The sequence below is a fragment of the Macrotis lagotis genome, chromosome 5 (assembly GCF_037893015.1).
Source record: "Macrotis lagotis isolate mMagLag1 chromosome 5, bilby.v1.9.chrom.fasta, whole genome shotgun sequence".
Taxonomy (NCBI): Eukaryota; Metazoa; Chordata; class Mammalia; order Peramelemorphia; family Peramelidae; genus Macrotis; species Macrotis lagotis.
The window spans coordinates 194,234,485-194,522,842 of NC_133662.1; the positions used below are offsets into that span (position 1 = coordinate 194,234,485).

The 288,358-nt window shown below is 37.8% G+C and overlaps 3 protein-coding genes and 1 pseudogene across 6 annotated transcripts in view; 1 reads left to right on the forward strand and 3 right to left on the reverse strand.

Annotated features, from left to right (window-relative positions):
• The first annotated feature begins 10,471 nt into the window (after positions 1-10,471).
• Positions 10,472-110,109, forward strand: SLC44A3 (solute carrier family 44 member 3). Its single transcript, XM_074188217.1, has 15 exons — positions 10,472-10,667; positions 11,307-11,414; positions 14,974-15,116; positions 21,014-21,150; positions 22,408-22,501; positions 38,704-38,864; positions 41,791-41,880; positions 44,290-44,414; positions 50,874-51,060; positions 66,835-67,000; positions 79,832-79,988; positions 83,165-83,251; positions 104,987-105,124; positions 107,305-107,541; positions 109,682-110,109. The coding sequence occupies exons 1-15, from the start codon at positions 10,641-10,643 to the stop codon at positions 109,784-109,786; spliced, it is 1,962 nt and encodes a 653-aa protein (XP_074044318.1). The 5' UTR covers positions 10,472-10,640; the 3' UTR covers positions 109,787-110,109.
• Positions 110,110-117,904: 7,795 nt separating this feature from the next.
• On the reverse strand, positions 117,905-150,056 carry CNN3 (calponin 3). Its single transcript, XM_074188218.1, has 7 exons — positions 149,894-150,056; positions 125,998-126,119; positions 125,687-125,753; positions 122,151-122,288; positions 121,726-121,842; positions 119,607-119,753; positions 117,905-119,039 (listed from the first exon to the last, which is right to left on the reverse strand). The coding sequence occupies exons 1-7, from the start codon at positions 149,948-149,950 to the stop codon at positions 118,698-118,700; spliced, it is 990 nt and encodes a 329-aa protein (XP_074044319.1). The 5' UTR covers positions 149,951-150,056; the 3' UTR covers positions 117,905-118,697.
• Positions 150,057-164,353: 14,297 nt separating this feature from the next.
• Positions 164,354-165,493, reverse strand: LOC141490003 (creatine kinase B-type pseudogene; annotated as a pseudogene).
• Positions 165,494-192,543: 27,050 nt separating this feature from the next.
• Positions 192,544-288,358, reverse strand: part of ALG14 (ALG14 UDP-N-acetylglucosaminyltransferase subunit) — a 154,446-nt gene continuing 58,631 nt past the window's right edge. For 2 of the 4 annotated variants that reach the window (XM_074188223.1, XM_074188222.1), the window contains exons 3-5: positions 265,282-265,404; positions 225,719-225,790; positions 192,544-204,460 (exon numbers count right to left, since the gene is read on the reverse strand). In XM_074188223.1, the coding sequence (XP_074044324.1) occupies positions 204,230-204,460; positions 225,719-225,790; positions 265,282-265,404 (426 nt within the window). In that variant the 3' untranslated portion in view covers positions 192,544-204,229. The remainder of the gene's footprint in view (positions 204,461-225,718; positions 225,791-265,281; positions 265,405-288,358) is intronic. The other 2 variants (XM_074188224.1, XM_074188225.1) reach the window with 2 other exon arrangements.

Sequence of the window (288,358 nt, forward strand, 5' to 3'; positions counted from 1 at the left end):
AAGAGAACCAAGAGAGATGAGCCTTAATCTAGAGAGAAGAGAATATCAGAGAGAAGAATGATTACTAATGTCAAAGATTACAGAGAGGACAAGGAGACTTACGATAAAACCATTGGATTTGACAACTAAGAGAGCAGTAGTAAGTTTGGAAAGAGCAGTTTCACTGGAATGAAAAGATCAGAAGCCAGATTATAAGGGTTAAGAAGTAAGTGAGAAGACAGAAAATAGAGGCACCTATTAAGGACCTTTTTGAAGAAGGGCCGAAGAGAAATAGGATATTTAGCAGGAATGGAAGGATCAAGTGAGGGGTTTTTTTCAAGGTAGGAGAGACAAGGACATGTTTGTAGGCAGTAGGAAATGAGCCAGTAGACAGGGGGAGATTGAAAATAAATGGAAGAATAGAATGACAGAAGAGGCAATTTATTGGGAGTAGGACGTACAAGGAGTAAGGCCATTTTATCATGTGAGTCAGGGATGAAAGAAGAGAGAGTGACAGAAGGGACTTTCTGATAGAAGATGAAGAAGAGGGAGTTCATAGAAACTGGCCTCAATTTTTTTCCTATTAAAAAAATGAGAGATGGTTTGCAGTTGAGAGAGCAGGGGGAGAGGAAGCTATGGGATATTAGGAAGTGTGGAGAGTAGGATAAGTTGATATGGGAGATGCAGTAGGAGTACCGAGGAGCATCAAGAACCCAGCTGAGGCTACATGGCATACATTTGTAGTAGTCTCAAGTTTGTGATTTTTCTCTACCCTTTCTTTAGCAGCATGTGTATAAGAGTAAAGATAAAAAAATGGTGACAGTAATCCTAATTAGGAGGTTTGGCAAGGCTTGGCAGTATGATTAAGAGGGTTAGGGATCTCTATCAAGAAAAGACAGTACAGAGTTGAACTGGTTCACCGAGGAGTAAAGTTGGAGAGAAGAGGAAAGAATAGCTAATGCAGGGGAAATGGCCTGGGAGAGGATTGAGGAATGAAGAGATTGAAAGAGAGAATGAAAAACTGGATTTTTTTTAAAGAGAGTTTAAGGGAGGTTCTGGTCAAGTAAGAGGATTTCAGAATTCTTGAACTTCATAGTGGTATAGTAATGGATGATGGCAAGATCAGCTAGGTGAGCAATTTTATATGTGGCTGAAATTTAATGAAGGAGCAGCTTATTGAAGGTGAGAACGTTGAGAAATTGAATAATTAAAACATTTCCAGTAGAATCGATATGTAAGTTGTAGAACCTTAGGATGAGGGTGGAGTTGAGGAGAGAAAAATTATATGCCACATATCTGATTCATGAAGGAAAGAAGGGGAGTGACCTAGAGGTCTGTAGGCAATAGCTATGAATAGCATAAACATCAGAGGAAGAGAGGTTAAAGAGTGATGAAGGAGGAAAACTTGGAAATGGCAATGGGGAGCAAAGAGTATTCCAACTTCCCCATCTTGACCAGCAAGCTGAGAAGAATGAGTGAAGGTGCAGGCAGTACTGGAATGGGTAGCTAGGGAAGCTTATCATTAGGTAGAAGCCTAGTTTCACTAAGAGCTAGTAACTGGAAGGTACAAATGGAAGGGTTGGGTGAAACAGATGAAATTTAGAGGTGGAAGAACAGAGGGGAATGGGAAATAAGGAATCAGGTGATTGAAGAGTATGGAATGAGATTTGAATCACAAATAAAGATGGGTATCTATATCAAGATAGCTCTGGAGGAGAACTTCTATCTATAAATATAAAGACAGATAGATAGATAGACAGATAGATAGATAGATAGATGGATGGATGGATGGATGGATGGATGTAGATAGATAGATAGATGTTCTCCTTTTGAGCCTTAACAGTAACAATAGTTTTTTTTAGAAAGATTTTATTTATTTTGAGTTTTACAATTTTCCCCCCATTCTTGCTTCCTTCCCTCCAATCCCCACAGAAGGCATTCAGTTAGTCTTTACATAGTTTCCATGGTATACATTGATCTCAATTGAATGTGATGAGAGAGAGAACTTATATCCTTAAGGAAGAAATATAAAGTATAAGAGATAGCAAAATTACATAATAAGATAATGTTTTTTTCCCCTAATTTGAAGGTAATAGTCTTTGGTCTTTGTTCAAACTCCACAATTCTTTCTCTGGATACAGATGGAATTCACCATTGCAGATAGCCCCAAATTGTCCCTGGTTATTGCACTGATAGAATGAGCAAGTCCACCAGGATTGATCATCACCTCCATGTTGCTGTTAGGGTGTACAATGTTTTTCTGGTTCTGCTTATCTCACTCAGCATATGTTCATGCAAATTCTTCCAGGCTTCCCTGAACTCCCATCCCTCCTGGTTTCTAATAGAACAATTTCATGACAGACATATACCACAGAGTAACAGTATTTTACAAAGCACTTTTGGGTAAGAGCTGGCTGGGCACTTAGACCAGAATGTATTTATGAAAGAAAGAAAGAAAGAAAGAAAGAAAGAAAGAAAGAAAGAAAGAAAGAAAGAAAGAAAGAAAGAAAGAAAGAAAAGAAGGAAGGAAGAAAGGAAGAAAGGAAAGAAGAAAGAGAATAAAAGAAAGAGGATGTTTAAACTGATACAAAGGAAAAAATGTACTCTCTAGCATAACTATTTACATTGGACCAAAGGAAACTATTTACTTTTTTCTTTTTTTAAACATTTAAATATTTTGTTTGTTTATCCAGCTACATGCAATGGTAGTTTTTAACCAATCATTTTTTTTTGCAAGGTTTTGAATTTTACAATTTTTCTCCTTCCCCACTCACCCTGACAGAAGGTAATCTGACATAAACTCTATGTTTGTAACGATACTAAACATAGAATAATATTGAATATGTTGTGAAAGAAGAATCAGATCCAAACAGAAGAAAGAAAACATTAGAGAGAAAAAAAGTGACATAATACACAAGACAACTTTTAAAAATTGAAGATAGGGGTAGCTAGGTGGCGTAGTGGATAAAGCACTGGCCTTGGAGTCAGGAGTACCTGGGTTCAAATCCAGTCTCAGACACTTAATAATTACCTAGCTGTGTGGCCTTGGGCAAGCCACTTAACCCCATTGCTTTGCAAAATCCTAAAAAAAAAAAAAAAAAAAAAAAAAAAAAAATTGAAGATAATAAGCTTTGCTCTTCATTCAAACTCCACAGTTTCTTCTCTGGATATGAATGGTATTTTACATCACATCTTCTTTTAAAATTGTTTTTGATTATTGTTCTGCTGAAATAAATAAGTTCATGATGGTTGATCATCACAACATATTGTTGTTAGTATGTTTAATGTTCTTCTGGTTCTGCTCATTTCACTCAGTATTAATTCATGCAGGTCTTTTCATGTTTTTCTCAAATCCCATCCTTCCTGATTTCTTATAGAACAATAGTGTTCCATCACATACATATACCACAATTTGTTAGCTATTGTCCAATTGATGGGCATCCCCACAATTTCCAATTCTTTGCCACTACAAAAAGAGCTGCTATGAATATTTTTGTACATGTGGTATTGTTGGATCAATGGGTATGCAAGTTTTTATTTCCCTTTGGGCATAATTCCAAATTGCTCTCCAGAAAGGCTGGATCAGTTCACAACTCCACCAACAATACATTAATGTCTCTTTTCTTTAATCAGTTACTTAGTTCATTAGTATTTGTTAATGCTCCTATTAAGAGCCTAATTAGATAAGATAAAGAAAAAGGGTGGAGTTCCTGAAATTATTCAAAATCATAAGAATTTTCTTTTTATTGTAAATTTATTAGGGGAGGGGTGGCTGGATGTCACAGTGGTTGGAGCACTGGTCCTGCAGTTAGGAGTACCTGAGTTCAAATCCAGCCTCAGACACTTAATAATTACCTAGGTGTGGCCTTGGGCAAGCCACTTAACCCCATTGCCCTGTAAAAACCTAAAAAAAAAATGTTTTAGGGGAAGGAAGATTATAGAGTATATTCTTTTATGTCCAGAGGCAAACCATAGAAAGACAAATATAAGACAAAATAGAGTCAGCTGTTTATTCCCTCAATTCTATTTTCTTTCTTTTTTTTTTTTTTTTTGCAAGGCAATGGGGGTTAAGTGGCTTGCCCAAGGCCACACAGCTAGGTAATTATTAAGTGTCTGAAGCCGGATTTGAACTCAGGTACTCCTGACTCCAGGGTCAGTGCTCTACCACTGTACCACCTAGCTGCCCCCTCAATTCCACTTTCAATACAACTTTTCAGTAAAATGTTCTTTTTAAAATTTTGTGAACTATGTGGCTAGACAGTTAAAATACAGGGGTGAGGGGGTATCTATGCAGAAATAATCGCAGATTTCCTGAATGGGGACTCCAAGTCAAGAAAATGAAAAAATTCCCCAAAGACTATATTCTGGTGAGTCAGTCTTTACACAAGAATCATAGAATTGTGTTTTTAGAGAGGGAAGAGACCTTGTCCAATACTTTTGTTTTAAAAAGAACCGGAGCCCAGAGTGATTGAAGGCTTTGCCCAAGGTCATATCAGTGGCAAGGTAGGTACAAAAACTAACCTGGAGTTAGGAAAAGCTGAGTTCAGATTCTACATTTGATGCTGTGTGTGACCCTAGACAAGTTCTGTAAACTGTCCATCTCAATCTCTTCATTTGTAAAATAACGGCCTTGGACTCCCTTCCCTTCTAAATTCATGGTAGAAGCAGGATTCAAACCCAAATCCTGGGACTCCAAACTTAGTTCTTTTATTCTGCTACAAGCTGCCAAACCTAAGGACTGCAACTGAATTATTCATTAAACAGTTGGCTATTTAAATCAAGTTTATGCCAGAGACAAGTGGTGGCCTGATAATGCAAATGTAGATTCCCATGTACAAAATCCGTTCCAAAAAGATGAGAGTCACCTGTGATAATATTTATTGAGCACAGACTTCATTAGACCTGGCACCCTAGATGGTATTGAGCAAAATAAAACAGTCGCTTATCTCCTGTGCTGTCAGCCTCTTTTTGTACTCTGGGCCACCTGGAGGGAACTCTTTCTTCCCATCATTAAAGCCGATCCTCAAGAAATAGTCTGCTACCAAACATTCCTACCCACATTTAATTTCATTCAAATGAGTGACCTCTGTCTCCCAACTGTATTTGCCTCTTAGGCCTAAGAGAAAGTACCCAAAGATCCCACCAAGGAACTCTGATTTCCCTAAGTTCTTTAGGGAGGTATTTTGTGATGGGGGCTTCATCCAATTGCCTTCATCACATCATTCCCATCAGCTGTACCCCCCTTTAAGGACTTAGCACTTTAGCAAAAAAATAAAAAAAAGAACTAATAGCCCAAATTCTTCAAGAAATTGCATTCTAAAGGGAACAGGGTGGACCTAAATTAGAGATCATTATCCCCACTCATTCCACCTCCTCAGGAAATCATCCTGGGAGGAACAGGACTCCAGTTAATAATTAATAGTCATCAAATGGCTATAGACTCTCAAGATCAAATACAACTGAGTGATCCATCAGTGCCATGCTCCTGATATCTGTCAGTATCTTTTGAAAGAAAGGGTACCCTAACCACAAAACTTGAATTAATACAGATGATACTTTCTAGCAATAAATGTTAAGAAATTTTTAAAAAGGGACTTTAGTTCGGGTTCACGAATAAAGGGAACTGTGATGGAATGGAAATCCTTGTAACAAAAGAAAATAATTAGATCACTTCATTCAGTCTCTAGGAATTCTAGCCACTTTATTGATGTATGAACTTGAGTACTAAATGGGCAGAATTGGCCTACTGACAATCTAGAAGAAATTGGGGGTGGGGAAGGATCATTTGTTCTCCTAAATTACTTGGTTCCTTCTATCCACCTGAGAAAGCAAGTGATGAACTATAAGTCCGATGGAGGTAGTTTCAGAATTGGTTAAGCTATTGTACCCAAAGAGGAAAAATTAAGAGACACATGTCAATTGAGGAAATCTACAGTGGTGTGATCCCTTCCTTTTAAGTCTGAAATAAATTATTTGTAGACAGGTATAAATGGAAATGCTTTTAAATATGCTGATAGTGTCCAAGACAACTAATGATAAATCATGCTTCTTATCTCTCATTGGGAAGAGGTTAGGGGGTGGGAAGACTAAGGGTTCAGAATATTAGTTTTGCATATCCATTTTTCTTTATTGAAAAGGAAGGTTCATTAAGGGGAAGGTGTATAAAAAATAAAAAGCATCAAAACAACTTCTTTTTTAATTGCTCATGATGCAAAACTGGTAATACTAGCAAGCTTCAATTCTTAATTCAATAAACATTTATTAAGCCACCTACTATATGTCAGTTTGCTACATGGCACAGTGGATAGAATATCAAACCTCTAGGGTGTCAGGAAGATACCTCTTATTGAGTTCAAATCCAGCTTCAGATCTTTAATGTCTGATTGACCCTGGAAAAGTCACTTAACCCTGTTTGCTTCAGTTTCCTCATCTGTACCATGAACTGGAGAAGGAAATGACAAAGCACTCCAATATCTTTGCCAAGAAAATCCCAAAAGGGATCAGGACTGAATAAAACAGCTAAACAACAATGTACCAGTCACTATACTAAGCACTTGGGAAACAAATAAAAAGAAAACCAAATCTTGCCTTCAGTGAGCTAAGGTTACACAAAAGTAAGATGGAAAGGAGAACTAAACGGGACCAGAGGAGTTGAAAAGCAGGACAATGGGGAAAAAATGAGGTTCCTTGGAAAGTTCCAACCCCTAGGTCAAAGGAGACTTGGGGAGGAGTTTATTGTGGCTCTCCATTTCAACTTCCAATCCAAAGGAAGAGGCAAATTGAGGGAGCTGAGAAGCTGTTGAGTATCAAAAACTGAGTCAATTTACATGGTGAAGAGATGTCAAGTGATAAGTTTATCCTTGGGTGAGTATGATGCTAGTGAAGTTGAAATCAAGCTTAGCCTTTGATGGAAAAAAGCAGAATTAATGATGAAAAAAGATGGGAGATGTCAAATTTCTTTGACAGCATAATGAGGACCCTCCAAAAGCTACTGATGAAATAAAATAATGGTTAGTATCTAGAATGTGAACTCTTTGACAAGAGCCTTATTTCACTTTATATTTGTTTTGCTAGGACCAAAAAGTACCTGGTAAAGTCAGATAGCCTGTTTCAAGAATTTCTCTTTTTTAAAAGAACCAATACAAAGTCTCAGAACTTTGAACCTCAACATGATCAAGTCCATTCTTTTCTTTTTTTTAAAATCCAGTTGATATTTTGTTTTATTTTTTCCAATTGTGTTATGAAAGTTTTTCAACATTCATTCATATGCATATGCATAGTTTTAAGTTACATAATTTCTTTCCACCCTTTTTCCCACCCCCTTCCCCTCAGTGGTGAATAGTCTGGTGAATATTATACATACACATTGGTGTTTAACATGCTTACAAAATAGTCATTTTCTGTATGAGGAATTAGGATGAAGGGATAGGGAAGAAAAACATAAGAGAAATTTTTGAAAAGTGAATGTAGTGTTCATTCAGATTCTGTAGAGTTTTTTCTGTTTTGTTTTTCTTCCTCTGGACGTAGATAGCATTGTCCATAGCAGGGCTCCTAAGGTAGTCCTAGCTCTCTGAACTGCTGAGAGGATCTGCTTCCATCATAATTGATCAACTCACATTGTTGTTTTTAATGTATACAATGTTTTCTTGCTTCTGCTCCCTTCACTCAGCATCAGTTCCTCAAATTCATTCCATGCTTCTTTAGAGTCCAACCATTCAATGTACTATAGTACTCCATAACATTCACATACCATAATTTGTTCAGCCATTTTCCAATTGTTCCAATTTTCCAATTCTTTGCCACTTCAAAAAAGGCTGCTATGAATATTTTGGAACTTGTGGTCAAGTTCATTCTTGTCATAAGGAAGTTAACCATAGCCAAGGTCTTTGGTCAGAACCAGAAGCTGGAAGTAAAGAAAACTTTATAGCCACAGACCAGCCAATGGGTTCATAATTTTCAGCATCCAGAAGAGATTATGTGGCCATTGGAGCAACAGCCAACAGGAACATTATGTCCAGTGATGTTATTGAATAAACTGTTCTCTTGGTTCTACTCATTTCATTTTTTATCAGTTTGTAAAAAACTTTAAAACTGTTTTTTTCACATTCCTGTTAGAATATAAATTAATTTGATTCTATTTAGTTTGCTCTGAATCAGCTCCTTCAAATCTTTAATGTTTATCTCTTTGAAATGATCTAATTCATTTTTTATAATACAATATTATATCTCATTGCTATGCCATAACTTATTCAGTCACTCATCAATTAATGGATAGTCCCTTAAGTTTACAGTTTTTTCCATCATAAAAAATTGCTATAAAGTTTTTTTATATATCAATTTACATTTATTAAGCACCTACTATGGGACAAACACTATGTTAAACCTACAGGAGTAGAGAGCTTTTTTTTCTTTTTTTTTATCTCTTTTAGGTGGAGATCAAATAATGATATAGCTAGGTCAAAGGGTATATAATTCCAAATTGCTTTTCACAATGGTTATTCACAGATCCAACTACAATGCATCAATGTGCCTCTTTTTCCAGAGTACCTTAAGCATTTGTCATTTTCCTATTTTTGTCAAAAAACTTTTTAAAATTCAATTCTATTTTAGTTTCAGCTCCAGATTCTCTCTCTCTCCCCTTCCTCCTTCCCATTCATTGAGAAGGCAAGAAATATGAAATATGAATATGAAGTCATACAAAATAAATATTCTTATCACTTATATTTACAAAAAAAAAGAAAAAGAAAGAGAAAAAAATGCTTCAATTCATATTTTGAGTACATTTATTCTCTGTCTGAAAGGTGATGACATTTTTCATCTGGGTCCTTTGTAATTATGGTTGGTCATTATGTTATTCAGAGTTATTTAGTATTTCATAGTTGATTATCTTTACAATATTGCTGTTACTGCAGAAATTGTTCTACTGGTCCTGCTCAGTTCACATTGCATCAATTTATATGTTTTCCTAGGTTTTTCTGAAACCATTTTCTTCATCGTTCTTTATAGTTAAATTGTATTTTATAATATTAATATACCCTAACTTGTTCAGTCAGAAAAACAACTTTGAAAGCTTTAAAAACTATCATCCAATTACACTATAACCATCCAGAGTACCAATGATAAAATGTTGTTTATCTTCTAATAGAAATGATGTATCCAGGGTGAGTAATGAGACATGTATTTTGAACATGACCAATGAGGGAATTTGTTTTCTTTGTCTATAAGTATTGATTACAAGGAATTTGTTTTTCTGTTTTTTTCTGATGGATTAGGGAGTTGGAGAGAGAAGGTATATTTCTGTTCATCTACAAATTGTTTCTAGAAAGGAAGAAGAAAGGGACAGAAAGAGAGGAAGGAAGGAAGGAAGGAAGGAAGGGAGGGGGAGGGAGGAAGAGAAGAAAGAGAGAAAGGAAGAAAGAAGGAAAGATAGAAGGAAAGAAGGAAGGGAGAAAAAGAAAGGAAAGAGGGAGGGAGGGAAGAAAGGAAGGGAAAGAAAGGAAAGGAAAGGAAGGAAAGAAGCAAGAAAGCATGAAAGAAGGAAGGATAGAAGGAAAGAAGGAAGGGAGAAAAAGAAAGCAAGGAAGGGAAAGAAGGAAGAAAGGGAGAGAAAGGAAAAAGGAAGGAAGAAAGAGAAGAAAAAGAACAAAAAAGGAAAAAGGGGAATTCAGGGAGAGAGGAAAGAAAGAAGGGAGAAAGAGAAAACAATGTAACACTACATTCACTGTTTTATTGATGTTTGTCTTACAATTCTATTTTCAGGTCCTACTGCTTCCAGAGCCAGTGCTCTATCCACTGCATCACCTAGCCACCCCTACAGTTCTATTTTCAATAAATGGTTTTGCTCTTAATTAAAAAATAATAAAACACTTGATTGACAAATGATTCCTTTGTCAATCAAGTCTTCATTTTACTCATTTTTAGTTCAGTGCTTATTGGTCGGGGAATTACCTGCTTGGTGTGGAAATCCGCTTGGGCTAAGTAGATAATTTGGTTTCTAATGATTTGCCTGGGCCACTGGAGGCCACAAGATTTATGATCCGATCATCTAATTCAACACCCTGGCTTTACCAAAGGGGAAACCGAAGTCCAGTGAGATGGGTGCTGTGCTCAAGGCCTCACAGGTGGCACCACTGGGCATAGCCCTGCAACTCGCTGCTTCCCTAGAGGAACACAACTAGTACCTATGTTAAGAAGTGGCATTGGAACCCAGATCTCTTCGGCCTCCGGAATCGGCCCTCTATCAGTTCCAGAATAACAAAGGGGGTTCTGAGTTTTCTCCTAGGCACGGCGCCCGCGGCAGGCGGGGAGCGTCCGCTTGCCTAGCTGGCAGGGCAGATGGGGCAACCTGGCCAGGGCCCAGTCACCTGGCTCCCGGAGGCGGGCCAGGAGGCAGGGCCCGGCGAGGCTGAGGCGGGGCCGGGCAGAGGCGGAGAGAGGGCCGAGGGGCGGGCCGCTGGCCTTGGGGACACTGGGCCGCCCGTGCCCCCGCGGACCCCCGCTGGCCACGTGGAGGCGCTGCCCGGCCCGCTGCACCCCCGGCGGCCACAGGGCCCACCTGCGGGCAGCTCTGCCCGCGGCTCATGCGGCAACCTGTCCTGGGCGGCGGCGGGGCTGGCCCCGGCTCCTAGACCCCGGCGGAGGCTGGCCAGCGGCTTGGCAGGATGCCGTGCTTCCGAGGGGAGTACCTGGTAAGCGCCCTGGCCGCCCGCGCCTGCGGGGGGCCTGCGGGGGGCGGCGGGGTCCGCACCTGCTGCCGCCGCATCCCGGGGGAAGGGGCCAAGGGATGGGAGCTGGTCCAGCGGAGCTGCCAGCGACCCCAGGCCGGTGCGCCGTGGGGCGTAGCCAGCCCAGCCGCTGCAGACCTGCCGGCCACCTGGAGGGCCGCGGCCTAACTTGCTCCCCCATCACCTCCCCCTCTCCCGCTTCACACCTCAGGCCTGGGGGCAATCAGTGAATGGTAGAAGCGGAAACGGGCACCCGGCTGATGCCCTTGAGGATGGCATCGGTCCGTCGGCCTGGAGCTTGTATTCTAATCATATCCACAAAAACAAGTTGAATTTTTATAACATTGGTAAGGTTTGCGCAGCGCAATGCTGCTTCCAAAACTGAATTCTAAATAGGCACTGCCCCCTTGGGAGTGCAGTGATTCCCAGGATCCTCTTTCTGCTATTAATGAATTGTTAGAAAAGTTAAAGCTTTCAATTTCAGCTCCTGGGGTTCGGTTGGAAAGCTGAGACCCACGTGGTTACTAAAGCTCTTCTAGCCTCTCCTCCTTTTTATTCCCGCCCCGACCTCCTCACCCTTATGATTTTCCCTCTCTTTGAAAGGTTTCTGCCGAGGAAAGCTCCAGACAGAGAGAGTGGAGACCCCAGATTTATAGAAAATGCACAGACCCTGTTTGGTTAATCCTGTTCTTTCTCTTTTGGACTGGTTTGGTAAGTGTGTTGGCTGAGCAGGAGGGGAAGGGAAGAAGGAAGAGATTTAAATGAAATGATACTTGGAGATTTGAAGTCTAGTTCTAGTATCTAGAAGAACCTAGAACATGAGTCCTAAGGCATTCTGCACGGATAATTTTTCTGGTAATTAGATAAAAAAAAACTATAAATAGCAGTGCTCAACACAGTCTGTGGCATTTAATACATGTTTATTGTATTATTTTATGCTGTTGTGTCATATTGAATGGCTAATCCTGAGGAGTCTTATTGGAAATTTCCTGTGGCCTGAACTCGTGAAATTTTCTCCTAATGCCCTTGTGCCAGATCTTAATGAGAGACTCTCTCAGGGACACTGGCACTGGGGTTTGCCAAGTGATGATAAGGTCATCCAGTCTTCATTTCATTTTCTGTGGATGTATGCTTATCTTCTTACCACCTGAGATTCCTGACTGAGAAGCAGAGGTAATTCTCAGAAGGTGATTTGGGATTTACCTTTTTATTAAAAGGAAAAATGGAAATCGATGAAAAGAATCATGGAAGGCAGCCTGGCATATTAAGAAGCATGTTAGATTTGTTGTCAGAGCCATTTGAAATCTGCCTTTTTACCACTTGCTATCTCTGTGACCTTGAGCCAGTCACTTTAACTCTGAGGGTCTTAGTTTCCCTATCTGTAAAATGAGGGAATTGATCTAGATGGCCTCTGGGGTCCCTTACAGCTCTCCATCCACAATGCTAATTGTTACACATTTTTGATTACTCACTCATCTGGCAATTAAAACTGAGACAAACCCCGGGAGAGTGTCCAAGTGACTCTGGAGGGAGTTGGCCTGGTCACACACACCCTTTTGATATTTTGTGCCTGGAGCCAACTGTTAACAACGCCCTGGCCCTAGCTTTAAGGTGAATGGTACTGATTTCCCACTCTCCCCCACCCCTCCTAACACACACACCTGCCTCTAACCTCCTTTCCAGTACATTTGTAGAGGAGTTCCTGGGCCTTTGTCCAGCTAAGGAGAATTTGGTTCTGTCTTTAATCTTGACCAGCCCATATGTTTACAGGAAGGGTTTGTAGTATTACTGCAGAGGGTCCCTCTCTTTCTTCTCAAAGATCCACCTTGTGTAACTGGAAAGAGCTCTTTTTTATTCCTTGAAAACAAGAGGGACTAGCTTCACCTGGTTGGGACGTGCCACATCCTACCTAGTCAATGATTAATTCTGAAGGCAATCAAACAGCTTCCAAGGCCTGGGCACCTGAATGAGATTCTGGTTGCCTGGAGCCCAGGTCTGCATTGACTAAGGGCAGATGTCACTATTGTCCTCCTTTAGTGCTTGGAAAATCGATGTTTGTTGATTCTACTAATTGTCAGTGGTGCAGAGAGAAGAGGCCTGAATCGGAATTGGTACAGATCAAATCTGAGCACTCCCCACTATCTGGGTGACAGGTCAACAACATAACAATGCTTCAAGATTTACAAAGAGTTTTACATGTGTTATCACATTTGATTCTCACTGTGAAGTTGTTCCACCCCAATTTATAGAAGAGATGTTATTATTCCCACTTTTATAGATGAGGAAACTGAGGCCAGGAGGTTAAGTGATTTGACCAGGGTTGTACCGCTATGACACGCCTAATGGCAATATTTGATTGCAGTCAATATGCTCACTATCTGCCATGCCACTTACCTTCTTCCACCCTGAGCCTCGGTTTCTTCATCTGTAAAATGAGAAGGTTGGACTAGAAGATTTCTAAGCTCTCTGCTAGCTCTAAAGCTTTTATCATTCCATTGGGAGATGATATCATGACAAACAAGTGAATTGAATTTGAGTGAAGTCACCAGCTTCACTTTCTCCTCCAGAGCCAATTGGGTCCAGTGGCCAGATATGAATCAGGAAGACTGGAGATGACCCTGGATGAGGGACAGTCAGGTTAAGTGATTTGCCCAAGGTCACATAGCTAGTACATGGTCAAGTGTCTGAGACCTGATTCCAAGACCAGTGCTCTATCCATTGTGCCATGTTGCTGCCCTGAACAATTAGTATGGCACAGAGGAAAGAACACCAGAATCTAGATTCAAATTCTTACTTTTCTCATATGTAAAATTAAGGGGTTTTATTAGGTCCCCTCAGAAACCCCTTCCTGCTCTAATTCTACCATATAAACATAATATATGGAAATTAAAATATTGTATGTGACTGGAAAGTTTCAAGGGATCTGGGAGAGTTTTTGAACTGAGAGAGGGAAAAGTATTGATCTTCTAAGCTATGCAACATTCCTTATAGTTTGTCACTAATTTTCCCCACCAACTGTATGTCTTTTCACATTATTCTAGTGTGCCTGTTAACCTTTAAAGGCAAGTGGATTCTAGCACAGAGCTGCTTTCCTCTCACAAATGGTCACTTTAATAATAATCATCAAGTCCATTCTGGGTTCTCACTTTTCTAAGTCAAGCTCCAGGAAAAGGGCAAGCTGACTGTCTCAAAAGAAGGCATCAAGAGGAAAGTCATGAGGCCAGGAGAGAGGGAAACTGCTTGTAGAATCTACTACATCTCATAGGTGGGAGGAATTCATGACTTTGAATGGTCCTTCTCTTTATAAAAAGTCTTCTCTTCATAAATAAAATGTTTGCCTTACCCAGTCTTATTGTTGCTGAAATCAGATCAGTTCTTCCAAAGGAGAGAGAATCCTAGACATGGAAAAAACAAGAATTAGAAGGTAGAAGGGCAACTCTCATGTGGGTAATCTAGGAACAATTCAGAGAGAATTTTATCTATTATCCCTCATGGAAATTAATCAAAGAATAATAACCAAGACAATATGATATAATGCTTTAAAATTTGCAGAAGACTTTATGTAGATTTTCTCATTTGAGCCTTACAACAATCCAGAATTCTGGAGGTGAGTTTTATGAGAATAAGACTCAACTTTTTTTTTCAATTCTTAAAGAAAGATTTTATTTGAATTTTACAATTTTCCCCCATTCTTGCTTCCCTCTCTCCACCCCCCACAGAAGGTAGTCTGTTAGTCTTTACATTATTTCCATAGTATACATTGATCTAAGTTGAATGTGATAAGAAAGAAATCATATCCTCAAGGAAGAAAAATAAAGTATAAGAGATAGTAAAATTAATAAGATAATAGTTTTTTTTTTAATTAAAGGTAATTGTCTTTGGTCTTTGTTCAAACTCCACAATTCTTTCTCTGGATACAAATAGTATTCTCCATCACAGACAGCCCATAATTGTATCTGGCATTCTGAATCGCAGATACCCCGAAATTGTCCCTGGTTGTTACACTGATGGAATGAGCAAGTCCATCAAGGTTGATCATCACTCCCATGTTGCTGTTAGGGTGTACAGTGTTGTTCTGGTTCTGCTCATCTCACTCAGCATCAGTTAATGCAAATTCTTCCAGGTTTCCCTGAACTCCCATCCCTCCTGGTTTCTAATAGAACAATAGTGTTCCATGACATACATATACCACAGTTTGCTAAGCCATTCCCCAATTGAAGGACATTCAGATAAGACTCAACTTTACCCAGTGTTCTTGCGTTTTACCTAGGTGTTCATCATGGGCTATTCTGTGATAGCTGGGGCTGCAGAAAGACTGGTGTTTGGCTATGACAGCTATGGGAATGTATGTGGCAAGAAGAACTCTCCCGTGGAAGGAGCCCCTCTTTCCGGACAGGACATGACTAAAAGAAAGTAAGTATTTGTATCAATTTTTTTTTCTTTTTTCTTTCTGTCAGTTTTTTAAGTAGCTTTGAGATGGTTGTCCCTGATTCAGATAATGATGATGACAACTATTATATTTCTATAGCATTGCATGTTTTGCAAAGCAGCCATAGTTCATAGAATTATAAAGGAAAGGTGAAAGGAAATAATGTGCTATGTGTCAAAATATCTCATTTGATCCTTATAACAGTCCTGCAATGTAGGTGCCATATTATCCCCATTTCACAGTTGAGGCAGTGTCACACAATTAGTAAGTGTCTGAAGGTAGATTTGAACTTGGGTCTTCCTGACTCCAAGAATTCTATAGACCTCCCAGAATTCTATCTGCTGTGCCATCTAGTATTTAATTATGCATCATCAGATTGTAAATCTGATGACTGGAACCTCAAGTGCCATCTTCTCTATCCCTCTCCTTTTACAGATGATGAAACTGAGTCCCAAGGTGGTTAAATGTTTTGCCCAGTGATCATCAGAGACTAGATTCAAACTTAGATCCTATGACTCCAGGGTTCACAGCCTATCTATTAAATCTTATGACGCAGTAAATACTGGTTAAGCACCTACTAGTTGAAGACCCTATGTTTACACAGGAGTTAAAAAGGTGAAAAATTACCCAGAAATTCTGACATTTCAGAGCTGGGAGGGAATTCAACTATCTTGTTCATATCCAATCCAAAAGGAACCCCAATTATAAGACTCCCTATAAGAAGCATAATAAAAATAATAGCAATTATTAGCAATAAAAGATTTGAGGCAGACTACCTCTAGACCTCCAAGGAAGAGAACCCATTGCCTTCTAAAGTAGTCCATTTGATTAGACACAGATCTTATCCTCAAGGACCATACAGTCTGATGGGGAGAGAGGTGAGATATCTTAGTAGAATACTAGGTAGAATATGAGCAAATGCAAAGGAGAGGTTGAGGGAAATATTGAGGACAACTGCATAGAGAGAATAATGTCTGAGAATAGACCTCAGTATGAGCGTTTTTTAGACACAAAATAGAACAAGTAAGTCCAATGTGACTCTCACAACAGGAAAGGAAAGTTGGACTCAATTAAAAGGGCTTTGAATATCAGTTTAATAAGGACATTGTATTTTACTCCATAGAGACTGGGGGAGCTATTAAACATTCTCAAGTACAGAAAAATAGTGTGATCAGATCTGTATATTCAGAATATTATTGTGATGATGTGAAGGATGGATTGGAGATGAGAGAGATTACAGATAGACCACCAAAAAATCATTTCTAACTTTAGTCTTTAACAGTGATGAAGACCTGAATAGAGCAAGTAGATGAGGATTATAAAGGAGAGGATAGAGCAGAGAGAAAAACCATGATTCAGCATGTAGGGAATGAAAGAACCAAAATAAATCTAATGTTTGGGGCTTGTATGTCTGCAAGTTTGGTGACACCATCAATAGAAATGGAAAAATTGGGAGAGACATGACAGTTGGAAGAAATCTCAGCAGTTATTTTGTTCAATCTATGCCCCCCCAAAGAATTCCACCACAACATAGCCCAACCAGGTCTTCCTTTGTTTGAAGATCTCCATTGATGGAGAGTTTACTACATTTCAAGTATATATCCCCAGGCAATTCATTCCTCTTTGAACTAGTTCTAATTGTTTTTTAAAAAAAGGTTTTTTTGCTTGCCCTTTGGGGCCAAATAGATAAAGTCTAATCTTTCTCTTTCACATGGGAAGAAGATTTTTTCTTTGGGAAGATGATTTCTCTTTGGGGCAGACTGAGTTTGAAATATCAAAGGGATATCTGAATGAGGATGGTTCAACATTAAATTGGAAAAACAAGATTAGAGTTTAATGAAGAGTTTGGGAGTAAAGATAGATTTGAGGTTTTTATGAATAAATAGCCAGGAGACTAGAATAGATTACATGCCCCCCAATAATATGAACAGAAGAAAAGAAAATAGCACATGAATCTACAAATTATGTACAACTTGCCATTCCTTTTAAAAAAATTCAACTGTGTCTGACTCTTTATGACCCCATTGGAGGTTTTCTTGACAAAGATATTCTCAGTGTCAATATAACTAAAAAGGAAAATGATCAATGTTTGCAGTGGATGTGGGAAAACTGGGACACTAATGCATTGCTGGTGGAGTTGTGGTCTTATACAATCTTTCTGGAGAACAATCTGGAATTAAGCCCAAAGGGCAATAAAACTGTACATACCTTTTGATCCACCAATACCACTATTAGGTCTGTATCCCAAAGAGATCACAAAAAAAGGATAAAAGAACCACATGTACAAAAATATTTATAGCAATTCTTTTTTGTAGTGGCAAAAAATTGGAAATTGAAGGGGATACCCATCAGTTGGGGAATGGCTGAACAAATTGTGGTATATGAATATGATGGAACACTGTTGAAATCATGAGGGTCAAGGCTTTAGAGTAGCTTGGAAAGACTTGCAAGAATGGATGCTGAGTGAGCAAAAGCAGAAGAATATTATACAGATTAATAGCAACATTGGGTGATGATCAACTATGATGGACTTGTTCATTTCAGCAGCAGTATAATAATTAAAGACAATTCTAAGAGATGTGATGAAAAATACCATTCATATCCAGAAAAGGATTTTAGATGTAAACCAAAACTTACTATCTTCAATTTCTTTTTAAATTGTCTTATATATATATTGTTTTTCTCTCTCTCTAATACTTTTTTCCCATTTCTACTTGATTCTTCTTTCACAGCATGATAATATGGATATAGTTTTAGCAAGGTTATACATGTCTAGCCTATATTAGATTACTTTCTGTCAGGGGAATGGGGGAGAGAAGGGAGAGATGGAGAAAAATGTGAAATTCAAAACCTTGCAAAAAAAATGACTTGAAAACTACTGTTTTCAGTTGGAAAAATAAATAATTATTTTTTTTAAAAAGGAAGGGACAGCAGAGAAGAGAGGTAAGTTGAGTTTCCAGAGAAAGAAATGATAAATAGAAGTATGCATAAAATTGTATACACACACATTTGTGTCTAATGATAGCCATCTGGGGAGCAGGGAAAAAAGAAATTTACATGATAATTTTATTATGTTTTTAAAAGGAATGACAAGTTTTACATGATTTATGGATTCATATGCTATCTTTTTTTATTATATTAAGCATTAAATAAAAACAATTTTTGTTTAAATGTTTTTATTTAAAAAAAAATTAAAGACCTCCATGGCACAACTTCTTCCCAGCAGTTAGGTTTTTAGTTAGATCAATTACAATACAATTACAACCAAGAAATTTTTTCTGATTTAACTAAAAAAAGGGGGTGAGGGGGTGCATTTCAAACAAGGTTAAAAAAAATATGCTTTTAAAAAACCTTTAGAGAAGCAATTGCCAACAGAACTTTCACATATTGGCATCCAATTTCCTGCCATCAAACGCAATGCAGAGACGCAGGGAGTGCTGAGAAATGTGCTCCAATACAAGGTGTACAGATGAGGTAATTTACAACACAGAAGTTGTTACATAAAAATTTTTTTAAAAAAGCTTTGGGGGATGTTCACAAAGGGTAAGGGAAAGAAGAACCACAGAAATTAACCCAAAAGAAGAGGGCAGGGATTTGTGAAAGTCACCTCATAAAAAGTTAAAGAGCAAGGATTCATCAGAAGTCCTTGGAACTAGATGTTCCAGATAAAAGCATAGATTTAGAGCAAGGAGGGACCTTAGAAGCCATCAAGCCCAGCCCATCATTTTACAGATGAAGAAACTGAGAATGAAAGAAGTTAAGCCCTGGGTCACAGAGTTCTTAATTGTCTTTAGGCAGGATGTGAACTTAAATCTTTCTGATTCCTGGAAGGGGCAATTAGGCAATACAGTGTATAGAGCACTGGATTTGGAATCAGAAAGACTCAACTTCCTAACTTCAAATCTGCCTTCAGATATTTACTAGCTATGTGATCCTGGACAAGTCACTTAACCCTGTTTACCTCAGTTCCTCATCTATAAAATGGGTTAGAGAAGGAAATGACAAATCACTCCATTATCTTTGCCAAGAAAACCTCCATTTCGGTCATGTAGAGTCAGACACAATTGAAAAAATGACTCAACAGTGATAACAAACAACAGCTTCCTGACTGTGACTCCAATCCTTTAACTCACTGGTCAAGGAGACTCATGAAGGAGGTTTTTGGATTGGAGAATTAGGAAACCATTGATGACCAGGGAAAGAACAGTTTCAGGAAAATGGGGATAGAACCTTATTTAGGGGATGAAGAATGAGTGAGCAAATGATTTTTTAAAAATTGAGGTAGCTAACATAAACATCATTCCCACCCCCCTAGGATTTTGACAGTAAAGGGAAGAAGAGGGTACCATAAGTTGAGGGGGTAGTGATGGAAAAGGGAATTTGATCAAGAGAAATTTATGGGGTGGGTTTTTTTGATTATTTTAATAGGAGATCTGAGTGTATTGGTAGGCAGAAGGAAAGGATTATAACTGGAGTGATTTTTTAAACTCCTCCATCCCTATCAGCAACCTAGAGTAGCATTGAAGTGGTTGAGAGGGAACAGCAAATGTTTCTGAATGTCCAATCTCAGTCACATGAATTTTGCTCTACCCGGACCAAGTCCTAAATGTAACTCTACAATGGACTTTTTGAATGCAAGAGAGGATAGCCACGTATGGTACTGTCCTGCTCAAATTGTGTACATGTTTGTAGGTCTATTTGTTTGTGTGGCTGTTGATCCTTTCTGCTCCATCTCTTCCCCCTCTTCCCCACCCCCACTTTCCCCTCTCTATAGAAAGTTATCATGGGAAAATTTACTTGCACTCACTCAAGTTTAAAATATATTTTGTTTTAGTTTGAGACCTTTGATTTCATTCATGTGGGGAACTGCCAGCAGGAAACTCCTTCTTAAGATGCAGAGCAGCATCTCACTTGTCATTTATGGTTGTAGGAAGTTTCCAGGAGCATTTAGAGGAGAGGTGACTTGCCCCCTCTCCTCCAGTAATGTGATTACATTATCAATCTATGTAAGAGGCAAGATCTGAAGGTTGGCCTTATTTCAACTCCATCATGCTGCCTCTCTCATCAGTTATTTTAATTAATTGTTTTAATCAATCTACAAACATTTATTAAGCACCTACTATGTACTAGCTATTGAAGACAAAAACCCAAAGAATGAAACAATTCCTCCTCTCAAGATTATGTTCTCATGAGGGAGAAAACAAGTCCATATATGAGTATATTTTAGGCAGCTGACCATGAACCACGTCCAGGTTCTGTTTATCAGCTTCTGCTCTAGACCACATACTCTTAGGGTCCAAAGGATCTTAGTGATCATCTAAGAGAAGAGAAACAAACATTTATTAAGTGACTATTGTATGCCAGATATCCCAAGCACTTTAGATATTTTATCTCATTTGATCATCAAAACAACCCTAGGAAGTAGTTGTTACGATTATTTCCATTTTAGAGTTAAGGAACCTGAGCCAAACAGAGGTTAAATAACTTGCCAGGGTCACACAAACACTGAGTGTCTGAGGCTAGATGTGAACTCTGACCTTCTGATTCAAAATCTGATATGCTTTCTGCTGTATAAATCCTTTTAAAGAAATCATTCAGTCATGTCCAACTCTTTGGGACTTCATTTGGAGTCTTGCTGGCAAAGATACTGCAGTGATTTTCCATTTCCTTCTCCAGCTCATTTTACAGATGAGGAAACTGAGACAACCAGGGTTAAGTGACTTGCCAGGATCCCAAATGTCTGAGGTTGAATTTGAACTCAGGTCTTCCTGACTCCAGGTCTAGCACTCTAGCCACTTTTCCACAAATACTTTAAAGGTTGCAATTAAGAATTAATAAGAAAAATGACCTCAAACTTAATTCTCTTCTCCCTTCTTCCTAGACATGTATTCTTTATGAATTCCTGTAATCTGGAAAACAAAGACCTCCAAATCAATTCCATTGCTCTCTGCGTATCTAGTTGCCCTGAAGAACAATTAGACACTCTGGAGGACGTCCAGCTCTTTGCCAAGAACAATGGTAGGGCTAACCCTTCCCTTGCCCATTTGAAACTTGAGAAGTGTGACATGGCAGTTGTCTTCATGGGGGGGATAGGGGGTGAGTTGAGTGTCTTGGGGTGTTTTACTTTTTGGCTGTGGTTCCCTTGCATTGGATAATAGAGGCAATAGGTTTCTACAGCTTGTCCAATTTCATCCAGGTATATCTGGATTTATCTGAAACTTTAACTGCTCTTTGTGCTTGAGGCTGTGAAACATTTCTTTCCCTCATAAAGAATGCCACCATTCAAGTGGAAGTGCAAGATAAAACTGATTTATTATTGGGAAGGATGGTGGGGTGGGAAGTATGTTAATTCAGAGAAAAAGGAAGGTGAGAGAAGTCCCTGCCTGCCTCAGCACTATACTGATTCTCATGAAGTTTGCAGTCCACTAAACCTTCCGATCTTTTCCCGCCTCAACAAAATTGCTATTTAACCATGGCCCCAACTCTAAAGATTGCATTCTTCTTACTGCACAACTTAGCTGTGCTAAAACCTACCATTATTACTGGGTTATATTTTTAAAAACTAGTAAAATGAAGCATAATGAAACCCAGAAAAAAAATTCATTAATACATCCATGGGTAGGGGCAGCTAGGTGGCACAGTGGATAAAGCACCAGTCTTGGAGTCAGGAGGTCCTGAATTCAAATCTGAATTCAGACAATTAATAATTATCTAGCTGTGTGACTTTGGGCAAGATACTTAACCCCATTGCTTGCAAAAACCAAAAAAGTAAAAAGAAAGAAGTCCATGGGTAGAGGGAGCATCTCAACAGACTCAGAACCCTGATCAGCAATCATCCTCAACCTCTCTTCCTAGCTCAGGCTCACTCACTCATTCTATTTCATCCACAATTCAGTAAAGGGCATAATCAATTCTCGGAATAAGATGTGTGTGTGTGTGTGTGTGTGTGTGTGTGTGTGTGTGTGTGTATTTGCAAGGCAATGGGGTTAAGTGGCTTGCCCAAGGCCACACAACTAGGTAATTATTAAGTGTCTGAGGTCGGATTTGAACTCAGGTCCTCCTGACTCCAGGATCTGTGCTCTATCCACTGCGCCACCTAGCTGCCCCCAGAATAAGATATTTGACACTAATTGGAAGGAGGAACTACCATCTTCTTGAGATTTATAGAGAAAATTTCCTGCAGGGCAGGGGTCAGCCTACCTCACAGAAACACAAGTAAAACTTAGAACCCACTATACTCATCAGATTCTTTTCTCCTCTGTTTTGTGCTTTTAGGTTCCTTCCTATGTGTTTATAACTTGAATTCTGTCAACTATACCCAAAATCCAAATGCTGCTTCATTGTGTCCCAAACTACCCATTCCGCCAAGGTAAGACATTGTCTAGATTAGTCATAGCCATCAGAGTGGAAGCTTTGGAGCTAGAAGACCACCAGCTAGTCCAACTTACACTTTTACAGATGAACCTTCGGTAAATATCAGAGTAAGAATTTTGGTCTTTTTTTTTTTAGGTTTTTTTGCAAGGCAAATGGGGTTAAGTGGCTTGCCCAAGGCCACACAGCTAGGTAATTATTAAGTGTCTGAGACGGGATTTGAACCCAGGTACTCCTGACTCCAGGGCCGGTGCTTTATCCACTATGCCACCTAGCCGCCCCTAGAGTAAGAATTTTATTCGCATTCCTCTTCAAAGCCAGCACACAGCTCAGATAGTATGCCTGAATTTATATTTCATTTCAAGAGGTATCAAACGCAAACAAAAATAGAGAACACTCACCCATGCAAAAGGATCCCTGCAGGCTGCATAATGACAAAAAGCATGTTAATATTATCTTCTACAGTATTTTTATTTATTATGTTAAATATTTCCCTTTAATCTGGTTCATACCCCACTTGGGAATGTTAGGGGCAGAAGTTTGGCACCTCTGATCTAATCCATCTTTTCATTTTACAAATGCATAAAATGAGAACATGAAGTGACTTATCCAAGGTCATACTACAGGAAACAGGCAGATCCAGGGCAGGTGGTAGACTAGATTTTTTTTTTAGGTTTTTGCAAAGCATATGGGGTTAAGTGGCTTGCCCAAGGCCACACAGCTAGGTAATTATTAAGTGTCTGAGGCTGAATTTGAACCCAAGTACTCCTGACTCCTGGACCGGTGCTCACTGCACCACCTAGCTGCCCCTCAGATTCTTTATTTATTTCCATTGTGCTACAATAGCAATTCTTTTCAGGACCCTTTTATACTCTTAAAAACTGAGCACACCAAGATTTTGGTTTATGTAAACATCTATTGATATTTACCATCAAAATTAAAAGTGATTCAAATTTAAATATTTATTTTTTAATTTGTTAAAAATAATCATTACAAACCAATATGTGACACCATAAACAGTATATTGTAATGAAAGTAACTATACTTTCTAAAAGAAAAAAATTTTAAAGAGAAGAATGGCATTGTTTTACATATTTTTATAATACTTTTTAAGGTCTAGCTTAATAGAATATTATCCAGGTCCTCAAAACTGCTTCTGCATTCAAACTTTTGCAATCTGTTATTTTAGTTGAAATATATAAAGAAAATCTGACCTCAGTCAGCTATGTAGTTGGAAAAGGAAAAAGTATTTGAATATGCAATTAGAGTCTTGTATTATGAGAACATTATTACTTTGAGGACCCTGAAAGGCCCCTAGAACTCTAGGGGTCTGAGGACCTCACTTTGAAAACTTTTACACTACAATATTTATTGACTGCCTACTTGAGGCAGGCCTTGTACTTGATACTTTGAAAAGATACAGAGAAATATGTCCCCTTGCCCTCAAGGAAAAGTTAAATGATAGTAATAACTAGGGGAGCACCAGACTGCAAGGAGCAATGTCTGGTTTAGGAATTTAGAAAACTGAGTTCAAGAAGAGTAAGTTTCGTGCCTAAGGTTGCCCAGCTAACCTAAAAGGAGTTAAATCAAACCATTAGGCAACAAGATTTTGGATAGAAAAAGGTGAAATAAGGTCATCCTGTGAACCAGGGCTGGGAAGGAGAGAACCATCTCCCCCTCTTCCCTATGATAATGCCTGCTGAGCATCAGAGATAATAAATGCCACATTTGTTTTGCTCAAGGCCACTTTATTTATAGGCACACCCCACTATACAGTTACCTTGAACAATGTTATTTCACAATGGCATCATAAATATATTATTACCTCATTTAGGGCTTAGATCCAAGCCAATCAAAGGAGATTGATTTTTGGTTACAAAAGAGTTCAGTTTGAGAGGTGTAGATGATATTTCTATCAGAAATGATTCTAAAAGGGGTCAGTAAGACCTTTTTTTTTCCTTCAGAAGGGAAGATTGTCCAAGAAATGCTTACTGGAAAAATAAAAAACCAAATGGATAGGATGTCTTTGAAGATCAGACTATAAGATGTAGATGCTGGTGGATATTATTGTAGTGTGATGGGTATTGTTGTAGTGTGATGGGTATTGTTGTAGCATGATGGCCAGTGAGGTGGCACAATGGATAGAATCCAGGACCTAAAGTCAGAAAGACTCATTTTCCTGAGTTCAAATCTGGCCTCAGATACTTACTAGCTGTCTGATCTTGGGCAAGTCACTTAACCTTGTTTGCCTCAGTTTCCTCGTCTATAAAAATGAACTGAAGAAAATGGCAAACTACTCTAATATCTTTGCCAAGAAAGCCCCAAATGGTCTTTTCACAGAGAATCTGACACAACTGAAAATAACTAAACAACAACAAACATTGAGCTAAGCTAAGAAAATTAAGACATCCCAGCTTTCAAGAAGCTTACATGCTAATGGGGGAGACAACATATATGGAAAGCTTCAGCTGCAAGTCAGATAGAAAAGATCTACATCATTGGGGTACAGTGGCAAAGTAGATGGGTAATACTGTTATTTACCCTGAAGAATTATATACATTTCTGATGCTGAGCCATTTGACAGTGCTAAGATTTTAGGGGATAAGAACTTTCTTTTCTGGGTCTCTAACAGATATGGTTTAAATACTTGAAGGTGTAATTAATTGGGTTGCTTCCCAGGATTTAGCTGTAGACAGTGGTCTGGAAGCCTTGCTATTGCTTTTAGGGTCTTGACCTGAATACTATGGGGTGTGAGGAAGATGAGTAGTCAAGATGAAGGTGGTAGTTCAGCTTTCCTGGCCTAAGCTGCCTCCTGTCTCTTGTCTTTTCTTCAGGGGGCCTTGCTATTTTGCTTCAGGTCGTCTGGCTTGCCTGTCTTGTAAGTGGCAATTGGTTAGCCTTTAGTGAAGATGATTAGCCCATTGTCAACAGGAGTTCCTTTCCTGAAGGATGGTTGTACTGCCCCTCTGAGAGGGCTGGGCTGGAAGTAGAATCGGGGGACTTATACTAAAATGCTCATTAGAGACAGATATAATAATTTTATATTTATAATATTTTTTCTCTTCAGTGATGACTGTTGAGGGACTGGGCTAGAAGTAGGTCTGGCAGTTTAGAGGACACTATTATTGCCAAGGCTCTTTGGTTCATGATCCTGGGCCAGCTCCACTAGAGGTAGGATCTGAATCCAAGCTTCCTGGTTTTGAGGCCACCTTTCTATTTACTATGCCAAATTGTATCTCAATTCCAAGTGCTTCACTAAAATCTAGCTAAACTATATCAATACCATTCCTTTAATCAAGGTAATTCAAGTACCCATGTCAAATAAACAAATGTGACATTCTCCATAAAGTTCATGCTGGCTCTTTGTGATCACTGCTTCCTTTTCTATGTATTCATTGACCCTCCCTTTAATAGCATTTTATAAATTTTTTAACTTTTCTATAGTATACAGATCTTACTCTCTTTTCTTTTTTGAAAAATTGAGGTATTTGCCTTTTTCAGTCCTGGGATGCTCCTTCTGCTCTCCATAATATTTCCTTCTTAAGAAGAAAGTTTTATTAATACCCATTGATTTTGCAGCACAGGCAGATTTAGATATATGCCCTTCCCTTTGCATTGCTCCTACCACCACCAAAAAACAGGTTCCATACTCTTTGAAAGATCACTTCCAGTAATTCTATCTCTCAGCTTTTTGGATCCATGAGAATATAAATCATTTGCCTGCTAACTTGGAGTCATCATGAACACTTAAGGCCCCTCCTATGATCTTCCTATTTATTTTGAGTTTCAATCCTCTTTTAGTCATTTTTATTCTGTCATTTCATCTTCTCAGAGAGAACAGAAGCAAAAGTAGAAGTTGAAGAGTTCTGCCTTCTCCCAATCTGATGTCGTTATGCTATGCACTCAGAGCTATAATCATCCCCTCTCACCCTCATAATAGCTAAAAAAGACCTCTACATTCTATTTGTTTGAAATATCTAAGAAATATCTATATTTTAAAGAGACCAAGTACTTCATAGGCTTCAATAAAAAGCTCAACTGAAATTTCAGTAGAATTGGAGGTCAAAAATGACTGTTGTTCTTGTGCTATTTCTTTTAGCACCATTTGTCCTCAGTAAATTTTAGAGATGGGGAGAACTGTTGGCAGGAGAGCAATCAACCCCATTCCTCAGGAATGTCCTCTTCTAAGGATCTGAGTCTTCCCTGAGATATCAAACATACATTGTTGAAATATAGCCATACTGGGGAAGAAAATAGCAAGTGTCTAAAGATCACAGCAAAGTTATACAACAGCTGAAGACAAACAAAAGTAATGCTCCTTGTAACTGAAGCTGGTGAAGTAATTGGAAGAGAATGGAAATTTTAAAGTTGGAATTTAACCAGGTTTAACTGAACTTGCTCTTTTCATTGAATATGGAATCTGAACACATGAGAATTTGGGGCAACAATCTTGGTTTTTTATTTGTATTTACTCAGTTATAAACAATAACCATCACCAAAATCTGCAATATCAGTACACAAATTTAAGGAATGAACTCTTTTTTTTATTTTTAAAGATTTTATTTAGTTTTACAATTTTTCTCCCAATCTTACTTCCCTCCCCCCACCCCTCCATGGAAAGCAATCTGTCAGTCTTTATTTTGTTTCCATGTTGTACATTGATACAAATTGAGTGTGATGAGAGAGAAATCATATCCTTAAGGAAGAAACAAAAAGTATAAGAGATAACAAGATCAGACAATAAGATATCTGGTATTTTTCCTAAATTAAAGAGTCCATAGTCCAAGTCCATAATTATTTCTCTGGATACAGATGGTATTCTCCATTGCAGACAGCCCCAAATTGTCCCTGATTGTTGCACTGATGGAATGAGCAAGTCCATCAAGGTTGATCATCACCCCATGTTGCTGTTAGGGTGTACAATGTTTTTCTGGTTCTGCTCATCTCGCTCAGCATCAGTTCATGCAAATCCCTCCAGGCTTCCCTGAATTCCCATCCCTCCTGGTTTCTAATAGAACAATAGTGAGGAATGAACTCTTAACAAAAACTATTATTAGCATTTAACAGAGTAGAATAAAAAAATATCAATGATGTGATAAATGTTTTTGCTTTGTGTCCTTAACCATATCTGTTTGAAGTCATGCTGCTGGGGGGCTGGGAGGGGCTCTCTTTTCTTTGACTGATCCTGTGATTTCTTCACTCTAGGGATATCATAGAGGGTATATAGATAGCACAATAGATAGTGTGTCAGGAGGACCTGAATTCAGATGCAGCCTCAGTCATCAGCAGTATGTCCCTGGGCAAGTCATTTTATTCTGTTTGCCTTTGTTTCCTCATCTGTAAAATGAGCAGCAAAAGGAAATGGAAAACCCTTTCCAAATCTTTGCCAAGAAAATTCCAAATGAGGTCATGAGAAGTCAGATACTACTTGGAGATCTCAGTCAAAAACTCCCATGCAATTTATAAAAACTTATGAAGAATTACCTTTGACTCACTTTTCTCTTTTCTTAGAGATGTGATAGCAGCTTTCATCTGTATAGTATTTTTTAATGTCTACAAAAGTGCTTATTTGATCCTAACAGCAATCCTGTGAAGTAGTTGCTATCCCCATTGTTACAGATGAAAACTGAGGCTCATAGAGATCTAGTGACTTGCCCAGCATCCCCCAGCCTATTAAGTATGGGATATGGAATTCAGATACAAGTCTTTCAGATTCCATCCCCTATGACCTGTTACGGGTAAGCAGGTAGCTTTTTTTCTGCTTATTAGACTTGGAGAGTTTAAATTCAAAACAAAACAAAACCAAGTCAAAGTTAAAGTTCAGGTGGATATCTTGCCGGAATGTTGTATATCATGTATTGTAGCTATCCCATGAAACCACTGATCCTGTAAACACGTAGCCTCTTAATGTTGACTCATTAGATGAAGACTAAGATGAACAAATGCCATTCCCTGCCTACTGACTGATTGACATTTCTTAACCTGAAGGGGACCAAGATTATCTCCCCAATTCTGTCCTCTTTTGTACTCAAGGGAAGTGGGGAATTTTATTTTGGATTGTTCTACTAATGTGGTTTTCTCCCCCCTTTTTCTGAGAGGTAAAAAAATCTTATCCTGGCTTAATGTTGGCAAGACTGGGAGACTGTAAAACTTGAGATGTTTGGCTGTGGCACCAAAGAACATTTTCCAAATACCTCTCTCTGAATAAACCAATTGTTTCTTCTCACTTTATCGGTCACTGGGATGGCTGATACACCCATTCCAGCAATGTCTGAGGATCAAGGACGCCCTCCAGGTTGTACAGACACAAAATCAGTAATGGAAGCATGGCTCAGCAGATAATGCAAGCTCGTGGTACCTATTTTACATTATCCATGTGCATTCAGTGCTGTGTAGGATTCTCAATTTTAAGTTTACAAATCAGGGGACTAGGAGTTTTGGTTTTTTCATTGTTTATAACTTATGGATACCTTATTTGTATACAAGTGATTCCTATTATATGCTATTAGGATTTCTGCTTTTCACAATCAGCAGGTACTTTTCCAGTACCTGCCACATTCAAGACAGCCCATATGAAAAGCAGTTCAGTGTAGTGAATAGAATGCTCATCTTTGAGTTGTAGGTTCAAATCTAGCCTCTCACATTTACTAGCTGTATGACGCTAGGCAAACCATTTAAATTTTAGGTGTCTGGCCACTCTTAGACCTTTGTTATTTGGGGTCATTTTGCTACCAAAGAATCCCCTGGGATTGTTTCTTCATTTGTCCTACTATTAATCTGTGCTGCAAAGAATGGAGGGAGAAAAATTTGGCAGTCAATTGGGCTTGCACTCAGCTACCCTTATGTAGAAAAATAATGGGCTGCTAGGAACCTGGGAAAGTTATTTGTGAGGATGGGATTCAAGGAATTTATGGTCCATGAAAGATAAGGTAAGAAGATAACATCTTCCAGTTCTTGCTTTTTCAAAAAACATCCTTGGGAGAACAATCTTTTCTCTGCACCCCTCCCTTCAACTCTTCTTCTGAAGAGAGATCATGTTTTGGGGAGGAACCAGTGGTGCCTTCCTTGAGGCCATATCTGTCCTGGGGATGTTGCACTGTACTAACTTTTTTTTGTTCCTGTCCAATTTCTTATACTTTCAGATGTTCTGTTTTTGCAGGAGGGAGCTACCAGTACTTCTGTGTTGTAACTCCTCCAGTGTCATAGTGGGCTCCAGGTGCATCAGTGAGGACTCTTTGAGGCAGACTTCAGGGACCTTCTGGTATATGTTGACTCCCATGGTAAACAGGTCTGGGTCCTTACATCCACCTGAGTCCTACAAGGACTCTGTGGACAGGGCTTTCCCTCACTTTATTACCAACTTCTCAGTGTATCCCTGAGAGTAGTAGTAGCAAGCAGCAAGTTTATCCCAGAGACCAGCAGTAGGAAGGAACCCCACAAGATGCTTCCACTCCAGGTGCTTCTAAAGATATGTTGTGTCACTCTCTGTAGGTCTTATCTACTATGTCATCATTAGGTGTAGAGTACCCAAACTGGAAATTTTCTATGCTAACTGTTAAGTGGAAGCTACAAATGATAGAATTCAGAGATACAAATGATAGGATTCCTAACTTCGAGGAGCTTACACTCTGTTATAACATGGACACAGGGGTGGCTAGGTGGTGCAGTGGATAGAGCATCAGCCTTGGAGTCAGGAGTACCTGAGTTCAAATCTGGCCTCAGACACTTAATAATTACCTAGCCATGTGGCCTTGGGCAAGTCACTTAACCCCATTGCCTTGAAAAAAAAATCTAAAAAAAAAACGGACACAAATACGTATAGTACAGGAGAAACTGAAGAAGGAGAGAGATCTCATAATGGGAAAATCAGGGAGGCATCACTGAGGAGAAGATAGCAGCTGTGCAAACTATTTCCCAGTGAATCTGGTTAAAATTTGTTTTAGTTTGAAAAAGGAAAAGTGAAGTGATATGGAAATGAACAAGCTAGTCTCTCTCATCTTAATACTGCTTCTTCTTCAGAGGCTTCACCAATCAATCAATCAACAAATCTCTGAGTCCTTTCCATGTATAGCCTCAGCACTTTGTGAGGCACACTCCTTACCTGGGAGAAGTCTATTATAAGACTATTATAAGTCTATTATAATTATATGATGATATACTATATATTATATAATAATATAAGTATATTATATGACTATATAAGTATTATAAAGACTGGTACTGAATAAGATAGTAGATAAAAGAATATTAAAATCATGCCACTGGGACAGTTAGTATGTGACAAGGTGCTTATTATACTACACAGACAAGTGTATCAAAGAACTAGAGAAGGGGAAAATGAATCTTACCTCAAGTAACCAAGGAGGTTCCTATATCCTCATTCTTGCTCCTTTCCACCTGAAATGTATGGCATTGAAAAGTCCTTAACTTTCTTTGTCTGGTTCCTGGGTCATTTGGGTTGGTAGTTTCTCTTCTGGCCCTCTCTGTATTCTCCTTTCTTCTCACTAGTGACTTGGGCAAGGAAAAACCTCTGCTTCAGGGAATCTGCCTGACAGAGGCCATATATGGTGATCACAGATGTAAGAATTAAGACAAGTTTGTGGTCTGAAGAGCAGAGAGAAGTAATAGTTCTGCTGGAGAACTTAACTGTGAGACATCTATAACAAGTGATTTAAAATGTGCCCTCACAAAATCCTCTTGACCACCAGTCAAGTCAATAAAAATTTATTATGTCTATCTCAAGCATTGGACATATGAACAAAGGTAAAAACCAGTCTTGGTTTTGAAATCTAATGATGTGAGCTAAGTCAGGATATGATGGTTCAATTTGTGTATTTTGTGAAATATAAAGAAACACTTTCTCAGAGATCTTCCCCATCCTTTGGCAGACTCATTTATAGTCATAATTAGTAAAGTATGGAAACTTGACTATAGAAAATATTATTTAAACAACCAAAAAAAAAATCCCAAACCCATTCACGTTACATGATCAAAGATCTGTATAAAGGGAATAACAAGTTCTAGGAAGAAAATCCCCATCTGGGTAATTGGGAAGTGTGAGAAGACATCCTCAGCTTTCATGGTCAATGTCATGACCAGTGGATATCTTATCTCCTGTCTCTGCTCTCTTCTTACCCATCTTCCTCACCGCCCCCCCCCCCCCAAACTTCATCCAACACTTTAAGTTTTTTTCTTCCTAGACTTGTAATCATGATCCCTTCCCCTGGGGAGCTTTCTCACTTGTCCCTGGACATTTTCAGGAGGAGCTACAAAAAAAAAATGCTTTTCAGGAAACTAATGCTCTTCTCAAAGTTAAATAACACTGATAAGAACCTGGGGAAAGGAAGATTATGCCAACAGCAGAGAGAACATTGATTCTGGAGGGAGAGTCACAGCTCTCCTCATGCTCCAATGCAACTTCCAGATTCTCCCTTTGCTGCCATCATTCATCAAATTTACTCCATTAAAATATTATTACCCAAGTCACATTCAAGAAGCAGAAAGGCAGCATAGTAGATAAGAGTTCTGGACATGGAGTTAGGAAGACCTGACTTCAAATCCAGCCTCAGATGCTTCCTAGCTGTGTCACCCTGAGATAGTCACTTAACCCTTGGCTGCCTCAGTTTCCTCATCTGGAAAATGTATCTAATAATAGCACCCACCTCTCAGGGTAAGTTGGGAGAATCAAATGAAATACCATTGTAAAGCCTTTTGCAAATCTTACAACACCATAGAAATGCTAGCTGTTGGTATTGTTCATTGTTGACTGGACTCCAAGTTCTTCTTAAGGAATTCAATACCTGTCTCTTTGTCTTCTCTTCCCCAACTCCTGTCCTTAATGAAGCACTTCAGTATTGGTCTTGTTGCTCCCTCTTATTTCCTTAGTCTTTTGGTATCCTGTGATACACACATGAACACACTGTGCTTTGGGATCCCTTTAGGAACCTTCTCAGAGCTCCAATAATGCCCTAAGAATAAGGTTCAGCAGTTACTGAGCTTCAATGATCGAGGGAGTTTGCTTATCTAGGAAGTGTTTATGCTAATTAAATCACAAAAGCAATGCTTATTCTCTATGAAATTTTTACATATACATACATACACATATATGTAACTTATCAAGTTCTAAGGACAAAATTGTTCAGGGTCTTCTGTACTTCTTGTTGTCTTAATGTAAAATTTTAAAATGTTTCATTGATCCCTTTTGGGGTGATACCCATTCCCTCTACCCCTTTCTTTGTCCTCCACCCCCTTCAAATAGATATCCTCCCTTATTCCATGTATAAAGTCAAGGAAAATAAGTCAACACATTGACTACCTCTGCAGATGATAGTATATTGAGTGATCTTTTTGTGTTATTGAATAGGGTGGAGAAAGAAGCAAGAAAAAAGAATGAGGAAGGAGAAAAGAAGTCAGACAAATGGTTTGGGGGTTCAGCGATTTCATTGTTAAGAATGAGATAGGAAAGGGAGAAAGAAGAATAAATACAAGACCAGATAGAAAATGCAGCCTAGACTGGTTTGCAGATATTTCAGTGCCCCTTAGGATGTGAATGAACTTAACATGAAAAGGAGACAGTCAGGCTCAGGGTCAGGTGAGTTTTAATAGTTGGTGCCCTGGGGGTACCAACTCTGGCTGCACCGAACAGAATAAAAAAAAAACTGAGCAGTTTGTATAAAGAGAGAGCCTGGCCATGGCATCATTTATGCCAGCAACTGTCTTCCTTGTTTATTCATTCATTGACTCTATATTAAACACCAGTATATATTACGAGTTCCTAATTTAGTACATCAAACTCTTATTGAATACTTCCTATTTGCAGCATGTTGAGGATACAAAGGCAAAAACATACCAACCCCTGTCTTCAAGGACCTTACCGTTCTTCTGGGGTATGCAGATAAAGGCAAGGTAGTCTGAGGAAGCAGATTGGGAAGATTATGGAAGGTTTCTTAAAATCAAGCTTTGTAGGGAAGACAAGGATTCTGAATGGCAGAAGTGAGAAGGATTGCATTCTAGGCACTGGCATGCTGGGAGGGAATGAGAGAGGAAGTTTTTGGGAAACCACAGAAGTGGAACTAGTACTAAGGAATGCTGTTTAGACTGGATTCAGACCTATGAGGAGCACATCTCCAGTTAAATGGAGATTCTTAAGCTTGTTAAGTCTCCATCCCTAGGAAACAAATATTAAAGCTTCATTGATGACTCATGTCTAAGTCTCCTTAAAGTGAGGCATAAAAAAGGAATCCACTATACAATTAGAATCAGTAATAGGACAGATAATTAATTCCTACACACAAAAGGAATGCTAAATACAGGATATACCACAAGCATGAATGAACAGACTGAAACAGATTTAGTAATTTAACTTAAAACTACTATTGTAATTAATTTGCAGTACTGCTGATTAGGTATTTCACATTTTACCTTGGCTCATCATTGTCCTCACAATAAGACTTAAGATACTCCTTTCTTGGCTGTGATTGTCCTCTTCAGGAATGTTGCCTCCATGCTGCTCTAATGATAACTCTAGAACCCCTTAGAATTTACCTGAACAGTCAAAACCAAGAGTGCCAGTCAGAAATGATCTCTTTTAACTGCCATAGCACTCTACCCCTTACCACTATCATGAAGATGGAGAAGGGCCAAAGGACACTCAAGATTTACTATATCATACCAGAACACTAAGTCCTTTCAATGATCATCACCAAATGGCTAGAAACAGCCAAGGAGTTCATCATCTCCAAAATATCCTAACACTGAGCCACATATATAGCTAGCTGGAAACATAAAGTAGAATATGTTCATGTACTTTGTTGGAGAATGGTTTGGCTCCCACTATACAGGAAATGGACCTTGAGGAATTTTTTGTTTGTTGTTTTTTGGTGGGGCAATGAATGGGGTTAAGTTGACTTGCTCAAGAATACACAGCTAGTAAGTATTAAATGTTTGAGGCTGGATTTGAATTCAGGTCTTCCTGACTCCAGAGTTGGTACTCTATCCACTGCATCACCTAACTGCCCCCCCCCACCATGAGTAGTTTATTAAAAGGAGGGAATGGGATGACAAAGTCAGACCTTTACTTTAGGAATATCATTTTGACAACTATGTGGAGGATGATTTGAGAATGAACAAATCTATGGGCCAAGATTAGAGGACTATGATGGTAGTTCCAGGTATGAAACAATGAGATCTAAATTAGTATGGTAACTGTATAAGGATAGATAAATCTTAGGGCTTGCCAACTAATTATAGGGACATAAGAGCATGGGACAAGTAAATAACTCTAAAGTTATGAACTGGGTAGATGATGGTGCTCTCAACAGAAAAGGACAAGTTTAGAAGAAGGGAAGGTCTGGAGAAAATTTTTGACTTGAGTTTGGGATGCATTGAATTTGAGATGTTGATGAGATAATCAGGTTGGAGATGTTCAACAGGCAGTTAGTAATGAAGGACAGTAATATGTCCTTGACAATCCAAGGGAATAAATGAGATCATCATGGTAGAGATTATAGAGAAAAGAATCATACCACTGAGAGTGCTTTGGAAGACAACTATGTTTAGTGGAAGAGAAAGAATGAGCAAAAGTAACTAGTCTAGGGAGAAGGAGAAGCAGGATAAAAGTTTCCTAGAACACAAAAGAGGAGAAATATCTAGCAGGAAGGGATCATTAATAATATCCAAAGCCAGGGAGAAGTCAAGAAGAATGAGCATAAGAAAAAGACTGGCTATGGTATTTAAAAGATCATGGCCAATAAAGGGCATATCCCCAAGTAGGTCAATGACAGAAAGATTCTCTTTATAACAAAATCTTCAAAGCTCACTTTGTGGGAGCAAAAAATGGAAACAAAATGGGTGTCATCAGTTGAAGAGTAGCTAGGAATCATTGGTACATGAATGTAATGGGGTTAATTTAAAGAATTCGGAGACACATGGAAAGACTTGTTTGATCAAAGTAAGTCAAAGAAAATATAACCATGAGAACAATGTGCACAGTGCATATATTGATCACAACACTAAAAGACAATTAAACATTAATGAATTTTAATTATAGTCTCAGCTCTGGAAAACAAACTTATCTCCCTCCCTGCAGTAGCTAGGTGAGTTAATAGAGGTGCAAAATTCAGTAAGCACTATTTGACATTGTCTCCATATCATTTGACAATGCCTTTGATGCTTTTCTTTGTTTGAAGTAAAGGTTCAAATTGCAAGGTCGGAAAACCAGACACATGTATAAAAAAAATAAAAGGCACATACAATTTTTTGAAGCAACCAAAACAGAGATTCTTGATAACTTTGGAGAAAGCAGTTTCAGTTGATTATAGACTCAGAAACCAAAGCATTAAGAAGTAGCCATGGAGGAAGCAGAATGAGTCTGTGTAAACTTCTCTACCTAGGAATTTGACACTAAAAGGGAGGAAAGTTGCAAGAGGATAGCTGCCCAATGCCAAGATTGCTGGCAACAAAAGAAAAAAAGTATTTGCATTAGTAACCATCCGTTCCAAACCACATTATCTAGTGTGCAATAGGAGATTGAAGTTTAGGAGCCAAAGGACAAAGGAAATACCAGTTGAATTGTCCATTTGATTATCAAAGCAGAGGCCCAGAGTCAATAGCAATGATGGTCAGGAAAGTCATGTGGGGAAAGAGATCTCTGATCCCCTTCATTTCAGGAGCAGCCCTTTTGTTTTCTATCTCAGTCTGATACTTTCCTGGAAATGGACGGGCTGGGTCTAGAGCCTGGAAGCTTAGTGATAACTGAAAGAGTCTTATAGTGAAGGAAACTAGGTAGGATTATTACATTCCCTCCCCCCGGCACTGACAGTTCCAGTCCCAGTGACAGAATGGGGCAATGATAACTGCCTCCCTCCTCCTTGCCCCATAGGAGAATGAAAAGCATGTTGGACTTGGAATCAAGAAGAGCTACGTTCAAATCTTGCTTCTGTTACCTTAGAAACCATGTAGCCATGAGGAAGTTCCCTCACTTCTCTGCCTCAATTTCTTCATCTTTAGAATGGAATGGTCACCTCACAATACTGTAATGAGACTCAAATGAGATGGCATATATAAAATGCTTTATAGTGCAGAGCATCAGTATAAATGTCATTACTGTTGTTTCTGGGTGCTTATAGCAAATATTCAGTGCAGAAAGTCAAGTAGCTACTGCCCTCTGCAGATGTCAGCTAGAAAGGCAGAGAGAACTAGCAGGTATTATCTCTAACTCCAAGTAGGAGGAGTAGGAAAAGGCCGAAAATCCTCTGTAATTTCCCTGATCAGTGACCATGCTGGCTCTCCTTGAAACTCCCCAATAAATGACAACTCACTCCCTCTGAAGACTTCCTGTTCCTCTCTACAATGATTCAGTATTTAGAAGTTTTTCTTTATCTAATGTGGCTTCTCTGCAACCATTGCTCCAACTTCTTTAGCCCTCTAGCACACCAAATTAAATAGGTGAGAGCCTTTCAGACCGCTACCTTGGCCTCCAGAGACTTCTTAGGCTAAATATTTATATTGTCTTCAGCTGAATATTTTATGACAAGGTGTTTGGTCACCTCACCTTCTGTTTTATGGCAAAGTCTCCAGTCCCTTCTCTTTCCCTCTCCAGAAGAGCAACAGTCTTGTAAATGTGCTCTGATCTACAATTGCTATAATTGCATTATGTTTCACCAACCTCTGCCACTACCACCAAGTTCTTTAGGAAACATGATTCCAATTGTAGAAACTTTGGCCTGAGAAATATGCAAAGGTTTAGGGCATATGGGGAAGAAGGTTAGATCTAAAAGCCAGAAGACCTGAGTTCAAGTATCAATGTGTGGGACACCTTGGGCAAGTTCAGTCAGTAAGTATTTATTAAATAGCTCCTTTTGTAATGAGGCAGCTAGATGATTCAGTGGATTGAGCGCTGGACCTGGAGTCAGGGAGACCTCAGTTTAAATCTGACTTCAGATACTTACTAGATGTGTGACCCTGGGCAAATCACTTAACCTTTGCCTTAATTCATTAGAGAAGGAAATGGCAAAATCCTCCAAGAAAACCCCATGCGCAGTATTGTCCTGCTATGGTCTATAGATAGGGCCATGAAGTGTCGGACACAACTGGACAACTACACAAGAGCAACATGTTAGGACTGTGTGCTGAGTTGTTGGGAAACAAAGAAAGCCAAAAGGCAGTCCTGGCAAGTCACTTGACTTCTCAGTGTCCCAGGCAACCCGAAAATAATGGGCAGCTAAATGATGCAAAGCACCAGCCCTTGAGTCAGAAGGACCTGAATTTGAATCTGATCTCAGAAAGTTGATGCTTACTAGCTGTGTGACCTTGGGCAAGTCACTTAACCCGGATTGTCTTATATTCAGGGCCATCTCCAGTCAATGTGATTTATTTCTGGCCACTGGACCCAGATGGTTCTAGAGGAGAGAGTGAGGCTGGTGACATAGCACAGTCATTCAAATCAAATTCACATGCTTGTCATGGTCTTCTTCAAGAATGGAGGGCAGAAACACCAAAAAAAGAAGAAGAATGGAGGGCAGGGGCAGCTAGGTGGTAACAGTGGAGAGAGCGCCCATCCTGGAGTCAGGAGGACCTGAGTTCAAATGTGGCATCAGACCTTGGACAAGTCACTTCACCCCATTGCCTTGAAAAAAACCAAAAAAAAAAGAAAGAATGAAAGGCAAACATGATCACACAACTTAAACCATAGGCAGATTTGTTTCAGAAGAGAAAAAAATTGTTATTGGAAGATAGCCTTTTCTTCAATATGAGCTTGCTTAATTTCCATCATATCCAGAATATAAGATGCTCAATGTAACTAAGCAAGGCCATCTTGATGACTTTTGTTCATGTCTCTGGTGTTTGGGGGATAAGAAGTTGGAAATTAGAGAGGGGGAGAAAGGGGAACAGCTGGTATTGCTATAGTGGACAGTGGGCTTGGTGTCAAAAATACTAGAGTTCAAATATAACCTCAGAAATCTGGGAAAGTCACTTAAATTCTGTTTGCCTCAGTTTCCTCAGCTGTAAAATATAGATAATAGCCCATCCCTCCCAGAGTTGAGAGGATCAAATATGATGTTTGTAAAGTGCTTAACATATCACATAAAAATACTCCATAAATGTTAGTTATTAGTAATTACTCTAATTCTCCTGTGAGTGTTTGCATACTGACTAGAAGAACTTACCACAGCATTACCATACATTCTTTTTAATTTTTAGCAAATCTTTCCCCTTGTTCAATCGCTGCATCCCTCAAACCCCTGAGTGTTACTCCATGTTCGCATCCGTTTTGATCAATGATGTGGACACCCTCCATCAAATTCTAAGTGGAATCATGTCAGGCAGAGAAACTGTATTCGGCCTGTGTATCCTCGCAGTAGGTAATTTTCTTTTCTGACTACTTTCCACAAGGGTGTAATGAATTCCTATGAGCCTCAAACTGGGCTGGGTCTATCCTGTGTGCATGTTCACCTCCTAGCTTAGGGAATTTATCTTCATGCTTGCATTCTTTGGGTCCCTCTCAGAGTGAAGGCTCTTTGCCTTTTTTTCAAGTGACTGTCAGGGCTTGGACCTGAGTTTTTCATTGAAATATTTGAAAAATTGAAAAAATTGAAATTGAAAATTTTCTAATTGAAAATTGAAAAATTGAAAAACTTGAAAAAATCCTAAAATCATAGCAATTCAGGGTCTTTCACATGATTAACTAAATAGCAGATCGGCAAACATTTACTAAATGCTTCCTGTGCCAAGTCCTGAGGGATGTCTAGAATTGATGTCAGACATGACGATGATATTAAATGACAGTTATACAGCTCCTGAGGTTTACAAAAAATATCATACAGTGACAAGAGCACTAGATTTGGAGTTTAAAGGACCTTAGTCCCTTTCCTCTGATACTTACTGCCTTTGAGATCCTGGGCAAATCCCTTTTTCCTCCAAAGCCTCAGTTCCCTCATCTGTCAAGTAGGAGAATTGGAGGAAGCCTCTGAGATCCTTGTAGCTCTAAGTCTACGATTCCATCTATCTCATTAGAGCCTTTCTTTATTTTCTTTTTTTGATGTTTTTATTATTTTAATCTTAATAGTATTTTTTCAATTACACATAAAGATAGTTTTCAATATTCATTTTTGTGAAATTATGAGTTCCAGATTTTTCTTCCTTCCCTGCCCCAATCCAAGGCAACAAGTAATCTGGTATAGGTTATAACAATCATGTTAAATATATATGCATATTAGTCGTGTTGTAAAAGAAAAATCAGAACCAAAGTGGGAAAAGCACAAGAAAGAAAAAAAAATTTTTAAAGTGGAAATAGTATGTTTGATCCTCATTTGGGTGACAAAGTTCTTTCTTTGGATGTAGATAGTATTTTACACCACCAGTGTTTTGGAATTGTCTTTGATCTCTGTATAGCTAAGAAGAGCTTAAGTCTATCATAGTTCATCATCCCACAATGTTGCTGTTACTGAATATAATGTTCTCCTAGATCTGCTGATGTCTTTATGTCCTTCCAGGTTTTTCTGCTCATCACTTCTTATAAAACAATACTATTACATTATATTCACTCACATACCACTACTTGCTCAGTCATCCCCCAAAGACTGTGGTACAGGCACTTTTTCTCATCCTCATTTTACTGATGAGGAAGACATATCAAAGAGGTTTAAGTAACTGACCCTGGGTCACACTATTAGAAAGCATCATAGGTAACATTCAAACTCCTAATTCCAACCAGTCTCCTCTACTCTCAAAGGACAAATAGTCGAGTAGGGAGAAAAGTGATCCATGTATATAGCTATTATTCACAACATTTCATGAGAAGTGCATTAAAGAGTTGCTAAACAAGACAAAGTGAGTAGAACCAGGAGAACATTGTACACAATAATGGCAACTTTGTGTAATGATCACCTCTGCTAGACTTTGCTCTTCTCAGCAATAAAATAATCCAAGACAATTCCAAAAGATTCATCGTGGAAAATGCCACCAACCTCCAGAGGAAAAAAAAATGATAGAATCTGAATGCAAACTGAAGCACACTTTATTTTTTTCCCCACATTGTTTTGTTTCTCTTTTCAAAACATGACTATTACAGAATTATGCTTTACACAATTGTACATTCATGTATAACCTATATCAAATTGCTTACCCTTTTAGGAAGAGGGGGAGGAAGAAAATTTTAAACTCAAAATTTTATTTTGAAAATGAATGTTAAACATTATCTTTACATGTAATTAAAAATATATACAAATTTTAAAAAAGAGAAATTGCTAACCATAAAAAGCTGAGGGAGGATATTGTTGACAACATAGGGAAGAAGGAATTATAGAAAGATCCTAGGAAGAGGTGTTTGGTGTTGGTCTTTAAAGGGTTGAAAAAGATGCAGATGGGCATTCCAAATATAATGAAACAACAGGCAAGAAGAGCATTGTACATAAATGTTTAAAGGTGAAGGACTGTCCAAAATGACTGAAGAATAGGGGAAAGGAGTAGTAATAGAAATAAGCCTGGAAAGCCAGAGTGACCCCTAGACTAGACTAGAGAGGACCTCAACTTCAGGAAGCACTGGGAAAAGATCTTCAATTCATTTTAGTAAGCATTTATTAAGGTCTGCAATGTGCCAGGTAACAACATAGCAATCACAAAGACATAAAGGAAATAATGCCTGCCTTTCAGGAGTTTACATTTTGACCTTCATATTAATAACTTTGCATACTTGCAAGAAATTGGAGCTAAAATTTCATTTAATCCCCTCCCATATGAGGCAAAGAGAATTCTGAATATAGGATTGGAGTCCAGTCATTTTACAATTGAAGCAGAATCAGTTTGGAATTTGAAACTCCATAAGTATTTCTATATAATCTTAATAATTTTATGTTTGAGGTGCTAAGCTTAGGCCCCAGGGAACCAAAGAAAGACATGACCCAGACTGTACTCTCCAGGGTACAACAAATTTAATTATAATTTTACAATCCAGCAAAATCCTGACATTTATGAATAACTTATGGCTCCTTGTCCTGAGTAGGTCAGGTTTCATGCAACTAAGCAAACAGCTCAATGACTGGCACATGGTAGGCATTCAATAAATGCCTTATTGATTGATCAGTTGATTGATCAATCTCCCTTAAGAATGCTGAACTGTTCTTCTGATCTCCTTTTAGCAACATTCAGACTTCCCCAGAGCTTTTAAAGGACACATAAAGCTCATGATCCTGGTACTTCCAGAAAATCCAGTGACCATCATGATCATCATGCACATCAGTCCATTGTCCTCATTATTGGCACCTGTGATTTCTCCTCTTGTTTTTGCAGCCTTGTCTCTAACCATGATGTTCACCTTCCGATTCATCACCACCCTCCTGCTTCATATTTTCATTTCCTTGGTTATTTTGGGTCTCCTGTGTAAGTATTTCTTCATGGGTCATATTTTTATTTTCATTGAGATCTATGATTTCATTGATTATGGGAATTAGCAACATGAGCTGGGACACTGAGAAGTAGACTTGCCCAAGGTCACACAACTAGTATATGACACAAGTGGGACTTAAAATCAGATCTTTCCTATACAAAGACTGCCTCTCTATCCTCTCTAACAAATCATATATCTAATCTTCCGCCAAGTAGTCCTAAAAATTAACTGATACTTGTGGAGAATTGACTAAAGAGTTACTTCTGGACTGACATTTCCATCAGCTGAAAATCAGTCCATTAAGGACAGCATTAAGGACTCACATTTTTATAACATTTTAAGACTTACAAGGTGCTTAAGAAATGTTATCTCATAACACTGAGAAGTAGATCCTCAGGTATTCTCCGCATTTTGCATCAGAATAAACTGAACCTGAGTGTACCTTGCCTGTGGTGAAACAACTCATAAGAGCTGGGAATGGGATAGGAGCCCAATTCTTCCTTATTCCAAGTTCAGCACTGCTTGTTTTGGGAAATATGTGTTCCTTTGAGGCAGCTAAGATGGCTCAATGGATTAAAGACTAGGTCTACAGTCAGGGAGAGTTGAGTTCAAATTTGGCCTCAGGCATTTAATAGTTGTATAACCCTGGACGAGTCACTTTAATCACTATCTGCCTCAGTTTCCTTAACTGTAAAACAGTCGTAATAACAGAACAGCATCTGTTTCATATACTTGTGAGGTTCAAAAGAGATGATACTTGTAATTTGATTAGCACAGTTACATAAATGCTTTTCTCCCTTTTTCTTCATATCAAGGTATGTTCTTAAGAGGGTCAGGATGGTTTATGATGCTTTTTCTCAATTCTGACCTTTCGTTTATAAATTCAAGGGTATTTTAAGAAGACCAGCATTTATTAAGCACCTACTGCATACCAGTCACTACACTGGTTGATAAGGTTTCAAAAACACAAAGGTTTCCATGGTAGTTGGTATGTTGTTACTTACTATTTAGAACTGATACCTATGTGAATTGGGGCTAATGAATTAACCCTCAGGGATTTCATTTTCTTCAAGGTGCAATAATAATGGAATGGCATCCAGGGCAAGAAAAATGATAATCCTGTCCTCTGCCCTGCTTAGATCACTCCATGAGTACTTTAAGAAGGCTATTCTCAAATAGGAACAAATCCAGAGAAAGGCCCAAAGAGTGGCAAGGAAACTCAGGCTGTCATGCAAGTTTTCACTGAATGAACTAGTCTAGAGAAGACTTACAGAGAAGCAGAGAGTTGCCATCAAATATTTGAAGGTCTGTAAGGTGGAAGAAGGGGCAGGTCTGTCCCCAGATGACAGAACCAGAAGCAAAAGGTAGAAGTGTCCAAGAAGTGGATTTCACTGAATAGTTAGGGTCTCCAGAAGTGACTGTGGCACAAAAGTAAAAGGCGGCAATAAAAATTATTTTTTTATTTTGCAAGGCAAATGGGGTTAAGTGGCTTGCCCAAGGCCACACAGCTAGGCAAATATTCACCTCCTAGCCACCTCAAAAATTACTTTTAAAAGAACAACTGACTAGTCTAAATTAGAATGGTCTCTCTTAGAAGGTGATTTGCTCCCCATCCATCAGATCCTTCAGTCATTTAGTTAGCAGTCATCTATTAAGCCTATTATATTCCAGGAATTGTGATGCAAGGAAAGGCAAAAACTCAGTCCCTGACCTCAAGAAGCTCACATTCTAATGGGGAAGGGGAGTGAAGTAATCTATAAATAATTATATAAATATAAATTTACTATATTAAAAACTATATAAATAACAAGATGTATATAGAGTATATGGGAGGTGATTCAAGTGGGAGTTGGCTGATCACTTGTTGGAGATATTAGGGATGGGCTTCCCATTCAGGCACAGATTTAACTTCTATTTAACTTTTAAAGTCTCTTCCAAGTCAAAAATCCTGTAATTATTCCTGATTTAAGTGGGTGATAAATATGTCGTCACATTATAAAGGAGAAAGTAAGTCTCTCTGCCTTGCACTAGGCTATTCCTATCTTGTATTTGGATTCCTGAGCACAGTACTGCCCCTTTCCAGTTGCCTGGACCCTATTCTGACTCGACTCCTCTTGGAGACCACCCAAAGATTCACAGCAACTGCTGGGGGAAGTGGAAAGCCTTAAAAACTGGAACTTTGCAAATCACACTCATGACTCATTCCCTTCCCAACTCTCTCAAAAAAATATAGCTTATTGCCTGTAAAGCCTTCTGTGCTTTGGGACCCCTGTACTTAAGAGAGGTCTTCCTGGGGGGTCAGCAGGAGTCAGACTTAGACGCTGCAGGTCAAGCTCTCCTCTGGAATCCATATTTTTTAAGTATGAAGATTGATTGAGGACACATGGTGTTTTGTTTTCCAGTTGTCTCTGGTGTATTATGGTGGCTTTATTATGACTATATCAATGACCTCAGCATCGAACTGGACACCGAAAGGGAAAACATGAAATGTTTACTGGGATTTGCTATTGTCTCCACAGTGATTACAGTAAGAAGTACCTCTACTTTGTCTTTCAACAGATATTTATTAAATGCTTTCCATGTACTGGGCAAGGACAGCTAGGTGGAGCAGTGGATAGAGTTAGGAACTCATCTTCGTAGCCTCAGACACTTACTAGCTGTGTGATTGTTAAGTCATTTAACCGTTTGCCTCAGTTTCCACATCTGTAAAAATGAACTAGAGAAAGAAATGGCAAGCGACTCATATCTTTGAAGTCATGAAGTGTTGGACATGACTGAAAAATGACTAAACATACAGATGCTGAGCATTGTACTAAGCCCTAGGTATACAAAGAAAACCCCCTTTGCCCCCCCTCCAAAAACTAGCCCCAGCCCTTAAGGGTCGTGCATTTTAGTGGAGGAGACAAATTAATTACTGTGTACATACAAGATATATACAGCATAAATGAAAGTAATTTGAAAGAAGAATGTATTAGCATTTGTAGGAGCAGGAAAAATCTCTTTCAGAAAAATAGAATCTGATATGAATCTTGAAGGTGAGAGGGCAGAACTTTCCAGACATGAGGGATAGCCGAGGCAAAGGGGTGGGGGGGGGGGGGGTAGAGAGTTGCAATTGAGGAAGGAGTGTATGGAGAGGAGTGGAACACCCAGCCTTAACTGGGAAATCTCAAGAATTGTCTTTTCAGAAAAAAAACAAACTAAAAACAACAAGGCCACAGTTAGTCCTTCACCTCAGAACGTGCAAATGAAAGATGACACCTCTTTCCTTCTCTGATTCCTACCCAGGGATAAAAGAAAATCTTTCAAGAAAAACAGAAAACTTCTCTTTTTTATGAAATCCCTGCTGCTCCCTCCCAGAGCACCGACTGCTGTTCACTTAGCACTTTGCTGTTTTCAGTCCTGTCTAAGCAGACACAAGGTAGTAGCTGAGAGGGGATGAGGTTCCATCCTCCCAATAATGGGGGAAATGTTTCCTGTTGGAGAAGACTGGCACCACCCCCAAGCCAATGAACGGGCTGCTCTCAGGCTGGCGTAACATCTCACGATGTGGCGGGACACACAGAGCCCTTTGTTTCCAAACCTGCTGCCTGCTGGGTGGGATTACTGGTCAGAAAACCTGCTTCTCCTCCCTTGTGAGCTCTAGTTAGAAACAGATGAATGCCAAAATAGCAGAAAGACCCTTTATTCTACCCACCCCCTCCAGTCTTTAAAAATGTTACAGTGACTGGTGGTTATTGGGACTGACTCTACCATGATTCCCTAGGACCCTTCAGACACTTTCAGCCAATCCATAATCCCTCTGTCTTGGCATATGGGTTACCTAACCTTTAAAAAAGAGAGAGAGGGAAGGGGAAGAATGGTATTATTCCTTCAGAAAAGAAGAAAAAGGTAGATTTCTATAATCAGACACCTGCTTTTGGGGGCATATCCCTGGCCTTCCTTTAGACCTTTTTTCTTTTTTTTTCCTGCAAGGCTAATGGGGTTCAGTGGCTTGCCCAAGGCCACACAGCTAGGTAATTATTAAGTGTGTGAGGCTGGATTGGAACTCAGGGACTCCTGACTCCAGGGCTGGTGCTCTATCCACTGCACCACCTAGCCGCCCTTCTTTAGACCCTTTTTTTAAATTTTTTAAATTTAATTTAATTTTTGCAAGGCAATGGGGTTAAGTGACTTGCCCAAGGTCACACAGCTAGGTAATTATTAAGTGTCTGAGGCCAGATTTGAACTCAGGTACTCCATACTCCTGACTCCAGGGCCAGTGCTCTATCCACTGCACCACCTAGCTTCCCCCCCCCCTTTAGACCTTTTAAAAGACTTCTCTGCCCACAAAATCTCCAAGCACCACCCAGCTCCCAGGGTGGGGAATCCATTATTCTAGATGCAAAAAACTGTGTAAACTTAGATAAAAGAAAAAGATGCTACAATAGGGAGGGGAGTCTCTGCTCACCTCTTGATGTCTAAGGGAGGTACAGAACCAGGGAAGAATCCCACTGTAGCATTGTTTACTTCATTCTCTTAAGTCTTTGCATCTGCAGTTAGTATTGTGGTTCTTTTCATTTCCTTATTCGACATTTATTGAACGTTTGCACTATATTCTATTAGGCATTCTAGAAAAGAGAAGATAGATAAGAAATGATACCTATCCTCATGGAGATTACAATCTTGCAGGGACAGTATACACACACACACACACACACACACATATATATATATATATGTAGATATAGATAGAGAGATATAGATATAGATATGTATAGATATATAGATATATACAGAGATAAAATGCATTTTAGAATGAATGAATTAAAAGGTATTTATTAAACACTCTTGGTATGGAGCTCTGTATGCTAAGCATTGGCAATACAGAGAGAGAATCCCTAATATCAAGAAGATTACATTCAAATGGGGAAGTAAATACTTATATCAGAGAAGTACCTAAAATAGATGCAGAGAACAATGAGATTAGATGAGAAAGCAATCTAAATAGGTCCCCCCCCAACTCCAACCATATGGTACAATCCTTAAAAGAAGAGCACATGTCCTAGGCTTCTTTCTATCTCCCAAAATATCTAATAATAATAATAACTCAGATTTATTCAGCATTTTGAGATTTGCCTTCATTGATAATACAAGTGGTAGCAATAACAAACACTTATACAGGGTTTGCTAAAAATCTTCAAGCTATCAAAACTTAAAACTCCACTAAGACTTTGGGAATACTCGATATAGTTCTTGAGGATTCTTAAGGCACTTTAAAGCATATTAATTAATCTTTATAAATCTCATTTAATCTTCATAACTAGCTTTTTTTTGATGATGAGACACCTGATTGATTAAATATACTGATTAATTAACTATCAAGCTCAGGGTCACACATTAAGTATCTGAGACAGAATTAGAACCCAGGTCTTTCTGGGACTCATAAATCTAGTATTTGTCTCACTACTCTATTCATTTTCTTTACAACCTGTGAGCCAGGTAGAGCAAATGTCATTAGATTCATTTACAAATAAGGAAATCAGATCTCAAAGGATATATGACTGCCCTAAGGTCACACAGCTAGGGAGGGGTAGAGTAGCTGTTCATGCTGATCATGTATGGTGATTACATGGCCATTACATTACAGTCCCCACAACCAGGAAGTTTCTAAAATTTCTCTCCTCATCATAAAAATTACAGACCCAGGACCAGGGAATAGTACCTTTGGTGACATAGGAGAGGAGCATTTGATTGATGCTCTTCTCCCTCTCATAGACACACAACCAGTCCTTGTCTCTTAGTGAGAAGGAAAAGGGAAATACTGTCTTTTCCTACTCCATCCTCATCTCTTTCCAAGCCCACAGCTCTATCCCTCACCCCATCATCTACCCTCAACAAAATTGCTTCCCATGCTTCCCAACCCTGAAGTCAGAATGTTTCGGAGAAGGGGGAAATAGGAAAAGGAAAGAGAGAAGAGAAAATAGAAAGTATCAAAGGAAAATAAAATTTATCCACACACCCTGCTCTGGGGAGGCCCACAGCCACTTTTCTCTTTTCCAGATCCCCCACATTTGTCCAAGATCATATGTAGCAATGAGGATGAAGAGAAGAGAAGGGAATAAATCCAAACTTCTCTTCCAACCCTTCTAAACCACAGCTTCCTCCCACCCAATTCTATCCCAACTTTCCCAACCCCAGTCACAGCTTCTTCCCCGCAGCCTGGCCAGCTCTTTACTATCCCAACAGAACCCTTTCCTGAGACTGTTGAAGGAAAATCATTGACTTGGATCATTGTCAGTGTGAAAGAGGGGCAATTGAAGAAGGGCTTCTGGTATCTTAGATGTTTTTCCTGTTGTTGTTTTCATAGAGACTGTTATATATGATGGCTAGGTCCTTAAGTACAATTACGGTAATACCACTGGTGCCTCCTGAGTTAAATAGACTGGCTCGGGAACCCAACCAAACAATCAACCAATGAATAAACATTAAGTATCAAACTATATTCAAGGCAGAGTGCTAAATGCTGACTTACAATTTGCATTCATTTTCATGAGCATCTTCAAATGACCACTATCTTGAATGAAGAGACAAATGGAGGAAGAGAAGAAGAATGAACACACCTCACTTGTAACTGGAAATCAGGCTAGAAATAGTTATGTGATCTGAGGCAGGTCACTTGAGCTCTCCAACCCCAACCCCAGACCTCAATTTCTTCATCTAAAAGCTGAAAGGGATAAACTTAGATAATCTATAAGGTCCTTTTCAGTTCTACAATTCTATGGTTCTAGAAGATGAGGCATAGTCCCTGCCTTCAAGGAGCTTTATTAATTAATCAATAGTACTTATTAAGTTCCCTGCCCTCAAGAAGTTCACATTCCAATTTGAGAAATGAAAGCAACTTTATACACACAAGATAGATGCAAAGTATTTGGAATTTGCTGTTGATATTTGTCCTTTATTTTCTTGAAGAAGACCATGACATCAGAGATTTGATACCATCACATACAAAATATGACTTTAAGCATTAAATAGCTTTAAATTGCCTTGAAAATTTTGGGACACCCTATATAATAATAGTAAAATTGGCAGTTCTATAGTATTTTACAATTAGAAAGTGCTTTGCATACCTGTAATGCCCTCTTTGGACATTCCTAGAGGTGTTATGCATGTTTTTTTGTTGTTTGGGGGTTTTTTGTGGGGGGGGGGTTTTGCAACGCATTGAGATTAACTGACTTGCCCAAGGTCACACAAGGTCAAATATGAACTCAGGACCTCCTGAGGTCGGCGCACTATCCACTATCCACTAACTGCCCCAGTTTTGTATGTATTGAAGGACTTGTTCCTCCTGGTTGCCTAAGAGTATACTGAGAATGATGCACCAGGGACTTATTTGAGTTGACTGCAGAGACACATGAGGAGGAAGGATTTCCAATGAGTTTGCTAAGAGACTTTTGAATAGCCTCAAGGACTCCAGCATATCATTCAAAAGTGGAGGTGTTTATCCCTCTCATTGGTATAAAGCATCTCACTCCATATTCTCTCAGTCAGTTAGGAGCCACATCTCCCACCACCTACATAACCCAGTGCTGATCCAGGAACTGCCCAATGAAGCATTATATACATTGTCTCATGTAATCTTCACAGTAACTATGGGAATAAGTTAATATTACTATTATTATCCCCTTCTATAAACAAGTTAGAGATGTGACTTGTTCAATACACCTAAATAACTGCTGAAAGTTGAATTTGATCTAAGACCTACTGGTTTTATAGCTAATGTTTTCTCTATCCCAGTCTCCTACAAGATGTATTACAAAATATATAATTATAGGCTCATAGATTTAGCTCTGAAAGGGAACTTAGTATGTCATCTAGTCCAAACTTCATTTAATAGATTGATCAATCAATCAAAATTTATTAAATGCCTACTATGTGCTGGATGAGGAATCTGAGTCACAGACAATTTAGAAAATTTTCTCAAGGTCAAACATTCACTAAGTGGCAAAACTAGAGTATAAATGTACAAGCTTGGATTCTAAGCTCTTGCTTCCTTAGTCCAGAGTGAGAATCTCACTTTTTTCCCCCAAAGTTCATCCCATTTTGCTTCATTTGCAACTTACATTCAAATAAAAGATAAATATAATGGTACAAATATAATGGCACTGTTGACTTTGATTTCTCATCTCACTCCTCTTTATCTTTCATCAGTCTACCATTTTTATTGAGCACTATATGCACAATGACCATTTATAGGGAATACTGTGGGATAAATGTGATAGAAATAAAAAATAAATATTCTGCCTAAGAAAGTTCATAACAACTCCCTTTCTGTGGTTTTATCTTACTGCCCTTCTTCATTTCATCTGGGCACAGAATGTATTTTTAATTGTGACAAGAGTAAGCAGAACATATTCATTGAACATTAAATACCTACTATGAACCAGACTAATTGCTAGGAATCCCACCCTCAAGGAACTCCCAATGTAATGGGGGAAAGAACAAATAAACATACACAAGCAAACCCTCTCTCTCTCTCTCTCTCTCTCTCTCTCTCTCTCTCTCTCTATATATATATATATATATATATATATATATGTATATATGTAAAATAGGAAATAATTAATAAAGATTAAAAAGGCAATAGAATTCAGGGGATATGGGAAAGGCTGCCTGAAGAATAATTTTAATTGATACTTAAAGAAAGCCAGGGGAGCCATTAGATGGAGCTGAGGAAGAACATTCTGGGTATGGGGGACAGTCAGAGAAAAATACCCAAAGCTGAGAAATGGAATAGCTGTTTATGGAAATATCAAGGAGGGATTTATCACAGCATCAAAGAGTATGTTATAGGGAGGAAGGTGTAAGATGACTGGAAAGGTCAGAGCCAAACAAAGGAATGAACTGTTTCCTGAGAATTCAGTAGCTTTCAAATTTTTTAAAACTTAAAAAACTATACAATTCTCTAGGCATTTTAAAAAGAATTTTCTAATAGCTTTTTCCTTAACAGGTGGTTCTGCTTATACTGATTTTTGTTCTCAGAGAGAGGATCCAATTGACAGTAGACCTTTTGCAAGTAACAAGCAAAGCTATCAGCATTTCCCCTTTCCTGCTCCTCCAACCATTTTGGACATTTATAATTCTCATTTTCTTCTGGGTGCTGTGGGTTGCTGTACTACTGAGTTTAGGAACTGCAGGTAAGTGGCCAGATATTTTCTGTTACCTCTAATTCTTATACAGAAAAAAAGATACCTTCACCTGGAGGTGCGATTTATTGTAAAGGTTCATTCTCTTGTTGCAAGAGGAGACACCATGGCAAGGAGGAACTGATAGAAATGGAGAAGACAGTGTCAGAATGTCAGAACTTTGCCATGGAAGAAACATAGGATGGTGTTTTCTACCTCTTGTAGAGTTGTAACTTTGTTTATTGTGTATCATATTATCAGTTTATTATTTGATTTTGTGTGAAGTAATAACAAAGCATTTTTAAAAAACAAGTATAGAGGCAGCTAGGTGGCATAGTGGATAGAGTACCAGCCCTGGAGTCAGGAGGACCTGAATTCAAATCCAGACTCAGACACTTAATAATTGCCTAGTTGTGTGACTGTGGGCAAGTCACTTAACCCCATTGCCTTAAATGAATTAAATTTTTTTAATAAAGCAAATATATATGTACACACATATCCATAAAACTGACAATGACCATGACATTGACCTGAAACATCAACAATAACAATCAATTTAATATAAACATATATGTATATGTTTTTTTTATATATATATCTTGACAATGACCACCTATGATGCCTCTCCTCTTGTTGCCAGGATCTTCAGTTCTAGATACTGGTCATTCTATTCTCTCTGGAGCCTTTTTTTAAGTTTTGTATCTTTGAACATCAGATAGATTTTTACTCACTGTCTAGAAATATTTTTTCCCCAAAGAATCTGCAATTTCATTCAATTAAAAGGCATACATAAAATGCCTATTATGTAACAGGTACTATTCTAGGTTCTAGACATCCCAATGCAAAAGGAGAATTAAGTCCTACTTTCAAGGAGTTTGCCTTCTATTGAGAGAGGTGAGAGATGAGAGATGAGAGATGAAAGAGAGAGTCATTATGTGATTTCATTGGCATAGGAAATTTCCAGAAGAAGGAAGTCCTTCTACCAGTGCAAGTTGGCACCTTCTCTGCAAGTTACATTCTTATAAAGTTACCTAAAACACCAAGAGGATAAGTAACTTGCCCAGGATATGATGAGTCAAATATACAATTCTAATCCAGGTCTTCCTGGTGGTGGTGGTGATCATAATGACAATTATTATTTTAATAATAATAATAATTATTATTATTATTATTACTACTAGCATTTCTGTGGTATATCAAGGTTTACAAAGAACTTTTCAAGTATTACCTCATTTTACTGTCACAATAACCTTTAAAGGTATTTTGGGTATTTTACAGATGTGGAAACTGAGATAAAAGTCAAATGACTTGACCAAAGTCATATAACTAGTACATATCTATGAAAGGATTTGAACTCGGGTCTTCCTGACTTCACATTCTATCCATCATGCCAGTTAGGCCAACACGCACTAGATGTAATTTTTGAATCCACATCTACTAGATGATATTTTGAATAAATATAGAAGAAATACTCTCCCTCTGCTCCCACTCCCCACTGAAATGAATAAATACAAAGTACTTGGTGGGCTGGGGGAAACATTCACAGTTTAAAGAGTCAAAAGAAGTGTTCTGTAGAAGGCAGTATTTGAGCTGAGTCTTGAAGAGATGGAGTTTAAGAGATGGAAATGAGGACTGAATGCATTTCAGGCATGGGGGTGCCAGTGCAAAGGCATGGTGAAGGGAGATGGCATGGAGAGAAATGGCTGGACCATAGAATGAAGGAGGGGAGTTAATGTCTAATGAGTCTGAAATAAGACGACAGTGCAAAACAGAGGGTATTATTAATTCATACAGTGTTTTCTGAAACTGCTGAAGCATTTATAGCTGAGCCAAAATAATCCAGAGATGTTCCTGCGGAAACAACAGCCTCATTTTTATATCAAAATAAAATCCCAGGAAGTTTTTAAACTTCAGGTCACGGTACTGCCCCTGGAGTCCCTCTGTCTGCACTAAGCAGCCTGGATGGCATTGAGTCAATTCTTGGCCAATTCTGGGTATCCATCAATGACATCCTAGGATTGTAGATTTGAAGGTGGAAGGGACATTGTAGAAATCATCTATGCAACCAAAGAAATTAAGCCATGACCACAAATATGGCAAGTCAATGCCAAGCCAAGATTCAAGAAATCACAGCATCCCAGAGTTGAAAGGGACTTCAGAGACTACCTGGAGTAGACCACCTCATACCCAAAGACAAATCTCTTCTATAGCATCTAGGACAAGTGGTCATTCCTGAAGAAGGAAGACCTCTGGCTACTCATTACCTCCAGAGGGAGCTTCTTCTCCTTTGAATCAAACTAATTGTTTAGTTTTTCTTTATATCAGACTTAAATCTGTCTCTGTGTTTTGCCTACCTATTCCAAGAGCTTAGCTTTCTAGGTCCAATTAAATCAAATCTTACCCTTCTTCCATAGATCAACTTTTCAAATAACTGAAGAGAGCTCTTCTAACTTCCTCAAGTGTCCTCTTCTCATCACTACTTTCTGCCTCTCTGGAGTATGGAGCGATGAACTCCAAATCTGTTTTTAAGGAGAGAACTAAGTTCAGAAATCTCATTTCTCACCTGATTGCATAACTTTGGGATTTCTCTGACTGATCTCATCATGCCCTGGATTGAGTACCTCTTCCACCCTTTTCAGTTCCTTTTGCATTTTGTCTTCCCCTATTAGATTATAAACTCCTTGAGGACAGGGATTATCTTTATTTGTATTTGTAACTCCATTGTTTAGTTTCTTCCTTGGCTCCAAGTAGACAATTAATAAATATTAATACAATAATAAATATTAATAAATATTTACTAACTGTTGATGCCAAAAACATATTGACTTCCAGTGATCCTCATATGACATAATCTGAGACCCACCCCTCATCATTCTGATGTTCTTCCTTTGGATGGATGTTTTCCAGCTTATCAACATTCTTGCTAAAATTTGGTACCTATTGCTGAGCCTCCAGATGTGATGCTTTGTTATCATTTTATCTTTTCATGTGAATTTTCAGTCTTCCCAACTAAACATATGAATTTTTTGACTCTTGGGACCATGCCTTGTAATTCTGGTGGCAAGTTCAGTGCCTTAATAGCCATGATATCTTTCATCACAGTGTGTTGAATGGATGGAGATAACACTATAACCTTTTTGATTTACTTGAACCAGAGTTATCAAGGAAGCAATAATTTTTTTGTGTGTAATTAGCCATGTCATCAGCATATGGTAAAACTCAGTGATGGATTGTGGATGATGCTATCAAATGAGAATCCCTAACCCTGACAAGAAGCAAGGTCCACTGACCAAGATACTAGTTTATATAGCTGAAACTTTTCTAGACTTGGGTCAGGAAAACCTGAGTTTGAATCCTAACCCCCCACATTTACTTATTAGAAATGAGACCCTAGGCAAATCACTTAACATTTCTGTTCTTTGGTTTCCTCATCTGTAAAAAAAAGCTACTGAACTCAGATTATTCCCCATATTTATAGGATTATATATTTACTAAGATAGACTTCTTTTCTTGGCTGACTTTCTTTTGAACCAAGGGTTAGGGAGGGTAGCTCCTGAATCACATGTGGCCTCCTAGCCAAAATAAATAAATCAGTTCATACCTGTGTTGATTCATCTCCTAACCCCTGAGATTACCTATGCCACATGAAGTTCTGAACCTGGAGGCTATAGAACTCAGACTTAGAGAGAGGAAGTGGGGAATATACATTTATTAAGTGCCTACTGTGTGCTAGGTATAAGTGTTTTTAGATATTATCTCATTTGATTCTTAGAGAGCTATCATGACTCCCCTCCTCCCCAGCCCATACAATCTGATAACTTTAGGATACTCACCATGCTTATCTCTTCTTTCTATTTCTATTCCATCCTCTCTCACAGTTTATCCCCTTAGGAACAGGCTTTCTTCAACTAAATCCTCTGGGATCTATGATTTTATTGTTCAGGGAATTCCTAATGAGGAAATTCCCTTTACTAATGAAAATCAATAACAGCTTGGTGGCTTAATGGATAGGGTGCCAGGCCTAAAATTAGAAAGACATGAGTTCAAATCCAGACTCAGACATTTATTAGCTCTGTGACTCTGGGCAAGTCATTTAACCTCTATTTGCCTTAATCAACTGGGAAATGAAATATCAAACAGATCCAGTATCTTTGCCAAGAAAACCCTGAGGACAGTATAGTCCATAGGGTTCATGAAGAGTCAAACATGACTGAATCGACTGGACAACAATACCAGGCTTATAATTGAAAATCATAGTGAGTTGCATGAGGCACTAAGAAGTTAGGTGATTTGCCCAGGGTCACAGAGCCAGCATGTCAGGAGTAGGTCTTGAACCCGAATCTTCCTGACTCTAAGGATCACTCTCTCTCTTTCTCTCTTTGTTTTACATGGTAACAATTGCTAATCTAGAAAACTTATAGTGATATGTTAATGGAGAAAGGCCATAGTTGTAGAATGAGAACAATGTTCACAGTGTCCACATCCATGTTAAGGTAAACAATCTGGAAAGACTTCAATGCTGGTCATCAATTTAGTGATGAATTGCACCTACAGAGAACTGATGGCCTAATGAGTTAAGTGACTACAAAGATGGATGGTATACCTCCAGCCTCTTGGCAGATAGACAGTGGACTCTAGGTACAATATGAGGAATAGGTTTTCAGTTGTGGTTACTTTAGTCAGTCAAGAAAAATTTATTAAGTACTTAGTGTCTGCCAGAATTAAACTCGGCAGATACGAAGAAAGGCAAAAGCATAATCTCTACCTTAGGTGGCTCACCTTCTAATAGCAGGGTAAACATGCAAAAAAAATTTACACCCATGATATTCTAGTGTATAATCTCAGAGGTAAGGGGCCAGCAATGAGAAGTGGGAAGCAGGACTGGAAAGGGCCTTTTATAGGAGAGATTTCAAGGAAGCCAGAGAAGTCAGAAGGAGGAGGTGAATAAGGAGAGCATTCCAGCTATGGGAGACACCTAGGGGAAAAGACTTGGAAGATGAAGGGTTATGAGTGAGGGGCAATAGAAAGGTGAAAGAGTTCAGTGTACCAAGACTATAGAGGGAGGAAAGGGCCAGGTTATAAAGAACTTTAAAAGTCAAAAAGAAGATCTTAACATCTGATTCCCTAATTTTCTTTGTTAGATCTTTGTTTTAGCAAAATTACACTGACAAAAACATACATCAACAACTGCTAATAATAATGTTTTGTAGGGGCAACTAGGTGGCACAGTCAATAGAGTACTGGCCCTGGAATCAGGACTATTTGAGTTTAAATCCCACCTCAGACACTTAGTAATTGCCTACCTGTGTGACCTTGGGCAAATCACTTAATTCCATCGCCTTAAATAAAAAAATTAAAATAAATTAAAAAATTTTTAAATATTTTTAAAAACCAGGCCAAATAATAATATTTTATCCTTCATTTTTGAAGACTACCATGACAGGGAGATGATGCCATGACAAGAACATAATTGGATTTGTGAGGGGCTGTGCTAAGTCACCAGTCTTACTTTCTCCTCCAAAACCATCTGGATCCAGTGGCCAGATATGGATCAGGGTGATTGGAAATAGCCTTGGATACAAGGCAATCGAGGTTAAGTAACTTGCCCAAGATCACACAGCTAGAAAGTGTCTGAGGCTGGATTCAAACTCCCGTCCTCCCGATTCCAAAGCCAGTGCTCTATGCACCCCACCATCTAGCTGCCCCTACTTCAAAAACTAAGTTAGAGTGAGGAGAGACTTAAGGCAGGAAAATTCATGTGTCATAAGGAAGGAATCAGGGCGACATGAGTTGGATCTATGGGATGGATCATTAAGTAGTGACTGAAAAATAAAATTAAAAAGAACATCAATAATTTTTTTTGCAAGCAGAAGAAGCTTCTTGAAGCCCTCCTTCCAATGCCAAACATTGTAACATTGCTATGATTTCCAAGATCCTTTATTGTTATTACTTCCTTCTTGTAGCTTGGAGTTTTGGGTCTTTAAGGCCAAACTAGTAGAATCCAAGCTACAGTAAATTCTACCAATCAGGAAAGGCTTTAAGGGATGGTCCCAGTAATAGCTTGAGACTGGCAAGATGACCTGTCCCATACAAAGAAGACATCTTTTTTTTTTTTTTTTTTAAGTTTTTTTGCAAGGCAAATGGGGTTAAGTGGCTTGCCCAAGGCCACACAGCTAGGTCATTATTAAGTGTCTGAGGTCATATTTGAACTCAGGTCCTCCTGACTCCAGAGCCCGTGCTCTATCGACTGCACCACCTAGCTGCCCCCAAGGAAGACATCTTTAGTTCTCAGAAGCCTTTTGGTCAGCTTGCCAAAGTCTCTGCTTTAAGAGACCAGAGGAAAAACAAGAGGAAGAGGCCTAATAGGCAGAAGCACTTCATAAGTGAATAGATTTCTCAAGAAACATGTATTTCAGAACAATTAGGTTGCACAGTGGATAGAGCACCAGCCCTGGAGTCAGGAGGATATGAGTTCAAATCCAGCCTCAGACACTTAATTGCCTAGCTGTGTGACCTTGGACAAGTCACTCTTAACCTCATTGCCTTAAAATAAATAATATTTTAAAAAAAGAAATATATTTCAGGACAGGTGGCTCAGTGGATAGAGAACCAGCCCTGGAGTCAAGAGAATCTGAGTTCAAATTCGCCCTCAGACACTTAATACTTAACTGTGTGACTTTGGGTAAGTCACTGAACCCCATTGCCTTTCAAAAAAAATTATGTATCATTACATAATAGAGCATTCCTGAAAAGTTGTTGCTAATAATAGGCAGCAGAATGTCAGCTCTTTTCACATTTGGTGTAAATAGGCAAGGGGCTTGGGATCTAAGAAACCACGTCAAGATATGGAAATGTTGAGTCTAACATCCCAGCTACAAATGTTGTGGTTGTTGACCATCTTTTCCACTTTGGTCTAATGTTGTTAGAAGCTCAGGAAGAGGAACTAAAACAGGAGGTAAATATTTGCAACTTTTGAACCATCATTCGGTTGAAAGAATTAATATTTGACATGCATAAAAACCCCAAAGGGAAAATATGATAGGCATCAAGGAAGGTTGAGTGTTTGTTTCTTGAACAAATGGTTTCATTGAGAATGTGATGTTATCAGCCCACCCCACAGTTAATAAATTCTATGAGAATTAAAGCATAGGTATGCCTAATTTCTTCCCTCACTTAATCACTGGTCGCCTCGGTGCAGTCAGCCATGATAGCACTCACCAACTAAAATGGAAAAAGCAGAATAAAAAATTGCAGTAACCTCAGTAATCCAGCAGATGCTGTTGTTGTACCGAAAGGTAACCGGATGAACTCGGCCACATTCGACTTGTGTCTTCCCCCAGCTGCCCACGTCACCAACCTCTGGCAGCCTTTCCCTGGGCGGCTGTTGAAGGGTCCTTTTCCATCTGTGTGGCGGCTCAGAGGAATGAGCACAGCTGACATCGTGAACAGAAATTGTGAGAACTGTACTCAAGCTACCCAGAATATGAAAAGTTATGTGCTTAGAAAGAAGACCCCAGGACCTGTTTACACAATGACAAGAATCTTGTAAATGGAAACTGCCCTGAAACACAGTTGGACTCAGATTAAACAAAATGATCAGCAATGATCTCAGAGACCAGAGAAGGAACTACCATCCTCTCCTCTCAGGAAGACAGTTGAGGGACTAAAGGAGGAGAATATTGGGTTTGATGGCACACTTTGTCAAGACAACAGCTTTGCTTAATTTTTTTCTCTATTAAAGGGAATCGTTTTATCCCCTTTATTCAAGGGGATGGTGGAGTGTAATATCAGGAAATATTGACTACAGAGAAAAAAAAATAGACATAGGATCCTAGATTTAAGTACTGGAGGAGGACTTTGAGGTCATCAAATCCAACTTTTTATCCACCGCCATTTTGTAGATAAGGAAAGAAATGGAGAAGCCACAAGGAGAGGGTGAGTTGTTCATTTGAACTCAGGCTCTCTTGACTCTAAACCATTACAGTATCTACTAACTCTGCATCCTTTAAGAACCTCAAATTCAATAAAACTTGTATTTTTAAAAAAGAAAGGAGATAAGATAGTCTAATGGAAAAACAACAACAATTGAGGTCCAGGCTGAATTTTGTCTTTTGATTGACTCCATCTCACAAGTATGATGCAAGGATGAAATAAAATGGTAGATCATTTTAGTCAGTCAAACATTATTTAGTATCTGCATTATTTCAGGAGGGGGTGCCATTAGTGACATAGTAGATGAACTCCACTCTGGAGTCTGGAGTCCGGAAGATAGATACTTAAAAGCTTGTGATTCTGGGCAAATCACTTAGGCCTGTTTGCCTCAGTTTTCACAGTGTTCTCAGAAGGAAATGACAAATCACTCCAATACCTTTGCTCAAAAAAAAAGAATAAAAAAACCTAAAAGGTGACCCCTAAATGGGGTTCATGAAGAGTTGGACAACTGAAAAATAACTCAGCCACAACATATATTGTGTTAAGCACTGGGATATAAAGCAAGGTAAGAGATAGTCCCTGCCCTCCTAGAGCTCACATAATGCAAATGACAATGTGCAAGTTGTTCAGTTGTTGCAGTCATGTCTGACTCTGTGATCCCATTTGGATAGTTTTCTTGGCAAAGATACTGGAATGGTTTACCATTTCCTTCTTCAGTTCATTTTATAGATGGGGAAACTGAGGCATACATGGTTTAGTGACTTGTCCAGGGTCACATAGCTAGTGAGTGTGCAAGTAATCATATACAAACAAGCTATTTACAGGACAATAGTGTAGTCACAAGGTGACATTGTCATTTTATTGGAAGATATATATCAGTGTTGATTAATAACTTGCTACATAAATTCAGGATTTAGGGGCTTTGCAGAATACTCTTTGGTCTGCCTGGCAGATTTGCTTTGTCTGGCAGTTTGGCTAGTACCCCCATTCATTTTGTTAACCTTAAATATAGAACATGGTCCTTTTTTTGTGTGTCAACTTTTCAAAAAGCTTAAAGATTCTTACTAGCTATCTATTATTTGCTCAGTATTTGGGAAGATGGCTGGTTGCGAGGAGGACAATGAATCATCTCTGCCTTCACAAAAATCACATGTCAGAGTTGGAAGGAACTTCAAAGACCGTCAAGACCAACCCATATCTGAAAATTAATCCCCTCTCCAACTCATGTGCCAAGAGGTCATCCAACTTTTACTTGAAGACCTGCAGGTGAAGGCAGGTTTGGTGACTTGATAACATCCTATGCTCAATGAACCCATCTGTTCAAGAAACAAACAACCTACTCTAGGCAACGTGAGCAAGGTTTTTTTTGCCAAACTTAAATTTGCCTTTCCAAACCCCTACCCCCTTCCTCTCAGCTCTGCCATCCAGGCCAAGACAGAAGTCCAGTAATTTCACTACAAAAAGGTCCTTCAAATTTGGGGAGTGGCCATGTGCCCCCACAAATTCCATCCTCTTTGAGCCAGCCTTTCTTTGATGTTTTTGTATCACAATCTGTAGCCTTGTCATTGTCCTCCAGATGTTTTGGTGCTTGGAAGTCCCCTGGAAAGGCCAGGAGATACCTCTGGGCAATATAACAGTATTGACAGTATAGGTTCAAGCACAGATTAAATAGTAGAAGGGAACTTGGAGTCAAGGGGACCTGCATTCCAATCCAAGCTCTGACTTTTATTAAACCTTTGCTTGAGGATCATTGTGGGGGGAAACCCAGAATTTCCCAAGAAGCTCATTTTACCTTTTTGGATAGCTCTAATTATTAAGAAAATTTTTTCTTAACAACCCTAAACTTGCTTCTTTGTTACATCCAACCTTCAGTCCTTGTTCTACTCTCTAGAGCCAAGGAAAAGAAGGCAAATCCTTCTTCCTCATGACAGCCCTTCAGGTGCTTGAACTCATCCATTCTGCAAGGCCCCCTTCTTCTCTCCATCTGCTCCCCAAGGCTTCTCATCAGCAGCATACAGCTGATCACTTCATAGGATGGATTACTCTGGAGCAGGTTTGCTGGAGTCAGCTAATCTCTTATCCAGAAAAGACTCTGGTCTGACCTTGGCCTCTTTCACATTCCTTACCATTCCTGACCGACAGCTCTCTTGAGACTTGTGGTGGTTATCCTGCATCCCTAGAATGTTCTCCTGCTTCTTAGAATCCTCACTTTCTTCCAATTTCCCCCTGAGTGATCTCGTAGAACCCCTTTAATGTACATGTTGGCTACCCCCATTCAATTTGTTCAGAGCAAGTATTGCTTTCCTATTTTCTTTACATTTTCAGCACTTCTAACCCATACTGTGTTGTTCTTCAGCCCTATCTGTCTCTTAATCCTACATTGGGTTTCCTTGGCAAAGATACCAGAGAGGTTTGCCATCTAAAGTAGATGAAGTGATTTGCCCAGGGGCACACAACTAGTGAGGGGTATGAGGTAGGATTTGACCTCAGATCTTCTAGACTCCAGATCCAATGCTTTATCCACTGAGCCATCTACCTAGCTCCAAGACAAATTGAAGTTAAGTGACTTGTCCAGGGTCACACAGTAGTAAGTCTCTGATCCCTCACTCTAGGCCCAGTGCTTCCCTCTGAGCCATCTAGCTGCCTCAGACCTATACAAATTCCTGAATAAATGCTTATTGATTGATTGGTTTCCCACATTCTATTGGCCATAGCATCTTAGAGCTGGGCAACAATTTAGAGATCATAGAGTTTGGAATTCTCATTTTATGGATGAGGTAGAACCCAAAGAGATTAAATTACCTGTCCTAGGCAGATATATATATATATATCTAGTTAGTAGAAGATTTGTCTAAAACATAGGTTTCCTGTCCCTCAGTCTAGCATTTTTCTTTTATAATTTTCTCCTATTTTCTGGGGGAGTTTATCTGATCCTATGTTTTAGAATTCTGACCCTCTTTCAGACCTTGATAAAGTAGCTGGCCTTCTAATATGACCAGCAGAGGGCTCTTGAATGCACAAGTCATTGAGTATAGGAGAGGGCAATGGAGTTACACAAATATACACCTACCTGCCAACTCTTGCTATCTCGGACTTTAACTTAATAGTGAATTCAGAATAACTGATTTTTTTTTTATGATTTTTTAATGCAGCTTGAAGAGTAATTACACACATATACCCTCACACTCAGACTCACACCCACCCCTGGAGAAAGAGAAAGGCCAGCCAAAGGCTACCCACAAATCATCATAAAAAGAAAAAATCCTTTTTCTAAAGAAAGGAAAAGTCAGATGCCTGGGAAAGAAACCTGTACTGAGGTTCACTTGCAAAGGGAGACCACAGAGATTTGGTTCAAGCATGTGCTGTGATGGAAGCAGAACTAGACTTGGAGGCAGGATAAGTAAGGGTTCAAATCCTGCCTGGGAAATGTACAAGCATGTCCATTGGCTTCTCCCTTAGCCTTTCATAACTCCCATTTCCTCATCTGTGAAAATGAGAGTATTGATGAGATTGGGTATAAATGCTTCCTGATTGACAGGCCATTCCAGTTCTAAATCTATGATCCTTTGTCACCCTGAGCAATCACTTCACCCCTCAGGGCTCCAATGTCTTCATCTATAAAATGTGGGGGTTGGGCTTGAGGACCTTGCAGCTTCCTTCCAGCTCTAGGTTTGCGATTACATAATCCTCACAGCATTTTAAAAAAACGTTAAAGACACAGATAAATGTCATTTGTTGTTATTACTACTCAGATCTATTTCTTCCTGAAATGCTAAGAGCCCTATGACCCAAGAAGACCTTCACTTGTCACTTCTGAAGTTGAGTTTGCTGCCTCAAACAGTGACCCGCACTATTCCTGAGCATGGGTTATTCTAGAGAAACACATCAGTAAAAGCAGCCTGGAGTAGAAGTAGAAGAGACAAAACCTTCACTTTTTTTCATTCAGAGCATCCCCTACATCTAAGGAAATCAGCATTTATGTTATGTGGTAACGAGTCTTTTCTTCTGACTCTCTTGTTATTTTAAGCTTGTTCTAAGGGAAAAATGAAACAGCATGTGAAATGTTTTAGAAAGAATTGTAGGAAGAGTCTCTGAGGGATGACTTGGGAGTGATGTTGGGCTTGGAGTAAGAAAGACCTGAGTTCAAAGTCCATTTTTCCAAAATGCAGAAACCCTAGAAAAGCCTTTTCATTTACCAGTGCCTTGATTAATATCCAAGTTGCCAAAAGACCAAAGTAATGATAAAAAAGTGGAAGACTTGCTGTCAATCGTTTCAGCTGTAACATTGCAAAGGGTGTAAGGCCTAGTCACAAGAACCAAGGAAGCTAGGAATTCTAGTCATCCCAAGGCTAGGAAAATTATTCTGCTGTATAGCATGATTCCCTTCCCCTGCTTCCTGCCCAAATAATTAATGTTGGGAAATTTGGAGAAGGATTTAATTATGTAGGATAGGCTAGGTCATGCCATAGTGCATAGATTGTCCATTCTGGAGTCAGAAAGACTTCATCCTGAGTTCAAATGTGACCTCAGACACTTATTAGATGTTTGATCCTGGGCAAGTCACAGAACCCTGTACTCATTTGTAAAAAATGAACTGGAGAAGGAAATGGCAAATTATTCTAGGCTCTTTGCCAAGAAAACCCCAAATGGGGGTTGAAGAGTTGGTTACAATTGAAAAACACAACTGAACCATATAAGGTTGAATTGTGGCCATTGTGGAAACCAAAAGTATCCTTTAACAGTTGTTCTCCATTGGATGTGGGCTCCTTTATAGCAGGGACTGGGTTTTCTTTTCTTAAATTACTAGTGCATAGCACAGTGCCTAAGACAGAGTAGATGCTTAATAGATGGTTATTGTTTGATTGTCCAATTGCTTAACTCACCTTAGTCCTTAACTTACCTTAGTAAGGGTTCTTAACTTCTTTTAGGCCATGGACGACTTCTCAGAATGTTTTTAAATGCATACGTTTAAATGACCATACATAAGATTACCAAGAAAATCAATTATAATGAGATATAGGACCCCTGTGTGAAGATGGGAGGTCCACAAATGCAACACAATGCACATGTTTATGGACTTTTTCAATGTATCTATTAGTTTGGCTGATTTTTTTTCCCTCTAAAAACCATTACTATATGAGTCCCTGAGAGAAAGGGAGACACTGGTGATAACTAATGAATGAAAAAACAGAAGACATTAATAAAAACATTTAAAAAATAAAAGAAATAGTTATCAATATATTAAAAAAAAGTTCACAGACTTGGTAAAGAACTCTTTTCTTAGCTCCAATAGTAAGAAAGGCAAAGGTATTTCTTGACAGAGACAGAGACTTAGAAACTCTCTCTCTTCTGCTCCAACTGCTGACTCCCTTGTCTTCTTTTAAGTCCCTACTAAAATCCCACTTCTAGTGCTTTCCCACTTTTAATTGTTTCCTATTTATCCTGTGTACAACTTGACATATATATATATATATATATATATATATATATATATATATATATATGTAATTGTTTGCATGATATCTCCCCCATTCAGTTGTAAGTCCCATAAGGGCAGGGTCTGTCTTTTGCCTCTTTTTGTAGTGGCATAGTGGATGGCGCACCAGCCTTGGAGTCGGGTGTGCCTGGGTTCAGATCCGGTCTCAGACATTTGGTAATTGCCTAGCTGTGTGGCTTTAGGCAAGCCACTTGACCCCGTTTGCCTTGCAAAAACAACAACAACAAAAAAAATAAAAGTGCAAAGAATGAAAAAAAACCTTTTTTTGCAAGGCAATAGGGTTGAGTGACTTGCCCAAGGCCACACAGCTAGGTAATTATTAAGTGTCTGAGGCCAGATTTCAACTCAGGTCCTCCTGATTCCAGGGCGGGTGCTCTATCCACTGTGCCACCTAGCCACCCCCAAAACCAATTCTTGTATACAATGAGTTTACTTTCTCAGAGGAAAATTCTATAGAAATAAAATTAGTATGGCTTCCCTCTCTTCATTATTATGAGGAAAACACATTCTGAACTTAAGCATTTGCTGGTTATTCACCACCCCTTCCCCTCAATTTTCTTTTTTGCATGAATCTTGCACTTACCTATTATCATTCCTATTCTTACCATATATTCCCCATGACAGCAGAAGAGAATCTCTTTGCTGGCAGGGACTCCACCATCTTTGTCTTTGGATCACTAGCAACTAGCTCAGTGTCTGACTTGCAGTAGGTGCTTAATAAATGCTCGCTGAATTACGTGATTACAAATTACAGCAATAAAAAATTACATAATAACAAAAATTCTGACTCTAGAGCCAGAATGAGTCTTAACTTCAAGTCCTAAGGACCTGAATTTAAAATCTGCCTCTTTTGCTTCTACTTGTTTGACTATGGGCAAATCATTTTATCTTCTTGGGTCTCAGGTAGCTGAAAGGGTCAGATTGTATATCCTCTGATATTATAAATGTCCTGATATTATATATCATTCCCATCCTTCCCAACCTGATCCTATGAGGTTGTGACTGATTCTTGCTCAGGAATGTTGGTGACTGAGAGTCTGTAGAGGGAGTTTTAAGGCTCTTTGGAAGTTTAGTAGTTAACCCCATTCCCCACCTCCCAACCCAATTTCAGACCCCACTAGTTACTTCAGTTTGCTATCGGCCTGTCTTGCTTTCCTCAGTTGGTTTGCTCTTTAAAAGGTCATTCATGTACATTACTAACTTTTCTAAATTGAATTCTACTTAAAAATCATTAGACTTTGAAAATTAGAGGACAACTGAGGTAGATGCCTTTGCAAAGAGAAAAAAAACAAGAGACCTTCAACTTACCTGGCTCACTGTAGGTTCTTAATAAATATTTATAGACTGACTGAGGAAACTAGAGGTCAAAGTGATAAATGACTTGCTCAAGGACAACCAACTACTACTAAGTAATGTTTCCTAGCCTCAAACCCAACTAGGGGTAAGCCTACTTAAGTTCATCAGCTTAGAGGTTTTACTTCATGATACCTACAAAGTTAGGATTGTTACTTTAACAAACTAAAAATTTTTTACTGAAATGCACTTGAAAGTGCAGCCATCATTTTTCATTATTGTGTTCTAGAGTATGTTGGGTGTTTCAGACATAATGATTCCCCAAACCCCATATGTATTCTCACACACACACACACACACACACACACAAAATATGCTTCTTATCTTAAACAAATGAGTTTTTTGACCATTCCAGAAGTCAAATCCAGATGAAGAAGCGGTTGCCTACTGTGCTTTAGTCTGGAAGACTTGTGTTTACATCCCACCTCAGACACTCTCTAGCTGTATGACCAAGAGAGCAAATATGTAATGGGTTCTCACCTTAGATAAGCTTTATGACCAAGGAGAAAAATGTACTAGGCTGCAGAAATCTGAACTTGTAGGGAAAGGAATGTTAAGATGCATCTTAAGGAAGCAGCCAGGACATCCAGTTGTGTGGAGTAGTGGATAGAGTTCTGAGTGAGCTTGGAGTCAGAAAGACCTGGGTTGAAATCTTAACTCTGAAATTTTATATTCTGTGACCACACAAGCAAGTCACTTAACACCAATAGACTTGGAGCAACTCTTTAGAACTCCTTAGAGTTGCAATCTGTCTTGACGGAAGGAGTTCCCACATTGAGATTTCCCTAACCTGATGTGCAAAGCAATGGAGGGAGATTTCAAAGACAAAAACAGCCCCTCCCCGCAAGAAGTTTGCTTTCCACTTGAGATCTTCTTAACTGATTGCAAAGAATAACCCATGCAGAATAATTGGGCAAGAAGAAGAATCTAGATGTCTCGATTCATTTTGGCAATGCTGGAAATAGGACAAGGTTGACTGAAATATCATTTCTTTGACCCTGCAGGAACTGCCCAGGTGATGACAGGAGGATATGTGGAATATAAACTTCTTTCTGGTATTCGATATATGTGGTGGTATCATTTAGTTGGCCTGATCTGGACTAGTGAATTTATTCTGACCTGTCAACAAATGACTATAGCTGGGGCAGTGGTTACCTGCTATTTCAACCGGTAGGTACAGTTTCTCTTCCGTTCTTTTATTAAAGCATCTGAATGTCTCATGATGACTATCTCAGAAGAAACAATTTGGAATTGTGGGATGGCACTAAGTTCAGTAGAGGCTTGGGATATAACAATAATAACTGACACATGTCCCCTTCAAGTTTTAAAAGTGCTTTTCTTTGGAACCTTATGACATGTGAGGTGATGCTTCCAGTATTATCACCATTTTACAGAAGAGGAAACAAAGGCTCAGAATCTAACCTAGAATCATCCAATCCAACAATCCAGGAAACATTTATTAAGTGCCTACTAAGTGCAAGACGTGGTAAATATTTGTTTTAAAAGTACTTGCTATGTGCTGGACCACTGTGTTACTAAGGAAACAAAAAGAAAATGAGAAATAGTCTTTGCCCTCAAGGAGCTTATCTTCTGGGACAATGATGTATACATGTGAAGCAAAAAATAAAATAATAGGAGGAAAAAGAAAATTCCATATTTCTTCTGTAGCACATAATAACACCTAGCATATAGTAAACACTTAATAAATGTTTATGTATTGATTAAATAAAATGTCATGTATACTTTTAGATCTTTCTCAAGTGTCTTCTATGAAGCTGGCTAGTTAAATTAATAATATATTGATTTTTTTCTCACTGGTTTCTTTTTTATTTTCTTACCTCAAAATATACAAGAAATAACAATAATAATATTTTAACTCACCAAAAAAATTTCCATTTCTTTTCACTTTATATTCCACAACAATCCTTTATTACCTTATTAGCTGCTGACAGTTATATCTCAAAACAATTAAAACCCTTAAGAGTAGAGGATCTTGATGTAAGAATCATACATCATGATTCATTTCTACAAACATTCTTTAGTCAAACAATTTGAGCCCTTTAGAGCTTTATTTCTTTGACCTTGGCACAACTCTGCCTCTCCATTTTCTATTTGATGTTTCAAGGCCCATTCTTATCTCATCATTCCAGGACTAAAGACTATCCCTGCCTGTGTGTGGAGAGGCAGATTGTACCCATCCCAAGGATTTAATATGGTCAAAACATTCATCAATAGCATTCACGTCATACAAGTTCCAAGAGTCCAAAACAAATCAGGACATCAAGTCCCACGTTAAAGTCAACCAATCACATTGGCTTCTGTTTTTTAATCCTTAACTTGGGAAGAATTCAACTGAGCCACATGGATGATGAAAGGCCTGGGAAATAAAATCTCCAGGAGAGATGAAAGGAACTGGGATTATTCAGCCTAGAGAGGAGAAGTTTGAGAATGACTTCATAATAGTCTTTTATGAAGAATGGCAGCCAGCTGTCCTGGCTCTGCTAAGGAACAAATATGAGGAAATGTGTTTTAACCTAAGCCCTTCATGGCATAGCTTAAATTTAATAAGAATTTCTTGACAGTTCAAATAGTTACTGTATTACCAAGAGAAGTTGTCAAATTTTCTCTTATGGAATTCTTTAACAATTGGAGAGACACCCATTCTTTGGATAGAGGAAATGGAGTTAATCTAAGTTTGGACTGATTTAAAACCAGAGGGATAGACTGGATAACTTCCCCAGGGCTTTCCAAACCCAAAATAGATATTCATTCATTTATTCAACTGACATTTAGTAAATGGCCATTATGGGATACAGAGACAAAAAAAAGTCTTTGCCTTGAAAGAACTTCCATTCCACTGGGGGAAATGTGCATACTTAAGCAAGCTTACATAAGTCAAAGGAGCATAGCAATGAATTTGCTCAGGGAAGTCCCAGGTTCAAGTTCTGCCTGTAACATTCACTAATTCTATCACCATGTCCAAGTCCCTGAATCTCATTCTTCTCAACCATTTGTAAAAATGGGGATACTCATACTTGTAGACCCTTCTTCTATAGTAAGGTTGGGGAACCTCCAGCCTGTGGGCCATATTAGTCTGTCATGCCAAGGCAGCCACAGGGAGGACTCGAAATTCAATAAATCTAGTAGCTTTTTAGGAGTGAATTAATTAAATGTTTGTCCAAATATAGCTGATGTTATCAAAATCCAAATGGTCCTGGTAGAAAAGAGACTCCCCAACCCTGCTCTACAGGGTTTTGAGACTCAAATGAACTAATGCCTGTAAAGTACCTTGGAAACTTCAAATCACTATGTAAATGCCAATTATTATTAATATTGTTATGTTAGTATTATTATTATTATTATTATTATTATTATATTTATGGGAGAACTATGGAACTCCCAGTCAATACAAATTTGACAGTATATTGGTTGAAGGAACCTTCTCCAAGGTACCTCAGTTAACCAAATGATTTCTTTATTTTTAATAACTCACATTCTACTGGCAATATCCAACAGTAGATAGAGGGCTAGCCTTGGATTCAGAAAGATCTGGGTTCAGATCTTACCTCTGATATATACCACTTATGGCTGTTTGACTCTGAACAAGTCATTTAACATCCCAACACCACAGATACTTATCTAAGTCTATAAAGTAGGGGCAACTAGGTTGCATAATGGATAGAGCACTGGCCTTGGAGTTAGGAGGACTGAGTTCAAATTCAGTCTCAGACCCATAATTGCCTAGCTGTGTGACCTTGTGCAAGTTATTTAACCCCATTGCCTGAATTTAAAAAGAAGTTTGACTATAAGGTAGATATTGCCATTCTGTATTGTTTGAGCAAATTTCCCCACCACATGAATGAAACTCAGGTTCAGACCAGACCTACTTGAATTTCTCTTTCATTCTAGAGTTTAAATTGTAATTTCCTCATCACAACCCTGTTAAATTGCAGATTTTCTCATCCCCATATTACAGATAAGAAGGCAAGAGACAGAGGCTTTTTCATTGCCACATCCCTCATATCTCATGTCAAATGAGATGAACATTTGTGAAGTTCTCAGTTAGTAAACATTTATTAAGTACATGCTACATAAATACTAGTAGTAATGATATTATTATTATTATTATTATCATTATTATTACAATGTTATTAAGCTAACAATATATTATTGCATTTTAAAAAGCTGTGTGACCCTGGCAAGTCACTTAACCCCATTGCCTTAAATAAATAAAAAACTTTAAAAAACTTGCAAATGTACAATCCACAGGAATCCTTTTATGGTTTAGTAGCCTCAGTTTCTATTTGAGTTTGATGCCTCTGGTCCAGATGACCCCTGGAGAGTTTTTCAATACTCTTGAGTAATTTCAGGGTGGCCTAATTTTCTGCCATTCATATCATTCCTGAGCATTCTTCCTTTAGGATTGTGCCAAAGGTAACTCCCTCCTCTCTTTTAAAATGTACATAAGGAATTTTTTATGTGCGTTTTGTTTTTTATCAGTTACTTGTAGAAATATCAATCCTTCTCACCTCCCAAATGAACCCTCCTGTATAACAAAGAAAAACAATCCCAACAAAAAATTAGTGAAACAGTGACTAAGGCCACTGTCCTCTTAAAGTCTCAGCCATCTCCGCTAAGATAACTCCCATATTCTTAACCCCTGCTCACATATATCCCTGCCTACTAGCAATAGTTGTAAATATTCACTGAAAAAAATCTAGTGAGAATTGAGACCAGGGAGACTGAAGGTAGATAAACTTATTTCCGATAGAACTGAAATAATTAAAGTCTCAGTTGCCTAAGGATCTTAAAGGGCTAGCAAGCATCTTATTAACCCTAACAGCCTTCATGGAAGGAGCAGGAAGATGGGTGCCTATTACCAAACTGAAGTATTAAAAAAATTTTTTTTTTCCTGGCCTTTCATCTCACAGAAATAACGTAACACAGATAGGTAATCCTCCAAGTCTCTGTCCTAGCTGCTTGCTTCAGTGAGACATGTTTAAGTTCAACCAAAATACCACTGAATTTGCAAAGAGATCATATTTCCATGTACTTCCCAATATGACTGGTCTTGTGAGTAGACAGGTCTAGTGACTGACTTTATTATATGACGTCCTTTTGCCTAAGGCAAGTACCTACAACCAAGATATACTGATGTATCTTTACCCTTAGTAAATCTTCACTCTGGGTTAGGTAACATAACTGACAACATCACTGTTTACTCTTCCCTCCTCTGTTCCTTCTCAATTGATATGCTTATTACAAAGTCAGAATGAATTCATTATTGATAAAGGCGCTTTGGAATTTCTCCCCTCTCCAACCTGGGGTAGAATTTCCAGAAATGACTGTGATATAAAAATAAATGATATCAAAGTCCCTTGTATAAAGTTGGAAATAGTTGGGGAGTTGCCTGTGGTGTTACTTTGAAGGAAAATGTTCCAGAGTGAGATGGGGGTTGGATCATCCCAAAATTACTCACAGAATCACAGAGTTTGAAACCCCCCCCACCACCACCACCACCACCAATCTGCCAACTATTGCATCACCAATCATCTTGACTTTTGTCTTGCAAGGGGACTTCAATGACTCTGAAAGAATGCAACTCTGCCTGATTTAAATCCAGTTCACATTTGAGTGGAGGCATCACCCTATGATGTCATTAGTTCCCTTTGAAAATGAAAGAAAAATAACATTTGGAGAAAATAAGTAGTGACTTTTATTCCTCTTACAAATAGGCCAGAAATTCCTGACTTAGGGCTTTGGTTCCATTTTAAAATGCAAATAACCTTCAGCACGTCATCTAAAACATATCAGACTGACTTTACCTCCTTTTTGGACACGGTTACTAAACTTGTTGATCCGGGGATTACTGTGGATCAGAAATTCTTAAGTATTTTTATTCCCTGAACCCTTTTGTCAGTCTGATGAAGCATACGACCCCCTCTCTGAAGAATGCTTTTAAATGCATAAAAATACATAGAATTACAAAGAAAATCAATTATATTGAAATACAGTTATCAAAATACTTTAAAAACAAATTTCAAAACTCCAGAGGAAAAAACCTCTGCTGTACATTCAGTCAGTTAAACACACACTGTGCTAAGCTCTAGAGATACAAAGAAAGGTAAAAGACAGTCCCTGTCTTCAGGAATGTCTCTTGTCTAATGTGTTTGCTTAGATCTTGGCAAAGCATTTGAGAAAAGTACCTCAAACTCTCCTTGCATGCGAGATGAATAGGACAAATGGTCTGATCTTGCTAAAAGGGAATGGAATCTTCAAACTACAGACCCATGAGTTTGATTCGAGCAATTCCTTGGACTCAGTCAAAGAATCCACAAGCAATTATATTAAGTATCTATTTTGTGCCAGACACTGAGTTATGTGGTGGAAACACAGACAAAAAGGAAGCAGTACTGCCTTAAAGAGGTTTTTTCCCTGCCAGAGGAAATAAGATGTGAATGCTTAAATAAATGAAAAGTATACACCAAGAAAATAAAAGGTCATTGGTGGGGAGGGAGAGGAGGAAGGCATTTAGCAGAAAGAGGGAGCTGGAAAAGGCCTTTGAGGCAGAGGTGCAGAACTGAATTCTGGGCAAAGAGAACAAAGAAAGGCAAAGAAAACGAGAGACAGAATGTTGAGCGTGAAGCCCGGCAAGAAAGCCAGTTTGCCAGGATGACAGAGCAAATGAAGAGAAGTAATGTGTAGTACAATCTGGAGAGATAGACTGGAAAGTCAAACTGGAAAGGATTTTAAATTCCAATTGCAGGACTTTGCATTGAAGAGCTTTGTGAGCCGGGGAATGATACCACCAGTCCTATTCCTTTGCAACTGCTCTATGTAGAGAGCAGATTAAAGAAAGAAGAGACTGGTCAATCCACTAAGTGGTTGGTAGAAGACTTTAGAGTTTAGAAGAGGGCTAGCATTAAATAAATAGATCTGGAAGTTCTGTTTGAAGTTAAAAGTAATTGAACCAATGAAAACTGATGAGATCCCTGAGAGAAAGGGAGAAGAGGGAAAGAGTTTTGGGACAGAGCCTTGAGGTGTACCCACATTTAAAGGGTAGAGCGCAGATAATAATCTAGCAAGGAAGCCTGAGAAGTAGTGGTCAGACAGGTAAAAGGAGAAACAACATAGAGCAGAGTCAGGAAAACCCAGAGATTATCCAGAAGGAAATGATAGTCAACAACATCACTGACTGGAGTTCAAGAAACGACTGTTGGATTGGTCAATTAATAGGTCACCGGTAACTTTAGAGAGTACTTTCAGTGGGAAGAGTTCAAAGGCCAGATTGCAAAAGATCTGAAGAAAATAAAAAGAGATTAGTGGAGGCAATGAGTGTAAACAATTTCCTCCCTTCCCCCAAGGAGTTTGTGAAAGGAAAGAAATATAGAATAGCAGCTTGAGGGGATGGTCAGTTCAAATGAGCTTTGTTTTAGGGTAGGGACAATTTGGGCATGCTTATGGACAGCAGGGAAATCAGATTAGGAGTGAGCAGAGATGAATGGTAATGGGTACAATTGTGGAAGTCATCTCCACAGTCTTCTGTAGGAGACTGGAGAAGACAGAATCAAGGGTACAAAAAAGGGACTGACCTTGGTGAAGAACAGGGCGACTGCTTAGACAGATATTGGAATGAAACAGGAAAGAATAGGGAATGATGATGTCAATTGGTTTTGAGATTTACAACCAAGGAAAAGGGGGAATTGTCAGTCAATAAACAATTAATAAGAGATTACTGTGTTCTAGGTGTTAAGTGCTAGTTGGGCTAGATAGCCAGTGAGGTCCTCACCTTTGAAATTCTATAATTAAATTTAAGCCTTAGACATTTATTAAGCTAATTTATTAGGGAACTAAGCTAATGGGAATAAGCTAATTAAATCATGCTCTCCCTCCCCACCTATGACCTTTTATTTTATTTTTTTTTTTTGGTGTATACTTTTCATTTATTTATGCACTCACATCTTATTTCCTCTGGCAGGGAAAAAACCTCCTTAAGGCAGATATTGATAGGTGGAGGGGCAAAGGTGAAAGCCCTGGCTTTGTGAGGTCTATCCATCAACCAAGAAGCATTTTACAAAACTTGCTCTATAGAGGGCTCTGTCCAAAACTAGGAATAAAAAGTAAAACAGTCCCGGTCCTCAAGGTGCTTATCTTCTACTAGGAATATATAGCACATGTTGATAGGCTATTGCAAAAGTCTGCTTTTCTCTCCCTGCCTAAGGTGTCTCACTACTCTGCCCATCCCCAACTTAGCTGTCAAATTAATCTTCCTAGAGCAAAGGTCTGACCCTCTCTCCCCTCCATTCTGTCAATTCCAGTGCCTCCCTGTTGCCTCCAGGATCAAATATAAAATCCTCTTTTGGTTTTTAAAGTCCATAACCTATCCCTTTCCTGCCTTCCCAGTCTGACACTTTACATCCTCAGCCTCACCAGCCATACTCTTGTATTATTATTCTTATTAATTTTGACTTTTAGAGGCTCCATTTTTGCATTTCTACATTTTTAACTCCAGAATTGAAAGCTACTCCTTGTTGAAATGGAATGTCCTGGATATACTGAGCTTGGATGTTCCAAGCACATAAAACTCTATCTCTGGAGCATATTCACTGCCTATTCCTCATACCTGGGCCTTTCTCCCTCCCCCTTTCTGCCTATCAACTTCCCTGACTTTCTTCAAGTCTCACTTTCTGCCAAAAGCTTTTCCCCATCTTCCTTCATCTTAGTCCCTTCCCTTTGCTGACTATCCCCAATATATCCTGTATATAACTTGTTTGTGCATAGTTGTTTGAATGTTATCCCTTCTATAGACAGTGAGCTTCCTGATAGCAAGAACTGGTTATTTGCCTTTTATCCCTAATGCTGAGCATCATGAGCATTGTCAGTGCTTCATAAATGCATATTAACCTGATCTGAGTAACTATAATATCTCTATAACATAAAAGAGGCAATGATTTGGAAAGAGGAGACAACACCCTGGGAAATCAGGAATGACTCCTTAAAAGGAGGAGATACTTGAGCTGAGCCTTTAAGGGAGTTAAGAGTTACCCAGAAATCGAGGTTGAGAAGGAAATGGATTCCAAGGGCAGAAGATGAAGAGAGATTGGTCAAAAAACATGAAGCTTGGAGATGGAATACTTTATATTTAATTGGAATGGAAGGTGCATAGGAAGGAAGAAGATATACAAGGAAACATAGGTTGAAGTCTGGTCATGAAAGACTTTACATGACAGAAGAGTTTGTATTCAGTTCTAATTACTGAGAAAAAGAACAACAATTTCAAGCATTCTCAGTAGAATTATAGAATTAAAAGTTGGTATGCCCTTTCTTGTAACATTTTTAATATTAGCTTGAATATTGTTCCCTAAAGAAGACATAAGAATGAGGTAGGGATTCTTGTGAAAGGGGAAATGGCAAAATGAACTTTCTTGACTGGGCTCTGATATCTTAAAAGGATGTCTGAATGGTATGAAGTTGTATCTGCTAAATATAGAGGATTGAGTTTTGGTTCCACTTACCTTCCAACAATCAATATCCAGGGCATCTCTGCCCTAGAGCCAGTTTCAGAGCTAAGAATGAGAGGATGGAGGGGCTGAAAGCATGGGTTGAGGTGGGAGTGTAGTGGAAGGGTGGTATCTCTGCTCCTGCTTGTGGAGGATGGACCCGGGACCTGCTAATTTAGAGAATTAAAGAGAATTTCAGAGAAATAAAAGTAGTTTATCCAAAATCTCTTAGATATCCCTAAGAAAACCAGGTTGAACCAGTCTTCTATCTCCAAATTCAGTTCCTATTCCATCATACTAAATCCTGCCTCAGGGGCATGGTAAGTTTAGCCATCTTTAACAGATGGAGAGAGGGCTGAATTATCCATTCACCATGAAGAATTCTTTGGCCAGCTGTAAAGAAATCAGACTTTGCTCCTCTGTAGCCATTAAGTGTGGTTAATTTTTTAATTCAATGTTCTTATTCCCCTAACCTCGGTAGCCAACCAAGAACTGGTTGGCATGGACCCTGATGAGGTCGCCCTGTCCCAACATCCTATAATTCAGCCATGGAATTTCCCAAACCACCCTGTCCATAACCAGCCTTCTAAAGAGGTTTGGGGATGGGCTATGCCCTTCCCATTGATCCTGGCAGCTTTGCCTTTGGATCACAGCATAAAAGCATGGAACCTGTATGATCATATGCAAAAATCGTGTTATGTACCAAAGAGGAAACCAAGGGTGAGAGGCATTAAAATGACTAGTAGGTAGGTAGCAGATCTAAAATTGGAATCCAGGTCTCAATCCAAGTCTCAAACCAGGTTTCACTACACCTCAATGTCTTGAATACCAACTATAATGTTTAGTGGAATGTGCTGTGTGATAGGGAAGCCAAGGTTGGAGAGTTATATACTCTAGACAGATATACATGTGCTCCAGGGAAAACTTAGTCATGGCATCATGAAAGACCTATCCTGTAGATCAGCCCCCAGGTATCATGTATATAGTGCTATATGAGTTCTAGCACCTAGTACAGATCATACCAGGTCTGTAACAGAGAAGTTTTCCTTGGTCCCTGGACATAAAATCAATCAATCAATAACCATTTACTATCATGTATCAGACACTAGACACTATAATAAGAATGTAACTCAGCTGCCTGTTTGTTATCTAAATGAGAATCCCCCCCCCAAAAAGGCAAAAATTAAAGAGAAAATAGATTAGTCTTATTCCTGCAAGTTGTTCTCCTCTGTGATTTCATGAGGGATAGGAGAGTGAGTGGGGGGAGGGATTGGGACAATGTCCAAGTCTGGTGTTTTCATTTGGAGTCAGGAGAGTGGGGAAAATGCTGACTCTAAAGTAAGGAGAGGACCTGGAAGGGATGGAATAGAGGTGGATTGGGAACAATAGAATGGAAAGTGATGTCGGGGGAGGAAGTGGTTTTTGCTTAGATACCCAAAGATCCTTCCTCCCTGGGTTTGAGAATGTAATAGGTGGGAGTTTAATATCCATGAAAGCAAGGATAGTGTAGGGTCTTTGAACAAGGGGGTCCCAACAATTCAAAAACAGTTCTGGTTCTCAAAGGGATTACATTCTAATGGGGATGACAGCATATGTGTGTAAAAAATAATTTTATAGTTACATAATTATGTATCTATATCTTTTTAAGATATATTTATATTATATATTTATAATATCTATTATATACATTATATAGACTATATAGTCTCCATTAGAATGTAAGCTGTTTGAGGGAGGGGGATTATCTATATTATATGTGTGTATAACATATATAATCTATATTATATGTGGTATAACATATAATATAATCTATTTTATATGCCGAAAGAAAGAAAGAAAGAAAAATTAATTTAAAAAAATTAAATATGCTGTCTCCATTAGAATGTGAGTTCTGTGAGTCAGGAACTATTTTTATTTCTGTCTCCAAATTTTACATATAACATGCAGATGTATGTTTATATAGATACATATATACATATATATATATATACACTCAATTATGTTTACATGTAAATGTAAGTATAAATACATACAAGATAAATGGAAGATAATCTTAGAAAGGAGGGCCCCTGGGACAGCTAGGTAGTGTAGTGGATAGACCACCACTAGCCTTCAAATCAGGAGGACCCAAGTTCAAATCCAACCTCAAACACGTAACACTTACTAGTTATGTGACCCTTAGCAAGTCCCTTAACCCTGACTGCCTGGAAGGAAGGAAGGAAGGAAGGAAGGAAGGAAGGAAGGAAGGAAGGAAGGAAGGAAGGAAGGAAGGAAGGAGGGAGGACACCAATATCTAGGTGTGACCAGGTAAGGTCTCCTAGATGTGAGCACTTGCTATGAGTCTTGACAGAAATCAGAGATTCTAAGAGGTAGCAATGTTCTAGCCAGTTCCTGATACCTGTAACTTTCTCCCTTAATGCAAAGGTGTGGAGATAGGCAATAGAATATCATATGTAGGGCCCAGAATGGCTATATAGGAAGACTGAAAAGGTAGGAAGATGTCAGATTAGGATTAAGAATAGATGCTAGATTGTGCCTGACATCTACTGAATGGAGTTTTTATGCCAAAGACCATCCTATACAAATGAAATCGCACAGGTCCTGTCCAACAAAAAGGAAAAGAAAATCCCGGTCTGATTAGATGATTTATATTTGTGATAAAGACACATTTTTTTTAAAACCCTGAGACCTTTCTACTTAGTTTCTTCACACGCCACCAGAATAAGCTGTGAAGTTAGAATGTCCATTTTCAGGGGTTTCTCAACCATCAGCTTACATTGCAGTGTAGAAGGACCCATTAGGGAGTCCATAGGGCTTTGCTTGGCAGGAGTAAAAGAAATGTTCACAAAGGCCTCTGTCTTTCCCGTGAACTATGTCTATCACTCTCGGTGGTGTGGTCTCGGTGGGAACCCAGTGGTGGGACTGAATGGAGGGGCGTGGAGCTCAGGGAGGGCAAAGGTTGATACCCATTCTGTTCTTTCTCTTTTCTTTTCCTGCCTGTGACGTTGGCCCAGGGACATTCTTGGGAGCTGTGTCATGGTCATTTCTGTAAATGATTCACATGAAAGTGACCTTTAAAGAAAAAAACAGCAACATCCACCAGAAAAAAAATCTACCAATTACTCTCAGGAGCCTCCTATCCCAGGGCTGTTTGGAAGGAAAGACCTGAATCTGAAACTGTGGTTGTTTGGGTTGTTGTCAGCCAACCAAAATGCATTTCATTTGCAGAAGATTATTGTTTGGCTGCTGAAATCCAATCAGCAAAATCCTCCTCAACCATGTGTGCTCTGGTTACATTCCCACGTGCAATATCAGTCCTCTGAGGTCGTTGATTAGGGATCCTGATAAACTTCTGTGGCAGGAATGAGGTTAAGTTCAGTGACAAGAGTTCAGGAGCAAAAAAAAAAAGAAAGAAAGAAAATAACTAGAGGGATTTGCTTACCTCAACTCTTTGGCTTTTTCTGTTCTTATCTCCACAGACTGTATTGAATACAACCCAAAAAGCTTTGGGTCTGTTTGTTTGTTTTGTGCTGTCCTGTAATTTCATTGGTTTAGGGAATTCCAACCATTGAAGAAGGGCAAGCCTTGATCAAGAATCTTCTGGGCACTGAAAGTTTAATTAATTTGCCCAGAGTCAGCTAGGTGGCACAATGGATTAGCACTCAGCCTGGAGTCAGGAAGGCCTGAGTTCAAATTTGCCCTCATGCTTCTAGTTACATGACTCAGACTTTCTGCCTCACTTCCTCAGCTGTAAAATGGGAATAAATGGTGACACTTAACCTTGCAAGAATGTGGTAAGAATCAAATGAAATAATATTTGTAAAGCATCTGGCACTTGTATAAATGACTTTCCATTTACCTCTTTTCCACAGTTGCCAGCTGGTGTTATATAAGAAAAATGAACTTAATTCAGGTCTTAGAGTCATAAAATCTTAGATTTGCAATTAGAATAGATATGTATAGATGGATATAGATATAGATAGATAACTATTTTAGTATAGTCAAGTTTCCCTTGGAATAGTATTTATTTAATTTTGCATTTAAAAACATTATTTTGAGAAGGGACCCTTCAAAAAAAAAGAAAGTCTAAGAACCCTTGGTCTAGGCTGACCCTTTTAATTAGCCATTTATAGCTGGGGAAACTGAGACAGAAAGAATCTAAGTGACTTGCCAAAGTCACACAGATAATGAGTGTCAGAGCTGAGATGCAAATCCATGTTTCGGACTGCTCCGACTGTCTTTCCATTGTACCACACTGCCTGACTCCCAAGCTGTCTCCAGAACCAATTTCCTACATGGCCTCTCCCTACAAGAGCTTTTAGTAAGAAATTCAATGAGCCCAAAGAATCATTTAAATTCAGTGAACAGCAAAGTGTCTCTGCTTCATAAGGCTGAAACTCTGAGCCGTCTTACTGATCTAAAATGCAGAGATGTCATGGGGTGGCTGGATCATTGCCCTTTTGAATGCTTTCTTCTTTTTTTTTTTCCCTTCTCCTTGTAGAAATAAAAGTGACCCTCCTCGGCGCCCCATCCTTTCATCCCTGGTCACTCTTTTTAACTATCATCAAGGAACCGTTGTAAAGGGGTCCTTTTTAATCACTATGGTGAGGATTCCGAGAACTGTTTTCACATACCTCTCTAACGCCCTGAAAGAAAAGGTAGGTGAATTATGCCGCACCCCACTTCTCCCCCACCCAGCCCCTGCCTCCTGCCCTGGCCTGTTGCCAGGGGTCAGGTTGCAGGAAAGTTAACCAGCTGGAAAACTACAGCTGGCTCAGGGTGAGGAATCCAATCTGGGCCGGTGTCCATTCAGTGGGCTCCGGTATTCTTTCGATCATTTGTTCTCACTGAGCAAGTCTTTCTCCTTCTACTTTGTGTTTGTAGATTTTGTTGGTTGGGTTTTCTCCAAACATGGAGAGAGACAGACAGACAGAGACAGAGAGACAGAGTCAGAGAGAGATTTGGAAATGAATGGTTTCAGGAGCCTTTTAGCTGGCTTTCTCATTTAAATGTTTACTGGGGGGGGGGGGCATAGCATAAATTCTTGAGATAAAATTTGAAGTTGGCCAGGGCATTTATCCTCTGGGTATTTTCAAAAAACAAATAAATGAAGCACTAGATAGAAAAGCTTACTTCTGGTTTTTATGAGAGACTATACCCAACCTTTTCCATTTCCCACAGGATGTCATGGGAAGATGCTGGTATGTAGAATAGGAATGGCAAATCCCGTTCCAAACCTAAGCAAAGGACAGAAAACTATAGGGTTTTTGTTTGTGTTGCTGTCCGCCATCCCTCTGCCCCCCCAAACCTCCACCCCATCCCACTGGTTTTTATTTCCATGCACATTTGGTTATGAATGCCAACAGAAACCAGAACACCAGGAAAACAGCTGCTCTCATGGTATTTCTGGCCCGATGGAACAAGGAAAGATTGGAAATCCCCCAAGCCAGGCTGTTCTCACACAATGTTAAGCTCTCTTCTTTTGCCAGAGGGTTGGAGAAACATCTGAAGTTGCAGCCATTTGAGATCCAAACCTTTGGAGTATGTCTATGTACCATTAGTGAAATGGAGAAGAGTCTATATGTATGGCTGCTCAAATCCTTGGAGTATTTTTGGTTCTTTTCTGGAGAATGAAAATAGTCCAGAAACTGTTGTGTGCTTTCTTCAATAATCCATGGAAAAGCCGAGAGATGAGTGCAGAATTTGGGAAACATTGATTGGATTTCACACAAAAACCCTTTGGCTTCCGGATCATGAAATGCATGTTAAGTAGTTGTCATTTGAGGTGTGGAGCTTCTGGTTTGGGTTTTTATTACTGTCTGGGTCTCGAGGAGCCACATTTTGGTGGTTTTCTTCCCTCTCAAAGAGTCTTTTTTCCCAGCCAGGACAAAACCTTGACAATGTCTGTCCTCTGAATTTCTGGCTTTTGCTTTTTCAGAAATGGTTCCTAGCTCCTCCCACCCCAAGAGACTGGGAGAAAGGGACTCCTTGGGGAGAAATTAATTTTTCTATATAAATCAGGCAGGAGGTTTAAATGACCCAGGAGGCCAAGAAAAAAAAAAGTCTGAAGGACTCTGAAGGGAAAGGCTTTTTATAAATCTTGGGAAGAAATTGGCAGAATAGCTCCAGGTCTCAAACACGGAAACATAAAGTCTGCTTTATCATCACTGAGATTGTACAACATCATGAAGTTCAAATCCTTTTTGATCATATTTTATTTCTAAAAACTCTTAAAAGGAGATCCTTTGGGATACAGACATTTGTCTTTGTAACCCCACATTCTAAAGTTCATTGATTGTTTGATGGCAGAGTGGACAGAGTGTTGACCTTAGTCTGATGGGATTTGAGTCTTAGATCCCAGCTTTGTCCTCTGGGTGACACCTGTGCAATCTCTTTGGACTTCAACTTCTCTACCTGTAAAATGGATGACCTCTAAAGATCGCTGCAGATCTAGAGCCATGATCGTTTTCTAACTTAAGAAAAAAAACTTCCTTCACATTTATTATGTATTATCAACGTAGAAATTTAAGCCAGCCACCATTTGTCTTTGCTACTTTAAATAGGCTAGCTTATGATCAGAGACAGGCCCAGAAGAACTCAGATTTAGTTTCATCCAATTAAATTGGTTTTAGGGCCAAAAAACTCTACCAACAACCAAAAATAAGTCCATATAAGGCTGGGGTTCTGACAATGTAAGATTTCAGAGTTATTTGTGGAAATTCCTCAACTGATTATTAACTCTGAATGTGAATACTTCTTGTTTGACTCCTACAACCCCCCCCCACACCCCCCAATAGTCTTGGTATTGAGTCATGTGAGGAATTCAGATTGTCTTTAGAGAGTATAATTTTCTTTCTTGGACTTCAACCTCCAAACTGAAATTTTTGTTTCTAATAAAGTGAAACTTAAATTGGTTCTTTTTAATTTATATGTATAAAGCTGGGGGATGGGAGATGGGGATGGGGGGAGGTAAAAAGACCTGAGTTCATGGTCTGCCTCTTAACACACACTAGTTGTGTGACATAAATAAGTTACCTTACCATACCGGGCTTCGATTTCCTATTCTGTAAAATTAGGGGCAGTTGTACTATATAGAGAATTTGTTCCAACTCTAAAACTATAACTTGTCGACAAACTGTTGATCAGTAATAGAATTTTCACACTGGATGTTATCTACCTGAAGAAGTTGCTGATTCCAATCAAAAAACAGTGTAGATCAAAGAACCATATTACTTTGATGTTCTCATATTTTTCCCCATATGTTAAATATTTTTATAAAAATTGTGTGCATATTCCGTTTTGATCAATGCATAGCATAGAAGCAATGTAGAGATTATCAGATTGGCTTCTGTGGGGGAGGGGGAGGGAAGGGAGGGTGGGGGGGAATTGTAAAATTCAAAACCTTACAAAAAAGATAGGTAGAAAAACTACTATTGCAAATTAGATATTTATATAAAAATAAATAAAGATTGTATGCAACTTAAGAAACATTTGGTAGGATCCAAGAAGACTGATTCAAACAAAGTTTTAGAAAGTTGCCTATGTATCTTAAAATGTTACATGATTTGCCCATAGTCTCAAAACTGGCCTATATCATTTGAAGAATTTGAATCTATATATTTCTGACTCAAAAGCCAACTCTTTCTCCAACTCCTGTGAGCTGTCTTTTCCTATTTTGTACTAAATAAAAACATGTCTTTGTGGTCATATAAGAATCATAATATTCAAAATTTTGTCCAAATCAAATTTTCCAATTGCCCCCTTAGCATATTAGAGATAAACTCATATGTTCCACCCCTATTTGCCTTTTTTTAACTTTTCTTTTCCCCAATAGGAGGAAAATCCCTTTGCAAAATACATTCTTAAATGCTGTTCATGCTGTTTTTTCTGCTTGGACAAGTGCCTGGGCCACCTAAATCAGGTAAGTTTCTCAAATGGAGGCCCATAATTACACTCAAATGAAGACTGTGTCGTGTAACTTTCTTTAAGATCTGTTGATTTTTGTTTTTCTATCCTCAGAACCAAGCACAGTCCCTAGCACTTAGTAGGTGTTTAATAAATGAATGCTTATAGGATTGAGCTGAACTGAAATACATAGAAGGTGATGGAATTGATAGCTCAGGATTAACTTTGGCTTTAAAGTTGTGATCTCTCAGGTTCCCAAAGAAACAGATTTCTCTTTGCAGCAAAGAGGACAAAAGGGAATAAATCACTAGTCTAGTGAATATAGTATTTTCAGTGTCTTGTCAGAGAACTATAATTTTCCTTTAAATGGGGAGGAAATTACCTCCCTAATTTTGCACATTCCACCAATCTTCTTTCAAGATATAAATAACTTTTCCCCCCCTGTAATTTCTAAACACTTGCATGCTACCATTGTTTAAATTTTGATTTTTTGAGAGGGGGGCAAAGATATTCAAATTGATGAAAAGCACAGACTATTTGAGCTAAATTTTCTGTCTCCTCTAGAAGTATGACCTCCTCATCATTCCCTCCCTTTCTTTATATTCAGTGTCTTTTAATTCACCCACTCCTATTATTCTAGGAAACATTTAAAGGTCTCTCAATCCCTCAAAAAACCCTTTACTCTCTCTTGCCATCCCCCAATTTGTCTTCCAAATTCTTAGAAATGACCATGTACAATCATTGCCTCCCACTCTTAAAAAAAGTTTTATTGATGCCTTTTTAATTTTTTTTAAGGCATTGGGATTAAGTGATTTGCCCAAAGCCACACAGCTAGGTAATTATTAAGTGTCTGAGATTGGATTTGAACACAGGTCCTCCTGACTCCAGGGCCGGTGCTCTATCTACTGTGCCACCTAGCTGCGCCTATTGAGGCCTTTTTTTTAACATGTTCCTGCCCAGGGATCCCACTACCACCTCCATCATAAAAACTTTTTTTATTATTTTAAACAAAGAAATAAGCAAAACAAAACAAAACAGTCCACCACTTGCCTGCCAAGATGAGGGCCTTAAACTCTGAAGTAAAAATTTGGTCATTTTATTGGTCAGAACATTAGAATTGGTATTTAAGTGTTTTCTTTTATATTAGTGGGGGGTCTATAATTTATTTTTAAAAATATAATCATTGTGTCAATTGTTTCCTTGGTTCTGCTGGCTTCATTTTGCATCAGATTCTCAGAATTCTTCATATTAGTCATTTCATATAGCACAATAGTATTTATATATCATAGATTTTTCAGCTCTTTCTCAATATATATGTACTTTTCCCTCTGTCTTTAACCTCTTTGGGGTATAATTCCAAAAGTGTTTCACAGATCCAAAAGTTTTTAACTAAGTAATAACATTTATAGTATAATTGCAAAAATATATTTCAGAAAGTTGTATCAGCTCATAGCTCTACCATCAGTAGTACATTATTGTATCTGTCCCCACAGTCCCTCCAATAGTCGCTATTTTCATTTTTTATCATCTCTACCAATCAGATCTTTAACACTTTGCTTTAATTAACATTGAACTTATTATTAGATATTCAGAACATTATTTTATGTGACATCTGCTACTTTACATTTCTTCTTTTCCATACTTGCCTATACATATCATTTTTTCACCATTTATTTAGAGCCACTTACTTATCAACCTTTTGCAATCTACTTTCCAACCTCACCTTTCAACCAAAACTTCATTCTGTAGTTTACCATTGATCTCTTAACTGCTAAATCCAGGGACCTAATCTCAGCCTTTGTTTTATTTGACATCTCCCTTCTTTTTAAGACTGGTGATCTCTCCCCACTCCCCACCCCTCCCTGCTCTCTGTCTCTGTCTCTCACATGTGCTCTCTCTCCTTTTGGCTTTGGTGCTGGTAAGCATCATTTTTTTCATCTGTCAAATATGTAGGGAACTGGGGGAGGGGAGAATTTGAACCAAATCTTGTTATTAAACTCATTAAACCTTCCAATTCCAATATTTCATGATTCTGTAAGTATTTACTATTGAGTTCAGGGATGTAAAGTATAGCCTCCTACCCTTAATGGATTTACAGTCTAGGTCGGGTACTATGACAGAACCACATACAACCTTTAAATCACCACTTAAGACAACAAATGTCAAATTATGAAGTGAATAGTACAGACAAGTCCTAGGATATTTCAAAAAGGAGATGGAATTAATGCAAGCTGGAGGGATCAAGAAAAGCTTTTTAGTGAGGGAAAGAAGTGAGCTGTGAAACATTGTGATTTGAGGTACTAGTCCGTACTGGAGATTTCTACCTAAGTGAATGTCCACGTTCATGTATGTAGGAAGTCCCTCTAGATGATCTACAACTTAGGAACTAAGTCTTAAAGAGTTCCCTGAGGTTCAGGGACATGTTCATGGTCACACAACTAATTGTCAGTGGCAAGGTTTGAACCTAAGTGGGGAAGTGGGTAGAGCCCCAGGCCTGAACTCAGGAAGACATCAAGAGTTCAAATCTGGCCTCAGACACATACTAGCTATGTGACTGTGGGCAAGTCACTTCCCTCTCTTTGCCTCAGTTTCCTCATCTGTAAAATAACTGGAGAAGAAAATGGAAAACTATTCCAATATTTTTTGCCAAGAAACCCCAAAATGTGACAGTGAAGAGTTGGACTGACTGAAATGACTGAACAACTATAACTTCCTGACAGGAAAGAATTCTATCCTTGCTAACACTGCTATTCATGCTTATGACAATGAATAACCATGATAATAGTAACTAACAATTATATAGCTCTTTAAAGTTTGCAAAAGGCTTTCCATACATTCTCACATTTCTTACTCACAACAATCCTATAAACCTGTGCTATTATTATTGCCTCCATTTTTTTACATGTGGGGAAACTGAGACTAAAATAGGGCTATGTGGCAAGAAAATTCCTGAGGTGAGAGTTTTTCAACTCAGGTCTTCTTGACACCAAGTCTAGCACTTTATTGGCTATGTCAAGCTTCCTCTTAATCAGTTCCTAGTGTAGGGGTTGGTTTGCTTTTTTTTTAAACACCCCTGAAACAGGACTTGGCTTCCCCCTTCCTCTATTCTCTACTGTACCCAAATCCACCTCCCACAGGTCAAGGCTTTTGGAATGTCCTGCCTTACCAGATGTAGCTCCCTTGCACAATCAGACATCCCAGATCAGTTCATCTATGTGTTGGACTCTGCTAAGAACAGGGGATTAAATATAAAAGTGAGGTAGTTTCCTGCCCTCAAGGATCTTACATTGGGAGAAGAAAACATTCACAAGTAAATATGGGTCAGACTTTATATATACACATATACACACGCTTATCTTAATCTGTTTTTAAAAGTGCTTTGCTATGCATCCAATGAGCAAAGTATACAGCGTTTGCTATGTGTCCATATTATCTATTCATCATAAGAAAATCAAGGCAATACTCATTTCCTAAGTACTTCTTGTTTAATATGATTGTCACACCTATCCTTGTCTCTCAACGTTGATTTTAGTTTATAAAATCTGATCCAGAACCAGCTGGGCTGATGACTAAGGAAGACGCCTTCATGTATTTTAGTGGTGAGGGTCAGGGGGGAAATGGGACAAGTTGAACTTTCTTGTTTCTTTTTCTTTTTTTTTTTGACAATATAATTCTTGTGAATGGCAAAGCCTGTATTATAGATTTAAAGCAGCATTGTATAATGGGCAGAGTGCTGAAATTGGAGTTAGGAGACACCTGAGTTCAGATGTTGCCCCAATAGTAACTGTGCTACCACAATAAAGATAAATAAGTTTCAGCTCATATGTAAAAATGGGAATAATAATAATAATAATAGTAATAATAATAATAAGGAAGTACCTTCTTCATCATTCTGATGTGAGGATCAAATACAAACCTTAAACCATTATATAAATATCAGTTATTTCTAATAATAATGTTAGTACTACTAGCAATAGCTGACTTTTAAGGCTATAGATTTTCAAACTGGAGGCCCCTGAGCCTAACTCTGTAATTTTACAGATGACCTGAGAGACTGTGCCTTGCCTAGGATCTCACAATTAGGATCTGAGGGCAGGATTTCGACTTAGATCTTACCGATTCCCAACACTCTTTCCATTACACTTTATTCTGACCAGAGCATTGTAGGACTGTTTCTACTGTAGTTATTATTTGCTTGGACCTATAAGAGACAATTGCTGTGGCAGACAAAGCTCTGACTCAGAGTCAGAAAGAGTTGGGTTCAAGTCTTGCCTCTGACGCATCCCGGGGAAGCCTCTTGACCTCTCTTGAGTCCTAGACAACTTTCTGAGACTATAAAGGTGCAAAATAAATTGTTGATCTACATTAGTGAAGAAAGTTCCTCCTCAAGGAGTTTCTATACTTGAAACCATAGGTTATTGAAATTATTATCATATTAATAATGGAGAAGAATCTATGATAGAGAAGTGTCTCCATAAAGTTGATGGAAGAATCACATGCTTACCTTATTTTAAGATATATGTCTTATATATGTATGCATACACATGTATAATATATATATGCTTATATTGTATACAAGTATTCATAAGCATATGTATAGAGTATGTATAATTGTATATAAAATACACAATCACAATGTAAATAATAGCCACAATAATAGCAGCAAAATCTTTTTGCCCTGACTTGAGGTATACACAAGACAGGTTGGCAGAGATAAGGATGCTTTCTGTATCTTCCTACCAAGATTATCTTTTTTTTTTAGGTTTTATTGGACATTTGAGGGTTTTTTTCCCCTTTACATCATAGTCACTTCCCAATACCTTCAAACCCCAACAAAATCTCTTCTAACAGGGCAGCTAGGTGGTCCAGTGGATAGAGCACCAGCCCTGGGATCAGGAATATCTGAGTTCAAATCTGGCCTCAGACACTTAATAATTATCTAGCTGTGTGGCCTTGGGCAAGCTACTTAACCATATTGCCTTACAAAAACCTTTTTAAAAAACCTCTTCTAACAACGAAGTACAGTTAAGCAAAACAAAATGATGTGATGATCATATTTGGCAGTGTATATCTTATTCTATACTTCTAGTCCACCATCTCTCTCTCTCTCTACCAAGAAGAAAGAACTGTGTTTCATCTTCAGGTCCCAGAAATTAAAATTGATCATTGCATTGATCTGAATTCTAATGGTTTTTAATGTAATTTTCCTTTAAATTCTCAAGCTAATTGTGTGTTTTGTTTTCTAAAGTTATCACCTAACTGTGATACTGCTATGTAAAGCAAATATGATGACTGGGGTGCTAATAAAATTACAGCCAATGATGGTTTCAGAGCCACATTTCTGCTTTTGGCTGTGATGTGGGATTGCACTGGAGCCAGTTAGTAGTTAAGTGCTCTGTTTCATTGACCAATGGTCAGAGTCAGGACAAGATGAATCAGATTTACTTGGTGCCAACAGCAGAGTTTGTCTAGTTCTCTAGGGTTCTATCAGCTCTAAGATCCTAAATAAATACAAGATCGTTATCTCTCTTCACCCCAGAGCCCTGACTTTCAAAATATATTAGTCAGCAGGGTCCCCAAACAGCTCATTGGAACCATCTCAGCCCTTGTCTGATGCGATTAAAAACTTGGTGGTAGCTAAGAAGTATTTAGTGATACACATCCAACGCCCCCGCCTTCCTCTCCACCCCATACTTTTTTTTTGGCTTTCAAAGCACATAATGTCAGCTTCTGTCTCAAGAGTCTTTGTGGCAGAGACTTCACTTTTTAATATTTCAAAGCCTTCTTCTGTTAACCCGATTTCAATGAACCTTTTTTTTTTCACCATCCATCAATAGTGCAAGGGTATTCCTTCACTTTTCCATTTGGAGCTTTGGTTCATCCTCAGCCAACTGGCAGGTCTTCAGTTACCCTTGTCCATGGGGCAGCACGTGCATTCGGGAAGAAAGTACGAATGATGTGGGGTTTCTTTATCCAGATGCCCAACATGATTTAAAAGCTTTAAAGAGACCTGGTCCTTCTGGAGCAGACATTGCCAGAATCAGGATGCCTTGTTCTCAGAGACTAAGCTAGCCAAATAAAGCTATTCTTTTAAGAGTTTGCATGTAATTAAAGCAGTCATTGTAAATTCAATTTATCCTCTTATCCATGTCTATTCTGGGGGCACACAGCTAATCTTGTGAGGATGGATATGCTATGTGTGTGTATGCATATCAGGCAAAAACATACATTTGTGTGTGTGTGTGTGTGTGTGTGTGTGTGTGTGTGTGTGTATATATATATATATATATATATATATATATATATATATATATGATCATTTGCAGGAAAAATTCTCTTATATCCACAGTGCAGCTGTTTCTAGCCAAATGGTGCTTATCCCTAGTTTAAATAGAAAGGAATTGAGGAACCAAATAAGTATACCATTTGCCAGGGACCATGAAATGTCTCAAGAGCAACAAATAGAAACTGGTAACAGAAACTCATTCCATTTAGAGCTGAAAGGGATTTTAGAGGTTAACTATCTCATCCTAAATATTTTTTCAAGTGAGTAAACTGAGACCCAGAGAAGTAAACAGACCACAGGGTCTTTGGTTTTTACTTTTTCCATAATACCACACTGCCTTGCTTTTGGCTCCATGACCTTTTATAGCCATGACTTTGAGCTATCTGGGACAGCCCCACCAACCACACTGCTGAAACATGGGCAGAGCTCAGGAATCTGAGACTAGAACCACTTTGGATCATAACATTCTTTTTTTTTAAATTATTTATTGTGAATTTTACAATTTTTTCCCTAATCGCACTTCCCTCCCCTCCCTCCCACAAAAGGCAGTCTGTTAGTCTTTACAATTTTCCCATGGTATACACTGATCTAAGTTGAATGTGATAGGAAAGAAATCATATCCTTAAGGAAGAAAAATAAAGTATAAGAGAGATAGCAAAATTATATAATAAAGTAACAGGTTTTTTTAAAAAAATTAAAGGTACTAGTCTTTAGTCTTTGTTCAAACTCCACGATTCTTGCTCTGGATACAGGTAGTATTCTCCATCATATATATATATCCCAAAATTGTGCCTGATTGTTGCACTCATGGAATGAGCAAGTCTGAGATTGAGGACCATAAGATTCTTGAACTCCATCTGTGACAAAGATGAGGGAACAGCCATCAGAAAGTCCTTTTAAGTAGTTTTTGGCTTAAAATTTCTTCACCAAGAACATACAAGAGTAAACCAACATAGAAAGGAGAGTAGAAAGGAGTAAAAGATATATATACATGGAATCGCCCACTTAGGTGCTGTTTTTTGTTTTATTCAGGCATTTCAGTTGTGTTCAATTCTGTGACCCCATCTTGAGAAAGATACCAGAGTGGTTTTCCATTTCCTTTTCTAACTCATTTCAAGATGAAGAAACTAAAGCAAATAGGGTTAAGTGACTTGCCCAGTGACCCAAGTCACTAACCAAGACACAAACTTGTGGTTATTGGGTTTCTACCAATCAGACATAATTATCTGACTGCTTCTAAATGAATTATTCATGAATGTTCAGTTTGGTGTTTCTTCCCAATTTAAGTTAACTAGCAACTATTGAGTTTCTCCTATTTGGCAGGTATTAAGAATACAAAGAAGGAATCTCTGCCCTTAAGAAACTTATCCTCTTTTAGGGAAGGAGACAAAACAAACACACATAGTGTGTGTGTGTGTGTACATGTGTATGTATACACATGGAAAATTAAATACAAACTATGTATAATTTTGGAGGGAGGAAAGGACATGAGTAGCTGGAGGAATCAAGGCCGACTTCTTGTAGAAGATGACACTTGGGTTGAACTTCAGAGGAAGCCAGGGATTCTGTAAGGTGCCTGTAAGGGAGTCCATTCCAGGTGTGGAGGATGGCCTATTCAAAGGTCTGCAGACAGGAGATGGAATGATGAGTGCAAGGAATGGCAGGAAGGCCATTGTGGTTAGAACATAGGAGAATGTTGAGCGGCAAGTAAGCCTGGCTAGAGCTAGTCTGAAAAGGAGAAGTTTGCATTTTAGTGTAGAGGGGGGGAAAAATTGGTTTCTTCTTTTAGCTATCTAAATGGATGAGGAAGACAAAGCTATTGAGGTTGTGATTTATGAACCAAAAGCAGTTATTGAGTGTCTAATGGATGCCAGCATTATGCTGGGAATACAAAGACAAAAAAATGAAATAGTCCCGGCCCTCAGGGAACTTCCATTCTAATGGGACCAACCACATGTATATAAGTTCAAATCCAAATACTTGGTAGCTGTCTGACCCCTAGAAAGTCACCTTACCTCTCTCTAGTCCTTGATTTCCTCATCTGTAAAAATAAGGGTTTGGATTTGATGATTGCAGTTTGAAATCTATGATCCTATAACCCTCTCAAAATATTTATTGTTTAGGGGGTAAGGTCAGAAGCTGCCAAAGAAAGGATTTAAACCAGGTCTCAACTAACTACAAGTCTTTCTAGTACTTTTTGTATATTTTAAAAATCTATTTATACTGTATATATATGCATGTGTGTGTGTGTATGTAGAATATAGATATGCATATATAAAATGTATATAGATATAGTCTATATATAAATGTAGAATATCTATACATACATAAAATGTATGCCTCTTGAGGTCAGGAGCTGCTTCATCTTAGATTTTGTATTTCCAGCCTGGCACAATGCTTGGCAGTATTTGGTATTTACAGGTATGTTTGTACAGTGTATAATTTGACTATTAACAATATGGTGGATTTCATAATCTCATGTAGCTACATACTGATGAATATTTAACAACTAGCATTCTAAGAAAGAGAAAGCTACATAGAACACACTTCGGATTTAATCTGGATTTAAAAAATTTTTTTTTGAGAAATTCATTATTTAATTTTGGGGGTGTTTTATTTATTTATTTTTCAGCTATATGCAAAGATAGTTTTCAACAATCATTTTTTTGGTAAGGTTTTTGAGTTGCACATTTTTCTTCCTTCTTCCTTTCCCTCTCCCCTTATCACTTCCCCCCCCCCCCGACAAAAAGCAGTCTAATATAGATGATATATATGTAACTATATCCATCACTTTCTTAAATCAGGACAGTTAAAAGAACAATAAATTTAGCACTGATTGGTAGCATTTGCCAGTTTCTAAGGCATAAATGAAAATTTAACCATTGGGTTAGAGTTGGTTCCAGCACATCCCTGTCCTTATTGTTGTCTCTTTTCTTAATCCCTTTAATGTCTAAGACTGTGTCCATGGCACATCCTCGGCCTCCAAATCCAGTGCTCTTGCCACAGAATTGGGGAACAGTGGGGTATAAATGGTAAGATAGCTTGATCAAGTTGGTTGATTTGAGCTGAATGGCTAGAATAGCCTCTGATGTCATTGAATCCAAGAGAGGTTTGGGAAATGCAACCTCAAAGGTTCAGGTGCTATTAATGATTTCAGATGAAAGCAGAAAAATGCTAGATGACAGTGTGATTCAGGAGAGTGATTCAATGGAATTAGAATCCTAGGGCTTTGAGTTCAAGTTCTGCCTGTTCACACACAAATACACACACACACATTTGTGTGAATCACTTGCCTTTTCTGGACCCTTTAGATGCCATGTAGCCAAGTAATACCAAGTAACATAATTTGGGTTGTTTCCTTATCTTTAAAAGTGGAGGGTGGGGTGACTAGGTGACGCAATGGATAGAGCACCAGGCCTGGGGTCAGGAGTACCTGAGTTCAAATCTGGCCTCAGACAATAATTACCTAGTTGTGTGGCCTTGGGCAAGCCACTTAACCCCATTGCCTAGCAAAAAAAAAAAAAAAAACTTAAAAAAAATGAAGGAGGCTGGATCATTGGATCTTAAGCATTCCTTTTCCATTATAAATCTATTAACCTCAGACTATGTTTTACCGTCAAAAAAACAAAAAACAAAAACCTAAGACTATGGTTATAGTAGTAAGATGGCACATTGAGCACAGTGCTGAGCTGTAATCTGGAGGACCTGAGTTCAAATGCTGCCTTAGACACTTAATAACTGTGTGACCCTGGTTAACTCACATAACCTTATTTGCCTCAGTGTCCTCATCTGCAAAATAAGCTGGAGAAGAAAATGGTAAACCACTGGTATTTCTGCCAAGAAACTCCAAATAGGGTCACAAAGAGTCAGACACAATTGAGCAACAATGACAAAAAAATAATGACTCCTGTTGCTAGATTGCTAGTGGCAAAATGATAGTGCTCTGAATTTTAATTGGTCATGCTGAGAACTCCTGCAGATTCCCATCCTCCCCCACCTCCTGTCCCATCACCAGAATAATTCTGACTTTTAACCCTCACCTACAGTCACCTTTTGTCCCCATTGCTCAGAAGCAAAGCAAAGCAAGTTCACAGCGCCTCAGGAAGAGGAGACTGGGAAAGTTGCCCATAGCACTGAAACAGTCATCTGCTTCAACTCTGAATATGATTTTGCCTGACTTTCATAACTTTCAGTTTCTAGCAGTCACTCTGCCTTGGAACCTTCTCATCACAAAATTTCCTAGTTAGACTGGAAATGTACTAAGGGAAAGCCCATCTGTGGGCTCTGAGCTGTGGGAAAACCTTGGGGAAGTCAGTAAAATACAGATTCCTAATAAACTAGGAAGCATGGGAGAGAGGACAAGGCTTTGTACTTGAACCATGCACCGTAGATGGACTGGAGAGTGGGGTGGGATAGTGTTGATCTCTTGTTCCCCTGTAGTCAATAGACTCCACAAGCCAATTGTCCATGGAAGAGGAGCAGTCAAGGTCCACATCTTGTGAGACCCCTAGCTAGTTTTCTTTTCTTTCTTTCTTTCTTTCTTTCTTTCTTTCTTTCTTTCTTTCTTTCTTTCTTTCTTTCTTTCTTTCTTTTTTTAGATTTTTCAAGGCAATGGGATTAAGTGGCTTGCCGAAGGCCACATGGCTAGGTAATTAATTATTAAGTGTCTGAGGTCGGATTTGAACCCAGGTACTCCTGACTCCAGGGCTGGTACTCTATCCACTGCACCACCTAGCCGCCCCTCCTAGCTAGTTTTCAATCTCAATTCTGCTTCGTTTCTAGCTTGTATGACCTTGGGCAAGTATCCAGAGTCATCTCCACTCGTCCTGATTCATATCTGGCCTATGAAGCCAGGTGGTTCAGAGGTGAAAGTGAGACTGGTGACAGCATAGCTGCCCCTCACTCAAATCCAAGTCACATGCTTGTCATGGCATCTCCTCCCTGATGTCATGATCTTCTTTGAGAATGAAGGACAAAAATTATTATAAAGAAAACAAAACAAAATTAAACATCCCCACCCTCAAGACGCTTAAGTTTGATTGTAGGAAAAACAATATATACATTGATTACATGACAAAGTAATTTTCAGGGTGAGGCAGAGTGCCAACAATTGTTGGGGAGAGTCAGATTCAGGAAAGCCTCTTGAAGGGAGGGAAGGGAAAGGTGAAAAATGAATATTCTAGACATGGGGAGCACAGAGACAAAGAGAACATTTTAAGAGGTAGCATATTGCTAGTGGATAGTATTAGACTTGGAAATGGAAAGAATTGTATTCAAATTCTGCCTCTCACAACTAGTATTTGTGTAACCCTGGGCAAGTCATTTAGTCTTCTATGTACCTCAAGCAATTTCAAGGTTTTATCTGTTAAAAAAAAAAAACACTTTTTTGATCTTCCATGGGAGATGGAGTTCCCCTCTCACAGAATCTGACAGCCTGTATTACATAGGGCAGCGAATTTCAGAATGACAGGTTCAGCATCTCTAGGGTTTCTTCCAATCCTAAAATCTATGATGCTGTGATCTTTTATCAGATTTGGTCCTAGAACATAGCAATCACCCTTGGGTTTGATGTTTTTCCATTTTTTCTCAGTTTCCATCATCATCAATGGGGCCAAGCAAAGGCTAAAATAAGATGCATTTTGATAGGCTTTTGACTACTCAGAAGGGAAATGTATGACAAGCTAGGGATTCATCTTGGAACTCTCCACAGATCTAAGAAACACAGAGGGCAACAAACCTGACTCGCCAGCATTACAAGCTTCCTTTTATCAGTCCTCTACTGATAAATTCATAGTTGAAACCACCAAAAAAAGCAACAGGATTATGGACTCCAATTCCTAGATCTAGAACAAGAGGGACTTTAGATGTCATCTGATCATTTGAATTTCCTAAAAGGATATAAGTTATTTGTTCTGAGTTACAGAGATATTAAGTGAAGTAGGTAGAATTTGAACTCAGGTTCTATGGTCCTAAGTTCAGGAATCTGCTCTACCATCAATCAGTCAATAAATATTTATTAAGATTTGAACACCACCCCTGTGATTCCAAATCTAGTGCTCTGCTTTGATCCTGCATCGGAGGCTTCGATTTCAAATCTCTACTCTACCACTCTCCATCTGTGCAACCTTGCATAAGTAACGACCTCTGTCTGCCTCAGTTTTCTCATCTGTGAAATGAAGGGTTTGAATCAGATGAACTCTCAGAGACTTTCTGGCCCTATATGCTTTAATTCTGCTTTGTATGTTCACCCGGATCCTGTGTTTCTGGCACCTAGTCAAGTTCCTTTCACTATGTTAGCGGGGAGAAGAAAAGTGAATTCAAAAGGAAGTCAGGACTATCATCAAATACAAATGGCTGGACCTCTCCCTGAAATAGCTGCTGCTCCAGGCTCCAGAACACACTCACACACTCTCATATACAGACCTGTACATGCCCTTTTCTACACATTTCTATACTCATACACACTTGTGAACACGTGCACATGCTTGTAAACATACTCATTTACACACTTATAGGCTCTCATATAGATAGATATAGATGTGTGTAAATATACATGCTAATATACATAAATGTTTTCCCATATGCACTTGTCTATCCATACACACACTTGTAGATTCACAATTATATGTATGTATATATATATATATATATATATATATATATATATACACACACACACAAATACATGGAGATACATTTATATATGTATATATATTCCCATACAGAAGTACCATATACTCTGGCTTACAGACTCATTCACATCCTATTTTACACATACTTGTGAATATATATTTATATAGATACAAGTCTACCCATATACACACTCATATGGATAGATAAGTGTGTGTATATACATGCTTACATACCCACACACAACTCTCTGAACAGAAGGACCAGAAAGAGGCTAAACTGGTGGACTCTTGTTCTTTGGTGCTTGAAAAGGGAAAAAATCTGTTGCCATGGTAATCATCTTTCAGCAGCCTCATTTTCTTGAAGTATCGGCCTGGCCTAGGGAGTCCAGCTGTCACACAGAGCAGGCATTATCCTCAGGAAACAGGGCCCTTTCCACATTTACAGCCTGGCCTTCAGCCACACAGTTTTCCTCATGGAGCTGCCCAGGGCAGCCTCTGCCTCGTCAGCCTGGCTAACCCTGTGTTCTCCAGCTCAGAAGGGGACCTGCAGTAGTCTTTTCAAAATGTATAGTTTGGAGAAATACATAAACGTTGTCATTTGAGCCATCTCTGATTCCCTTCCCCCCATCCTATCCCACTCCCCTCTCAGTCTAGAGTAAGATGCCTCTGATTCCTCAAGGCTCAAAGCAGAGGGTCCACCAAAGTGGTATGATCTGTGTTTCCTGGGACTTCTTTGTAAAGACAGGATGGTACAGGCAATGAGGGAGTAGGGAAGTAGTGATTTTTACTCTCTAGAGGATTCTGACTTACTTTATCTTTCTTCTATTAGTGTCTTAAGACAGATTTTTTTTCTTTTCAGTTGGGATGGGGGAATGGAAGAGAGAGAGAAAATAAATGTCAGTAAACAATTAAGGCTACCCTCACCTTGTCTGAATTTTACCCTACCACTCACTGTGGCCCAAGTTTTCTGCAAGGATTAAATGAGGTATAAGAAGGCAGTGTGGTAGAATACAAGGAGATCTGGTCTTGAAGACCAGAAGACCTAGATTCAAGTTCTCTCTGTGAATAAAAACTGGCTTTACTTTGCATCCCCAGCACTTCAGGAAATGGACACAAAATAAAAATCCTCAGTGACTATATGACCACGCTCTCTCTGTGGTTTTTCTAGGCAGCTGTCCAAGATTCTGAATTGCAAAGAAGACTCTGATCTGCATTACCCAGTCCTATACCTAACGTGTTTTTGCAAATGAAAAAATATTGTAGAAAGATAGGTTTGTTATTCAATAAGAACAAAAGTCCATGGAATTAATTCTCTACATTGTAGCCAGAAGTCATCTAGTCAAAAGGAGCCAAACAAAAAAGAGCTCTCCAGTTGTTGTTTAGATGTTCATTTCTTCATGATTCCATTTGGAGTTTTTTTGGCAAAGATACTGTTTTGCTATTTCCTTCCACAACCTATTTTACAAATGAATTAACTGAGGCAAACAGGATTAAGTGACTTGCCAATGACAAGCAGCTCATAAGTGTCTGGATTTGAACTCAAGTCCTCCTGATTCCTGGCCTGGTGCTCTATCTGCTATGCACCTTGCTGTCCCTTCAAAGACTATGAAATAGTTGTTTGCATTGCTTAATAAATATTTGCTAAATGAATGAAGCAACTAATCTAGCTTTGACTCTTATGTGGAGTTATATTGTCACTTATCTCAGCACTTGAAAAATTTTTTCATTTCAGATCATCCCATGTTCTTCTTTGTACCAGTCATAAATGCACAGGCCCTCCATGACTTCATAGGCAGATGTCAGGAATTTCTGGGGCTAAAAAATTCATCTCCCTGTGATAAGACTCTCTGTACTTGGCAAAGGCAGTCCATGGGTAATAGACACATGATCCATCATCGGGTCATACTCCAATCCTTTCCATTTTCGTAGGACCTACCAAATAATCCATTTCCATTAGCTAAATGCTTATTACAACTTTTACAGAAGCATACAATTTATGAGTTGCCAGGAACCTTCCAATTAGTCCAGTACTAAAGCTGATGCAGCAGTTCCTTCTCTTGAATTCCCTAATCAGTAGTCTACCTGCTTCTGCTGGAATACAACCAAAGATGAAGAATGCCTGTCTCATGAGGTAGCCTCTTCTATCCTTTTCACAATACTTTTGTATTATCCACTTATTACCATTATCCATTTACTACCACAGTTTATTCAACCATTCCCCTCTCAGTAAGGGCCAACTTTCCTTCCAAGTTCTTTGCTATGAAAAGAATGTCTGACAGGAATATATTTTATACCTATGGATACTGTCCTTCCTTTATCAAAAATTCAGGTAATAAATGTTGTAGACTCTCAAGCTTACTTACTAACAAAATGGAGGCCTTAACTTGTTTCCATTTCAAGACCCTGACCAATGCATGAAAATCTCCAGAACCTGATAGACCCATATAGCAACCACCTGTTTATCTTCACCTGAAGACCAGCACATTCCCCCATTCACTACTTCCTTTGATTTCTTGCAGCCAACACGATGGGTAATTTCTGGAGACAGCAGTTGACGAATGCTAGAATCAGATAGACCAAAGGATTTCTGATGGAGCAACCCTTCTGGGGAGTTTGTGAGCAAAAGAGGGCTCAGAATTTAACTCAGAAGTGAACGAATGAAGTACTTATTGTGTGTTTACTATGGTGAAAGCCTTTAGCTAAGGTTTGGAAATAGAAACAGAAAGGCAAAACTGTCCCTGCCCTTGTGTGATTGCACATAAACGTGTTACAGGAAATTAAACAAGGAACTTGTTAGTTCATTTTGTTGTCAGGGCTATGTGATTTCCCTGGTATTTCATTTAATTCGGGACGAGCACATGAATAACAACATCACAATTTTGGGAACCAAGCAGTCTTTCATAACATATTCTTGGGCTGTAGCTGATTATTTATTCTTATGGTACATTTTCAGATGCCCTATGAAATGGTCATTTTTCTGACAAACTAAATGGACTAATTCTTGTCAGGAGCTTTCTGTCATAACTCAAGCATTTGGGGATTTGGGGTCCAAACCTGTGATTCCATTGGCATATAGCATTCCCTAGAAGGAACCATGCCCTGATACAATTTAGTTACTGTTATACCATTTAGAGCCCTACAGGGTGTTTTAGGGCTCTAGGAGGTTAAGTGACTTGGCCAGGGTCACACATTCCTGTTAAAGGCAGGACTTGAGTCTTGGGAGTTTTCTAGTCTCTTAAATCGCTTCTCTGTGTACTGTTCCTTGCTTCTTCTCACCCTCACATTGCACAAAAGGAAGTAGTTATTGCTTTGAGCCAGTGAATACCAGGAATCCATTCCAAAAGGAAAGTTGATTTCTTTTTCCTGTCAAGCTCTTGGTAAATGTCTTTGCCCTCTGCCTAGAGGAGGTTAATTCTGCTTACATCTATGAAAAGAGGAGCTATGTGAGGTATAAACCTATTATCAACGCGGGAGGGCAACTAGGTAGCATAATGGATAGAATGCCAGCCCCGGACTAAGAAGAATCTAAGCTCAAATCTGGTCTCAGAGGTTTACTAGCTGTGTGACCCAGGGCAAGTCATTTAATCCTGTTTACCTCAGTTTCCTTATCTGTAAAATGATCTGGGAAAGGAAATAACAAATCACTCCAGCATCTCTAGGAAGAAAACCCCAAATGGTATCAAAAAGAGTCATAAATAGCTGAAGTACAACAATATCACTGTGAGAAATTCCTGATATGACAACTCTTATTCAAGGCTGATCCACAATTCATCAGCAACTTATATATTAGTCTTTGAGAGATGACATACTTGAGGAAGTATTGGAACAGATTTCCTCCTGGTTCCAAGACCAGGACTCCATTTCTTTTTTGGATGGATCTTCTGTAAAGTATTTATACAGAGACAGAGATAAGTTCCAAATATGAAATATTAACAAGCATTTATTAATTGCCTAATAATGTACCAGGCCTTGTGCTGGTGGCTACAAAGAAAACAGTCCCTTCTCTCAAGGAGTTTTCAGTCTAATGAGGAAGACCACGCACACATAACTATGGACATACAAGATAGATTCAAGAAAACTTGGAGGAAATCTCAGAAGGAAGGAATGAGTATTAAGGAGAAAGAGGAAGGACTCTTTGTATAAGATGGGATTTAAACAGTCTCAAAGGAAAACAGGAAATCTAGAAGAGAGGTAAGAAGGGAGAGGATTCCAGGCAGTTAAAATGGCCAGTGAAAATACGTGGAGAGTTTAACAGAATTTGGATGAGTTTCAACTTCCTTGACCTACACAGAAGGAGTCTTCACAATGATGAGTTTCTACGGCCATTTGAATTATTGAATTATAACAATTAAAGGTTTACAGTGTTTCTTTCCAAGAAGAAACTGTTTCAGTTTCCTGAAAGAGAAAATTCTGACTTGTGGTTAAAATGAGAGCAATGATAGGGCAGTGCTGGCTTTGAGGTTAGATTGAAGGTGAAAAAGCATTTTCTCCATGGCAGATCTAGTATTTCTCTCTTCCTCCCTTTCTGTGTTTTTCTGTCTCTGTCTCTCTTTCTCTCTCTCTCCCCCCCATCCTCTTCCTCCTCCTTTCTCTCTGTTTCTGTGTCTTTCTCTCTTTCCCTCCTCCCTCTTTCTGTCTCCCTCTCCCCCTCTTTGAGGAGTGAATTGTACCCTTTCCCTTCTCCTTAATTTCTTTGGGGCTTTAGGGCAAGAGGTTGTAAATAAGAAGGGAGGTGGATTGCAGGACACATCCGCTTTGGATAGCTGAGTTAACTGTGGACCATTCCTGTGGAAACAGTTCAGTGCCCCAAGGGGTGTACTCCTGCTCAAATATTCACTACAGAAGTAAAAGACAAATAGTACAAGAAAGAGATCGGATTTTTTCATTACATTTTTTAAAAGACTGGTCACCATGAAAGATTTTTTATATACTCTGATTCTTTCTGGAGAAGATCAGAATAAATATAATGAGCAAAATATTTTGTTGGGAATTGATTCAGTGTATATACATATATATATATATATATATATACTACCTTTGAGTCTATATCAGCGTCAAATAGACCACATATCCTCATTTACACAGAGGCAGTATGAAACAGTGAAGAGAGAGAGAGTGATTTGCACCATAGGGAAATCTGGTTCAAGTCTTATGTCTAGCCCAGTGACTCAGGACAAATTGCTTAACCTCTGAGTGTTCCAGATTACTTTCTAAGGCTATAAGTTGCAGAAATGGTTACTAATGAGAAAAGTATCCTTATCAGGAGTTATCTACAGCAATGAAATCATCCATCTGGAGGAAAACAACCCAACAACAACAACAAAAAAAAAGCCCTCTTAGTTACACAAAGGACTTGCACATCAGAGGACCATCGGATTGATGATTTGAACTCAGAAAGTTGATTCCTTTTAACTCCAGACCTGGTCTTCTATCAACTCCCTAATGATTAGAGCTATCCAAAACTGGGGATGATTTGCCTAGGAATGTAGTGAATTTCTTCTCACGGAAAGTCTTTAATCAAAGGTTAAATGACCACTAGGTGGGTGTATTGTGGAAATATTTTGTGTAAGATGGGTAAGACCTTGAGGTCTCTTCTGAGCCTTCAATGACAGGTAAGACCATTAAGGTCTCTTTCTGAATCAGAAAACTATTAGTGAAAGCAATGCTCCTTTTTGCTCATATCAGGATGGGGAGATGTCCACTGTAGAGTCTTTTAATTCAGCCAGATCTCAAATGTGCTTGGGAGACCCAATGAACTTCCAAGTATGGTTGGGGTGCGGTAGTGCATGTTTGTAATTCCAGCTACCAGGGAGGCTAAAACTGGGAGATCATTTGAGGCGAGTTGAGGTAAAATGGGCTAAAGCCCTCAGGACTTTGTATTAGGAGTGGGGAGCCAGGTGACCTAAGGAACTGGCCCAGATTGGAAAATGGAGAAAGCCAGAACTTGCTTGTTAATCAGAATAAGCCTGGGCAGAAGAAAGCTCTGCATATTATGCCTGGATAAACTAACTAGAGAGTCTCAGTCTTAAAAAATTGAGAGAGAGAGAGAGAGAGAGAGAGAGAGAGAGAGAGAGAGAGAGAGAGAGAGAGAGAGAGAGCCAGTGAATGGGGTGGGGTGTCTAAAGTTCCAAGTTAAAATTCTCCATCTCTACCAATGTGACCCTAGTCAAGTCATTGATAACCTCCCAGATCTTCATTTCCCTCATCTGTAAATTGAGAGGTTTGGATTTAAATTTCCTCTAAAGTTGGGGCAATTTTTTTAAAATCTTAACTCTGTATAATGAGGTTTGCCTGGTAATAGGATATACTTAGCTACCTTGGGCCCTTTTCCCATTGTACTAAAAAGATTAGCCTCCAGGATCTCTTGAGAAACTTTCCCATCCACCCCAGCAAATTCCCTAATCCTTAGATAAACATCAGAGTTTACAGATTCCTTTAACACAACCATCCCTGAAATTCACTGGTCAAGCCTAACATACCAGTGCTTAGAGCAGAGTTTTAAATATATTACAAATACAGTATAATCCATCTTCCAGCTGTCTCTGACAAAGAAGCAATTTCTAAGTGGCCAATTAGCTAATGTTGTAAGTATAGAAAGCTTCATTTCATTTCCTCTGCCTTGAGTGTTTCTGCCTGCCTCCCACCCCATCTCAGCCCCCACTTACATTCTCAGACATTAATTCTAGGTCTCCCTGTTGGACTCTGAGTTTGAAATCTTTTGAATCAAAATGCTATGCTGCAGTAACTCCAAGAAAATATATATAATTTCCCTGTCAGGGGCTTTAATACTGTCTTTCTGTGGGTGTGGCTCATCCTTTTGTAAAATTTTTTTTTAAAAAAAAAGAAAGATTTTAGGTGCAAAGCAATTTGAAAGATTGTAAAAACTTGGTAAAGGACAATGTTAACAGTCAAACATTTTGACCAAGGGACTAAATTTATTTTTATTTTTTCTGGCATGTAGGTGGAAAGTTTTCAACAGGGTAAACAGTCTTGCAGGGGGAAATTAATTTAGTAGCGACGACTCAGCATTATGGAGAAAGTTAGGACCTAGGAAACAAATAAAGAGGTCTGAATCTAGTAGAGATGCCTTGCCACTCTAAAAGGGTTGAATCTCAAATGGAATGTAACTTGAACACTGAGACCCACCCTTTGCTGGGATTCCCATATGAATGTGGAGTAGTCATGTTACAAGTCCATAGAGACAGGTGGCAAATTCTCTCCATCCTCCTAGTAAACCAAATACTTCCATCTGAATTTCCAAGTGGCAAATGTATTGTTTGGTGAGGGTCAGGTGGCTGTGTCATCTCGAGTATGGAAGGCCGTCCAACTTGTCCATCCATATCATCTCCCTCAGGGGAACCATAATGCCTGATGGTAGGTAGCTTCCTATAATCATTGGACTTCTTTGGTGTTGAGATTGCAATGGGTGTTGTGCTTGCTCATTTTGTGCTGCTTATCACTCTGAATCAATAAGCAATCCCCAGCTTCTCATTCAAAGCCCCTACCAACTGGCTCCTACCTATGTGACTTCATTTTTATTCCCTTCTGTGCATTCTCCATTCCAATTAGAGTGCTCTACTAGCTGCTATCTATATACAACATTCCAGCTCCCATCTCTCGATCTATGCTTGGAATGTACTCTTTCTTCATTTCCATCTCTCCACTTTCAGATTCCCTTAAAACATAGTTCAGATGCCATCTGAGACCTTTTCTGATTACCCTGGTTATTAGGAATTTCACTCTCTTAAAACTGACTTTATGTTATCTTGTTTTGAGTTTGCTTGTAAATACACTGTATTACTCATCTCACAGGGGAAGAAAAACTTCTTGAAAGTAGGTAGTATCTCATTTTTTTGTCTCTTTCCCCAGTGTCTGGAGTATTAATAAATGTTTATTGAATTGAAATGAATCCAATACACCAAATTTTAGACTGAAGAGATCAGGTCCTGACATATGCAATTACTGATCCCACCCTGCCTAAACCACATCTTCCTCTCCAGCAACATACTCATGACAAGCAAACCCACTGCAGTTTTGCTAAGAAAGTCAATAACTCAATCTACCCACATTCACTTTTGCTATTTTCCCCAATTTGATTTTTTTAAGATTAACATTTATTTTTTCTATCTCACATTTCCCCCTTCAAATCAACAATAAAAAAAAGAAAATGGAAACCCTTATGTCAAGTAAAGCATAGTCAAACAAAACTAATCTATGCATTGACTATGTCTTATTCCTTTTTTTTTTTCTGAGTCCATGACCTCTCTGGCAAGAGGTGTGGAACATCTTTCAAAGCTTTTTTTTTCCTTTATAAGATGTCATCATTTGAATTTTACTCCTACTTCTTTGCCCACTTCACTCAGCAGCAATTCATATAAGTCTTTCTATTTTCCTCTGAAAAGGTCCATTTTCATGAGTTCATATGTCATAGTAATATTTCTTAGCCATCTCCCAATAAATGGGCACTCCTTTAATTTCCAATTTTTTTGCTGCTACAAAAGTTTTTCTACACATAGTGGTCTGGAGGCATTTCAGGAAAAATGAATTTTTGCAAATTAATTAAGAAACCTCCTAATGTTTTCCCTGCATCACAATTGTGATGAGAAGAGATATGCTTCTTCAAGTAAGAGCTCTCATTCTAAATATTTAAGAATTAAAAGATTTTTAAAGATTGCTTGCCATCTTGGGAAGGAAAGGAAGAAAAGTTTGAAATTCAAAATCTTATTAAAAATGCTAAAAAATAAATGTTGAAAGTTTTCTTCACATGCAATTGGGGAAAAAATAAAATACTGCTTAAATTTTTAAAAATTCTTCTAATTACCCTTTCTTTCAGAATGCCTATATCGCCACTTTGATCAATGGGACAGATTTTTGCACCTCTGCAAAGGATTCACTCAATATTTTATCCAAGAATTCAGGGCATATTGCCTCTATTAGCTGCTTTGGAGACTTCATGATTTTTCTAGGAAAGGTGAGGTTATCTTCATTAAAATATTAAATAAGAAAAAATACTAAATAAGAAAACCTGTAATCCTAAATTAATCATGCTGTGGTGGTCTTGGATAGGTGATTTTTTTTTCTTTTTAATCAGTAAAATGGAATGGGAATAATTCTAATCCAAAAGTATTGATTCAGGTTCTAAAGACTGATTTAAATTTGTGGAAATAAGCAATCATACTAGATGATGTAGCATATGTCAGTTATGTCTACAAATGTGGGTCATCTGTGGATGTTTATTAATTATTAAATTATCAAATGCATTATTTAGGGTAAGGTTCCCCTATATATTGTTGCCCAAAGTTTCATAGAAACTTGACCCTGGGCAATTAATTTAACTTTGCCTCAGTTTCCTTATCTGTCAAAATGAGGTTGAACTCATTTGGTCTTGGAAGTCACTTCTGGCTCTAAATCATTGGGTTCCCATGATCCTATGAACTTCTTTGACAAATGATACCCAAGCCTTAACTCCTTTATTGAAAGGAAGCTAGCTTACTATATTTAGACAGTTCATTACATTGTACAGCAGCTCTGGTTGTTAGCAAGTTTTATCTTAATGATGCTGTGCTTTGGAGTGCTAGCTAGGTTTGGAGTCAAAATTTTGGGTTCAAATTCCATCTATGACATTAAACAGTTGTGTAACCAGGGATAAAATTTCTGGTATTCAGTTTTCTCTTATGTTCAGTGGGGATAATAAAATCTGTAGCTGTTAACCTATCAAATAAGACACAATCTAGCACTTTGCATGCTGTATAATACTGTATAAAAGCTATTATTGGTATTTCTTGTTTGCATTATTATAAGACTAAAATGAGATGTATTTAAAGCATTTTATAACTTTAAGTTGTCAAGCTATTTTTATTATTACTACACTCATCTGCCTCCCTTTGACTTTAACCCACTGGATTTATCTCTGCCCTTCAAAGTCACACAAAATATATCTAAGCTCTTCTCCTGATGAGAGCTTGTTGGTGCCACCACCCCTTAAGCCTTCTCTTTTTGAGTCTCTTCAATGGCATTTTTCCAGACCCTTCAACAGAGGATCTTAGTCCAAGAGATGGAAGACCCAAGAAGACCATCTCCCCCAGTCCCCCACTTTATAGAGGAGGACACTTACTTGAGTCACCAGGGTGACACCACTAGTGGAGTATCAGAATCAGGATTTGAACCCATGTTTGGATGACTCTAACCTTAACCCTGTGTCCTCTAAGCTGGGCTGCCTTTCTCAATGACCATCTGGGTCATTCATCTGCTTAGGCTCCACCTTGTTGCTATGGCTTAGAATGTGTTTCCTGGAATGGGTCACCTTGTTCCAGATGGTGTTTTCACCTTCACCTTACTTTACCTCCCCATTTGAAACATTGCATTTCTGCAGATTTATCGGCAAACTCTGCCATATGAGCCACATTTCAAAAGTGCAGGGGAAGTTGACATGTGTTCTCTTTCTTCTCTGGACTTCCTCAGTATTTTCAGGCAGCAAAAATTTTGCTGGCACTTATCTTTCTAAAGCTAACAAATGATTATGCCTAACAAAGAGTCTAAAGAAATCATTTACTAAATGTTCTGTGGACAATGTGACTAAAACCAGATTTTATTTATATTGCACTTTGAGGTTTATAAAATATTTTCATTTCACAACAATCTTGTTTAGTAGGTATTTAAAAACCATTATTAAAACCAGTTTGTATAATACTATCTCCCTGTGTGTGTGAGAGAGACAGAGACATAGAGAAAGAGGAGAGAGAGAGAGAGAGAGAGAGAGAGAGAGAGAGAGAGAGAGAGAGAGAGAGACAGAGAGAGAGAGAGAGGCAGGAGGGGGGGAGAAAGAGAAGAGAGAAAACAAGACAGAATGGGGGGAGGGAGAGGAGAAAGGGGAAAGGGGAGAGAGGAGAGAGGGACAAGGGAGACACAGAGAAGGAGGAGGGAGGGGGTGACACAGAGAGACACGGAGAAAAGGGAAAGAGATAGACAGAGAGGAAAGAGGGAGAGAGAGACAAAGACAAAGGAGGAGAGAGAGAGAGATAGAAAAGGAGGGAGGGAGACAGAGAAAGAGGGGAGAGACAGAAATACAGAGAGAGAACAAAAGAGAAACATTATTTTTTACTAAATATGAATTTTATTAATTTCTGTTGTTTTATCTTGCTTTTTGAATAGGTGTTTGTGGTATACTTCACCGTTTTTGGAGGGCTAATGGCCTTTAACTACCACCGTGAGCTACAAGTATGGGCAATTCCTTTGCTATTAGTGGCTTTTTTTGCCTATTTAGTAGCTCACAATTTCTTATCAGTGTTTGAAACTGTGCTAGATACATTGCTTCTGTGTTTTGTCATTGACATGGAAACAAATGATGGATCACCAGAGAAACCCTACTTTATGGATCAGGAGTTAATGGTAAGCAAATTGATTTGCACATGGATTTATAGCTAAGATCACCACAGAAGAAGAGTTTTTAGTTTAGTAGATTTGATAGGCATCATGGGATAATAGAATATTGGATTTGAGGTCAAAGAATATGGGTTCAAATCCCAGCCCTGTCACTTGCTACCTGTGTGTAACCTCAGACAAGTCACTTCCAAATCATGAAAAATCAGGGCATATCTTTCCCCTGAAAAGTTCCTTTTAAAAAATAGACTCTACCACTTTCAACTCAACAGAGGTATTACATGAATTGTCTTGAAATATTTAGCTGAGAGGTGCATTTGATTGTGGGATCAGTAATCTTATTTGTGGGTACAATTCACTCTGGACCTCAGTTTCTTCATCTGTAAACTGAGAAGATTGAACTGGATGGCCTCCAAAGTTCCTTTTAATCTTAAAACTTTGATTCAATGGTACTGATATACACTTTTATTTAAATTTATCACTTCCATTTCTTCCTTTTCCAAAGAAAAAGTTGCTTTTATTTTTCATGAGCAGGCAGGTCTCTCTAGTTTTCCATTCTAACCCTACCTGCACTTCAAGTATGAAATATATAGAAAAGTAGAAGTCGCATTTATATCCAAACACTATTACTAAAAATGACAATGCTTGTTGACATTAATTAATGTAGCCCGTTACAGTCCGAAACCTGCTAGTTCAATTGTTTCCCAACAATTCGAGCTTCTTGCCCACCTTATCTGGTAGGAACAGATTTTTTTTTAACTACAAAATTATTATATAAAAGACAAATTAAATATATGTGTATATGTGTGTTTGAGTGTTCATATTGCCTACTTCTTTTCAATCTCAATATCAAAATATTACGAGTATCATGATAAAGGTTGTACAATAATACAATAAGATTGTATTAAGGGAAAATATTTTTAAACTTTTTTGTTTTAAGCAGAGTATGTAAGTCATTTTTATAACCTGTCATGTCCAGAGTAGAATTATGCCTTTATAATACTTATGTTATTCTGTACTAACCTTCACCAAAGTGCTTCATTGTGACATGGAGAAAAGTTCTGGAGAACTATACTATAGAATCCAGAGCCTAGATTTTGAACTGAAAGGGACCCCAAAGTTACTTTACAATTAAGGATACTGAGGCCCAGAGAACTTGCCCAAGGTCAAAAAGATAATAAGCATCAGAGGTGGAATGTGAACCCAGGTCCTTTTACTTCAAAGCCAACACTTTTTCCATTGTAACAGAGTGCAAAGTGGAAATAGGCCCAGAGAGAGTCTATCATCTGAGGACCAGCCTAACTAGGTTTAGAGCGGCATATTATAATAGGTTAGCTGCTGGGGGATGAGTTTTTGATTGCAACAGTTCTCAAAGACAGTCTTGGAAAGAAGGAATCCAAGGGTTGGTGTCTACATTAGAATGTGAGGGAAGGCAGGGCCTCTTTTTGTATTGCCAGCATTTATCATAGTGCCTACACATTGTATGCACATTAATAAATGTTGCTTGATAGGGTTGAATGGATGGATGGATGGGGAGGTGGATGGTCGGATGTGGGTGGATGGATGGATTGGGTGGATGGATGGATTGGATGGATGGATGGATAGATAGATAGTGGGGTAGCTGGGTGAATGGATGAAATGCTCAAACCCACTATGTATTGATGTATTGAAAAGACATCTGTCTCTCATAGAAACCATTTGTTCTCTATGTAAGCAAATTTTTATATTTTTATACTTATTGATATATCCTATAAAGGACATTGTTTCTGATGGTTTTAAAAAGTAACTAAATATTCTTATGCTATGAGCCACTTGCTTTCATTTTCTTTTTGATGGCCTATTTTTAATTCATTCATAACTGAGTTAGATAAACTTTCTTTGAAAATTAATTTCTCAGGAGCAGTTAGGTGGCGCAGTAGATAGAGCACTGGCCCTGGAGTCAGGAGGACCTGAGTTCAAATCTGACCTCAGACAAATAATGATTGACTAGCTGTGTGACTTTGGGCAAGTCACTTAACCCCATTGCCTTAAATAAATAAAATTTTAAAAAATTAATTTCTCACATGGCATAAATCAAAGTGGTCCATTTGCACAACAGGAATACATCACTAGAAACTAATCCCCATCTTTTTACTTTTTTTTTTAACAGAACTTTGTAAACAAAAGTAACAAATTAATTGATTCAAGGATAAGAAGAAACAGAAAGTCACTAAAGAATGAAGATGGAACAGAACTCCAGCTGATTGTGAGATAGGAGACATTTCCTTACTGTCCAGTGTTTGTGCCTCTTTTGGAAGAACATTACTACTTTCAGGCCTCGTGTCTTTTGAAAATGAATTTTTAGATGACTCTTAGTCTTTCTCATTTTTTAAAAATAAATATTGCTCAAAACGTGTTGGGGGGAAGGTTTGCAAGGCAAACAGGGCTAAGTGACTTGCCCAGAGTTACACAGCTGAGTCTGAACACAGATTTGAAGTCAGAAAGATGAGTCTTCCTGTCTCCAGGCCTGGTGTTCTTTCCATCTAACTGTCCACAGGCAAAAGAAAAGATCATTAAATTTGACTTTTAAACCAAAAAGTGGTATCAGTTGTTTTTTGACAGATAACTAAAATATTTACTATGTCTAACTCAATGCTTGGAAGATATAATCACTGCCTTAAAAAAAATGATGTGCTAATAGAAGATAGTACATAAAGGGAAGCTAGAAAAAAGAGTAAGAGGAGGTAGCATGGTGTGGAAATGGCCAGAGAAGTAGCATGGACACCCAGACACGGCCAAAGCTTACCTAACAGAGCCCAGCATCCCAAGGATGGAGACCAAGATTGAAAGGATGGTGGGTTGAGGGGAAATCAAGGGAGGAGATAGAGATGATGGCTGAAGTGAAGGCAGCATGGGAGAGAGACAGGCCTTGGTCAATATGATCTGACCTGATTGATGGGGGCTTTCCAATTTTATAGAAACCAAATGATTTTGATCTTTCCCTCCCCCACCAATTTTTGAGTTTCTTTCCCCAGATGAGCTCTATAAAGAATGATCCAGGGGGCAGCTAGGTGGTGCAGTAGATAAAGCACTGGCCCTGGAGTCAGGAGTACCTGGGTTCAAATCCAGGCTCAGACACTTAATAATTACCTATCTGCGTGGCCTTGGGCAAGCCACTTAGCCCCATTTGACTAGCAAAAACCTTAAAAAAAAAAAAGAATGATCCAGTGAGAATCATCAGATGAAAGTTACTCGAAGACCAATTTCATTTTGATATAAAGAGCTAACTAAATTAATAGTTACTCAAGTGGAATGAGCAAAGAGACTCTGGAATGTCTATTTATTGATAAAGATGGATTCCTGCTGAGGTATGGAGTAGATGGCCTCTGACATCTCTTAATATTCTGAGAGTATCTAAAGAACCAAAAGGCAAGTAGCAAAAGGGATTTCATAATAGCAGACCTTCATATGACCATTTAAATTCTGGAGAGCACTTTACATACACATCTTTTTTGATCCTTATAACAACCCTATAAGACAGGTACAAAAGTTGATATTCCCACCTTATGAATGAGGAAACTGAGGCATATCAGGTTTAAGTGACTTGGCCAGGATCAGTGTCAGTCAAGAATCTGAACTGGGTTTCTGAATGCAAAGGCAGTACTCACCCCACTGACTGCTGTCTTCCTGTTTCTGTCATGAAACAGAACAGGTATCATTCGCACTAAGCTAGAACCGGGAAAGGACAAAAATAAAGATAGCTTAGGTAAACAAGTTGGAGAGATGAAGTTGACTTTTCTACAATGGAAATGTCACACACACACATACAAACACACAGCAAAGCCTGAGTACCTGGTTATCTAAGTCAACCAAAGAGTTTATTTATTAGGTACTTACTATATATATAGACACACACACACATACAAGTCTACATTGAAAACTCCAGGCCTCATGTCTCTCGTTGGCCTCAGAAGGGATTTTAGAGTCTGACTCCTTTAGGCATCATGCTTCTTTAACTGAGGTCAGCACTTCTGTTACCACCTCCTGCCCCTCCCATATTTTTCTTCACATTCTTATTTTCCCCAGTCTTCCCCCCAGAACTACTCTTCCCAAGACAAGCTGAGTCACCTGTCCCCTGGAGCCTGTTTCTTCTCAGTTTATGGATGATCTTTTCCCATGCCTCGCTTCCCTTTTCAGCATCTTCAAAGTCTTCCTCATACTTTGCCAACTCCCCCAGTTAATTCACATACTTTAAATGGTCCACACCTGTGCTTTCACTTCATCACCTAGTCCCCATTCAGGTTTCTGCTTCCATCACTCGATTTAAAGGATACTAAAAGGGTTTTTTGGGGGTTTTTTTTTTACTAAAAGGTTTTCATAGACTTTAATCATAAAATCCTTTAGTTCTGGAAGAGTTCTCTGGAAGAGATCTTAGCGGTCATTCCACTCAACCACCCTACAATAGTCAAGGAAACAGAGCTCTTAAGTGACTTACCCAAGGTGACACAGATAACCAGTGACAGTGTGGAAATTCGAACTCAGAAATTCTAAGTCATCCACTACTTCATCAATCAATGGACAGCTATTAATTGCTAATTATATTAACTGCTAATAATCACATACATACTAATTACTAATAATCACAATAATAATTGCTATCTGGAATACTATTGTGCAATAAAAAATGATGTTAGATTTCAAAAAAACCTGGAAAGACTAGTATGAACTGATACAAAATGAAATGAGCACAACCAGGAAAACAATGTACACAGTATCAGCAATATTGTGTGATGATCAATTATGAATGACAATGCTTTTCTCAGTTACACAATGATCTAACACAAATACAAAGAACTCATGAAGAAAAGTGCTATCTATAACCAAAGAACTGATGGACTCTGCACGTAAATAAATGCATATTTTTTCAGTTACTTTATCCTTGTGATTATTTTTTCCTTTTGATCTGTTTCTTCTTCCACAACTGAGATGAATCTTTTACGTCAGACACAATATTACATGTGTTAACTATATCAAACTGCCTACCATCCCAGGAGGGAGTGAGAGACAAAAATTTGGAACTCAAAAATCTTGTAAAGAAGTGAATGCTAGGGGTGGCTAGGTGGCATAGTGGATAGAGCACCAGCCCTGGAGTCAGGAGTACCCGAGTTCAAATCTGACATCAGACACTTAATAATTACCTAGCTGTGTGGCCTTGTCTTGCAAAAAAAAAACCTAAAAAAAAAGTAATGCTATAATTTTCTCAAGATAGAATTGTGGAGGTGGCTAGGTGGCACAGTGGATAGAGCACCGGCCCTGGAGTCAGGAGGACTTGAGTTCAAATCCTCCCTCAGATACTTAATTACCTAGCAGCGTGACCTTGGGCAAGTCACTTAACCCCATTGTCCTACAAAAAAACTAAAAAATGTGTAATTGTGAAACACTATTCACATGTTAAAAAATAGTGATTGCTAATATTTCTATAGCACTAACTATATGACAGGGATGATAATAAGTGCTTTACAAAGATCTCACCTGAACCTCACAACAATTCTGGCTGGGAGAGAGGTCTAATTAATACCCCCATTTTACAGATTCAGAAATTGAGAAGTGCTTAAGTGATTTACCCAGGGTCACACAACTAATGAGTGTCTGAGCCTGAATTTGAATGAGGTCTTCCAGATTCCAGGCCTAGCACCCTAATCATTCTATCACCAAATTGCTGCAAAATACTGCAAATACTAATGCAAAATATTAAATATCCTGGTATTGTTGCTTCCCATTGAGTTATTAGAAGAGCAAATATTTTTTCTAAAGTTGGACCCTACAACACTTTGTCACAGGGGTGGCATTGCACAATTTTATTGTCTTCATCCTTGAGGCCCGAGCTGTTCTGCCTACTTCCTGTTCAGACTTTTGAAGTTTGGGCTGTTTTTTTCTCCTGCAGCATCACGATGTCCTTCTCCCATCCCTCTCCATGTTCCTTACCCCTCTTTCCCCCTCAAGACTCTCTAGTTTTGGTGTGACAGGATTTTCTTGAGTTTTTGGTTTTAGGGGTCTTATTTTTGGGTGCCTAGCTGGCACCTCTTCTTCCTCTCAACCTCTCACTGTAGACAATTCTCCAGGGTACCCTCATTGGTTGGTCCTCTGCTTTGTTTTTTCCTATCAACTTGCCCTAGGAATGGACATATCTCATGGTTTCAGCTAACAGGCTGGGACTTTCAACTCTCAAATCTCTATACTTCTTTCCAAAATTGATGTCTTGCCCAAGCTGTGGGCCTATCTCTGTCTTCTCTGACAGGGATGTTGGAACACAGCCTAACAGAGAATACTGAATTTGCCCTCACAAGGCCTGGGATGAGGCCCAGCACCAACATTTTGCAGCTGTGTGACCATGGCCATGTCATTTTCTCTTTACCTGCTTTCTTATTCATAAAAAGAGATTTGTACTACCTGCCTCAGGTAGATGACTTAGAAAGCACTCTTCAAACTTGGGTGGTATAGTGGATAGAGCTTGGCCAAGGAGTCAGAAGAATGTGAGTTCAAATTCAGTCTCAGACACTTGACACTTATTTGCTATGTGACCTTGGGCACGTCACTTATCCCTGATTGCCTCGCATCCAGGGCCAATTCCCATCATTCTGATTCTTATCTGGCCACTGGATCCATGACTCTGAAGGAGAAAGTGAGGTTGGTGACTTAGGGGAATAAACCCTTCATTCAAATCCAATTCATGTGCTTGTCATGGCATCACCTCCTTGATGTCATGGTCCTCTTCAAGAATGAAGGACAGACAAGTTACTGTAACCCAACTACTGTGGCTTGGGGGAGTAATTGGGGAAAAATTCCTCCAATGTCTCCACTGTTGTTGCATTCTTAAGCATCTCAAAGATAAAGAAATCTGGAAAATGAGAATGTTGCTAGAAAGGCAACACACTCTAACAAGCAGTTGAGAATAAGGATGGAATATTGGCAGATAGTAGGGCTAAAAAGGAGAAAAGTGTAGGTGAACAAGGCTGAGGAACGTTGCAGCAGGCATTCCCTGTCCTTCACCTGCTTGAACATATTGCTCAATGTTCTTCACTCTGGGATTGTGATTCCCCAAGTGGGAAACTAACTCCCCAATGCTCCAATTCTGTTCTGACCTCAAATTCTGTATTTTGGCTCCAGTCTAAGGGATCCTCCTCAGCAAGGGTGGGAATAGTGATGAAAATATTAATCAAAAGAGCCAGTCACAAATCCCTGGGGAATACTTCATTTGAGGCCTAATATGGAATATCTGACAATTTTTTTTAATATGACCATTCAATTAACTCTAAATTTATCAATGTACATTATCTAGTCCACATTTCTCCATTTTCTCTACCAAATAGTATGAATTATTTTATCTAAATTCATACTACTCCTATCTAGTCTTTCAGTCATGACCAACTCTTTGTGACCCCATTTAGGGTTTTCTTGGCAGTGATTCTAGAGGGGTTTATAATTTCCTTCCCCAGCTCATTTTACAGATGAGGAAACTGGCAGTCAGCATTAAGTCACTTGCCCAGGATCACACGGCTAGCCAAGTGTGACAATTTAAGGACAAATTCAAACCCAGAAAGATGAGTCTTCCTGACTCTTAAGTCTAGCACTCTTTATCTACTGTACTACTTAGCTGCCCAAATCTATATCCACAGCATTCTCTTCATCTAATAATTTAGTAATACTGCCAAAAAAGTAGGCAAATATGACAACTTGTACTTGCAATCATCCCTTTCCTTTATAGATATTCCTCAGTAATATCCCTGAATGAACTGTCCTTGAATTTTCCCAGCAACTAAAGTTCTCTGGTCTATTGTTTGCAAGCCTTTTTTTTTTTTTTAAGGTCTTTGCAAGGCAAATGGGGTTAAGTGGCTTGCCCAAGGCCACACAGCTAGGTAATTATTAAGTGTCTGAGACCGGACTTGAACCCAGGTACTCCTGACTCCAGGGCCGGTGCTTTATCCACTACGCCACCTAGCCGGCCCGCAGACCTCTCTTTGAAGGGAAAAAAAAAGCTGGAACTATTGCCCTTATCTAATTTTGTTTTCCATGATCTTTCAAATATCAGACAGTGGCTTAGCAATCCCATCTGCTGCCAATTCTTTCACTACCCAGCCCAATATCCTCTTCTTACAGATGAAGAAAGGTTAAATGACTTTCCTAAGATCACACGTTGTTGCTGTTAGTCTTTCCTTCTTGAAGACTATGACATCAGGGAGGTGATGCCATGACAAACGCGTGAATCGGATTTGAGGCGGTGGTGGGGGCTATGCCAAGTCACGAGCCTCACTTTCTCCTCCAGAGCCATTTGAGTCCAGTGACAAGTTATGAATCAGGACAACTGGAGATGGCCCTGGCTGAGAGGCAATCGGGGTTAAGTGACTTGCCCAAGGTCACACAGCCAGTAAGTGGCAAGTGTCCAAGGCCAAATTTGAACTCGGGTCCTCTTGACTCCAGGGTTGGTGCTCTATTCACTCTGCCACCTAATTGCTCCACATAAGTGTCCATTACCTGTCCTGTGCCCCTTTACTACTTGACTGAAGATCTGAACCCAGGTCCTGATTCCAATAAATGTACTTCCCGCTATTCCAAGTTGCCCGCCTCTTTTGAAAAATTGTCTTTGTTTTTATTTTTATTTTTTTACATTGTCTTTTTTTTTTAAATCAGTTATTTCTTACTTTCAAGCACTAATCAATCACAAAAGCTAATATACAGAGCAAAATCTTCAGTGGCTCTCCACTACCTCTAGAACGAGATACAAACTACCTAGCCCTGGCTTTTGAAGTAGTCTTCCACGTTTCCAGTCTTGTTCTGGTAACTACTCCCTTGCACAAAATCTGTGTCAAATAGACTGAACCACTAGCCATGACCCCAATTCGATGTTCCATCCTCATTCCATTCACACAGAACATTCTTCCTGCCCAAAATGGCCTTTTTCCTTGTTGCCAACTCTAAATCTGTCTCCCTTCTTCAAGTCTTAGTTCAAGCAGCATCTCTTCATTTCCTCTGAATCTACCCTTCCCTAGGTGAAGCTTCATAAATAAGCTTCCTACCAAAAACTTAAATTGTCTTATTTTCTCTCTGACAGCAAAGACCAAACTTTTGTTCCTCTCTGCATAACCTTATTAGTGCTATGCATTCAATGATCACATCCACACAAATGACTCCTGATCTAAACATTTAGCCTTAGTTTCTCTTCTGACCTACATTCCCATGCCATAAAGTCCATTGGACATCTCAACCTGGAGGCTTTTAACACCTCAAATTCAACAGGTTGAAAACAGAACTCATCTGCCCCCCAAATCCAACTCCATTACTCAACTACTCCCCTATTTTCCAAGGTCATTACACTTCCAGTGAGCTGAGGGTACAAACTCAGTGTAATCAACTCCCCAGGTTCCCTTACCCCATATAGCCGATTATTTGCCAGTTCTCTCAATTCTACTTCTATGACCCTTATGTCCTCCTCTCTTTACACCTTAACCATCACCACAGTTCAACCTCTAGACCTTTCACTTGGAGTCACCAAAAAAAAAAAAAGATAACAGCTAAAAAGAGGCAACTGAAAGGCACTGTGGATACAGTGCTGACCCTGGAGTCAGGAAGCCCCGAGTTCAAATCAATAAGGTCTCAGACACTTAATTCCCTTGCTTTGTGACCTTAGGCAAGTGACTTAACCCCAATGGCCTTGCAAAAAACAAAAAAAAACTACCTCCCCCTCTTTTTTTTGGAGACTAGTGGGAGGAGGATTAGGGTCCATGGTCAGAGATAATTTGAACCCTGGCAATACAGGAATTTGTTCCTGCTAGACTGTGCATATTTGCTGCAAAGGTTTTGTTCTCTCTCCTCCCCATCCTCCATGGAGATGGAAAAGTGGAAATACATTTTTTATCAAAAAACTTTTTAAGTCTTCCAATAAAAGGTTTATATGGAGTAAATAATATTCACAAACCAACATGGCATTAAAACAAATAGCCTCACTAAAATATTTTAAAAAGTGAACCAAAACAATTTCACCCTCCAGGTTCACATACTCTAACCAGGGACACTGAGTAAATTGTTGACATATTTCATATGGATATTATTGGATGATTTTGTAAATGTCACCACCAAACATCAATATTAGGTTTCTCTGCTACACAAGAATAAAAAGATGTGTTAAAAACTTCAAAATTTTTAATCAGTCAGTGCTTTCTAACCTTGAATAGGTCATCTCATGGAACATCTTCTAGGATCAGAATATAATTTTCCTACATTACAACTTGCCATTAACTTTGATAAGAACATGGTAATTATTCTGGGCTGGATGAGACAGATCATAATATTTTATCTGTTCTACAAAATATCTAAAAAATGACCAGCCTAGGGTTCGTATAGTGTTCAAAAAAAATATTTATTTATAAAAAATACAATGAGATCAGTTTATGCTGAGAAATGCAGCAATAAATACAGCTGAAGAAAACAAAGCAACAACTCTACATTGATACATTGGCACAAACAGGAAGAGTAAATGCACTGTCCAAACCTAAACTTTTGCAGGCTCATTTTTACAAGCTCCTTTAGTAACACTACTCTTTAAGTGTCTGGTCAGCTTAGATATTAGAATGAATACACGTTTAATCACAAATGCACATTGATCATGACTTTATTTAAAAATTAGCAAACAATACTGTAGAAACAATGATATTTAAATCTCTAAAATGCTGCATCTCAGATTTAGTTGGCAAAAAACACATTTAACAATAAGCATGAAAGTTTCAGTCTTCCATGTAGAAACCAGATACTAAACTGTAAAAAAAAGAGAGAGAGAGAGAGAGAGAAGTTTCATGTGGTCTGTAAAATACCAGTTTAAAGTAGATTGTAAAAATGCATAGATCTTTAATAAAAGAACTGGCTGTACAAGAGTACTCCCCTTTCACAGTATTCCTTTTTACTTCATATGTGAATTATTGGTTATGCTGTAGAATATAACTGTCACAGCACTAAAAGGCATCTATTTAGGGAAGAGGCAGAGAAAGGAAAAAGGAATGTATGTAAGGCAATATTTCTTTTTAAGTATAATAAGCATAATAGTGTTTTAGGAAGACAAGATAAAAATTACACAAGGCTAGCTTGGTTTCCACTGAATAAGAGATGGACTAATACTGAGCTTTTTTTGTGCAAATCTAATAATCAATGCCCTGGTCACTATATTCGTAATCTCTTGGATAGTCATCTTGGTACTCCACGTGATAATCATCTGGATATTCTGCCTGATAATCATTATCACTGATTTCAGAGCCATTTGTTCCTGTTCCTTGGCTTCCATTATGTATTACAGGTTCAGTTGGTGCAGCACAATATTTGGGATCATATACTTGTCGCCCAAGCCCATAGACACTCATTCCTTTTTGGGAAGCAACTTTGTTGGTCCCCATCTGTAGTGAAATTGTTGAGTTGTCCACTGGTTGTAATGTTAGCTTCTGATCATAGATGTCTCTTCTGGTACCTGGTGCTAACATTCCAGCCTAATATAAGAATATTCAATAAGAAAAAAAGTCAGAATAATAACTGAAATAAACTTTGGTGAACAAATGTGGGATCTTTACAGTAAAATGTTCTTGTTGGAATACTAAGTACTCAAGTTAAAACATTCCAATTGGAATAAAAGTTAGCATGAATCCTAATTAGGTTAAAATACCATAATAATTGATTTTCAAATCATATCTTATTCATCCTGTATAAAAGGGGTTTCAAAATTATTTGTGGACTTAAGTAGCACAGCCTCTGAGAATAAACAGCTTCACTTTTAGTAGATGTGCATGCCTATGTGTGTAGCACTGTGTTATCTACCCTAGAATATATTTTGTAAAATGGCAAAATCCTACCAAAGTATTTTAAAGCAGAGGATTTTTAAGAAGCTTATCTTTCTCCAACTTAAATTTGCTGTTTTCACAAGGAAATTGCATTTCATTTTGATGTTTAGGTTTCCTATAATAAGGATATTTCCATCTTGTTCATGAGACATGATCAATCTTAAAATTATAATTGTAAAAATTTTGAATGTTTACTATTAAAAAAAAAGTTCCACTTACCTGACTGGCTCCTTTGTTAGTACCCATCTGCAGACTAATTGTTGTCTGGTCAAAAGGCTTGTCAGTTTGCATTTTGGGATCATAAAGATGTCTCCTAGTGCCATAAGCAGTCATTCCAGCCTGGCTGGCACATTTGTTGGTTCCCATCTTTTAAGAAAATAGAAGGGGGAAAAAAAAAACCTATGTAGTCACCACTGTAAAAAACAGGCCAAAAATTTAGAAGACAAGCTTTTAAGAATTATATTACTATTAGGGAAATATGATTCTAATTCCATTCTCAAAGAAAAGCTTTTCCCCAGTGTTAATAGATTAGAGTCTCTGAGACCATATTGTTTTGGCAAACAACACCAGGCCTGGTTTTATAACTCTAGGGTTTCTTTAATTATCTCAAGGATCACTGAATTCTGCAAAAACAAAAATTTTACTTTAATGACATTCACCACTTTAAGAACCTTCAACACTTTTCTACTTTAAAGTCTAGAATATGGAGGCCAAGTTAAAAAAAAAAATTAACTCTCCTTTCCAGGGCTCTCTTGAGTCAAAAAAAAAAAATCACCTACAAGACTTTCTACATGAAAGATATCAGTTGTGTCCTAAAGCAAATATAGAGGCTCCTGGATCATTAAGATCAAAATCACACCATATCTTTAACAAAGTCCCCCAATTTGTAAGGAGTGACTTATTTTCCTCAGTTTTTAAGATTGTTATGGATGCACCATTGGATTTTGGTTTTGATTTTTTGGGGAGGGAAAGGAGGGGAAAGAAAAAGGAAATATTGATCTAATTAAGACATTCAACAAGGCATGACACTGTTGTGAACCCATGAAACAACAGGGTCATAAAAAGATCTTGTCTCAGATCCACCTCCTATCACCAATTGTCCTTCTTGCTGACTTTCCTGGCCATCAATTCTTAATACTTCCAGAATCTTCAATGACTTCAAAAGTCATAGCAATAATGGCAAAAAGCTGGGTCTGAATGAGAGTAGATCTTAAGTCTAAATATTCCTAAGTCTCTTATGGGAATGTACTATTATGAGGAACCACACATTTTTAGTATTTGATCCATCTTTCCAGGGACATTTTAAAATTCAAGATTTATATTAAATTACCATACCTGTTTCAGGGGTCTCCAGGCCCTTACTCTCTTTCCCTCACTTCAGCCAATTCTTTTCAGCCTGGTCCTACATATATATAAAAATGACTTTGTGGACTAATACATGCAGCCTAGATTATCAGGCTAGTGTGACCATCATAATCCAGAACAAGTACAAGCGGAAATTAACTTTAATAATTACCTAGCTGTGTGACTTTGGGCAAGTCATTTAGCCCCTTTGCCTTACAAAAAAAAAGCAAAAAAAAAGTCTTTGATTATAAGACAATAAAAAGATATTCACAAGTTTAACAAACATTTAATATGCTGACCTTAGAAAATGACACCTATTTTCATATATAGTATACCATCTGAGGCATAGAGCATGTGATCTAATGCTTTTAGACTCTTAAGTTCACACGGATTCTTTCCTTGGCTCCAATGCATGATGGGCAACCCTCAACCTTCTTAAGCATTCATTTATATGAATACAAAAATTGTGTACAATAAGGAATTTTCCTCAGATTCCTCTAACTTGGTGTCTGAATATTCTTAATGATTAAATAAAGCAAAATTGTAACATTCACATTTAACTACTTAAATTTTATGCTGAAACGTTCACTTTTTATTTGCAAAATGAACTTCCCTAAAACAAACACCATCAGCTTTGGTTATCAGAAGCATGTCAACCATCTTCTTTGAGGAGGGAGTGTCAAGTCACATACAATGTAAGCAGTTAACATTCCAGCTTCTTAAGCTTGATTTTCAGGGAAATATTACCTTCAACACCTCATCTTGCTGGGCAATGCTTCAGGAGCGCTCTCTAGTTTGAACCATTCAACAATCTATAGAGAGCCTTTTTATATCTGTTTTCATCCACTACCTTAGTTATTATGGAAATAAATCTAGACAGAAGACAGCTAACCTACCATTTCCTTACAGTAGGTTAAGGAATGCATAAAAATTTAAAGTAAAGGAACAAAAATGTACTTTAGGAAGCATGTATAGAATGTCCTAGGCTACTTACTTGCAGACCGATTACACTTTGTCCAGCTTTCAGTTTTCCTTCATCAAAGCGTCTAGCTTGCTTTTCTGCATATTTGACGCCAATATCAATTGTCGTATGGAATCCTTTTGTTTTAGCCTAGATGTAATATATAAACATATTTTGGGATTACCACTTAAATCAGGGGTTTATCATGACCTGTTACCTCTAAAATCTTAAAATGGAAGGGGAAAGATGATTACACCTGAAAGAAATTTGTCAAAATTATCAATTTCTTTAAAAGGAAATAGTACATTTTACCTGATTTTTGAAATATGGGACAAATTCTCTATTAAGTCATACTAGTATTACAAGATTCCTTTGTAGCAGTTCATTTCTCCGTTAAAAGTTATTTTCCCCAAACTTCAGTACTGTAGTTTTATTCTAGTTAATAGACATATACATACCAGACCTGCTAATGCTACCAGTGTAGTCTGAACTTGGGTCATGTTTCCATTCTCAAAAAGATCATTTGCTTCAAAGATGTCATGTGGCTTCATGCCATAAGCTTGAATGGCTTTGATAAAATTGCTGATATTCTCCAACTGCAAAAGGAAAGACAGTGAAATTCAACTTCAGAACTAAACAGTCTTATACATGATGCCTAGGAAACTAGTAAAAAAAAAAAAGTCTCATTTTAGACAAAATGATCTATATAAAACCATCCAGAAAAACTTTTCTAATTCTTGGTGAAATAGATACTGAATACTTTACTCTGTAGTTGGTATTCTGAACCTGGAGTCTGTGAACTCAAAAGTTTTCCTTCTTATGTAATTCTATGTATTTTATTTTATGCATTATTCTGCCATATGGGTCTATAGGTTTTAGATTGTCAAAGATATGTGTCACAAAAATGATGTCTGCTCTAGATGTAAGGAGGAAATCAGACTATGCAAAAATTCTTCAAAGATACTTAATACAGTATTTTAACAAATAATTTTAATCTCTAAAATAATCAAGATGCCCTTATTTTTTAAATCATATGCTTTATTTTTGTTTTAAATTTTTTTTCTACTCAATTCATTACTTTCCTTAAAACTACTGAATTAACAGTAAGTGTCTCGGGGCAGTTAGGTGGCACAGTGGATAGAATACTGGCCCTAGAGTCAGGAGGTCCTCAGACAATTAATTACCTAGCTGTGTGATCTTGGGCAAACCACTTAACCCCATTGCCTTGCAAGGAAACAAAAAGTAAAATAAAAAACAAAAAACAGTGTCTCCCAGGATCTACTGGACTCCCTTTCTCCTTGAGATGGTCTCATTTCAACTCATATTTTATCCAGTCCCAGCCTTTCTACTAACTCCCAGACTTGAATGTCCAACATCTGCTTACTGGACATCTTAGAGGATATCCAAAACTGAACATTTCCCTTTTTTCCTATCTTCCCTGAAGTGTTAAGGGCATCACTCACCCTAAAAGATGCTACACTCTCTCACTATATTTGTTGTTGAGTCCTCTTGACTTTACCTTTGTAATGTTTCTAGTGTATACCCCATTCTCTCCTCTGATTCTGCCCCATCAGTGTGCAGGTCTTATCACCTCATCCCTGGATTTTAATACCCTATTTGGCCTCCCTGCTCTGAGTCTTTTCCCTCTCTAGTTCATACTCCCGACAGTCATCAACTGTCAACATCAAGAGCAAGTCAGGCCACATCTCTCAAATTCCAGCTGCAACCTTTCCAAGTCCTTGGTAACCTATCCACTCCTACCCCACCAAACTTCAAGCACCTTACTTCTCTGCACATATCATGACCCAATGACTTGGGTTTCCTTGCTGTTCCTCCTCCACATAGAAATCTCCTACCTTCTCTGAAGTCCAATCTAGAATCTCCCAGCTGTACGATGTCCTTCCTGGGCCTCCTTAATGCTAATGCAGTATCTCTACTGATATCTCTATTGATTATCCCCAATTTATTTTGTATGATATTGTTTGTACATAGTTTGCATAGATTGCTGTCTTTTGCCTTACAGTGCCCGGCTCACTGTAGGTGCTAAAGAAATGCTTACTGGCTTGACTTACACTTACCATATACTATTCATAATGAGTAAGATATGAGATGGGGACTGAGAATCTAAAGGTATGTAAACCTACAAACAATACTAAGTACCAAAGATATAAAATCATCCAATCAGAATGTTAGCAGTAAAGACAACTTTCAGAAGCTGAGTAAGTCCAGCAAAGGAATTCAAAGAAAACAAAGTCTGGCCTCTGGCTGGAAGATGAAGGAGGTTTCACCACGGAGGGAGCACGTGAGTTAAGCTGAATAAGCTTTCAACAGGCAGAGACAGACACGAAGAAAACAACATTTCAAGCAGAAATAGCCAATCTGGGATCGCTGAATGAACAAGATTGGGAGTGGGTGGAGGACAGCCACAGAACAGGGAACCCAACTAGGAGGGGACTAGTCAAGGTTATGAGGATTAGGTGGGGGGGGACTGGAAAAGAAGTGGCAAGACCATGCAGTGGTTAGATTACTGTCCCCGGAGGTCAGAAAACCTAAGGTCCAATCCAGGCTCTGATATTTGCAGAGGCAAGTCACTTAAACCTCTGTCTGTTCGTTTCCCCTCTCTTAAAACTGGTGATAGTGATAACACTATTGACCTAGAGCTGCTGTGAAGCTCAAAGGAGATAAATTCTGTAAAGTTCACTTCAAACCTTCAAGTGCTATGTAAATGCTATTTTTAATTAAAAGACAATTGTGTTATGGTAAAAACCTACAAAATTGTACAAAGGAATGAAACATGGGGTGAACAGTGAGTTATCGTTGAGCTGGAGGTTTCCAGCCTACATAACAAAAATGGGGTTTGGAAAGAAGGGGAAATGAATCTCCTGGCATTTCAAAGAAGACACAGGGTGTATGCTCATTAAAGATGCATTTGATAGATCTGAAAGAGTTTGCCACTAAACTGGATAACAGAACCAGTATTCAAAAAATCCTGATGAGTTAGAAGGGTGGATGGGCTCAGAGATCATAATTATTTCTATACTAACTTATATACTCACATGTTCTTACTTTTCATTCAGAAGGTTAATTAAGGGAGTTATGATTGCTAATGAGATAATAAAATCATAGACTGCATATTCAAAACAAAAATGTATATATATGAAAACAGAGAAGAAATAGCATGGATTAGATTCTATGTTTTAAGCCCTGCACTTTTAAAGGAATATTTGCAAAATAAAATTTTGCTTAGGAGAACCAACCAGGATAGCAAAGGAAATCCTAGTATGAGGAATGACAAAGATCTCTGGACTGTTCAGTCACAGTGGCAATTCTTCAAGTACATATAAAAAGAAAACATAAACCCGAGGAAAACATATTTAAACTCTTTGAGGAGAGAACAGCTAGATCCTTGCACACTTCTAGAGTTGGAGATCATTAGGCAAAATTACCACATAGTTTATTACAATTTGCAAAAACATTCCTGAACGCTGCCAGTTAGTGCAGAAGCAGTGAGGCGCAATACTCCCAAGCCAACTCTACCTGGGAAGGCCTGAGAGCTCCACCTTACTCCGTTCTGCCCCAAGGCTCTGGGCAAGCCACTGGACCACTCCATGCCCAAGGACTTCCAGTTCCAGAGCTGGCACTCTCTGCTTCCTCCCTGAATTCTCCACATACACAAAAGCTCAGAACTAGTAAAAAGGAATGTGTGTCTATAGGAGCTGCACATTCCCTCACACACCCATATGAATTCTAACTTATCTTATTTATCAATAAAATTATTATCTCCAATATGAGATTATATTCAGACCAATCTGGGGCTGCTTATTTTAAACCAGTCAGATTAAATCATGAAATTTAGAATACTTCAGAACCTTTGTTAAAAGGAAATACTCCAATTTTTGATAAAATGGTTGTGCTGAAACCTAACTCACAAATGTTCATTCTACAGAAATCAACTCAAAGCTGCTGGGTTTGGTATTATGCCTTTTCTGCTCACCTGAGGCCAATTTAATGAAGATTCATTGACTTTCTTCACTGAACCAGGCTGGAGCTTGTTTATAAGTCTAAAAAGAAAAAAAAAATTCAACAGAAACACAACAAATCTTTTCAGTGTTTAATTAAGCCACAATGCGAATACCAGAAATTTAAGGATCACAGGAAACTTATTTGTGATTCTAATTCTTAAAGTAACTAGTAAAAAGTTCACTTGGAGCAAAGAGAAAAAGACCGATCAAACTAAGAAAATGCAAGAAAGCAGACAGGCCTCAAATAAAAAGGAATAAATCTATTGGGTGAATGAACACTTACTCGCAAAGGATTATGCCATCTTTTAAGCCCAGCTGAAAGTTTGTCCCGATACTCAAGCCTGTGACTTCTTCTATCCAGTTGCGAAGATCTTCCTCTGCCTGATGGTCATATTTGGAGGCAATCTGTAAGTTGATACATTTTAGAATTTAATTTTAAAGACTTCAAGAAGATGCTGACACTGACTAGTTTTTAATTGCCCATTAAAATTAAGAATACAGAGCCCTAGCTATTTCAATGGCTGGTCTAGTCAGAGACTGTAGAAACCAAGTTAAAAAAAACTATTTTTCATGTTTTGCATGACTTTACATATATAATTGATCTGTTGTTTGCTTTCTCAGTGCCCGTCTCCCATCTTTTTCCTACTATCATAGGAGCAAAAAAAAAAAAAAAATTTGAAAAATTTCTTCTAAAAAATACTCAAGAGTCAAGCAAAAATTTAAAGCCTAATCATCTGGAGAGCAAAATGAAAATGTACAAATAATTTGGAGAGCTGGGTAATCAACTACTAATCAAGAACATTGTCACTAAATATAAGATAAATTACACATCTTCAAAACACTTAGATTATCTCCATTGATTGACTGTCTTTTATCCATTCAAAAAATAATGAATGAAATTCTACTAAACAGAGTACCTAAAGTTTATGGGATATGAACCAACACACTTCCTGACATGTTAGTTCCGTTTTTTTCCACAGAAGATAACTGTTGTGCCCAAAGAAATTGTTATTATAGTCAGCAAATAAAAATTTAAAAGCAATCAAACAATATAATCTTAATACAAATGAAATATGCAAAAGAAGAACTCCATTCAAAAGTAAACCAAAGGAATCCCAATAGCAAGTTCTTTTCTTTGTTTTTGTTTTTGTTTTTTAGGTTTTTGCAAGGCAAACAGGGTTAAGTGGCTTACTCAAAGTCATATAGCTAGGTAATCATTAAGTGTCTGAGGCTGGATTTGAACTCAGGTCCTCCTGACTCGGGGCAGATGCTCTATCCACTGCACCACCTAGCTGCCCCTAGCAAGTTCTTTTTAAGTAAAATTATTTTGGATGCTATGTTCACTTCCAATCTATCACCTAATGGGGCAATAGTTTTGTGCCTCTTTTTAAAAATTTCACCCCATATAACCTTCAGTCTCCCCCTCCTAACAAGAACAAAGAGAAGGAAAATGAAAAATCAACACAACTAGTTGATACACTGAAAAAGTCCCAAAACTGTGCAATGAGTAACACTTGTGGACCTCCCTCCTCCACCAAGCAGTACATTAGGGATGTATTCTTGTATATTTTCATTTGAGTTCCATTTGATCTTTATTATTTTAATTTTATTTACTTTTGATTTTTTGGAAGGGAGTTAATCACTATTATAGTCACTGTGCATGTTTTCTTGGCCCTGCTTAATTCACTTAATATCAGTTCATAGTGATCTTCCCATGCTTCTGTGTATTCATCACACTGATCATTTCTTAGGGCAAAGTATATTTCATTACATTCATGTACAATTTGTTTAGCCATTCAAGTATATCTACTTGTTTCCAATTCTTAGCTATCATGAAAATGCTGTTATAAATATTTTGGGATAATGGATTTTTTTTCTTATTATTGGTTTTCTTGGGATATAAGTTAGTAATGGAATATCTGGTTGTAAGGGCAGAAACATTAGTCATTTTATTTGCATAACTTCAAATCGCTTACCAAAATGATCGTACCATTTCACAGCTCCACCAAAAATACACTAGCATTCCTATCTTTTCATAACCCCTTCAATGTTCTTGTCATTAATTTTTCAATTGTACAGTAAACCTCAGGGTTGTTTAGAATTGCATTTCTCTTATTTGTTTGCTAGAGCATTCTTTTCATGTGGTTGTGAAAAGTTTGCAGAACTGTTTGTTCCTTTCATTTGACCATTTATCTATTCACTGCACATTTATTTATTGTTTACATATTTTGGTAGTGGGTCTAGTGTCAGGAAGACTCATCTTGTGAATTCAAATCTAGCCTCGGACATTTGCTAGCTCTATGACCCTATACAAGTCACAACCCCAATTTCCTCAGTTTCCTCACCTGTAAAAGGACCTGATTAAAGAAAGGGCAAACAACTCAAGTGATTCTGCCAAGAAAATCCCCAATGGTGTCATTAAGAGTCAGATATGACTGAACATTTTAGATAGGTTTATTTTTTAATAGCCCAAATTCTTCAATTTTCTTCTTTCCATAGTTCTTTATTAGATTTCATAATTATCAAGTCAAGTGGCATCTATTTAGCATTTACTACATCTACACACAGGCACTGCACTAAATGCCAAGAATACAGAGAAAGGCAAAAATAGTCCCTACCTTTAAAGAGCTCACAATCCAATTCAGGGAAGAGAACATCATGTCTGATTTTTCTCTTAGTCTGTTCCACTGGTCTACATAACGATTTTTAAATTGTTTTTATGATAGTTTTCAAGCAAAATATAGTTTAAAACCAAAGAGCTATTACTACCTCTTCATTCCTACCTTTTAAAAATTATTTCTCCCTTTATTTTCTATTATGTACCTCCAGGTGAATTGTTACTTTATCTAATTTCTGTAAAACACACCTTGGACAGTCTGATTGATATTGCAGCAATTCAGTAGATTAGCTGTGATAATGCGTTAACTTTCTACTACAGAACTGCCTTGCTTTTACTTCCTTATCAAGAAGGGTAATTAAGTCACATTAGTGTTACAGCTTCAAACTGAAATTACAGAATATTCAGTATCCTAGACAAGTGTAAATAACAATATTCCTAGCTATAAGTCTCTCCTCACTCCAAGACATTTTTACAAAGTGATTTTCTTATATGCAAAGGTCTACCCCCACTCAGTAAACTCTACAGGTTTTCTATTACTTTCAAGAACAAATATAAAGTCCTCCATCTTTTAAAGCTTTTCATAACCTCTATCACATATTTCTCCCTTTCCTACCCCACCAAGATCAAGGTACAATGGTCTACCAGCTGTCCCTCACACAGGGCACACCCTCACTACAATTTCTTTGTTGTTTCCCTCCTTTCCTACCCCCAGGCTAGAAGTGTTTTCTCACCTCCACCTCCTCTGGTTGCTGATGTCCCTTTCAACTCTCAAATTCAGTGATTTTGTTCAGTACCACCTTACAAACGCTAATGTGCCTGAATTACTCTTCTTGATAAGTAAAAACCAAGGCAATTCTAATAGAAATCAAACTGAAAATAAATCTGTAAGTTATAAAATCTTGATGTGAAATCAACATAACCCATATATTTCATTTAGATCTGATAGAAGACAAAAAAATTCATAAATAAAAAATGTTAGCTTTAATCAAAGACTAAAAACTTCTTTCTATAATCTTATCACTAAGTTCCTAAAGTATTATAGGAAAGACTAGAAATGGCACACAAATCCCAAAATTCAATTAAAGTTGAAAAGAATAGCTGGACCAGAGCAAAACCTACCAAACCAAAAAAAAAAAAAAAAAAAAAATCAGTGTTAGAGATGACCACCTTGCCATAATCAAGAAATCATTTTAAGTTAACCTTCTTTTTTGACTGAAATCTGTTACCATCTCATGGTCAAAGTACCAAAATAATTTATCAAAGGAAATAATAACAAGAGCTTTTTGCAGCAGGATTATACTTTTGGAAGTGGACAATTCCTCCCAAATGAAAAACTTAATAGCTAAAAGGCTGGGTCAGAAATCTAAATTCAAATCCTACCTCAAATACTTCCTAAAAATTGTGTAACTTCAGGGACATTACCTGCGTTGAAAACAAACTTCAGTTTACAGGGCCTCCTCAATGAGATTCAACATTACTCAAAAGTGACCAGCCCTAACATTCTACTCAGGGTAAACTACATAATGAAGAACTGCAGAAGTCCAGACAGTGGCGTGTCTAAACCATCACACATACTAGAAATGACTGCAACTAGGGAACTAGAGTGTTTTTAGCACTGAACTGGGCAGTCCGGAACACTGTAGGTCCAAGTGTTCCCCGACACTGGCCATATGACCTGGGAAAATTACTCTGTTCATTTGTAAAACAAAGGGAGCCACGTGAAGGGGGCCTTTCCAGCACCAAACCTAACCTTTGACTGATATAATTCAGGACCACAAAAAACAAAAAAACAAAAAAACAACCAACTAGAGAGCCCCCCAACTGGCTCCTCTCTTGATCTCTATGCCCCATGAGGGTAGGGGCAGCTGAGTGGAGCAGTGGATAAAGCACCAGCCCTGGAGTCAGGAGTACCTCAGACACTTAATAATTACCAAGCTGTGTGGCCTTGGGCAAGTCACTTAACCCCATTGCCTTGCAAATAAAAATAAAATAACTGCTTCCATGCCCAATGAGGGGAAAGAGCAGGTAAAAAGACAACATTGATTGAAAATACAGATTCATTCAGAAAATGCTATTGGACAATAGTGGAAAATTACTCCACATCCTCCATGGAGGAGACGCAATGACTGTTTTTAGGTATTTGAAGGGCTACATGTATGTGGAAGAGGGACGGGCCCAGAGGGCAAAACCAGAAGCAGTGAATGGAATCTACAAAGAAAGCAGTTTCAGCCTGACTGTCCAAATTTTCCTTTCAAGCAGAGTGGAATAGATGGGACGTTGTGAGCTGCCTCCTCCTTGGAAGTCTTAAAAGTCCAGGTTGATGATGGCTTGTCAAAGTGATGCAGCTCGAATTCTTTTCTGTATAAAAGCTAGAAGAGCTGGCTTCCTCTCAGATAATACCCAATTCTAACTTCCACTGGAGGTTCTCTGGTCCCCTGCCCTGAGTCTACCTTTGAAATCCCATTCTACCTATATAGTATGCATCTTGTATCTACATCATGATTTGAAGCTCACCTCTTCCATGAGAATGGCAGCTCTTCTAACAGAGGAGTATATTTCTGCCTTTCTTTGAATTCCTTGAGATTAGCAGAGTTTGGAAAATTGTAAGCATGCTTGTTGATGACCATGTTTTACTATGCAGACAACTAACTCATGTGGAAAGTTTGTTAAACCTTGCTTATAAAACATTTCTAATTATTCTCAATTTCAGAATGGAAAGCTGGAGATTGTTGTTCACAAAAAAATATATAGCTAAAATTTAATAAGTATCCATTAAAAAGGGGAAAGGGCTTTTTTAAAAAAAATTAAAGGTTTTAGGGTTGTTATTTAAGTGTTAGCAAATTTAAAAAGAAAACACAGTAATCAAGATAATCTATTAAGAATTCTTAAAATCTTGAGAAAAACATTTTAACTTTATACAATCTGGATTGCTCCAAGGTACCAAGGCTTATAAAACTTAAAAGTAAAAGAGATCTTGGGTCTTTAAATTCAATCACCTCTCCACACTTTAAATGTCTTCCTTCAATTATTTCCTAACGTATGTCATTTTTGCCTGGACTTGACATAAGCATCTCAAATTTTTAATGCCAAAGGGGAAAAAAAATATATCATTTATTATTGTTTCCCCCTAAACCAAATTCTTCTGATAAGAATGTCTATCAAGGTCACCCCATATTGTTAGCTCTCCAGGTTCCCAAGCTAAGAGTCCTCTTTACTCTTCCCTTTCCCTCACCTCCAGCAACCCATCAATCAGCTGGCAAATCCTGGCACTTCCCTAACAATTCCTACCACTTCTCTCTACTCAATCTAGGGTTCAGACTATACTCATCACTTCTCACCTGTTACCTCATCTCAGCGATCTCTCCCTTCTCAAATTTATCCTCCTCACAGCTGCCAAAGTGATACTGTTAATGCATACATCTGATGACTTCTCTCCTTTATTCAGGAAACTTTGAAGGCTCCATTTTGCCTTAGGGATAAAAAAAAAAAAAAAAAAAAAAAAGACAAAACCTCCTGTCCTCCTGCCCCTATGTGCCTTCACACAAACCTTTCATTCAATATTCAAGAATTCTTTTCCCAAGAACTTTCAGTGGTAACCCACTGACCTTTAAGAACCACCACAACTCTTAAGTCTGGATTTTAAAGCCTTCCAAAATTTAGTCCTAACCTAGTCTAATCTTCTCTCACAACTCTTCCCTTCTCTACATTCTATACCCTCCCTCTGCTGAGCTGAACTTAGCTTTTCCATCTCCAAACATCTGTACTGGTCTAGAATACATGACTGCCTCAAATTCTAACTATTGACATTTTTCTTTCTTCAAGGCTTAGTTCAGACATGCACATCCCAATGAATTAAAATTTTGAAATTAAGAGTTTTACATGAGATTGACAGCTTAGTAGGAAGACAAAACACATACATAGAAAATAACTAAGTCAACAAGTATTAAGTAAGCACCTACTATATGGTAGACATCACAATGTTTTTAGGCTACAAAGAAAGAAAAAAAACAGGCCCTGCCTTCAGAGTTCTCACAATCTCATCCAAACCAATTTAAGCATAACAAAAAGGGAAAGAAAGTCTTGATTTTGTAAGAAACTGAAAGATGAGGAGCAGCCTAGGTGGCACAGTGGACTTCAGAGCATCAGCCCTGGAGTCAAGAGGACCCAAGTTCAAATCCAGCCTCAGACACTTAATACTAATTTACTTAAATGACCTTGAAACAAGGCATTTAAGCCCCATTGCCTTGGGAAAAAAAATTCAAAGATGACCCCTAGGGGTCTAAGAGAATTAAGGTTCAAAGAAGTGACTTGGATTTTACAAGCAGGGTGACCTAGAATGATGTAGAATTAAAGACTTACCACTCCTGAATCAGACATAACCTAAAGCAAAGCCCGTGGAACAATGGGCAACATCCCAGTAAACACATGAACAGGTGGAATCATCACAATAGAGTGGAAAATGTTGGATTTGCTCCTCCCTTGACCCTCCAACATCAGTATTAGGTGGAGTTTGGGAAGTTGGTGGGCTGGTGAGCACATAAAACAGAGAAACTAAAGTGGTTTCAGCCAAAACTTTTTAGTAAAGAGGAAGGTGAAGTCATCTCTTGTGTTAGTGGGGTTGAGTTATAGCCAGGGGAAACTAAATTTGCTGTTTAGAATTTAAAATACATTTTTTATATGAGATGTTTGGCTATGTCAGTGAGTTTTTTGCTGGTTATATTTCCAGGCTTGCCCACAAAACTTTTTTAAAAAGTTGTATTTTAGAGATTTCTAACATTGTTTCCATAGTGAAAATGTGATACAACTTGGAATGCAAACGTACTACAACTTAGACACCAATTGCCCCCAGAGAGAGAAGGTGGCTAGATGCCATAGCCACTGATATACAATGGCATTAAATGAAGTTTAGGACTTTGTTACCAGAAAAAGAAATTTTAAAAGGGTTCAATGATTTGAAAAATACAAGTCAAATATTATCTATCACCTACCTTAAAGGGTATGTTATTTGAGGGGCTAGGTACAGTGCAAATAATGGAAAAAAAACATAATTTTAATAAACTTTAGTCTGTACCTTTTCAGGTAGAAAGGTCCATGAGATTAGATAGTCCAGGCTACCTGTTTTCTCAAATACAATTTTATTTTAAAACCATTCTTAATTTGCAGGCCCTATAAAAACAGACGGCCAAGGCAAGCCAGTTTGCCAACCCCTAATTCTAGTCCAAGCTTCTTGTTTACAGATGAGAGAAACGAGCACTATGGAGACTGAATAATCCATTGCCTGGCATCCCACAGCTATTGAGTGGTGGAGTCAGGATTAGAATCTAGGTTTGGGTGACTATGGGCTAGTGTTCCCTATACTGTCACACCACTTCAAATGTCCCCAAAAGACAGCAGATAATCCTAGAATCTGGAAAAGCAAAGGGTTTAGTGAAAAAAAATTAGCCCCTAAATGATCAACAATTGGTTATACATCGGACTACCCTTCCATTATACTAAAGAATTGTCCTATACAAAATCTATGTGCTTGTGCATAAATAACAACAGCCTTGACAAGAAATGGGATAGAGCATATCTTAAGACACAGATAGTATAAGAAAAGAAAAGGAACTTAGACTTAACTCCTTATTTTACAAATGTTCAGAAAGGTGTAGTCACTTTGTCCGGAGGGTCTTAAATGTGAGCTAGCAAAACTGCATCCCAAGTCCATGTTTATCCCTCTACATTAGGATTGACCTTTACATATATGAAAAGCAGTATTTCTAAATTATTATCTTATCTAACCACTTTTATAATAAAAATGTCTTTGACAGAAAGCTCCTTTAGAAAAAGGACAGAAGTAACTAAGAATATCCTGAATAAAGCATGTTAATCCTATTCTCTGAACCTAATTCCTTCCAATGCTGTGGAATCCTTACTATTTAATTTGTAATGTATTTTGTGCTTTTTTGACCTCAGTATAGAAAATGAATAAGTGTGTTGTATTAAATTATGTACTGTCACTCATCCCATATTACATATTTCCATTTCCCAATAAAAAAATTCTAGTCATGTTTATTTTGGCATGTATTGCATTAGCATGAAATATAACACTGTTCTTAAAGTACATATACACAGTCATCTGTACTTAACTTTTATATCCTAAATTCAAGCACTTGTTCTTTTATCAAGCAGCCTAAATTAAAAAAAGCCAAAAAGAATAGTTGGTGTATGAAGAGGAATCTTTTGCTTTAAAAAAAATGTACATAAACTTTATTAAACTTTTTATTAAATCAGGAAACAATCTGTTACATTGCCTTATGCCTCCTCAACTTAAGCCTGCTTTACTGGAATCCTTTTGTGTATTCTTTTATGGAGGATGGGAATTTATACACAGATTTTTCTTTAAATAGATATGAACATTCAGTGTGTAAAGAATAATAAATTCTTTCAGTACACAATTTTTTTGCCCTTTTTTATATAGATCTTTCATTTATAGACTCAAGGGTAGGGGAACAATTCAAAGGCATCATTAGAGATCACTAGGAAGGCTGACTCCTTTGTCATTTACCTACCTTCACAGAACTCTAAAATCCAGAATGTAGATGATTTCTCATTCTTTTTTTTTTTTTTTTAAAGAAGCAGAGACTAGGTGCAGAAGCCTGGAACAGGTGAGTTCAAGCTCCACCACTGATAATGCCAACTTGACCCTCTAAATTAAGAGAAGGCACTGACCCCCTTAGGACGGGGATCCCCCATCTATCTATGAAATCAAATGTCCAGCCAGCCCCCTCTTTTCTACTAGTGAATCAAATGAAATCATATGGACTGTGTTTCACAAATCTCAAAGTGACAGGATGTACACACGCTATTAAATTCTGTACTTTAAGGAAGTCAAAAACAAAGAGTTCATATTCCCTAAAGCATTCCTAGTTCTACTTTTTAAAGAAAGACATCAAAATGAAATAGGCAGCTAGGTAATGTACAGGATAGAATGTTAATCCTGGACTCAGGAAGATTGAGTTCAAATCACACTTCAGATAGTAGCTGTATGATTCTAGGCAAACTGCTTAACACCACAGTTTGCCTCAGTTTCCTCAACAGCAAAATAGGGATAATAACAGCATCTACCGGCCAGGATTGTCGTAAGGATCAAATGGGGTCAACAAGAGTAAATACTTGCATTTGACTCAATAAAGACTATGAATCTCTACAGGTCAAATTCATTCAAGATCCTTGAAACACCAAAAGGAATGTGACCAATGACCTGTGACAATGATAAAGAACAGGTAAAGAATACACAGCTAACATTTAAATGACACTTAAGATTTGCAAAACACTTTACAAATTATCTCATTTGATCCTCAAAACCTGATAAGTAGGTGCTATTAATATCCTCATTTTAATAGATGAGGAACTGAGGCAAAGGTTAAGTGACTTACCCAAGCTTACACAGCTACTAATTGCCTGAGGCTGGATTTGAACTCAGGATATTTTGATTTAGGATTTTTGAACCAGCTAACTGTAGTTACTGTTAACTCACTTAATTCTGGGAGATCATTCAGGTAGCATGATATTAGTCTGAAGCAGGATTCCAACTTAGGTCTTCCAGACTCCAAAATCTGTCTATGCTCTATATATACTGCATTAGCTAACTCTAATTTTATGTTCCAGTTCCTTCACTTCATGGAATATAATCAGTCTTGTCTTGGAGACCTGGATTCATTTAAAGTAGCTGGTGTCTGCCCTTCCTACCTTTTCTTTCTGCCCCCACCCCCCAACTCTGTAGTTGAGAGGGAATTGAAAACCTGATCATTTTACTTTTCCAAATCTGAAGACTATTCTCTCTGGTAGAAAAGATTGAAAAAAAAAACCCCAACAAAAATCAATTCCCCTAGGTAGGTTACTCTCTTGAGTATTCTTTAAGCAAAGGGTAGAAACACTGGATATTCAGGAAAGCAGATTTTGGGGGAGTGATGGCTTTGACTAACTAGACAGCTGTGAAATCTCTGCTTAGCTAAATTCTCTTTCTGTGTGGGAGGGGAGAGTGATGAGGGGGTAGAGGAGTTGTAAGGTACAGGAATCACCTACAAGCGAGATTTGAGGTGCTAAGAGTAGGCTGATCTTCACTCCCTGTTAGACACTGGTCCTAATTTGTCCATAAAAGAATGAAAAGGCTTTTAATAAAGCCTTACTATGTGCTTTGCACTGGGAATACAAACAGAAGAAGCTACTCTAATTAGAGGAAATACACATAAGAGTTACCAGTCCAGCTGTATTCTTTGGTCCATAGCTGCACATAAGAGATTATAATCCTGAAGTCAGGTGTTGGCGAGTTAGGAGGATAGTCTACCCTAAGCATGTGAAGACTTCCCTTGAGGGAGGGTGTGCAAATGAGAGCAATTTGTTCCAACAGTTGTGAAAACGGCTGAAGCAGGTGCTGTGAAGCACTTAGAGCTTGGTTCAACATCAAAGATGCCAAGGTCATCCACTGCATCCTGAGCCATCACCACCGACATTCTGACTTTTGTCTTCCCACTGGACTTGGACAGAATAGACAGCGAGACTCAATTCTGCCTCACTTAAATCCAATTCACACATAAGTCATCTTCTTTTTGATCCATAGAGAAATATTGTTAGACAAATTGTATTGGATGTCTATCCAAATACATTGTAAAAGCTGATAAACAGATTTTCATCCACTGGGTTTTCCCTGCAGAGATGAACATGTCAGATTCCTCTGAGTGATTACAGATTTCTTCCAGAAGATTATAGTGTTCTCCAAATTCTAGATCTTGATTAAGTCAAGGCTGTAAATCTGTCAATCATCTGTAAATAGGAACATCTATACTCTCACCATCTACAAGTGATATCTCTTCAGCACGGACTCTGTTGCATCCTCTATTAAGTGTCAAATGCCTTTAAGCATGCTATAACTTTTACATCGCTATTAAACAGTACTACTTAATATATTTTACAAGATTGAACATGTATAACCTATATCAAATTGCTCACTAAGAAAGTGAGGAGATGAGAAAGAATTAGAATTCAATTAAAAAACAAATGTTAAAATTATCTTTACATTTAACTAGGAAAAAATAAAATAAAAAAATAAAGAGCACCATTTAAATCTCTCAGGAATTATGCAGAGACCAAAGGACTCAATTAAAATTTGGATTCTGGAAACTATAGACTACTCAACAATACCAATTACTATTAAAATTCTGGGATATATTAGTAAAAAGATGGTTATTTTTGAGTGATTAAAAAGAAAACATGAGAAATAATTATAGATTCACTAAGAACAAGTCATATCAAACCAAATTCATGCTGGAACTTGGTTTAAATGTAAAACCTGAGAGAAATGCAAAGATCTATGTATAGTTGATAGGTGCAAATTTATTAGACATCAGTAGAGTTCATAAAATGGACATTTTAGCTGACTGCAAGTGCAACATGAACAAATAGTGGAACATGGTGGTTTTAAATAATTGCTGGACTATCAGGTCTGTATTTTTTTTTAGGTTTTTGCAAGGCAAATGAGGTTAAATGGCTTGCCCAAGGCCACACAGCTAGGTAATTATTAAGTGTTTGAGACCGGATTTGAACCCAGGTACTCCTGACTCCAGGGCCGCCCCAGGTCTGTATTTTTTGATGCAAAATATCCAATAAAAAAAGAAGGATACAACTTCTAAGAAGAAGTTGACAAATCAGAAAATGATTACAGAAATGCACTGGGCTGATGAACGGTCCAGGTCCACACTCTATAAATTATGGTTTAAGAAACTAGCTGCTTATTAAGAAAAAGATAAACATTAGCTACATCTTCAAATTCTGAAGGGAAGTCACAAGGGCTTTTAGTTCAATACTTAATTATTACAAAAGGGAACGAATTGCTTTTCCAATAACATCTGCCATCTACCTCAGCCTTCCCTCTTCTATTTTACCTCCCTCGTCTCCAACAACCCTCACAAAAGTGCCCTAAAAAAAAATCACTGATGCCAATTTGGCCCCTGAACATTGTACAAAATAAGATGCTGGCTTGATGAAGGGCACTTAAGACTGCTGGTTGCTCCACATGATCCTGGAGACAGCTGTCCTTGTTAAGGTGCTGGTGGTGGCTGTAGGTGTCAAGGTATAATGGCTTAATTGCAATTTTTCCATCCAGAACCCTTCAGCATTTGCCACTGCCAAAAGTGACATTGCTATGTAAGCTTGGAAGAGGAAGTTATATCCCAAGTGCACCCTTTAAGAAGGGTATCCACTCAACATGAGTCTTAAGTCTCATCAAACCAGGTCTCATTCTCTACTGTGTCCGGGAGCTGCTTCATAAATCAAGCAAACTTCCTCATTACAGAAAATTAGAAAAGAGAGTAATTAGAAATTAGAGTAAGAACTTAAGAAATATTTTTTATTCCAAATTAAAAAAAGAAACAGAATTGGCAGGAGACATAGAGCTTTCACAATACATAATATAAAATATATTTGATGAGCCACAGTATCACAGAATTTAGTCATGGAAAGGGAGTAATTCCACTAGAATAATCTGTATGAGGAGTAGGACAGTAAGTGGAATTTGTTTTAAAAGGCTAATCCTTGGTGAGGATACTTCACAAGCAGGATTGTTTTTCAGTTATAGGTTAGACCAGAAGGGTTCTTCCAAGCCCGGGCTGTCCAAAATGCAGCCCATGCAGGGTTTACTAAATGCTTTAGGAAAATGAAGCCAAGCTACCACAGAGCTCTCACTAAAATGGCAAATCACAATATATTGTCTATTGTTTAATAAAAACTTTTAAAAGTAAGGTTGGACAACTCTGTTCTAAGTGAAGGGCACTCAAGATGCCCAAAAATGAAGACTCACTTAATAAGTCATATACTACATGTGCCAGCACCATGCTAAGCTCTGGCCAGCCTTCCAGCCTCTCCTGATCAGGGGATCCAACATATCTGGGGTTTAGCAGTACACAGCAGCAAAATAAATGAAAAAGTTTCTGTTAGCCTTACTTCTGCTTTAGAACCAGGCTACTTTTGATATCTTTTACCTCAATTCTGATAAACAAATCCTTGAGGTAGAGGATTTTTTCTTTTTTAAAGTAATTCAACTTAGCACCTGGCAGAGTAATTCACCAACAAAAGCTTGTTTCATTCGTTCATTCACAAAAAGAAAGCGACACTATTCTTTGGCCTACCTTAGGCTTCCATTCTTCAAAGACACACCAGGCCATTAAGCTCCTAGGACTTACTCCTTTCTTGTTTTGGAAGAGAAGTGTTCTGAAAGGTTGAAAGAAGAAGCTGCATTCCAGACCCCTGGAAGGACCAGGGGAGAAGAGAAAAGGAATCTCAACCACAAGGAACCAATACTTCTGGAAAGGGTGTCAAGTGAAAGGGAGAGAGTAACGTCAAACAGACTGGCCAGGTGAGATGGTGCCTGATTACAGAGGGATTCAAATGTTCCCCGAGGCTCCCTGTGAGCCCTGGCAGGTCTGTTAATACACAGTCAAACCTCTACCTTAGAAAGAGTCTTTTCAGCTCAGAAAGGGAGAGACTTGAAGCAGGTGGGAACAATCAGGAGGCTATTTAATAGACCAGAGAAAGGGCAGAATGAGGAAAAGAGCAGAGAATAAACAAAGAGGGGAGTAAGAAAAAGCCTTCTTGACACTCAGAGAGTGTGAGGCACTGTGCTAAGTCCAGGGACACAAGGAGAACAGCGAGGCATCCCTTGTCTCTCCAAGAGTTCATTTTCTAATAGGAAGAGACAACAGAGAGGAAGTCTGAGCTGCAAGGGTTCTGCAGTCCTGAAGGAGCAGCAGTCTAACAGATAGAAACTCATCTTTCCTGTTTCAAAACTATATCCGCTGTGTCGAACCAAAGACAACTCTGGCAGTGAGAATCCTTATTTCTTACTGACAACTAGAATAATGGAGAAAAATCAAGACAACCTGAAAGGATGGACAATAAATTGACCATCAGAAAAATATGAACAGATAATTCCCAAAAGAAAAGAGCTTCCTTCTAGTCACTAAGAAGAATACAAACAGATGTTCTACATCATACCCTGGGCAAAGATGACCTAAAAAAGAAGTAACAATCATTGGAAGGTCACTAAAACCAGGGATCAGCAAACTAGAGCCCATAGGCCAAGGACAGTGGCCTGGTTTGGCATAGCTCCTGAGGTGAGAGTGGTTTTTACATTTTTAAAAATAAAACATTGTTTTTAAAAAACAACCTTTCTTATTCTAGCTGGCCTTCACAAAAACAGGCAGCAGCCAAATGGCCCTGGATCCATATTTTGCTGACTCTTGCACTAGGTTATGGGCTTTAATTAGATGGCACAGTGGAAACAGTACTGGTCCTGGAGTCAAGAGGACCTAAGCTCAAATCCAGATGCCTGACACTTTCTAGTTGTATGATCTTGGGCAACTCATTTACTTAACCCTGACTGGCTCACATCCAGGGCCATCTCCAGTCATCCTGACTCACATCTGGCCAATGGACCCAGATGGCTTTGGAGCATGAAGTGAGGCTGGTGACTTAGCACAGCTCCCTCTCGGTTAAACTCTCACTTAAATCCAATTTACTATATGCCATGGCATCATCTTCCTGATCTTGGTCTTCTTCAAGAATGAAGGACAAACAGCAGCAGCTTATGGGCAGTCAAGTGGCACAGCGGATAGAGCCAGGCCTGGAATCAGAAAGACTCATCCCCCAGAGTTCAAATATGGCTTTGGACACTTACTAAGTGACTCTGGGCAAATTGTTTAACCCTGTTGGTCTCAGTTCCTTCCCTGTAAAATGAACTGGAGAAGGAAATGGCGAACCACTCCAAGATCTCTCTACCAAGCACTCAAACAGGGTCATGAAGAGTTGGAGACAACTGAACAGCAGCAAGCATTAGGCTTTGACTAGAACCTCTGACTCATTAATTTTATGGGATATAATACCCCCCAAAACATTTTCAGCTATTTTTGTAGTTAAAGTAAAGAATTGGAAACAATTTATTTTCAACTAGGGAAGGTTTGACAAATTTCAATGCGATTACCAAGCAATTACAAAAGAGTGATGATGAAGAATGCTTTGTGCCTCTAGGCACAGAGAGGGCACGAGTTCAAAATGAAACATTTTCAGAACTACCAATATAAAGCAAATTTCTTAGGCCTTGGATCTAATATCAAAACATAAGACCAATAAGGTAAAGATGTTAAATGAACCCTCATTATATGTAATTTCAATTGGTCAAACTGGTTTGAACTCTTTTCTCTACACCAATGAAGTAAAGAACCAAATGACCCAAATCCTAATCTCACATTTAAAAAATGGGAACCCCCCTCCCCACCTTTCAAACAAAACAATAGATTATAGGCCCAAAGGGCATTGTGGTGTGGAATTTGGAGTCAGGAGATATGGTTTAAAGTTCTGTCTCAGAAAAAAAAAATGTTTCTTTAATCTAAATAGAGATAGAGGTTGGACCTTATTTAATAGGTATAGAGAACCCTTGGATAAGGAAACTCCTACCAATGCAGGCCTGCTCCTTCTCCACAGCTAGTCTTAGAGATAGGTCCGAGGCATGGAGAAATGACTTCCCAAGGACACAGTAGGTATCAGTCACTGCTTGAACCCAGATCTTTCTGCTGTGCAAGGGCAGTTCAATCCACTATGGTAGAAGGGGAAATGGGAAAAACTAGAGCAATAAATGCCCTTTTCTTACTTCTTTTAATCCCCTTATCATACCTAGAACCCAGTAGGAATACAAAAACATGTTTTAACCTACATAAAAAGGACCAGAAAATGCCAATAATTTATTTCTCTTTATATCCCTTTCCCTCTTTTCATTAAAAAAAAAAAATGCAGAGGGGGCAGCTAGGTTGCGTAGCAGATAAAGCACCAGGCCTTGGAGTCAGGAGTACCTGGGTTCAAATCCGGTCTCAGACACTTAATAATTACCTAGCTGTGTGGCCTTGGGCAAGCCACTTAACCCCATTTGCCTTGCAAAAACCTAAAAAAAAAAAATAAAAAATGCAGAGGAAGCAGAGTTCTGAGGTTTTTAAATAAAGAGAAATAAGGACCTAAAGTCTTAACTCTCAGTCAAAGATGTTCTTTTTTGGAATTCCCAGTATTTAGCCCAGTCCTTGGTCTACAGTAGATGCCTGATAAATGCTTCTCTTGATTTTATGGGAAAGGCAATAGGGAACCTCTCTGGAAGTTGTATTGAGTAGGCGAGTAATATGATCTGTTCCACCCTTCTAAGTAAAATCACTTTGGCAGTTAGTCAGTGACTCAGAGAAGATGAAAGGCCAGTTTTCAAAAAAAAAAAGAAAAAAAAGAAATCCAATCTATCAATAAATACATAGAAAAAAATTATTCCCAATCACTACTACAGAAATGCAAATTAAAGTTCCACTTGACAACTATAGGACTGGCAAAAAAAGGGGGAAACAACAAATGTTAGTGAGGTTGCAAGAAAACATGAAGTCATGTTGATGGAGTTGAGAATTGCTCCAGACATTCTGTTAAAATAATCTGAAACTATGTCTATAGGTTGCTAAATCATATTAGCTTCACCCAGAAATACCACTGACTATACCCCAAAAAGAGCAAAGAGAAAAAGGTTCCATGAGTACAATTATAAAATTCTTTTTGTGGGAGCAAAGAAATCCAAAGAAACTAGGGAGGTGGCCATCAACAGAAGAATGACTGAAAATATTTTGGCATATGAAATGTAATGGAATTTAATTGTGCTTTAAGAAACAATGAAAGGGACAGTTTCAGAGAAAACTGGGGAGATCTCTATGAACCCAGCAAAAGCAAGAAAACAATGTAAATGATGATAATCTATAAAGGCCACCTCAAAAGTCTTAACAACTCTGATCAACACACCGAACCTCCATGATTCCACAGACCTGTTGTAGTCTTGGTGGAGAAAGGGACATATACTTTTTGTACAGGCCAACATGGGTAAGTTTTGTTTCATTATGCCTATTTGTTAAAAGGTTGTCATTTTTCTCCCAATTCCCCTCTGCAATAAGGGGAAAACGGAAAGAGCAAACAGATTCTCAAGTGAAAAAATTTATAAGTAATTTTAAGCATATTTTAAAAGTCTTAATCCTTTTTGCCAGAACAATCCTCAATTCAGGTACAATAAGGAGTATAACAGTTAAATTAAATCTACTAGTAATCAAAAAAACCAAATGTAATTAGTTATAACCCCCCCCAAAAAAAAGATTAACAAGCAGTAAATTGACTGAAATGCTAGAGGGAGGAGTAGAAAAAAAACAAGTGAAATACCACCTGGATTAACAGTTGTTGAAAAAGATATAGTTTTGAATCAATGCCAGATATTACAGGAAAACAAAAGTAGGTCCTCATGCTTGAGGAGTTTATTCAGTTAAAAAGACAAGACTAAAACCAGTGAGAGAGAAAAGGGACTTTGAGTTCTGGAAAAAATTTGTTTTATGAAAAAGACCATCCCAAAGGCTGGGAAATACCATTTCAGTGTAGGCAGCTAACTACAAATCTCTTCCTGGACATTCAGAAGAATAGAGGCAGGGCATGTGATTAAATCCTTATCTTAACTATTAAGTTAAGACATATGCAAACTTCAAACTTGCTTAACATATATTATCTTATTTATTCTCAACTTCATGTGAGGTAGGTTCTATAATTCCCATTTTGCAGATGAAAAAACTGAAGTGGAAAAAAAAGTAGTGATACAGTTCATAAAAGTCAGAAGATGGAACTTCGGTTTCCTAATTATAATTAGGTCCAGTGCACTATCCACTACATTAACCTAGCTCACTCATCAAGGTTTAAAAACTTGGGAGTCCAGGACAGTTTTTTTTGACATTTCCAAATCAAACTAAGTTGTTCAGACCTCCATCTTCATCATCATTTTGCTTCCAAATCTAGACTCTGCTCTTAGCATCCTGGAACTCTTGAGAGGTGGCCCGGGGCCCAGCTTCACATCTCTAACCCTGTCTCCTGCTTGCTCCCTTTTTTATGGATTGTAAGCTATGAAAAAGCAAGGTCCATCTCTCTTGCAAGCACTGGTATTTCTAGAATTAAGCACAGTAAGCTCTTAACAAATGCTTCATCTGAGATCCTCTTTACCCTCTCTTCTTGAATTATATAGCATTACTGTGTACAAATAGAACCAGGGAGGAAAGACAACTTGAACCAAATTGTATATCTGGATTCATAAGAGACTATATTACCCAAAGCCAAGGACAAAGTCCAGAATTTTGCATATTAACTGAGGTCTAAAAAAGGCCTTATAGAACTGAGAAGTTCTTAACTTGGAGTCTATGACCCAAGAAATTCATGGCTAGATTTCGGAAAGTCTCTGAATTTGGGTTTTAGAAAACACCTTTGTTTTCCTTAACTTCTAACTGAAATTTAGTGTTTGCTTCCTCCATTAAAAAAAAAAAAAAGATTTAAAAAAATGTCTGAGGTCCATAGACTTTACCTGACAGCCAAAGGTATCTATGACAAAAGAATTCCATTTATTAGAAAGATAAAGATCAATCACTTTTTATACAGTTGTCTGTAATGCCGGCTCCCTATAGATAAGTGAACTCCTTCAGGGCAGGGTTTATCTTTTGCCTCTTTGTATCCCAGTAACTAATGCTGATAGCCTTGACTTTATCAGAAGCAGTAAGGAGCCACAGGAGTGTGCACTGAGTCTAATTTTAAAGCTATATTCAAGTGACCATGGTGCTAATAAACCCTTCTATACAACTATGCAAACAGAATTTGATCTTTTACAATTAGGAGTTGAAGTAACTTAGGATAAGGGTTCTGCCCTCAAGATGAGGGAGATCTCACCTATTCATAGTTGTAGGTGAATTTATGGAAAGAATAAAAATCATCTGTTGGTTGGCTTGCTTGTCTCTACAGTGGCACCAGAGGAAATGCAAGCAAGCTTTGCCATGAGTAACCTAATCTTATTGCAAATATTAGAGCTGTATCACCAAATCACACATATTTCTTTCCAAAATGTGGAGACAATATATCCAATGTGGAGTTTTCCAAACTTTTCCTCTTTTTTTTGTCCTTATCCTTAAAGTACTGAGTGTGCCAAGTCCTTTTTGTCTCCATCATCCCTCTTAAGATTTCTGTTCTTATACAAAAGGGGTTTCACTAAACAAATCCAGATTTCACTCTCTATAGCCATTAATATTTTAGACTTTAGAGAACTTAAGCTCCTTTAGGGTTTTACATGCATCTTTATACCCCCCCCAGCAACTAGTAAAGAGTTTTATATGTAAGCTTAATAAATTTTTATTTAATTCAATTACTTGAAATCAGGTTCAAGACTGAAGACTCATAATTGTTTTTAAACTGTTTTTAGATATCTATCTACCCTTTGTTCAATTTAGTTGTTCTTTGAAGAGAACACTACTCAAATCTCTGATGTAACAAAGTTCCCTTTCAAAGAAAGCTCCCTCAAATTTCAGACTTTCTGACCAAAATTAACAATTCTTTCAGTATTGTATGCCAATACTTACAATAAGTATACCAAATACTTACAATAACAAATATACTAATTTCATTAGTGTAGGATAGTCTCCTGCTTTCCACTCCCAAATAAAAATCACAATTACTCTATAATTTAAAAGATCTTCTTCATTAATTTCTGAGTGTTTATAAACTCATGATCAGGTACCCAACCTAGTAATGAGCTCACCAAATTGGTTAGACAGGCCCTCAAATTTAGAGTTCAGGGTCATATGAAAAGGTAGAACCCCACTGGAACTTCACACCAGGAGACTAATACCAAAGGAGCCACAGCATGGAGATGGCATAAGTAAACTGAAGAAATCAGGGATGTTTTAACCTGTTTGGGGGATTCATGAGAATTCTTGGTATTAAGGAACTAGAAACAATGAGCAGAGGTTGCCAACAAGCAAAGTTAAACTTCCTAACAACTATGTAGAGCTACCCCAAAGTGAAATGAACTACTTTGGGAAGTTGCGAGTTCCCCTCCATTTGGCAGCTTCGAGCAAAGCATGTTACAAAGGAGTTTCAATGAGATCAAATTATGAAAATATTTAGATCTGTGACTCCTATCACTTGGAAGAAAAAAATTAAGACTTTTTGCTTCTTGATTCAGTAATAGGAGCAATGAAAGAAAGCTTCAGGCTTGAAAGAAAATTTCTTGACAGGTAGGGGCAGCCCAACAAGTAGGTGGTGGATGACTATTTGTCAGACATTTTATAGGAAGAATTACTATCCAGGAACAGACTGGGGACTAAAGGAACTTTCCAGGGTTCAGGTTTGTATTCTATAACCCTATTTTATGGATTTTATTAAGAAGCAGCATTTGGCCTTGAAGAGAACATTATTAGACCAAGTCAAGAAGATCTGAGCTCAAGTTCTGCTTTAGATATTAGATGTATGACCCCAAGTAAGTTATTTAAAACTTTCTCAATTTCTTCCTCTGTAAAATAGCCATCATAATATTCACTTCACAAGGTTGCAGAGGATCAAATGTGATAATAGCATTTTCCATGTCATTTACCTTAACTTGTACCTTCATTAGTTCTCATTATTAAATGATATATTTGGTATTTAAAGCTTCTTTAAATTCTGACTTATTGACCAATTAGGAAAGGGAGGAACTTCCCCATTATTCTGCAAAGTATAGCAGTCACTCACTGCCAAGAAAAATAAGCCATTTGAAGAACTGCCAAAATTATTTGTACCTCATAGATGTAAAGAACTATACAAAAGACTGAGACATTATTGCTTCCTGCCAAGAATAGTCACCACCTCCAGATTCATGAAACTATAGCCATTAATTTATATTAATATGCCAGGCATATTTAAGAGTTAAGACATTAAAATATCAGAGATTAAAACTGCCCCGTACAGTATCCTCAATGCTCCCCCCCCATCCCAGCAGATATTTGAAGTAACTTTCCAAACTCTAACACCTACAACAATGGGGCTAGGAAAGGAGGGAGGGGGAGGAGATGTTCTCATTTCAAAAGCACTGATTTTTTTTTTAAATGACAAAAGTTTTGTGGATTATCAAATAAGAGTCTAGAAGTTTGGTTCTTAGAGAAGTCAATTACAAATATCTATTTCACAAATTCCATATAATATACACAAACATTGTATATAATCCACATTTACATAACAGAAAAAAACAGAAACTTGTTAAATAAATTCATTAGTCTAAAAAAACATCAACAGAGCTCGGATGATCTTTGTTTCTAAATGAATATTGTTCATTTTTTTTGTGGAACAGGTTCCTACTAGTGAATGATATTGTGGTGACTGTCATCAAGCAATCATGGAGCCTCCTCAAACTCAAATATGAACACTCAAGAAACTGATTTTACAATCCACACAGAAAAAAACTCAATGGATAAAAAAATGGACTTGTTCAGAACACTGGTGCTAATCTAAAAAAGAATGAAGTCACTAAGGATCTTTTATGGTCCTCATGTTGATTTAGAAAAGCATATATTAACTTATCTGGGTTCTATTCTATTTTTACTGTTAACTATTTCCCAATTACATTTTAATCTGGTTTGGGCTGCTCTTAGTATTGAGGTCCATGTATCAGGATCTTTGATCTAGACTACTTTGTGGAATTAACATATAGCATTATAAATGTCAGGGATAGGCACTTCAGATGGTCAATCACTTGGCCCAGAATATGTGGAAATGAGGAGACTGGCTGCTTTTGAAGAGCTTTAGACAAGTTCATCCTACTCCCCAATGAAACAATTAAAAAAATTTTTTTTTTTTAATAAAAATGCTCTCCCAGGAATATTCTATGGCTGTGAATCTTTGAACACTTAAAAACACAGTTGTGTGTAACCCAAAGGGCAACTGAAAAAAGTAGACTTCAACCTGCTCCCTAAAATAATCTCCCCAAACTAAGAAAACATCAGATCAGAAAAGAAGACTGGCTGGTAAAGGGAGCAGAGGAAAAGATATTAACAATCTAGAGGAATGCCTCCAGCAAGGGTGGATTCTTTGGAAGGCTTATGGGAGAAAATGGACCACAACTGAATTGTAAGAGAAGATAAATATGAGATGAGATCTACAAGAGGGAGAAGTTCCGCCTCAATGAGATCACAGAATTACTAGGCAAGTCCCAAGGTATAACCAGCTAAGGAAAAAAAAAAAAAGAAAATTCAAAGTCTTTAAAAGACACATGCATCATTATTTTTCCTATTATTCTCAAACGGCATTCCAAAGTAAGAATCCTATTGATCATTCGGAGGCCTTCTCAAATCCCCAGTAAAGATAACTGCTAGAAAATTTACAATCTCCAAGTTAGCTGCAATCTTCTAGACTCAAAACCAATCATCCTCATCTTTGTCCTACTACAACTAAAACGTTTTAAATATATTAAAAACTTTTAACAGCTGTGTTGAGTCCCCGAAGTTGCATCTATTTATATATCCAATTTCTGATATACTGCATATGCCTAATATGCCTATGATCTGCACCTATATCACTCGGTTTAAATAGCGATAATTGAAAATCAAATAAAAATTGAACCAGGATGAGCATTTTCTTATTATGTCGCTTGGGGGATGAGGGAAGGGAAAGCAAGCAGAGCAGTCTCCCCCTTGGGAGAGGGCAATCTCAATCGATCTCTCTCCCTCTCTCTCAAGATATATAATATATATATATAATATATATACGCAATCTCAATTTCTCTCTCATATACACACATAATATACGTATATTCTATGCACATATACACATAACATGCATACACATATTCCACGTATCTATAACATGCATGTGCGCACATACTATACATGCACACTATGCATATATACACATAACCTACGTATATTCTATATTCCTACGTGTGTACATATCCGTATCCACGGATCTGTATGAAGTCCCGGCTGGGCGCGGGGCCACGGGCACCCCCGGGGCCGGCTGCGCGCGGGCAGCGGCCAGGCGGAGCAGCAGGCCCCGGCCCGGCTCGGGCCCCCGGGGTGGCGGGGCCCCCGTGCGGCGCCCCGGGCCCCGGGCGGGGGGCGGCCGGCCCCGGGGCGCTGGAAGGGGAGACAATGCGCATTCTGTACGGGGATCCGCTCCGATTGGTCGCTCCTTCCCCCCCAGAAGCCCCTGATGTAATGCGCTTGGAATGCAGGGAGGGAGGAAGGAAGAAGGGGACTCGGGGCAGGGGAGGGGGCGCCCCCCGCCCCGTCTGCCCGCGCCGCCGCCGGGCACTTTGGAAAGAAAGAAAGCAAAGTAACAAAAGGAGGCCGGGCGGGCTCCGCGCCGCTGCAGGCCCCGGCCCCGGCCCGCAGCAGCCCCCGCCCCGGCCCGGCCCCGGCCCCGGCCCGCAGCAGCCCCGGCCCCGGCCCCGGCCCGCAGCAGCCCCCGCCCCGGCCCGGCCCCGGCCCGCAGCAGCCCCCGCCCCGGCCCGGCAGGGAACAATGCGGGCCCCGGGCTGGGCCACGTCGCCGCCGGCCCCCGCCCCAGGCCGCAGCCGCGGAGCCCGGCCCCCGCCCCCCTCGGCGGCGCGGGGAACAAAGCCGGAGGCGGCGGCGGCGGGGCGCCCGGGCCCGGCCCACCCTCCCGGCCCGGCCCGGCTCCCCGCACTCGCCTTGTTCTTGACCTCGGCCGAGAGCCCGTACGAGGGGCCCTTGTTGAAGTGGGTCATGGCGCTCGGGGCTCGGGCCGGTCCCGGGTCAGCGTCCCAGCAGCGGCTTCTGCCTCCCTCCTGGGCCCCCGACGGCGGCGGCGGCGGCTGAGGATGCTCCGGGCGGGGGCCGGGGCTGCGCGGCGGGGCTCGGAGGCGGCCGGGGCCGGGGCCGGGGCCGGGGCTGCACGGCGGGGCTCGGAGGCGGGCGCGGGCCGGGGCCGGGGCTGCACGGCGGGGCTCCGCTCGCAGACTCGGACTGGCCCACCCAGCGGCGCCGCGGCTCCCCGCACACTGCCCCCCGCCCCTCTCCCCGCAGCCTTTAGGGATTGGCGGAGCGGGCCGACCAATGGGGCAGCCCCTCCTCCCCGCCCTCCCCTTCCAGGGGGGCGGCCGCGGCCAATTGAAAAGCCGAGAGCGGAGGCAGCGCCCCGCCCCCTCCCCCGCCGGGAGCCGATCGGGCCACCTCGTGCCCCCGAGCGGGCCGGAGGCTCCTCCCCGGGCGGGGCCGGGGCAAGGGAGGGGGTGGGCGCCCCCGGCCGAATCCCGGAGGTAACGTCAGCGACCCGGCATCCGCCGCCTCCCCGGCCGGGGCCGCCCCTCCGACGGCCCGCGCGGCGGCCTCGGCGCGGAGAGCGGGCCCGGGCCCACCTGGCCCACCTGGGCCTCGGGGCGGCCAGCCCGGGCGCGCAGCGCGGACCGGCGCACGTGGCGCCCGCACACCCTGTGCGGCCCGGGGCCGGGCCCGAGGCTCGTGCGGCGGCGCCGCTGCAGCCCCGAAGCCCAGAGGCGCGGTTGGAGCTCAGAGCATTGCTTTGGAAGATGTATTTGGGGGCCGGCGGAGTAGCTGGGTTCAAACCCGGCCTCGGACACGTCATAATTACCCAGCCGGGAGACCTTGGCCGAGCCACTTAGCCCCATTGCCTTGCAAAAAAATAAAAGATACATCGTTTAGGGTTTCCATCCAAGATGCGGATGAGGCAGATAGGAGATAAAGATGTTTGACTACAAAAGGGTATTTTTCATTAGTGGTCTCCGTTTCCTTCTTTAATTGTGCATTCCTAGTCAATCGTCATTTCTAGCCATTTCGAGGTCTAAGTTGAGTGGAAACCAATGAAGCATGGCTTGTCCCTAACCCTTTTTGCTCTGTAACCCCCCTATCCGTTTAGGGCTCTTGCATTTCTCAGACTTGCATTCCTTCAACACTCCCACTGTATTCCTCTCCATTGCCCTTTGTCCTCCACTCTAATTCTTCAGAGGTTTCACAGTATTTGAAATCTCTCTCCACTAATAGCCATACAAAATACCAGAGTTTTTATGTTGAAAAGATCTCTGTTCCACAAAAAAAAGCTAGAGGGTCAAGAGCCACAGTTTCCCAACCAAATGATTTATATATAAATAAGTTAAATAGGACAAAGTGTGATGGGTTGTATGACATGAGCCATCTCCTACCCTTTTCCCTTATGAAAATTAGGTTAGTTTTTCTTTAAAAATATTGGAACTCTACCCAATGCTAGATTGGCCATGGAACTAAAGTCTGTTGACACTACTTCTGGGTCACCTGGGTATGAAACAACCATAAGGAGCTCCAGCTGCTCTCTCTGAAGCTTGACTGATGGAGCAAATAGGCAACTCCACCAAAGAAGTTATACTCAGCTGAGTACTCAGAGGCGTCCTCTGCACCTCTCCTTGTTCAGTATCCTTCTGCTCTAACTACATCTCTTTTCGTTGCTCATTCTTCTCAAAGATCAATCACATCTGGAGGGAATGTCCTCACTTGTGTGGGAAATGAGATCACGTGAGAGACTCATCACTCCAAGCAGTTCAGCCTTAAGTGAGGGAACATGCTCCCAGAGGAAATACTCTATTTCTGGGGAGAATGGGCTTAAAACTTAGTTTCTATAAAGCATTCATCTTATAAAACTCATCCTCGAATATGGCACAGTCTATTGATTCCCTTCTAGCAGATAACTTGGGTTTTTGTTCTTCATCTTAAACCGGATGAAGTCCACAAAATCTGAAGGGGACTTTAGGCACACTCCCACCTCTTTGCCCCCAGACTCAGTAACTTTCCCACTTTTCAAAGCTCACAAGGTCTTAGTCTGACCTCATACCCTTCACCTAAGAGCAGCAGAGACTTGTTTTCATGGTCAGATAGGGATATTAGGGCCTCATTCAAACCAGCCAGGCAAGAAAGAGAGTTCAAATAGTCCTGTTAATGCCTGTTGTAATCATTCTTAGTTCTGGCTCAACAGCCACTTGAAAGGTTCTACATCTTCACAGAGTAAGGAGACCAAAATCAATACCTGCATGTGCCCTCTTGCTCAAATGTGGACTGTATTAGCACATGCTGTTCATGCTCATAAGGACTGGGATTAGTGGTCAATCTCACTCCCCACCCCACCCACCCCCACACACACAGTCTCTCCTGACAGAATATAAACTTTTAGAGAAATAACTATTTACTTATTTTCATCTTTGTATATTCCTCCAAGCATCAGGCACGAAATGTGCTTAATAGGTGTTTATTGATTGATGGATTGATTACTTCTGTGGGGTATCAGTGTAGCTCAAGGTCTTTCCCAGATACATCACCTGCCCACTTCCTTTTCCAATCATTCATCTCTAAATATATATTTTTGGGGGTGTCTCAGACACTTAATTACCTAGCTGTGTGGCCTTGGGCAAGCCACTTACCCATTGCTTTGCAAAAATATATATATATATTTTTTATGCTGTCTTTGCTCACAATTTATCCTTGATAATAAGTGATACAATTCATTTATACCCACCATTTATCTCTCCATTGCTCTTTGTACGAGGCTTAGAGGTTGTGGTATTCTGCGATTTATGACTGTGTAGCATTACCCAAAGAATATTGGTGTTAAAAAGATAGGATTTTGTTTCAAGGAGAAACTGGGGTCATTGGAAACTACTGCAAATCAGACTAATCTCTCTCTCCTATTCAAATCTAGACCCAATTTATTCTCTATCTACAGTAGCTGTCTAAGAACTATTTACTGATGAATCATCTCTGAAAAGTTTTAACCTAAGAGGGTACATATGACTATAGATTTAGAGCTGATTATAGCTTTAGAGGTCATCTAGCCTAAACTAATTTTCTAGATGAGGAAAATGAAATGAGACTTGAAAGAGACTTACTCAAGGTCACAAAAGTGGCAAGTGGCTGAGAAGTGAGGCAGTCTAGGAGGACTCTGCCCTCCTATACCCCAAACTTGAGATGATAGAAAAGGCAAAGGCGATAATTATTCTGTCAACTACTGAAAGTAGGTAAAGAGACACTGGCCTTCTCAACCCTGAAATTTTCTTTTGTTCAAGTCTTAGGGACAGACCAGGTCTGGAGTTTTCTGATGTAGTGTGATCAGAAGATCTCTTGTTATTCAGATCTCTTTGGATAAAAAATACTTATGCCACATAACATTTGCTTTGTGCTATGATTGCTTCTGCAGAGGGTTCCCCCTATTTCTTTCCTTCCTAACCTCCAGTAGAAACCTTATGACTCATATATCTAGAATAGAGAGGTGAAATTTCAAGATCAGAACTGATAACTGAGTTTTGCTCTTCATTTGCCAAATCAGATGAACGTTCTTGTTTGGCCACAAGAAGTAATGGAACCAGGTACAGCAGAACCAGAAAAAAGCTCCAAAATTGCATCATCCCAGTCAAAATGGAAAAGGGATGGAGGGAGGAAGGAAGGAAGGAAGGAAGGAAGGAAGGAAGGAAGGAAGGAAGGAAGGAAAAAGGAAAAGATTTCTATGATGATTTACAATGAATATACAACAATTACTATAATTTTCCAATGTTTTGGAAGGGGAGACAAGTATGCATGTGAATTTCTAGAATGAAATAAGAAATTCTAAAGTTATTTATAAATTTTATTAGTGGTATTTATGAATCCCTCTTCAGATTTTATTTAAAATCTTTGTAAAGACATGAAAGTGACCTCAATCCCCAGAAAATGCTGTTGCAAGAATAGACACAAGTTCTGACAGGTCTTCTTAAAGTGGAAAGGTTTTGCATTTGAGCTTAGTGACCCATCTTTCTCAGAAAATCAGTCTAGGGCAGAGAGGGTCAGGACCAAAAGGTTCACCATCAAGTAATGAATAGTTTTGGCCACAGCAACTCATGAAAACTATTTCATAGGTGGAGTATCCACAATGATGAAAGCACAGGTCTTTTGAAGACTTGAAGGTGTGTGTAATATATATGTGTGTATATATAACATGATTAGATCTATGTTTTAGAAATATTAATTTTGCAGCTATGTGGAAGGCAGAAGGAAGAAGGCAGTGAGGAGATTTTGGAAGGAGGGAGACAAATCAAGAAACTGTTGAAAGAGTCAAAACATTCCAGGCAAGATGTGAGAAACTGAGCTAGAGTACAGAAGATTATTTATGTTGTGAGGTGAAATCAACAAATATTATTATCATGTTCTCTCCCTCTTTAGATTGTAAATTCTTTGAGGGCGGGGATTGTCTTTTGCCTCTTTTTATATTTCTAGTTATATCTCTAGCTTAGCACCCAGTAGGTACTTAATAAATATTTATTGACTGTTGTTACTAACCTATGTGACTGCAAGAATTGTGCTGCCCTTCACTGGGCAAGTTTGAAGGAGGGATGGGATGAGAGAAAATATGAGATCTGATTTGGAGGTTTATTTGAGGTACCTCAAAACCATTCAGATGAATATATTCAGCAGGTAATTTGTTTTGTGGGACTAGAATTTAGGGAAGAGATTAGGACTGGAGTTGGGAGTCACCAGTATAAAGATTAGATCTGAATACAAGGAGACTAAGAAGGAAAGATTAGATGTGTAGGAGAACAGTCATGAAAATCAAACTGGGAATGAAGTCAGCAATGTCAAAAGTTTCAGAGATGTCACTGAGGATGAGAGTTGTGTCAGTTCATTCTTTTTTTTTTGTTTTATCAATTAAGATATTCTTGGTTATTTATAAAGAGCAGTCCAATAAAGTGAAGACATCATCAAATCTTTGGAAAAAAACTTGAAGTCTTCAAGGTGGGGTAGAAATTCTTAATACCATCATAAGTTGCTTGAATTATACAGGAAAGAATTTTAAAATTATCCAATGGAAAACAAATTTTAAAAAAATTCAAAGTAATGTTTAATTTCTTTCTGTGCTTTGATCTAAACCTGATTAAAATCATCTTCAGGTACTATTCCAGATATAAAGATATTTTATTCACATTTCAAAAGTCCTTCTCATTCTGTGGCTTTAAAACATGATCCCAAAGAACAGATTATGAAACACAGATTCCTTCTACAGGTGAGAAACATCGGACAACTAGCATAGGATGCTGTACATACCCTATCAGATATTGTTACTATAGCTGATGTTTTGTTTGAATTGCTTTTTGTGTTGCAAGAGAAGATATTTCCAGAAATGATATCTACAATGCTTACAGAATTCTCCATTCTTGAAGAAGTCCATGACATTAGATTTCAGTGAGGGGAAGCTGTGCTAAGTCACCAGCCTCACTTTCTTCTCCAAAGCCATCTGCGTTTCACTGGTCAGTTATGAGTCCAGATGACTGGAGATAACTCTGGATGCAAGATAATCAGAGTTAAATGACTTACCTGAGGCCACCCTGCTGGTATCAAGTGTCTGAGACTGGATTCAAACTCCCATTCTCCTGACTCCAAGGCCAGTGCTCTATCTTCTGTGTCACCTAATTGTCCAGCTATAATGTAAAAAAACAAAAGACTTATAAAAAAATTTTTTTAAAAGAAAGTTTGGTTTTTTATTTCAATTTAGAATGAATTTTTCTTTTAATGTTCTCTGCTCCTTGCATGTTCCCTTATAAAGCTTATACACACCCTTTTCAACTTCCCTTATCCTTGTCACCCAAAAGCACCACCCTAGGCACAATAATCAATTAATAAACATATTTGTTAAGTACATGCTATGTTCTGGGGAACTTTTAAAAAGTAATATTTCATTCCCCCCCCCAATTACAAGTAAAAACAATTTTTTAACATTTCAGATTCTAAATTTATGACAAAATGAGACAGTCTCCTGCCCTCAAGTATTCTACTGGAAGGAAATAATGTGTACAGAAGTAAATAAATACTAAGTAATTGAATTTATTAGACTATCAGGCCACATGGAGGACTAAGCCTTTGAACTGAGGTTTTTTTTTTAGGTTTTTGCAAGGCAATGGGGTTAAGTGGCTTGTCCAAGGCCACACACCTAGGTAATGATTAAGTGTCTGAGGTCACATTTGAACTCAGGTACTCCTGACTCCAGGGTTGGTGCTCTACCCACTGAGCCACCCAGCGGCCCCCTGAACTGAGCTTTGAAATAAACTGGGAATCCCAAGAGGTGGAGTTGAGGAAGGACTGCATTTCAGACATGAGAAGCAGCCTATGTCAAGTCACTGATATGTGAAATGAAGAATAGCAAGACCAGTTTGGCTATAAAAACAACCTAGAAAGGTAGGTTGGAGTTGGGCCATGAGGGGTTTTAATGACAAAGTATTAATATTTGTTCCCAGAGGAAGAGCTTTTAGAGTTTATTGCAGAAGAGAGTAACACAGTCAGACATGTACTTTAGGAATATCACTATGATAATTTTATTGAGGATAAAACTGGAGGCTGTTTCGCTAATCCAGTGAGGGATAATAAGGGCCTGAATTTGACCATGTGAATGGAGAAAGGAATATATTCAATAGATGTTATGGAGGATTGTACATATATACATATATATATATATATATATATATATATATATATATATATATATACATAACCTGTATCAAATTGCTTATCTTCTTAGGAAGCAGGGAGAGGGAGGAGAGAGGTAGAAAAGTTTGGAGGTCAGATTTTTTAAAAAATGAATGTTGGGACAGCTAGGTGGGTCAGTGGATAGAGCACCTGTCCTGAAGTCTGGAGGACCCGAGTTTAAATTCAGCCTCAGACATTTGACACTAAATTATTGTGTGACCCTAGACAAGTTACTTAATCCTGATTGCCTTGCCCCACCCCCCAACCCCGCTCAAAAAAAGAATGTTAAAAATTGTTTACATGTAATTGGAAAAACAAAATACTATTAAAAATAGATATTATGGAGGTAGATTCAACAATACTTTACTAATTAGATAGGGAGGCTGAGAAAAAGTGAGAAGTCAAGTTTGGAACAAGACTAACTAGAATGACTTCTATTTTAAACATGTTGAGTTTGAGATGTTTACATGATTGTTTGAAGCCTTCATTTGGTGATGCAGGGAACTAAGCCTAGACATACAGATCTGAGTGTAATCTGTATGGAAATGACAATAAAATCCCTGAGAGCTGATGGTTTCACAAATAAATGAATGAATGATTGTATGAGTGAATGCATGAATGAATGAAAAGTATTTATTAAAGCCTTACTCTGTGCTAAGTACTATGTAAATGCTAGAGATCCAAAGGGAAGAAGCAAGATAGTCTCTGATCACAAAGAACTCAGATTCTAATTGTAAAAAAAAAAAATCATATAAAAGAAAATTTAGAAGCTCTAAACCCTAATGGTACCAGGGTCCTTAGGTTGCCTAAGTAAATCACCAAAACCCCAGAAAGAAGTGAATATCCAGGAGGAGAAGCCTCTAAAGTATCCAAAGATGAAGAAAGGTCAAGAAGAATGAGGACTGAGAAAAGCTATGGAATTTGCCATAATTTTGAAGGCAGCCTATACATATTAGGGCAGCTGGGTGGCCCAATGGCTAGAGTGGCAGGTTTACTATCAAACTCTGGGCAAGTCACATAGCCTTATTTGTCTCAGTTTCCTCAACAGTAAAATGAGATGGAGAGGAGTTGGCAAACTACTTCTGACTCTTTGCCAAGAAAATCCCCAATGGGGTCACAGAGACATACACAACTGAACAATGATAACAAGAGTTGAGAAGTGAGTAAGGAGGGAGGACATGGAGACGACAACTATAAATAACTTTTGTTTAGAGTTCTTTTATGAAAGCAGAAGAGACATAGGATGATAATCTTGAGGGGATTATAGGACTAAGTGAAGCTATTTTATAGACACGTTTGTAGTCCAGAAGGAGAAAAAGAGGCAATATGGTAAAGCCTATGAACTCCTCAGAATAATCATTTAAATGCAGAAAACAAAATACATATGATTACAAAAGAATTCAGTTTTATTAAAATCAAGTTGTAGGTAGCATAGTCAATAGAGCAACAGCCCGGGAGTCAGGAAGACCTGAGTTCAAATATGACCTCAGACACTTAATAATTGCCTTTGTGACCTTGGGCAAGTTACTTAACCCCACTGCCTTGCAAAAACAACCCCCCCCAAAAAAACCAAACCCCCCCAAAATAAATCTAATGACCTTTTCTCCATCTCATCCTCTCTATAGCACCAACTATTGTCTCTTTCAGAATACCATCACCTCCCTTGGTATGACTTTGCACTCTCTAAAAGTTACTACTCTGCTTTTCATGCTAATCATCTTCCTTTCATTGCATAAACCTAAATGTTCCCCAAACTGCTCCCAGTTGGTCCTTTTCTCTTTTCCCCTTGGCTACACATAATGGCAAAATGTCAGGGTTGGAAGGAACCTTAGAGACAATGGCCTGACCCATATTTGGAAAAAGACCACCTCCAGTGGCACCCATGGCAGAATGAATAGAGAGTTGAGCTTGGAGTCAGAAAGACCTGGACTGGGAAGAACCATCAAAGATTTGTATGCAGGAAAATGTCAAAATGAAAATAAGGGTGTAGGAGAATTAATCTAGTAATAGTGGACAGGATGGATTAGGAAAAAAAGGACAATTAGAAGAATGCTGGATTAATTCAGGTGTTGGGCAATCAATCAGAGTTTTGTTTTTGTTTTTTGTATTTTTTTTCCAATTCTTTGTGCTTAGCTCAGTTTCTGGCAGCCTCCTTTCTGATGTTGTGGTTGTGGTTGTGGTTGTGGTTGTGGTTGTTGTTATTGTTGAGTCATTTCAATCCTGTCCAACTCTTTGTGACCCCATTTAGGACTTTCTTCTGGTTTGCCATTTTGTGTTCCAGATACATAGCCTACTACATTCATGACTTGACTTGTAGGTATTGAGTACTGTTCTAGTTGCTAGGGATATAAAGAAATAAATTGTTCCCATCTTCAAGGAACTCCATTCTATAGAGGAAGAAAACAATAGCATATTTACAAACTATGTATAAAAGAAATATCAGAGAGAGGGAGAAAAGATTCTAGCAACTGGGGTATGAGAAAAGGCTTTATATAGTAGTCTGAACTTTAGCTGTCTTGAAGGAATTATGGAATTAAATGAGGTCAAGGTGAAGAGGACTTATGCAAGACTAAGAGAGCATCTGTAAGAATGGAGAATAAGGGGAAGATATAAGATATGACAGGTGTGATTAGTAAAAGAGAGAGTTACTTTAATTATTGGCTTCATTCAAGATACAGTAATTTAAGGGATTCAGGAAAATGACAGGATTATAGTATAGAATATCACAAAAGATAGAGGTTTGAGATAGGTATTAAAAAAAGATTTCACTACCCTAAATCAAGATAATTTCATGGTAAATTACTAAATAATTAAACACAACAATTTCATGATAAATTGCTCCTTTTTACTTTCCTTGGATCCTCTGATCTAAGAAAAGACAACATTACCTAATAATGAAGAAATATCTAGACTTAAAAAGTAGATGCCTCTAAGAAGGTAAAAGTTTAAAACAAGTTAAAAGTTATAAACAACAACCCACCAACATTCAGTTTTATCTTGGGCTCCAGGAACATTAAGCATAATTAAAACATGAAAGTACCATTACTTTTCATGACATCTCTGTATAGATGCTTTGCTCTTTTGATACACTCTGGTTCCCTCTTTGAGGGTCTTCTAGTGGAAGTTAGTATGAAACCACAGAGAATGCTTTCCAATATTGTGAAGTTTCTTCCTGTTCCTAAATTTAAGTATACCATACATGAGCCACCTAATGAACTTGAACTGGAGCCTTCCTCTGATGATTTCAAACATTGTTTACCATTGTAGCACCTGAACCTTCTACATTGAATCTAAATTGCAATCAGTGAATCAGAAAGCATTTATTAATCATCAACTATGTGCCAGGCAACAGTGGAGAACAAATACAAAGAATGAAACAACCCCTACTCTTTTTTTATATATTTTATTTTTTATTTTTTGATAGACATACATATTTTATTTATTTTGAGTTTTACAATTTTTCCCCCTAATCTTGCTTCTCTCTCCCCTCCCAAAGGCAATTTGCCAGTCTTTACATTGTTTCCATGGTATATATTGATCCAAATTGAATGTGATGAGAGAGAAATCATATCCTTAAGGAAGAAAAATAAAGTATAAGAGATAGCAAGATTACATAATAAGATATCAGTTTTTTTTCCCCTCTAAATTAAAGGTAATAGTACTTTGTCTTTGTTCAAACTCCACAATTCTTTCTCTGGATACATCACAGACAGCCCTAAATTGTCCCTGATTGTTGCACTGATGGAATGAGCAAATCCATCAAAGTTGATCACCCCCATGAACAAACCCTACTCTTAAGAGTTTATTGTCTCCCGTCAATTTACTGAGGGGAGACAATAAGCTCACATACTAATCTAGTGTCCTCTAATGAGTGTTCTTCGTGTTCCCTTGACATGTAAAAGCTTGTGGTAAGCCTACATTTGACCATGGTTGATTTAGAGGTTTCAGAGTCCCTCAGTGCCTGCTGAACTGAAACTCAGTGAATAAACAAAAGATCTGACCAGTACTTAGACCTCATTCTCTTCTATTTTAGATTCAAAACATGACTACTTTAAGCTATCTCCTCAGAACCAGTGGAAAGGCCAGACAGAACCATTTTTTCCACTCAGCTCAGGTTTGGGTTATCTCTTTTTTGTTTTTCCTTCCCTGAGTATATGACCAAGCAAAAGCCTCAAGATGTCCTGTAGGTGGGAAGCCTGGACTGGAATTAGGAAGACATAAGTTCAAATCCTACCGCAGACATTTGCAACCATTGTCTTCTTATTTCATCATCTGTAAAATGGTGACAATAATAGTACCTATCTCCCAGGATTGTTACGAAGATCAAAGAAAATAATTTTTGTAAAGTACTTGGCTAGGGGGGGCTAGGTGGAGCAGTGGGGGCGGCTAGGTGGCACAGAGGATAAGGCACTGGCCCTGGAGTCAGGAGTACCTGGGTTCAAATCTGGTCTCAGACACTTAATAATTACTTAGCTGTGTGGCCTTGGGCAAGCCACTTAACCCCATTTTGCCTTGCAAAAAAACTAAAAAAAAAAAAAATAAGAACTTGGCTGAGTGACTGGCACTAGGAGATGCCATATAAATGACAGTAAAAATTTCTACTCCTATTATTATAATTATGATAGAGCAGTCAGAATATTAGCTCTCCATTGCTATGGAACAAAGCTACCTCTCTCTTTTTTTTATCTTTCATGATAAACCATAGATACCCTTTGAAAGATCCCTAATTCTAGTTTTAAATGTTTCTTTTATCATTCAAGATAAACTATATGTAATCTTTTGAAAGAACTTCAAAACTACTTTTAAAAATTATTGAAAAAGGTTCTCCCCAAATAAAATTCCATTCTTGGGGAAGGGGTGAAATAACTATTTTTTCCCTTAGCTCCTAGTATAGAGACTGGACCATAGTAGGCACTTTGCGACTGGAATAATGATGCTTACTGAACTAATGAATGAGAAAAGGACACCTATTTAGATAATCTGGGCAAATCACTTAACCACTATCTGCCTCAGTTTCCTCATCTGTAATATGAAATTAATAATAGCAACCATTTCTCAGGGTGATTGTGAGTCTTAAATGAAATAATAGAAATTAAATCACTTAGCAAAACTTAAAACAATATGTAAATGCTACCTGCAATTATTATCAATCAGTTTACAATTGGGGTCCTTCTGGCATTCTTTTCTTCTGCATAGTTAGAGCTTTTATTCCTACAATTCTGACTTCCTCTTTATTCCCTTGTTCTCTGCCCTTATTTTTCTTCCAGCCTTGTTCCCTTTTTTTGCATTCCTAACATGTAAAATGTTTGTTGAAAGAGGGGAAGAATAAGGCTAGAAGCCTGAGGAGACTGAAAGCCAAAGGTTTGAAACAATGAAGAAGTGACTACATTCCCCTCCTTCCCACTCCAATCACATTAATTTTTTTTCCCTTTTCGATCCTTCTGATAACCTTTGTCTGCTTTTGGCATCCAGAGGCACCATAGACCCTATTTAATATTTCTGTGATTTACTAAGGACCTACAAAATTGCTGACCATTCTAGAATATAGGTTAAATAATTTTGTACTTACTTTCAATTGGGAAGGCTATGGAAAGAATAGGCAATGGAGCTTTAACATTGAGATCATATCTTAGTGCCTGTGTGAACTCGAAAAAGTCTTGACTTTCTTGAACCACAGTTTCCTCAATCTACAAAATTAGAGGACTGAATTAGAAGGTCTCTGAGATTCCTTTCAGCTCTAGATAGTAATCACCAGCTTTTAAATACTATTTTATGATCACAATGTTGTTGACAAATATTCTTCTCTAATAGTCACAGAAACCCTGAAAAGTGATGTTTTTGTTATTCAATTATTTCAGCCATGTCTGTCTCATGCTGACCTCATTTGGGGAAGTAAGAAAGGCTTAGACTTTAATTCACAGTTTGCACAAAAGATTTACAAGTTACTATAAAAAGTTCACAAGAGAGGTTCTTTGGAGAAGAACTAGATAGTGTATTTCAGTACTGCTGTGAGCAAAAAGAAAAGAGAGACATCTGATTAGCAGAAGCTGAGGAAAAGAAGGGCTAAAGTGAAGACCGGAACCACTGATCCCTAATGATGGAATCAAGTTTACATCTGAGGGAGAATAGCAGAGAGAATAGTCAAGTTAAGAAAGGGGGAAAAGTAACTAGGCTTAGATGCATGTAAATCCAGCCACATGAAGCAAGGACCACATAGGTTCAGTAGCATGCAGCTGGGATCACATGGATCCAGCCTGGAGAAAGGAAGGGGGAAAGAAACCAATAAGCAGCTGCCTGAATCACACAGGGAAAAGAGGCCCATGAGAATGTGATGACTCCTTAAGTATATTTTCTGTGATGGGAGGAGCAAGGGCAGTACTTGGAGAGTGCTTTAACACCTGTTATAGATGTGGCATCCATTTTGCATGCCACAGGGGCAGTCTTTAAGGAATGGCTTAATGTCTGAGGTACAGCTTTATCCACCAAGCATGCTTAGAATTTATTGTCTACTGACCATGTTTGGCAGGCTGTTGGTATTGCACATATGACTGCCCCAAAGGCATGACCTGATCCAGACGTAAGGGGTTTCTAAACTAATACAGGATTGAAAATACTTTAACAGAAAAGTTACAAAATTTGTTTTTAATACAGAAAGAATTACAGAATTTCCCTGTACCCAGTTCCCTGCTACACTGTGATCCTACAATTATTTTATTATTGGTCTCAAAGCTTTTTAGTTTTAATTAATTTTTTGGGGGGGGTATCATGTGTATGCATGGGTTGGGGCAGGGTTTCATTTGGGGGGGAGAATTTTACCAATGAAACCTGCATGGCTGCTTCTGTGGATAACAGAATAGTGATTAGGTTAGATTATAACTGCCCTCAGGGCACCAACAGGAGAAGAAGGATTGAGAGCTAGCATTGTAAGTGAGGAAGTGTTTTAATAGAAGGGTGGATGTGATTGTGTTGGAGACAAATCCTGTGATTCAATGAGGATAATACCCTTCACTGGCTGGGAGAATATGATGCTATCTATGTGCCCCATCATTTTCTTCACTGATCACAAACCCCTAGGTGTTGAGTCAGAGCTTCCATTTTAGAGACCACTGGTTTAAATGACTACAGATAGCTAAATTATGGAAAGGATGAATAATATTCTTATATAATATTGAACCTATTTTGTATCTGTTTCAAGAAAACAAGTTTGTTCACCTCTAGAGATATTTTAAAAATAGGCATTGAGTTACACAGTGATAAATGTAATATCAAAAATTCTTTCCTCAAAATTCAAACACTGAAGAATCTCAAAAAACCATTTTTTCAATAATTCCTTTGATGTATATGAGAAAGAAGCAAGTAATAAGCAAACAAGATGGCAGCTGGGATCTCTTTAAAAAGTGACAGTTTATGATTTCTATCCAATCTCCTACATCATCTTTTTTTTTTCAGGCCAAAACAATAGTTTATTATTTCTGCATTCAGCAACATCTCAGCCATCAAAAATAAAACTCTAACACCAAAGGATGGAAGGAAGACTTCTCTACAGCATGATTAGGTGGGCTGCATCCAGAGCCCCCCAGGGTGCCATGGGGGGAAAGGATGGTTATTCATTCATCCAATAAATTAGGAAGCGCAGAATTGGGGGGGAAGGGCGCAACTGTTCATTTCTGGGCTGGCATAAGGTCATCGATGGACTGCCCCTGCTCCAAACACTTCATCATCTCAATGAGCAACTTCACACCATCCACCACCATCTGTACCAGCTCCACCTCAGAGAAGCTCAGTCGGTCAGCATTGGAGACATCAAAGACACCACCCACAGCTGCTGTTTCCACACCCCCTGTCCCCCTCTTCTGCAGCCTCAGCTTCTTCAACCCCTCACCAAACTTCTCATGCTTGCCCAGGTGAGGAAGTTTGATATGCACACCTGCTCGTAGGCCTGTACCCAGGTTGGAGGGGCATGTCAGGATATAACCCAGATGAGGATTCCACATGAACTCGTAGTTCTTGGTCTTAAAAAGGGTTTCAATCTGGGGTGAGTCCATTGCAGAAGCGTGTGAACACCTCCTTCATGTTCCCCCCCCCCCCCCACTGCATAGAGATGACCCTCAGGTGATCTTCCTCATTGATCCAAACCAAAAAGGTCTTGTTGTCATTGTGCCAAATGTCCCAGCCATCAGGCCAGTCTTGGGCCATGCCAGAGGCCAAGAGGAGTGGGGAGACAGGCTTGTCGAAAAGGAAGTGGTCATCAATCAGCTGCTGCTGTTCCTGCTCAGTCATATTCTTCAAAGCATAGTACTTCTCATTCAGGTCACCTTCCAGGCTAGCCAGGGCTTCCACAGAGAGCTTCTCTATGGCCCGGCGCTCGCCCCGGCTACAATGTGGGGGCAGGCAGAATCCTCGGATGCTCCAGCCAGTTCGAACAGGAGAGCTCAGCACATAGTTGGGATCCAGGTCATCACCACCCTGCAGATCATCAGGGTTAAGATCAATCTTATGCTCATCGGAAGGCTTGTAGGCTCCATGTGGGTCCTCAATGATAGGATCAAACAGCTCCTTGAACACTTCATAGGACTATTCATCTCCAGCTACAGAGCCCACAATCATGATGAATGGGTGTCCTGGGTTGTCCATGCCTGTCTGGATGACATGGTCCAGAGTGAAGCCGCTGGACGTGGCCTTGTCCCGGAGCTTTTCGTAGAGCTCGAGCATCAGCACTTTGGCCATGTGGTTGTTGTGCGAGGACAGGTCGGGGTGGGGAAGCGCAACTTGAGCATGTTGTAGCTGTTGGAGATGGGCATGGCGGCCGGAGACCAGGCCGCTGCGGGGCCGGGCCAGCTCAGCTCCGGCGCAGTCACCGATTCCCTACATCATCTTCAGTCGCAAGTCATAGTTTATAGCCTTTCAATTTCAATCTAATTCTCTCCAAACCAACCCTTGTTCTAACCCATGCATACACATGACCCCCCCCATTAATTAAATTAATTAAAACTAAAAAGCTTCAAGATCACTGATTTAGACTAATAATAAAGTGATCATCAGATCATAGTGTCCTGATACATATCTAGCCAATGTACCACTGGGATGTCTCAGATCTTCCTGAATCCGAGCCTGAAGCTCTAGCCATTTTTCCATCTAACTTCTAGTCAACTAACTTCTCTTCCCTCCATCACTTGGTGCTTATTCCTCCCAGGCCCAGAGTTTCTCATTGTTTTGCAGTTGAGGAAACTGAGGCCTAGAGAGAGGAGTGACTCACCCAGAGTCATATGATTAGCAAAGAGTAAAGTCAAGATTCAAATGCAGATCTTGTAACTCCAGGTTCAAGGCTCCTTCTCCTTCACCAAGTTATCATTCTATAACTAAGAATTTATTATATCATAACTCATGCTTTCTAAACAGAGCTTCTTTGGGGTAGGAATGTGGTCAACATATTAGGAAAGAATTTTCCTTCTTTTTTTGTGTGTGTATTTAGAATTGGTTATTATGCTATTATGTTTCCAGCTCTTTCTCCAAGTTTGCATTTTTAATTTGACTGGATCTTGATCTCAGATGAAAAAAAGAGAATGACCCCACCTAAAACTTTTCTTCCAAAAGTCTCCAAGAAAACCACTTAATAAAGTATTTTTAATTTGAACTTGCTTGTAATTTCCAATGGAAGAGAAAGGAGGGAGGAAGGTGTCCGTAATTTATATGCTACTTTATCTAGTCTAAGTAGTCCAGATAAAGTACTATAATTGACCTTTGAATAATTCAGTTTCCTCATTGTTCTGCCAGAAGTTATATGCTAGGGAACTCCTAGACACTCAGATACTCCATTTGATTATTTCCTGAAACAAATATATCAGACTCAAATTCAATTTGAGCACCTAAAGGTGTTGACATTAGCTTAAGATATTTGTCAGTCTCTTCCACTCCATCTTTTAACTAACCAACTCCCTTTGGCAGTCTCTAGGGATAGATTTAGTCCTCATTCTCACAATTTCCTCTCACCCCAATAGAATGTAAACTCTTTGAAGGAAGGGAGTTGTAGCTGTTATTGTTAAATCTGTTCAGGACCTTGAAGACCTGGCCTTAAATGTTGAATTGAATTAGTCCATTAGTATACCTGTGTCTTAGGGACAGCAGATAGACAATCTGTTAAAGCTAGATTCGAGAGGGAAGACAAGGGGTCTGGATAGCAATAGTTAATATTTATATATAGTTTATTATATATCAGGCACTTGCTAAGAACTTATCAATTATTATCTGATTTGATTCTCATAACAATCCAATCCTGGAGGGTAGGTGTAATTATTACCCCCATTTTATAGATGGGGAAACTAAGGCAAATAGAAGATAAGTGATTGCTCAGGGTCACACAGCTGGTAAGTGTCAAATATCTGAGGCTGGATTTGAACTCAGGTCTTCATCATTCCAGGCTCAGCAATCTATCTCCTATATCGCCTGGCTGCTTCTATCATGTTGGTTGGTCATTTCAATAACCTCTAATTGCTCTCTGCCTCCACAGTTCAAGTTTTCAAATCCAGGGTTCATCAGGAGATATTGCATGACTGCGAATCATGGAGCAGCATAAAAAATGAATGAAAATGTATATAACAAGCAATTAGTGAATGCTATCCTGAATGCTGAAGAGTAGGGATAGAAATAGAAAAGGGAGACAGCCCATTCTCACGAGGAGTTAATATTCCATTTGGAGGAGACAACATCTATAGGGACAGTTTTGCTGAAGGGTATCTAGGTGGTGCAGTGGATAGAGCACTGCCCTTGGAGTCAGGAGGACCTGAGTTCAAATTCAGGCCCAGACATTTGACAGTAACTAGCTGTGTGACCCTGGACAAATCACTTAACCCTGACTGCCTCACATCCAGGGCCATCTTCAGTCATCCTGATTCATTTCTGGCCACTAGACTCAGATGACTCTGGAGAGAAAGTGACTTAGCATAAGCACCCCTTTACTCAAATCCAATTCATGAGCTTGTCATGAAATTACCTCCCTAAGGTCTTCTTCAAAAACAAAGGGCAAACATCATCATCTGCTGTAGGAAGAATGGAAAAGTCCAAAAGTCCTAAGAGTGCTGCAGAGTAGAGGGCAAGGTCCAGGAGTCTTGGGTGCACTGAAAAGATTGGATGGCAATATTTAGGGATCTGAAGGACATAGCAATAGGACAGATAGTAAGATAAGAAAATTCTCCATCTTAACAACCTACCAGAAGGCTTGTATTTGATACTCCTTCCTCCTCCAAGTGGTATGACTATCCATATCTGTCCTGATAGACAGGTGTCTAGGGGTATGACTGTCCATATCTGACCTGATAGACAGGTGCTCTATCCCCTGTACCATTTAACTTATATAAGTAAATGACAAGGGCAGCTAGGTGGCACAGGGGATAGAGCACCGGCTCTGGAGTTGAGGACCCGAGTTCAAATCCAGCCTCAGACACTTAATAATTACCTAGCTGTGTGGGCAAGACTTAACCCCATTGCCTTGAAAAAATAAAAAAAAGAAGTAAATGACATAATCAAAGTTCAGATCTACCTCCTTACTGTAATATTCATTCTCTCAATAATTGTTAACCAATGACTGCTGATCACCACCCTCAAGAATATTCCTTTTCCAATAGATATGTAAGTGTGAGCCTATTGTCATGATTGTCTTTGATCTAAGAGAAAGATGACAAAATGACTATTTTTTAAAATAAAAATTCTGGCATTATTGATAAAATTACCTAGAAATTATGGCTCTCAAACTTTTTAAACATTATAAGGAGGAGGGATGGAGGTGACATTCAATTTCTCATCAGGAGGGAGTGGGGAAACAGAAGGGAGCATTATCAAAAAGCTTAGGAAGAAGGGTTCTTCAAAGCACTTGTTCTATCAAGCTCTCAGTTTTAGATGAATAATAGAGGATCTTGGGGAGGAAGGAGCCTTTTGAAGAATCAAAAATATGATAAACCAAAGACACCTGGTTGGAATGCAGCTGTAGGCTTTGTTATAAAAGTGACATAAAAAGGTATAATGGGGCACAGTGGATAGAACACTGGCCCTGGAGTCAGGAGGACCTGAGTTCAAATGCAGCCCCAGACACATATTAATTGCTTAGCTGTGTGACCTTGAGCAAGTCACTTAACCCCATTGCCTTAAATAAATTTTTTTAAAAAAATGTATAAGTGTTATGGGAATTTTTGATTCCCTTTTATTATTCTTCAATTGCTTTCTGACTCTTCTTGATCCCTTGAACCATAGCACTCTAGGTCCTTCTTATCCCCACTATCTCCTAAATTCATTTTCACTGCTTCCATTACACTATCCATCTCATCGTCTGCTGTCCTTTTCTCCTTTTGCTCCCAATCTTTCCCAACATCAGTTTCTCAACGGGTGCTATCTTCTCATTTTATGTGGCTAAAGTACTTAAGCTTCAGCTTCAATGAATAGCCTGAATTAATTTCTTTAAACATTGACTGATTTGATGTTCTTGTTGTCCAAGGGACTCTCAACAATCCCTTTAATTAATTTTTATTATTCCGGGCTCAGGGCCATCCTTCCTGCCATTTTTGTTTAACTAAAAGCCTGTCTCCTGTTAATAATAACCTCACCTGACTGTAACCTGAATCCTACAATAATAATGTCAGTGTGGAGTTCTTTTCTCTCATTTCAGAGTCCCTACCAAATTCATTTCTGGTTGTGGCATATGCATTGAAAAAGTCACTCCCTTGCTCAGTTAGGTTAGTTTAGAACAGAGTAAGTCACTGCTGGGCTCTGTCAAGTAGGGACCTCCTCAGGGTTGCCTCCTTGCTGCAATTAGCTATTGGATTCAGGGCTACCTTCTCTAGTAGGCTCTGGTCTTAGCAATTCTAGCTGTTGAGGAGGACCTCTGTTTTGTTTTTTTTTTCCAATATCTCAAAACTCAGAAGGTCAATTTTGGCTTCTAAAATTGACAAAAAGACAAAAATTCTAAAAAGACAAAAAAAACCCAACTTTTAATCATAGATACCTAGTTGGAGTTGGAGAAAGTAAGGAAGAGGAATAAAAAAAGGGAGAGAGCATTAGCTGGAACCTCTTGAATGAATACTCAGCTCTGGTTCTGCGGTCAATAAAAAGACCTTTTGTCATTGCAAGATATGATTGCTATAAGAAGTCAGAGAGTACCTGCAATTCTCTGGGGTCAGTCTTTATTAGGTATGCCTGGAAGCAGGCTCACCAAACTTCCTTCCATTGTTTTGGGTTGGGACAGGAAGGGGCAAGGGTTACATGATCTAAGTCTGAGGACTGGGCCCTCATTCATTACCTTTAAATTTTAAACCCCTTAAGAACAGGAAATGTTTCACTTAGTTTTAGCATCCCCAGAGCTTGGATACACTGTGTATTTAATAAATGCTTGCTGATTGAATGAAATGTAAGGCATTATGAGAAACATAAAGATGAATTAGACACAGTGTCAGCCCTTAAGGATAGTGTTCATCCTTCCATTCATCTACCCATGCATCCATCCCACAACACTCACTATGTGGCAGACACTGCACCATGCCCTGTGTATACAGATTTAAAAATATATAGTCCCTCCCCTCAAGGAGTTTATATTCTTTTGGAGGAAATAACATGTACACAGATAAGTAAATAATAATTATAGATCATAGGGAATTTTCTAACCTTTAGACCTATGCCATGGTATTATGGACTGTCTCAGAAGGGACATAGCAACCTGCTCCTAGAGATGCCTTAGCAGAAGTTGGAGGACCCTTCCTTCTGGTAGAAGAGGATTTTTGCATCGGGGGTGGGGAGTGGAAGAAGTAGAATTCTTTGTCCTCTGAGTTCCTTCTGCTTTTAAAGTTCTATACTAATAGTGTCTTAAATGTGACCAAAGGAGTTTCTGAAGTTTGGGCAGGATTTTGGCAACTCTCTCCAATTTCTCCTTTTCATTTTTCCCAAATGAAGATTTTTTTTTTTAATAATCAAAAAGTACCATAAGCAGGCTTGTAGTGACTGGATTTCATTGGAGTTGGGCACTTAGCCCAGGTGGAGTCAAAAGCTGTTGTCATACAGTAGATGCATCCAAACATGTGGGTTTGATTTTCTAGAAAGACAAGCTGAGGGACAAGAGTGGCTTTCAGAGACAAAATCCTTCTCAGAAACATTACAGAACCCTGACTTAAATGGCACTAATAGTAACACTGCATCTGCTTGAGAGGCTATAATTACTTTTATGACAAAGGAATGAAGGATGGAAGAAAGGGTGAGAGAAAGGAAAGACGAAAGGAAAAAAGGAAGGGAGGAAGGAAGGGTGAAGTGAATGCAGCAGCAGAGACCCACGCCAGCAATCTTAAATTGACAAAAGTTCCACAAAGTATTGAAATTAAAGAGAGTAACAATTGCTTGATTCTTAGAAAACTGGCTCTTAGAGAAATTTATCCCATGCTATGGTAGATCAAAGTAAACACATTTTAAACATATATATATATATATATACACATATATAATATATAGATAGATAGCAGTTTACAGCTCCATTGTATCTGCATAGTTATTGAAGAAACAGCACATTGAACTCTTCCTTAGAATTTGTTCTTTTCCTTTTTATTTTTTTTTTTACAATTACATGGAAAGATAATTTTCAACATTCATTTTTGGTAAGATTTTGAGTTCCACATTTTTCTGTTTCCCTCCCCCTGCCTCCCAAGACAGCAAGTAATCAGATATAGGTTATAAATGTACAGTCATCTTACATAGAATTTCAGAACTGAAAGGAACCTCAGTGGCTATTTCAGCTAATCCCTAACTGTAAAAGAACTACTACACCTTGTTTGAAAAGTGGTTATCCAACCTTTGCTTTAAGATCTTCAGGGAAGGGAAGCTTATGACCTCCTATGACATCCCTTTTCCCTTTTGAAAAGTTTTTATTGTCAGGAAGTATTTCCTGATATCCCACCTGAATTTGTTTCTACAGGGTTTTTTTTTTAGACTTTGCTTCTTGTTCTGCCTTCTGGGATCAAGCAGAATAAATTTAATTTCTCTTTCATATGTCAGCCTTTTAAATATTTGAAGATAGCTATCAGAAGTTCTTTCCAACTCTAAATCTATGCTATAGTCTCTCTCTTGTCCAGTCTAAATATTTCCAATTTTTTCAACCAATCCACTTAAGAAATGGAAGATGGAATAAATGAATAAAAAAAGTGATTTGCAAGTATATACCAAGTACTATATTAAATATTCATTATCTACTCATCCCACACTTCTGAGGTGTCATCTTCCATCCTTACTTATACTCACCCACATATCCATCTGTTCCCAAGTCTTGCCTTTTCTTCCTACACAATATCTCTTCTCTGTGTGTCTTTTCAGGCCCTCATCATCTCATTCCTGGACTATTGTAATAGCCTGCCTCAAGGTTTTTTTTCCCTCATTCCAATCCAAACTCTATTCAATGGCCTCAATGATCTTCTAAAACATAGGTATATGCTTTAGAATCAACTCCATTGGTTCCCTATCATCCCCACCAAGGTTAAATACAAAATTCTCTATGTGACTTTTAAAGCCCTTTTTGACTTGCCTTTCTGGTCTTCTTTGACCTGAGTCCTTTTCATATGCTCTACAATACAACTATATTGTACCTACTTTCTTTTTTTATTTAAGGCAGTGGGGTTAAGTGACTTGGCCAAGATCACACAGCTAGTCAATTATCAAATGTCTGAGGTTGGATTTGAACTCAGAGCCTCCTGACTCCAGGGCTGGTGCTCTGTCCACTGTGCCATCTAGCTGCCCCTGTCCCTACTTTCCGTACACCACTTGATCTTCTAATTCTGTAATTTTTCATTGGCTACCTTCCATGCCTGAGATTCTTTCCTCATCTCTGCCACCTGGCCTCTTTGGCTTCCTGAAAGACAGCTCAAATCCCATCTTCTACTAGAAGACTTCCCCAACTCCTCCCTTTCTTAGTGTCTTCCCTTAAATTACCTCCATTTATACTGTATGGTGTATGTAATTTTTTTTTTTAATTTGCATTCTTCTCCCCTAGGAGAACAGAGATCTTAAGGACAGAGATCAAGTTTTTGTTTTTCAGTGTATCTTCAGTTCTTGGCACAGAAGTCTGCTGTACAGGAAGCTCTTATAAGAACATAAATTTTAAAAAAGGAAGAAGTTATATTCTAGGAAAGTAATAGATATAGGACTGTTTAGCTGCAGGGTGGATGCCAAGTCCTGAGAGTTATTAGAATGTTTTGGGTTCCCTTCCCTACAGAAGTGACCCACCATCATAAGAAAAGAAAAAGAATACTAAGCATTGGAGTGGAGAGAGATTTCTGGAGGAGATAGGGTTCAGGAAAAAAATGGAGAAGGAATCATGACCAGTAACTTAGGCTGGGTACTGGGGTGGTGGAAGAAAACGATGACCAACTCTGGAATACAAGTCATATTCCGTAGGACAATTGGACATTTGCCTATCAACTATCACAAAAGACAGGATCTATTCTTTTGGACTATGGATGATTTTAGTAAATGAATGAATGAAAAATTATTTGTTAAATGTTTCCTAAGTGCTAAACCCTGAGATTACAAATAGCGAAAAACAAGATAGTTCCTGTTCTAATGGAGCTTCTACTCTGAGAGATACAAGTTGAACCATCAGTTAGATGGAAAGGCCATGAAATACCTTTGATATCCAAAGCTACTAAGAACTTGAAAAACCCAGAACAATAACCTTCAGAGTATCAATTTCCAAGTCAATTTTCCTCTCATGTTTTATCCAGTAAATATTTAACAGATTTGCTTATTTGGTCAAAGTCTATTCCAGATGGTGAGACAGATAAGATATGCCAATGACTATTTAAGGAAACAATGAGGAAACCAAGAGAAATACAAGGTTGTGTGTGTTATTTAGCTTATAGTAGCTAAAATTCCAGTTCTTCACTGAAGGAGTTCTCTTCAGGGGCCATATTTCCAGGTTGAATTTGCTCTCTCTGTGGATGTCCCTAATGCAGTACAATGGTTTATGAACTATGAATTCTGTTCATTAGTCCAGTTGAAAAAAAAACTCAAGCATGTTCCAAGTGCCAAAGACACCCTGGGTGGGTGCCAACCCTTCTATTCATAAAAATTTATGTCTTAGGTCCAGAAAAGAGTATCTAAGAATGTGTAATTTGTAAATTGCTTGTGGATGGGAGAGTACTGAGTGGTGCTTGTAAAGAATTCCTACTTTCTTAAATTCATACCTTTCCCCCCTACACAGTCCTCCTTAGCTATATCTACCCAAGGAACATAATTCTCTGGCATATATCTAATAATTAAATGGAGCTTGCTGTAGTTATTGTGCATTTTCTTCCTTCTTTAAGTAAGAAGAAAAAGAAAAAGAAAAGAAAATACAGAGAATTTTGGAAATGGGACTGGGGAATATTATTATTATTACCTGATGGGAGGGTCACCTGTCTTAGTCTTTTGGCTTATGTTTGCTCAGCTTTCAATTTATGGAATAAAACAAACTGTGTGAACTTGGGAAAGCAATTTGGTTTTTCTAAAGTTTCCGCATTGGTACATTGGGAATGATAATACACTAATTACCTCAGAAGAGTGCTGTGAGAAAAGTTTTTTATAAGCCTTTCTGTCTAATATAAATGTATATTATGATTTCTTTGTATCTCATTCAGTACTTAGAGTGCTCTGCATTTATCCTATGAGGGACTGGTGGTTCAGTAAATAACAGGGTGTGAGAAAGGCAGCTTGTTTTATTCCATAAATTAAATTTTTTTAATTAAAGAAAGAATGAGAAAAGGTAATGTGGCTTACCTCTAAGGCACTAGAATAGGGGTCAAGAAAACCTTGATTCAAATCCTAGAAAAGACAGAAGTCATTAGTAATTGACAATGATATAATAAAGCATTGATTTATATATGTGTGTGTATGTGTATATATATATATATATATATACACATATATACATGCATACATATACCTAATAATGACATGAAGCTTTCTATAGTTATTATATATTTTCTTCCCTCTTTAGGTCTAAAAGAAGAAAAAGAAAAAAATTACAAAAATATTTATATTAAAGAAATAATTCCAAAAGGATGAGACAACCCTGAGAAACCACTTAAAAAATCAGAATTGGAAGAATTAGAATACAAGATCTAGATTATGCTAGCTACATTTCTACTCTCCTATCCCCTCTCCCCCTCACATGGTGGCATGATCCTGGGTGTACCCAATCCCATTCTGACTCAGGTGCAGCAGTCAGAAAGAAGGCCTATATCAATTCTAGGACATGGATGTCATCTACAGGTCTTCCATGTTCTCCTTAGTCCTATATTCTTTCCAGTTCATTAGGTATCCTCTTGGCCAAATAGTGTGTTCTTTTTTGTAATTATTGATGGTAAGCAATATAGTTCAGGGTGAAGGTGAGCCAATTGTAACAAAATGAGGGACTCAGAGGGTGAATTCAAACAGAGCAAAGGTCATCACAACTAGTGATACACTCAAGGTGTTTGTAACCCATTGACCACAGGATTTACAACCTGACAGAATGGAGAGTGGGCTTTTCCATCAGTTTCTCGGAAGGTTTGCTGTTGAATAAATCATGGGAGGATAGGCAGCAGGTTACCTGGTGGTCAATGGTGGTACATTTATGTACTTTGACTGCTTATAGGGTTCAGGGGCTAAGTCAACATGGGAAATCCCCAGTTCCCCCATGTAGACAGTAACTGTGGGAACTGTGATGTGTGGGAGTGTCTTTAGGAGAACAGCACAGCATAGAATCTTGTTGTGTTGTTTTCTTTTGTTTTCAAAGAGGATCAATGACATTTCATAGTGATGGCTTGACTAAAAATTGAATTGGACTTAAGTGAGGAGGAGTTACACATAGTCATCAGCCTCACTTTCTCTTCTAAGGTCATTGAGGTTCAGTGGCAGGACAAAAGTCAAGATAACTGGTGATGACCTAGCTTGCAGCAGATGACCTTGGCATCTTGGTCTCATCAAAGAACTTTAGAATTGGTTATACAGCATGAGAGACACTGGCACAGGACTGCCCAGCATGGCGTGCCCTCACTAGTGAGGGAGCTGCACTCTATGAGAAGGGCAGAATTGAAGCAGCTCAAAGGAAACATGACATATATAAGTTTAGAGCACTCACACTAGGTGTTCATATGGACTATTTTTGCCCAAATTGTGGTAGAGCATTCTGAGCTTATATTGGTCTGATCGGCCACAGTCAGACACACTGCCATTTGTCTCAAATATAGTGAGGTCATTCTGATCTTTGATAACAAAGGACAAAAACCAATTAACCATTTTGTGTAAAACAATGTGTTTGGATGGATAGTAGATTCAATCCAGTTCAACATGTACTTATTATTATTAGCCCTTCCATCTGCATTGTATGATCTTAGGTAAATCCCTTAACCTTTAAGTTTCAGTTTTCTCAATTAGAAAATAACAGGGTACCCCTTCTGGCTTGAGATACATGTCTTCTGCCTCCAAAACAAAGAAAATGGGACATCTTGATTTACTATCACCATAACTGTTTTATACTCTTGGATCAGGGGTGAATTCATGATGAAATCTAATGTTGCCTCCATGCTCCTCCTCTCTTTCCTACAGTGGAATTTCTTACTTCCATTAATACTAAGATTAAGGTGCATCTCCTCTTTAAAGAATTTATGATCTTGACAGCCACCAGTGCCTTCCCCCATATTACCTTGTTTTTATTCTACATTCTGCAAATATTCTAACATACATATGTGTACTCCCATGGTAGAATGCAAGCTTGTTGAGGGCTAGAATTATTCCATTTTTATCTTGGTTTGTCTAAAGTCAGACATAGTGTGGCATGGTGGAGAGAGAGAGCTGGGCTCTCTTCAAGAAAGCCCTGAGATCAAATCCAGCCTCAGATACTTACTGAGGAAACTGCCTCATCTGTAAATGGGAATAACAACAAGAGCTACCTCCCAGGATTGTTATGAGGATTAAATGAGACATTATTTGTAATGTGTTTACTTGGCACAGTGACTGTCAGGTACTTAATAAGTGTTAATAGATGTGTTAATAGTGTTAATAGATGTATAAATAGTGTTAATAGATGCATATTTATAGTTTTATTTCTCTTCTTATCTACAGAGCTAACTTTTGTTGAAACTTTGTTTTTGCCTTGCACTGGATTTTTTTCCCACTGCTTTGTGACTCTCCCTGTTTAGTACTATTAATAGTAAGGTTTTAAAAGTAAACCATAATGCACACACAAAAGGAATTTGGTGACCTCTCTCTCCCGTTAAAGGCTGCTCTTTATGAGAGTATCACATCATTTAGTGAGGTTAGCCACTTACAGGCAAAAGCAGCCCCTAAGTGATGATCATTACTACTGGGTGTCTAGACAGGCAAAGGGAAATAAATTGTTCATAAAAACTTAGGCAGTCACATAACCTTTCCTACACACATGGTGGATTTGATGTAGAATCCCCTTGAGCTTTTGTGAATAATTCATTACATCATGGGGAAAGCTTAGGAATTTTTTTTTTCAGACAATTCACATTCTGTTGCCAGAATAAGAGCATCCCCCAGAAAGGAAAGGGAGATAGTGAGAAATATGCAATTGCCGCATTGGGATTATCTATTCATTCAACTCAGACACTCCAGTCCATCTATGATCTAATCTCTGTGGGTACTCATTCCAGAAATGCAGACCACAAGCAATCTAATTGTCCAACTCCTGTGACCCTTGTGCCCATCTTCTCACATGTTTTTTAAAGGGGAGGGGGGGGTCATCCAATCTGCTGCAAAAGGGCCTTCCTTACCTTTTCTTGACATTAAAATACACTCATGGGTTTTGTGGGTTGCCCATTGCCATACCCTTATTTTTGCCATGAGACCAACCAACCTTTCTTTACTCATACATTTCTCTGTTGGCTTTGTTTATGTCCATGTACCGTAGGCTGATCATCCACTATTTGCTCTCAATCATCATTGCTCTCAATATGATATATATTTTCAATTCTTCAGAGACTATATATGTAGTATGTTGGAAGTTTATTAGTGAAGTGCTGGTAAATGTTTCACAACAAGTTGTATGGGTTAGGAATACGAACACATTTTTAAGCTTAATCTGAATTATTACCCTTTTTCTCTATCACTTTCTTAAGCCTAGACAATGAACAAAACAATAAAGTAAATCCTAGTTGATAGCATTTACTGATTTTCATGGTAAAAATGCTGACACTGAAAAACAGCATTTATACCTTGAAAATCAGTAAATGCTTTAGCTGTGTGGCATTGCAGTTGGTTGAAAACCTGTGATGTGATTTCATTTAGCTGTAAAAACCATAATAGTGTGTATACCTTTCAGCAGAGAAAGTTATGATAAGGGTTTCCTAGCAAAAGTTTCTAGTAATAAAGTTTATGATGTGAGTTCTCAGCAAAAGTTTCTATCAGTGAAAGCCATAATAATAATGAGTTTCTCTCAATGAATAATGTAAACCAAGATTAATGTAAGCCAAAAGAAAGCAAACTGACCAGAGCATGACCTGGTCATGGTCATTTTTTTTTTTATTCAAAGCAACCCTGATATGGCACCTTACACATGTGCTGATCTGGTACCCAAGGCCAGCATTAAGATGTAGAAACTCCCAAATATCAGTCTATCCACAGTAACATACTTTGTACCAAATCCTTTCTTTGCCTATTTTCTATAATTTCCATGGGAATTTTGGGGGTGGTCTTTTTGGGGGATCTATGATTGTCATCTAGTGGCTGTCCTAAACTACCCTAGTTGTGAGTATCCCACTTTGACTATTAAACTACTCGTATTATCAATCCGGAGCTCCTGGCTCATTTCTTCAATATATATAAATATTAAACTGAATTTTTTATGATAAAACCTTGAATATCCTACCTCAGGGGATTCCAGGCACAACAAGCTGATACAAGTCATGTCCAGGATACTTAAGCTATACCAGTTATTTAACAGTCAATATATTATTTTCACTAGCTATAGCCATTCTATCACTATATTATTTCCTTTTTTAAAATGTTATTTTACTTTTTCAACTACATGCAATTTTCAACTACATACATTCATCTTTTTATAAGCTTTTGAGTTTCCCATTTTTCTACCTCCCACCTCCCCATGGCAGCCAGTAATCTGATATAGAATATACATGAACAATCATGTTTAACATATTTATTTTGTTTCAATAATACTAAATTTATTCAGATTTTTTAGAGACCATTTTTTTTTCACTCAACCACATATCTCCGTAACATCTCTTTTGCATGAAGTAATTGTCTGTGTAGTTTTGCCATAGACAGCACAGCCTGTTCTAATAGTATATCTTCTGGTCAATCTTCCTTTGGGGCCTAAGGATTGAATTTATTCTTAGATGGCTTTCCTTCAGTCTAACCTAACTTTATCCTTAGAAAAATAACAAAAAACCTCAACAAACCATCAAACTGGTTTTCAAGAGTAAGTGAACTTTAACAAAACCACCTCAATGAGAGTTGTTTGCTCAGGGGAGAGATTTTTACCTTCATCCTATAGGACAGGATCCTGGTTTAGAGTCAGCCCAGGATCGGGGCAACCTGTGATTCCCATCTGATAGCTGCTACCAGTGGCCTGGAGGCTTCTGTGACTTAAGTTGGCAGCTTTCTGCCAGGCTTGTAATGAAAAGGTATTTGCATGACAGCTATTGCTAACAGGCTGTTTACTGGTAGGCTTAGGAAGGAGGCCAGAGTTTGCAAATGTGCCTTAAACGAAATTCTGGGAATATAGGAGAGATTATTGTAGATTCTAGGAAGAAGCATTATTATGCCCTCCCTGTGAACTCTTTGTCCTAGCTACTCAATTTCTTTTTTTTAAAGTAATATTGATGCTTTTGTTTTTTTTATATCAATCATTTCTAGAAATACTGCCCTTTCAGATCACCTCCTTCCCTTGGAACAGGAAAATAATTAAGGAAAAAGGAAAACAATTAAGCACAAACATCCCAGCAATGACCTCATCTGATGATATATGAAACATTTTCAACTTGTAGTCTCTCTTCTTTTCATTTTCTGTTCCTTGAGACAGAATTTGAGAGTTCAGTCATTGTCCTGATTCCTCCAGTCTCCTTTCTCTTTCCCTTTCCCCTTTTCCCTCCAAACTCTTTACCTCTTTAGATGACCTTTATAAAAAGTAGGAATTGAAAGTTTGAAGCATTCTCTTTAATGCTTATTTGTGTTATAATTATATAAGGAACTTTATTCTATTGGTTCATCAGTAAATTCCCTATTGAGGACATAAAAGTCACTTCACAAAAGAAACTGCTCACATTACCCAGTGTCTGATTTGTTCTCCTTGGTTAGTGGGGTCAAATGTGCTGATGGTTTTCCCACTCATCTGAAATCTCATTATGAATTTTCTGTTGAAATGTGAGTATTTCTAATGAGTTGAAATTTCAAATAATTCCTTTGGCTGATACTTCTTACTGTTAGTCTGGAATTTAACCTCTGATTCTGTTAAGCTAAGCTTCAAACAGGGTGGTCTTTGAGCTTATGGTCAGGGGAGGCCTATGGATTTTGGATCTAGTATCATAAAAAAGAACTGGAGGACATGATGGGACTGGGGGGCAGGATTCATGATGGTATTTCCAAATTTTGAAATTCTCTGATACCACTCAGAATATTAGAATAAGCTATTGCATTTTAGCATTTAAGAATTTTAATTCTTTTATCTAAATTTTTCATAATAATTAATTTTTAGCCTTGCTATCAATTACTCTTTGAAGTACATTAATCAACCACTGTGGAAGTACCTCATCCTATGTGACATATATGCCTTCAAAAATGGGATTTCATACAGTGAAAATTATATTTTAAATGTAGGAATTATATTTTAAATTTATTCAAATTATATTTAAATTTTAAACAAATTTTAAATTTGTTTTTAAGTTAGTTATTTAATTAAATATTTCCCAATCATCTGTAAATATTTCCCAACCACACGTAAAAATTGTTTTAGACAATCATTTACAATTTTTAAAATTCCAAATTCTTCTTCCTGGCTGCCTGCAGTATTTTTTCTTTGATTTGAGAATTCTGAAATGTGACTATAATGTTCCTGGGTGTTTTCATTTTGGGAATCTTTTCCAGGTGATGATTGGTATATTCTTTCAATGTCTAGTTTACTCTCTGGTTCAAGTATATTGGGGCAGTTTTCCTTGATAATTTCTTGAAATATGATGTCTTTCTTTGACCATGGCTTTCAGTTAATCCAGTAATTCTCAAATTATCCCTCCCTTATCTATTTTCCAGATCAGTTGTTTTTCCTATGACATGTTTCACATTTTCTTCTATTATTTTCACTCTTTTAAGTTTTATAGTTTCTTGATTTCTCATGGAGACATTAGCTTCCATTTGCTCAGTTCAGGTTTTTAAGGAATTATTTTCTTCAGTGAAGTTTTGTATCTCTTTTTCAATTTGACTAATTCTGTCTTTTTAAGGTATTATTTTCTTCAGTATTTTTGTGCCTTTTTTCCCAGACTATTATTTGTCTTTTCATAATTTTCTTCCTTTGCTTTCATTACTTTTTCTAATTTTTCTTCTCCACTAACTTTATTTTGAAAATAATTTTTTAGCTCTTCTAGGAATTCTTGTTGGGTTTAAGTACAATTCCCATTTTTTTCTTTGAGGCTTTGTATTTATTTTGATTTTATTGTTTTCTTCTGAATTTGGATCTTGATCCTTTCTGTTGCCAAAGTAGCTTTTTATGGTCAGGTTCTTTTTTAATTGTTTGCTCATTTTTCCATCCTGTTTCTTGATTTGGAACTTTATGTTAATGTTGGGCTCTGTTTCTGAAGAGAGAAGAGGGCAGGGGCACTGTGTCAAGTTTTAAGTTATTTCACTTTGCTGTTTTCACAACTAGTACTGTGGGCTGAGAGGTGTGATCATTGCTTTTTGGAATGTACTCTGGTCCTTACCCTGGAAGGGTCCCTGATCCTTTGGGATTACAATCAATAATGCTCCTCATGGCCCTTCCTCCCTTGGGACCAGAAACTCTTTCTAGGGGTCCCTGATCGCCTGGGATCAGCAGTCATACTCTGTAATAAGAATCAAGACTACAATATATGCAATACTACAATTAACACAATATACTTATGTAAAGGGAAGAAGAATTAAAATGAGACAGATTGATGGGTAATTATGACCAAACTAGTCCCCAAAGTTTTCCTCTTTCTTTTAAAAGTTTTGTTCCAATGGATAGTTCATTAATAGGGGAGGAAGGACAATATATTTGGAAATGGAAATGAGAATAATGTAAAAAGATATCAACTAAAATAAAAAAAAACCCATACATCTTTCTTCAAAGTCAAATCTACCAAGTATAACTATTGCTAAGGTCTCCTGCCTAGGCTGTGTTTGGAAGCTGTACTTTCTCTAAGTTCCCCAGCCCTCCCAAATTCAGCACCTGACAAAAAGTTAAGGATCTGTAGTCTGGTGGCTGGGCAAAGCTGTTGTCTGTTAAGCTAAAAGGCTGAAATAACAATGAACCTCAGACTCAACATTAGGGCTAGAAGGAGCCACCTTTGAGGTAATCAGGTCCAAAAACCTTTATTTTATGGAAAACTGAGATGTTGAAAATGTTAAAACTTTAACTTCAAAACAGAAAAATCCAAGTTGACCTGAACCATGAAAGTATCTGGATGTGTAAAGATTTTTTTTAAAGTGACATTTTTTTCTTTGGAAAGTAACTTGCCTCAAAGGGTCACCTGTATGGAACTCTCTCCTCATTTGTGGATTGATAGCTCTCACCTGCAGAGTTGGTGAGAAAGGAAAAGAAAAGATTTGAGCTTTTCTGGCTCCCAACTTCAAAAGAATTTTTCAATGCCAGACTCTTTTCAGGTCACTGAAGAGAGACTCTGGGAAGAAGTGGATATTAGAGGAGCTGGAAATCACTTTCATGTCACCATTCACAGCTTGCTATCCTAGAAACTTAGGGGAATTTTCCTCTTGGTTGAGATCTGGGACTTTCTCTCAGTTGAGCTGTTGTTACCTGGATTCCAAGGGGGGGAGAGCTCATTAAATCTGCATTGTTTTTTTTCCAATATTCTCCTATAGCCACTTTCTCTGATTCCTGTTTGCTATTGGTTTGATTAAATGGATTTTATTGCTATTTACACTTGAATTTTCATTGTGAAATTGGCATCTGGTTGGGAAAGGGGGTCAAGTCTTAGGTATAGAGCTCAAGGGGTTTCCCTTTCCTATTAAGAAATAGAGATAAGAATTTTAGTTTGAACCTAAAAATTATATCCCTTAGACTAAAACTATTTAAGGGAGCAGACAAATATAATTCTAGTCTAGTCTACCCAACCACTCGCTTCCTCTCCTGGCAAGAATCAAAGTCTCCCTTAGAGAAGGGCTGGGGGAGGAGATTCTAGTGATGTCTATTTTTTCCTCCCTGTGAGATACACATACAATATCTCTTATTATATTAGAAATTAGTAAAAGGGGGAAAAAGCCAATTTCTTGGCTGTATTTTGTTTTGCTTTTTGGTTTCTTCTATTTTAGTACTTAAAGAATACATCAAAGTGCCCTGAAATTTAAGGAATCCTGGGCAGCCAAGGCTGTCTTGAAATACCACAGATAGGTCTTGATGTAGGTAATTGGAGACATTCCTAAAGGCACGTTAACATAGTGCATTCTGAGGAACTAATAGGAAGTAAGCAGGAACATAACTTCAAATCTATATGAAGCACACTTTTTTTTAGCTTTTTTTTTTTTTTGCAAGGCAAATGGGGTTAAGTGGCTTGCCCAAGGCCACACGGCTAGGTAATTAAGTGTCTGAGGTGAAACTTGAACTCAGATACTCCTGACTCCAGGGCCGGTGCCCTATCCACTGTGCCACCTAGCTGCTGCCCCATGAAGCACACTTTGAAATTGCTTTACATATATCAAGGAATTAAATATGCTTGGGAAAAGTGTTTGTGTGTTCCACTGCAGTTAACTAAAGCATATAGGAAATTTAAGAAGGGCAACTTATTATTTGGTCTTGAGAAAACGACGTTCAAGGGATTGTGACTTTATACACAAATCTTGAAAAGTTAAAAGGATATTTTTGTAATCTTTAAAATCATCAGTCCATGTCCATTCCATTTCCTTTTTTAAAAAATAACCTATTATAAACTTAATAAAAATCTCAACAAATATAGACAAGTTATAAAGTACTACAATTAAAAGCATATATTCTGAACAATTTAAATATTAAAATATTAATGATTATTAGTCAACCAATCTCTGAACAAATATTTATTAAGTGCCAGAAACACAGATAAAAGACCAAGGCAGATTTGCCCTAACGGAGCTAGCTGGGGGGAGACAATTTGTCCATATGCAGGTATGTACAAAATGGATACAAAAGAATTTGGGGGGGGGCGGCTAGGTGGCTCAGTGGATAGAGCACCGGCCCTGGAGTCAGGAGTACCTGAGTTTAAATCCTACCTCAGACACTTTATAATTACCTAGCCGTGTGGCCTTGGGCAAGCCACTTAACTCCATTGCCTTGAAAAATCTAAAAAAAAAAAAAAGAATTTGGGGATAGCAGATTAAGCATTGGCAGCTGACAGAAAAAGCAAAGTCTTCAGATAGAAAGTAACATTCAAGTTCAGCCTTGAAGGAAAGAAAGTAGGGAAAGAATAGGGAGTACTTTTTTGGGTTTGGGGAACAGTCACTGAAACAGAACCGAGAGAGAGATGGAGAGTGGAATATGAGGAGCAGTAAGGTCAAATTTGGTATGAGTTTAGTGTTCATGAAAGGAGAAATATTGAATAAGACTGGAAAGGAGGGTCAACCAGATTGTGTTGAACTTTAAAAACTAAACTAAGGAATTTGTATTTGATCCTAGTTAATTGGGAGCCATTGGAGTTGATTCAGTAGAAAAGTGACATGATCTTAGAACTGGGGAGAGTTGGGATCTCACAAAAAAAATTTTTTTTGCAAGGCAGTGGCATTAAGTGACTTGTTCAAGGTCATACAGCTAAGTAAGTATTAAGTGTCCCAGGATGGATTTGAACTCAGGTCCTCCTGACTTCAGGATTGGTACTCTATTGTCACAAAAATATTTAACATGAAAAGATTGTTATTGAAGAATTTAAAAAAGTAGTCAGAAGAGAACAAAGATTAATAGGATGAATAAATTTTATTTAATAGTGATTTCATCACATTGATCTTCACAACCCTGAAAGATAATGTCTCTAGCTAACTTACTTCCTGTCCTATTCCCTTCTTCCTCTCCACCCATTTTACAGATCAGAAAATTGAAACTCAGACAGTTTATATGACTTGTCCATGGTTACTCATACTCATGATTAAAGACCTTGTTTATATGACTCATTTGTGGGGCTCTTGGAAAAAAGGGTTAATTGGGGAGGAGAAATAACCCCATTGTTTTCTGGTATACTCCCACCCCTAAATCTTGAGATTTTTTTCTCCTAGAGTTATCTTCCAAATCTGAAACTTCCACCTGCATAGTTTCCAAATATTTTTCCAGTTGGGTTATTTTCTGACCTTGTTTTTCCACTTGAGCTATGTTCTTTGTTCCAATGTATTAACTCTGTTTTTTGGCCATCCCCACTGAATTTTTCTAAATTCTCTTCATTATCCATCTTGAGAAGTTTTTCCATGATTCTAGAGATTCTTTAGTTATATTTAATTCTTCCTTTAATTCCTTCTGAGATATCTTTGCCATATTCAGCTATTTCGTTAATTCCATGTGATGTTGGGTTTAGTTTTATTTTGGGTTTTATTTTTTTTTTGGTGGGAGGGAGGAAGGGATATGTGAATTTTTCCTTTTATTCTATTATTCACTTAAGTTCATCTGTATTGTTTTTCAGGCAATTTTTGATACTGTTGTTACACTGATGATATTTCCCCTCCTTACTGTATACTTACTCTGTAATTAAAAAAATTTATGTTTTTTTTTTGAGTTTGATCATTGTCTTTTGGTAAGTTTTAGTTTTCGCATAAAAATTTCTGATAATTTTGTTTTCAGTATTTCTGTTAAATCATTAGGAATAATTAGGTAAATTATTAGGAATCTGGCTTCTTTGGAATCACTGTCTTCCCAGAAATATCCCAGAAATTTTGAAGTCATTTTTACTCCCCAGTATTCCTCAGAAGGGACCTTAAAAAGAGAAATAAAAGTGAGATAATTCCTTGAATGTGAGGCAATTTTTATTTTTTCCTTTTTTTAAAAAAAGTGTTTTTTTTATTATACAAGATCTACTTTCTCACCCTTGAGAAGAGAAAATAAAACAAAATTCATTGTAAACATGTAAAGTAATTCAAAATAAATTTCCACATTGGACATGATAAAAATAATTATCTTGTTTTTTGTTCTCTGAGTCCTTTACTTCTTTATCAGAGGTGAGTAATAATGTTTCATCATTAGTCCTTTGGAATCCTGATCAGGCATCATGCTAATAAGAGTTAAGCATAATAGTATTCTGTCACATTAATGTACAATAATTTATTCATCTTTCCCCAAATTATGGGCTTCCCTCAATTTCCCATTCTTTGGTATCTCAAAATTAGATATATGTTTTTGTACATCCTAAGAATTTGTTTTTCTAAGGACCAATCCCTCCCTTAAACTACTTCCCATCTAATCCTCCCTCTCCCTTCTCTCCTTTTCCTCCTATTTCCCTGTTGAGTGAAATGTATTTCTGTATCCTAGTTCTGTATGTGTATATTTTTCCTTCTTTTGACTAGTTCACATGATAGTGAGGTTCAAGTGTCAGGCAATCCCCCTGCCCCCTTCTTGTTTGTTTAGATACCTGTTTATGTACCCTGATTACTTGAGATACTTTCCTTAACCTTCTTTTCCCTTCCCCTCTTTCTATTCTTTTCTCTAGATCATCAAGATAAAGCAGATCCACTCCCAGACCTAGTGTAATCGGATTCCTTTTCTGAACCCTGATGACGATAGGCTCAGTGGGGATACATGTATCATTTCTCCTATCAGAGCATAAGTAGTTTATCTTTGTTTGAGTCTTTTATCGGTGTTCATTCATGTTTTACCTTTTTTTAGGTTTCTTTTCACTTATTTCTGAACTTCAATCTCTGCAGCTCTGGTCTTGTTATCAGTAATACTTGGAGGTCCTCTATTTCACTAAAGGTTCAGTTTCCCTTAGGGGGTTTTATATTCAGTTTTGTTGAGTGAATTATTTTCGGCTATGAAACCATATCATATTCCAAGTTCTCCACTCCTTTACAGTGGTTGCTGCTAAATCATGTGGGATCCAGATTGTAACTCCTCAGTTTTTGAATGATTTCTTAAAGTTGCTTATAATATTTGTTTATATAAGTTGCTTATAGTATTTCTTTGACCTAGAAGCTCTAGATTTTGGCTATAATGTTCCTGGAAGTTTTCAGTGGATTCCTTCTATTTCCACTTTGCCCTCTGGTTCTAAGAGATCTGGGCAGTTTTAAGATTATTTTTTGAAATATGTTGAGGCTTTTTCTTTGGTCATTTAATATAATTATTCTTAAATTTTTGCTCCTCAATTTTTTCCAGGTCAGTTGTATTTTTTATGCAATACCTTATATTTTCTTACTTTTGTTTCAGTCTTTTGACTTTTTAAATATTTCTTGTCATCTCATCTGGTCATTGTTTCTATCTGATACATTCTAATTTTCAGGGAGTTTTTTTTTTGCTTCAGTAAGGTTTAGAAAGCTGTTGTCAAGTTGTTTCTTTTCCAATTCTTTCTTCTATAGCTCTCATTTCTTTTCTAAGTATTTCTTTAAGGAATCTTATTTCATTTATTTAAAAATAAATAAATTGTTTTTAAAACTCTTACTTTTATTTGAGTTTTGTGTCTTAAGCATCCTTCTTACCATAACAACTCATGGTAGAGTTTTATTTTTTTTTCCCATTCTTTCAACCCACTTCCTTATTTTGGACAAAGGGCAGCTAGGTGGCACAGTGGCTTTGGAGTCAGGAGGACAGCTGTTCAAATCCAGCCTAGGACAACTGACACTTACTGGCTGTATGACTTTGGGTAAGTCACTTAACCCTGTTACCTCTCATCCGGATCACCTACAGATTCTGGACACAAATGATTCTGGAGCAGAAAGTTGAGGCTGGTGACTTAGTACAGTCACTCAAAATCCAATTCATGTGCTTATCATGGCATCCCCTCCCTGAAGTTGTGATCTTCTTCAAAAATGAAGGATAAACGTTATTTTTACTTGATATTAGAGTTGGGCTCTGTCATACTTCTGAAGGAAAGATCTAAACTAGTCCTGTTGGTTTTTTTCAGGCACTATTGTATTACTTCAGGATGTCAGGGACAGGTTGGGGAGTTATCTGGTTGCTATTCACCCTGGCCTGAGCTCTACATAAGTTCCTGCCCTGGGTTTGGGTCTGTGCAAGAGTAAACTACTAATGGATTCAACTCCTAAGAGCTAACTTGAAAAGACTGTTGGGCTAGTGACAGAATGATAGGCTCTCCTTTGATCTGGGGCTGCTGCTTTCATTATTTGTTTGCAGACTGAGCTAGATGCTAGATCTGGGAACTTACACCATACTGCTGGCTTCTGGAACTTCTCTTTTCTGTGGGGGAGAATACCCCAGGACCTCTCTGCTCATGAATGCCACTGTCCTATGTGGGCCTGCTTCTCATTCTACCCTGTAACTGGGCAATGGGTAAAAGTTGGGTTTATACCTTGCCCCTTTGTAGTGCTCCACCATGGGTCTGGGGCTTGTTCTTTTCCTGCTTCTCAGCCTTCCTCAATGCTCTTGTTGCATGGAATACTATGCAAGGTATACTTCTGATCCCACCTGTTCCCATTGTTGGCAGACCTCCTAATCTATCTCCCTTTGTTAAGCTAGGTTGTTTAAAGGACTCATTGTGACTTTTGAAATTTCTCCATCATGATCAGGTCTAATTTAGAATTTGCGGATAATAATTCACAGCACAGTTTCTTTCCACTACTCTACCAACTTGGCGGCACTTCTTTCTAAAACAATGAACACTATCTCCTCCAATTTCTTGATCTCCTTCATTGACTTCACCTTTCTCTCCCATTACTCTTTTATCCTTTCACTATGCCACCACCTTTGCTTTGTATTATTACAATAGTTTTCTAGTTTCATGCCTACTCTAATCTCTTGCCTTTTCAATCCCCTTTAGGAACTTCTGCCAAGGAAGCTTCCTAATCCGTAGCTCTAAATATAATGCTCAACTAATCAAAACCTTTCTATGACGCATCATTACCTTACATACCTAAGGTGCAATACCTTGCACATATATATTACATGGTAGGGCTTTAGTAAAGCTTGCTAATTTGTTGAATTAAATCTATAAAAATGAGAAAAGAATGCTAAATTAGAAGAACTGAGTAGAAGCATTTTTGACTCTTAGCAAATACTTAACATTTTTGCATTTCCTCACCTGTAAAGTGGGGGTAATTCTATTGTTATCTATTGTCACAGATTGATGAGATCATCTTTACAAGGCCCCTTATTAATTATTTTCACAATCTGGCTTCTAACTTTAACATTCAAATGAGACTGTTCTTTCTAAACTTATCAGTGATCTCTTAATTGCAAAATTTGATGGGTTTTTTTCCCTCAATCTTTCTCCTTTTTAACCTCTAGAAAGCATCCTATCCTCCTGGATAATCTTTCCTTTCTGGGTTTTTGCAATATTCCTCTCCTATGGTTCACTTACCTGTCTGATTGGCTTCTTCTTAAATTCCTATGTTCCTATATTCCAAGTCCCCTAATAGTGAGCGTCTCCCAAGGCTCTCTTGAGTCCTCTTCTCTTTTCTCTCTCTCTACATTTTCTTTCAATGGTCCCATCAGCAGCTACCATGGATTTAATCATCATCTCTTTGCAGACGACTCCCAGAGCTATATATTCAACCCTAGACTCTTTCCTGAGCTCTAGTTGCACATCTCAGTGGCCTATTGGACATTTCAAACTGGATATTCCACTAGTTTTCTATCCTAACACCTTTATTTCCCCCTGAATTTTCCTATTTCTGTTAAGCCACCATCATCCATCTAGTCATTCAGGTGCTCAATCCTTACATTACTCTTGATTCTTTAATCTTTCTCATTCCATATATCCAAATTTTCCAAATCTTATTGTTTCTTGGTCCACAAAATCTCTCACATCCATTCCCTTTTCTCTAAGAACTCAACCGTTATCTTTCTTCAAGTTCTCATTATAATTTGCCTAGATCAGTACAATCACTTCCTAAATGATTTCCCTTGTCTCAAGTCTCTTTTCCCAGTCTAATCTATTCTGCACATGAGTATCAAAGTAATTTTCATGAAGTGTGATTCTGATTATGTTATTCCCCTTCTTAATAAACCTAAATGGCTCCCCATTGTGTTTGCCAGGTTTTTTTTTACATTTAATTTTGTTTTATTTTTCCATTAGCAAAAAATCTATTTTCACTTTGTCACCTGCTCCCCACATTGGGGGTGGGAAGAGGAAAACAAAATCCTTGTAACAAATATGCTTAGTCAAGCAAACATATTCCCCCATTCTGTTCTCAGAGTTTATCACATTTCCTATTACCTTCAGAATCAAATATAAACTGCTCTATTTGGTTTTTATAATCTTTACATTCTGGCCCCAATCTTTCTCAATTGTTTTGCTATATAATATTGTCACATGCTACAGTACAGTCAAAGTGGACTTTTTCCTCTTCCTCATAAACAACACCCAAGGTCCTATTGCAAGGGCTGTCGTTTCTAGAATATGTTTGCTTCATTACCTCCTTTCCTTCAGACTTTAGCTCAAGGTGAGACCTTTTGTGATTCTTCCAGTTGCTAGGGCCTTCTGACTTTAAATCATATTGGCACACACACACACACACAGAGACACTCAGACACATACAGATACACACACACACACACACACACACAAACACAGCTACGAAGTATGGTAGAGTACCAGGTCTGAAGTCAGGAAGACTTGAGATCAAATCCAACCTCAGATACTTATGAGCAAGGTGACCCTAGTCAAGTCACTCAATCCTGCTTGCCTCAGTTTCCTCATCTGTACAATAAACTGGAGAAGTAAATGTCAAACCATTCTAGTATATCTGCTAAGAAAACCCCAAATGGAGTCACAATGAATCATACATGACTGAAATGACTGACAGCAACACATCTAATTATATATATGTGTGAACATAGGTATATTTATTATATACATATATGTGCACATACACATACACACATATATATACACATACTTACATGGACTATATTTATATTTATGTGTGTTTACATGTCTCTTCCAATAGAATATAAACTCCTTGAGGGCAGGAACAATTCATTTTTGTCTGTGTTTCTTGTACACAATAAGTGCTTAATAATTGTTTTTTGGTTGACTCCCTACCTAAAACAATTTCGCTTTCAGCTATCTTTAATATTCTGAACCTTCTATGAACTTTTATAATACTCTTAAATATTTAGATATCGGTTATAGTTAATTTTGAATGTGTCTTATCTCCTCCAACAGACTGAATTCTTGTGGGCAAGGACTGTGTCCTTTATTTTTGTATCTCACATTTCCTTGCACAGGATAGATATTTAGTAAATGATGAGTTTGTGAGAACCAGAGTCAGAGACTCCTACAACATTAAGGATGCTTAGGAGAGAGTAGCAGGCTTTAAGGGGGCAGTCATAGATGAATACTCAATATCAAAATGCATGGTGTTTAGGTTCACTTCAAAGTTATGAAAAGGGGGCAGCTAGGTGGCACAGTGGATAAGGCACTGGCTATGGAGTCAAGAGAACCTGAGTTCAAATCCCACTTCAAATATTTAATAATTATCTAGCTGGGTAACCTTGGGCAAGTCACTTAACCCCATTGCCTTAAAAAAAGTTATGAAAAGGTTCCCAGGTTCCTGTTAAAGTTAAAAAAAATCAGCTAACTTTTTGGTTTGAGAATTATGATGCAAAGTTTTAACCTATAAGGTTGTGTTTTTTCAGCTGAATTATAAAATCTCCTCTCCCTAGTTTTATTCCAGTGGGAATCACTAAGACAGAATGATCCAACCTTAGTAAACCAAACATTAGTGTTGAAATTTCTGTTCTTTTGCTGACTACAAGCATAATTAGCCTATTTGTGTTCTGGCAAATTGTTCTTTCTAAGTTCAGTTTTTTGTTTCTACCCCAAAATGGTATGTTTTATGCCCAAATATGATTTTCAAATGATTAAATTTGATTTATTTTGCATGTCAGCTTTGACCACTAAGCATATGTCATCACCATTGCTTAATTCATAACAGAATATAAATTGTTTCATGTGCTCCTCTGAATTCCATGAACTAAAATAGAATGTAGAATTTACTGTTCTCTACCATCCACAAGAGAATTTAAACTGAAGAATACCAAGCAATAATAGAGAATAACCAAGAGAATAAGGGAAGAAATCAACCAAAGAGAAATTTTTACAAAAAGTCCTTTGAAAACCATAAACACTGACTATTCTTAGCTCTCCTTTGGGAAATTCGTAGCATCTTAGATGTCATCTTTTGTCTTGCTTTTTTCCTTTTAGATTTGCCATCTCTTAAATAAAACTAGCAAAAAGGAAAGAGATAACACAGAAAGGAAGGAAATCTGGTTACTCCTCCACCCACTCTTTACCATTAAAACATTGATTTGTGGATATGTTTAGAAAATAAATAAATAAAACTACAGGAGACTTAGAAAGCTCAGTATCAATAGATTTAGGAACATAAATCTATAATGAATCACATTACAGTACCATCACCTTCTATGGTCACTTTTTCACTATCAAAGAATGTCTTCAAATTAAACTTAAACACTAAGTGTGCTCCCAGAGTCAAAATTCATGTGGGGGAGGGGGTGGGGGTGGGAAAATACACTTCTTAGATATCTACCCTTTAGATTTGATAACAGCAACAGGAAAAAAGGAAAATGAGTTGAAAACCTTGTCACGATAAATCAGAATTTATCTAATTAACAATGAAAGAATTACCCTCAAAAGCAAACCCTTAAAAATCTAATAATAATCAGTGTCCAGCCAAAGGGCATTGCTCTAAGAGGATGTTCTGCAATACTGCACTGCCACTTACCCAAATGGCTTTGGGACAAAGAAACAGAAAACCTGCATTGACTCATCAGAGATCCTCCACCAGAATGCTAAGAAAAAGGCACTTTTAAGAAAAAACTCTCATTTAAAAAAATTTATAAGAGACAGTAGGAGTAGCAGCAAGGCTTTCCAAGAATATTAATCTTGGACATAAAGGACATGAGAGGAGGGAACTAAAGTAAGTGAGAGAGACAGGAGATTCAATAAGGGGGCCAGGAGGAAGGGGAACTTACTAAGTCCCAGACTTTAAATCACGTTATAAGGCAGGCCAGTTACTACCCTAATCATCTTTGCAAATGGAACATTTTCCATTTTTAAAGACATCTGAGTTTTTATTATATGTGTTTTGCCAGGAGATATAACAATCTCAATCCGGTATTAACTTCCTTTTGCCTTTCTTCTGTGTTTGTTCTTTGTCTCTTTCTCATACCATGTGGAATAATTGTTTTCCTTTTTACCAGACAAGCTCACGTGTGCACTGACATGTTTTAAGTTATGTCCTTTCTTGGAGAGCACCTCTTCCTCTTCACTTGAGTGACCACCACCCTCATTCAGGCCTCATCACCTCCTGTTTGACCCACTAATGAACAGAATTCTGGCTTCCAGTCTCCATCCTCTCTAATCCATTGTCCCTTCTTAAAGCACATATATGGCCCTATCATTCTGCTCAGAGGCTTCAGTGACTCCATACAGTCTGGAGGATAAAATCCAGATTTCTAAACTTAAAATTTAAAGCCCTTTGGAGTCTCCAGCTTATCTTTCCTGAACATTACTCCTCCCTTCACAGTCAAACTAGTCAGTGGTAAATAGAGTACTAGACAGTCAGAAAAGCTTGGGTCTAAATTTGGCCTTAGCCACTTATTAGCTGTGTGACCTGGACTTCAGTTATCTCTCTGGGATGCAGACCTAGTAATGGTAATGCTGGACCAAAGAGTATACACAGTTTTATTGTCCTTTGGATATATTTCCAAATTATTCTCCAGAATGGTTGGATCAGTTCACAATTCCACCAACAGTGCATATGTCCCAGTTTCCCCACATCCCCTCCAACACTGATCATTTTCCTTTTCTGTCAAATTAGCCAATCTGATAAGTATAAGGTGGTACCTCAGAATTGTTTTTAATTTGCATTTCTCTAATCAATAAAACTTTAGAGTATTTTTTTCATATGACTATAGATAGTTTTCAATGTCTTCCTCTGAAAACTGCTTGCTCATATCCTTTGACCATTTATCTATGGGGAATGACTTTGTATTCTTATGAATTTGAGTCAGTTCCCTCTATATTTTAGAAATTAGGCCTTTATCAGAAACATTGACTATAAAAATTGTTTCCCAGCTTTCTGTATTTCTTCTAATCCTGGTTGCATTGGTTCTGTTTGTGTGAAACCATTTTAATTTAATGTAATCAAAATTGTCCATTTTGCATTTTATAATGTTCTCTCTATCTCTTGTTTGGTCATAAACTTCTCCCCTATCAATAGATCTGACAGATAAACTATTCCTTGTTCTCCTAACAGACTTATGTATCACTCTTTAAGTCTAAATTCTATACCCATTTCAACCTTTTCTTGGTATAGGGTGTGAGATGTATTATTTTTGCCATGATTTTCCAGTTTTCCCAGCAGTTTTTGTCAAAATGTGAGTTCGTATCCCAAAAGTTGGAATCTTTGGGTTTATCAAAAAGTAGATAACTATATTCATTTACTACTGGTTTTTTTGTCCTAATCTTTTCTACTGATTTGCCACTTTATTTCTTAGCCAGTACCAACAATTTTGAAGACTGACACTTTATAATATAACTTTAGTTCTGGTAAAGCTAGGTCATTTTTTTCTTTGCATTTTTTTATTAATTCCCTTGATATTTTTGACCTTTTGTTCCTCCAAATGAATTTTGTTTTCATATTTTCTAGCTATGTCAAATAATTTTTTAGTAGTTTGGTATGATACTTAATAAATAATTTAATTTAGTTAGAAATGTCATTTTTACTATATTAGCTAGAGGGCTACCCTTCTCAAAATCACTTTGTACTAATTGTGCCTATAGATTTCATGAACTATTGGCAAGTGGAGTAAGTAGAGCCAGAAAAAGAACATATACATTGAGTACAATAATGTACAAGGAAAGAACCATAGCAAACTAATTGAAGATACATGATGTGAATTTACAAAGAATAAGCTGGGGTGGGGGTAGCTAGGTGGCACAGTGAATAGAGCTCTGGCCCTAGAGTCAGGAGGACTTGAGTTCAAATCAGAGCTTAGATAGTTAATAATTGCCTAGCTGTGTGACCTTGGGCAAGTTAATCCCATTGCCTTGCAAAGTCAATAAAAATTAAAAAAAAAAAAAGAATAAGCTTGGACTTAAAGAAGAGATATGAGAAGAAACTTCTCCCAACTCCTTTGTAGAGGTTGGGGAGGGGATATTGCATATAATGTGGAACATTGCATATAATTTAGATTTTTTTAATGTAATGTTAATCATACATTAAAATTAAATTTCCTCTCTCTTCTCTTTCTTTCATTTACAGATGAGGAAATGATGACCGTGGAGGCTAAGTGATTTACCTGAAATTATAACAAGCAAATACTAGAGCTAAGATTTTTTTGACTCCAAATCTGGTATTCTTTTCACTGAGCTTCATATTCCAGTATCTTGGCCAAAATAAGAGAACTAGTTAGTAGAATAGTTAGGCCTATGACTCAAGTTTCCAGTTTCCTAATCCCATTCTTTCTGCTAATTTGTTGGGAAACTATCCCATCTTCCTTAGATACATTCACATTCAGCAACACAAGCATCCAGGAAAGCAAATAACTTAGCACTGGCCCTGCCCAGGTGACTTCTAAGTCTGATATGACTGCTGGTCACAGGTACCGTACAATGGTCACCAATGGCATACCTTGAATGTTGCTACAATAGGGACTGATCTTTTCATATTTTCTTCCCACACCCCAACCCACTGAAAAATTTATAAAGGTTCAATCTTTCAGTTGAGCTATAAAAATCAACTAAATGAGCCACTTGGTATATTGCATACATCTTCTGTTTCCTAAAGTGTTATAAGACTGTTTTTATGGTTTTATATAGCTTTTATATGAAAAGTACCTATAATTATGCCTGATGTTTCATTCAATGACTTCTGTAAAATGTGTTGTGCTGCTTTTTCTTTTGTTTCTTAGGATGCCCTTGGGAGGAAAAAAACAAAACAAAACTTAACATATCAGAAGGAATTTCCTGGCTTCAGAATATAAGGGAAATAAAGAAAGACCCACTGATTTGATTGGCTGAACGCTTGCTAAACAGGGTAAGATCTAGTTAATGTTCCTTCCTGAAATTCATTGCTCACATTAAGAAAAAGGTTGGAAGTTCAAAAACCAAAAGTGAAATCCAAGGATAACTTTGTCATACTCCGGTCTCAAATGCTACTCTTCTGAATCAGCTTTTCATACTAATTTTTCTGGACAAGCTTTGCTTCCATTACTATCTGCTCACATTGCACATACAATATGCTAAATGAAAAAACAAAACTAAACCATAATTTGATGACTGGAGACAGTGCTTGTTCTGTGCTCTGTGTATCAACTGTACTTTATGGGCATTTTTAGACTTTATAGATTTTAATGATGCATTTGAGTGTTTAGAATAATATTATTACCTTCCATTTATATAATACTTTGTAGTTTACAAGCACTTTGATCCTTCTAACAAGGTTTTGGCTAGTATAAGAAATATCCCCTTTTTGGAGATGAGAAGATGGAGACTTAGAAATGTTTTAGACATATCCAAGGTCATGGAACTTGAGTTGTTGAGTCATTTTTCAGTCATATGCCCCCATTTGGAGTTTTCTTGGCAGACACTAGAGTAGCTTTGCCATTTCCTTCTCTAACTCATTTTACAGATGAGAAAACGGGAGGCAAACAGGATTAGTGACAGATCACCCAGCTAGTAAGTGTCTGAGGCTAGATTTGATCTCATGAAGAGGACTCTGGGTACAGGGTTCTATCCAGTGTACCACCTAGCTGTCCCACAGGGCTAGTAGCAAATTTAAGATGTAGGAACTGAATCAGGATCCTTTGAGTTGAAATCCACAATCCCATGATTTCAACATTAGAAGACCCACGAGGACTCATGAAGTACAACCCATATTCTCCCTACTATATGATACCCATCCAACCTTTGCCTGACAACCCTCAATAAGTGGAATCTACTTTATTCTGAATTGACACATTCCACTTTGGGATGGTTCAAGTTGTTAGGAAGACATTCCTTATTTTCAAGCCTAGATTTGCTTCTTGGTGATTTCTACCTATTGCTTCTGAGCCAGAAACAATCCTGAGTCCTCTTCCACAGACTTTCCAATATTTGAAGGCAATTATCAAAGTTAGGAGGAATCTAAGGGGCCTAATCCTATCCCTTTAACTTATATAAAAGGGAACTAAGGAATGTCCATCAATTGGGGAATGGCTGAACAAATTGTGGTATATGTACATTATGGAACACTATTGTCCAATTAGAAACCAGGAGGGATGGGAATTCAGGGAAGCCTGGAGGGATTTGCATGAACTGATGCTGAGATAAGCAAGCAGAACCAGAAGAACATTGTACACCATAACAGCAACATGGGGGTGATGATCAACCTTAATGAATTTGCTCATTTCATAAGTGTAATAATCAGACAATTTTGGGTATCTGTGATGGAGAATACCATCTATATCCAAAGAAAGAATTGTGGAGTTTAAACAAAGTCAAAGACTATTGCCTTTAATTTTTTAAAAAAGTTATCTTATTATGTAATTTTGCTATCTCTTATAGTTTATTTTTTCCTTAAGGATATGATTTCTTTTTCAACATATTCAATTTTGATCAATTTATAGCATGGAAACAATGTAAAGATTATTGGACTACCTTCTGTGGGGGATGGGGGAGGGAAGCAAGATTGGGGAAAAATTGTAAAATTCAAAAACAAATTTAAAAAAAGGAAACTAAGATCTAGGGATTAAATGATTTGTTCAAAGTCCTAGTAATGCAGAGGTAGAGAAACCAAGAATGGCACTCAAATCTCCTGACTTCTCAGTCCAGTGTTGTTTTCATTACCCTATATGCTGTCACTTTTTCACACCAGTGTATGAGGCTAGTAGCTCATTTCACTTTAACTATAACGTGTTCTCTCCCGACTTGATTAGTGATCTAGCAATCTTTTCACAAGAAGCAGGGAGTGTGTGACCTTGAATTGCTCAGTCATAGAACTTAAAACCACCTGGAAGGGTTTTTTCAAGTTGCTGCTGGAACATGGCAAATATTTACAGAACAATGAGAGAAACAAAGTCTTTTGAGAGACATAGAATAAGGTCACATTTCATATGGATAGGGCAGCACAAGGTGGCACTGGAGCAAACATTTTATGTCATGACAATATATTTGGTTCAGAGGAACTAAATTTGAAATATCACTGAATTTTATTCCCTAGTCAAAGGTGAAACAAAAGGGAATTGTTTCTCTTGATTCTCATTTTTGTCTTTTCCCTTTATTTTTTTTATTATTTTAATAGCAATTTCTTTATAACTTGGTCTTTTGGTTTCCCTGGGACTTGTGTATGATTTTGATAAAACATATTTCATGTTCTCCCTTTAGGGGGATAAGCAAGTTATTCTGCTACTTTTGCCACCGGGCTCATGCTAGCTTGGAGAACCAGTGGAATTGGAGGTCCTTTAAGACATGCAGTGGGATTTAAGGGTCAGAAGCAGCTTGAAAATGAACTTCTTAGATTTGGCTGCCAGATTGAAGCTGAATAAGGGAACATTTTGGATACTTTTTTAGTTCCTCCTGAATTCCTTCCAATTTAGTATATGGTATTTCCATAAAAGTCCTGTTTTCCTTCCCTTTTCTTTGAAGAATTCCCACTCTCCTCCCCCTTGCCCTAATTAAAAAAAACATTTTTTGGGTTTCAATCATGAACTGGAAGGTTTAGGGTGAATTCTGTCATTATACACCTCTTTCCCCATTCATGGATATTTGCTTTCCACATTAGATTCATACCAGGTAGGAGGATGGTGAGGAACATATTTATGTTGTGACTTTAGCTTGCATCAAGTGGTATTCATTTCAATAAATATTGATTAAGGGCCTACTGTGTTATAGACTTTCACAGGGGTGCTGGATCAATCAATGACTGAAAAAAAATCATATTTTTTATTTTAAGCTAGCATTTGTAAACTCCACAAGAATTCACATGAAGACTTCATTCTCTGTCCTCCCAAATTGTCAAATCTGAAATAATAATGGCTCCCATAGGTTCATGGATTTAGAGCTGTGAGGAACTTCAAAGTCCATTTAATCCAACCTCCTCCCTTTCCACCTAATGAAACTGAGGCACTAGGAGGTGAGGTCACTTAATCCCGGTCATATAAGAAATCAGTCATAAGTGGATTTGAATCCAGGTTGTTTCTGACTCCAGAATTCTTTCCAATACACAATTCTATCTCATCAAAAGGAAGGCAAGAAATAATTCTAAACTCTGAGGTACAATTATTTCATAAAATGCCTCCATTTCTTCCACTTTTCCTGCCAGAAATATTGTTTTTATTTTCACTTGAATAGCTTAACTTATAATTTGGGTTTGATGCTCAGTGACTAATTCTCCTTTTCTACATTCTTGCTGCAAACCATCATATGTGTCACATGATTTTTGTTCAAATGCTGAGTTTTATTAGTGAAAAAATTACTCAGTTATACAAGGAAGGAAAAGAGATTAGGAATCAAGTCAAATCATTTGCTTATTCATCTGGGTATGGTTAAATGATTGAATAGAATCCACAGGTTTTCTGTTTTACTGCTACATGCAGGCAGAGGAGTAAAGAGAAACATTTTTTTTTCTCCTGCTATGAGGCTGAAGTGTGTCTTCTTCCCCGGGGCCTGGGGAGATTAGAAATGTCTCCCTTTTGCCACATTAACGGGGGGAGGGTAGTGAATTTTAGAAATGGGGCAAGGCACTGAACTACTACAAAATTGGCTCTTTCTGCTCAACTCTGCTGGAGTATAAGTGCTGGAAAGCATTTGTTCAACAACACTTATTAGGCATTTTACTAGTTATGAGGTTCATTTAACAGACTCAAAAAAACTAAAAGATAAAAGTACTTGGGTAATGCTCCTGCTAAGGCTACCTTTTTTTTTTTCTCCTGCCCATCTCTCTCTGTTCACTCACTTAGCACTTGCCTGGAGGCTTTTTGGGTCTAACATTTTTGTAATCTATGCAATGGGGGCTGCATATCCATCCAAAACCATCCTCAAGCACTTCTCTGCACACGGTACCTTCCTAGCTGTTGTACATAACTGAAAGAATTGCACCGTACCTCTGGGAGTGGAAGGGTCATAGGACTCAGAGTCAGATACACTGGGTTTTGAATTCTGCCTCTGACACTAATTATTTGTGTGATTATGATCAGTTACTGCATCTCTCCTCACCTCAGTTTCTTTCCCTGTAAAATATATAGATTTTTATGAGGGTAAAATCAATGACTCAATCAAGTTCCTATTAAGTTTTTCCTATGTGCCAGTCACTGAGGCTGTAGAGACAAGCTCAATGGCCTCTCTGGTTTTAAATTGATGATCCTATAAAGGTTATGGCTATAGGAATCAATACCATACTTATTAGTGCTTGCTTGGGCACAGGACTGAATGATGCACTGGGAAGGAGAGAGAGAAAAGAAATATAAGGCAAGACTGCCCACTCTCAAAGGGCTCATAATCCAACATGTGATTATGATGATCCCTGTATACAGTTAATTGCAGAATTATGTGAAGGGATTATAAATATTGTCATCATAGTTCAAAGACAGGATAGCTCAAAGACAGCTCTAGGTCATGGGAGGCTTCATGGATGAGCAAAGGCTTAAATGGGCCTATAGAAAGGTAGAAGAGAAGGGAGAGAGCACTCCTGGTATGAGAAAAAATATGAACAAAGCCATGGAATAGGGAATGACTGTGGTGTGTTTGTGGGATAAATAGGAAACCACCCCAATCAGAGTATTCATGTTGCTAAGTAGCAAGAAACTTAGGTCAAGTCGGGTCAGAATATAGAAGACTCTGCAAAGTGGACAGGGGAAACTATACCTGATGTTAGAGGCATGCCATGATAGAAATGGCACAGTAAGGAGATTAATATGGTAGTAATATGTAATTTAGGTTGGTGAGAATGAAGGCTAATCTGAATTAAGGAGTCAAATTAGGAAGAAATCTGTTCCAGTGATTCAGGTCAAAGATGAGGACTTGGACTAGGGTAGTGGTAATCAGAATGAAAAAGAAGCAGAAACAATGTAGGTCATGAAGAGGAGGGATGTCAAAGGAGACTTTAAGCAATAAAAATTAGCAGGGTCAGATTCAGGTGATGTTTTAAAGAAAAGAAAGTATCTGATGATAGGCAAATGTACAGAATAGAGGGCAATGTAGAACAAAAAAAAATTCTAAATGTTTTGTGACAAGAAGACTGGAAAGAAAGTGGAGGCTGGGCTTTGGTGAATGCTGTGGAGGAATGATGAGGAAACAACTATTCCAGGTTTCATCTGAGTTGGCCTATTTTGGAGAAACTGCTTAGTCAGGAATGGATTGAGCAGGAAAGGTGAGGAATGACTAAGGAGATTTGCGTGTCATTTCCATATTCATAGTGGGTGAAAATAAATGATCATAAAGAAACAAAACTCTTAATTCTGAATAGTATTCTTAGCCATCTTAAAAGCAATACATTTTTAGATGATTTTTTAAAATAAAAAAAAGATGACTGTATCACCTCCTTAACTCCTTACTTAAATTGTACAAGATTTTTCATGCCTCTATGGCTACACCAAGGATTCCTGTCATAGACTCTTGGATGTCTTACTTGAAACAGTTGGACCCTCTAATCTGGAGGGAGGCAAAGACCTTCTAGGTCAGCTGAACCAAAGATAACAATCTTCCAAGGAAATAGGTGTGGGCAGGATATGTGGTTTTGAAGGGCAGGATTTGCAGACTGATGTAGTTAATTTTTCATGAAAAGTCTCATACAGTGGAGAAGAAACTGCATTCCAGAGCCCCTTAATAGGAATTTAAAAGTACAAACATGCTATTGATTTCTTTAAGCTCAGGTGGAGAGGAAAAGTGAAGAATGCCCTTCTTATTGCTATTCTCTATGCAAATGTGTTTTTTCAAAAGCACAGGAGGAACAACTGTGTCCCTACTATAATCTAAGAGGATTATCTCTTCTATTCTGATCCTGAGAAAGAGAATTAGCCATAACAATAACATAGAGTGCTGCCATGCTCTTGTTTATCAAACATTTTGCAGGGGTAGGTAGCCTTGACAGTACCTCCTTAGTCCAGTTTTTCCAAAGAAAATATATGCAGAGGCCTATGTAGCCTGGGTAAGATTGTTACCCCAAAAACCTCTTCTGAGAATCCAATACAAACTAAATACTGTCTAGATTAAGGCTTGTAAAACATCTGGAATATATGTTTAAAAAATTATGGAATGTTTTCTGCATCTGTATCTTCACTATTGTAATCATTGCCCTAATAGAACATTATGAAGCAGGGGTACCCGTGGAGTCCCCAGCTAATCATCACTGGAGCACCAAAATTCCTTCTGTTCTTCAAGTGATGATTTTCTCTCTAAAAAAAGTAGAGGCCAATGTAGTCTTCCTTATAATTACAATAATCACCTGTCTGATATTCCAAGCCTCTGTAGCCAATAGAAACAAGGTAGCTTTGAAACTTTAAATTTTCAGTCTGTGGTTCAAAAATGAATCCACTAAGTCCCAATGACAGATGGGTTTATATTGCTTTGTACCTCAGACACATAATAGGACAGCTAGGTGGATCAGTGGATAGAGCATTGACCTTAGAGTCAAAAGGACAAGGAGTATGAATTCAGCTTGAGACATTTGACTCTTGCTATCTGTGTGACCTTGGGTAAGTCACTTGACCCTGATTGCCTCGCATCCAGGGCCATCTCCAGTCCTCCTGATCCATCTCTGGCCACTAGACCCAGATGGCTGTGGAGGAGAAAGTGAGGCTGGTGACATAGCACAGCCCCCTCTTAACTCAAATCCACTTCATGTGCTTGTCTTGGCATCACCTCCCTGATGCTGTGGTCTTCTTCAAAAATGAAGGACAATATCTTTGTCAAGGAAGAGTAAAACCAACCCAGCTGTAGTTCTCTCTTGTAGCTTCATTTTCAAATGGTCATGAGTAAGAATATTACTTTCAATAAAAACAATCCACTCCTTTCTCTCCTAGTTATGTATCTAGTACATTTATGAAATGGAATAGTTAAGTAAGGTTGTTGATGGGAAAGAAAGTCGAATCTCAAATTCTATGAGAGATAAGTAATTTTTGATTTTTGTCCTTGTTAATGCTCATTTGAAGCCTTTCAAATGTATATATGGCTCAGTTTTAATTTTTTTAATTTTAGAAAGGTTTTATTTATTTTGAGTTTTACAATCTCCCCCCAATCTTGCTTCCCTCCTCCATCCCCCACAGAAGGCAGTTTGCTAGTCTTTACATCATTCTCATACTATGCATTGATCTAAGTTGAATGTGATGAGAGAGAAATCATATCCTTAAGGAAGAAACATGTAGTATGTGATATAGCAGAATTACATAATAAGATAACATTTTAAAAAAATTAAAGGTAATAGTCTTTGGTCTTTGTTCAAACTCTACAATTCTTTCTCAGGCTACAGATGGCATTCTCCATCACTGATTCAATTTTAATTTCTTAGAAGCCACAGTGACAGCACAAGTTTTGTGGTATAAATTGGAACTTTTCTAATGTATATCTCAGAACTGGATCTTTGGAATGCAAAATCAAGTTTTTCTTTGATAAGAGATATTAATTTTGGCACCTGTGCATTTACATCCAAAATAAATATTCTAAAAATGTGAAGTTTTCATGACGTAAGCCAGGAAAAGAGATATTGGTATAGGCTTTAGGGTTCTGGAAGATTGCAGAATGCAAACTGACATGAAGCCAACTTAACATAACTGTTTCCTTTATGCTCAAGAGATTCCCTGGGGACTTCACTGCTTACATACAGGAAATAAGGTCTGTTCTGAATACAACAAGAACTCATTTTTCACAATGTAGACAATGACAGAAAGTTGCAGTCCAGGAAATGTTACAAATCATACAAATTCTATATTTAGTTGTAGACAAATAATATTCCTAAAATAATGAGAAAATCAAGAGATGATCAAGAGTTGATGACAGGTGCTGAAATCCAGAAATTTATTCAAATTTATTTCCTTGCTTAACTGAAACAAACAAACAAACCAGGCTGCTCAGTTTACTATTCATATACTTGCATTACAAAGGTAGTAATTTTCTTGACAATTCAGAAAGTCTGTAATGATGATGATTTTCTTACCTATTTTTATAAAATACCATAGTTGACTGCAGAAATCTGAAAACACCATTTGTCCTCTGTCAAACTATTCGTCCACAGTACACAGATTTGGGATATTTTTCCTTAAGAGCTGGCCACTGAACAAAGAAGTAATCTGAAAAGTGGTAAAGAATCTTTCCGGAAAGGGATAAGGTTTCTACTCTGCAGATACTCTCAACGTAGACAATGATCACTTTCTTTATTCCCAGTATCCCAAGAAGAAGGGCAGATACGCAGATAGGAACACATGTTCCTGGTCCATTACACAACACCTAAAAAAAAAAAAGAGAGAAAGAGAGAGAGAGAAAACTTTAAAAGTAAAATTCAAACAGACAGTATCAAGTCAAATATCTGGTAAGTTTAGGCCTTTTACATTTGAACATTAGAGGAATTTACTAGTTAGTCTAAGACTGATATTACAATCTTTGTCACTCTAGGGCCAATTATATTATAGTAGTACTAGTTAAGACTCATTCCATTTTCATATCAATAAACTCAAGCAACAAGTTTCTCCTTATTTTTATGATTTACTAGTAAGTCATTTACTCTCATTTGGTTGCAGGACTAATTAAAAAAATTGAAATTTAACATTCCAGGGAAAATACGTCTTAAAATAATGAAATCTATACTTTGTTGGTAAAAATTTAATTTTTTAAAGGGAAATTTTGAAATGATCATTGGAACTGTCTGGTTTTAATCCAAAATTTCTTTTCAACAAATGGAATTTGAGGGGTGGCTAGGTGGCATAGTGGATAAAGCACCCGCCCTGGAGTCAGGAGTACCTGAGTTCAAATCCGGTCTCAGACACTTAATAATTACGTAGCTGTGAGGCCTTGGGCAAGCCACTTAACCCCATTCATTGCCTTGAAAAATCTAAAACAAAACAAAACAAGACAAAAAACAACAACAAAAAAACCAAATGGAATTTGAAGATTACCTAGTTTAATATTTTTTAAACCTCTGTTTAAACCTACAGGACTTACTTATTTCCTTCTGAGAATTGAAGGATTTTTTTTTTTTAGTTTTTTTTTGCAAGATAAACGGAGTAAAGTGGCTTGCCCAAGGCCACACATCTAGGTAATTATTAAGTGTCTGAGACCGGATTTGAACTCAGGTACTCCTGACTCCAGGGCGGGTGCTTTATCCATTGCGCCACCTAGCCGCCCCTAATTGAAGGATTTTAATGCTTCTTTAAATCCTGTTTTTTTGGAAGAAAGCTGTGAGAGGATGTGACAATAAAGTTATTTGGCTCTTATTTAGCTAAAGAATAAGCATTTTGAGATGTGGGCAGCTAGGGAAAAGCAATGGACAAAGGAGAAGGACTGTTCCTATGCAAGGAACAGGACGAACATAGACAATATGAAGAATAAAGTACAAGAATATAGGAAAAGTAGGAAAAGATTTTTAAATGGAAAAGGAATTATTTACATTGGATCTGGGAAATAACAGGGAATAACGAGTTCAGAGAGATTACTAGATGGCACAGTGGACAGACCACAGTTTAAATCCAGCCTTTGTCAACTAGTAGCTGTGTGACTCTGGGCAAATCCTTTAACTGCTGCCTGCCTCAATTTCCTCAACTGTAAAACGGATGTGATAATAATACCTACTTCTGTATTTTTGTGAAGATGAAATCTGTAAAGTACTTAGCACAGTACCTATACAAAGCAGGAGTTTAAATGTTTGTTCCTTTCCCTTAATGAAATAAGAATACCCTCAAGCATTCCTGTTTAATAAAAAACTCAGATTATTTTTTTCTTCTCTAAGAGAAAAGAAAAAGAAATGGGAGAAGAGTAACTTCTTATATTTCATCTTGTAGTCAAAGCTTGTTTTTTAAAATAATTTTTACAATAATTAATTTTCAATTATTTTGTTCTTTCATTTACATTGTTGAAGGTGTTGTATATATTGTTTTCTGTCTCTATTATTTTCTTCACCTTTTGATTAGTTCATATTAAGTTTTTCATGCTATTCTGTATTCATTTATTTATTTATTTATTTATTTTTGCAAGGCAAATGGGGTTAAGTGGCTTGCCCAAGGCCACACAGCTAGGTAATTATTGTGTCTGAGGCTGGATTTGAACCCAGGTACTCCTGACTCCAAGGCTGGTGCTTTATCCACTATGCCACCTAGCCGCCCCTATTCTGTATTTATTAATTCATCATTTAGAATTTATTTTTCAGTTAATGAGGTGGTATAGTAAATAGAGTGCTGGGCCTGGAGTCAGGAAGTTCAAATTTGGCCTTAGATGCTTACTATCTTGGGTAAGTCACTTATCCCTATTTGCTTTAGTGCCTCATCTGTAAAATGAGCTAGTGGGGGGGGGGGCGGAGCCAAGATGGCGACAAGAAGGGATCGAGTCTTAGGAGCTCTCTGATAAAACTCATAAGCTAAGGACTCTAACTAAAGAGCCAGAACCCACAAAGGGACCCAGTGAGGCAGTTCTCCTACTCAAGGTAACCTGGAAAAGAGCAGAAAGGCTCTGCTCCCCGGGCTGGAGGGGCCTTCCACCAGAGGGGTGGCCCACCAGAGCAAAAGAACTTTAGCCTCCCGGAGGCAGCCCCAGGGCGCTGGGAGTCTCAGCTCACAGCAGGGGGGGAGTCTCCTGAGCTGCACCCCGGGGAGCACCGGGCACAAAGTGGGGGAACAGCGGGGGACCTCTGCCAGAGCGAGCACGTGGAGCCCAGCCCTCCGGGCACACAGCCAGCAGCTTGGTCTTTCAGCAGCCCAGAGCCGGAAACAGAAGCAGGTGGAGCAGGTAAGCAGGAGCCCCCAGGGCATGAGCCCATTGAGCTGAGGGAGGGGAGTGAAGAGAGACTGAAGAGCTCTGTCCTCTGCCTCTGGAACAGGAATCTGGGGCTCTGACCACATTCAGATCCTGATCCCAGTCTAGGTCCCCCCATAGAACAGCAGGGCCCCCCCACCTCAGCCCCATGGCAGAGGGGGGCGCTTATGGTCATTCACAGACCAGGAGGGAGGACAGAGCCTCACACACTGAGACCCTTGTGGGAGTGTCCCAAAAGCTCAGGAAGCACTCCAAAACCAGGCTCAGGCTGGGAAAATGAGCAAGCAGAGAAATAAGAGGAAAACTATTGAGAAATATGTTGAAAATGAGCCCAAGAAGGATCAGAATACTCAGTCTGAAGATGAGGAAGCACAAGCTCCTGCATCTAAAGACTCCAAGAAAAACAGAAATTGGGCTCAGGCTATGACAGAGCTCAAAAAAGACTTTGAAAATCAAATGAGGGAGTTGGAAGAAAAACTGGGAAAAGAAATGAGAGAGATGCAGGAAAAACATGAAAATGAAGTCAGCAGCTTAGTCAAGGATATCCAAAAAAATGCTGAAGAAAATAGCATGCTAAAAACCAGCTTAGGTCAAATGGATAAAACTGTTCAAAAAGTTATTGAGGAGAAGAATGCTTTAAAAAGCAAAATTGGCCAGATGGAAAAAGAGATAAGAAAATTCTCTGAGGAGAACAAATCCTTTAGACAAAGAATAGAATTCAGGGAGATTGATGAATTTACCAGAAATCAGGAATCAATCCTTCAAAACCAAAAAAATGAAAAATTAGAAGAAAATGTGAAATATCTCATTGAAAAAACAACTGATATGGAAAACAGACTTAGGAAAGATAATTTAAAAATTATTGGAATACCTGAAAGTCATGATCCGGAAAAGAGCCTTGACATCATTTTCAAAGAATTACTACAGGAAAATTGCCCTGATATTCTAGAAGCAGAGGGCAAAATAGAAATGGAGAGAATCCACCGATCCCCCAAGAAAGAGATCCCAAAAAACCAACCCCCAGGAATATTATAGCCAAGTTCCAGAACTCCCAAGTCAAAGAAAAAATATTACAAGCAGCCAGAAAGACACAGTTCAAATATCATGGAGCAGCAGTCAGGATCACATAAGACTTAGCAGCAACTACATTGGAAGCTCGTAGGGCTTGGAATACAATATACCGGAAGGCAAAAGAGCTTAGAATGCAGCCAAGAATGAACTACCCAGCAAGGCTGAATGTCCTCTTCCAGGGAAAAAGATGGACTTACAGTGAACCAGGGGAATTTCAAAGGTTCCTTTTGGAATGGCCAGAGCTGAACAGAAGGTTTGATCTTCAGATATAGGACTCAGGTGAAGCATGGAGATTGGAAGAGAGGGGGGAAATATGAGGGACTTAATGAGGATGAACTGCATGTATAGAAAAATGATGCTGATAATATTCATATGAACCTTCTCAGTTAATAGAGCAGGTAGAGGGAGATTTTATAGTTGAAGCACAGGAGAAAGCTGAATTTGAAGATAAAATATGGTGTAAAAATGGAGTCAATAGAAAAAAAGGGAAATGGAATGGGAGAAAGAAAAAGGAGAGGGGGAATAGTCCAAGATATTTCACATAGTAAGATTTATTTTTTATTACAATGAGCTATTGCAATGATATGGAAGGGGGGAGGCAAGGGGGAATGAGGGAACCTTTGCTCATCAGAGATGGCTAGGAGAGGAAACAGCAAATATACTCAATGGGGTATAGACATCTGGAGTAAGAGGGAGGGGGAGCAGGGAGAACGGGTGGGGATGTGAATGATGGAGGGGAGGATGGATCATGGGGGGAGAGTGGTCAGATATAACACATTTTCTTTTTTACTTCTTGCAAGGGGCTGGGATGGGAAGGCCTGCCCAGAACCACAGGGCCAGGTGGATTCTGGGCCTAAGGGGTGGTATGGGGGCTCAGGGCTTCTTGGCCCCAGGACCAGGGATCTGTCTGCTGAGCCACTCAGCGATCCTACAGCAGAGTCAGAGTGAAAGGAGAGAGAAAATAGAGTACATGATAGTGGAAAAATAAGAAAGGAGGGAGTTGCGATCAGCAATGGCAACGTTGGAAAAATATGGAAGTAACTTTTGTGATGGACTTATCATAAAGAATGTGATCCACCTGTGACAGAGCTGGTGGTGTTGGAACAAAGACTGAAGCACATTTTTTGTTATTATTATTTGGGGGAGGGTGCAGGGCAAGTGGGGCTGGGCGGCCTGCCTTGAGACACATAGCAGGGTGATCTTTGGGTGTCTGGGGCCGGATTTGGACCCAGGTGCTCCTGGCTCAAGGGCCAATGCTCTGTCTGCCACCTAGCCACCCCTACTATTATTACTATTTTATTTTATTTTGGGTCTTTTTTCTTCTTCTTTTTGGTTTTTGCAGGGCAGTGGGGATTGGGTGGCTTGCATGTCACATGGCTGGGTGATTGTTGGGTTTACGAGGCTGGATATGGACTCGGGTGCTCGTGGCTCCAGGGCTGGTGCTTCGTCCATTGTGCCACCTGGCCATACCTACAATTATTACTATTATTTTTTTTAATTTTAATTTTTTTTCTCTCCCCTTTACTTTTTTCGCCCAAGCAAGTTTATCTATATTCGTGGGGGGGAGGGGTATTTTGTTTACTTGTAAACAAGAATATTTTATTAATTTAAAAAAACATTTGTACAAAATGAGAGTAAAAAATAAATTAAAAAAAAATGAGCTAGAGAAGGAAATGGCAAGGCACTCCGGGATCTTTGTCCAAAATCCCAAATAGGGTCCCAAAGAATCAGACAGGACTGAAACAAGGAACAATAACAACAAAATCCACAATTTATTTAGATAATTCCTAACTAATAGGAATCTACTCCATTTTCCACTCAATCAGTTCATAAACATTTATCAAGCGCCTACCTATTGGGAGTCAGCCACTGTGCTAAGTGCTGAAGATACAAACGATATGCAAAGAGTCCCTGTCCTCAAGGAGCTAAGGAGCTAAGGAGGAAGACAACGTGTAACGATATACAAAGCAAGCTATGTACAGGATAAAGGGGAAATAACAGAGAGAGGGTACTGGAATTTAAAAGGCCTGGGGAATGCTTCCTGTAGAAGTGGGATTTCAATGGGACTTAAAGGAAGACATGGGGGGGGGGTCAGTAGTCAGAGATGAGGAGGGAGAGTCTTCCAGACCAGGGGACAGCCAGAGAAACTGCCCAAAGTTGAGAGATGAACACAGACAAGAAAAAGACTGGGGAGGCAAAGACTGTCAAACCCAGCATTTTGTATTTGCTCCTGGAGGAAACAGGAAGCCAGCTGAGTTTACTGGTAGGAGGATGATTGCATCTGTGCTTTAGGAAAATCATCCTAGTATCTAGATGAAGGCTGGATTCAGAGTAGGGAGAGACCTAGGCTACTTCACCATAATAGTCCTGGCATGAGGTGATAGGGGCCTGCACCAAGGTGGTGACAGTGGCAGAGGACAGAAGGAGGCATATATGAGATTTGCAGAGGTGAACAGGACACATCTTGGCAACAGCTTAGCTCTGGGTGGGTGGGGGGTAAAAATAGGTAAAAATTGAGAATTACTACTAAGTGGTGAGCTTGAGTGAGGTGCTGACCTCCCTGGTAATAGGTAAGGGAGGGATGTTTAGGGGGAAAGATAATGAGTTATAATATTTGAGGAAACATCTATGTATGTTGAAATCTAAATAGAAGATAGGATTTAGGGTAGAGCAAAGAATAAACCAGGCATTAAACTCATTGAAGAAGGAAAACACATTTCTTGGTATTGGTAAATAATAGTTACCAGGATTTGGATTTGTTATAAATCTAGATAGTGTGAACTTCAAAAGCGAAGCCATTGCAGACTGATGGTAACAAAGGGAGAGTGTGGAAATGGCAATGGGGAAAAAGTAGTATTTTGACTCTCCCAAATCAACCAATGGCTTTATGTATACTAAATTAATTGTTGATTATTTAATTCAGAATTTATTTAAAAAATGAAAGAAGTGGGTTACAGGTAGAACCTTAAGAAATATTTCTAGTTAAGGGGTAGAAAAATGATGAGGTCAGAGAGTCTGAAGAAACATAAATATTAGTGTACAAGTCATAGGATCCAGTTGAGGAAAGGATATTAAGGAGGTAGTTGGTGATGTCAAATACCACAGAGAGGTGAAAGATAAGGAAAGGGGGGGAAAGCAATTGGATTTAGCAGCAAGATTAGTGATTTTTGACTTCAAAAAGTTGAGGAGTAGGTGGTGTGAAAGTTAATATCCTTTCTGACTAGATTATATGTGCCTAGAATTATACTTTTTAGTATTTATTAACTACATAAATGAGTAGAGTGCCTTTGGTTACAATTTAGCAGTTATCAACATACCTATAAGAAGATAACTAAAAAAGGGATATAGACAGATGCTTAATAAATTGTACAATAGCAGTGCTATTGAAGTTCAGAGAAGGAAGAGCTAACTGTTGACTGGAATGACTAGGAAAGACTTTTCCTAAAAAGATGGGCCTTAAGCCAGATGAAGGAAGCACTGGGAAGAATTAAGGTGAAAAAATGTAGACTGGGAGAATGCCATATGAAAAGGCATTAAAGGGGAGAATACAAAAGACACTTTCAGGGACAAAGGATAGACAAGTCTGGCTGGAGTGAGGGTTTGAATATGGGAGGAGTAGAAGATAAATTTGGAAAGTAGATTGGCACCAGATTATGGAATTTTTGTTTGCCAGGATCTGAGTCTCAGTCTCAATGAGGTACATTGTAACTTCTACTCGTAATGTCAACTATGAGTTTACAAGGATTTAAGGGCAAAATAGTAAGCTATCAAATATTCTTTTTCTAAATAGGAGGCTCTTTTTTCATCCCCTCCTTTCTTAAAAAAATTCTATTGATTTTTTTTTACATTACAAACATTTTACAGATACCATTCAGTGAGAGATATCTAGTAACAATATAAAACAATCAAATAAAACTAACAACATAATGAGCTCATTTGAAAATGCATGCAATATTTCACATTTGTAGCATGCCCTCAACCCCCTCTTTTTAAAACAATTAACAAATCTATTTTCTCTCTCTCTCTCCTTCCTCCAAATTCATTGGAAAAAAAAAGCAATAATAAGCCAAACAAATTCCTTCATTGTCTGTTTTTAGAAATATATTTAGAAAACATTTTGTCATTGGTTCTCTGAAATTATGGATGAATGTTTATTGTATTGTTCATAGTTCTTAGAGCTTCTCTAAGTTGTCCTTACAGTTGTTATTTTAATGATTCTGATCATTTCCTTCATCAGTTTATCAGTCTTCATAATTGTTAATTTTTATAATATTGTTATGGTATAAGTTATTCAGAGTTTGTTTACTTTCCTTTGCATTGGATCCTATAAGTTCCTCCATGTTCTCAGAAATCATCTCTTAATTTTTTGCATCACAGTAGTATTCTCATACATCACAAGTTAAACACAGACTGCCATCCCCATAGCTTTCAGTTGTTTGTCACCATAAAATGAGCTGCTCTAAATATCCAACATTTAGGACAGTTTCCTATTTTTTTCTATCTTTTGGGAATATATGATGATGATATGATGCCATTTTGTTCTTCATTTTCGAAGAAGACCATGACATCAGGGACGCAATGCCATGACAAGCACATGAATTAGATTTCAGTGGGGGGGTGCTGTGTGCAGTCACCAGCTTCACTTTCTCCTCCAGGGGACAAATATGAATCAGGATGACTGGAGATGTTCTGGATGCAAGGTAGTCAGGGTTAAATGACTTGTCTAAGAAAACACATCTAGTAAGTGTCAATTGTCTGAGGCTGGATTTCAACTCCCATCCTCCTGACACCAAGGTGACTACTTTATCCACTGGGCCACCTGGTAGAACTGTGTTAAAATGCAAGTACTGTTTGGTAATTTATTGTATATGATTCTGAATTGCTTTGCATCATGAATCCATCCATTTACAGATTCATCAACAGGCATATAAGTGTGCCTGTTTTCCCCAAACCCCAACACCATTTGTCACTTTCATGTTTTGGTCATGTTTGTAAATGTGATGGATATAAGGTAGCATCTCAGATTGCTTCAATTTGCATTTCTCTCATTGGTAGCATTGAAACATTTTTTTCACATGGCTATATCTAGCCTAGATTTCTTTTCTTGAGAACTGCCAAATCTGATCCTCAGACTACTTATCAATTGATGAATGGTTCTTAATCTTAAAAATTTGAATCAGTTCTTTATAAATATCAGAAAATACTTTATCAAACATACTTTATCAGAAAAACTGGAAAAGATTTTCCCATTTAACTGACATATTTGTTCAGAAATTTTAAAAATTTTATATCAAACATCCATTTTCTCTTCTGTGACATTCTCTATTCTTTATTTGATCATGTATTTTTCTCCTTTCCATACATTTTGTTGATATTTTCCCCCCCAAGTTTCTCTTATTCATGATTTAACCTTTCATAACCAGGTTAGATAAGCATTTGGACCTTATTTTTGTATGTATGAGGTGATAGTCTAAATCTAATTTCTTCCATACTGCTGTCCAAATGTTAAACAGCTTTTGTCTAGTATTGAGTCCTTATCCCATAGATGTGATGTTTGTGTTACTAAGTACTATGATTAGATACTTTTGCTTCTGTATATTGCATAACTAATTTGTTCGACTGATTAATTTCTATTTTTTAATCAATATCAAATTGTTTTGAGAATTATGGTTTTATAATTTATCTATTTCCTGTGAGATTCTTGTCCTTTTCTGCTTCATAAAAGTATTATTATAATAATAATTATTATTATCATTAGTTCTATAATGTAATCCTTTGGTAGTTCAATTGGTATGGAACTAAATAAGTAAATTAATTTAGATAGTTGACATTTCTATTGTTGAATTACTTATCCAATTATTTGTTTATCTTTATTTCTGTAAACAATGAGCTGTATTTACATAGTTCTTGTGTGTATCTTGGTTAATAAACTATAAACTATTTTATATATTTTGTAGATATTTTAAACAGAATTCCTCTTTCTACTGGATTTTATTGGTATTATGTAGAAATGATCTTCATTTAAATACTCTGTGATACTTCCCCCTTCCTAAATTTGCACATATGTGAGAATATATTCTTCATATGCAATGTAGAAATGTTAATATTTGTGTGAATTTATTTTATAATACTACAAGTTTATTAAGGAAGGAAATGATTAATAATAACCAATATCTTAGGGAGAGCCAGAGCTCTCCCCTTTTTCCAAAGTTCTGATTTTTAAAAGTTCAGTCTCTTGACAGACATTGCTGAAAATGAGTTATTATTCAAGTCCCCAGCTAGGTGGAAGCTATTGTGTTCTGCTTAGGCTTAGCTTTGAATAGATTGCCCAAAACTATGAGTGGTCTGGTAAAGAGATAGTTTCTCTGTTCTTGACATGATGTCACTCTCCATTCTTTATTTTAATATAGCTCACCTTCCATTGTGTTATCCAGACAGAGCTGATTCCTTCCCTCAGGAATACCTACTTTTTGAAGGGTAGATGAACTGTGAGCCCACCACCATGATTGTCTTCAGTTTAAGAGAGATGGTCAAATGACCATTCTTTTATTAATAATATACAAGTTTTATTAATAAAATGATGAAATTAGTATGTCTCTCTAACATTTTTAATTGCATTGGTTTAATTGCATTTAGTTGCATTGAAGTTATTAACTGTTTTAACTGTATTGTTGACTCCTTAAGTTATTTCAGTATATAATATCATCTACAATAAGTGATAATTTTGCTTCTCTACATTTACTTATTCCCTCAAGTTTTTTTTCCCTTCTTATTCCTATAGCTAGCACTTCTAGTACTATGTCTAACAGAGGTAATGACAATGGACATCCTGATTTCACCCCTGACTTTATCAGTCTAGCTTACCTCCATATGTATTTTGACTTTAGATAAGATTATTTATCATTTTAGGGAATGGAAAATTTATTCCCATGTTTTTTAATTTTTTAAAACAGAAATGAACATCATATTTTTCATCATCTCTCTACATAAACCATGTTTTTGTCATTAATTTAGTTAATTAAGTTGACAGTTTTCTTAATAGTAATCTTGTATTCCTGATGTAAATCCAACCTGGTCATAACATATAATCCTTTTGATATTTTGTCTGTTATAGTTTATTAAAAACTTTTTGTATCAATGTTCATTAAGGATGAACATTAGCTGTTTAGTTTTCTTTTCTCTATAACTTATATATCAAGACCACAAACTATGTCATAGATAGAATTTGGTATGATGTCTTCTTCTGCTACTTTTGTAAACAGTTTATATAATATTGAAAAATAGCTATTTAAATATTTAGCAGAATTCACTTGTCAATCAATATGATCTTGGAGCTTTTCTCTTTGGAAGTTTAATCTGTTTATATAAATTCTCCTTTGAAATTCAGTTGCTTAAATTCCCTGCTTCTTGATCTATTAATCTGGGTACTTTATATTTTTACAGTAAAATATTCATTTATTTCATTTGTCAGTTTTATTTGGCATAGTCATGCAAAAATAACTTCCAGTCATATCCTTTATTTCTTATTTATTTGTGATTAAGTCTACTTTTTCTTGTTTTCAATTCTACTAATTAGATTTTCTTCTTTCTTTTTAATCTGTTAACTAATGGTTTAATCAAGTTTAGAGATTTTTAAAGCCCTCTTTTAAAATAATAATTCAATGAGTTTTGTTAATCTTGATTTTCAGAATTTCAAACTGGGTTTTAAAATTTGTTTGATTTTTAAATTATTTTTAGTTGTATTGTTAATTCATTTTTATTATTTTTGTTAATAAAAAAAGAAAGATAACTTAAGAAATCTATGATAGAAAAAAAGAAACTGGATATCATATTTCAAGAAATTACTAAAGAAAATTGTCTAGATACATTAGAATGAGGGTAATGTGAAAATAGAAAAAAATCCCACCAATTATTTCCAAAAATAAATTCCAAAATGAAAATTCCCAGGAATGTCACTGCCAAAACCCTGAGCTTCCAGAAAAAAGGAAAAAAAATTACTACAAGTAGTCAGAACGAATTCAAACATGAAGGAATCAGGATTGCACAATATATAGCAGCTATCACTTAAGAAGAGTGAGGAGCATGGAATAAGATATTCCAAAAGGCAAATGATAAAGTTCCGCAAACAAGAATAACTTACCTAGAAAAACTGAATTTAATCTTACAAGGGAAAAATATATCTTCAATGAAATAGAGGATTTTCAAATACTCCTGATAAAAAAAAGCCACAGCTAAAAAAGGAATTATGAAATACAAATATTAGAGTCTAGAGAAAAATAAAATGATAATTGCTAGTGAACAATAAAAAGATTTGTTCTTTCACCTCCCAGCTCTTCATAAGAAACTCACTTGAAACACACACTGCTAAAATAAGTATATGGAGCAAAACTTATTAAGCCTCAGCTGAACTTAAAAAAAAGCAGATAGGAATTATGATTTTAGATAAGGCAACAGCACAGTTTAATTAAAAGAAATAAAAAGGGAAATTATAATTTGCTGAAAGGTAACACAGACAAATTGATTTCAATACTTAATATACATATGCACTCAATGGTACAGCTTCTAAATATTTAAAAGAAAAAAACCGAATGAATTACAAGGAGAAATATAGAGTAAAACTACAATAGTGAGAGACCTCAATTTATTCTTATCAACCCAAGATAAATCTAACCAAAAATTAACAAGAAGTGAAGGACATGAAGAGAATTTTAGGCAAATTAGATATGATAACCACCTACTGATTACTGAATGAAAATAGAAAGATATATATATATATATATATATACACACACACATATATTTCTCAGCAGTATATGGCACTTTTGCAAAAACTGATCATGTTTTAGGACATAAAAACTTCATAAACAAATGCAGAAAAGTAGAAATATTAAACAGTTTTTTACTGAATATAATGCGATAAAATTTATATTAAATAAAGGGTTGCTGAGGAAAAGGTACTAAAACTCACCTGGAAACAAAATAATAATTCTTTTTTTTTTAAGATTTTTCAAGGCAATGGGATTAAGTGGTTTGCCCAAGGCCACATGCCTAGGTAATTACTAAGTGTCTGAGGTTGGATTTGAACCCAGGGACTCCTGACTCCAAGGCCGGTGCTCTATCCACTGTGCCACCTAGCTGCCCCCAAAATAATAATTCTTAAGAGCTGATAGGTGAAAGAAAAAAATCATAGAACTAATAGATAATTTCATTAACTATAATGATAAAAATGAGATGATATATCATGGTTGTCCTTAGGGAAAAATTTATGTACCAGCCTCTTTTCAAGTTTTTTTCTCTTGAATGAGCCTTAAAGACTAAGCCTATACTCTAATTACTTGACTACATGTAAGGTATATAAAGATTAACAAATTAAATTTGTATTGAGATCCTGGGGTGATGCTAAATGGAAAGAATTCTGTATTTGGAATTACTGGACCTGGTTTCAAATCCTCATTTTATTACTTACTGTCTGTGTGACCTTAAACGTGTAATTTCTTCATTTATTTTCTTTGGAAAATGAGAAGATTGGCCTATATGGTTTTAATGGTCCTTTCTAGCCGTAAATCTATCATTTTGTAATTTGACTAGTGAGGCAGAAATGTTGTGAATTGGTTTTAAATCTCCCACATTTCAGAAATAGCAGAAGGCATCTGGTTATTTGTAGGGGCACTCAAGTATTGCAAAGACACACAGAGAGTAGAAATTCCACAACTTCCCCAATTCTTTGGCAAGGCTAAACTGGCAAATGGATTAGAAGGGTTATCAACACCTTTTGAATCTGTCACTTCTTTCAGCTTCTTCCTTCTTTTACTTTTGATTTGGTTTCAGATTCCTAATATATCAATCAAAATCTTATAGGAATGAGCCTAGGATAATTATAAATACACTGTCAGGTTAATCTCATTTGTCTCCCTTAACTCTGCAGGCTGTTAGTATTTTCAGCTGAGGATATTGAGTTTTTTGGTTTTCCTGTGCTTTGGATCAGAAGGTCAAAGTGACAACTTCCTGACAATTTGACCTTTTAAAAAAATTTTGATTTGTTTACCTCCCCTGTTAAGTTTGCTATTAGACATGCTTCAGAGAAGACTATAAAATTGGAGATTGGCAATTAGTAATATTTTTTTATGATAGGGACAACCTTTAACATGCCACTTAGTTTTGACAGATAAGGAAGGCTTTTTAGAGGGTTAAATGGGAAAAGAGTTAATACTTTCAAAGGAATAGGGAGTGTCCCTCTTAAACAGGAAGAAGTGGTCTGATGTCAAAGAAGTGATATAACTCCTGAATTCTGTCAAATTCTTATGTTAAATAGGTAAGTGATATTTTCCTTCTGACCTTTATTTTCCTTTTAATACCAGCTATCTTCAAGGAAACACTGGCAATTTTTCTTATAACGTTTTTTTGTCCATAGTCAACTTCATCAGTGAAAAGGAGCTCAAGAATTTTTATATAGGGTTTTTTAACTTCATAATTTTGACTGAGGAATCTTCTTCATAGGCTTCTGAGCTTTGTTTTATAAATACAAAAACACTTAGACCCACAGAAGTATTTTGACAAATTAAAATGAATGAAATTAAAATAAAATAAATAAATAAAAACAAACAAAACCCAACTTGGTTTATCAGTCCTTCCTGAGAACATTTATATGTAATATATTAGAATATTAGGTGACTGACCTACCAATCTATAGTGTGCCTGTCTTTTCACAACCCCACCAATAATAACTTTTCAAATATTTTGTCAATGTTGCTAATTTGCTAAGTTGTATATGTCCTTTTAAAAATCCAAGTTAGATTCTTCTGGAAATGGTAATTTGCCAAAGCTGATGTGCCAAGCCTTTCATGAAAGATGTGTTGCAACTGTCCCCTAGGGAGAATGGAAACACAAGAAGTGTCTGGCTCAGAGGATGAATTTATAATTCATAGACAAAAATACCCAGGCTGCTTAAAAAAAAAAAAAAACCTCTCTTTTAAGAATGTGGAGAAGTGGATCTATGTGTCAGTTTCTTTACTGTTTTCTACCAGAATACTAGAAGAAGTTAAGTCTTAGAAGGCTATTTCTTCAAGGTAAATAAGACATTGAGACCAGACAAATGAGAAACAAAAGAGTAAAATAAAATTTGTATCTATACACACACACATTCATATAAGCTGGTTAGTGAGTACTGAGTTTCATACTGATCTTTTCAGACAATTCTCTCCGTTCATCAGAACTGTTTCATTTCTTAAAAACTAAATTCTTTTTCTTGAAACCTTTTTAGGTGTACTGGGTTAACTCCCCTTATAGACTGTTAGCCAAGACATCTTACATAACTTCCTATGCACCCTTTTAAATTTACTTTCCCCAAATGTACCTTAAACTACATCTATTTTTCCTCACCTTTATCATATACCAGAATGACCTTCCCTGTGGGTGAAAATCTTCCCCTTTTAATTTCTCCACTTTTTGAAGAATAAAATTATCATTAAAGCAAATCAAGAAATTAGCTGCTGTTTTTTTTTTTGGCAGAGAGAGCTCATATATATATATATATATATATATATATATATATATATGTATATGTATTGATAACTGACATCTCCCATCACTACTATATCATGTACTGGATTTATAATCTATTCTGTGAACTCATCTCTCTCCTCTCTCTGGCTGGATGACTCATAACATAATCTGATGGGAGAACTGCTCTTCCCTCCCTCCCACCCCAAATTTCCAATGATCTTCATTTAAATACTCTGTGATACTCCCCCCTTCCTAAATTTGCACATATGTGAGAATATATTCTTCATATGCAAAGTCACTTTATCCTGTCCTGCCTTTTGAATAACATACAGCCATTCAAAGCCTGAATAACATACAGCCATTCAAAGCCATCTCCCAAGTTTGGGTCTTATTGCATTAAATATCACACGAGGTCAAATTTGCTTCTTTGTGTTAAGACCTCTTGTTCATATTTTTTGTTGCCTATACTTTATCCATTTGGGACATCTGGTCATTTGAAACCAGGGATTTTCCAACTGCCTCCTTTCTTTGACTTTGTCTCCCATCACAGGGACTATTCTTCTGTTATGTATAGCCTTGATGGAATCTAGCTGGGTGAAAATATATATATACTGTCTTTTCCTTGTTACTTCCCCTTCCTTTCCAGTTTTCATCTGCCAGTTCTTTCAGGGTCCAAGACCAGATTCATCAAAGGCAGCTAGATTCTCTTACTATTTCCATTTCAAGCTACCTTTGCTCGGTCCTTTCAAGATTCCCCACCCTCCACCCCCCAAAAGAATTCTTGACAGAGAAAACAGAAACAAAGCAAGAGTTTGACAGCTATATATACTCTCTATTGTCAGTGATCCTATCTTTGATTCTCCTTTTTTCTCAATACATATAAGAAAAACAACCCTGTTTCATTATCCTTAGCTTTCCCTGAAAGGCTCAGTTCACTTTGAGCTATGGAAATATTGATACTATTATTATATGACCATATTAAGCTTTTGTATTTTTTTGGTTATCTATTCATGCTTCTATATTACATGTACACATCTTTTAAAAAATGAAGTTTGTGGTAATTTCCCTGGGTATCCCATCAGTCTCTTCAGATAGCAGTGTGGTTCAGTGTTTAGATCTGAGTTCAAATATGGTTTACATATAGTCACTTAATCCAACTGCCTCAGTTTCCTCAACTGTAAAATGGAGATAATAATAGCACCTGCTTCTCCAAATTGTGAGACTCCAATCAGATGATATTTATAAAGTGCTTAGTATATTGCCTGGTATATCACAGGTGTTCAATAACTTTCTTTATCTGAAGTTTTTATTTTTATTTATTATTTATTTATTATTTATTATTCCTCTTAGGCTAACAGGCTAACTTTTTTAAAACTTTTAATTCATGAAATTCTACTTGCATGTCATATAATTCATGGCTTTCTTTCCATTTACCATAAATTCTATGTTGTAGTCATCTAGAGTCAAAAGTTCCCATTTACTGATAAGAATCAGCTCCAGAATAAAACTACTCCTGATGGGCCCTCCTTCTTTTTGAAGTATAAAAATTATCATTTAGGCAATTATCAGTTGCTTTGTTTTCATGAAAAGATTTTAGTTAATCTTCACCCCAGTATTCCCTGCCATGTTTCCTCCTGTTTCCTCCTTCTTCCCCAGAAATGTTAAGTAAGGACTAGAGGTTTTGGGGCCAGGGAGTGAAACGATCAGATTTGTGTCATTATGAAAATTCTTTGGCAGTAGTTTGAAGGACAGATTATATAGATACACTGGAGGCAGGGAGACCGGTTTGGTGGCTACTTACAACAGCTCAGATGAGATGTAATGAGGGCCTAGACTAGGGAGGTGGCAGGGGAAATTCAAGGGAGAGGGACAGATGTCCCAGATATTGCAGGAAAAACAATGATATGATTTGGCAATGCTTGGATATAGAGAGTGTAGGAGAAGAAAGAGTAGAAGACAAAACGAGGCCCAGGACAAACTGCCGCTGTTGCTTAATCATCCTGCATGGCACAGGTTGCCAGTCCCTGGCAGAGACATCCTAGGAATGTGACTACATTGCACTTGGTCTTATAGCCTGGATCATCTGACAAAACCAGAGGGGAAAGTTGGGGACCTTCTTGGCAGAACAGTTCAGAGAAGTAGCATTTATTTTAATAAAAAAGCATTAGTCTTGGTGAAGAGGTTTTAAGTCAGCGGTTAATCTGTGAAATGCTCTTTCGTCCCCAGCCAAAGGTCACTGGATATGAATCTGACGGTTTGAGAGAATGGTTCCAGTGCTGCCGGGACCACTGAACCTCCAGCTAGCCTGTTTTCACCAGCTGAACACTGATTTCTCAGTTCAAAAGCTTGTGTCTCATAAATAAGAGTGAGCATCTGCCGCTTTGATTGTGCAGTGAAAGGAAGGCTACCATGCCTGGGAAGCTTCACAACCAATGCCTAAGGATGGATTTGAGAGCATAAGAGAGAGACGAGACTCTTTGTGGTAACTGCATTACTCATTTTATATCTTGAGTAGAGCCACACTGACCCTTTTATAAAACAAAACCCAAAAAACTAAGCTCTTGCCTTTCTTCCTCCCGCTGGGGTGGTTGCCGTGTCACAGTCCAGGCATCTTGCTACCATGGTGGTTATGTCTTTCAGGTCGCTTGTAAGCCCTTCTTTAAAAGAAAGGGGAGGAGGAATAATTGTGGAGGAATAAACGCACAACCTTTTGTACTATATGCAAAAGGTGCAGCTTATTTACTGGATTTCTAAGGCCAAGATCTGAAATGAAATATTTTTAAAGGAAATAGATCGTCTATGTACTGATTTGAAATGGAGTTCTCTTATCCTGAATTAAATTCAACTTCCTAAATATTGATCTGTGCACTACATTGTTACCAAGGAGAGAGAGCTTCCTGCTGCCTTATGCTAACATTTGATTGATCTACCCCTACCAGCTGTCTGGCTCTGTACTGCTCTCCCTGAGTTTGATTCTTCAAAGAAAACAGGCCTCAGGAAAAAAAAAAGTAATCAGCCTCCTTTTATCCCAAGGAGAACTGATAAGTGAGTGTCCACTGGAAGACTCTAGGAAGTACATTGTGAAGGGTACAAACATTTTAAACATTTGTTGGTTTGGTTGGATGCCCAAGAAATTTTGCTATTAGTAACAGCATTTTTTTTTGCTTTTTATTTATTTTATTATGAACTTAAGAAATTAAACCAGAATTTTTATAATATGGTAGAATAGAAAAAAAAGTTGATTACATATAAAACTGCAAATCTTAAATCTATATTCTCTTTCTGGTCAATAATTGGTTATTCTGGGATGTCTCATCAATATCTTGGAAGTCAATTAATTCAGCAAGTATTTACTATATGTCTACTATATGTTCAGTTCTGAGATAGAATTTTGTTTTTTTTTTTAGGTTTTTGCAAGGCAGTGGGGTTAAGTGACTTGCCCAGCTAAGTAATTATTAAGCGTCTGAGGCCACATTTGAACTCAAGTCCTTCTGACTATAGGGCTGGTGCTCTATCCACTGGGCAATCCAATTGCCCCTTCTGAGAAAAACTTTTGATGTGGGAAATATAAATAAGAAGGGCCAGAGAATTCAAGAATCTCAGAGTTGGAGGCCAAAGGATAATAGAATTTAGATGGAGAAAGGACCTTAAATTAATCCAACTTCCCTTTTCTCATATATGTGTGTGTGTTTGTGTATATGTATATGAGATATGAAGAGAAGGACATGGAGAAGGGAGAAATTTCATGAAACCTGTAATGGAAAGACTTAGCAACAGATAGCAACAAGATGGATGAATGTAAGTGAAAAGAGTCCAGGTTACTACCATGAGTGAGAGTGACTGGAAGGACTGAATATCCTACAGACACCTCAAAATTAATCTATCTAAAATGGAACCCAGTATATTTTCCTCTAAACCTTCCCCTTTCCATAAGTGCTCCATGACTGACACTCCAATCCTTCCAGCCTCAGGAAAAGGCCTTTAGACTTCACAAATAGATTATTGGTAACTTTGGAGAGAGCAATATCAAGGGAATGATGAAGCTGGAAGCTAAGCTTCCTACTTTTTCATCTTTCTTACACCTGACTCCCCTCCATATACCTTACAATCTAGCTACACTGGCCTACTAGGCAGTACCACAACTAGATCACTCTATTTTCCAGTGCCCATATGCTGGCTGTCCCTTAATCTTGGAATGCTTTTCCTCTTACCTCCTCCTCCAGGTTTCTTAGCTCCTTTTAAGATTTGAATTTCGCCTTCTCTATCAAGAGGGAGGAGGTGTTGTGCTAAGTCACCAGTCTCACTTTCTCCTCCAGAGCCATCTGGGTCCAGTGGCCAGACATGAATCAGTATGACTGGAGATGGCCCTGGATGCAAGGCAATCTGGGTTAAGAGACTTGCCCAAGGTCATACAGATAGTAAGTCTGGAGGCTACATTCGAACTCCATTCCTACTGACTTTAAGGTCAGTGCTATCATACTGTGCCACCTAGCTGCTATATGTGTGTGTGTGTGTGTGTGTGTGTGTGTGTGTGTGTGTGTGTGTGTGTGTGTGTGTGTATGCTTGTGGTTAGATGAATGGCTGATGATGAAGTTTATCCTTCATTGTTTTTGTTTGTTTGTTTTTTGCAAGGCAAGGGGTTTAAGTGACTTGCACAAGGTTACCTAGCTAGGTAATTAATATCTGAGGCCAGAGTTGAACCCAAGTCCTCCTGACTCCAGGGCTGGAGTTCTATCCACTGTGCCACCTAGCTGCCCCTTCATTCTTTTTTTTTTTTAGTTTTTTTTTTTTTTGCAAGACAATGGGGTTAAGTGGCTTGCCCAAGGCCACAAGGCTAGGTAATTAAGTGTCTGAGGCTGGATTTGAACTCAGGTACTCCTGACTCCAGGGCCAATGCTCTATCCACTGCACCACCTAGCTGCCCCCTTGTCCTTCATTCTTGAAGACTATGACATCAGGGAGGTGATGCCACAACAAGCACTGAATAGCTGATCCATGCATCTCCAAGGACAGAATGAAAGACTTTGTAAAATGTTTAAGTGAAATTTAGGTACTCTAAGTCTATTTCATTCTTCTGATCTAGGACAGTAGAAATCCTATTTAAAAAAAAAAAGAGGAAATTATGTAAACTTGGCATGACTTATCATTGATGAAATCATATTGGATCTTTGTAATTACCATTTCTCTTTCTAAATACTTATAAACTATAATTCTAAGTATACATTCAAGAATTTTTCTGCAGAACAAAGTCAAATTCATTAGCCTATAGTTTTAATGCTTTTTGAAGACTTCACCTCCCCTTCTTTTTTCAAAAAACTGGGACATTAACTTTCTCTATAATTTTTAATATTTAAATTTTTAAAAAATTGTGAACCTAATGGACATCAAAAAATAAAAATGAGATTTTTATATGCAAAGCAGAAAAGGGCTATATATGTGAAACAATGAATTATCATTATGTACAGTTTGATTTTTAAAAAGAATATAAAAAAATCAATGTTACTTTTAAATTTATTTTGCTTATATACCTTCTTTTCCTTGCTTCTATTCTTTTCTGTACATTGTTCTAAATGCTTCAATGATTCTCTTTTCTTTCTTTTTTTTTTTTGTGTGGGGAGAAATAGAGAGAGGAAGAATGAAAGGACATTATTGCTAACTCCCTTCTACCCTCAAATAACAACAAGAAAAACATCTTCACAAAAAATAAGCATGGTAAAGCAAAGCAAATCTATATAATGGCCACATTCAAAGATGTATGTCTCAATCTGCACCTTGAGTCCATTATCCTCATGTGCTATGGGGTAGATGGAATGACTCATCATTGGTCCTCTGAAATCATGATTGGCAAAGGCATTATCAAAGCCTTTCACAGTTACTTTTCTTTACAATATTGTTATTATTGTCTAAATTGCTTTCTAGTTCTACGGTATCAGTTCGAAAGAGTTTTCCAAGGTTTCTCTGAAACTGTCCTTTTCATAATGTCTTTGGGAAAAATAATATTCCATTACACCCATATATGGCAATTTGTTCAAACATTCCAACATTGAGGGGCATCCCCTTTGTTGTCAATTCCTTGTTTCAACAAAAATTTCCATGACTTTTTTACACTACTCATTCTTTCAGTAAGTTGACAGGTTAGGCTGCCTGGACTAGAGACTGGAAGCTACTTACTGAAGGTATCACAGTCTTCTCTTCCCACGGCTTCAATATCTTCTCAACAGTTTTTATTTTATCCTTTCCATTCTGAAAAATTCACACTTTTGTTAGAAGAAACGGGGGGGGGGGAGAGTTGAATAGTTTTGTCTCTCCCTCATTCATTATTTAGCCCCCAGTCACTCTTGCTTTCAGTTCTTTCCTTTAACAGTTTAAAAAACAAAACAGATCAAGACCCCATTTTGTGTTACTATTTAGCACCACTCTCAATTCATTCTGAGCTTGAGTAAACCTCATATTATTCTTGTAAACCTCAGTCATGCTCTTGCATTTCTCTCTCTCTCTGGCTCTGTATACATAGGTCCTGTTTTATGAATATTTTGTACAGATAGGTCCTTTTTTGCCTCATATGATAAAGTCCTATCAATTAGCTTTGTAAGTCTTATTATGTAAGGTTGTCAATCAACAGTTCCATCAACAGTGTATTAAACTGCCTTTTTCTCTTCAGCATTGCTAACAGTAACCCCTAACACTGTCCATCACCCCTGTCACTTTGATGGATAGGAGATGATATGCCAAGTTTGCTTCAATTTGCATTTCAATGATAATTAAAGACTGAATTTTTTTCTCATTTGGTTTCTCTCACCTTCAAAAATTATCTATTTGTAATTTTTTTGGGGGGGATTGCTTCACTGGAGAAAATGTATTGGTCTTAGATATATGTACCAGTTCCTATTAGATTTTGAATAGATTTGAATATTATCTTACATGTTCATTGTGAATATTTTCCCCAGTGTTTTCTTTTCTTTTTTTCCCCAGTGTTTCTTTTCTTTTAATTTTTGAGGTCCTGCTTTTTGCTATAAAAATTTATTTTATCTTTGAACAATGAAAACCCATAATAATTTATGATGACTCCTTCTTCTTGATTGCTTAAATAGGTTTTCCTTGTTCATACTGATAGTCTTTCAACTGGAAGGGAATACTTACTTTCTTCTTTTATTTTAAATTTACTGATAACTTGGTATTTTTATATCACTTACATTTGCCATTATGTCCCTCCCTTCTCTATCCCCAAAGAACATTCTTTGTATCAAAGAAGGGAAAAATTCATCAAGATCAATCAACATAGGAAGAAAGTCTGAAAATATACAGTGCCTCATGCCCACAGGAGCTATCCCCGACTTCTTTGCAAAGGTAAAGAGGGTGTGCTTTCTCTAGTCTATTCTTCGCTATTGGCCTATCATTACATTATTGCAGCATTAAATTTTGGTAGTTTTGCTTTTGTTCCTTCTAGTTATACCATCGTAGCCATCGGGTACATTTTTTTCCCCTGCTTCTATTTCCTTCACTTTATATCAGTTCATGCAGATTTTCTCATGCTTCGCTGAATTCATCATATTCACACCATTAGGTTCACTTTCCATAATTTATTTGGCCATTCTGCAATCAAAGGGCAAATACTTTGTTTCTAGTTCTTTGCTACCACAAAAATGTTGCTATAAATAAATATATGGAGCCTCTTGCTAAAAAATTTATATCTTGAACTTCTGGGGGGGGGGGTTTACACTTAATTCTGGTTCTCACCTGATCAGAGCTGATACTACATACCATTGTCAAAGTAATTTCCCTTAAATATAGATCTGACTATTACTCTGATACTCAATCAACTCTAGTGATTTCTTATTGCCTCTGGTATAAGATACAAATTCCTTTGTTTAGCTTTTAGAGCTCCACACAACCTAACTCCAATTTCTGTTAGTTTCAATGGACATTACTGTCCTCTCTATACTTTGCAAACATGTCAAATGACCTTTTCACTATTCCTCCGTATGACATTCCATTTCCCTAGACACTGGAAGTCTAAGGAGGGTAAAGAAGGTTTGGAATAGTTTCTGTGGGGAGTGAAATTGTGATTTTACTTTATATTACCCCGCCTTTTCCCCTACCCATTCCCCACCTCAGTCTAATCTATTTGCCCATAACAGTTATCTAAAATATTTAGTGATTAGCTAGTACAATATTCAGAGGGTTCCCATATTCTGCCAGCAACTGATTTATCTTGATTTCAGAAATGTTCATTTTTAAAAATCTTTTTGCCTGGCTTTATTGTTTTTAGGCTTCCTTGAGGTATAAATGAACTTCAGCAAACTCTTTAAAGGCTAAATGCTTCTCTAAGTGCCCATTCCTTCCCTTTATCAGCAGGCAGATAATTATGGATTTGTTTACCCAAAGAATTTCATTTATTTTATATTCCAGTTTCTAAATCTAATTCCCTCTTTTTGCTTTCTTAAAAAGTCATTTTGTCTTTTTTTTTTGCTGACTTAGTATGTTATTTTCTTTTTATTAAAATGCTGGCATTTAACATATTACAGGAGAACTAAATCATGGGTTTATACTTGCCAGGATCCAAACAATTCCACTTGTACACTGTTGCTTGTTTTTCCTAATTCTGGAAATTTTTCTTTAATGATTCATCATGGTGTAATGGAAAGAACATTGGGCTTGGAAACAGTGGAATTGGGGTCAAATTCCATCTTTTATGCTTCCTACCTAAATTATCTTTGATGATACCTACCTTGGACCAATCATTAAATCTCCTTGGGCCTCAGTTTCTTCACTGTAAAAATGCAGAGCTTAAACTAAATAGCCTCTGTGGCCAGTTCAAATATCTTCAAGGCTATCATTTTACATGACTCATTTGGCCATTCTCCTGGTGACAGACACCTGTTTTTCTGTGTTTCTACAGAAAAATGCAGCTATAAATATTTTTGTGTGAGTTCTGCCTTTCTGTTTAGTACTAGTCCTCCTACTGGGCGTTTTAAGAAAAAAAAACTTTCTTCAATTTCTACTTTTGTTTGCTTTTATGATTTTCTTACCAATGTTAATCCTTGCTTAATTTCTTTAAATGGGTCATTTATCCATCTGAAGACATCGCAGGATATTTTATGTAGAAATACTTATATTTGCTTCTGGTATATTATTAGTTTTTTCAGTTCTTCTGTAGTGTCATCATACTTGTACTTAGCTTTATTTAAAAATTTTAAAAAAACATTTTCTATTGCTTTTTAAAATTGTAAACTTATCAAACACCAAAAATAACATTTCCACATACAGAGTATATCAGAAAAATAGGATATGTGGGCAACCCATATTGTTCATATTACATAGAACTTGCTTTTTAAAGAAGTAATAAATTCAACATGTTGGTTTCAAATCTATTATTGTGTACTGAACTGTCTTCTGTTTTCTGATGTATTTTTAGAAATTTTCAAAAAATTATTTATTTTCTAATTACATGAAAAGATGGTTTTCAACATTCATCCTTTTGCAAGCTTTTGAGTCTCACATTTTTCTACCTCTTTCTCTTCCCATCCCTCTCCTCACAGTAAACAAGTTCATGTAGATTGTACATGCATGATCTCTGATGTATTTTTTTAGTTTCTTTTCTCTTTGTAGTTATTACATTGCTTCTTGAGAGAGCTTTTAACTTTATACTCTGACATCTTGACTAGAAATTAATAGGACCTTGAAATTCCTCTGAAATATCAATGGAATTCATTCATTCAGTTTTGTGTAATGCCTCAATTAGTATGCTTTCCCCCCCCCCATTCATGAGTAAAAACAATGACAATCATTGTCTTTCCTTTCCAAACCCTCCCCTTCCAAACTTCAGTGTTAAGTCCTTTGCACTCCCAACCTAGGTGTCATTCTCATCTCCCCTCTTTCTCTCACCACCCATATCCAATTTGTTGCCAAGGCTTGTCTGGGTCATCTTTGTGATATCTTTGGAATGTTCACCCTTCTCTTCTCTGAGATTGTCACTACCCTGTTTCACATATATCTCTCTTTACTCTTAGACTATTTCAATAGCTTGCTGATTGATCTGCCTGCCTCCCTATTCTAGTCCAACCTCTGCTTAGCTGCCAAAGTGATCTTTCTAATGATATGACCATGTCACTTCCTATTTAATCAATTCCAAGATCATAAATGTGCTTTGTCTTAGCTTCTCAGCTTCCTTCAAGTCCCAGATAAAAATCCTACCTTGTCCAGGAAGCCTTTTCTGATCTCTCTTAATTCTAGTACCTTCTTTCTGTTTATTCCCCCTATTTTCTCTTGCACACAGCTTGTTCTTGCAGAGTTATTTGCATATTGTCTCCTATTAGATGGGGATTTCCTTGAGAACCAGGGCTGTCTTTTACCTTTCTTTGTAGCCCCAGTCCTTAGCATAGTAACTGGCATAGAGTATGTGTTTAAAAAATATTTACTGATTGACCCTGGAAAATCACTTAATCTCTCTCTGCTTCAGTTTCCTCTTTTGCAAAATGGGGACAATAACAATATAGACATTACAGAGTTGTACTAAGGGCAAAATGAGATTATATTTATAAAGGGCTTTTGCAAACTTTGAAGTGATTTAAATTATCCCTACTGATTATGAATGTTGATAATTTTATTCTTTAATTGGAAGAAGCTCTATTCTGTATCTGATTTAGGCCAAACACAGGGACTGGCTGTGGGTGTAGAAATGATGGGAACTGGGAAAGAAGTAACCACCCTACCTAGGTATTTGTGACAGGAAAGAAGATAAGACTTGGGATAATCTGACTTACATTCTAGATTTGGGGTACACAAATTCAAAAAAGTAGTTGAAGTTTTCATAGGGAAAGCTAGCTCAAAGGAAAGAGAAGTTATCAAAAATGATATTCTAATGACATAAACTTAAGCAATTAAGGTGTACAAGAAAAAGTGGAACTGCCTAAATAGGCCAATGGCACAACTTAGAATTTATTTGTTTTCCTTTGGTATAGGGTCCTTCTTTTTAAAACTGAATATGATATCTTTTGTTTACATATTATCTTCATTTTTCAATGGCTATCCATCCTTTATGCTCTATTCAGAAAGCCATTCCTTCTAATTAAGAATAAAGGAAAAAAGCAGTTTCTTAAAACTAACTAATGCAGTAATAATGCAGTCTGACAGGAAGCTTCTTATCTTGGCAAAGAGGAGAGAGAGAGAGAGAGAGAGAGAGAGAGAGAGAGAGAGAGAGAGAGAGAGAGAGAGAGAAGAGAAGAGAAGAGAAGAGAAGAGAAGAGAAGAGAAGAGAAGAGAAGAGAGAGAAGAGAAGAGAAGAGAAGAGAAGAGAAGAGAAGAGAAGAGAAGAGGAGGGGAGAGGGGAGAGGGGAGAGGGGAGAGAGAGACAGAGATAGAGAGAGATCAATTGATCATCAGGGATATTGAAGGACTCTTGTTTTAGTATAGTTTGGGCTAGGTGATCTCTTAGGTACCTTCCAAATTTGAGATGTGAGGGGTTGCAGCACCAGCTGAAGAATTCAAAGGGAGTTAAGATGCAACATTGAAAGCATTGGGGCTGGAACCTAAAAAAATCTAAATCTAAATCTAAATGAAATTCAAAGGTCAGGACAAGGGATGCAGAAGGGAGACGGAAGAAGGTATCAGAAATCTCCTCTGTAGGGGGCGGCTAGGTGGCGTAGTGGATAAAGCACCGGTCTGGGAGTCAGGAGTACCTGGGTTCAAATCCGGTCTTAGACACTTAATAATTACCTAGCTGTGTGGCCTTGGGCAAGCCACTTAACCCCGTTTGCCTTGAAAAAAACCTAAAAAAAAATCTCCTCTGTGATTTTGCTTTATACCAGGTCAGGTTATAGGAATCATTAGGATAGGAGCTACACTTGTAATGTTGCTGACATGGGGAGTACCTGGAAGGAAATTCCCTTGGCCAGAGTAAATCCCTACCTTCTCTCTGAGAAGGATAAGGAACTTTCCCAGAGTCATACAGTCAAAATGGGTTGGAGGTGGGACTTGACCAGTCTCTGAGGCTGCCTTTCTCTATAGATCACAGAACGATGAGGAGGATGATGATGAGAATAGCTCTGTGCCAGACACTGTGATAAGCACCTTTCAAACAAGGTCTCATTTGATCCATTCAACATCCCTGAGAGGTAGGTATTATTAGTTTCCATTTTATAAGATAAGATAAGATAACTGACACAAAGACACACAAATAGTAAATGTCTAAAGATGGATTTCAACTCAGGTCTTCCTGACTCTAGGTCCAGTGCTCTATCTACTGCTCTTTCATTTTCTATCTGCTGCTCTATTGGTTTCAACTCTGTGAATATCACGCATACCCCATTCTGGGTACCTTCTGGTTCCTTTTGTGTAATGTATTTCTCCATTAGATAGTAAGTTCCTTGAGGACAGGGACTTTCATTTTACTTGATTCCCTAGTACTTAGTATAGTGTCTGTACATAATGTACTTAATAAGGTGTTTAATAAATGTATGACTGACTATGCTACCTAGATGTCTCCCTCCCAGATATAGAGCCTTAAAGGACTTGAGAGATTAGCTACTCCTACCATTTTTATAATCTCATCTGATCTGTCCCCCTACCCATAACCAATACTCATGGCTGCTACAACATATTAACCTATTATTTTTGTGTACATTGACTGTGCTCTAATTACATAGAGGTCTAGTACTGCTTAGAATATTTATATTTTTACAGCTGTAATATAAGGCAAAGTCTGACTGATGAATGCTGATTTTACCTTTTGGCAGTCTGAGAAAGAAAAGATGCAGCAGAAGCATCATCTTATAAGAGGGGGAGAAGAAAGGAAAGCAGTAAAAAAAAGAAATGACAGAAATGAACAAAAGGGTGAAGGAGTCAGAAAACTAACAAAAGAACCAAAATGATCTTAAGATTTGAGAGGAGGGGAAATGGGGTGAAGAGTAGAAGAAAATATGAAAATAGAAGATAAGATGGAAGGGAAAGAAGCATTTCTAAAGAAAGAATATAAAATGGCAAAAGAGAAAAGAACAGGCATAAACAATCTGACAGAGTAGACACAAACTTATTTTCCATTCCTTATCAACATAATAAAAAGTGACAACTTATTTGTGTGCCAGTGGCCATCAGGAATTCAGAAAACAATGAGAACAAAAATAGTTTGGAGATCAGAAGGAACATTTCTCACGGTAGGGAATAATGAAATTTAGTTAATATTTTTCGATCACTTTGAAGACGGAGAAGGTTGATTGATTGTGATTAGAATATAAGAACTTTTGGTTGATTGCATCAATACTTTTAAGTGAACCTGGTAGACTGCTGCTTCATTTGTTCCCAAATCCTACAAACAACTTCCTATACTTTTTATTCTCATTGAAAAGACTACACATGAGTCTGAGTCTTTTTCCCCCTTTCTGCATTGGCACCCAAAGATCCACTGTCAATGAAAGCTAAGAGGGAGTGAATACCAATGTATTAAAGAGATATTTACTATCTGGAAATAGTGTAACCAGGATTATTAAAGGTCAAGGGGAAAAAATCCAATAAGATGGAAAATGGACAAATTTTTTTAAAATTGGTTTTTAACCAATTATATATTACATAATATAGATATGTTAAAAAAGTGTTCAAATGTAGGAAAGTAACAGGAATACAAGGTGAACAAATTTTAAATAAGAATCTATCAAATGAATTCAACTGGAATTTCTTTTAGAGACAGTAGTTTAATGATTATTTTATCTTAACAGTTAATGAGAGATAATTATTACCCTTCATCATCCTAGAATTTTCAAGACTAGGGAGAAAGCGATATGTCACAACAACTCTAATGATTTGGAGGTATAAGGCAAAATAAACCCCCAAGTTTCCAAGGATAAGATTTTCCATAATGGATTTTATTAATTCAGTTATTTCATATGCATCTCATAAAATCATCAACTTAATAATACCTACAAAAGGTGAAATAAAAATAATTTTTTTTCTTTTTTTCTTGTAAAGCTTTAAAAATGTTAAAATGGATCACAAATTCTCTGAGATTGGAGGGTTTGTTTTGAATTTGTAACTTCAGCATTTCACAACAAGAAGGGAATACAGGGACCATCTAGTCTAAACCTTTTGTCATATTTTTATCTCTACTTATCTGTCATTGAGAAGCATGGCACCTATTCTATAGTAAATATTACTTGTAAAAATACAGTCAAAGTATGTTGACCTGCGAGGTCCCTGATGGTGGGGAAAGATCTTAAAAAGTTCTGCATTTCTCTCAATATTTGCACAGTGCATTGCACATAATAGGTATTTAATGTATGTGTGTTGAATAAATGACTAAAATGTAAGAATGAATGGTTCCTAAATCTATTAGCTGCATGCAAACTCCATAAAAGGACATACACATCCAAACTGTAAATGTTGCTATTGTCAAGTGTTATCATTAAACTCCATCACAAAGTCAGAAACTCCACATTTATATTATTTGGTCCATTGCCTATTTATAACATTGTTTTCTAGGGACTACATGCTGTCTGTAATGTTTCACTTGGAAAGTGATTTCATGGAACCATTGAACAATATTGGCTCGGGTTTGTCTAGAAGTTGTGAATGCCATTAACTTCTCTGGGTTTCTTTGTCCTTATCTGAAGAATGAGGAATTTATGGACCTAGATGATCTCTGGGGCATCTTTTGGTTCTAAGATATTTTACAGTTCACATTTAATTAGATCAGTGGTCTCCAAAATAGAGGCCACCCTTAACCCCATGGTGTGATGAACATAATGGGAAATGAGTCACATTCCCCCTGCCCCATGATAGCTGGTTCCCCAACACAACAATGCTTTTTGTTTTCTGGTAGGAAAGAGTGAGTAGTACAGGATGAACAATCATGAATGAGTTGTAATTACATTATCTTTCCTGCTCCCCCCGCCCCAAATCCACCTTTCTTCCAACCTTCCCTATTTCTATTGAGAACATGTCTCTTCAAGCAGGCTTGTAGCTTAATGTCATCCTCATTTCCTCAGTTTTCCTTTCCATACATCCAATCAGTTGCTAAATTTTGTCATTTCTACCTCCAAAATCACCTTTCCTCCACTCACATGTTCACAACTGCATTCCAGTTTCTCATCACAGCCTGCTTGGGTTATGACCAAGGTCTTTCTAATTGGTGATCCTATTTCTAATCTATCTTTCATTCATTCACCAAAGTGATTCTCCTAAAGGACAGGTCTAGTCACATCACTCTCTTACTCAAAAATCTCCACTGATTCCATTCTGACTCTAGGATCAAATATTATTTCATTTTTATCTCATCCTTTATTCATTTATATTTTGTATGGGTTTTGTGATATGAAATTAAACTTATAAAGAAGGAAAAAATATCCATATGGGGATTTTAAAAAATGCTCAATTTCTTTTTAATGATTGTTTCTTGTCCTTTGTTATTGAAGAAGACCAAAATGACATCACTATATTAGAGACAAATTACAGTGTGTTCACCTGTGGTTGCTCAGACCAATAAGAGCTGGGAATGCTCTCCCACAGGTCAGGCACAAATAGTCCCTGTGAACACCTGAGATAGTTACTCTAAACTTTTGTATGTCACATTTCCTTTGAGCTGCTTCAATTCTGCCTTCCTCATAGAGCTCAGGATCCTTTCTGATGTTAGATGATCCTGTGCCAGTGTCTCCCATACTGGACAATCAATTCTAAAGTTCTTCAATGAGACCTTCATCCCAGTATTACTGAGCCCTTGCCCTGTGTGAGTCTCTATAAAATAGACTTTTTGGCAAACATATTCCTAGCATTTGAACAACAAGACCAGCCTATCATAGTTGCACTCTCTGTAGTAATGTTGGAATGCTAGGCAGTTTAGTTTGAGAAAAGACCTCACTATCTGGGATCTTCTGCCGGTGATCTTCAGAATCTTCCTAAGACAATTTATTTGTTTATTTTTATTATTTTTTTTTGCAAAGCAAATGGGGGTTAAGTGGCTTGCCCAAGGCCACACAGCTAGGTAATTTTTAAGTGTCTGAGACCGGATTTGAACCCAGGTACTCCTGACTCCAAGGCCGGTGTTTTATCCACTATGGCATCTAGCCGCCCCCCTAAGACAATTAAATAGAAGTGATTCAGTTTCCTGACATAGTGCTGGTCCACTGTCCAGGTTTCACAGGTTATATAGCAAAGAGGTCAGCACAACAGCCCTCTTGACTGACCTCAGTCTGGAGTCAGTCTAATACCTCTTCTCTCCCACACTTTCTTTCTGAACCTCCCAAATACTGAGCTAGCTCTGGCAATGCATATGTCAACTGTCAACCTCATAGTCAATGATACCTCCCTTGGAAGGGACTTGTTCACAATACTCAAAACTTCTCCATTTGCTATAATTGATGGTTCCATATGGATGGTGTGGTGCTGGCTAATGGAGCCAACTGGATTTTCTTGGTGTTAATTATTAGACCAAGATTAGTACAAGTAGCAGAGAATCCATTCATACTTGGTTGCATCTCAGTTTCAGAGGCTACACTGAGGCACAACCATCTGCAAACAGAAGATGCTGACTCCCTCTACTTTGGTCTTGGCTTGGAACCTTTTCAAATTGAAGATTTTGCCATCAGTACAGTAGTTGACTTTGAAGCCATGCGCATCCTCAGTGAAGGCATTTGATAATATGACTGAAAACATCATGCCAAAAAGCATATGGGCAAGGACACATCCTTGTTGCACTCCATTGATTACTGGGAAATCTTGAGAGCATCATCCACTATCCAAAACCTGAGCAAGCACACTGTCAAGGAACAGGCATACAATATTAATGAACTTCTTCAGACAACTGAATTTTGACATAATTTTCCACAAACACTCACAACTAACAATATCAAAGGCCTTGGTCAGATCTACAAATGTTGTATACAAATCTCTGTTCTCTCCTGGCATTTTTCCTGGAGTCGTTGGGCAACAAACCATATCGACTATTCCCTGACCCTCACTGGCTCTCAGGGAGGTGACCATCGTTCAGGTGAAAGATCAACCTATTGAGAAGGATTCTAGCAAGAATCTTCCCCAAAATGAATAAAAAACAATACTCCTGTGATTGTCACAGGACAATCTATTACATAGAGATGAATAATGGAGGCAACCTTGAATTCTTGGGGGATAACCTCTTCATGCCACATAACCTGGAAAATTTCAGTCAACTTTTCTATGAGCAATGGACCCCGACAGTATAAAACTCATCTGGAATAGAATCAGCACCAGGTGCTTTGCCATTTCAAAGGAGCCTAATGGCATTCAAAACCTCTTCTTCAGTTGGAACTTTAGCAAGGGAGTGATTGATTGACTTCAATTTGAAGTAAATGGTCAATGGCTTCTGTATTGATTGAAGACGGTCTGTTAAGAACACTATGGGAAGTGGTCTGCCCAGGATTTTATCCCTATCACTAATCAATATGGCTTCATCAGAATTGAGTTGAGATGCACCATAGGTCTTTGGCCCATAAATAGCCTTCAGGGCATCATAAAAGCATTTTGAATTATTATTATCTGCATAAAACTGGATTTCATCTGTCTTTTTAGAGTTGAGTCCAACTCTCTAAGCTTTTGCTTATACTTTACTTTTGGTGGAATTAAATGGTGCCTTCTAAGAAATGGATGAACTATCCTGCTGGTAAACCATGTGGGGTCCTCATTTTTCATTTATCCTCTCTCTCTCTGCAAGGCAATGGGGTTAAGTGGCTTGCCCAAGGACACACAGCTAGGTAATTATTAAGTGTCTGAGGCCGGATTTGAACTCAGGTACTCCTGATTCCAGGACCGGTGCTCTATCTACTGTGCCACCTAGCCGCCCTCTCGTTTTTCATTTAGTAGCTTCAGTATTTCCCTTTCATGTTCATCAAACCAGTCTTGATGTTTGTGAGTGTTTTTAATGATAGGAGTACATGGTCAGAAAAGTTTAGGGAATCTATGGCTCTCACAAACAAAGATTTAAAACTATCACCTATATAGAATGGAATGGTCCCAATCTATGGGGAAGACCTAGTGTGAAAATTACTTGGGGACCACACAAGCCAATATTTGTCAGAGAGAGAACTTGAACCCAGGCCTTCTAAACTCCTATCTTCTGTACCATATTGTCTCCCATAGAAAGAGAGAATAATATGATAACTATGCTGACAATAGAAAAAAAATTCTATACTGATGTTTTATTTTTTCTTCTCTTCTTTTAAAGGAATATTTAAGTCAGGCACTATTCTCATTCTAGGCCATTATAAACAAATGTGATTTCTAACAAACTAAGGTAGCTAGATGGTGCAGTGGATAGAGCACTGGCCTTCTAGTCAGGATGAAAGGAGTTTAAATCTAGCTTCAGACACTTGGGACTCACTAGCTATATGACCTTGGGCAAGTCACTTAATCCTGACTGCCTTGCTTCCAGGACAGTCTTCAGATGTCCTGATTCATTTCTGGCCACTGGATCCAGATGGCTTTGGAGGAGAAAGAAAGACTGGTGACTTAGCACAGCCCCCCCCCCCCCCCCCAAATCCAATTCATGTGCTTGTCATGGCATCACCTCCCTGATGTCATGGTCTTTTTCGAGAACAAAGGACAAACAAACAAATTATAAATTACAGAGGAATATAAAAGTTCAAATAAAGGTCTTATTTTCAAAGCATTTGAAGTATCTCCTCTCTCATGTTTCTCCATAATACATTCAAAAAAATTTTACTAAGATATCTTACATCATTCATTTCAATTTCATCGTGTTTTCCATGTTTAAAGACATTTTAGCTATTGATTTCCTATCAAACACTGGGACAGGATTTTACTCTACAGAAAGTCTTTTGTTCCTAGTAAATGCCATAAGTGGCAGGGCAGCCAAACAACTTTTTAACCCACAAAGTTCACTCATTTGAGCTCTTATCCTATGGTAAGAAAGTGAAAACTTTTACTGTTGTGAAAAGTATCAGGGATTGAGTGATTAAAGGAAACTCTTAACCTCAGGAAGGTCATGCTGAAATTTAAAGCTAATGCATGGAGAAATATTGGTATGATTTTTTAGTAACCGTGAAAGTGTTTTTCTGAAAAAATAAAAATAAGGGTAAAATGATAAAAATGAAAACATTTTTACCACCTTGACTGCCACAATAGAAGTAGATTCCTTTACAAAAGCAGCAATCTTTTCAAATATTACACATTCAAAGGAAAATGATGACATGCTTAGAAAATGTTATCATACTCAAAGAAATAACAATTAAAAATGAGTTGGTAAACATTCAAAACAGAACACACAAAAGTTTCTGTTTATGCTCTTAAGTAAGAAACAACATCTCAGGGGCACAGGTGGTATTTTCTTTATAGTTCCTGATCAAAAAGCAAGGATCACAGTAGGGAAAGGCATATTTGGAAAGTAATTAAGTAGATAGTACCTGGAAAATCCTGGAAGGTAGATGGGAAGATGGCAGGCATTCTAGGATGGAAAGGAATGCAGGCCTTCCACTGCAAATACCCCATGGGTATTTGTACCAAGCTAAAAAATGGACTCAGCTAAAAAGAAATAATAAGAGCCACCTATAGAATCCAGCCTAGGGATCCACAGAAGGATCCTTGGCAGATGATCCAGGGTAAGCAAAAGGCAGAACAGGCAGGGGCTAACTGCACAAGGCAGGGACTAGCCACCGAGGATAATAACAATAACAACAATAACAAAATACCTAGCATTTACATAGCAATTTAATATTTACAGAACACTTGCAGGTATTGAATTATTATACTTAAATCATAAGAGGGAAAATATGAGGAAGCTCCCCACAGCACATTAAAAGGAGTGCTAGAATGGTCTAATTTGAAGATCTGAATGGAAATGGAAGTGATGGCATAATTGGAAAAATAAAATTTAAAAATCAGAGGGCCAATTATATCTAAGAGTTTTGAAACTTCTACAATTGGCATTGAGCGAATTTAAAATTAGGGACAATTCCTTATTATATAAATGAAGATTTTTAAAAAGTCAGAGGAAATTGTTCTATCCATAACTGAGATTTGAAACATTTGAAACACTGTGTACTAATCTGGTTATTCTAACATCAGAACGGTAATTCAAAAGAAAGAGATAGTAGGTGACATTCAGGTGTCACAGAAACTTTATCATTTTAATGACCAAATTCATCAGAACATGGGTCATGTCTTTTCTACTCTAAACTTAGTTTATATAACATCCAAGGGAAGCTTATGATTTTGCCATTAGTAAGAGAATAGCAATAAGAGCATAAATAGAAACAACATGGATAAAGAAACAATAGAAAATAACAATATGGTATTCCTTATTTGCAAAGCATTTAAAGTTATCTCATTTGAACTTTATCAGAATCTTATGAAATATTAAAAATAGAAGAATTATAAGTATTATTATATCTGCGTCTTACAATTGGATAAACTGAGGTCAAGGCAGGTTAAATGATTTGATGATGGTCCCACAGATGGCTAGTATCAGAGGCAGGATTCCAAGAAGACTTACCTTCCACTAATAACAATAAAAGTGATAAAATTCAAAGGAGCAATGTTGATAAAAATGAAAAAAATCTTTATTTGAAGGAAATATTTTTAAAACCCTTCACACTATATATATATATATATATATATATATATATACATATATATATATATATATATATATATATTTTTTTTTTTTTTAGGTTTTTGTAAGGGCTGGTGCTCTATCCAATGCGCCACCTAGCCGCCCCTATGCTATATTTTTAATACAGAAATTATTTTTAATACAAATTGCTGCTTTGCTTTTTCCTACAAAGTTTTCATTTTGTTGGAACAGTCTATTCCATTATGATGCCTGATAAGTAAAATCCAGAAACAGAATATGATTAAAAATATTTTAATCAATTTTGGGTCATCTCTGTTAATATATTTCTACAGGGGAGGGAAGGAAAGATTAGAGTCTAGAAAGGCCTTTGAAGAAGGTAGTAAGGTGAGGTTAGAAGGAAATCAGTAGGCAGAGGTGAGGAAGGGGAACATCTGAGGTATGGGGACAACCAGTGATTAGGCGAGATCTGGGAGATGGAAGGTTGTGTTTGAGGATTGGCAAGTTGGATAGTGTAGCTGGATCACAGGACTGATGGAAAAGAGTAAGGTAGTAGAAAAATAGAAGGGTACAAAGAAGAAAGAGTGTTTTATTTTGTTTTTCTATTTTTGCTTTTTGCAAGGCAATGGGATTAAGTGACTTGCCCAAAGTCACACCTCTGGTAATTATTAAGTGTCTGAGGTCGAAATTGAACTCAGATTCTCCTGACTTCAAGGCCAATGCTCTATCTACCGTGCCATCTAGCTGCCCATTTTTTTTCTTTTCTTTTTTTGGGAAGAGTGCTGTTATTGACTGTTAGAATTCTCTTTATCCTTTTATTCCCTATCTACCCTTAGCAAGTAGTCTTCTATTATTAATTTTGCTTCCTCATGGAGAAGAGAATCTCTTGATCAGTCAACCTGAGTATCTACTCAATGCAACAGTTCAATGTCTTATTAAAAATAAATTATCGGGTGGCTAGGTTGTGCAGTGGATAGAACACCATCACTGGATTCAGGAGGACCTGAGTTCAAATTTGACCTCAGACACTTAATAATTACCTAGCTGTGTGGGTAAGTCACTTGGGCAAGTCACTTAACCCCATTTGTCTTGCAAAAAAAAAAAAGATCATTTTGGCTGAGCTTGATAAGCATTAAGCATTTCCTCAGAGTTAATCACCACTGGGAAGACTGGTAAAATCAAGTTTGTAAGGCTGTAGCAATGAGAATTAGTGCCCTAAACCTTCCCCACCAGGGCCACTATGAGCAATTCAGGATGAAAAGCAAGTTAAACCTCCTCTCCCTCTTCTGATCATCGCTCTTTTTAACTTGCATAAGCTTGAACTAAACATTACTTATGCTATTTATATGGGGTTTTTTGGTTGTTGTTGTTGTTGTTTGGTTTTTGCAAGGTAAATGGGATTCAGTGGCTTGCCCCAGGCCACACAGCTAGGTAATTATTAAGTGTTTGAAAACGGATTTGAACCCAGGTACTACTGACTCCAGGGGTGGTGCTTTATCCACTGCGCCACCTAGTTGCCCCTATAGTTTTACCAGTTACTGTTCAGTTCTTTCTTTCATGGTGGGGCAAACTTCCATTTTACTGTAGTCGAATCTAACAAAATTTTGATATTATCTATTTATGATAAGGACTTAGTATAATCGCTGGTTATTAGCTTATGCTGGGAAGGCCAGTTTCATTCAAGTGTTGGATTAGAACCTCCTCTAGCAGGATTAGGAAAAATCACATTATTATTAATAGGAAGAATTCTACTAATCTGGCAATATTTGGGAGAGAAAACCAGTAAAGTGGTGATGTCCTGAGGTGAAATGATTATAGTCAAATGATGACATCATCATTTCCTTGGTTTTTTGGTGGTTGGTGTTATTCATAGTGTTTACCTTATCAATCATCGGGGATATCCTGGACAATCCTGAACAACTATTATCTTTGAGTGATATTTTCTGTCCTGTTACAGAGGAGAAACTTCTGATTCAAGCAATTAAAACTTACATAGGAAAATCAATTAAAAAAATTAAAGAGCTGAATGTGGCCCCATCTTCTCCCTAGGAATGCTCCATATTTTAGTATTTTGTCTCATGGTTAGTAACTTTAGGATAATTATATTAAGCTACATTTGTTCAGTCTGCAAAGCACTTTAAATGCAATTTGTTTGTCCTTCTTTCTTGAATAGGACTAATGTCACCATGAGGGTGATATCTAGAGTATAAATTGATTTCCTACAGTTCAGCTTTCAGTTTAAGTATATATATATATATATATATATGTATATATATATATATATATATATATGGAATTATCATTCCCATTTTATAGATGAAGGGTAGCTGGAGAATTGGTCTTAAAGCCAGAAAAATCATTTAACATCTCAGTGTTAAAAAGGCAACTCTCTGAAACTATATATTGCAAGAAGGTGCTCACCTGAAGAGGTAGAAGATATATATTTAATGGCTATAACAAGTGACTTTTTTAAACTGCTTAAATCATGGGAACAATCCTTAACATTACAGATGAAAAAAACTGAGGCACAGAGAATGAATTATCCACTGTTACATAAGAAGTATCGGAGGTAGTAACTCAACCCAGATCTTCGTCACTCCAAACCCTGCACACCGTGTATTACATTTTTTTTTAAACAGGTTGAAATAATGGCCCTGTCAGTGAATAATTAGCAAGAGTCAGTAACTACTGTTTGCACATAATTACCCCCAAACTTTCATTTCCTTCTCTCCCATTAGAGAATTCCTTGTGTATGTATCCGTTGTTTGACTTACAGTCTAAAATCTAGCAACTCAGTGTCTGAATTGATTTAACAGCAGTTAATTAAAATAACTCATTTTGGCTAAAAAGACAAAAGGACCAAACAAATTACTTGAACGATCCAAAATGTAGTTACTGGTCTAGAGTAGACCAGCCTGCTGCCAAGCTCAGTTTACTGTTTTAGGGTCTCCATGGAGATCAAATACTTCAGCTTATAGTTTTAGCCCTTTGGGATTGCATCCTATTACTAGTGCCTCCAGTCACTTTCCTGAAAAACAACATTTCCACTTGCAATTTCTCTAAATGGAATTATAAGACATTCCAAATACAGTAGCCTGATTTTGTTAACAAACCCTTTTTTTTTTAAAAATCCTTTGTATTTGGAATCATTCTCAGAAATCCAAATTGACTTTCTACTTAGCAAGTTCTAATTAGCCCTAAGAGACTGTGGCAGCCTAAGCTTTTAGCACTGTTAACTGTCTGGCTGTGAAACAGATTTCCTCTAGATATATGAAGTTCTCAATCTGTTATAGATTTAAAAACTGAACCCAAGACCAATTTGTTCTTTGGCACTTTGAAGTTATGTTGTTTTATTTAACTCCTACAGTATTTTGATATTTTTTCTTAGTATACTGAAGCCTCTGAGGAGTATATTTTACTGAGAAGTCTTGCCGAGATTGTTACACAAAATTTTCCATATTGTTTAGTTTATTTTTATTTCTATATTGTTTAGGATCAAGTGATCTTTCGGGATATGAATAGATAAAGATGGCCAATAAAAAGTCCTGTTTTAGAATCTCAGTCTTGGGCTCTTGGAAAAAAAGATATTTTGGGGCGGCTAGGTGGCATAGTGGATAAAGCACTGGCCTTGGAGTCAGGAGTACCTGGGTTCAAAGCCGGTCTCAGACACTTAATAATTGCCTAGCTGTGTGGCCTTGGGCAAGCCACTTAACCCCCATTTGCCTTGCAAAAACCTAAAAAAAGAAAAAAAAGATATTTGAAAGCAATTTCATACCTGTACTTTCTCACTGATAATATTTCATTTTTTTAAAAAAGAAAAAATCCTTAGAATTAAATTATGTCTCAAAGGAGATGAAATTATAATTTCCAGCATTATAGTCAAACAGAAGAAAAAAGGAAGCCCATAGCAGTTCTAATCAATGAATCAAATATTTAATCTACACTATGTGTCTGGGGCCATGTTAGATGTTATGGGGGATAGTACAAGGCACTGTTCTGCCATCAAGAAACTTACAGTCTACCTGGAGGATCAAAACAGACCATACAATTAGAGAACAATTCAGTATAAATACAATAATGGTTCACAAAAATTAAATTTAGTGAAAAGAGGAAGGCTTCCTAGGGAATCTTAGGATTTAAAGTTGGAACTGTGGTGGAGAACCAGGATGAGACCAACTAGGATCCACTGAGAAGCACTGACCAATATAGCTAAATAAAATACTGGAGTTATATAGGGTCCTAGATTTAGAGCCTGAGGTGACCTTAGAGTTCATCTAGTCTATAGGTATCAAACTCCCAGCAATTTCAGTCCATATCAGATTAAAATGTTAATGAGAAATTTTTTCTTTTTTTTTCTTTTTGCAAGGCAATAGGGTTAAGTGACTTGCCCAAGGCCACACAGCTAGGCAAATTAAGTGTCCAAGGTCATATTTGAACTCAGGTACTCCTGACTCCAAGGCCAGTGCTCTAACCACTGTATCACCTAGCTGCCCCGAGAAATGTTTTATAAAATTAATAAAAATATACAAAACAGATAATATTTGTGGTTCTGTAAGTCAATATGCAGCATCAGGGATCCATTTCTATTTTAGTTTGGCAGCACTGGTTGAGTCCAACTTCAGACTCAACATCATCACCAACATTATCATCACAACTAGCATTTATAAAGTCCTTTGGTTTGCAAGGTGTATGTAAATATATATAGCACAGATCATATATACATATCCTTGCATGTGTATGTGTATATATATATATATATATATATATATACACACATATAGCATTATATATACATACATATATATACATTATATATATACATATTGCATTATATATGCATATTTTAAATTTGATCATTATAAACAATTCTGTAAGATAAATGTTATTATTATCCCCATTTTTAAAGATGAGGAAATTGAGTACCAGGGAGGTTATGAGTGACTTTCCAGAGACCACTCTGGTAGAAGAGCCAAGGTTCAAATTCAGATCTTTTGGCTCCAGATCCAGTATACTTATTTTTTTTTTTTTTTAGGTTTTTGCAAGGCAAACAGGGTTAAGTGGCTTGCCCAAGGCCACACAGCTAGGTAATTATTAAGTGTCTGAGACTGGATTTGAACCCAGGTACTCCTGACTCCAAGGCCGGTGCTTTATCCACTATGCCACCTAGCCGCCCCTCCAGTATACTTAAGTAATGACTTAGGGGCCAAAATACCATTATTTCATATAATTAACACAGCGATAAAAACAATAGAAAAATATTGGCTCATCCAAAACAGTTTGGCCATATTCTATAGATGTTGCTTGTATTTTGCTTTCAGAAACTCATTAATAAACTTCATTTTTTCTTTCTCTTCTGAGGATACTACTCAGCCTTAAATAAAGCAAGTAATACAATTAAATTGTGCCTAAGGAAAACAGCATGGCATAGTGGGGAAATCAATGGACTGGTAACTGGAAGTCCTGTATTTTAGTTCATCTGTGCCTTTTAATGAGCTGTGGAGGGGGCAATGGGCAAACTTATCTGGGCCCTGATTTCTTGTCTGAAAAATAAAGGGAGTGAATCTATAAAAGCAAACAATTTACCACTATTAGCAGTAAGATAAGGGGGAAAGAGGGAAAGAAAACTATTTTGAGTAAAGGAGAAAAAATATAAGTAGCTAGTGCTACTAATTAGGATGTGAAGAATGATGGCAGGCTTTGAAGTCTAAACTTTCACTATCCTGATAATCTTTTCTCTCTTTTTTTGGGGTGGTGGTGGAAGCATTTGAACTCAGGTCCTCTTGACTACAGGGTTAGTGCTCTACCCACTGCACCACCGAGCTGCCCCATATCCTAAGCCTCAAAACATTTATTGTGCCAACTGCACAGAAGACACTATGCTTAGGAAGTAGGGTCCCAAAAATGTTGAAGTATGATCTTGACTCAAGATGCTTATAATCTAAATGGGGTGTGTAATAGAGGGGATTCTGAGATTACCTTAGGGCCATTCTAAGAGATCTAAATGCACTGAGGTCCTTTTCAACTCTTAGATTTTTTGATTCTATGAGATCATCCAGTGGCCAGTGGAATGTAGAATGGCTTGTCACCAATTTCTCATCAATTTTGACCACTAAGCATCTATGAATTAAGTGTGGTTCATGTTTTAGTCCCTACATTGAGATTTACTCAGTATAGGATCTGGGTCAGGTATATCAGCCCTTAGAAGTTAGTGAAACTACAGAGGGTTTCCTAATGTGCTAAATTTATCATACAGTCATGGAATGTATAAACTGGAAGAGAAAGATATTTCATAGTTTACAAATGAGGATACCGAGTCCTGAAGGCATTTAATGACCAGTCTAAGATTACAAAGCAAGTTAGCAATATTTTGATGTTCATCCTTTCTTTTTCTCTTTTCTTTTCTTTTCTTTTTTCTTTTCTTTTTTCTTTTCTTTTCTTTTTTAGATTTTTCAAGGCAATGGGGTTAAGTGGCTTGCCCAAGGCCACACGGCTAGGTAATTATTAAGTGTCTGAGACCGGATTTGAATCTAGGTACTCCTGACTCCAAGGCTGATGCTCTATCCACTGCACCACCTAGCTGCCCCCATCCTTTATTTTCAAAGGGAACCAATGACATCACAATGTTGTAGCTAGGGTATAGTGTGACTAGCAATGGGGCAAAGAGTAAAATCTACTCTTTTTATACCATTGCAGATTTAACCTGAAATATTCTGTTGTATGAAATAAAAAGAACAGGAAAAAATCATCAAGCAGTTGCTTGGTATGAACTTCCAGGGAAATTTAGACTAATGATAGGAAAACTGTTTTTGTGAGGATGGAATGGCATAAACTCAGACAAATTTACATGGAGATAAGAGAATTTTACTTAAACTCTCTAAATTCCCAATATCACAATGGCTAATGTCACTTTTTTTCCTCTATTGAGTGATGGTTTAATGATGTCACAATGCAGTTACAAGAAGAGAATCAAACTAAGTAATCAGAAGGCATCAGCAGACACAAGTCATTTGAGTTATATATATATATATATATATATATATATTCTATTTATGTCTTATCTACAAAATACTATGTTATGTAAATAAGTATTTTAGGGAAAAAAGGCACCTGCATTTATGATATGACTGATCACTGTATACAACACCTGTCTTCAAAGAAAAGCAATTATTTACTCAATAAGAACAAACCTCTCCCACATACTGTGTGAGCTATGTCTGTGTTTTAAAAAAAATATTCTTCATCTACAGCTTCTACCAATGGATTAAACAGATATTCTGAAAGATAATTAGTATGCAAGACATCATCTGACAAAATGGAATATGCTGCTCTCTTCAATGCAAAAACTGATCATAGTGCAGAAGTTCACTCTGAAGAGGATGGAAATTATGATGTCACACATGAAACTAATGAATCTGGCATCCTCGTTTCATCAAAGGAGTGCTCAGTCACAGTGTGTTGTCTCTGTAAATTAAAGATCCTATCAGCTCTCTCTTTTTCTGTATTAATGTTATGTAAAAGCAGTTCAAATGGCTTGATCTCTTCTATAAGATCTTTTATCAACAGTGCTAAAATATTTACTGTAAGCCAAAGCAATATTTGAAGTGTTCAAAGTGCTCAGCAAAGCGTCATAGGAACCTGACATTAGATGCAGTTTTTTGTTATTCTCCCCTACTCTAGGAAAAAAAAAAAAACTGTTAGCCTGGTCTCTTGGTCCATAAAGACTTCTTAAAGTTGTTCAAAAGGTCAGAAGCAATTAGTCAGGTGGGTTAGTTCTCTAGCAAAAATACATCTTGGGGTAGGCAAAAGTTCAAATTTCAAACACACAAAAAAGAGGAAATAAATTTTCTGTAGACAAGTCCTTGCTTTTTAGAAGTGACTGAGGTTTGTCCTTCATTCTCAAAGAAGACCATGACATGAGAGTGGGTAATGCCACAAGCACATCAACTGGATATGAATGAGTGGGTGCTATGTTTAGTTACCAGGCTCAATTTCTCTTCCAGAGCCATGTGGATCCAGTGGCCAGATATGGATCAGGATGACTGGAGATGGCCCTAGGTGCAAGGCAATCAGAGTTAAGTGACTCGCCCAAGGTCACACAGCTAGTAAGTGGCAAGTGTCTATAGCTGGTTTCGACTGACTCCTAGGCCAGTGATTTATCCACTGCATCACTGCCCTTAAGTCAAAGAAAATGGGTCCATCATCAATAATCTCTGGACATCTGTCTCAAATATACAGAAATTTTATACACCCAACACTACTCTAGGGTTGAAACAAAACAACAAAACTCAACCACCCAGGGGAACTTCCCAAATCATAAAAGTCTTTACTGCACACTGCCCTGTGAGGAGATTCAAAAGGACAATGTGAGTACTCTGCCCTTGATCTCCAGGGACTGATGGCAAGAATCTCTTGAGTTCACTTAAAATGCTTTTTTCTCTTAAGCCTAAGTAAGTCCCAAACTATTTAGACATTTTTTTTTAAAAAAGAAAGGTTCTATGACTCCTAGGAAATGAGAAACTTTGGCATCTTTTCCCCATTCAATTGCCTTCACAATGATACTCAACACTTCAAAATGGAAACCAAATATTCACATGAACTAATTGATCCTAGAAACCAATTCACAGGGGCAAGGAAAGCCTTCTATTTCTTTTTACAACTCAAAATGGTATGTAACCAGCAGGAAGTTTAATAGCCTTTGTGACTTCTTTCTTCTTCTTTTCTTTGAATTCTTTCTTCTTCAAAAAATCTATAAATTCTAATCTTCAGATTTAAAAAAAATCCCATGTATACCACTATCTTTGAATTATGTCCCTAGAAATAGCCATTTTCTCATAATTTTTATTTCACTCAGACTACAATCCTTTACTCTTCTAAACTTTCCCATTTTATGGTTAATCATGTGTTAATAACCTTCCTACCTTTTTTTTCTTCTTTATTTAAAAAAAAAACTAGAAGGGACGGATCATATTATATTTGTCATTAAACCCCCTCCACCAAAATTTCACTCTAGTAGAGTCCCATTCTATTGAAATTCTCCACTGATTCATATAATTAGCAAAATTATCTATCTTTCTATCTATATAAACACAGTTTTTCCCCCTCCTTGCCCCCCACCACCATCCTTCAGATAAACTACTGAAATCATTGAAAGGCACTAGGACTCATTCAAAACCCCAAAGTTCATCTATTTAATCCTACCTCATGGCTAATCTCCTTTATTTCACTCTCCCTTTTTAGCACCAGCTACTTCTTCATTCTCTTTAATCAATAACTCCATCCCTGCTAGTCAAGCTCTATAAATTTCACTGATGTGGAATCCGTTTCATGCTGTTCATCAGAAATAAGCTCTAAAATATTTTTGCAAGCCATAGCAATGTTTTAAAAATTTTCTATTCCCACCACTCAGTTGATTTCTCCTTCACTCCCATTTTTGTTTTGCTGGCATCTCCATGAGTCAATTCAAAGCACTTTGGAGGACTCTTTGAATGAAAGAAGCCACCCCAAATAAAGAAAGGCCTAACACTGTATTCTGTTGGAATGTTGACAACTCTAACAGTGATGCAGGCAACAAGGAAACAAGGAACGATGCAGCAGGCGATGTCATGTTGGCTCGGGGAGAGGGGAAAAATGTGGTGTTTGCCAAGTGGAAAAAAAGGATCCAATTGGAAAGGAAAGAAAAGTCACTTTCAGGCTTCTAAGATATTTTCAACAAAAGTAAAGGAAAAAAATCTACATATGAAGAAAACCAAAACCCAACAGCAAAAGATAGAGAACACTGTATTTGATGGAGATGCTGTTTGGATTAGAGTCACTGGATTTAAGTGTAGAAGAGTTAGCAGGATTTAATTTTTCCTTCCCAGTTGTGCTGTCTGTGTATCCTGCAGCAGGCTGCCAACCAGCCAGTGGGTCACTGGCCCAGCTGTGATTTTCAACTTGCAGGTAGGAAAAACAGTTTGCCAGTAACTGGAAGCCAGATACTATAGGGGCCAAGTCCATGAAACCCCTGGCCATAGGGAATACTATTAGTGTCAGATTTTTGACTTCTCTCTATCTTTATAAAGGTAGCCAAATTCATGGTGCATGGAGTTAAAGGGAGATAAAAGTTGGAGAAAATGAATACAGGGATTATATCCATGATTTTTAGAAGGATTGGACAAAAGAGGAACTGGACAGACCTAAAGGAGAAAACTGAGTTTTAATTATGTCTGATATGACTTGGTTTATTTAAGACCCTTTTCTCAATTTGGCTCCTTAAATAGACAGATAGGCATCTTAATAGTCAACCTTGTCTTTAGCTTAGTTTCCCTTTGAATATAATTAATGGTTTTTTGATGACAAAAAATATAAAACCAGATGAAGGTCATTACATAAACAGAATAAGACTCAACAATAGTTAAGGGGAAAAAATAGTTCCTGTAGTGGTGTTTTGGCAAACTAACAAGAATTTAATTGACTCTTCTTAATGTAAAAAACACATGTCAATCAATAGACTCATAAAAATTTTATAGACTATGCAAACAGTGATAATCCAGGCACCACCCAGGTTTGTGGCTTACCAAAGAAAATAGCTAATAAAAAAAATATCACAGTCTTCCAGTTATGGACAAAAATCTATTATCCATCTCAGCAGTTTGCTAAACCATGCTGTGAACTTGGACATTTCACAGTTCTAACTGGGTATGGATCATGGGAAAAGTGACTAAGTGAAATAATGGTCTCCTTTCATATAAAGCATGAGTGGAGATGTAGTAAATATATCTGAATTTGTCATGGTGAATTAAACCAACTTAAGATTCAGGCAAAGAGGCAGATTATTAGTACAAAATGGTCTATTTCCTTCCAATCTGAAACACGTGGGAAATTCAGACATTTATTTTTATATGAAAAAAAATAAATACATTTAAGATTTGCTTATACACGTGCATACTAGAGAGAGAGAGAGAGAGAGAGAGAGAGAGAGAGAGAGAGAGAGTGTTAGTATGAGTATGTTTTCTCTGAGGAATTTTTTGGACTAGAACTGGGATTTTACGGATATAGTCAACTCTTAGTGAGAAAACTCTTCTTACCTAAAAAGACCAACAGTTGTTCTTAGGAGAGCTGTGTGGGACACTGGGACATATATTTTGTCCTTATTCTCACAGTCATGATACGTCTGAGGTAGGCCCTGAACTCAGGTGTGTCTGACTTCCAGGAGAGTTAGCTAGGGCCTATTAAATGGAATACTCCACACACAAACATTTGGCAGAGTTCTCTGGTTAGTTTTGTTGAAGTTTCCTCCACCCCTTGAAAAAATTCTTATAAAGGGTGGTGGGGGGGAGAATCACTGGGAAATTTAAGTATATTTACCTTTGAAATATCTGATTTAATTCACAATGACAAATTCAGGTAGATACAAATAAAGGCAGATATAAAAATAAAAGATATCAGTATCAATTAACTTAAAAATAATTGTAGGTGTGCAGCTAGGTAGTACAGTGGATAGAGCACCAGCCTGGAGTCAGGAGGACTTGAGTTTAAATCTGGCCTCTGATACCTACTAGCTATGTGACCCTGGGCAAATCATTTAACCCCAATTACCTCTTAAAAAAAAAATAAAAAAATAATTGTAGGACTCGGAGGATCCTTATGAAACTTTTGCTTCTACCTTCTTATTATGCAAGGAAGAAACAAGAATCAAAGAAATCAGGTGACTTGTCACACAATTAATGACAAAGTAGGAACCAGAACTCAGGTTGGATATGACCCTGTATGCCTCCCCTTTTTTTCCTAAAATGACTTTTTGAGTGTTTCCTTTTTAGTATCTGTAGCAGTGATCTGAATATTGTACACATGGTACTGTCAAGTGACTTGAGTCAATATGGCAAATTACCTAAAGTTATCAAGACATCTTTTAATTTGAAAAAAAATTTAAGCCAATTACAAATATTCAAGTAGATATAGCTTTATAATATTTAATATATTTGAGGAAATTTAGTACGTGCAAAGACCTTATAGAAATCAAGTTGTAACAGACCTCTGATGGGCTTCATTCCTCTCCTATCAGTCTGATACTGAATTCATTTCAGGGACCTTTTCTCCTTTCCTCAAACTTACAATCTTTTCTACTTACCAATATTTGCTTCAACCATTCCCTCCCCCCACCTCCTGATTAACATTCCTTCTACCCTTATTACTTTTCAGATAACCCCAGTTCATCCTTTACTGAGATTATTACAAAAACAACAAAAGCAGCCAAAATTCTGTCCTCATCTCAACATTCATCTGTGCCTTCAAGTCTTCTGCTGCTTTCTCTCTCAGAGAAAGGGAGTTAGTTGTTTTCCTTTTCTTTTTCTTAATTTTTCTTTTTTGGTTGTTTTCCTTTTCAAGGTTAACCTGGATACTCCTGAAGCTAGCCCCTTCCTCATCTTCTAAGACTTAGCTTCACAATCTTTTCATCTCTCTTCCTTAAATCTTCTTTTTTCTCTCTCCACTGGTTCCTTTGCCATTCATCTTCTACAGACATTTTCATGTCTTCAAATCCCAATATTGTTTTCCCTACTTTCCTCCTGAAGTACCATCCTCTTTTCTCTTTCATTTTCAAATTAAGAGTCTTGTCAAAGGACATTATATTTTTCATTAAGATGGCTATGTGAAAGCCCAACTCTCTTACTTTGACTTCATTAAAGATCTAAAAAGAGTACAAACAATGACCAAAATTTCCAAAGAGAAACTTTTAACAAAGCTCTTACATCCAGTCCAGGACTAAAAGAACCAGAAGTTACAGACAATGGGGGGAAAAAAGCCATCATAAAGGCAAGAAAACATACAAGAAGCCCAAAGCATGGAAGCTGTCCAGGAGCTCCCAGGGAGGGCAGTAGATCATGGTAGCTTCTTGACCAGGGTGGACCCAGGGAGCTCAGACATCATAGCACCATGACCAAGAAAAGCTGGGTGTGGGAGATTGGTAGATCAATAGTTTATAGCAGTGCCTGAACTAGGGACAACCAACTATGGAGATGTGATGAGAACACTGAAACCCCAGACAGGAAAGTGGGATCTAGAAGTAAAAACTCAGAAAAGTGAGGTCAGGAATAAAGAGGTGCTGACCACCTCATTTAAGAGTGTGGCAAGTGGTGGAGTCTAGTCCTGAAACAAATCCCAAATCATATGAATAAAGAGAATAAGAACTGAATGGCAATAAGAAACTTTAGGGGTCAAAAGTTGCCTAGGAGAAAATCTCAATAGAAAAAAGTAATTATACTAATTACAAGCAGAGTCTAGAGCAAAGGCAGGGAATATCTAGCCCATGGGTCCTTGAAATTGTTTGATCTGGCACAGCCATGGCAGCCATAGGCAGGACTGGAACATCATCAATCTAGAAACTTTTTTAGGAGTGACCAAATGTTAAATGTTTGACCAGACATAGCAGGCTAATTTTTAAGTTAAAAATTTTGCATGTTCTGTGAATGAAGTCATAAATATCCAAATGGCCCTTGGCAGAAAAAAAGCCACACCTGGTCTAGAGGGAAAAATGGCTTGGTCACAATTGACTATAAGAATATTAGAACAAATTAAGCAAAATATAAAAAAAATTAAATGAGATTTGGAAGAAAAGGCTGAAGAATAAATGGCTTACAAAAAATAATAGAAAAAAATCACTCAACTAAATAAATCCTTAAAAATTAGAATAGACTAAGCAAATCAATGATTCCATGAGATGGTAAATAGTAGAAAAAAATTGAAACCCTGAAAAAAAATCAGAAGAAAATCTAAGATATCTACTATCAAAAATGCACTGGAAAACAAATCAAGAAAAGACAATTCAGAATTAATGGACTCCCTGAAATCAAGATTCTCTTCAAAAAGGCTGATGCAATAATCCCAGAAATCAAAAATGAAAACTTCCCAGATTTATTACAATAAATAGACAAAGTAAAAATAGAAAGAATTTACTGGTCATTTCCCGAAAGAAACTCCAAAATTAATTTCTCTGCTTTCTTAGTCAAAGAAAACCACTAAAATCATAAAAAAGCTAACAGTTAAATTTGAAGAAACTATTCTCAGGATTATACAAGGGCTTCTAAAATATAAGGGAAAAAAATCTTAAAATGTGATATTCCAAAAAAGGCAAAAGAGAAAGATGACAACCTAGACTAATTTACTCTGTAAGACTGAGTATAATCCCTATGGGGAGAAAATGGACCTTTATTAGCTTATAGATAGGGTACTAGGCCTGGAAGACCTGAGTTCAATTTCTGACTCAGATACTTATTATTTGTATGACCTTGGGTAAAGCACTTAAATGCTATCTCAGGTTCCTTAATTGTAAAATGAAGATAATAATAGCACTTACCTCCCAGAATTGTGGTGAAGGTAAGTGAGGTACTTGGATTCCCATAGTTGATATTTAACAAATTTCTGTTCCCTTCCCTTAGTGGAACAGAGGTCTTTCAAATACTCCCATCAAAAAAGGTAAGAGCTAAAAAGAAACTCTGATAAACTAATAGCGCATCCACAAAAAACCTGGAAAGGCAAATATATTAAAGAAATTGGAAGGGGCTAAAAGATGATAAAGAGCTTACATTTTAATGGGAATGGAAGAGAAAATCTCTCTTCAAAATACTAATGACTTGAAGGACTACATAACAAACTGGTTGGTAGTGGTTTTGTTCTGTTTTTGAGAAAGGAAAAGGAAAAAGAAATAAACTAGGAAAGAAATGAGAGAGAAGAGAAAATTTTTTAAAAACCAATTCTCATAACTGAGTTACTGAGGAAGAACATTAAAAAACAGAGGCAGGGGCAGGGGAACAGGTATCCCAAGGACATCATTATAATTTGAAATCCACAAAGGATGTGTGAGTCAAAGAGCCTAAACTCCTAAACACTTTATGAGGGATGTCTCCACTTCCTGTCCTCTCCTCTCTTCTCTTCCATTGGGCTGAAGACCTCTTCATTTAATTGAAACTCCTCTCCAAAAGTGACTAATGATCTTTTCATTGTTAAATCCAATAGTGTTTTTTCAATCACTTTCCTTCTTGATCTCTGCAATATTAAAGGCTGCAACTGTCCATTATCTTGTTCTCCTGGTTCACTCTCCTCTCTCTTGGTTCTCCTCCTTTCTGTCTTACTGTTCCTCAGTCTCTTGCTTGAAGGATCTTTATCCAAGTCCCACCCTCTAACCACTAGTATCCTCCAAAACTCTATCCTAGACTCTCTTCTCCCCTTAGACTTTCTCTTGATGATCTCACTGGTTCCCGCGGATTCAATGATCATTTCCATACAAAGGATAGTCAGATTTGTTTATTCAGTGCTAATCTCTTCCCTTACCTCCAGCAAGTCTGGATGCTTTGTATGTTTAACAATCCTAAACTGAAGTCATCTTTCCCCTCAAAACTTCCCCCTTTCCAAACTTCTCTGTTATTATCAAGGATACCTCTCACTCACCCCCCCCCCCACAGCTTCACTCTATCAAATTCTATCCTTTCCTCCTTCAAAGCACTTCTTGCATAAGACCACTTCTCTTCTCTGGCACAGGCACCACCTTCCTGCAGACCCCTATTCCCTCACACCTGGACAACGGTAATCGTCTTCTAACTGGTCTTGCTTCAATTCTCTCTCCACTGAAGTCTCTCTTCCACCAAAATGATCTACCTAAAAGCTCAAGGTTGGCTATGTTACTCCTCTATTCATTACATTCCAGTATCTCTGGACCAAAATTAAAATGCTATTTGACCTAAAGACACAACTTAGCCCCCTCTTATTCTTCTTAATACTTTTTTTAAAATTCCCCTTCATATACTCTCTGATGTAGTAACACTGGTCTTCTTGCTCTTCCTTGTCCTAACTCTAGACATTTTCACTGGATGTCCTTTTCATGCTTAGAATGCTCTTCTTATTCATCTCTGACACTTACATTTACCTTCAAAACTCAGCTTGAATTTTATCTTCTACAAGAGCCTTTTCCAGGTATTTATTCTCCTTCCCCCAGCCTCCCATGCCTTCCCTCTGATATTACCTCCAATTGACACTGTATATAGCTTGCAAGTAAATATGGCCATTTGTGCTCATAAAGGAAAAAAGGACAGGAAAGGGGGGGGGAAGAGATAAAGAGAGCAGGTAAAGTCAGGGAGGGAATGAATAATAAGCAAAATAAATCAACAATGAGGAAGAGTGGGTTAGAAAGGTGGTATTGGAAAAAAATGACAGTGTAAGAATTGGTGATTGAAATCTAGAAAATGGTTAAGAAGATAGAGTTCCCTAGGGGAAGGATCTTTATCCTACACTAACTACAAGTATCCTCTAAAACTTTGCCCTAGATTCTCTTCTCCCCTCATATTTTTTTAATTCAATTAAAGATCACCAGTGCTGACTATATTCCTTTTCTTATACCAACTTTTTCATCTCTGTATATGGGGAAAGAAGAGTTAGGAAAGAGGAAAACATAACATTAATTATCGATTTTGTTGGTCCTACCAACAAAGAAACTTTGAGGATGTACCTCATACCTATCAGGATTGGCAAAACTAACAAAATATGACAATGGCAACTATTTAGGGGGCAGGAGGAAGGCAAGCCCCAACATATTATTGGTGGAGCTATGATCTGATTCAATCATTCTGGAAAACATCTTGGAACTATGACCTTAAGGTTATATTTCTAAACTCCTTTAACCTAATAACAATGCTATTAGGCCTGTGCTCCAAAGAGATCAAAGAAGGAATAAAAGGTCATTCATACACACACACACACACACACACACACACACACACACACACACACACACATACACAAATATTTAAAGTGGTTTTTTTTTGGTAGCAGTAAAGAATTGGTAACATAGGGGTATCCATTAAATGGTGAACTGCTGAACAAATAATTGTATATAAATGTTATAGAATATTCTTATGCTATCAAAAATTATGAAAGATCAGATTGAAAGAAACCTAGAAAGACATATAAATGATACAGCATGAAAGGAGCAGAACCAAAATAACAATATGTACAATAGCAATGTGAAGGCAAACAACTTTGAAAAAATTAAGAACTGAGAAGGAAACCTGCTACTCACCTCCTGTCAAAGCTGTGAACTCAGGCTATAGACTTACATATTTTTGGGGGCATAGACAATGTGCAAATTAGTTTTACTTGAATATGCATATTTATCACAAGGGTTTCTTTTTAAGTTTTTTTGTTAAGTTAAAAAATGATTTTGAAAACATTTTCAAAGAATGTATAAAATGAAAAAAAGAAGATAGCAGAATTTATTGTAAGGTAGAAACAATAATGTGTTTAAAAAATACATGAAATAAAATTCAGATGGAGTTAAAATGAGAGACTGGAGTAAAATTCATTATATTTTCACTCAGTTATTTCAGTCATGTCCAACTCTTCATGACCCTATTTTGGGTTTTCTTGGATTTTCTTTTTTCTTTCTTTTTTTTACAAGGCAAATAGGGTTAAGTGGCTCGCCCAAGGCCACACAGCTAGGTATTTATTAAGTGTCTGAGGACAGATTTGAACTCAGGTACTACTGACTCTAGGGCTGGTGCTCTATCCACTGTGCCACCTAGCAGCCCCTTGAGTTTTCTTGGCAAAGATTCTGGAGTGGTTTATCATTTTCTTTTCCAGCTAATTTTACAGGAAACTGAGGCAAACTGAGTGAAGTGTCTTGCCCAGGATCACACAGCCAGTAAGAGTCTGAGGTTAGAGATGATTTCAGGAAGATGAATTTTCCTGACTTCAGACCTAGCACTCTATACACTGTGCCAGTGAGCTGCCCTATCAGGGGTGGAGAACTTTTTATCTGCAAGGGCCTTTTGGATATTTATAACATCATTTACCTGCAATATTTGGGCACATATTTAATTAATTCACCCCTAAAAAGCTCTTGGATTTATGGCTCTTGGGCAGGACATTTCTTGCCCCTGCTTTAGATGAACTCAAAAAATAAGGGGCAACAACTATGAGTTCTGTTATAGCAATAATAAAAAGAGACATGCTTAAAAAAGAAAAACAGGTAAATTAAATCATGCTTAAAAGCACCACTGATAATTATATGTTCATATTATTAAAAGAAATTATTGTAATATTACAGATTAATAGCAACTATAATTATATAAATAATTATCATATCTTAATATCTGTGAAATAAATAGAGTATATCTAAGTATGTAAAGGAAAGTTAATAGAATTACAGGAAAAATAGAAAGTAAAATCATAATAGTTGAAGAACAACAATGTACCCCTTTCAGATCAAAATAAATATAGCAAAAAAAAGATAAAGTAACTGAGGAACTAAATAGAACTTTAGAAAAATGAGATATAATAGATCTTGGTGAATACTGAATGGACTATAAAGGAATATATATGTATATATTTATATTTCTCAGCTATACATAGTACCTTTAAAAAACTGGACATCTGCTAGTCCATAAAAGCCTTGCAAATAAAGAAAACCAAAATAGTAAACATATACTTAATAAAAGACTTTTGATGAAAAGATTCAAACTTAAATGGAGGTTAAATAATTTAATCCTAAAGATCTGTTGGGTCAAATAATAAATCACTGAAAGTATAAACAATTTCCTCAAATATATATATGTATATACATACACACATATGTAAAGGAAATTATTAGAAAGTATGTTGCCCAGGCATATGTCAACAAAATTGATAACAAAAGAATAGATATTTATAGAAATATAAAATATTTAAACAGTATTAAGTCCATCTCAGAAAATGAACCCAGACAAGTAATAAATGAACTCTAAAAGAAAAAATGTATAAAGGAACTCACAGAATTAATCTTTCTAAATATTGCTAACAAAGTTGATAAGGAAGAAAAAAGAGATAGAAATTCCATTCATAATAACTGCAAAATATATAAAATATTCAGGTATCCTCCAGAAAACACACAGAAAAATTATAAGACTACAACTGTAAAATATTCTGTACTGAAATAAAGATAGACTTGAATAAATGGGAAAAGTAATTATTCAATAGTAGGTTATGCCAATACAATAAAAATTTTAATATATATTAATTTAGTTATTCAATACCATACTAATCAACTTACTGAAGGATTAGTTTTAATAGATCTGGAAAACAATAACAAAATTCATAGGGAGGAATGAAAGAGCAAATGTCCCAAGGGTATAGTTTTAAAAAATAGGAAGTTTAGCAATATTTAATTCCACCATTTGCTAATAGTTAAAAACAAAAAGTGGATCAATGAAACCTATTTGGAGCCCAGTTCTTGTAAAAGAACTTAGCAGAAAAATATTCATTAGATCCCAAAATGCCAACTCTTGAGGAAGATTAACTGACAAAAAGTGGTAGAAAACTTGGAAAGCGGCCTGGCAGAAATGACCTCATACTATGTATTATAATAAACTCCTGGTGCCTTTTTGGTATGATTGTTGATACTTTGCCTTGTTTTTAGAACTACCTGTTCATAACCTGTGAACCTTTAACTAGATAAGAATTCTTGTTCTGTTTGGATAAGTTCTCTTGGATCTTAAGAGAGAGAGGGCAGCTAAGGTGGCACAGTAGATAGATCACTGGCCCTGAAGTCAGGAGGACCTGAGTTCAAATCTGACCTCAGACACTTAATAATTACCTAGCTGTGTGGCTTTGGGCAAGCCACTTAACCCCGTCTGCCTTGCAAAAACCTAAAGAGAGAGAGAGAGAGAGAGAGAGAGAGAGAGAGAGAGGCAGAGAGAGACAAAAATTAGGTAGATAGATTAGATAGAGACAGAGAGACACAGAGACAGAGGCAGAAAGAGACAGAGAGAGAGAGACAGATATATATATATATATATATTATATATATATATATATAGAGAGAGAGAGAGACAGAGAGACAGAGAGAGAGAGAGAGACAGAGAGACAGAGAGAGATGAGGTATATCAGTATGCATATATATACACATACATATTACATATGCATATATAATATATATATAAATTCACTGCAATTTTTTTCTCCTGTTAGATGTTTTCTATTTTATTCTAATTGCCTTGTTTTTATCTGTTCACAAGGTTTTCGATTTTATGTAATGAAAATCATCCATTTTATTTTCCATGATCTTTTCTCCTCACTGGTTTGGTCAAGGACCCTGTGTTTTTATTCTTGGTTGTTTACGGTGTGACCTTTCACATCTAGAGCATGTGGTACAGCCCAGAAGACAGACAGGTAGAAACGGGAGTGAGGAAGGCCAGGTAGTGGGGGAGGAAGGTAGTCGGGGTGAGAAGGAAGGAGAGCCCCACTCGGGTGGGTGGTCCCAGTGGAAATGGAAGGAAGACTGGATTCCTTCCAGGAAGGATGCTTTCTCCTAAAGCCCTGGGGAACTTCAGGCCCAGCTATGTGCTGGGTGAGCCTCAGGGCAGAAGCCCATTCTGAATGGTGAGGCTGGAGAGGGTCATCCAAGAAGGAACGGGGAGCAACAGCTCTCACCCCAGAACTCCATCAAAGAGGAAGCTTGGCGCTCGGGATGGGGATCCATCACTGAGAAAAGGAGGATCCCCCAGGACTGTCTCTCCTGTGCCCCCTAGTGGCCCCCCAGAAGCCAGCACCGTATCCTCTGTATTACCAAAGGAAAATGTGAATTAAGCTTTTTTCTGAAACCTTAAAATAACCAAATAATAACAATAAAACTTGCTTTTGTATGGTACATTATAATTTACAAAGCATATTCACAAGTATCTCATTTCAGCCACATAACAACTGTGATATAAGCAGGGTATGTATTATCTTTCTTTTTAATAGATGATCTGATAAAAAACCAGACTATTCGGCAACTGTTATCTACTTTTAACCATGGTATTCAAGCTTTGTAAACAGATGAGTTGATATTTTCCATTATTACTATTTTGTACTTTATGTAATATTCTAAGAGAGCTATGATTTCATCATATTCCCTCCACAGATGCAGATCACAACCCCTCCATGCTTTTGTATAGTTTCATGACTTATTGAAGTTCAAAAAGCATCACATAAATGAAGAAAAAATTTCATTTCTTTCCATTTCCCATGGCTAAACAACATTATAATGGGAAAAAGGCTACAAAATTCTAGAAGAATTTCTCTGAGCTGTAGCTCTTTGGCAAGGAGAAGAATGGAAAATGAGCCTATGTGAGAACTTATGTTGATAGACCAAAAAGTGAACTTAGAAGAACTTTCTTGATCCTTGAAAGCTTACAGATTTCAAAACTCAGTTTAACTTTTTTCAAACACAAACAAACTTGAAAAGCAGAGGGGAGAAATTCGAGGTGAACAGAAACTAGGGTATTGCTTTACAGAAGACATTTCAGACAAAGACTAATTCTTATTCTGCTAGGTTTTTTCTAAAACTACTCAAAGGTCACATGATAACAATATGGAAATCTATGGTTCACTAATCATATTTTTATTCTAGTCACCACAAAGGCAGCTATATTTTAGGCTAGATAGCCTCCATTTTTAATCTATACCTCTCTTTTCCCTAAAGGATATTCTAGATGCTATAAATTTACAAACTTAATCTACAGGGACTAGACTAAAATTTCATTCTGATGGCTCATCTTGGAGGTGACTTTGGGTTATTAAATGTTTGCTTATGGACTCCTACAAGGACTGGCAGGTTCCACAAGATGGAAAGATTTCAAGCATGAGCCCAGTGAAAGTCTGTGGTACAGGACCAACCTAGAGTGAGTAGCTGCCTGGCAAAGTAAGTTCTATCTAGCTGTCTACCTATTTGTTCCCCTATTGCCACCCCTTCTCTTATGCTTTCATGCATACACATATAACAAGGTAAAGGGCAATAAATTTTTTAGCCACTGGAACTCTTGAAAATCACTCAAAATTAAGGACTATATCCTCCATTAAAGGAATGAAGTTATAGAACCTTGAAGTAATTTACAGGCATCCTGGCATTACAATATTTATAATTCCTTGAAAACTATAACAATAGGGGCAGGTAGGTAGCATGGTGGAAAGAGACTAGCCCTGGAGTCAGGAGGATCTGAGTTTCAACCTGGCCTCAAATATTTACTAATTGTACAAGTTAATAAATCACTTTAACCCTTTAATACTTTAAAATCAAGTCACTTTAATCCCAATTACCCCCCCCCCCCAAAAAAGAAAGAGATACAATATCCAAAACATTAGGAATGTGATAAAATAAAAAGATGTTTAGGGGCTTTACGGAAGAAGAAATGATCAATTTCAGTAACTGCTTAGATTTAGACTTTTCACCTAAGGAAGAATTTTAGTAAACCAAAATATATCATATCCTATTTTATTCTATAATCAACTGGAAATCTTAAAATATTCCTTTAAACATCCTACTGGGTATTTTAGGTTATATTCTTACCACTTTCAACAGGATAATAGACCTAGAGCTGGAGAGGGAGCTCAGAGACCATCTAGCCCAACCCCCTTTAGTTGATAGACAAAGAAAAGCTAAGAGCCTTGTCTAAGGTCAAACAGATAGTAACTGGCAAAGGCAGGATTTTGAAACCCAGGCCTATGAATCCAAAAATCACCATCTTTTCAATACTGTCTCCCTTTGGGAGGGAAAAAACCAAAATCTATTTTGAAGAGATTAATTTGGAATAAGATCAATCATTACTATTTAAATTCTTCTCAATGTTAAAGCTTATTCTCTGGAAGAGAAAAAGGTCTCTAGGAAGTAACAGCAACCTTTTTACACTGCTACAGTATTATTTATTGCACTGAAAAAGTAATTAATGAATTTTTGACTCGCCTGAAATATGTCTTCCCAAAGTGCCCCAGGAGTTCTACCCAACAACTTAGCATTTCTGTTTTCAAAAAAGTATAAAAACCTGCGGTTCTTTGGCAGTCACATTAAGCCTCCAAGGTCAATATATATTTATATAAAATATTTTATAAATGAGAAAAAGAAATAAATAAATAGTTGAGTGAATTTTCCAGACTTACTCATTTATGGATACAAAACTAAAGTCAACCACAAACAGTAGTAGCTTCCTTGCCTGTATATCTAAGCAATTTAATTTCAGGTCATTTCAGACCCTAAAGTGCCATCTAAAAAGATTTCTCATTATAAAGAATAGTAAATAAAATTAGTCACGAATCATTCTTCTATTTCTATTTAACTGGGAATTAGAAACTTTGGGAAACATCAAGTTTCTTCATTTATAAGTCAACTACATTGAGAAAAAAGACTTCCTTTTGTGATTCCCACTTCTTGTCAAAGGCAAATGAACTCTTCTTGTTACATCCATAATGCTCATTTTTAATTCACAAAGTTTAATGCAGGTTTGGTCAGTTCTTGTTTTTTTTCTTAATTCTTTGGAAATACCTTAAGGGATCTGGTCTTTGCCTCCCTGCTCCAGCCCTCAGCTCCCCAGTCTTATACCTTTTATATGTCAATTCCCAAGTCTAACAAGTTCCAGTTTAATGTTTCCAGTTTAAATAGCCAGGGATGAGAATTAAATTTCATTTGTTGCCTATTCTATCAAAAACTTTTAGAGGGACAATCAACTCCCAGAGAGGTGCTATAATTTCAGATGACTAAGATTCTTCCTTGGATCCTCAAGGTGTGTCTGGGGAGTAGGGGATAAACCCCAATTTCATCAATAATTTAGAGAAATACAAAACAAAAAAGTTTAGTTTTTAAAGTTCTTGGTCAAAATACCTGGGAAAATTGAACTACTAGATATGTGATAAAGGTCAATGACTGATACCATTCTTCCAAGTGACTAAAATGAAACACACTTAAGTTAAGCTATGTAAATATATACTCATTTGAATGTTCCCAAACTGAGAGACCAAGAGCTCCCAATAGGCTATTTTAATGAAAACAGATTCTATAATAAATAGAATGAAAGAGAGGGAATATGGTGTAGTGTATAGAGAGCTCATGGTCAGGATGATTTAAGTTCAGGTCCTGCCACTGACACATACTATCCTGGCTGTGTAGTCTTGGGCTAATCACTTAACCCTTCAAGGCTCTATGGAGACACTTGTCAAAGACTAAATTTCAGAAAAAGTATCAAAAAAAGCTTACTAGTTTAACTTTTTTTTTTTTAAGTTTTTGCAAGGCAATGGGGTTAAATGGCTTCCCCAAGGCCACACAGCTAGGTAATTATTAAGTGTCTGAGGCCAGATTTGAACTCAGGTACTCCTGACTCCAGGGCTGGTGCTCTATTCGCTGCACCACCTAGGTGCCTCACTAGTTTAACTTTTTAATCTTTCTTTTCTGTACTGCCTTCTTTTATGAAAGAAGATTCTATCAACACATTCCATATTTGGTAAAAAGACTTTGCATCCCAAAAGAGATTATAGTAAAGGATTGGAACCTTTCTGCCCAATAAGCTCCTTCCTGATATCAGCTCAGGGCTGACAGATACATAGAATCCATAAGTTGGCTAATTACACTAGAGGGGAAGTTCACTGATCACTGATTTAGAATTAGAAGGTGATGAAATAATTTGGTCCATCATCTCAATTTGAACAGCCATGGAAACTGAGAACTTAGAGGTCTTGACCAAAGTCATAAGAGGTGGTGGGTGGCAGGTCTTAGATCAGGATTGTGTTCCTCTCATTTCAAAGCAGACTCTTTCTAATTGACTGATTACTGTCCTATGTAATTGAAGACAACCATGAATCAAATGAATGAAGGGATGACATGCACATTATGTTGATTATAGAGAAGGAAGGGAATGTTGTACAGACATCCTTCTCATTGCCTTTTTCAGAGCTATATTCACCTCATGACCTGATTTAATAGGAAACAAAACTTCTGGTGATGACTTGGGTGCCGTGGGAGTCCTTGGCCTTATGGATGTGGATCCCTCCTATATCAGGGAGGCACCATGGCACTCTGGAAATGCTGGGCAAAGCCCCAGAACTCTTTCTATTGCCCCATTCATCCTCTCTTAAGTGATATCACTTAAAGCAATTTCTCCCACTTCTTTTGGCAAAGTGTGTTCAAGGGATTTCTTTGTTTTTGTTTTTCAAGGCAATGGGGTTAAGTGACTTGCCCAAGGTCACACAGCTAGGTAATTATTAAGTGTCTGAGGCCAGATTTGAACTCAGGTCCTTCTGACTCCAGGGCCAGTGCTCTATCCACTGTACCACCTAGCCGCCGCAAAGGGATTTATTTTAAGATACTACGTATGTTCTGTTGTTGACCTAGTAGATATTTCATATTCCATTTTTACTACAGGACCCACTGAATTTTACCTACCAAGTCTGGTTTGAGTCGAAAGGTCAAAGGAAGGGAGTAACACACAGCATATAAGGTTGTAAACAGCGAGGAGCTCCAAGACTGCTGGACTTCTCGACTCCTTGGAATATGATGAATTTTGTACTAGAAGGAAAGGAAAAAAACCCAATTTACTGTGAGATTGCCACTCAAGTGAAATATTACCACTTACTGGCATCAGCATGAATCACTTTTCTGCTTAGTCTTCTTTTCTTGTCCAAGCACTTCCAAAACACAAGATTTATTTTATTTACTTAGTTGCATAAACCTGGGTCATGATTGAGGAGTTTAGTATCACAAAATTATAGAGGTAGAAGCTATCTCAACAGCCATCTAATCTATGTGCTAAAAATCTAAGTTTCCACCCAAAGTGAACCATTAAACTCCTAAATAAGTCTATATGATTCTCCTTTTTGGACTTGACGAAACTCACTACATCCTAAAGAAGTTCATTTTTAAAAAAAGAAAGGAAAAAAGCTAATTTCACTTTTGAATCACTCTAAGTGTTAGGAAGTTTTTCCTTAAATCATTAATCCTAAATTTCCCTCTCTGTCATTTCCATTCATTGGTTCCTAATTATAGCCTACAAGGGTAAACAGCACAAGTCTAATTCCTTCTTCTATGTGAAAACTTTCCAAATAACTGAAGACGGCTCTAAAGGTCACCTCTGAGTGTTCTCTTTATGTACATGGGAATGGGAGTTCCTTCAGTGCAGGGCCTGTCTTGCTTGTGTGTATGTATGGCTAGCTAAATCATAGCACAGTGTGCAGTAAGTGCTTAATAATAATGATGATGATGATGATGATGATGATGATGATGATGATGATGATGATGATTAGGTGGCACAGAGGATGGAGCACTAGGCCAGAAGTCCTAAGTTCAAATTTGGTCTTGGACACTGTGTCCCTGACTAAGCCCTTTAACTCAGTTTCAGTTTCCTCATCTGTAAAATGGGAATAATAACAGCATATATCTTTCAGGGCTTTCGTAAGGATTATCAAAGAATAACATTTGCGGAGCACTTAGGATAGGAACCTGACCACAGGAATTGCTGTAAAAACAATGACTTATTGCTCGAATCATTGCTTCATTCATTCTTTTCACCAGGCTAACTATTCCTTCCATGATGGACTGAGGGAGTCTGAGCTCCGACCTACTCTGAGCAGGAAGCCCCCTTCTCTCCTCTTGGCCCAGAATCATGGAAGAAGCACAAAGAATTATAATATACAAAATAAAGTTCATCTTATATTTCCTCAAATTGCATATAACAGACCCTTAAAAACACAAACCGAATGAATATTTCTTCACAGGTGTGTGTGTGTGTGTGTGTGTGTGTGTGAGTTATATACTCAGCACAGTGCAGAAGTCATAAGAACAGTTACTCTGCAACCAAGTACAGAGAAATGGTATTTGCTCTCCTTCTGGTAAGCTTATAGAAATTAGGAGGAGGGAGGGGCAGCTAGGGGCAACTTGAATAGAGCCCTGGAGTCAAGGGGACTTGAGTTCAAATTCAGACTCAGATGCTTGACACTTACTAGTTGTGTGACTCTGGGCAAGTCATTTAACCCTGACTGCCTTGCCAAACCAAAAGAAAAAATTTGGAAGAATGGGGTTTAGTATTACTCACTCTCATGTAACAATGTAGATTTTTTTCACCTTCCAAAGAAGGACTCAAGGTGCTGAATATGTCACTTGCTCTGAACACTCAACTAGCAAATAATGAATAGTGGAACAAGTATTTATAAAGCACCCAGCACAGCGCTAAGTACTTTTTACCAATATTATCTCATTTGATCCTCACAACAACCTATTACTATACTGATTTTACAGTGGAGGAGACTGAAGCAAGCAGAGGTTAAATGACTTGCTCAAGGTCATTCAGCTAGAAAGTATCTGAAGTTGGATTTGAATTCAGGTCTTACTGATCAGGATCAACGTCCTCTCTACTGTGTCACCAGCCACCTCTGAACCTTGAATAATCCTCAAACCATAAGCTGCAAAAGTCAGACAGACAAAAGACATTCAAAGAAATGTTATTGGTTTTTATGCTGAGAGAGTAATTTACTGAAAATATAGTAAATAGAATACTATTGTTATAACAAATAAAACTATGCCAATAAGGATTTAAATTATTACTATTACAATAAGCTTCCCTATGAGGTTAATTTTATACCTTTTCTTTAATGAACTTCAAACAACTGAGATTATTCTTAGGTTCATATTTGCCTCCTAAATTTTATTTCCATCAAAAGTACAATAGTTAATTATGTTTTACCTAAATTTTTAAAGCTATGAGCACAAGAGCAGCAAATGATAAAAATATAACACAAATGAACAGTTCATTACTGGCCTTGGGAAAGCCTACAAAGTCTAACAAAGTTAGGTCTTCTTTCCCAACTCCCTCATCCAGTGAGGAGCTGGTGTGAATGGGGATCCAAGTCTTGGTGTTGGCAGGCTCTTTCCTGCAGGATTCAATCATGTGAAAAGCAAGGTTATTTTATGAGGCAAAGGCCAACTTTCTCTAGGACAAAGGAAAATGGCTGGAACCCAGCCTGGGGAGTGAGCAAAGGGGCTGGATGAACTTAGATGGAAAAAAGTCTTTCTGGGGGTCAGAGCAATCTAAAAGAACTCCTCTAAAGGCTCTTTGATACAGAACTCAGTGACCAAGGTGGACGAGCTTCCTGGTTTCTCTCCCTAGGCTCCTCTGGTCCCCCTAACAAAATCAGGACCGCATTACCTATTTCCTTCTAGTTACACTGCTTGCAAGTCTACATAGAGGCCTGTTTAGACTACAGAATGGCATCTTTTGAAAATTCAAGTGAGGGATTACAAGCTGGTTACACATACCTTCCCATTATTTAGTTTAAATTTGTTTCTTCCCAATACCTAGTTTTGATCCACTAGCCTGACGAAAGCACAGAAGGGGGGCAGGTGATTTTGGAATATGGGGGGAATCATGGGGCAAAGGAGAGGGTATTCCAGCAATGAAGAAAAAGGAGCAAAAAGGGAGGTAGGAAGGCATCACAAACAACTTTCTCCTTCTCCTTAATTTCTGCCAATGAGGAGTTTCACCTTTTCCTTCTTCCAGATGCCTGACAGGAAAACTTGAGGCCAGCTAGATGGCACCAGCCCTGGAGTTAGGAGGACAAGGGTTTGAAATCTAGCCTCAGACACCTGATGTTAGCTGTGTATACTTGGCAAGTCACTTCACCCTAACTGTCTCACATCCAGGGCCATCTACAGTCATCCTGATTCATATCTGACCACTGGACTCAGATGGCTCTGGAGGAGAAAGTGAAGCTGGTGACTTAGCACAACACCTCACTCAAATCCAGTTCATGTCCTTGTCATGGCATCACCTCCCTGATATCATGGTCTTCTTCAAGAATGAAGGACAAACATCATCATCAATCATCATCATCCTCATCATCATTAACTGAAAAACTTGACTCCACAACTGGAGAGGCCTTGGGGAACTCCCAGGCTTCTGTGGTTCTTCTCTTCAGAAAAGCAGATCCCTATCATGCAATAGAAAGAACATTGACTTGAGAGTCCTAGGTTCAAGTAGTCACTCCCAAGGAGGAGCCTGGACTAGATGATATTTAAGAATCCAATCAATTCTTGAATCCCACAATTATTTAAAATATAATGTTTTAAAATGGAAACTAAGTAGAGTGTAAAGAAAAACTCTAAATATTTATTTATTCAAGGAATTTTCTCTCTAGGATCTACAAATGCATGACCCTACATGACCTTAAATATATCTAAACATATCTTCTTTTAGCCTTGGGACAGCTGTAACAGGATAGAAAATTGAAGAAACTTCTATGGAGAAAGAGCAAGATGAGGAGGTGGTTGCTCTATTCCAGAGACTAAGTCTTCCTTTCATTACCCCAAGATTGTAAACTCCCCATGACAGCATAGGATGCATCTTTCATATGAAGCAAAAGAATACAAGGAAGAATCAGAGTATTTTGTTCTTAACAAACTCTCCTTTTGAAAATCATAGAGACAAAGTTATTAGACAAAGTTATTATTGCATTAGATGCAATCAGTTCTAGCTTACCCAGGGCTCCACAAGTATGAATAACTAAATAATTAAGATTTATACTATATGTTACAGTTCTCAATTTAAAAATCAGGGAAATAATAATAGTAGGTAGCCTCTTGACTCTCTCCATCAACTCTAAAGGCCAGAATGAGATTCATGGGGAAGTAGCAAGTAGACAGTTTCCTTCTCTTCCACTTTTCCATTCCATTCCCTTCCCCTTCTGGCCAATTCTTTTCCAGACTCCTGAGCAAACCAAAGTCTGAAGAGAGTTTTCAGGATGTGAACAAAGTCCAGTAGATGGTCCAGAGTTTCTTTTTGCTGATGCCTCCATCTTAAAAAGCTATCCTCCCAGTGTGCTCTCTTCTTTGTCTTGGGCAATATTCCTTTAAGGAATGAATTTCCTTTAGGGAATATTTAGCATAATATGTGTATAAGTGCATGCAGATTTATGTATACATACATTCATACCTTTGTATAACATGTGCATGTTTAGAACAACACAGTTTGCATTGCTATATATTATTATATTATTATATTACATTATATTATTACATTACTATTACATATATTCTCATGTATAACTAACTCCTATAATTGAACTGCACACTCAGTGAGGAAGAAGTATCATACTTTTATTTATCAACCTCCTCAGAATTTAGCATAGTGATTTGCAACAATAAATGTATTAATTAGCTGATTAAACATACACATAGAAGTATGCTAGATGGTATCAGTAGGAAAATTTGAAACTGGAATAATTAAATATGGGCATGAAAAGTGAAAATTTAAAAGGAAAAGAACTTTTTTTAAAAATTTATTTTTATTAAAGATATTATTTGAGTTTTACAATTTTCCCCCCAATCTTGCTTCCCCCCCCCCCACAGAAAGCACTCTGTCAGTCTTTACTTTGTTTCCATGTTGTACCTTGATCCAAATTGGGTGTGATGAGAGAGAAATCATATCCTTAAAGAAGAGAAGAGACGTCTAAGATGTAACAAGATCAGACAATAAGATATGTTTTTTTCTAAATTAAAGGGAATAGTCCTTGCGCTTTGTTCAAACTCCACAGATCCTTATCTGGATACAGATGGTACTCTCCTTTGCAGACAGCCCAATATTGTTCCCGATTGTTGCACTGATGGAATGAGCAAGTCCTTCAAGGTTGATCATCACCCCCATGTTGCTGTTAGGGTGTACAGTGTTTTTCTGGTTCTGCTCATCTCACTTAGCATCAGTTCATGCAAATCCCTCCAGGCTTCCCTGAAATCCCATTCCTCCTGGTTTCTAATAGAACAATAGTGTTCCATGACATAAATATACCACAGTTTGCTAAGTCATTCCCCAACTGAAGGACATTTACTTGATTTCCAATTCTTTGCCACCACAAACAGGGCTGCTATAAATATTTTTGTACAAGTAATGTTTTTACCCTTTTTCACATCTCTTCGGGGTATAGACCCAGTAGTGGTATTGTTGGGTCAAAGGTTATGCCCATTTTTGCTGCCCTTTGGGCATAGTTCCAAATAGCTCTCCAGAAGGGTTGGATGAGTTCACAGCTCCACCAACAGTGTAGTAGTGTCCCAGATTTCCCACAACCCTTCCAACAATGATCATTCCTGGTCATATTGGCCAATCTGAGAGGTATGAGGTGGTACCTCGGAGAAGCTTCAATTTGAATTTCTCTAATAATTAATGATTTAGAGCATTTTTTCATATGTCTATGGATTGCTTTGATCTCCTCCTCTGTAAATTGCCTTTGCATATACTTTGACCATTTGTCAATTGGGGAATGGCTTTTTGTTTTAAAAATATGACTCAGTTCTCTGTATATTTTAGAAATGAGTCCTTTGTCAGAATCATTAGTTGTAAAGATTGTTTCCCAATTTACTACATTTCTTTTGATCTTGGTTACACTGGTTTTATCTGTGCAAAAGCTTTTTAATTTAATGTAATCAAAATCATCTAATTGGTTTTTGGTGATGATCTCCAACTCTTCCTTAGTCATAAACTGCTCCCCTTTCCATAGATCTGACAGGTAGACTAGTCCTTGATCTTCTAATTTGCTTATAGTATTGTTTTTTATGTTTATGTCCTGTAACCATTTGGATCTTATCTTGGTAAAGGGTGTGAGGTGTTGGTCTAATCTAAGCTTCTTCCATACTAACTTCCAATTATCCCAGAAATTTTTATCAAAGAGGGAGTTTTTATCCCAATGGCCAGACTCTTTGAGTTTATCAAACAGCAGATTACTATAATCATCTCCTGCTTTTGCACCTAGTCTATTCCACTGGTCCACCACTCAATTTCTTAGCCAATACCAAACAGTTTTGATGACTGATGCTTTATAATATAATCTTAGATCAGGTAGGGCTAAGCCACCTTCTTTTGTACTTTTTTTTTCATTAAGCTCCTGGCAATTCTTGACTTTTTATTTCTCCATATGAATTTACTTATACTTTTTTCTAACTTGTTAAAGTAATTTTTTGGAATTTTGATTGGTAGGGCACTAAACAAATAGTTTAGTTTTGGTAGAATTGTCATTTTTATTATATTAGCTCTACCTATCCATGAGCAGTTGATATTTGCCCAGTTATTTAAATCTGATTTAATTTGTGTGAGAAGTGTTTTATAATTGTTTTCAAAAAGATTCTGAGTCTGTCTTGGTAAATAGACTCCCAAATATTTTATATTGTCTGAGGTTACTTTGAATGGGATTTCTCTTTCTAGTTCTTCCTGCTGTTTCTTGCTAGACATATATAGGAAAGTTGAGGATTTATGAGGGTATATTTTATAACCTGCAACTTTGCTAAAATTGCTAATTGTTTCCAGTAGTTTTTTGGATGATTTCTTGGGATTCTCTAGGTAGACCATCATGTCATCTGCAAAGAGTGAGAGTTTTGTCTCTTCCTTCCCAATTCTAATTCCTTCAGTTTCTTTTTCCTCTCTAATTTTTTCTCTCTAATTGCTGATGCTAACATTTCTAATACAATATTGAATAGTAGTGGTGATAATGGGCACCCTTGTTTCACCCCTGATCTTATTGGGAAAGCCTCTAGCCTCTCCCAATTGAATATTATGCTTGTTGATGGTTTCAAATAGATACTGGAAAAGAACATTTCTATAGTATTTGAAGATTTCTTGAAACTTAATGGAATGCTAAATAAAACACTAGTATTGTATGAATAAGGCAGTAAGGTGGCACAGTGGATAAAATATTGGGCTTGGAGTCAGTAAGACTCCTTTTCCTGAGTTCAAATCTGGCCTTATACTTTACTAGTTGTGAACTGGACCTCAGTTTCCTCATCTGTAAAGGGAGCTGAAAAAGTAAATGGAAAACCACTCCAGTATCTTTGCCATGAAAATCCCAAATGGGGTCATGAAGAGGCACACATGACTGAAAAACAATAACATTGAATACTAGAAATTTAAAAGAGTATGCTTCAAAATGACTATACCACTAGAAACCACAGAGCTCTCTGGAAGTAAATTTACAACATAAATTAAATAGCACATCCTAGTAATTTATGTGGAAATTATCTTACCAAGGAGTCCTGATGGCATCATCAACCACAAAAGTACAAATCAAGGCGATCTATGAAATCATACTTTGATCTTACCAAATCCTGCCATTCACTGCAATTAATTTATTCTCTTTATGAATGCATTATTGTTGAGTTCTGGAAATAAGAAATCTTTACTTGGTGTGACAACCAAATGAAATGATTAGATAAACTTTATATATCAAGAAATGGTTTTAGTTATCTTTTGCAACTGCTTTTAAATGATATCATATGTAATATATACTCCAAAATAAGCTTTGTCTAACTAAAACTGATTATCTGAATGATTCATTGTTAAATCTTCTGCATGACATGCTATAATAGTTGGTTTTTATATGATGCTTTGAATAGATTAACTCATTTGATTCTCACAAGAACCTTCAAAAGTAAGTGTTACATATATTATTAACCTCATTTTATTGATGAGAAAACTGAATCTCAGTAAGATTAAGAGGTTTATTAACAAGAAGTCAGGATAAAGATTTTGAAAGACAGATGAAGAATATATGCATTCTAGGTTTGGGAGGTGGCATCTATGAATGCATAGAAGTGGGAAATGACAGGCCAAATGTGGGGAACAGCTGGTAGTTCAGTTTTGCTGGAATAAAAGAATGCATGATGGTAAATAGGAGGAAATGAAACTGAAAATATAGAAAGGAGTCAGATTGGAGGGTTCTTAAATATCAGAGTAAGAAGATTCTATTTCGTGCTACAGTCAATAGGGAGACACTGAGCAGGAAAAATAAAATAATCAGACTTATGTAGAAGAAGAATTATTTTGATAGTTAATTGGGAAATGAACCTGAGGAGGAACAGGCTGGAAATAGACCAACAAATAAGGTGACTGCAAAGTTTAGGTGAGGCTATAAATCAGGGTGCCAATAGGTGGGTAAAGCCAAAGGGACAGATTTGAAAGAAGATCTGGCAATTTATTAGATGAGACATGAGAGAAAGGAGAAGTCAAAGATAATTCAAAGAGTTTGAGCCTGGGTGACTAGAAAGATGATGATATCATCAACAGAATTAGGGAAGCAGGAAGTAGGAAGATTTCAGACAAGCCAGATTTGTATACTTGCCAGATATCTAGGTAGAAATGTAAAACAGGCAACTGAAGATACAATGATGAAGTTCAAGGGAGAAGATAAGGTGTGTGTGTATGCAAATACGTAGATATATGCTTATATATAAAATGTCTGTATATGTGCATGTATATATAGCCACATATAAATACATCTACATACCACATATATCTCTATCACACACACACACACACACACACACACACACACACACACACACACACCCCTTTTTGGAAATCTGCAAAGAGTTGAAACTGAATGCATGAAACAGATAAGATCATCAAGGGGAAGACTGCAAAGAGAGAAAAGAGAGCAGAACAGGGTTTCAGGGACAAACCACACTAAGGAGGGGAAGGAAGGAGACTGAGGTACTAGGAGAGCTGAGGAAGAGCTGCATCATTAAGGCCCAGGTGAAAAGGTAGGATCTGGGAAAGGAGAGAGATCAGTGATGTCAAATGATGCAGAGAGGTCATGGAGGGAAAGTTATCTAGTATAGGACCTTGATAAATGGTTTGTCCCTTGCATAGAGTAGGCCCTTAATAAGTGTTTGAAAGGTTCATCAATTCAGGACATTGAATGTCCATTGAGAAAAACCTTTGGATAGTCATAAAGAAGCTATTGGGTTAGTTGTTTCAGTAGACTGGTGGGGTCAGAAGCCAGACGGCCAGAGGTTGAGGAATGATGTGATTTTAGGTTACATCAAGAGAAAAACAAAGAGAATGTTGGTTCTTATTATACTATGAAGTCCTGGATGCAGTTCTGGACGGCACACATTTTAAAAGGACATTTATAAAATCGAAAGCACAAAGAAGGTGGTAACCAGAAGAGACAGGACCTCACAAAATTATCAGAACTAGGGACAATGGGTGCAAGTTGCAGACAGATTTTGGCAAGATGTAGAGAACAACCTTCATCCCAATTAGAGCCACTCAAAAGTACCACTGGCTGCCCAAGGAGGTAATGGATTCTTTCTCTTTGAAGGGGAGTTGGATTGGATAGCCTCTGAGTTCCCTTTCAACTTTGAGATTTTGTTATTCTATGAAGAAGTGGTCAGGAAATGGAGACAGGGAGGGTCTGAGTTTAGCAGTGAAAAGAAACAGATCTGTAGCTTGAGGAAATGACAAGGTCAAGGCAAACTTTTTTTAAAATGTTCTTTAAGGATAAGGTGAGATCTGATGGATTTGGGATGATTCAAATGGACAAAAGCAAAATCTATCTTTCTATCCAGCTACACAAATAGGGTTAACTAAGCAAATCAAGGAAGTGAAAAAAAAAATCTCAGGAGGTATATTTAAGCTACTAAGAGAACAGTTCTGGAAAAGCATCACACATCAAAGAGAATCAAAATTTTGTACCAACCTGTACCAGAGCAAGAACCTCTATAAAAAGGGATCACCCAGTCTCTGTTTGAAGACCACCAATAAGAAGGATCCTACCAGCAATGGGGCAACACATTTTATTTTTGGATAGCTTTAAGTGCTAAGTTTTTTCCTATGTGAAATCTAAGTTTGTCTCCCTTTAACTTCTGCCTATTGCTCCTGGTTTTGTCTTATAGGGTCAAGTACAACAAATTCAATACTTCTTCTACATGAAGGACCTTCAGAGACTTGAGGATAGTCATCATTTTCCCAATGAATTTTCTCTTCTCCAGGCTAAATGTCCCTAGTTCCTTCAGCCAATTCTCACATAAATGAACTGAAACCCTTTTACTATCCTGGTTGGCCTCTCTTGAATGCTTTCTAATTTATCAATGTCTTACTAAAAGTTTAACCCAGAACCAAACAAAAGACTTCAGATATAATCTGACTAGGGCAGACTACTGTGAGTCCAAGAGATGTATTTGCAATCATTATGTTCAATAAGACAGGCATTCATGAGACCCTATTAACCAATACTTCATTTTAGTGGTTAAAAAAATAATAAAACTATACTTATAGTCTCCCAAATACCCCCAAAATACTAGGTTAATGAGATTTCACTTAATATGCCAAATGATTCTTCCTACAGTTAAATTCCATTATTATAACAAAGAAAAGAAACTTTTACAAAGATGGAGACTAATTTTATTACATGTGCATTATCCTGCTAACATTCTCAATATAAATGATGGAGAATTTTAAAAATCATGAGCTGCAATCCAAATTGCAGAAAAATAGCAGAAAATGGCTTGTTTTTCAATATCATGTGTAAAATTTTGAAGTAATATATATCCCAGCAGTGCTAAGTTCCAGAATAAAAGAGCATAATGTTTAGAACAAAGATATTAGGTTTTTGAGTATGGAATGTTGTTAGCACCCCACCTTGTGGAAAAAAATAGGTACTGTTAAATAAAGTTCACTTATTGAGTCCATTTTGAATCACAGTATTTTGTAGTTAAAAAAATTCTGAGCATTTAAAAAAATAACAAATATTTACATCCAACACAATGTAGAAACTGGCACTAATTTACAAACAAAACAAATAAAACTGGGGCTGGAAAAACTATTAAAGTGATAAAAAGTAAAAATTCACATTGCCCAATTAGAAGTAAATTGTTCTTTTGACTGTAAACAATTCTTTGAGGAGTGCAATAAATTCACTTCTTTAGGCTGCAAACATCTCATTATAATAAATACAATATTTTTTGATCCAAGAAGTTTTATGTACATTTCTAAATATTTCTAAATAGTCCAGAATTCCTACGAGAACCAATTGTGAGGGGAACCCTTTAATAAGTATTCTTCGACTCAAAAACAATTACGGTCCAAAGTTCTTACGTGGCAGATTTGAGACGGAGTAGATTTTACCATAAGAAATAAATATCAATATACTATTCTTCATGATCCCCCCAAAAAAGATTCAAGAGATCTGTCCTTGCTCCCTCAACTCCCTCCTCCCATCCTTATTCCAGCTCAATTCTTCTCCATGTTTTGACCTAACTTTTGCTTTTCCCCCCTCTGGGCCCATCATGAAGTAGCCCTTCCTCTTTGCCAAGAATGATCTTTTCACATGTTCCCTTGATCCCATCTCCTCAAGGACTTTTTTCACTTCTCATCTCTAATCTCTTTCTTTTTAAAAATGAATCTTTAATATTTCTGTTTACAGACATGCTCAGGTCTCCCCATCCTTTAAACAAAGTACAGCTTGGTGGTGCTTCCTTTTCTTTCTTTTTTTCTTTTAGGTTTTTGCTAGGCAATGGGGTTAAGTGGCTTGCCCGAGACCACACAGCTAGGTAATTATTAAGTGTCTGAGGCCGGATTTGAACCCAGGTACTCCCAACTCCAGGGCTGGTGCTCTATCCACTGGGCCACCTAGCCGCCCCCACCAGTGCTTCCTTTTCAAACCTTTTTTTCCTCCCAGGCAAACTACTCAAATTTTCCTAGAGGAATATCTTGATCTCACTTTTTTTCTTATCATAGCTTATCTTGTACCATATTTGTTTGGGTACATGCCCTATTAGAATGTGCTAAGTCCTTGAGAACAGAGGACTAGGTCATCTTCACAAGATGGAGAGAACATCACCACAGTATTCTATGTATCCCTCCCTCTTCTCCTTCAAAGTTATTATTGTGTTGTTTCAGTCTTTTTTTTTTTTTTAGGTTTTTGCAAGGCAATGGGGTTAAGTGGCTTGCCCAAGGCCACACAGCTAAGTAATTATTAAGTGTCTGAGGCCAAAATTGAACTCAGGTACTCCTGACTCCAGGGCCGGTGCTCTATCCACTGCGCCACCTAGCCGCCCCTGTTTCAGTCTTTTCTATGGCCCTTCTATGACCTCATTTTGGGATCTTTTGACAGAGATATTGGGTAGTTTAGCATTTCCTTCTCTAACTCATTTTACAGATGAGAAACTGAGGCAAACAGGGTTAAATGACTTACCCAAGCTAATTGCCCAGCTAATAAATGCCTGAGATCAGTTTGAACTCAGGAAGATGAGTCTTTCTGATCCCCAAGCTCAGAGTTCTATCCACTACTGCCCCTCAGATTGAGAAGATACTTAATTAAATGCTTGTTGAATTATATTCACTGCCTAGGTTCTAAAAAGGGTAGTCTAAATTCATTAATACTACTCCGGGGAGTCTCCTTAATTGTTTGGAGGCTTTTCTGATACCAAATCTATCTGTTTCTGAAATTCTATCTACTATTACCGGTTCTACCTCGAACAACAAATTTATTACTTCTTCCATATGACAACCTCTCAAAGTCTTGGCTATTGTCCTTTGTCTTCCTTTTCTTCAGACTAAAAACTTCCCATCTCCACCGTTCTTCCCAATTTCCTCATCTCTCCCTTCCACTTGCACTCCAGAACTCTCATCAGTCCCTTAGAAGAGTAAGCAACAATTTTCAGATTGTCTGAACTCTGTTCTCTACCTATTAAAGGGAATTTAGGTTTTGGTGGCTTAGTTCTGTACCCAAACCAATTTCTTCATCAAAATGAATGCAGAGAGGTTAGGGGGCAGGGAGAAGTATGCCTTTACATTAGTTATGCATTATAATACAGATATCTAGGTAATGTATTTTTTTGTTTGAGAGGAAAGTTAACGTTTTCTGGACCCTTTACTTATATTTCTTGAGAAATAACTTCATATCATTTATTCTACTACTGAATACTAAATCTGTAGTGAGCCTTGCACTTAACAAATCACTAAACAGCAATGAGTTGTGGAAAGAGCATTGGTCAAGAGATATTGGGTCAAATCCCAGGACAAACAACCTCAGACAAGTCACCTAGCCCCTCAGATGATGTTCCACCTTATTAGGCAGGCTTGGCTGGTTTAGCATTCCTTTGGAAGTGAGTGGGAGGAAAGGAGGAGGGAAAGTTTGTTATTTGTGCAGCCTCAAGGGAATAATATAAATTGAGTGGCCAAGACTTTGCCATCCTGCATTGCACTGCTGCTCAGGGCGTTTAAAATCAAAGGATTAGACAAGGCTGCCAAGCAAGCCTTAGACAGCTCACAGGGATGCTAAGTGCTTCATGGAGATGCAGACAGGTAGCAGACCATGCTACCCCTTAGCCTTCTGGGGATGCCCAACCTGCCAGAGAAACAGACATCTGAGAGAAACACACATGAGAGAAAAGGTAGGAGATCTGTGTGGGGATAAATGAGTCTGAAATAGTAAATATGCCTGGAAAAGAACCAGAAGTTTTCTTACTGAATACTCTGATGCCTGTTTACAAATGGGAGAATGAGAGAGAGAGAGAGAGAGAGAGAGAGAGAGAGAGAGAGAGAGCACCCTGAAGGAGGAAAGAAGAAAGTTAATGGGAAGTAGAGACAGGAGCCTCTTTCAGAATACTTTTAAAATATCAGAAGACTTTTAAAGTATATGTTTTTATGCTTAAGAATATCATTTTTGTATATTCAAATTCAAAAGAAGTTTTGAAACAAAAATGATTATTTTATTGTTTTAAAAATATCTTTAAAATCCCTTTCTTTATTTTAGACCTTGCTATGCTGAGTCAGTCAGTTCATCAATAAACATTTATGTAATGCTTACTACATTTCAAGCACTTTCCTAACTACTAGGCTTACAAAAAAGGCAAAAGATAGTTCCTGCCCTTGAAGAGTTTATAATGTAGTATAGTAGACAACTATGTATAAATAAACTATATAGGGACAGCTAGGTGGCACAATGGATGGAGCACTGGTCCTGGAGTCAGGAGGACCTGAGTTCAAATCTGACCTCAGACACTTTATAATTACCTAGCTGTGTGACCATGGGCAAGTCACTGAACCCCACTGCCTTGCTAAAAAAAAAGAGAGTAAAAAAACAAAAACAAGAGTAAATAACTATATGCAGCATAAATAAGAAATAATCAAGAGAAAGCAGGTATTAGAATTAAGGAGGATCGGGAATGCTTAAGTGTCAAATTATTATAGCATTCCCATGATGAACAAGTATATTGAAAATCACTTATGTATTCAATGGAATTAAAAACCTAGTTTGATTTCCAGAATAAAAAGTTTAAGCTCAGGATTTCAGATCTTGAGAACCAGTAGTGTACTCTAGGAAAAAAGACTTGTTCTGACAAGTTTAATGTTACTGTTAACAATTTGCTTTGTTATACTTCACACACTATTACACATCTATGTGGTTTTCACACATCTCCTTTACTTCAATGCACTCCTCGACGATGGGAAATTATATCACAGAAAAGTCCCTTTGTGGTTCTAGGATGTGACTAAATAGTGTCATCACTAAAGAACTATGGGATTCATTGAACTGTACAAATTCAGTGCTTGTTCAACTGAACTGAACTAAGGCTGAGCACTTTATTACTTTCAGAAATAGAAAGTTCTGTTGTCCCCAGTTTTTGTACAGAGGTGACACAGAGGAGCTACTTGGAGTCACCTTTGTAATTTCAGGGCTTGCCAAATCCTGTTTATCCAGCTCCAAGACAGTGGTCATCTCTGCAGTGAAATATTATTCAATAAAATGTGTGAAATACTATGCAATGAAATTTTTCAAAAAACATTTTGAATACCGGATGTAGCAGAGAACTGGGCAGGGTACTGGGAAGCTGAGTTTATGCTGTTTATGATAGGTCTGGGCTGGTAGTTCCAGCCAGGAGGGCCATCTGGTGGTTTATCCCAAGATAGCACCCCCAATACATATTCTGGACCAAGTTCTAGGCAGGTAGGTTCTAGCCTGTCCCACACCAGTTCTTCCTCCAGTGCCTATAAAAGGGCAGGTGGAAAAAGACCAGCATCACTTAACATATAAAAGGCGGAGAATAATGACTGCGGCATTCACCTCATTGGATATTCTAAAACGCTGTAAATGTGAACTATTGCTATGTTGTCCATCAGTGGGAAAGACCACTGATCTGGTAGACAAAGAAGGAAGGGGTCAGCAGTCAATTCCGCTTGGTTGACTCCACTGACTAACCAGATTTTTGTTGGCCTTTTGGCTACAGCTGTTTGGTCCACAATTCCAGACTTGTGACTCGCCTCAAGTTTTAATTCTGCTTAACCACATTAGCTAAGATTTCATTGATTTTATTACTCTTCAAAAAACGAGCTTTTAGTTTTATCATTTCTCTGAGTTTTTGGTTTACAATTTATCTATTTTCCTCTCTAATTTTTAATATCTCCTCTTTTTTGTTTAGTTTAAGCCTGGACAGTTCTCTCCCAAGCTTGTCTCTGCTCAACCAACTTATAGACTTAAATTGTTCAGCTTTCTGCTAGATTTAGCATCTTTAGTTCATTAATGATTATTGATCTATAGTGTTTAATCGTTCCCTAGTTTAGGTATAAGATTACGTTTCTCTCTTAAAAGGATTCTGTCAGGGTGTTTTCTCAATTTTTTTAGAATTGGGAATTATGGGTGCTAAACTGTTCTTTAAAAATTTCAGAATCCATCAACTCCAAGAGTTTTCTTTTGGGAGTATCTTTACAGCTAGATCAATTTCCTTTTCTGAAAGTAGGTTATTTAAGAATCCTATTTGGTCTTCTGATAGTTTGGGCATATTATATTTTTGAAGGTATTCTCTCTCTTTTGTTTTCAGTTTTGTTAGAATGTAACCATGTGGGACAGCTAGGTGGCGCAGTGGATAGAGCACTGGTCCTGGAGTCAGAAGGACCTGTTAGTCAGACAGTTACTAATTGTGTGATCTTGGGCAAGTCACTTAATCCCATTGCCTTAAAATAAAATTTTTAAAAAAAAGAATTTAACTGTGTATAGTTTGTTCTGATTATTCTTTTCATTTCTTCTTGTTTTTGTGATTTCACCTTGCTCATTTTCTATCTTAATTTAATTTTCTGCTTTCTTCTTTTTAATCACATTAGCTAATATTTTATTGATTTTATTAATCTTCAAAAAACAGCTTTTAGTTTTATCATTTCTATGGAGTTTTTGTTTCCCAATTTACCTATTGCCTCTCTAATTTTTAATATCTCCTCTTTTGTGCATGGTTTAAGTCTGGGCTTCTAAAATTTCCTTCATCATGATGTTAAGGTTTTTTGGGGGGGGTTTCTAGTTCTGTCATATTCTTCGGGCAAACCTCTTATCCTTAGGTTGTCTCTACATAACCTGTCTTTGAGATTCATATATTTTGCTTACATAGTAAGCATACTTTCTTTTAATATTTTTTGGGTTTTTGCTTTTCCTCTTCTAGGTTGTCCTTCATCTCTATATAATTTTATTCCCAATCTATTGTTCTTTCTTTTCTTTCTTTGGCCAGGCTTGCCATTGAAGATTCAAGTTTTTCTTTTCAGCTAATTAGTTTTGCTCTCACAATTTTCATTTCTTTTTCAAATGATTGATAAACAGTGTGGTGTGATTCCATATTTTTAAATTCCCCAGGGTCCTCTGTCTAAGAAAGTGTTAAATCATTTTCCTTCATTTTGCAGATTGTGGAGGTTGGTTTTTGGAATGTCTCAGCCTTCTCCTACAAAGGGCAGTTGGTTCATGGTTCACCAGCCTAGATCTCTGACTCAATTGACTTTTGGGAGGTCAGAAATAGCCCCTGCTAGGTGCTGTGCTCTTTCTCAGTTTTGTTGGAGGGCTCCACAACTCCAAGTTTGGTCTTCTCTCATGATGACTTGCCTCTGTTCCTTTCTCTGGCCCAACACAAGCAGTTCAGAGTCAACTTTATCTAGCAAAGGAAGTTCAAAGCCTTGCTATGCTAATATTCCAGATTAGCTCTTGAAGAGCTGTGACAAGGCCCAGGTAGTGACAAGGTCCAGACTTCTACAGCCTGGAATCAGGATATAGACAGTACTGGAAAGAGGTAGAAAGGATCATAAATTCTGGTGTAAGCCTGGGCTGTGTCCTTGGTTCTGCTAGTGTGGTTTATTGCCATATTATGGGAGGGGAGGAGGTGTGTTCAGGGGGCTCAGGATCAGCCTGGGTTCCTAGGATTGGGTGTTTTGTTTTTTTTAACCTTGTTTTGAATTCTCAAGGAAACAGCTAAAGTTGATTTATCTTTGGCACATAATTTCTCTTTTAAAGAGGTTTGTGAGATTGTAGGGAATCAGAGAATATGGTCCATATTATAAAATTAGGTCTACTGGTCTTGAGGGTCTCATGACAGTATACTATTAAGGGAGGTTGTAAGTCCATGGAACATACTCATGGAAAAAGACAATAATATATTTAGAAGTTTAGAACAGCTACATCTCCCAAATAATATTTTCTCTACCAACAACTTGTCTTCTTCCTTGTTAATAGTTTGCCCTGATCTTTGATATGCAAATTGGTGAGCTCCCGGGGTGTCACCTAAAATCACAATACAAGAACTCCACTTTTAGAAGGGTACCTCAGAATACCCCCTTCTTGCTGAATGGATTCATGTCTCTGTGCTCCCAATATACTGCTGTCCTCACATGTGATATACTATATGCCAGTGTATATACTGGAGTTGTAGAATTGTTGCCTTTCCTTTTCTGTCTCCCTTCCCCCCATTCTCATTGCTTGCGATAAAGCTTGGCATCAAACTGAATTTCATCTTATTTGCTATCCTCAGTATCCAAGCTCATTAAGGGGTTGTTACCACAACATCTCTGACTAGTTCATACACTTCCCTTAGACATAAAGCAGGTCCCTGGACAAGGACTTAACCAAAGAAAACTGTACCTACATTGGGGAGGTTGGGGGGTGGGGGATGTAAGGCAGGGTGAGCTCAGACCAGCTTGTAGAGAATGAGTCAATACAAGAATCCTGTATCTTCCTAGGAGGACTCACTTATGCCAAAGATGTCACAAAGCAGTCTGCAATCTTGCTGCTCATGTCCATAGATAGATTTCAAGAGCATTTTATGACCTTGAATGAGAAAAAATTGTATATTCTTATTTCTACTAATCCCTAACTGAAATTTAGTATTTCCTTTCATTATTTAAAAACATTCTAAAAAGGACTGCTGAAGGGGTTCAGAGTATAAAAAAGAAGTCCTTCCTCTGGAAAAGGGGCAGAGAACGTCCGGCTTGCAGGCCATATAAGGCCTGCAAAATCATTTGGTCTGTTGCTGCCAAAGCAACCATAGGAGGGACTCAAAATTCAATAAAGTTTTTTAGGGGCGAATTAGTTAAATGTTTGACCAAATAAAGCAGGCTAATTTTTAAGTTGATAATTTTGTATGGCCTGAGAATGATGTTATAAATATCTAAATAGCCCTTGGCAGAAAAAAGGTTTCCTACCGCGGCTCTAGAAGAAGCTGCTTAGCTTGACAGAAGTCCTGCCGGGCTGCCTGCTTCTGGCTCAACTGAATCAAGTCTTTTGGCACTGACTTTACTCTTCCATCTCCTTCCTGGTCTTCTCAGTATCAAAGAACAACAATTAAGGGCTATGGGGAAGCAGAATTTATGGCTCCTGTTCATCGGCCTTTTAAGGTAGCAAGGGAAGATGATGCAGCAGGAAAACCATGTGAGGAGACTCTAGACGCCAGTATCTCCTTGCTCTAATCCATCATAAAATGACACATCAATCTTTTTAAAACCTAACTCTGTCCACATCACCCTCAGGTGGCCAGCTTTCAGTTCTTTTCCACTGACTACAGGATAAAGTCTAAACTCTTTAGCCTGGTGTTTAAAGCTGCTTACAGTCTCCTCCATCTACCTCTCCATGTTTAACTCCTACTACTCCAAAACTGATACACTCACTGCTGTCCATGAGCATCCTTCCTTTGCCTACTGGCCATCCCCTAGAGATTTTTTGCACCTTTGTGTCTGATAATTCTTAGGCCTAGAATTCCTACCCCCAGCCCCATATCAGTCCTATAATCTGCCCATCAAATTCCTATTGCATCCTTTAAAGCTCAAGTAAAATAGTACCTTTTTTGGGAATGAATCTTCCCATGATCCCTGTCTTAACCATGATTCCTTCCTTTGTCATCACAGCACTATTTGTCAGGGAATGTGATTCAATATAAAATCAATATCCGGAAGGTAAGAGAATGCTACTTAAATAGTTATGTACAAATTCAAATGTAAACATTTAGTGAGGGATCACTATACCAATCTAGGAAAGCTGAACCAGGGCCATGGGAATGAAAAGGGACCAATGACTAAAGTCCTAGGCTATCTTTAAATAATCTTTTATTTTATGTAATAAAATCATAAGGATATATGTGTTCTGAAATACTAGGATGCAAAGGTTATTTTTTATTCAGTAAATATAAAATTTAAAATTTTTGTACAGTAAATTTCCTATGTGATACATCTAAGCAATGGATAAGGCAAAGACAGAAGGAAAGAGTAAGGGCATGGAATACAAAAAGATAGAGAATGAATTAATCAACAAATATTTATGAAATACCTTTAAGGTGCCAAGTATCATACTGATGATAAAAGTATTAAGAATGAAAGAACTGGGACAGTTAGGTGGCACAGTGCATACAGCAGTGGCCTAGGAGTCAGAAGGACCAGAGTTCAAATCTGGCTTCATACTTTGTGTGACCTTGGGCAAGTCACTTAACCCCATTGCCTTGCAAAAATCTAATAAATAAATAAATAAGAATGAAAGAACTTTTACTTGCTAGAAGTTTACACTCTAATGGGGGAGTCAGTTTAGTGTCAGCCACTATACTTAAGAACTGAAAATAAAAGTCACTAAAAGATAGTCTCTGACATCAAGAAGCTTACAATCTATTTCAGAAGGAAATATTGCAAACAATTACATACAAAAAAGATATATACCATATACAGGGAATAACAAAGAGAGGGAATGCACTAGATTTAAGGACTGGGAAAGGTATCCCAAAAAAGAGGATCATATTTTAGCTGAGGCTGGAAGGAAGCCAGGGAGGCCAAGAGACAGCGACAAAGCAAGAACATTCCAACCATGGACAGTCATTGGTCTGGAAGCATCTTGTTCAAGGAGCATGGCAGAGGTCAGTATCACTGGATCAGAGTATACTTTGGGGTGTATGGTGTAAGAGGACAAGAAGGGTAAGGAGGGGTACCTGAATATCAAAAAGAGATTTTTATATTTGATTCTGGAAGTGATAGGGAGTCGCTGGAGTTTAATGAAATTTTAGAGAGATTACTTTGGCAGCTGACATTGGATTAGAATGACAAAAGATTTGTAGCCTTTAGACCTATTGGCAGGTTATTGAAATCATGTGAGGCCATAAGTGCCAACACCTGAGGGATGGGTGCCAGTTTCAGAGGAGAGAAGGGAGTATAGTTGAGGGAAGTTACAAAGGTAAAATCAATGTTATTGTATCAGATTGGATATGGGAGGGTAAGAAAGAATAAGGAGTCAAGGATGACATTTAGGTTGAGAGTGGTAGAGTGGGATGGTGATGCTCTCCACAGTAAACAGAGAAGTTTGGAAATAACAGGAAATTTGAGGAATAGGGAAAGGTAATGATTTCAATTTGGAAAATACTAAATTTTAAATGTCTAAGATGTCTGACAAGTAGTTGGAGAAGCAAGACTGGAAGTTAGGGCTGGAAAAGTATATTTGAGAATCATCATTTAGAGATGATATTTCAATCCACAAGGACTGATGAAATCAATTGAAATGAATAGAGGGAGAAAAGAAGACAGCCCAGGATAGAACTTGGAGATACTTCTGGCTAGCAGGTATGACCTGGATGAAGCTCCAGTAAAGGAGACTGAGAAGTCAGATAGACAGAAGAATAATAATCCTACTTAGAGAAAAGAGTGATATACAGTGGTAAAAACTGTAGAAAGATCAAGAGGGATGAGGATTGAGGGGAAAAAAACCTATTGCACTTATTTATCATGGAAATCATTTGTCATTTATTTATAATTGCTAAATTTAGCATTTGGTAAATAAGAGATCATTGGTTACTACACAGCATATAAGTAGTTTGGAAAGGAGGACATAAGTAGTTGTAGGAACCAGGAGAGGTTTTATGCAAGACCTTAAAGGAAGAAGGAGACTATGATAAAGGTAAAAAGAGAATTGATTCTGAACATATGGGACCAGTGCTGAGTCACTGAATTGGAATGTCCTATGTGAAGAATAGAAAGAAAGCCATATTGATTGGACTGCAGTGTATGGGTTATTATTGTTTAAATGAACATATAACTGTCATAAATTCCTTTCTTTGCATGCTTTGCAGGTATGGATTTTCCTCCTCAGTTTTGTCCAGAAAGCAATCACTTTTAGTGGACCAAGATTTAGTTTCATGCTTCATTTTCTTTCATATAATGCAATTTGGTTTTGAAGTTGTATTAGAAGATGCCACTATGCAGATCCCAGATCCTTTAGTAGAAAATTTTATTTTGGCTACTATTTACTTTAGAACTAATTCCAGTGGAAATTGTTTTTGTTTTCTTTGTGTAATTTTACAGTTAACCCATTTTTCCTGATTATTTTTGTGGTGATTCCTTTTTTCTTGCCTAGTCTAGTCTCAAGTGTGGCTGATCTGAGTATGCTTGTTTTCTCTTAAATTATCTGAAGTTTTCAGGGAAACCCAGCAAAGATGTCAAATACCATACTTTTCTGTTTCTCTGTTTTAAAGCATGGCATTTCTCAATTTGTGAAATCATAAAAATCATAAATTCTAAGGAAAATAAATGAATCACTGGATATACATAAATACATATATATATGTATATATATATACATATATATATGTATATATATATATATGCTAAATCTCTTCTTTTGTGAATCTAATGCAATGAAAAGTTATCGACCTCTACTTATTTCAGGGCAAAAAAAATGCAGAATCTAATTAAAAACAGCTATCTAAATTTATAAAACAATATTATTAATATAAAATGCACCTAAGAAGGCTAATATGCATTCAAATCTGATATATATTGATGGAATCTAGCAATTAAATATTAAGTTTGTTTATTAAATTAGGTAGTTTTAAAAACTATCAAAGAAATTTTCATTCTCTTTACTGTTCTTCCAAATCGAGTTATGAATTAAATTATAGAAAGCATTCCTTGGCACTGGTGTATTTCTTTTTTTTTTTTTATTTAAGGCAATGGGGTTAAGTGACTTGCCCAAGGTCACACAGCTAGGTAATTAACTGTCTGAGGCTGAATTTGAACTCAAATCCTCCTGACTCCAGGGCTGGTGCACCATCCACTGTGCCACCTAGCTGCCCCACCATTGGTGCATATCAAATAAATGATTAATGGTTGGTCATTTCTGACAAGATTTCTCTGAAAATCTTGTTTTGTATATTTTTTAAAAGAGGTTTTGCTGAAAATATTATTCTTGGCTTCACGCCAAGACATTATAAAATGTAATGTAAAAATATTTCTGAGGTGAGATACTTAAGTGAAATGCACTATAAAAACACAAACCATCATTAATGTTAATGGTTCAGAAAGGAGCAAATTTTCTGATTCATTTACAATACCATAAGAAATGAAGATTAAAAATAAATAGTCATAGGCCCCAATATGATACATTACTAGGAAGTTGTATTTGGCTTGATTGTCATTTCAGACAAATCAACAAGG

What these genes read in the sequence shown, in the direction of transcription:
- SLC44A3 (XM_074188217.1), top strand. Translation starts at nt 10,641, where the DNA reads ATGCCGTGCTTCCGAGGGGAGTACCTG. An exon ending in CCTGTGTATCCTCGCAGTAG is followed by an intron (nt 38,865 to 41,790) that starts GTAATTTTCTTT and finishes TTGTTTTTGCAG; the next exon opens with CCTTGTCTCTAACCATGATG. An exon ending in TTATGGATCAGGAGTTAATG is followed by an intron (nt 107,542 to 109,681) that starts GTAAGCAAATTG and finishes TTTTTTTAACAG; the next exon opens with AACTTTGTAAACAAAAGTAA.
- CNN3 (XM_074188218.1), bottom strand. Translation starts at nt 149,950, where the DNA reads ATGACCCACTTCAACAAGGGCCCCTCGTACGGGCTCTCGGCCGAGGTC. An exon ending in CGGCCGAGGTCAAGAACAAG is followed by an intron (nt 126,120 to 149,893) that starts GCGAGTGCGGGG and finishes ATCAACTTACAG; the next exon opens with ATTGCCTCCAAATATGACCA. An exon ending in TGGTAGCATTAGCAGGTCTG is followed by an intron (nt 121,843 to 122,150) that starts GTATGTATATGT and finishes TATTACATCTAG; the next exon opens with GCTAAAACAAAAGGATTCCA.